Here is a 250759-nt window from a genome sequence, read left to right as displayed (position 1 = left end):
TTAGCAAGTAAGGATATTGTCTTCTGTTGTATACATAAAAATGTGAGCACGTTTTAGCCAGTGTCCACAGAAAACTCTAATATAGTACATGTACTTATGCATATAACCGAGAGTATTTTTCCGAGATTTCAAAAGTGAACAAATAAATCTATGCCTGCAAAAAAAAGAGGTGCTTCTACAATACTATTTTTGAATTACCTCTTGCACTTGATTACACACACTCTAAATGAGACAAGAACACAAACAAAATATTGTGGCACTTTTGCACTTGCGTGTCATGGTTGCATAGTGCCCATCCACAAAACACAACTCATCAAATATTTCTTGTATGAAATCAATCAGTGATTTGAGCTATATAATGGACTTCTAGCATGCTTAGTCATCAAGCAATGCCAAATTATGCACTGAAGTATTCATGCTATTTAATAATCAGACTGCCAAGAATAGGCACTGAGAGGATACATTCAAGAAAGCCAAATGGAAGCATAAATGAAGGAGAGAAGTTAAGAATGAGAAGAAAAGTAAGGTGAATGGTTTCTACTCTGTACACAGTTTGCACAGTCTTGCTAACCTTTTATGGCATTCTAGACTACAACATTTATACTTTCTTCTTGTGTGCTGATGTTTGGCATAACACCAACTGGAGTAGTGCTATGCCAAACAAAGTAAGCATCCTTGGGGCTGCATAATTTGTGTTCAGTGAATTTCACATCCTCTAAAGCTGGTACACCAGTACACACAGCTTTTGTTTTTAACACTCGATGACTTGCAGTGATCATTTCAAATACGTAATTTGATACATATTTACCACTTATTGCTCATATGGCTAAGATGCCTCAATGGATTTTCGGTCATTTAACCATTCTCAAAACCAGCATGCACTGTGTGCTGTGTCATGGTACGTAAGGAGTGTATCCAATGTACCTTGGTTCACCATGGGATATGGAAAATACACTGATTTTTTTTAATAAATCACCAGTGAGTGATAACCTAGGCACACAATGGGATATAAAAACTACTCAAACTTCTAAACAAGCCTTCAACCCATGTTAGTACATTTGTTGTATTCCTCCTATACAGGGGTCTGCTAACCACGGGGCACCATCGTGAGGGGTTTCGTGGTGAGAACCACGTGTTCATGGTGAGAACAGTATTAGTAAGCCAGGAAAGACTGCATTGAAACTAAAGCCTGTCTTACTTTTGTAAGACAGGCAACCTCCTTGTGATGTAGTGAGCCTTGTCTGCTCAAGACTAGTTGGTAGTTTATCTATAAACAAAAATTGGTTTGCGTAATAGAGGAATTAAAACCAACAAATTTTAATAAAATTTTAAAGCAAAAACAAGACAAACATGCCAAAATACTTCAAACTTACTTTTCAGCAAAAGTGCTTTTAAAAACTGGCGTGTGCTTACTCTCATATGCCTCGTTACCTTGAGTTCTGCTGGCCAATAACTCTTAATATCTGGCTTGTTCTGTTTATTGTCGTACTTTCTGTGTGATTATGAAGAAGCAGCAGGCCCGTAGCCAGGGGGAGGCACTAGGGGCCCGGGCCCCCCGCGAAATTTTGGTGAAGTAGGTGTTTTTACCAAAATAAGTAATGAAAATAGGTGTTTTTCTCAAATAGTCAAGGTTTTCAGCGAGTGGGCCCCCTCCCCCGAAGAAAAATTCCTGGCTACGGGCCTGAGCAGCAGTATGCAATTTTGTGAAAGGTCGCGTCTTGGCTTCCATAAAACACGTACTAGACATCAACCAACACCCACGAGTGATACAAATCACTTGGGCACCAGCATATTTCTTCCTACCTGGCAATGATTCTACCCACACTGCCACTCAAGGACTTCCCGACCAAGCACCAAGTGGCTCATGGTAGGTTCAGAGAGGGATCACATGGTCAGTTACAAGGAAATAACTCAGCACTACAGGTCAGCCAGGGCAATGTACCCACGACTATGCAAATCATTTAACAAGCGACAAGAAGTAGCTTGGAGGTGACTCCAGACAAATACCTACCCCAACCCTGTAGCCTATCATTAATACTACTCGAACCAATATATACCCCAATACCTGTAACCACTGTAAGAATGAAAAGCATATCTGTTCCACATTATGTGGTTGTGCCAACTGGAAGATTGCAGGAATAGCAAAATAAAATTTTACTGAGCAGTAGAAGGCTGTGTTGCACTGCTCCAACCCTGACCTGCAAGCCAAAGTCATCACAAGAGCTGAAGAAGCTGCCCGGGCCCATGGGCCTGTGGCTGCCTAACCACAAGGCCATCAACCTTAATACCCTATTTTACAATAAAATCTTTACTTGCTCACTGTGATTGCCTTGTTACCTTTTATGTATTTTGATATCTCCTCCCCCAACCCCCAACCAATGTAATGCCCCCACTGAGTCCATAGGGTGAACGAATACCAGCACGCCAGTATGAGTGGAAAATTAGTAGGGGAAGTTTGCTCTTCATTCCATCAACTGATACCCAACCCATTTCCTTCAAGAACATGCAAATCGTCTTTACAGGATACCTGACCCGACTAAACAAACTTTGCATTGTTGTCCCCTTAATTGGTGTTCTCTCAGCAGCATTACCAGCATGCGCATTCAATCATAACTATGTTTGGTGCAGAACATGCCGCATACCCAAAGCCACTTTTAGAACAGTAGTTTCTGTCAATGATTTCAAGGTTGCTGGTGAATGTCAAACAACATAAAATGAAAGTTATTCATCATTTGTTTGGATAAATAATAAAAGATTGGCAAAAATATGGAACCTGGCTGAAGGCCTCTTTTTTTGCCAAGGAAACTCTTGTCCATACACTTGCCTCAGAATCTTAAAAATATTAGAGAAATGGCATCTGCACTTTGCAAACGAATTCTGCCTCCTTACGGCTTGGGCTATCAGCAGCCCTTGTCTGTTTTAACAATTTCATGGAGAGGAGGGAAAATGAAAGGCAGGTTCAGCAGAGCTTGGTCTATCAATTAAATGAATTTCCACATTTTGGTACTTGCCTCACACAGGGCAATTTTTTCTTTACGACTGCCTTGTAGGTGAATTCCTGAATTAAAAAAAGAATATTTCCTAGTTCATAACAATGATCAGTGCCTTGGTATTCATGCTTGTTTCCCTCCTAATCCACAAGTGCTCACTGCTAAAAGAAAATCTCAATAGGAAGGAATGGGAGAGTGGGCTTGCAGAATGCAACAGACGACACACTTGCCCTAGAAACTTTTAAAAATTAAAGAGAAATGGCATTAGCACTTTGCAAATGAATTCTGCCTCCTTACGACCGGCACTGAATAAATGACAAAGTAAAAGATCCTTAGAAACACTTCTTCTTTACTTTCACTGCAGTTCCAATGGAGTTCCACAGCATAATCAGGTGTGTAATGCCTTGCAATATCTGAGGAAAAGGCCTGGAGCATAACTTCCCCACATGGGTACTTCCTGATGTCAATGGCCTCTGAGGTCCTTCAACATAGACCGGAAGGGTTTGTGTTGCGACTACACAATAAACCTAATCAGCATCTTTAGGCATTTTAATGAGCTGGCACAAGGTGCTTGTGGAACGATGACTGACAGCAACAGTTCTGAAACTCTGAAAGCAATTGTCCCAAAAAATTATCTAAAAAGTTCGTATTGTATCTTATTACCTTGTAGTGTTTCTTTTTTTTTAAGTTAGAGTAATAATGTTAATTTTTATTTATTTATTTATTTACAGATTACCTACATTGCCATATAGGCATTATGTAGGGGAGGAACAAAAACATAACTAGTGCAAAGGAATGCGTTGCAGAGATGTGTACACTCATATACAAACATCACTGCAACATTATCAGAAGAAACATAAGTATACGGATCACCAAATACATTTTCAAGACACGTAGTACATGCATTTGTTAATGCAAAGACAATTTCACAACATAGAAAAAAATAAATTATCTGTTATATTTACTAAGTCGTCTGTTATACTGTTCCATGTTCATGTTTTGTACTTCTTTTGGTCATTTGTTTACTCTCCATGGATTAGGCTTAGTTTTGTCAGTGGGTTATGGCAACAGTTATTGTGAAAGAAAGTGCAAGTGCTACACACTTGGCCATGCGAAAAAAGAAAAAAATTTCCTTGTACCACTTTTTCAAAATGCTTTGTATAGTGAATTTTATAGTAAGATCAATTTGGCTTGCAATTGTAAACTAGCTTATGAAAATTCAGTGCAAATTTCATGCTCACGCAGAACTTGCCCAGCATCTTCTGTCTTGCTTTACTGCTCCCACAAGAATGGCAATGCTGGGAACTATTTGTAGCCATATCAATTGCGAGTGACCTGCATATTTTGTAAAATTTGGTCTAGTTTGGTAATAGTGATAATTAATATTAATAATATGGTAATATTATTTTGGCCTAATTGTCTGTTGGATTCATTTGGTTGTGTCTAAAAAAGAAACGAGTCCTTCGAAAAAATTCCCCTTGTCTCGTGCATATTTTATATGTATACTAGCTGCCACACCTGTTGTGGTCCTGGTTGAAACTGACAGTACCTACATAAAAACAAACTGACTACACATAAAACATACACCCCTTTAAGTGAATTACAATGTGCAGACTGCACCTTGCTGCACTGGTGAAACAAATAGTGGAAGTGCAGGAAAATCGTATGGAGCTCAAGTTTGGCATGCCAGACAAGAATGTAGGAGTATGGTTTTTGAATGCCAAGATTCCAATAGCGTTCGATGCAAGTCTGTTTACTCCACAGACTATTCTCCTTATGATCAATGAAGTTATGTAGCAGCACCCACTTCAAGAGATTATAGGAGCCAATGGACTTCACATTTAAGATAATTCAAAACGCTGTTGCAACATTGTAATGTTTGTCAGCAAAGGAGCTGAAATATGAGTGTGACACTAGCCAAATGAATGCTACATGACAGGTATCGGCACATGCATTAATATCGATCTATAAACTTATCAAGTGCTTAAGTCAGACGAATGATGTTCCTGGAACACCTAAGTGTATTGAACAAATACCGTATTGCTTGTGTAACTTTTTTTTGAAGACTCCCTAAAGGGTAGCCTGCAAGGTGCATTTCTGCATGCATCGACTGGGCAAAGTTACTTATGTAAGCCTGTGCATACTACCATTGCCTTCTTGGCCTAATTTTTGCCAAGTAAATATGTAGACAGTCGTCCCAATGAACTCAACAAAACTCACTGACCAATAAGCGTTCTTATCGAAGCACAGGTTGTTTGAACCTGCTAGCTGTTACAACATGATAGTGGGCTATTCTGAATATATCTACAGTTGGGGAGCGATTGACGACTGCCAAGCACTGCTTCCTAAATAATAACTGGTGTCACTGTACAAAAAACAAATAATATTGACCAATAAGGTATTCATTTTCACCAACACCACTTTCCGTGCTCAACATCCCCAGCTGCAGCAGCACTGCGCATCTAACCTGCATCTTTAATTGATGCTAGGGTTAAACATCTTTGATTGATGCTAGGGATGCTAGGGCTGAAGCCCATCGAGGCTAATGCAGATGATGACAGGTTGTAAATAGCACACCCTTTGTCCTACGCTACATTAACATGTTGGTTTTAGTTCTTTTTTATTGTGGAACTGAAGTACACATTAACCCTTTGTAGGTTTGCCTATATTTTTGACACGATCATATAAAAACCGGCTGTGGTATATTCATATAAGCTACAAAGAAATAGTATAACAAATTTCATCAAAATCAAGCCAGTAGTTTTCTACTGAGTTAGTGGGACATATATGTCCCACTGACTCATGAGAATGTTTTCAAAAAGTGGGCAAACACTGTCCCAGTGTTTCATGAAGGCACCATCTCGAGATTGCATCAACGGGTATTTGGGATGAAACGGCCGAAGCAAGTGGCACAGAGCATCGCTTCTCAAGGTGTGATGAGGAAAGCTGTGGGGATCTCATTCCAGCAGTAGAACACCACCTGCACCTGCGCCTCTTGTGAACAGTCATAGCGCTGTGGTCTGTTCCTGTAAAGCTTACTTCACCGCATGCACCAACCATTTTTTTCTCCATTTGCCTGTCCTTGCTTTGGCTGTCGAAATTGTCGAGTACCGCTGTTGTCCCTGAATATGCGCTTACTTTTCAAGAGGAATGTGATATCAAGAAAAATATTTCCACACACCAATATCTGCAATTACGCTGAGGAATGAGCGTGGCAATATCGCAGGGGATTGTTTTAATGCATTTATCGGCCAAGTATTTCCTCAAATTTACAAAAACACATGATGACTGGAAGCTAAAATCACCTCTTGGAAAAACCAGAAAAAGAAGAATTTATCTGGTATTTTGATTGGTAGGTTCTTTCTATCTGAAGAAGAAAAAAATTCAGAAGCTATCATGAGAAATTGATCGAAATTCAACGTCACTGTAAGACTACTTCCGCCCTTCGAAAGTGTGGCAAAAGATTTTTTTCCTCAATAATGCGAAGACTTAGGTACGATATGAGTGACTTATCATTGCGTTAATTGCAACAGGTGATGTGGGAGAAAATTTTTTTCCTGGAGACGGAGAAGTGGGACGTATGTGTCTCGCTGTAGCACAAAGGGCCAATCTTGTACATACCTACCATTAGGTATATTACTGCACACATTGAAATAGATGTTATCTACCTCTTTTATCTAGCCATCTTGCAGAATGTACATGTTGCTTTTCTGATGCAATTTAAAATTCTTTTTAGCACTATAACGACCACACAGTAAGAGCTCTACTTGGTATTCTTCAGAGGCCTAAGCACTATAATTTAAATTACAAAGAACTCGCCAACTATGTGTCACTTTTTTGTAGTGTGCAAGTGTTATGATGCAGTTCAATTACGGACATGAGTCTAGAAATGGTGGAAGCTTTACAACATTAGAATTTTTCACCTGTTTAGACAAGCAGGTTGATATTAAAAGGGCACTGAGATTGCTTTCTGAAATTCAAAGCATGCATTTCGGTCAAGAAAGGACTTGATTCTGGTGATCGGAATTAGAAAATGGCGTCCTCTTCTGCGCGCGAGCGGTGTGCGCGTGCCGGAACAGCTCCATTCAGGAAAGAAAATGCCCTTGTTTGGCTAAGTTTCGTGAAATGAAGAACTTCAGCTCTCCTTCGAGTGTGGCAGTGACTACACATAGCAGCATAGTTTCCCTAAGTCATCGGATACGGATGACGACCGCGTCTCGACGTATCGGCAGTGGACACCCTTAGATGTTAGCAAACCCCCACCGGCGCATCCAAGGTTTGTTTTCACGGACTTGCTTCCCCTACGCTTTATTTTTTAAATTTCAAAAATACATTTTCTACATTGAAGACTGGAGAGGTTTGGGCACTTTTTTTTTGTGGTGCACTGCAGTGAAGCCAATCCTCTGCACATTTTCAAAAAAAAAGTTGCGTGTGTCTTGCAAATAAAGCGACTTTGAATAACTTTTTTAGTTTCAAGACACATAGAATCAAATAGGCAAATAAAAAAAGCGGTAGTTTTGTATCGTTTTCGGCCAAAAAACTCGGTAGGGTAAGGTTTACAGAGGTTATGAACCGCCCCTCGGGCTTGGTGAAAAAACACATCCTGCAAAATGCAGACACTGCTATGAATGGCTCAGGTAAATTTTCAGTCATGCGCAGCAAGGAGAGCTCAGAAGTGGATTGTGAAGTTTTCACACCCTCTTTTCATATAGAGGCCTATGCTCACTCTCTTCAAAGCTGCTGGCGCCTGCTGTCTGACATCGAACAGATAGCATGTTATTGGCCAATAGCCAACATAAATCAAGAGTGACGTCTGGATCACATGTGCTTCTTGCCACGGGGTGCCGCTGCTGGCTGGTGCTGTGCTCCATAATCTACTAATATTGCACACTAGCCACACTCATCACAGGAGAGAGCGATTGCGTATCCTCATGCATGCTCGAGGTCATGACATATGCTGACGTAACTTATTTCCCCTGTGCCATGCCTCTCTGTGTAGCTTCCAGCGCGCTTGTCGGGATGAGAGATGAGAAAAAATGCTTAAAGCATGCGACAAATACCTGTAATTCTGCTCATTCTTGACGGATTTGAGAAATTTTCATGGCAAGTGGAGGCAGCCTCATGAAAACAACCAGTAAGCCATACAAGAGACCCTCAATGCCTACGGTGGAGGGGCCCGGAAAACCGCAACTGCCACTATGAATCGACATGACCATTATACTATCTGGCAACGGAACTGTCAAGGCTACAGTAGAAAAAGATCCAACTTAACTCAATGCCTAATTAATAAGGAACATCCTGATGTCATAATGTTACAGGAGACACACTGCAAGACCAAATTATCTGGGTACAGATCATTCTGTAGTGCCGACAGGGAGACACGAGTTGTCACCACTCTAGTCAAACGTCACCGCATGGTCGTTCAGTATGACACAGGCATTGCGGATGTACATAATTTATTAATCAAGTTAATACTTCCTCAGAAAAATAATCAAAGCTTATTTATCCTTAATGTTTACAGTAACCCTAGAAATGGACATCCCAGTTTACGATCACTTCTCTGCAAGATGCTCTCTATCACAGACGGCAGAGCCTTAGTTATTAGGGGGGATTTCAACACTCAATATATGGCATGGGGATACAAATTTGAAAACCCCAAAGGCAGACACCTATGGCTAGATGCACAACAACAGGGCCTTACTCTCATCACAGACCTGTAGGCTCCTAAGAGGCGAGGGTCTAGTGTTAGTGTGGACACTACGCCAGATCTCACCTTTACCAAGGACATTAAAGGGACACTAAAGGCAAATAACAATTTATGTCAGAGTGAAAGCTCAATGTATGACAACGTATAAAATGGCAATATTATCAACAGCAGTGCCCTACTTACCGAAAAGTTAAGCTAAATGTATCACACGACGTGCACCACAAGTGGGACATTTTGGAAATGATCCCGATTACGTGAGAGCATCCGACTACAATTAATCAATAGTAATCAAACTAGCTGCAGTAAAAAAAGAACCTTCCGTACATCAAGAGACGTAATAAAATGCTGCTTGTTCGTTTCTGTTTGATTCATAGAAAAAAGAACCTCTTTGGCGCTGCCATGGGTAACGGCGCGCGCTGTTCAAAGGTTCTGTTTTCGCCTAACTGCGCTTCGCCTGGCGCTTGGCTTCGCTCACGCGGTCGCGTCTCAGTGGTAGTTTCGGTATCGGGTACCGCCGTGCGTGTTTTGCACCCTTGTGAAAGTCGCTCTGACAGAAAGTGCGACAAAATGCCGCGTGCATGTGATGTTGCCAGATGCCCAAATGGTGTACGCCGCCGTGCAATAAAGGCGGGCAACGTTGGCCACGGCAACAGTGACGTCAGAAAGACCGCTTTCAGGCGGGCGATTTGAAGTGCGCTAACGCGATGTGAACCACTAAAACGTGATTTTATTTCAAAATAAGCAGTTCCTTGGCACGAAAGTAGCACTATGAGGTTTCTGGACCGCTATTTCAACAATCAATGTCGACTTATTATTTGCCTTTAGTGTCCCTTTAAGTACGCGAAATGGCTCAACGCGCTACAGGATCTAGGCAGCGGCCCCCCTATCAGATCAAGGAGGTCCCCCCCCCCCAAAAAAAATGTCTGGCTATGCCCCTGCTGGCAAGGACCGAACCTGCAATCTTCGAATAACGCATCCAATCAAGCTATGGCGGTGGTCATCCTCTCATCCTTGTTTATCGGGTATATCTGTACATTTAAATCTGGAAGTGTTAGTCAGCGCTGCTCGTAGCCATAACGACAAGTGTAAAACATTTTTTTTTAAAGTAGAGTGTCATGTGAGGCTATGACAAGCTGCCGATATGCAAAGACGTGGGGAACGAATGCAGTGATTGTGCGAGCAGACAGAGCAAGAAAGTTGCAAGGAGACGATCAGTGCCATCTGTTGCATAAATAATTAAATAAGAAAAGCAAACACCATATTCTTGTGCGAGCGTTTACAAGAACAAACCACCACCGCACCTAGTGCCATTTGTACGTAAAAGCACTACTGACTGTTCGGTCTAGTGTTCTGTGCATGGGTGCAGCATGCAGCCTCGTCAAAAAAAAACTAGGGTCATGTCTAAGGCGGCCAGATGTTTTAACGCAATAGCATTACAGTGTATGCCCAAAGAAAAAGCCGTCTGTGCCAGAACTGGAAAGAAATCACAGCATTTTTTAATCATTTATCTTTGGAAATACTTCAATAAATAATTCACAGATTATGTTTAGTGCCATGATAGCTTCGTTAATTCAAGCTGATGACAACACTTAACCCTATGGGTACCTGCCAGGGAATGGAAATTTATTCATTAGATCAGGAAATTCATAAAATCGGGTTTCATTAGTTTTACATGTAATATAGGCTAGTGTGTTAACTTGCTAACTACTATTTTCATGTGTACAAGCATGCAGTTCCAACAATTTGCAATACCAATTGAATGTGGGCATCTGGCAGCAGCAACAAGTGAAATGTAGTGAGTGCTTTGAGCACGAATACAACAACAACAAAGGGGACTGTTGGCTTTTCTCGTTTTAATGCACTATGAACACAAACACGCACATAACTGCCATGCTGTCAAGACAAAGTGTAGTTCGTGCACAGCTTCAAATACACAGCCCATTACTTTTCCATCAGCATTTTCACCAATGGAAAGTAGTGCTACCAGTAGTTCAAGCTGGGTGCTTCAACAATTTAGATATATCTATAGGCTATACACAAAAATTATTCAGATCTTAGCAGCCAAGGCGCCAGTCACTTGAAGAAGAGTAACAAAACATATCACTGTCGCTTATTGCTGCCAGACAAGTAATGAGGCATTGCATCCTGGCATTTTACCATTCCTGCAGTCTTACATATGAAAGCTGCTTTGTTCCACACTTGCTTATCTGAAATAAGCAAATAAAGCTTACATTAAGTTGTAAACATTCTAGTTCTTAAAAATACGACAATTTATATCACCTGCAATATGCAAAATTTACACCATAGAAGAATACTCTCTGCTAAAGTGCTCCAAGCCCTGTTTTGAGGCAAACACAGAATGTCAAATAACATAATCTGCTCATAGTTTGCTATGTTGTAAAATTGTGTCACTATAATCGTGGTAACTCCTTACATTTTTCATGCTCAACAAGCATGCATGTAGAAACCTTTGTCATTCAAATTAATATGTTATCTTCTGAAGTGCCACGACACAACCACCTTGCCCAAGGGGTAGCGTTCACATCGTGACACTTTTCTAGATGAACGCTCATGAACAGTGGGGTAAGTAGGGACAATCACTAAATACATGAAGTTGAAACTGTCACTTGATGTAATGCAAAATGGCCTTTTTGCTGCAGCTCATTCAGGTGTATAAATGCAGACATCCAGTGACTTGCAGCTTTTTCTCACAGTTTGGAAGCACAAAACCAATGCCAGTTTTATAATGTATGCAGTCAAACTTAATAGCATACAGCATTGAAGCGGCCACAAATCAATCAGCTCCAAACACAACCAACTCACTAAGGAAGGCAATAAGCTAGCCCCTGCCACCTAGCAGAGCACTAGTGCCCCACCTGGCCTGCAAGCTACCAGATAGCATCGGTGTACCTTATAATACGCTACTGTGCTAGGCCTGCATTATATCTATGTCAACTGTACATAGCTCTTAAGCCGACTTGTGGGGCAATTAAGAAATATTTCCTATTGCTTCAGTAACTAGTATCACTTATTGTGGTTCCACTATTCTTTGGTGTAAAATTGCACACAAGTGCAAGGGGGTATCAAACCATTCCTGAACTGTAGTAACTCTGCCAGCCACCTATAACTATTCAATGGGCCCATTTTTCAAAGAATGAATATCTGCCTCATTTATATCATATGACTAAATTTAGGCTACATAGTCCCTAGTGAGTTATTTCTGAATATGTGAAAACTATAGCATTGCATCACTGTGATGAAGATCTATCAAGCAAAGCCCACTTCACTTGATGTGCTTGGCACTTTGAAAGGACACACTAGCAAGGCAATATAGCTGATCTTATGGCAATAGTGCAACTTATGTTGTAGACCTTACTCTTTTTTGTCAGGTAACATTATTTGAGCTACTTAAAGTAAGTTGCAAAAGTAAGACACTTTCACAACTCTCTACATACAACTACAAACATGACAAAGCTGTAGCTACAAAATGTTGCACCTGCTGCGAATAAGCCCCCTTTACTCAGTGGTCTTATCACTTTCTCTTACAAACAAGGCAGTCACATGTTTATAACAAAACTGCTGACAGACGAGACTGCTACCTGCCACTGTAGATGGTGGCATATCAAAGTTCTTCTTGAGCTTTGCACTATATAAATGATCTTGCCAGTGAAAATCTTAGAATGTACGCTCCAAGCTCCCGGTACCATAAAGAAAAAGAAAGGAGCTGTGGAGCACCGGTTGGCCTTGCTTCTTTTTTTTTTCTTCTTCTTTCTTTCTTAGGCCACCAAAGTAGGTGCACCAAGAAAGTCCAATCCAGCAGTACGAATGTGAGCTTCAGTAGTCCATAGTCTTGATGAACTCAATAGCAGCACAAAACTGGGTCCACCAGTATGCAGCCTCGCCTTGGCAGCACCGAGTGGCACGCTGAAAGGTTTCCACAAACTGGACGGTAGAGAGCAGGTGGGGTGGATTTGCACGAATGAGCACGAAGACAAGCACAGGCACAAGGTCATCGGCTGCTGCTGGGGCACCCGCGGCAGCTGACAGCAGACTTGCAAGCGAGGCACAGCAAGCAGCCACACAGGCTACTTTGTCTTGTGGGCTTTTGTGGGCTGCCAGGGCCCCTAGCTGAGCCTGAGCACTTGGCCAGGGGCTCTCAGCATGATAGGCCTGTGGGATGCGTAGATCTCGGTGATCCACAGTAACAACACGTGACAGCTTCTGTATGTGCTGGTGCAACACCCTGGAGATACAAAAGCAGTTCATATTAGGCACTAGAGAATGGTGGCATAATGTTTTCAGGCGTTCAGAGTTATTTGGATAATTTTAACGCGATAATGTTACTTGGCTAGGTTGGCGAAAACACGTGCTGCTGGGCATCCACAAAATCCATGTCCGGAGAGCACTTGACCTCTCAGACTGGAATTGATCAACACCGGAGCCAACAAGGCCACAGTAACTTGCAGCCCCAGATAAGGAGAGGGGTATCCCCATCGCAGAAGGGGAAGTCCTGACTCAAAGGGTGTGTACCATTGTACGCCACATCAGTTGGCCTTCAACTTCTATGGAGGCAGTGTCACAGCAGCATGCATAGCTGCAGTGAGTGCGATTTTGAAGTTGTAGGCCTAGCGCTGACATTGGCAAAAGACTGGTCAACGAATCACTCCCTTGACGAGGAGGAATCAGGGGGCGAGCGTGAATTGAAACGTGGATGCTGTACACCCAAGTTACCAAATACAAGAAGGGCTGGGAAAGGCACCGCGAACCTGCTTGGCAAATGAACATTGTGCATTAGATAAGCATACATGATTGAGCAAAATAATGACGTGCTCGATGGACTCATACACGCAGTAGCTGTAATACTTCAGTACATGCAGACAGATGTTCACGGAGAAATAACCAAAGCGTGGTTCGAATTCCCACCGGGATCTGGGTACATCGCACACAGCAATAGCAAACGATTGAGACTCAACGAATTGAAGATTCTATAACACGATTAGGCCTCTTGCATTGCCTTATTCTTTATAACACAACTCGGAAACACCACTTTGCAGCACCCCTCCCGAACAACAACCGGGTAAGCCAGAAGAAATGCTTTCATGTTCTCATCTCATAAGAATGCGCTTAGTTTCCTCTGCAACTTTTTTTTTATAGAAATTAGATAATAAACAAAGTTGAATTATGTAGAATTTTAAATTTTCACAGTAGAGTATAAGCTTGGAAGCATTTTAGAGTGTGCATAGAGATACCAAAGTTACAAATTTTGCAATCACTTATGCCCTAGAACAAATATTTCACTCATACTTGCATATCTGAACTGAGATTACTAATTTCACTTTAAGATATCTCGTTTGGTCTTAACTGCAAACGATGATTTACTTTATTTATAGCTAGGTTTATGTTACATTAAACACCCAAAACGCAATATATACAGAACTCTGAAACCTTCCTTCCTTGGGTCACTTTCTATTCTTCGTGCTTCCTTACCATAAACAATGTATGAAGAAAGCAAGTGTATTCTGAAAGTTTCCTTTAGCTACCCCCATGAAAAGGAACCCTTTGCTTAGGTAAGGAACAGATTATCCACATCTGGTTTTAGGGTTATTGAATGCAAGTCCGATGCAAATATCTTTATTCAGCAAAACAATGTTTGTTACATTTTTGTGTGAAGTAGTTATGATAGAAACGCCTGTACTTTTTTATGAATTTACATTCAATGTTAACACTTCTCAGGACGTGTTGCTGTAGAGGGCAACATGGTGCCGCCCATCGAGAGGGGTGCTGGCCACTTCGAATATACCACATCGCTGTCCTGCACCGTTTCCCCTTTTTTTCTTAACCTATAGTTACCATTTGGTTTATATTTATCATAATGTCTTGGTAGCAATGCATTCGGACAGTTGGAAGGTGCAGATAACTGCCTCATCAGTGCAGCACCTGCAGCAATGGTGATGTTGCAGACAGCTTTTCAAATATAACTGAAATTACCCTCAAGTTGTGGCACCCACAACACACAATCTTTCAAATGGTGGAAAGGCAGCAGGCAATGCATGTCATTTGATACACAGTGCAGAGATAAAATCATTAAGGTACACAGCATTCATGAAACCCTTATAGTGGTAATTTCCAATGGCAAAAGGTTATGATGCACTTTGTTTTCCAGATGAGAGGGTTGGTATTTTTTTGACAGGAGCCGAAATCACCTCGTTCACATGTGCAAGGTAGCATACAAACTTAAATAAATATAAAATAAAGTATCTGAGACTTTTTTTTCATTGATATAAATTAACACCAGAACAATTCAGCCTGACGTCTGTCAACCCTTGGAAATGAACATGCTTATGTTCACAGCATTAAGGGCTACCGAATAAGCTTTGCTGAGAGAAAAGAAAGGAAAAGAATTAAAGGAATGACAAGCACCATGGTTACTTACTGATCTCTGAGAACATCTCCATCTCCATTTGGGTACAAGGCATGAACATATATTTGACTCATGATAGCTCTTTCTATTGTGTGCTGAGCAAGGTTGATCTGGATATCACTGGCCACTGTAAACATAATGCAACATAATTATATGATCAGCCGAGCTTAGTAATACACTAAAGACAACAACAGAGAAAAAGATAAGACAAACAAAGCATATGCAACTACAATTATAGAAAGACAGTCATGCTTGTTTGCATTATTGCTTTATACCAGGATGGAAATTCTTTGCAAAAGTTGAAAGCACTAGTGCTCTGCAGCAAAGTAACTGTTGTACAGGACTATTACACAAAAATACTAGGCCTATCTACTTAACAGGCACCCACTACAGTAAACCGGCTGTCACTTTAGAAGCTACACAATTACGGTAGGCACTGGTATCCATAGGCTGATACAGACTCCTAATGGTGAAGTAGCTATTTTGTCAGTGTCATTACTGCTAAAGTCAAGGCCAGTGACTTTGCCTTGTACTTTATTCCACATTCAAATGTGTAGGTGTTGGCAGTTAGCATAACACCCACTAATGCCAACAACCACATGTCTGAAAACAGTTGCAAGCAGGTAAAATTTTATAATGTAGCAATATTTAAAGAAGAAAGAGAGAGGGAGAGAAATAAAAAGAGAAAAGTATATTGAATATGCAACAGGAAACGAGGGATCCACAGTAATGAATGCAAAGCTTCAGCACTAAGCCACAAAACACGAATGGAGAGTGGGTTTATAGGGGTTCGTACGTATAGGTTCTGGTATCATTGGCTGCTGTCCCGTCATTATGGTGAGAGTGATCCCCCTCACTGTATTCACTTCCTAATATAATTAAATGTTTTAACATAAAATTGCGTTTTTCTCAGAGTCACTTTCTTAATATTTTTAGAAACTTGACGTACCTTTTCTTGAAAACTATCCAATCGATTATGCTGAAATTATCTTAGGTTATACTGGGATCCCTTGTAAATAGTCTCAAACTAAAACTTTGAAGAACAGCTTAAGTCATAACTCCGAAGAAATCAAATTAACTGGAAAGCCTCTCTATGATACGTGACAAGTGAGGGCAATATTTTTTTTTCAAGTGAGATGAATGGAGGAATCCGCTTTTTGAGGTACAAATTAAAGCCACTATCATGTGGAATTAGTGTGGAAAGTTTTACCGCCATACTATTTTTTGTTTTTCAGAAAAGCTACATTTAATTTTACACCCCAGCCTAAAACTTGGTTCTCTAATACAAAAAAAAAAATGTAAAAAAAAATAAAAATGGGTGCACTGAAAAAATTGCACTAAGTGAAGGCCAAAAGCATTTATATTCAACAAGCAAGCTTTCACGATAAACTATGAAACCGTTGTAGATATAAAGCTCAAACCAAGATGACCCATTTACCCTACCATACCCCTTAACTTGATCACTGCTCCACCATTTTGCAAGTAACTATGCTCAGCTACCCTTCAAACCCATGCATAACTATTTTATGTAAAAAACCATGCTTACGTATCGCACAAAGAAGTCTCATGACAAGCAGTTTATGCTGACAGGCACAATGATAAGTTATGTATGTACTTTTAACCCTTTGAAGGTCGAATTTTTTCATGAAATGCAGTCCAAAAATGCGTATTTTTTTATTACTGAAATAAATTCTTTAGACAATTCTATTTCAGAAAAAAATTATCTAAAATTTTTTTTCCGTGACTGTAAAGTGATGAAAAAATCATTTTTGTTGTTACATACACATGGTTTATTCGTAGTAACCCATCAAGCAAAATCCTAAAAAAAAAAAAACACTTATACGATTAAAATTATGCATTGTATTAAAAATGGCTCACAGACATACAAAAATAAGCGCACCAGAGTACTTTTCTGGTAAAAAATGTTCGTGCTCCCTTAAACAGGAAATGCAACCACAGTGGCGTCGTTTGTGTAATTTAGCACCGCACGAAAACAGATGTAATCGCGCCCCAGGGAGCGATAAACGAGTGAGTCACAAGCAGTCAGCCTTTGAGACCAGACAGCCATCAGCTTTGCAGGCGCGAGAAGCAATAACCACCCGAAGGACAAAACCGAAACCAGCCGCACCACGTGCACGCGTTCCGATGCGCAAGTGAAAACCGCCATGCCGTTTCGGAAAGCAAAAAAAGAAACAAAAACAATGGAGAGCCATCGGCGCAAGAAAAAAATTCCACGTATTCCCGAAGCGTGGCAGCACATTCCAAGCAAGAGAAATGATCGAAAAAGGCGCGGTTTTTAAACCAGCTGCACCGTGGATGTGCCACTTTGTGAAGCAAAAAAACAGAGAGACATCGGCATGAAAAAAATTCCACGTATTCCCGAAGCGTGGCAGCACATGCCAAGCAAGAGAAATGATCAAAAAAGGCGCGTGTTTTGAACATACAGGCTATGCCATAGATGTACGATAAAGACCCTTTGGTGCTTGGTAGGTGATGCCGTACATGTACGGCGAAAACCCTCAGAAGGTTAAAATGCCCTTTGTGAAGTTAAATTTTTTTGAAAGTCAACTACAATGGTCACAATAAAAATGAAAGAAAGAAAGAAGCATGAGCAGTAAGGCAGCAAGATACTTACTCTGCCACGTTGGGTCTACTTCCATTTGTTGAAATAGATATTGCAAAAACTGCTCAACCAATTGGGCCTACAAGGAGAAAAAGGAAAAAGTTTATTCACACTTTAAAAAATATCCAGCCACCCCCCCCCCCCCCCCCACAGGTTTTTAGTGAGCTTTATCAAACCAACAAGACATTAATAAATTAAGCATTCAGTCATAGAATTCAATGCTTGCAGTTGCGACAAATACATGTTCCAAGTGCTCATTCTCAACCCCTCTGGTTTTGACATTGATAATATTAAAGAAGAAGAATGAGCGAATGTAACTACACCTACAATCCACAATACTAATACAGCCACTTGCTGATTCTTTAGGCATGGAAGGAAGGGATTGCTCAAATGGCTGACAAAGACAAAGGAAAATAATTCAAATTCAAGATTTTTGTTTAACTATGTTGTATTCAGGCAAGCTTGGTTTGCCTTTTTTCACTGACTAGTGGACTGAACAGGCCGAATCAAACCTTGTTCCTTCTGCATGTAGTGGCACCCTAGATTTTGCACTGCCCATAGCAAAAAAAATTTAATAGCATGCTCTATGGTGCCTAAAATTTTGATCAACACAATGCACTTTCTAATGGCAGTCCCACAACAATGCCTGAATAATCCAGCATGTTGTAATTTTCAATTTCAATTTCAGAGAAACCAGTCAGTTAATGCGACAGTCTTAAAGACTTGTTTGCTCCTAATCTAATGTAGAAAAAAAAATCTCACGAAATAAGCCCACCATGGTAAACACCAGTTTCTGACATGCTCCACGATTGCTTTCCAATAGCTGTTGAGCTGGCGTTTCGTATTCTTGATGTCTAGTAGTCAATGATAGTAAAAGGCATTATTTTTGTATTGGTGTGATGGCAAAGCCTTAAAAAATTTGCTAGTTTGCATTGCAACCTTTAAAATACCTTGATCACTGCAAGTGCAGCAATACTGCCACCATATTAAAACATTCACTGAATCCATGAGCCTCACAGGTAAGGCGAAGGGTAACTTTCGAGCTCAGAATTTTGGAAAAAAAAAAGAACTTCTAATAGTACTCAAATAAATACTGAGACAGCACACTTAATATTCGAGCACAAGAGAATTAGTCTATTTGTGACATCATTCAAGTAATGAGACTCAATGAATAAATTTAAATACTATAACAAGGTAGGCACGGCCGCATGTTAACATCATAAAACAGGCTCAAGCATGGCCTTGCGCATTCACAGGCTCCTCACATCAGAGTGCATGTTGTTTCGCAGCTGTGAAGCAGTCCCCATCTTAGCTCTCTGGTAAATCTACTTTCACTAACCATTTTTGGTTAATGCAAAATTCGTGAAAAAAATGTTTAAAATATATAAAGTTCTTGTTTCTTTGTTTCTCTTTCTTTTCTTTTTTGGCTTACACTGATATTGCTGAATCCTACGTCAACAGTGCGTTTCAGCAAATACTATCAGAAACCTCTGGACTAAAGATTCAAGTTGTGATGACCAAACCATTTAATGCTCTTTTATCACAATGAAAGAATGGTCACATGAAAGTTACAGCTTGGTTGATGAGTCCACTCAACTAAGCTTTTAGTCATAGAATTCTACGAAATAATTACATGAAACTCCTCCCGTGGGTTTCATGACACAAATGACAATGAACAATATTTATAAGATCCACAACATGAATGAAAATTCAAATATTGAGTGAATAAAAGGAGCACAAGCTGGAACACTGACGAAGGAAGAGGATGGAACAAGCATTGCCACATATGAGTTACAGTGCTTGTCCTGTCCTCTTTCTTAGTCAGTGTTACAGTTCGCGCTGTTTTTCTTTATTGAATATGCAATAACAAGCCCAGCTACAAGTGCTACTATGGAATCCAAATATAATCTTGATATACAGTAAAACCCTGGTGGTACGATCATGGCTGGTACAAATTTCGGTGCTATGTGAATTCGTAATATTAGTACAGAGAAGATAGACTGTTCCGAACGTGTTTCCAGGCCGCTGTGGATCATATGAATACGCAAGCAACAGCAGCAGAAGTGCCCGAGCCAGTGGAACGAACAGGAGCTACCAGTGCAGCACGAATTGCGCGGGATCCATAGTCACCAAGCAACCAGCTACATCACGGAGTTGTGCAATCTCTCACTGTTCCTCTCGTCAAGCGGGCCGAACCATTCTCAGCGCGCATGAAGGAAGGAAGTGCGAGGGAGACAGCCAGCCTGCTTGCTCTGAGGCTTGCGCATCCCCTGTGCCGTGTTGAATAGAGTTCAGCAGTTAACACTAGCGGTTTCACTATTGCTTCACGCTACTAAATGGTTTGCTCGTTTGGAGTTAATGGGCCTGAAAGAGGTTATAGCTGTGTGAGTGAACACCGTAGCTTGAATTCAAGATAGCAGTGAGCCGGGAATTACTACTTGCACTGAGAACGGTTTTATCACTGCCGATGTGACTGCATGGCTTGAGATTTGCGTACCGTGGAGGACATTGCCAGGGAATTTTTCACATCACAGCTTGATGCTTTGGCCAGCGAGAAAGGAGATGATGTGCACTGCGGCAACGACGGCCAAAACACAACTCCAGTGATGTGATTGACTGAAGCTGTTTTGGAGCAGGTTTTTGGAGAAGCAAAAAGTGCATTTAGCCAAAACTGCATTTTGGAGCAGGGAAAACAGCTTTTGGAGCAGCTAAAAGCTCACTGCCAAGTGGAAAAATTGACTGTGTGAAGCAAGACAGTCAAATAAGGAACTCTTTTGAAATAAAAAGTTCTGTCCAATAATTGGTGTTTGCATAACACCAGTGGATCACCGAACAGCACCGAACAGCCTAGTAAGCGTAAACATTGGCGTTGCTGTCTTATAATGGCTTAGAGTGGCCAAACAAACAACGCAGGTAGGATTCCTGGGAAATAGAGATGTGGCCTTATCTGCTCAAGAGAAAGGAATTTCGTTGAGAGTAATTCCCAGAACGAAGAGTGTCTCTGCACAAACGATGTGGTCACCTGAGAGAATAGCTGAAGACTGCGAGAAGTCCAAATACGTCTGACATGGAGTTTTCAGTACACCTGCTGAATCCCAGTGCTGCTTCGTGGCCTCAATGTGCCTCTTGCTTGTAGCATGTCGCTTTATCGCTGCAAAACCATGTCGCTTGCAGTTAATGGTCTGACTGCAGACAACGCAAAATCCACTGCCATTGCTGCCTTGGCGACATCAAGATGATATAGTGTCACCAGTTTCGTCCATCTTGTTGAGGATGTCGACATTGAACTTGGTGGAACGACCCGAGGCTCTGAGACGGCGAGACACGAACAATGCAAAAAGCGATTCCCCTCAAAAAAATGTGTAGCGATACGCTTTTTGCAAATCTTGCGAAGGACAGAATAAGTTTTGTTGCTAGCCGTTCCACGGCAAACCTAGTTTTCCACAAGTTTTGCTCCCCGACAGGAGTCGCGTTCCATGAAAATCCTCAAACAACACGAAGCTGCCAATTAACTGCGCCAATTCACGGCTCGTGCAAAGCTTGTCTGCCATCTTGCAAGCTTCTTGGTTTGTGAGAGTGAATGGTGCTTGCCCACCTTGGTCTGCAATAACCACGGTAACTGCTGTTATGTCTGCCGTGTATAACTACCCCTAACCATGGTTAGCCGTAACTGTAGTCAGCTTAACCACGGTTAAGACTGTCCGTGTGACAGGGGTATAACACTGGTTTGAGCAGCGGAACTTAAAAAAGGAGCAAAAAGAAAAGGACGTTGCTGTACTAACAACTGAAATTTTATTTCTATGCTGCTGCGGCGGTGCGGTCACACCAGCTCGCGGCGAGCCGCTCCTTCCAAGGTGCATTTTTGGGGGTTCATACCAAATTACAACGGTCTGGAGAGGATTATGTCAGCCCCCAAAAGCCTGAGCAAGCCAAACCAGACCTTAATGAGCCTCCCCATCAATCAGCATCCGGTCAGGTCCACCAGAAAGCGCCGGGCGGTGTGCCGCGAAAATCCTGCCACGCGACAGCTTTGGCACGTCGTGTTTTGCCGGCGGCGGCACGCTGCACACGTTTTTCCAATAGTGTGCTTATAGTTTGGCGCAGTTTTGGCGCAGAACAGCGGAGATGTAGCAGGATGTAGCAGGATGTAGCAGGTTTCATGTCTTGGAGCAGTTTGGCGCAACTGGCATAGCTATTGCATCACTGCAACTCGTGCTTGACATGCTGAGGCATGTGAAAACTTTATGAGGTCACGCGTGCACATTTTTTACACCCATAAGGCAATCGTTGAGGATTAGGGCAAGAAAAAAAACGCAGACAGATATTAGGAATTTTCCTGTAGCAAATAAATAAATTTCTTCTTGGTTTTGGGTACTTTTTGATCATACGAAGTTGCGTGAAGCCGCTGAAATGATTGAATTATCAAGCGGCAACAAGTAGAATCTTGTTAATATGTACCCACTTTAAACATATTAACGGTTACCATGTACAGTAGAACCTCGTTGATACGTTTCAGAAAAAAACGCGGAATATAAACGTACGATCCGAATCGAGTAAAAATTGAGGCTGACAAGCCCATATTGAGGTGCAAGTGCAAAAAAACATTTATTTCTAAAAAAACATGGCGGGACTCTTCGATTTTCGAACTCCTGGCATCTCGCTGGCAGCCAGAGGTCAGCCAGCTAGTTCCGGTCCTGACCGGAAATAACATCGTGGTCACGTGTGTTGAAATCCCGAGACAACCCAAATGTTGCAAAATCGAACTCTGGGACAACCAGTGTAAACGTAAAGAAACGCTACCGCCGTGTCAGCAGACGAAACTTTGCGCCGCATGAGCGTCGGTTCTTTCTGCATTGCTGCTTGGAATTATAGGGCTAGGTTTGCCGAAGAGCGGAAGTGATATTCTCGAGCATACACATTTGAGATACGATCACGTACGTTCGCAAGATCACGCGTGACTCGCCCCGTCCGTGAAGTAAACTGCTGCCCCGCTAAAGGCTTAAGGGGAGACCCTGCTTCTGAAACATGTTTCTTGTTTTTGAGCATATCATTATGAAACTTTCACAGCCTATGTATTTTTATGTGCTGTTTTCAAATATGCAATTATTGTTCTAATACAATATGTAGCGCTCTGTCCTCTTGTGTCGCTCTGCTCGGCCGTTTCTTCTTCCCCGTAATGCGCTATACCAGTTCTAGTTTTGAAACTATTAAATAGTTTTTGTATTGTTAGGAGCAGGCTTTATTTCTAAACTGTGAGAGTGATCAAGCAAATCAGCATATCACAATAACCTGGAATGAATACTGTATGCAATAAAAAAAGAATGGATGTTCTAGGCCCATTTGAACAAAAGTTATGGTATGTTGAACATTCCCAGCTTGATCCCAGTTTGACCGAGCTCAACATCGCTCACTTGCCAAGCGTTCAACGTACTATAACTTTTGTTCAAATGGGCCTAGAACATCCATTCTTGTTTTATTGCATACAGTATTCATTCCAGCTTATTGTGATATGCTGATTTGCTTTATAGCTCTCACAATTTATAAATAAAGCTTGCTTCCACCAATATACATGAAATATTTTATATCTTGAAAACAGCATAGTGTACTAGAAAAATAATTGCATATTTGAAATCAGGACATAGAAATACATAAGCTGCGAAAGCTTCATAAAAATGTACTCAAAAACAAAGAAATACGTCTCCGAAGCAGGGTCCCCCCTTAACAAGCTCAACTCTTCGCAGTGCACGTAATAATCGCGGTACAACATGATATGCGAAATCTCGCGAAAGTGATAAGCGTGCCCGAAAGCGACAGCTGTTCAAGGCTATCGCATACTACGTCACACGCTTGCGCTGATCAGTTTGCGTTCTGTCTTAATTGAGACATGCGCTGGTATGTTAGCCACCACTCGTAATCGCACCATCTCGCACGGCAGAACGAGCTTTAAAAGATAACGCCCGGTGTAATGGCAACCAAAGGTGAGGTCCCCAAGCGCCCGCATTGCAATTTGTCGAGTCCTCACAAAGATGGCGGCGAGCGCGCATCGTCTCGTTTTGGCGTATGATAACCAGAAACCTCCCAGATATCTTCCAGAACAAGTTTTTTCTGGCAGCTTCTGACGACCCGCTGGTAGGCAGAATTACCCAGCCAGAGAAAAACGAACGCCGACTGGAATTGCGCCGGGCAGCCACCATAGCCGGGCGGAGCAACCTGAAAGCGAACGCGCTCCGGGAGAAAAGTGTCGGGGAAATTATCGGCCATATTCACTGGGCACAATGGCGGTGTTGCTATGGTTACGTGTTGCGGTGTGTTGTGCAGCGGCGGCGATGCGGTGGCAGCGGCATGCGTGTTTCCATAGGTCTTGTACCGTACCGTGGCAGACTGGAGACGTGACAACCTCCATTCTTTGGGCCGCATTGTTAGTTCCCCTGGCTGTTGTTGTAGCCTTGGGGTCTGAACAAAAGTGTGTGGAACGAGTGTGCATCTATGTACCGGCTACGGATAAAGGATTTGCAATGCTCAGCAAAATCGTGCCAAGTGCTACAGAAAATACTTTTTTTTAAGCAGTTTGAACATTTTGACGGCCAGCGTCGCCGCCTGCCTTCGGGTCGGTGTGTGGGTGACAGAGAGTGGCGATCGAGCAATTCGAAGAAGACACGGAGGGGACGATCGAGCAATTCGGAAGAGAGCAAAGCAGAGAAAGTGCGGAGGGGACAATTGAACAAAGCAGAAAAAGCGCGGAGGGGGAAAAGGCACTGCGGAGAAGCCGCCGTCGCCGCGCGGCGGCTGTCTGCCACTTCGCGCTTAACAAGTACACGAGAGGGCCCTTTTTGCACACCTGAATGAGAGTTTCTGAGTACAAAACGTATCATACGACCGCAGTTTTCCGTGGTGCTGAACATTGCTGCCGAATAATCGTATTTTCCGGGAACGTATTAACCGGGACGTATTACACACAGCTGTATTGCGTTATTTTTAATTTTCGCGATTTCAAGCGTAGGAGCCGGGAAATCGTACTAAGCGGAAACGTATCAACGAGGTTCTACTGTAGTTGTAGATGGATACTTGACCGAGTCTTGTGAAGCCTAATGTATTTGCTGATCACTTAAGCCGTCGCGGCTCGTCCCGAGCCTACTGGTTAGTGCGTCCTGTGATAACTTTTTGTCGCAGAAAGGTTAGCTGTGCTTCTTGACTCTCTGTGTGGCCAAAGCCACAATGTGCAGCAAAAGGTGTTCCATGTTTTCGGTAAACACAGAGAGCAGTCGAACAATGATTCGACTCGGCGCGATTGCGGTGATGCTTTTACAGATGTGCATTGAAAAAGAACAAAGGCAAGATGGCGGTCACTGACGAATGCGTCAAATCACGACAAGTATCTTCAGCTATCTGCTTGGCAGTGCATTGGTATAGCACTGTTGTAAGCACACTGCACGCTTTTAAGATGCGACAACCTAAGCACTTCGCCGACAATGTGCTGCTGTTTGCTACACGCATCCTTGTGCGAGACTACTTTCAAGTGCGCGTCACTTTGTGGAAATTTAAGCAGCATGCTGTTACAGAGTTGGCTCAACAAAGTACTCACCGCATTCGTGCACAATCAGATGTGGCGCGGGCACCGAGAAACCTTGCTGCACTAACACTGCTAAGCGAACTGCATGCTTTTAATCGCTGCGTATGGAGGATGTATGACGCTCACGCCACGTATTCACACGAATCGGGGATCATCGGAAATGGCTGAAATCTGAACTTCGTCTAATCGGTTAATCGCCTATATCTTAATAGGCGACAACCCAAACATGCTGCTTGTTGCCGCCTCTTGTGCAAGACTGCCTTTGTGTTGCAAGTATGCAGAGTGCGTGTCGTTTACAGGAAGCTCACCATCACTGCATTGACCAGATAGTAAGCTACTCGCCACACCGATGCACGGTCAGGAACAGAGCGAATATGAACACTCCCATGTGTGGCAAACGTGTGCACACTGTACGTACAACAATTGTGTGAGCTGAGTTGGCAATGCGCAGCATGCAATTAGCCTGGAACAACCGGCTTCATGAGTTAGCAAGTACAGTCGAACCCACCTATAACGATCCCACATATAACGATCTATCGGTTATAACGACCATATTTGGGTGCCCTTACGATTTTCCTATGCTAACCATTGAAGCTGCGTCCAGATATAGCGAACATTTTTCAAAGCCTCCTACTTTTACAACGAACACTTGAGACGCTGTCGCGGTAAAAATATGGCGCATACGAAGCGAAAAAAAGTGAAAGCATGCCTTCTAAAGCGTGACAGGGGGCGCGCTCGCGCGTGCCCCGCTCCCGTTTACTTGCGACTAAGATACCCAGATCGGCGAGCACCGCACGCAGATTTCGGACGCTGCGAGCGAGGTCGCTCACTTTCCAGGCGTTTCTTCAGTGGTAGAATGGCAGTGAGGAAAAAAAAAAATAGTAGGCAGCATGAAGCCTTGCGGTCAGCTTTCGCACGGTGACCGTTCCTGACGCCGTTCTCTGTAGCTATAGTATACGACCGCCTGCGATGAACCAAACAATGCCTTGGAACACAAGAAGGCATAAATGCAAGAAGTGATAACCGCGATAACTTTCCATCGCGAAAAGGTTCACTGCGTCCCTAAACTCGTCGACGCCACAATGTGCCGCAAAAAGTCGTCCGTCTTTTCGGTAACGGCAGAGACCGGTCAATCGGTGATTACGACTTCCGCGCGATTGCGGCAATGCCTTCGCAGATAAGCATCAGAAAAGAGCGAAGGCGAGGTGGCGGCCGTCGATAAACGTGCCGTTATGCCTTATAGCCGACAACCTTATCTCAGTCATCTGTAGATATCTGCTCGGCTGCGCGTGTGGCGTACACTGCGGATTGACGGCGGTACGAGCGCGCCATGCTTAGCCATGCTGCCGTTCACAAGTTTGCCGCCGCCGCGTCATGCGAGACTGCTTTAAAGTGCGCGTCGCTTTGTAGAAACGAAAGTAGCTCGCTGTTGTTGAGCGGCGCGGGCACCGAGAAACGTCGATGCACTCACAGCGAGCGTATACTGCGTGTTTGACTAGGTGACAACTGAAGTGCGCCGCGCATCGTCATGCAGGGCCGCGAGAGCATCGCGGAGACGCAGTGCGCGTTGCTTGGAAAATGCTTGTTTTCGCTGCGTTGACCGAAGAGGCTAGTCGCCGTATCCGTGCACGATCCGGAGTGAAGCAAGCACGAAGAACGTACAAATGCGCGCATACGGCATACAGCAAGCGGCCCGGCAGTGACTCCGCGACCCGAGTAGGGGACGCGCTCCACGCAACTAGCCAGGGACGATCGGCTCTACGACGCGGTACCACGCTTCGGTGAAACGGTGTCAGCTCATTGCAAAGGCGGCTAATTCACCCGTGAGCACGCAGCGGGCGTCGCTTCACGACGCGAAAAGGCTTAGCTTGTCACCGAAAGGGTTGTTAGCACTTTAATAAAAGTGCACAAAGGAAAAAAAAAAGCGGATTTGCCGCAAAGCCCACGTTTTTAAGGGCGTGTCCATATACAACGAACTACTGATATAACGACCACTTTTCGCGACACTTTCGAGTTCATTATAAACGGGTTCGACTGTACTGCGTTTCAATGACACGGTGCCAGCTTTCGCTCACTAGCAGACTACGGCACAGACGTGTGCACACATATCGGGGAAAGCCGATGCGTGTGTCCATCCGCTCTGTCAGTTGTGGGTTCCGGACCCTGTAAGTTTCGAAATGCAGATTGCCATTGTGCACTATTGGATGTTCTTGTGTGAGAGCCGGAATTTTTTCAGTGATTTGATAAAAAGAAAGGAAAGGAATGGGTACTTTACACAGAATTTGCTCTGACATTGCATTTATTTCTTTGTTGGTAGCGGTGGCACATGTAAGGAGTTGCAAATTTGTACTTGGAGGTTAATGCATACTACTGCTTAGCATATAGTGATGCCGCATTCCTATCAGGTACGCATTAACGAAGTTACACTATTAGAGAAATTGAATAGTAGATATTCCATTCGCAAATCGAACTATTCACAGAGCTAATATTCAATTTCTATTAATATATCTTAGTATTCGCAAAACCCTAGAGAAGAAGCTTGTGAACTTAAAACAGTGCCGTCCCCAGTGCTTCACATGTCTCTGTCATTTGTATTACATATTTTTGTTTAAGTAAGAAAAGTATGCACTGCTTTCTGTTCAGCCTAGTGCACCAGACTGTGACACAATTACATAGGTGTCCAAAGGAAAAGCAGAAAAGAAGTTCTCCTGGCATGGTGTTTTTATAGCAATTCTTGTCTGGCAATGAAAGTTATGTGCCTTAATCAAAGGTCACAAAAAAATGTGGAGCTCACTCAGACTCACTCAAATATATTTTGTGCTTAGGGCTCACTCCGACTCAGATTCGCCAAAATTTTCCTCAACTGGACTCACCCGGACTCAGACTCACCAAAATGTCTCACTCGGACTCACTCAGACTCGCGGGACTCGTGAGTGAGTTTGCTGACCTATGGCCTTAATATTAATACTAAAGTTGAATTACAAGAGACTGCAGTGAAGGGTACGGCATCACTTTTAACAGGCGAGGTTTCTTAACAATAAACGGAATTTGAGACCGCAGGTGTTTTTACAATCTGCTTCCAGTGGAATTCAAATTTCAGCAAATGAACTCATGACCTACCACAGCTTCAAACAAAATTGATGTTCTGTGATATGCACCAACATATAAGGATTCCTTGTGGTTCGTTGTCTGGTAAGAGCTGGTTGGTGAAAGGCTGTTCTCCTCACCTTTTCATCAGCTGCAGTAAGTCCTTGGAAAGAGCGTGAAAAGGCCTGGAGGCGTGGTTCACGAGGATCAAGAAAGTGCCGAACACACAGTGTGGCAAGGTGTGTTTGGCAGACATCACGATCACGCTGAGTGCGGCGCAGCCGTGTTTCCAGCTGTGCTTGCAGTGCCAGCAACCCTTGGCGGCAGCGCACCAGGTACGCTATGTAGGGAGCTCGGCGTCGGTGCTCATCTTCAAGAGCCCTGTGAGGCAGAAATAGGAAGCAGAAGGACCGAGAGAAGCACTTATGATTAGGCCAGCACATGCATCATTTCTCATTTCACTTAACATGCAAGCAATTGCATGACAGTTAACATGTTTTGCTGTGTATAAGGATGGCTTTTTTTCCAGAATTTTCAATGGTGCTTCTTATACATCCAAAAATCATGCATGTTTGCACAACCAATATGTCCATATTTAATACAAGAGTATGATAAAGCACATGTGGCGGAATTCCAAAAGAAGTCTAATCTTGTTTTAACGGTGGAGTGACTGTGACTACAGATGGCTGTTTCTTGTTTTTTGAACAGCGTGACGGCTGTGAAGCTCGTAACTGTAGTACAGATCACAATCGTCACGCCTACTATTTTGCTGTTAAATTTCAGCCTTTTCCTTAAACAAAATACTAATTGCACACAACTGAGCCAATCAATAAGAAAAAGGCACCACAATGTTTTGTAGTTATATATTAGCACCTACTACCTACCTGCTAAAAGAATAAACAAAATAAATAAATTTAAAAAACATGGTTTTGTTCCCATTCTATGTATAGATCACATCAGTAAGGAGAGGAGTTCTATGGCACTCTGAGAAAGCAGTTAGCGTTCCTCAATGCCTGAAAGCTTGAGAGCCCTTGTATTTTGTTATATATTACTTATCTTTCTTCCTAAGTGGAGTTAGGGCAGCTTTTCGGGAGATTTATGGATGTGCTGGTACAATTGGGAAGATTGGTTAGAATTCGGGAGCCTCTTGGAGAAACAGAAAGAGTCGGCAGATACGGACTTGCACACCAGAAAATACAGTAGCTTATATTATCCCAAAGCCACACTGTGGAAACATGGGATGCCTTAGTAAAGAGGGCTGGGCATCCAAAATAATTTGGTCTATCCAAGGTTTTTTTTTTTTTTAATGCGTGCCAGCCTCTTGGCACCCAGGGATTTTACCTACTGCCCCCTGAAATCAGGAGGCTGTGGCAGAAAAGTGAGCACCCATCCTTACCCTCATCAGTGAAGCATTGTAGCACATAAGCCAAGTCTGGAGCCAGAGGCCTGCTCACCTGAGCACACGCAGACACTGCAACTCGTCCAAAAGGCGTAAGCAACGAAGGGCCTCATGCACATGTGAGGCTAGTGTCTTGTTGTGCAGTAGTGTGGCTTGGGCCAGCAAGCCCTGAAGCAGTGCTGCAGGCTCCTGTGGGCCTCCCTGTGGAAGATCAGCTAATGCCAGCACCAAGCGCAGCTTCTTCTGAGCATCTTCAAGCAGGGCCTCTTCACTTCCTCCCTGTGATAACGGTAGTGGCTGTGGCTGCAAGGGCTCCAAAGGTGTGCTGGGGGAAGCCCCGTTGCTGCTTGCGGCTCCTACAGTGCCACCAACGGCCCCTGCTGGGCCTGCACCTCGATACTTTTCCAGAATGTCAGCTGCCTCTGCAATGAAAAAAAGGCTTTTTTTTTATCAATAAACAATTACTGGCATAATACTCCACACTGTCAAAAGAGAAGGACATATTTCCCCATCTTTTTCTCTGGTTAGACGTGAAATGTAGGGATGGCGAATAGTAAATTTGAGGTTCAAAGCGAATAGTGGTTTTGTCGAATAATTTCGAATAGAATAGTACGAATAGTATGTATCACACATTATAAAGAAAAATGAGCCTTTTTTCATGACCCAACTAAATTGCACAATATATTTAAGAATTAGAACTATTATGCATGTGCGAGGGTCACTTTTTTTGGTTTGAAGTGAAGTGGAAGAAAATTCGAACAGTGACAGAGTTTGAATAGTAATAGGGCCTAAGTTATAAGCAGTAGAGTATGTTAAGTTTTAAAATTTGCCACACATAGCGCATATAGCCCTCTTAACACGCTTTTAAACTTGAAAAAAGAATTAAAAAGAATATATATATATATATATATATATATATATGAATCAAGGTGCAGGTAATATGTACATTTTTAAGTATGGCTTTGCAGCAGTGCGGATTGCCCCTAAAAAGGTGGTTTTATGGCATAGCATTCCCATGATGCAGTGAAACCGCCTTTTCAAGCGGTTACATGCAATGAACTACTATACGTCTATTCGTTCATTTCGAATACTTCGAAATTTCGAATAATTTAAATTCGCATCGAAGCAAATTCAAATGCTGTGCTATTCGCTCGAATATTCCAAGTGTTCGAATATTCGCCCATCCCTAGTGAAATGCATTAGCGTTTTTTGTCAACACGGCAAACTAGCCAAGTATGTCAGCCATTAAGAAGAGGTGCCTGAACAGAGTCTAGGACAACTGGTCTTGACCAATAACTAGTGACTAGTAACAGGTTACTGCTAACCACTAACTTATTCAGGCAACTTCTAACTGTAACTTGTTACTTTTTCATATGATTAATTTGTGAATATAACAATGCTAGGCATTTTTTACACAGTAGCATTACTCGGTTGCACTGACTGAGCCATATATTAGTTGTGTCTAACAGATACCATTTTATAAATACAAAGAAAAACGAAAAAATAAATGGAATAAACAGAGGTGGCACAATGCTAATAAATATACTTCTTATCACAGAATGCTGATGCACTAATCTCCTTGCTACGGCACGCACAGCACAGCAAACTCGAGGTGTCACCATGGTCACCATAGCTAGGTGGGCTAGTTGGTATCTCATGGTTAAGTAAAAACTTTGAGCACAAATAAACGACGCAGGACCAAGAAAGAGAAACACACACCACAAGCGCTCACTCACAACTGAATTTTATTAGACGAAAGAATGCACATATAAACATACATCGCATCGCGCATGCCACAAGTTGCGAGTGAGCGCTTGTGGTGTGTGTTTCTCTTTCTTGGTCCTGCGTCGTTTATTTGTGCTCAAAGTTTTTACTTAATCATAAACAACACATCCTGAACATAGCTGTTCGTCCGATGCAACACAGCCATTCCACCCAGTGCGCTGGTTGAATGTCTGCACAGCAAGGACACAATGTCTTCACCTTTAAGAGAGGGAAGCTCTCTCATGGACACCTCCTAGTTTTGACCAAAAGGTGTGTTTGTTGAGCACAAATATGACCATATGGACAGAAGAGAACAGATAAGCTTTCCCAAAAAAAGAAAAACGAAGATGCAAAGTAGCATCATGACATAATTTGATACATAATGGCCTGTGGGCACAACCTACACGGGCAAAAGCTTGAATTGAAAAGTGCTGATTAGGACATTTCAATACTAACAACAAAACAGATCCACCACATATTCCAAAGTCCTGTGGAGCACCTTCAATAAGGCTGAGTTCCAATATACTACTGAACAGCACATAACTACTATAAAGGACTCACCTGGACCCAAATCAGGGACAGCAGCAGATCGTGGTGTATCTGGACCATTCTGCGTTACTTCATTAGACTTTCGTTGCTTTGGCTTGAAGCTAAATCTGAGCTGCGATAGCTGCAAAGAAAAGAAGAAATATCAGATTAACTGGCACATGTCAGACATCCTTGGCACAAAGCAACTTGTAAATGATTAAGTTTCACATCCCGAATTGTACAGTGGTTATGAGAAATATCATAGCGGAGGGTTTCGGATCGATTTTGACCACTTGCATTTCTTCAGTTGCCCACAAGTCACCATGCAGTGGCATTCCTGCATTCCAACCACAATAAAATGCAGCTAACGTGGCTGAAAGTTATTGCTCTTATAGATAAAACATGTACAGAGAAAACGCACAATTTTTAGATAGTATCATTCAAAAATAAAATGTTGCCTTGCCGTGACCACATTTAATTACCATTTGTGCTTGCATTCTATACAATGCTGAGCCATAGCATCAATGGCATATAAGAGACTGATGTCAACTAATATTTTAAAAAAATATATACATATATATTTTTCCAGCTGTTTTTTAACGCCACCCATATTTCAGCTTCACTTTGAGAAACAGTTATTTGACTACATCAAAACCCAATTCTTCTTCTTTTTTTTTTGCAATGACTGTAAAATAATTAACATACAAAGTCCTTTAGAATTAATACATTTTTGTGAACCCACTTGACATCATCTAAAAGAAACAACTTCACATGCAAGAATTCGAGGTACAACCATATTTTATAAAGTAGGGCACGATGATATATGCTGTTTATTGGCGCAAGGGCCATTTGATGGCCAAAGAGCACCAGGAAAAAGTAGGGCACACATCATATTTTATCAGACCAATGTCATAAATGATTACAAAGGCACGTCTGAGAAAAGCCAACTTTTTTTTTTCTGAGCCTGTGACCAACAGCATACTTCAGAAATGCTCCCCAAGAGCACAATGCTTGGAACGAAGTGGAACAGAACACATAGAAAATTGACATCCCATCATTAGGCTGACAACCCATGCACTGCACCCCTTGCAATAATAAGATTGGCCCACTATCATTATTTCATGGCTCCAAGCTGCCTGCCCTATTGTTGTTCAGGAAGCACTGAGCTTGTGTGAATATAAATTTTTTTGGTTTGTAGTGAAGTTGTAGTGAATAGTGATTGGTATCATAATATCGATGCGAGAAGTTTGAGTAGTTGTAGGGTTTGCACAAAACGTAGACACAAGAGCCAGATGTTGATGTATATATAAATAAGTTGGCTGTTTAATACCAAAAAAAATAGAGAGAGAGACCGTCAGGAACCGCAAGGTTTCAGAGGAGTGCCTGACAAGAGTACCGGCATCAGGGGCTTATGATACCGAACTTCATCGCTGGCTGAGAACGCTGTCATTCAGATATTTTTATGCAGAATGAAAGTTAACCGTTTCTTACTGCTCAAGCACCACAGAAAACTGTACAGGCTCTTGCTCCCTCCTTCAGTTTATACATGTGGTGGTTGAGCCTTACATTCAATGGAGCGTTTCACATACTGTCTTGCATCAGTGCCATTGGCGTAAATTCGGAAAAATCACAAGGGGGGACACACATCTTGCCATGACGGCCATTTTGTTTTCAGATGCGAAGTATCTTAAGGCGGAGCTCAATCCGGTGGTGGTGGTGTGCGGCGTGACCACCCTTACTGCGCATGTGCATACCCTCTCCACACACACCCTCTCCCCTTCCCCTCTCGACTTCCCCTCTCCCCTCCCCCTTTCCACTCTTCCTCTGAAACGCGGGCTAGACATGCCGAAATTCTCTCCTGCGCCACGCCGCGATGAGCTCGAGCGCATGCGCGTCCCCTCCCCTTCTCCCTCCTCTCCTACGCTGCCCCCCTCTCGCCCGCCTGTAGACCGCGTTCCCCGCTCGCCCTGTGAGAATTAACGGCCAGGCTAGATGGAAGATACGACGCGCGTAGCGTCCCTCTTCGCGTTCCACGATGCGAGGTCGGTAGCACGCCCAACGAACGCCAACGGAACGCAATCGTGCAAGTGCTCCGGCTTCGCATCGCCTCATGGTCCCCTTTAGCGGGAGATCGTGTAATTTTTTTTATAAATATAGGTTTCATTTTAATTTATATGAGAATAAAATTATGCTTTGAAATAAAATTTTAAAAACTTGCATGGGGTCCCAGCTCACGTAATTACGTTGTTTTATTGAGTCTTCTCTGAACCGGTCGAGCCGCAGTTGCGATTTCAGTAGTCTCACACACCCGAGGGGTACTGAACACAGGTACACACAACAATGTAAACAGCCATTTTAAAAAGCTGAATGCGCTATGTTTAACGGTCAAGAAATTCAAGTATATGATGTTTGAAAGACAAATCTTAAGGGGGGACACATTCAAGGGGTGTCCCCTTCAGCCTGAACACAAGGGGGGTTAGGACTCCCCTGACCCCCCCCCCCCCCCGCGATTTACGCCAATGATCAGTGCGATGCAGTCATCTTAGGTTTACAGTGTAGACAAAAAAAAAGAGACATACAAGCACTTAATTCTGTCTTTTGTCTGTTCTGTAAACCTAAGACCCCTGCATCACCAACTAGCCCAACGCACCACCCTGCTGTGCTGTGAAGTACAACCTTGGCTCCGTGACGTGTGTGGCTTACACTGTTTTGTACTAAGCATTCTTTCAACATGCGAGCTCAACCGTTCCACTCTGTAAGCACACAAAGTTCATAGGCCAGCTCACCACTGTTGTGGATCTCAATTTGTGAATATGATCTCATGTACCATCACCAATGAGCGGAAACATCATGTGACGGTATCCCATACACCGCTGCACCTGCCTTAGCTGTTTCAGGCCTAACCAGTGCTTTGCCACGTGTCTGCTACCAAAGTATCGGTTTAGTGTCACCTTGATGAAAATCTATTCACAGTGGCTATACAGCTCTCAGAAAGCCAAAAAAAAAAACACCTTCCCAGTAAACGTGAGAGCATGAGATAAAACATAGCTGAATGGTGCGACCTTCGTGGCAACAATGACCACCATTTCTACCAATATTATGCATAAATAAGTAAAAAAAATCAAGCCAGACACAGTGTCTCAAGCTTGAATGCAGCCTCTTCTGGTCAGTTTTAATTGGGGGAATCCAAGTCTTACATGGTAAAATGCAGCACATTTTAACATTTACCATAGTTTGTGTGTATAAACAACAAGAAAAAGTTCTAAACTTTAAATTGTGGTTCAATTAATGGAGGCATGGCTTCATGGCAGTGTTCCCATTGCTGTCATATAAAACCATACCTGTAGGTGGGTTATGCAGGGAAAATGCATACATTCGTTCACTTCTAATACAGTCGAACCCGCTTATAACGATTCCAGATATAACGATCTATCGGTTATAACGACTATATTTCGGTGAACTTATAATTTTCCTATGCTACCTATTGAAACTGCGTCCACATATAGCGAACATTTTCAAAGCCTCCTACTTCGACACGGTCGCAGTAAAAATGTGGCACATACGAAGCGAAAAGAAAGTTAAAACAGGCCTTCGAAGCATAAGAGAGGCGCGCACTTGCACCTGCCCCGCTGCAGTTTACTCACAATGAAGATATCGTCGACTGCGGCGAGCACCGCACGCAGATTTTCGACGCTGCGAGCAAGGTCACTCACTTTCCAGGCATTTCTTCAGTGGCAGAACGGCAGTGAGGAAAAAAAAGGAAATGAGAGACAGCATGAAGACTTGCGGTCAGCTTTCGCACGGCAACCTTTTCTGATGCCGTTATCTGCATCTATGACTGCCTACAATAAATGTCTTGGAGAGCAAGAATCCATAAATGCAAGAAGCGATAACTTTTCGTCGTACAAAAGTTCACTGCAACCATCGACTCGCCGACGCCCCAATGTGCCGCGAAAGGTCTTCCGTCTTTTCAGTAACGGCAGAAACCGGTCGATCCATGATTACAACTTCCGTGCGATTGCGGCGATGCCTTCATGGATAAGCACCAGAAAACAGCGAAGGCGAGGTGGCGGCTGGCGATGAATGTGCCATTATGACTGATCACCGGCAAGTTATCACAGTCATCTGCAGCTCTATGCTCAGCTGCGCGTGTGGCGTAAACCGAGCGGAGTGACGGCGGTACAAGCACGCCATGCTGCCGTTCGCAAGTTTGCTGCCACCGCATCGTGCGAGACCGCTTGCGCGTTGCTTGCAAAATGCTTGTATTCGTCATGCTGAACGAACAGGCTACTCGCCGCACCCATGCACGAAGAATGCACAAACACGCGCATACAGTAGACAGCAAACGGCCCGGCAGTGAAGGCGTGAGCTGAGTAGACAATGTGCTGCACGCAATTAGCTAGGGATGATCATTTCCACATGCAGTAACGCGCTTCCGTGAAACGGCATCAGTTCATTGCAAAGATGGTTTAATTCGCTCGTGAGCACGAAGCGAGTGTTGCTTAACACGCAAAAAGGCCTAACTTGTCATCGGAAGGGTTGTTAGTACTTTTTAACAAAAATGCGCAGAAAAAAAAAACGGCTTGGTCGCTAAGTGCACCTTTTTAAAGGGCGAGTCCATATACAACAAACTTCTGATATAACGACCACTTTTTGCGGCACTTTCGAGTTTGTTATAAATGGGTTCGACTGTACTTCAAATACTAAAACATGAGTAGAAGCAAATATTGAATGTCATAATATTCAATAAAATATTTAAAACTATCGAACATTTGCACAAGCCTTTTAGTCCTTTTCTGTCGATAGGAAAAGGTGAAACAAAGGTGCTGTGAAGATATACTGACTTGCATTGCTGTATTAAGAAATTCATGGTTTTCTCTCCTACAGTGCACCAAAAATCTGCTATGAGTACTTAGATTCCATCAAACGCACCATTACAGAGTCATACTCCACCATTTAAATGGCGATGAAAGAGAGAAGCAACTAGCAATCAAATGTGGCCCTGTCACATCTTGGTAGTTTTGACTTTTTGTCATTCAAGGGCAGCTGGCTTTTGAATCAAGCTTTGGGCCTGCTGTGTATGCAGGAAATAGTATTTGGCTGAGCTGTTTATGACAGCAATGCTTAGTGAACGGGCTGGTTAATTCACATCCCTAAAAAATGTTGCAGGGCCCTTAAACATGGCCATCACTTTGTGGTAGGTGAATGCATGGATGGCCAGGCCTATAAAGCTGCAGTCTGCTCCATAAAGCACAACTTTACTGCTTTGCATGACATAGCTCCTTGCCCCTCTTAACTCCAACTCGGGTGTTTCATTGATTTGCATGCATGCATACCCAGAAGGACAAACAAAAAAAAGGCTGATCAATGAACTCCTGTGTTTTCGCTGAATACTAGGCACTAGTGCATACATGTAGCCCTCTTGCTGCTTGCTATCTAAAAAGAATAGAATAAACTATCAGCTCACAAAGCTCATTGAATATAACCAGTTTGGTGCATATGCTGTGGAGTGCCAATTTTATTTCCATTAGCTATTGGCGTGGCACATTAGAGGTGGCAGCACATCATCACACAACTTTTAGGTAACTTTGTTCGAATAATTACCTTTGCCTTGAAGAAATTCTTAGTCCTCTTGTCACCTGCACCACGTTCGTCCTCCTGCAAAATAAATCAGTTAATGCTTTCTTCCCTGTAGACGAGCTGGGCTCGTCCACAGCTGAAACAAGCATTCCTGCAATGCCGCAATTAAGCTATCCCAATTCTTTCCGTGAAATTTTCTGTGGGATAAACAGCAGCAAAAATAAAATAATATGCTCAAAGCTTCAATTTTGGTGGAGAATGGTTATGATGCTAGCAACACAGATTTCAAAACAGCATCCTCCTCTGTGCAGGTGAATTCCAGTGGTGACTTCGATCCAAATAGAAGAAAACGTTTGTTTTTAAAGTTCTCTGGACTGTGACACTAACAAAAAGTGGAGCTCTCCTTCGAGTCTGGAGCAGCAGTTCTCTGTGGAACCACCGGAGAGGGATGAGTACACCGCATTGACGTGTTGGTAGTGGATATGAATGTACGCAAGTCACTACCTCCCCACTGGCACCTGCAAGATTTGTTTTCATGGCCACCATGCATGGAATAAAAATACCCATGACAGGCACTGAAAGAGAAATAAAGAAGCAAATAGAGGAAAGAAGAAATGAAAAGGAAAGAACGAAAGGATGGAAGAAAGAAGGAAAGAAAGAGAAAGAACAAAAGAAAGAGAAATCTAACAATTTTTTATATAATATTGTCGGCCAGCTCATTTCGCAAACTCAAGAAATGCAAACCACGTCAACCAGCACAGAGAATACGAACGTCAAAAAAAAAAGGCACGAATTAAGCAAACCACGCCAAGGCAGCAGCTCTTGTCTTAGTGCAGCTTTTATTCTCACTGTAGTAGCTTACAAGCACACTAAGCTACAGAAAAAAAAGGGGGACACGAAACACTGCGACTGGGGAATGGGATAGTTCTCTGAAAAAGAAGTTCATGGGCCATATAGCAGTTTTCAAGTGAAGCTTGTATCGACTGACCTATGAAGCTGATGATGGTGGTATTCCAAAAGCCCACCGTTGTGCAAAACCAAGTGATGCGCTCACCAAAAACCCTCGTCACTCACAGCTGGTGCACACAAAAGAAATAATAAAAACAGGACGATGCAACGAGGGTCAGACTTTTCAATGCTTTTCCTACAAACAAAATGGCCACAAAGTACATTAGCAATAAATCTACCTAACATTTTGGAAGCGAGTTGCCATTTTTTTGTGTTTTTTGCCTTGATGAACTACAGCTCACAGCTCACTCATCAATCCTCCAAGCTTGAATGAAATGAAGTCGAACAGGTTACTGAAGTTCCATCTGTAACTACCTGTAAGCTTAGACAGGTCGTGCGAAACATGTGCCACAGTTAAGTGGCCAGAGAAGATCCGACAGTCAATTTGATCAAGGATCAGCAGAATTTCATATTGATGAATATTGTGACAATTTCTACACAATGTTTTAGGATTTCGACTGTACTAGCGAGTTCAAATATGCAATTCTCATATTGACCCACAAGAAGGCAGACGTAAGAGAATGGAAAAATTAAAGACCTAGAACATTACTTTCAGTATTATACAAAATCTGCGTGAGGGCATTATTTCGAAAAGGGTTTGAGAAAAACTTTAATCAAGCGAGAGAGCAAGCTGGCTCAAGGAAGACGTACTGTACGACGGATCACACTCATGTGATAAAAAAAAGTAAAGCGACCCTAATGCAAGACTTTATCTGAGAGTGGCACTCGCACTGACTGTTGTAAACTTGTGGTAAGCTATAAATCTCTGAAAAGAATTTTTCACACGTAGGACTGCACTCACGTACATTCTCAATTGTGTGGTGCAGCGAAACCGATTTCCTGTCTCAATTCTTCAATGAGTATTTTTTCTATTATGCATACAAATAAAAGGGCCTTTAGGAAATTTTTGGTTATTTGAAGATGCATATAACTGATTAGTAGGCAAATAAAAAATCTGATTACATAAATTTCAGTAGGAAAAGGGTTAAACAAGACTGTGTTACAGCGAAGTTGCAAGTGCAGAAGTATTTTTTACCTAGTCATGCTTCATGTAAAGCACTCATCTTGAAGAATACAAACGAGAGGATGCCAAAATTAAAAGCTTTTATAGTTTTATATAACAGGGCATCACAATGATGAGATTACCTCCAAATATATTGCACATTTTCAAGAAAGTTTTGGGTCAAAATACTCAGTGGCTTGATATAGGACTGCTCAAGAAAGGATGAAATGAAAATTGTTTACTCGGCAAGCTTTTTTACTTTTCAGAAAAAATCTTGAACATAAAAATAAAAATGAGTGCTATGCTTAGTTTTATGCTACGTACCCTTAAAATGTTTAGTCACAGACTACATGCAGTGGCGTAGCAAAAAAATATGCACTTCAGCTCCGTATCCTTGGCTGTGCTGCCACAGAAAATGAGTTTAAGATATACAGGGAACCCCCAATCTAACGGCTACTCACACATATAAACCTTTTTAAACAAGACTCACAATCTTGCGCCTGAAAAAAAAAATTGAAAACATTTCTAAAGGAGCAACATTGAAACATAAGTTGTGGGGATAGGTAGAAAACTGCATTTGCAGAGGTACTCACTGTGGCAGCCTTCACAGCTTCTTCCTCACTCTGGAGCAAGAGAAGAGCTTCTTCCTCGGGCAGCTCCTTAACGGCCAGGCTAAGTCGGCCCAGGCTCTGCATGCCTTCAGAAGGGGGAGTTGGAGACGCTCCACCTCCTTTGGAGGCAGTGGTCCGAGGAGTGGAATCTCCTGCAGCTACACCGCCCGATGGTGAGGGTGTAGCCTGTGTGCCGGTAGGTGTTACATCCTCTTCAGCTCCATCAACACTGCCCAGGGCAGCTGCTGCCGTGTCCTGTGCCTGAAGTTTTTCTGGATGTCGCAGCTCTACTTGTACGGCCAGCGGGTCAAAGAAGCTCAGTTCACAGGGTGCGAGGCCAGTGCTTGTTGAAGGGTTGCTTTGTGGCGGGGAGAAGCTGCCATCCAAAATTGGCGATGCTTGCTCTGCTGTGTAAGTTATGAGAACACATGAGGGGATGTCAGGTGCACTCCTACAGCTACGCATTAGCAAATTAAATAGAATGCTCAAGGAACTGAAGCAGTTGTAAAAGAAGTAACAGAAAGTACAGAAAGTGAGACATCAAAGATTCAACAAGACAAGCAAGGCTGTAGTGACAAATTGTACACTTCAATAAGAGCAGCACATTTTTTTTTTTCTCTGCAATCTTGATAAGGTTCGGGACCTCACATAGAACTCTCCATTTTCATCCACTTTTTCTCGAGCCGTGCACAATCCTTGTAACCCTTCGTACAAAAAAAGTAACTGTTATTGGTTGCAAAATCTGCTCATTCATTCTTGCACGCACTCCACACACCTGGCAACATATTTCTGTATTATTACCACTGACATATTTTATTGTACCTTCCTTTGCAATCTTTCTTTATGCTTCTCAGCAAACCTCGCTAGTCAGTGGCATAATTTTCATTGCATATACGGGGTGTTTATTATTATTTTTTTTACTATACAGATTTTTAAATAAAAATGCTACAACAGTCACGCCCCTGTCGTCTTCGCAAACGAACTCTACACCAAGGCAGAAAAGCTTTGCTGCACCTAAAGTTACATGTAAATGAGTAATTAACAAAATCTCATTAACTTTTTAATTACTAATATGAGGGCAGTTGTTTACATGGAAAAGTTGTAGGACGTGACAATTTATGGCATACCCATTTTTTAAAAATCCCAAGAAACACACGTAATTTGAGATATTAATAATCAAAATTGAAGGCCCCGATCCAGGCGCACGGGTGGAAGTGGGCTTCAGCCTTTTGGAGCAGCTCAGGGAGCAGGAATAATGGTGTTTTGGAGCAGCTTTGGAGCGGTAAAATGGGAGTTTTGGAGCAGCTTAGGAGCATCATGGCACAACTTCAAAGCGCTAAAAAACAGGGACAAACGAAAAAGAGTGGACACAACGAGCGCTAACTTGAAACTGAAATTTATTACAAGAAAGATTGGAAAAAGGTAAACCCTATTAGATGGCGCACATGCGTGCACACTTGCGCAGAGTGCTCAGAAAAGCCCAAGAAAAACACCACAAAATCACTTTGGTATGACGCCAGATATCTGCAGTAGATTAAATTCGCATTCCAACAGACTCAGTGAAGGCTGGCTGACACACCCGTCGCCTTTCTCTTTAATCAGATAGGCTTCGACTATCTCCCTTGTTAGTTTATTATCGTGTCTGAAAATTACTGAAGTGTCAGATAAACCAGGTTCACATCCGCAATCACGGCAATGCATCGCCAGGTGCGAATAGGCCGTTCCTTTGAGGGAGCTGTGGTGCTCTCTAAGCCTAACATTCAGGCATCGGCCCGACTGTCTAACATAGCACCGTCCACACGCGAAAGGAATGTGGTACACAGCCCCCTGTTTACAGGGCACAAACTGCAAGCCATGTTTCACCTTGCATCGATTACTTTTGGCACGCTCCTTAGTGCCAAGGCGTTTCTGCAAAGCAGGACATATAGCACTTAGCTTGTTCTTTGCAGAAAAAACGACATCAACGTCGTGCCGGGCGGCCACTTTCTTCAAGCGGTGCGAAAATCCGTGAAAATACGGAATAATCACAGAGGGCCGTTGATTGAGCGGCTCATTCGCCTGCTTACTTTTGCCTTCCAACTTGGCTAACCTGAGAGCCTTCTGGGCAGCGGAGGCAATCACTGAATTAGGATACCCTGCGCTTCGCAACTTGTGAACCTGGTTCTGAACGCTCTGTTGCATGAGGTGCTCGCAGGATCTGCTAGCGGTGGATCGTACACAAGACAGAGCGATGCCATTTTTGACGAGTTTAGAATGCGAGGAATTAAAATTCAGCAGACTTTTTATGGACCGGGGAGGATACATCCAGCATATGTGGGAGTCATGGAAAGAAATTTGCAAGTCAAGGTACTGAATCAAGTTATCCTTTGGCATCTCAAATGTAAAGTTCAGTCCCAGTCCTTGCTCCTTAAATAGCTTCAGGACATTCACAACACTGCCGTTGAAATTGTCGCTATTTACAAACACCAGGTAATCGTCTACGTAGCGAACAATCTTAGTGGCAAGGCCACATAGTTGCTTTTGTAAGGCCCGGTCGACGCTACCCAAGAAAATACTGCTCAAAATAGGAGCCACTCGCGACCCAATGCACACTCCCGAACGCTGTGCATAAACCTTGCCTTCCCAGCAAATGAAGGTCGAACGAAGGTAACAGTTCAGCAGCTCCAAAAAGCCTTCAACCGAAACACCACAGCGTGTTGTGAAGGCAACCTCGTCATTTAGGTCACAAATACACTCCTTAACGCATCGTAGCAACACGTCTTGAGGCATCGCGTAATACAAATCCTCAACGTCTATGCTGAAGGCCTTGCATCCAACTGGATTTTCATTTCTTAGGAAGTTAACAACACTGTCTGAGCTGGGTATAACGAAAGGGTCATGTACATCCAGCCCTTGAAGGTGCGACTGGAGATAACCTGACAATAGGTGCAGCCATGTGTTCCTTTCTGAAACAATTGTACGGAAAGGAATACCATCCTTGTGTGTTTTTGCATTAAAAAACACACTCAAAAGAAGACCCTTACTACTTTTCACTTGGCCTGCTAGCTGGTCTAGGTTATGCTTCCTCAGCAACTTGACCGCATCGGCTCTCACTTGCTCAGCCGCCCTACACGACGAAAATTCTTATCAATCGCAGACCCGCCTTTCTCAGAAAACATGCCTTCGCTCATGATTACAAAAAAGCCCTCCTTATCGGACACAACAGCCGTGAGCCCCGACGAAGAAAGAAAGTCCACAACCCGTCCAATTTGCCTATAGCCGAAGCGGCTAATCGTACCTTTGGACAAGGCTTCCACGCATTCGGCCACACACACAGGCTTTGCTTCCTCCTGGACACGGCTAGCTATCCTCCTGGACAACGTCAGCAGCTCGGTGGCTGGAGGAGACGCTGCCACACTGAACTTCGGACCTTTACGTAGCATTGACTCAAGGTCAATGCTACGTAAAGGTCAAAGAACAAGCTAAGTGCTATATGTCCTGCTTTGCAGAAACGCCTTGGCACTAAGGAGCGTGCCAAAAGTAATCGATGCAAGGTGAAACATGGCTTGCAGTTTGTGCCCTGTAAACAGGGGGCTGTGTACCACATTCCTTTCGCGTGTGGACGGTGCTATGTTGGACAGTCGGGCCGATGCCTGAATGTTAGGCTTAGAGAGCACCACAGCTCCCTCAAAGGAACGGCCTATTCGCACCTGGCGATGCATTGCCATGATTGCGGATGTGAACCTGGTTTATCTGACACTTCAGTAATTTTCAGACACGATAATAAACTAACAAGGGAGATAGTCGAAGCCTATCTGATTAAAGAGAAAGGCGACAGGTGTGTCAGCCAGCCTTCACTGAGTCTGTTGGAATGCGAATTTAATCTACTGCAGAAATCTGGCGTCATACCAAAGTGATTTTGTGGTGTTTTTCTTGGGCTTTTCTGAGCAGTCTGCGCAAGTGTGCACGCATGTGCGCCATCTAATAGGGTTTACCTTTTTCCAATCTTTCTTGTAATAAATTTCAGTTTCAAGTTAGCGCTCGTCGTGTCCACTCTTTTTCGTTTGTCACTGTTTTTTAGCGCTTTGAAGTTGTGCCATGATGTCTTACAAACTCGCCCAAGCTTCCGTGCTTCTAAGCTTAGGAGCAGTTTTGCAGCATCAAAAAGTGTGTTTCGGAGCAATGCAAGTTAGTTTTGGAGCAGACTTCTCGGGTCAGACATGATCGTCAACTGAAATTTTTTTATTTCTAGTTAGCACGAAAAATTCCAGTGGTTTTTACTAGATTCAATGCTGATGAGCCGACCAGACATACAACAAATTCATAATATACATGTACATATGATTCCATCACTAAAACATCACAGCTGACACAGCAATAACTTTGAGATAAAAGCGATGCTTTGGACCACTACAGTTGACTAGACCTCAGACAAATTAAGAATGTTCATCTCAATAAAACAACGTAGCTCAGATGAACAACTGAAGACTAGAGATAAGATAAAAGTTAGTTCATTCTAAACCTATTGACACTCTATAAAATGAATTTAAAAAAAGTCAGTTTCACCGCAAGGGCGAAGCAATCAATGCGATAGCAAAAACTGTAGTGTTATACGAAGTGAGGCTGGCAGCTAACCGTTTTGTATCCGATCTCGCGTAACCACAATACACTGGTGTAAGAGAATACGGTCACTCCAGGGAAAGATGCGCTCCCCATAGTCACTTTGCGTTGAGAGCGCAGCAGGTAGAAGGGTATACGAGCCACCCACTGTGATGGCTGTAGAGATAGCACGCGCCAGCAATCGCGACAGCGCCTTAGATTCAAAGTTGCTGCTCGAGCGACACCCCTTCCCCCCCTCGCGTCTTTTCATAGTCGTTAAAGACGGGCGGGGTGTTTCCCGCCTGCTTCGACGGCAGGCCTCCCGAGCGGGGTGATGTTATCGCGTGCGCCCTCCGTGCGACGAAAATGGGCCGGCTCGTGCTCGGCCGCGTTCGTCGCCCCCGGTCGCGCGCTTTTACTCGTGGTAGAACAGGGGCGTAGCGGGAGGGGGGGGGGGGTTCAAACCCCTCCCCGAAATTTTTCAGTTTTGCTTGCGTATATATACATGCGCACATACAAACGCACACACGAACATACATAAGGTAATAAAGGATGGTTGAACCCCCCCCCCAAAAAGATTTCTGGCTACGCCCCTGTGGTAGAACATACGATGCGCAGGGGAGATCTTATCAATTTGGACTTCATCCATCTCATCATTTAGCGCATTGCACTTCCAATGGTCAATTTTCGCGGAAATTGCCGTTTGTGCGCAGCTTGGCGCAAAATGGCGCAGCACTTCGACCCCTGCAGGCAATATCAAAACTAAGCGCTCCGGGCACGCACGAAATGCGGCAGCTGTGTTACATCAGACTGGAAGTTCACATGATGAACTTTGAAAAAAAAAAAAAACCTGCGTCGCAGCAGAATCTGGTGAGTAAAAATAGCAAGGCATCTGAAATACACAGGTGGACCACTTATTCTTTGCATTTGGTATGTAGTGCTTATCCGTTTCTTTGTTAAACTCTAAAGAAGTGCAAAAAACTATTTCACTTGTCTGCGAGGAGTAGCACTGCAATGGTTGTGCCATAGTTTTAAGCTGTACTGTGAAAGAAAAGGCGGAAATTGTGGTGTTCTAGCGTACAGCACGAAAGAAACAGATAAGCAGATAAGCACTACACACTAAATGGAAAAAAAAGTGGTCCAACTGGGTATTTGGGTCTTTCCTGACCAGATTCTGCTGTGACGTAACACAGATGCCACATTTCCGGTGCACCTGGCGCACTCAGTTTTGATATTGCCTGGATCGGGGCCTTCAATTTCGATTATTCATTACTAATGAAATTACAACACTACGGTTTCCGCGGCAAAATTTTTGACTTGTTTTCTAGTTACATGAGCGGACGTCAACAAATGGTCATTATGCGTGATCTCACCTCCACCCTGTTAAATATACACACAGGGGTACCGCAAGGCTCCGTTCTGGGACCCTTACTCTTTTCACTTTACGTAAACGATCTACCAAGCATATTGACATCGGCGGAGATGCTAATGTACGCTGATGATACAGCCGTTATTGTTACTGCCGACAATATGAGGGATCTAGAGCATAAAAGTAATTCAGAACTAAAAAATATTTGTCAGTGGTTTTCAGCGAACAAACTGACACTTAATGCTAAAAAAACTAAATACACTATTTTCCACTCCCGTTATCGGGATATAAGCAATGAGTCTATTTACATTACAATAAACAACTGCGTGCTTGAGCAAACGAAAGATTTCAAATATCTGGGTGTAATTTTTGATAGCCATTTAAACTGGCAAAGCCATATTAACTCTTTATGCGCTAAACTAGGATCTGGATGCAGTACGTTATTAACCGCTAGAAATTATTTTAAAACTAGTATCCTCCGAATTCTCTATTTCGCTTTTTTTCATTGTCACCTATCATATTGCATAGATTCATGGGGATGGACTTTTAAAACATATCTAGAACCCTTACGTATACTACAAAAGCGAGCACTTCGAATAATAAACAATGCTAGATATGATGAACACACCGCGCCATTGTTTTATAACATGGAAATCATACCATTTGATAATTTACGACAGCAAAAAGTTGCGCTTACCGTCCATAATGTCATTTCTTATAATCTGCCCTTTCATATATCAGTATTTTAATCCTCTTCCCGCCTTACCAGACGTGCCACACTACATAATTTCAATCTTCCGCCTACTAATAATGTTTATGGAAAACGATTGCTACAATTTTCTGGGGTTAAGATCTGGAATGATATACCGTGTGAAATAAAAGAAAGCAAAAGATTTTCCTGTGCGCTTAAAAAATACTTTCTGCAGAAAAATGAACAGGAACACTAACACACACTTTGTTGTAATCTGTGCTGCGTTATATATTGGTTATATGTAAACCAAAAACATACTTGACATGCTTTACGTACTTCTCTGTATTTATATTTGTTGTATTGCACATACAATCCCTTACACGCATGCAACATGTTGCACGATACTGCAATCTACCTATCACAAATATGTTCCCGTTTTATATTTTGCTCCATTTTTTCTTTTTTTTTTCTTATGATTGAAGTGTACCTATAAAATATCTGCTTTGTAAACACAATCTGTTCCTTTAAATACATATTTATTTAGACCCCCTACTAGCCAGTGGCTATGGGTCTAATCAGTGTTGTGTACTTTCATGTAATAACTTGAAATAAAAAGCGATTGATTGATTGATTGATTGATTGATTGATTGATTGATTGATTGATTGATTGATTGATTGATTGATTGATTGATTGATTGATATATCAAATTAAGTGTGTTTTTCGGGATGTCTAAAAAAATGGGTTTGCCATAAATTGCCACATCCTACAACTTTTACATATAAACAACTGGCCTCAAATTATTAATTAAAGAGGTAATTGATCAGTTTTCGTTAATTACTTATTTCAGTGTAACTTTAGGTATGGCAATGTTTTTCCACCTCGGCAGAGAGTTCGTTTGCGAAGACAGGGGCCTGACTGCGATAGCATGTTTATAAAAAATCTGTAGTATCCAAAAAAAAAAGAAAACATCCTGAACATTTTACACTTCACAGCAGCTGTTTAAGGATCCTTTATAGCCACATGTCGTAATTCATCACTTCAATGTCAACTCATTAAACGCATATAAATGACCCAGGACGAAGAAGGGAAACACACACCACAAGAGCTTGTGGTGTGTGTTTCCCTTCTTCATCCTGCATCATTTATTTGCACTCAAAGTTTTATATCATAATGCGATACCAACTAGCCCACCCATCTATCTTGGATTATCACTTTCTGGGACAGTTTCACTTTACAGATTTCAGCACTGGACACATGCGCACAAGGATTTGTGTGAAGCAAGAAGCTCTCACTGCTTCTCGTAGACATAGCCTCGCCAAAACTCACGAAAGCGATAATACATCACCAAATGTCAACTCCTCAGAATACCACCCCTGGCGCCTGTCTACTCCTCACAAGTCACTGTTGCTGTCACAGTCACTCAGGCTTAGTTCAGCAGGACATTTGTGTGCATCTCATCGTCATCGTCAGCCTATTTTATGCCCACTGCAGAATGAAGGCCACTCCCAACATCTCCAAATTTGCTCTCTCTTGCATGAGCCCATTCCATACTATGCCTGCAAATCTCTTCATTTCTTCACCCGACTTGACTCTCTTCCGTTTCTGGCAGCATTTGCTATCCCTTTTCTCCCCAATATGTTAGTACTGGCAATATGCAATGACTGTACACTTTTTCTCTTACAGACAGTGGTAAATAGCCTGTCATGATTTCGGAATGCCTGCCATATGCCCTCTAGCTCATTTTTATTTCCTGGTGAATTTCCTTTTCATGAGCAGTCTCCCCAGTTAGTAATTGACCTGGATATGTATACTGTTGCTCACATTCTAGGCGCTATTTGCCAATCGTGAACTCTTGTTCCTTCAGCAGGCTATTAAGCATCATTTTTGTCTTAAAGGGGCCCTGCAACACTTTTTGAGAATGGTTAGAAAACGCTGCCGATCAATAGTTTAGGCTCCCGAGAACACGCGAGCCAAACATTATAGCGCGGCACATGGCCTAGAATTTACAATCAATTCTCAAAGTCAGCTAGAAATCGCTCCCTTCTCTTTACAAATGATGCCATATACCCAAATTTCTGTGCCATATACCCACGTCCACAGTGGTTGACTGATTTGAGCATACTGAGCTGTGCAGTTACCATGGCCACTGTGGGATGCCACCATGTGCCTGCACGCGTGCGGTCACACTGAAAGCCGCGCGTTCGAAGAAAAACAAGAAAAGGAAGTGCTCAAGGTCATGACACGTGCTGACGAAGGGACTCCATCTTCTTGCCCCCTTGTCATCCCCCTCCCTGCGTAGCTTTCAGCGCGCTTACTGGTACAAAAGGAGAGAGAAAGCGCTTGAAGCGTGTGACAAATGCCTGTAGCTCTGCTCGTACTTGACGGATTCTAAAAACTAAAAACGGCATTTAATTCGTGAAGCGCCATGCCCTAATAGTGAGACTATTTTGTTATAACTCAGAGAAGTGTTGCAGGGCCCCTTTAAGAATATTCATTTTTAGCCCTATTGTAATACTTTCTTGGTTTAGGTCTTTGATCACTTTTTGCAATTTGTCACCATCATTGCTGAAGAGCACAGTTTCATCTGCAAACCGTAAGTCACTTAGATATTCTGCATTAATCCTATTTCTTCCTGATCCAGTCATTTGAATACTACTTCTAAGCATGCAGTGAGAAACACTGGATAGGTTGTATATCATATACTGAACACTTTAAGTAAATTTTCTAGCTTCCATAGTACAGAAGAAGGGTAGCTGTGGAATCTGTAGATGTTGGCTATGGTGTTCACACCGGTATGTTTCAAGAACCCCTTGGTGACACAGTGCTTCCGAGACTGCTCGCACGTCTATTGAGCCCAATGCCTTTTTCACAGTCTATGAAAGGCATATAAAAAGGTTTGTTGCAACAAAAGAAGAAAAAAAAACAGCTTGTGTGCTTTCAAGTGGGTGGCATGCAGCATTTTTTAACACTGTTGTGACGCAAAACATGTACTAATGAGAACTAACTAACAGACAATAATGCCAAGGAAAGTACTACAAATAACATCCCCTATACTTTCCTTGGCATTATTGTCTGTTAGGTAGTTCTCATTAATATTGTGTTTAACAAAGCAAAATGGGCCCTTAAAAGTCATCTTCTTTCCTTCATTCATAGCGAGGGTCTCGTTCTGGCAGACTTGATGCCTTCAGGTAGTATGCGAGGGATTATTGGTCAGGTGCCAGCTCGTAAAAAGATCACGTGCTACGTGACTCCAAAAAGGCAGAAAATGAGTGTTCCACACTCGCTGCCATGGCTGCGATCGGCGCTGACTAACACTCCCAGGTTTAAAATGCACACATATACCCCATAAAGTGGACGGGAGGATGACCGCCACCGTAGCTCAGTGGTAGAGCATCGGACGCGTTATTCGAAGATCGCAGGTTCGGTCCCTGCCAGCTGCAAGTTATCTTTTCGTCCACTTTACTTTCTTCACATTTATGTCCTAATTACTACAAATAACATCCCCTATACTTTCCTTGGCATTATTGTCTGTTAGTTCTCATTAATATTGTGTTTAACAAAGAAAAACGAGCCCTTAAAAGTCATCATCTTTCCTGCAACACATGTACAGTCACACCGCTGTATACACAAGGGGTTTGCTATACTTGACTGATCACATGGCTGTGATCAAATGTGGAGTACCCGTTCCTGAATGCAGCGCAAGTCCTATACAACATAAGTGCTGCCGAGCAGATAGTTGAGGTAGATTGTATTGTGATAGGATTGTCAGTGGCAAGATGTAATCACACATTTGTCGGTGGCTGCCATTATGTCTCAGTACTTTTACGATGCTTATCCTTTTAGGCATGGTGCCGAAGTTGTAATCATTGGTCAGCCAGCCTTTGCAAATGAAAATGTGAAGGACCTTTTGCGGCTGATACAAGTACAGATGGCCAAGGGGTAGTCAGTGACTACCCAAAAACGAGGGCAATCGGGACTGCGAATAACAAAGAAACATGCCGCTCTGTGAACTAATCTTTTATTTTTCACATGGCCACCTGCCACTGTCTCCAGGCATGATACAGCTAAATACAAACTAACAGTGCTGTATGGAGGTGCTGCACTTCAGCTATTAGCATTGTAACACTCCCCTCTTAGGATAAAGGCTATGGGGAGTACTTCCTCACTGGCTTCCTAGTCCTTGTAACGTCACAACTCCAGTGTGCTAGGTGCAGAGTGAAAAACAATTTCTTGAAGTTGAACAACTGGTATAGAAAAGTTCTATTTTCAGCGTGCTCATGAAGAAATGCCTTTTAACAATATGTATATAATAAAGTAGACTCTCGTTAAGCGGAACCTGAAGGGACCAGGAACATATGTTCCATTTAACGGGAGTTCCACTTACTGAGAGATGAACAGGGTTGCATTATTCAGGTATGAAATCAATCATAGTAGGAGCAGCTGTTCCATTTAAGCAGCGATTCCGTTTAAGAGATTTCAATTTACTGAGAGTCTACTGTAGTTCAAGTACGGCAAAAAGAAATGGGCAGTGGTGCTGTCCTTGAATAACAGATGAAAACAGTGTACACTACAGCAGCAGTGACTTGTACCCAGCGTGAAAGCAGGCAGTGAAAGAGAAAGCAAAGGGAGGAGAGACAAGGAAAGTCAACCAGGCAAACTCTTGGTTGGCTACCCTTTGCTGTGGCAAGAAGACAAAAGAAAAAATACTGCAAGCATACAAGACGGTGAACAGCATGGTGAAAGTAGCTCAAGCCAGCAGGCTGAAGATTCCATGACTACAGTGCAGTCGCCATAGAAACCATGCTAATTCATGTGCCACATGCTGTGCCATATACCTTGTGGTGCAGAGGCCTGTGGAGATTCCAGGATCGAGTCCACGGGCGGTGCTGATGCCCGAGGTGATACAGATGCCTGCGCCGTCACTACAGGGCCATCACCACAGGATCCTGCAGACACCCCATGTTGCTGTGGGATCAGAGGCTGTTTGGGAGACTGCGGTGGCGGTCTAAGGTTACTGCGCCGATGGTGTCGGTGATGATGGTGATGATGGCTGTGACGCAGTGCATGGCGGTCGGCGACAGGTGGTGGTGCAATTTCTTCATCTCCACCAGCAGATATTTCGGACCTGACAAACATGGACAAAGAAAGTGAAAGCAAATTACCAAAAATAAGCAGGTAACTATCAACTGGCACAGTTACGTAAAAAAAAAATGGTCACAGTTTCTCCACAAAGGCAAACCAATGAATGCAATAGTAACAAATTGGAATGTTTTATGAAGTAAGGCTAGCAGCGAACTCCTTTAGCATCCAATTTGGCGTAACTAAACAAAATGCCAGTGTAAGGAAACATGGCCACTGCAGCAAACAAAGCGACCTTCGTGCTGTCTGTCACTTCATAGCAAACCGAGCAGTGAGACCAGCCCGTACAAAGGTATAAGCCATCAGCTGATGCCTGTAAAGATAAGCGTGTGTGACTGCACCCAGCTGAGCAAAGTGTGGAGCCATGTCGTCGCACCTCCGCCCAATGGGCCTTTCACGCAATGAAAGATGGCTGGCGCACTTCCTCTCTGCTAGATAAGCGTTCATTGCTTGCACTCGCACGCTTTTGCTAGCAAATAGAACATATGACGCATGGGGTGATGTCATTGATTTGGGCTTTATATGAAACATCCCAGCGGCAGCGACGGCAAAAATGTGCCGAGTGTGTCCATATAACTGCTATCGCAAAAAAAAAAATGTGTGCAGAAAACATCAAAATGATTCTTAAATTCAGCAATTATGCTAATTTAAATGCAGGTTTCATTTGAGGACAGAGATGTAAGACAACCTACCTTGCAGTGACACAAGTGAGCAACAACTGCTTGCCAATGTTCTGTAGGCATATGAAGGCATATTAATGTAAGCACACAAAATAGCAAGGTCTTCTGCTCAACATATTTTGCCATATCACCCACTCTCTTTTCAACCAGACACAAGAGCAATAAAATATAACCCAGCGTAATGTAAAGGCGGTGGGTTCAGTACCCATAGGCAGCCACTTTACCTCATTTTTCTTTTACCTCATAATTACTACGCTTGAATTAAAAGATACAAATAATGCCCCCTGTGCTTTTCTTGACCTTGTCTCTTCATATGGTTAGGACTAACGAAATAGTGGCCCCTCGATCAAATCCCCTTCTTTAATTCAAGCCAAAACTTTAATATATACTGTGCCATGGCACTGTTTCAGGAAGCATCGACCACAGAACACAGGTCACAGCAGTACTGAAAAAAAAAATGAGGGAAGAAAGGCCAGTCTGGTGACCATTAACCGAAACAAAAAAGAAAATGGCCACGTTTATAACTTCGAATTTTTGTGCCTAATATAGTTTTATACAGCAGGATCCAATTTTCGCATACTCACAGACAACTTTCCATAGCAATGAAGGAAAAGCTAAAGATGCAAGTAGCATGAACAAGGACGTTCATGCAAAGAACAACAATCTTCTGCACTACAACAATGCTGCACCATCAGGCATAAAACAAAGTGACAGCAAAGCCTTTCTTTATTACACTGCAATACATACAATGTGTACTGCAGTGAAGAATTTTTTAGCTCAAGGTTTAGCTGCAATACAAAACATTGCAGAAGCCATATGCAGCGGCAAGTGTACTCACTAATATAATGACCACCTACTAGACCATGTATAGTAACCCTGCAGATGCTACCCAGAGGCTTCATTGCAATTCACTCTCTATTGCTGTGAAGCACATTCGAGTTAGACGCAGGTTGCAATTCGATCCTGGCCCCGGCAGAATGAATGCAACCACGTTCAGTTTTCCCTCCCCATTAACTTACAGAATTTATGCTGTGCATGTGAGGAATAATAGATTCATGCAGCAGTGGCACTTGAAAGACTCGTATACTGTGTAATCTGTAACACATGGTGGGCATACTAAGAGCTTTTGACTTGTGCTCATCAGTGGGGTTTTAACAAGTGAGTGAAAATAAATTGAGAAGTTTTGCAAGCTGAGAACCACTTGTCTGCCCGGCTGAAACTTTTTTGCGAACTGTTGACGATATTGACTGTTTAAACACCCTTTTGTAAATGGACACATCAGCACAGTCACGTGTTATCTGTAACCCATGACGCTTCAATGTCCACATGACTAAGTTTCTATGCACATTGGTTTGTCACTGCACTATTACAGTTTCCAAATCAAAACAAGAAACATGCCCAGCATCACCACTTTATGTAGTCCAGAGACAACATACAGACTTAGCATTACAATTGTTAAACCGAACAACACTGAACAATGCGATTCACGCAATTTTTTTTCTCAGAGAGCAAGGTAAGCTTTTGAATGTGCAACACATCGTTTGCATGAAGACACCATTTACGGTGCATGGTGCATAAAGTAGGGAGCCATATGGTTAGTATGTGCTTCATAACGATTGATAAGATTGTAATGGAACACAACTTCATAAGATTGTGGGTCTCTACAGTCTTATGCATGTTGGCATATGGTCATGAAAGGCAAGAGCTTAGCCTCGACCACATGGCAAAGAAACTGAGGAAGAAAAGCACGGCTTGGGAGGAAGATAACCTTTCATTGCCCATAGCTCCCTTGATATAAGGTGCATCACTTAAATTATGGTGCTAATGATTTACTCTAGTTGCAGCCTAACCGCTCACATAATTTTGAAAAACAATTTCAGGGACCATTTAAGGCCGCAGCGGCCTCCAAATAAAATGTTTTCCCAGCACTGCTTTGGTGTCTGAGGCACGTGCAAACAAACCTGGTATCATCAGAACGTGCCAGGCTGCCAGTGTCATCAGTGTCAACATCCTGAAGGCGCTCGTTGTCTGAGGCAGCCACATCAGTGCTCCAGGCATCACTACCTGTGTCACCACAAGTCTCATGGGTTGACTGAAAGTGTGTCTCCAGGAGCTGCATTTGTGCCACCAGGTTCACTTGGTCCAGCATCTCTGAATCACTCGCCAGCACATCTGTACTCCATGTGTCACTCACAATCGACTTTGTCTCATCCCCTGGGGAAAAAAAATTGTCATTGTTCAACCAGTGCATTCAACCAGCATCGATGGCCCAGTTGGAACAGATCAGCTTTGATGGCACTGACATGCTTAAACATCAAAATGGCTAGCTAATTATGACCACTGTTTACCATTTTCGCTAACCCCGCTAAAAGCAAATACCACTGCATAAACGTGAAAGGTATAAAAACAGATGCCACCAAAGAAAAATATACCTGAAATACGCCGCAATGTGTGTGTACGAACGTGTATACAACTTACAAGACACAATGCAGATAGCATGCATGAGTGAACGATACTGTTAACAGGAAACGTCATGAGATGGGGGGGGAAAAAATACCGATAGAAAAAAGAGAAGCTATAAAAAGAAGCCTCAAATGTTCGCTGCCTCTCGTAATCGAACCCTCTCAATAGGCAGGACAGGCTTTAAAGATAAAGTCAGGTCTAATTAAAACCGAAGGTGAAGTCCTCAAGTGCCTGCGCTGCAATCCGTTGAGTCCCCAAGAAGGCATTGAGCACTCATAGTCTCTTTTTGGCGTGTGATAACTACAAAACATCCAGAGAGCTGCCAGGACAATTTTTATCTGGCACCGTGCTGCGTATTTCCATGAATCACCAGTACCTTCCAATCAGGGAAAAACAAACATGCACAGGAAGTGCACCATGCAGCGGGTGAGGCAACCCAAAAAATTTAAACAAACGTGGTAGTCAGAAGTAGAAAACCGAAGAGGCCCACTGTTTAGTCATCATCATGACAACTGAGCTTAAAGGAGCACTGACACAAAATTTCGAAGGCGAGATAATGAGTGAAATAGACGTACGTGGAGCCGTACACAACGTCTACGAAATATCAAGGGCCAATATAGCCTAGAACATATTTAAAATCAATTTTAAAGTGCATGCCGCGCGACTGAGCGAGATGCGAGCGCTTCGCGACGCCGACATCAACGCAGAGTATGTGTAAACAAACCTACGTCACGAGTTTGTGTTGGCTGGTGGCTGGTTGTGCCCTTGAGCTTGTGCCGTGCTACCTGCCATTTCTTCCTCCGTGCCTGCGGCTTTGCGTGTGCTAGTTGTGTTCTCTTCCGCTGTTCGCTCGTCGTGCCCGTTGGCAGATGTTATGGCCCGCTCACGCTAGCGGCAAGCCTGCCGCAACGGCGCGGTGCCGCAGAACGTCGGCCGTCGCCGCACGCGCGAGAGCTGTCCAACTTGCATGGCAAGCTTCGCCGGCGAGGCATTCGCGCCTCCGAAAAACATGGCAGCACTGCCAAAAGTGGTTGTCGTCCACTTCGAATCTATCAAGTGGCCGCCGTGCGCTCTGTAACGTGTAAGTTCCGAACTGATGCTTCCATTTGCTTTAGATTCATGTCCTTAAGCTTCGACAGCAATGTATTCGTCCCGATTCGGCGCCGTTTTTGAGAGCCATAGTCAAATAATCGATGCTGTAAGCTTAGTGAGTCGAGATGGGCGCTTCCGAATGCTCGGAGGACATAGATTACGCGTTTGTTAGTTGTTTCTAATCCTCCATAGCTGGCGCCACTTGACCTGGTTCGGGGCCCACCGCATTCACGCTCGCGCGCCGCCTACGTCACAATGTTGCGTGTTCACGTGGCCAGCTGTGGCTACCCGTCCTCCGGAAGTAGCTGCCTAGCTGGGTGCTCTTTGAAACCGAAACTGCGACTGGGCGCTCTAAAAACGTCTCTAAATAAATAACCGTCGCGCACTCGCGCAAACGAGGTTTGCAGCCGTGATAAATGGGTCATAAGCTATCTATTGCAACAAAAAAAAACAAGGTGCAAAATTTTTGTGTCAGTGCTCCTTTAAATGTGGTAATTTTTCACATCTGGATACATTTGTGCCAGTTTGCGCTGATTTTCTTGTGCAAGAAGTCATGCTTGGTAATTATTCATTGGATATTGCACTGATGCAGCACTGTTAAAGGCGTGGAATGTGCTTGGTGCCAAAAGTCCTCTCCTCAAAAATCTTATCTGACTTAGCTCTTGAATGAGCTTGTATGAACGGAGCTTTTGGCAATCAAATGCCGCAAATTTCCAAACCCTAATGGCCTTCATGCTCCTTTTCGCCCTTCTTACTGTACTTGAAGTTCTGACGTAACTGAGCGTTTGTTGTGCATTGTTTCGCCCCGAGGGCGAAGGAATGAATGCTACAGCAACAAGTTGTAATGTCCCGTGAAGAACGGCAAGCAGCTCGAAACTTGCAACGCGCTGCTCAAGCAGGAAGGACGCACTGAATGAAGTTACACAGGATGGGCGCCAACTAACAACTGTCACAGCTCGACAGTTAAAGCGCGCTGGTCAAATACAAAGGAGGACACACGAAACGAACGCACAAGTATACACAGGATGAGCGCGAGCTGTCACAGTTCTAACTTATTTGTTTGTGAGCAGCGCGCTCCTTTCGCAAAAGCGGCCGCTGGAGTGAGCGAAGAGACCTTCGTGCTCTCTGTAACTTCAGCGCAAACTTGTGGTGACAGCGCAAGACGTACATGATAGTCGCGCGTGCAGGAGCGACCACGCCCTGTAGAGGCGCACGCTCATCTCAACCCGTGGGGCGACGCGCGCCGTTCGAGCCCTTCGCGCCATCTCGCTAGTGATAACGAACACACGCTGATGTACCGCGATCTCTGAGTACAGCCACCGGCAAATGGTGTATATAAATAGCACGCCGTTAGCATGTCGAAGAATGTGCCGTCTGTGGCGGAGTCGTTTCGCGCTGCGCGCTGGGGATCGAGGGGTCGCAAGTTCGACTCCCAGTGACGGAACTTTTTCTTCTAGTTTTTTCTTTGCCATATGTTAGTCTTTATATTTTAGAACGTCATATCCGTGACGGAAATGCGTCAGTGGAGCCGTGGTGGACCCCGGCATAAAACACTTTCGTGTTTTATGCCGGGGTCGAGTAAAACCGTAAAACCTCGTTAATTCAAAGTCACTGGGACTGTGAAAAATCTTCTAATTAAGTGGGTTTTCGAATTAACCAAACATACAAAAAGCAGGATGCAAGAAACTTTGAATTACTGTAAGTAATCAAAGGTGGTCGTTTGCTGTGCCTGCTAGTTTGTGGCTCCAAAGGTTATGTTTTCCCGCAATACCCAGTCCCAATTGTGCCGCTAAACCGGGGAAATGGCGGGCCTCGCTACTGCCAGCGCAAGAAAAGAAAAAAGAAAGGGAAAAAAAAACGGTCTTGTGGTCAACTGAAATGTGCGCCTGCGGAAAAGAAGACGTGCTTCACTGCAACACTGTGGTGACGCGGGCCGCGTGTCACCTGCTCCTCGCAGCGTCAGCACGTCATGATGCGACCATTCGCCCATTCTTTCTGGTAAAATAAAGAATTTAATAATGACCAGTGTGACGGAATTCGCGATGTGTTCTGGGTGGAAAAGATGATCATTGAAGTTTTCAAACTGAGTTTTCGGAGTAGGCGTTGCAGGCAAGTACTCCGCCAGCAGTGCAAGTGCACAAATTGCCAGAACAACCGCCAATTGGATGTCCACATACATCGCAAATTCCGTCAGGCTGTCCTTTATTAATTTCTATATTTTCCCAGAAAGAATGGGTAAATCATGACGCGCTGACATTGCGAGAAGCATGCATCATGCAGCCCGCGTGTTACCGCTGTGTTGCAGTGAAGCACGCCTTCTTTTCCGCAGGCGCACTTCAGCTGACCAAGAGACCGCTTTTTTTTTTCTTGCGCTGGCAGCAGCGAGGCTGGGATGCTTCACTTGTCACTCATTAGTATCGCTACACTGCATTGGCTCCTAAGGGCCATCGTTTCTGCGGATTTGCGGCTAAATCAGGATCGGGAATGGGCACATGGCACCCAAAGTTTTCTAATTAAGGTTCTGACCTCCGCTTCAAATTATCCACTCAAACTTACATTGCAAAATACAGGGCTGAAGAAATCCTTCGAATTATGCAGGATTTCGAAGTAACCGAGTTCGAATTAATGAGGTTTTACTGTATAAGTTCCCCACCTCCCTGGCCCCCTGGAAGAACTTGGTTGTCGTGGGCGCCCACCCAGTAAAAAAATCGTGGCGCTGCCCCTGCATACAAATGAGAATAATCTTAAGTAAAAATGACATACCTTGCACAGGAGCGGCTGGGCTGATTTCAAATTTGCCAAACTTGTCTTCTATGTCAGCTTGGTTTTGGTTTGTTGGAGGTCGCTCCATTGGCTCTTCTTCTTCTACCTGAGATGAAGGTGTGTCCCTGCCACTGACATTTGGAGTTCCATGTCCACTGTGATTAAAAAAGGGTGCGAAAAAGAAAACAAAATGCAATACCCTTTTTTGACCAAACAGCTGCGCACAAGGTGTTGCGTAAAGCAGTGTACAACTTTGTCATTTCTTTATAATCGTGATAACGCAGGCAAACAAGTCTGCCAGCAAGTTGCACAAGAGGGTAAAAGAGGTCACTGAGAAAGAAAAAGTGTATGCATAGGCAAGACACAACTGCATCAGCACAACCCAATAATGCGTCCACCCGTACAGTGATCATGCTGCATATCAACTCACAACACAATAAGCCAGTTTGACCTGCTTCCATTCCACATTGGTATTTAACTTCCCTCACTGGGAATCAAGTCCACTACCTCACGTTCAACAGCCAAGTGCTATAAAATAGAACTGCAACACCATGTGACGCAAATTATGCAACAATACAACATACCTCACATTTGCAGAAACCATGTCAGAATAGTTGTCGTTTTCGTTTTCCAATTCAAGAGATGATGCCACAGAGTGATTAGATGCCCCTTCCGAGACCGCTTCAAGATTGTCACTTGTACCTGAAAAGAAAAAGACACCAGCCCATTTCAACACATTTTGACATGAAACAAAGAGTAGCAGACTTATTTGAACACCGAACACACAGTCGCACCCAGTTTCACAAATATGATAATTTTGCGAAAGGCAGCTAGTTATTATATATTTACTTTGTTATATCTGAATTTACTTTCAGAAACACATAAAAAGCAATAATTAAATGGGCACACAATTTGAAAAAGCAGCTATTTTTTACATGAACTAAGAAATGGCTTCATGTTTTTGCACTGTAGTGCATGCAATAGACCTTCAAATGTTTTCTAGGCGTTGTTCGTGATCCTCAGGTATTCCTGAAGGAGTACACATATCATAGCAAAGCCCCTGCACTCCAAAAAAGCACAAGTTAGTTACCCTCAAGGTTAATGAACATATAGTCTCGTGTGTGTACAGTCATCTGAACATGCATAAAGATGTTGCAAGGTCAAAATGCAAGTACCGAGCATAAGGAATTTCCTTTAGTCTCATGAGTGCATTACACCTGCATGCTTGTGTTGCGCACATTACATACATGACAGGTTCTACAGCTTGTATTCTTGTGAGAAATTGCTGCTCAGTCTTAATCATCAAAAGAATGTCCCATTTACATTTGCTGGTACATACATTATTACATGTGAAAAATTTTAAAACTAGCTAGAAGAAGACAGGACTGGAGAGACGAGCCACCTTCTAATTTTAAACAAATAAGAAAAGCGATCTACATAGCAGAGCTATTATAACCAACTTTTTGCCTCGCCTTTTTTACACTAAGTTAACAGCTAAATCTTTATGCCAGCAGATAAATGTTTGGAAAGCTCAATTAAAGATGAAAACTGCCACAAATACATAGTTAACTTTAACGAAGGGAAAATCTAAGTGCTAATAATTTAGCAAATATATAGCATTATATATTTTTTTATTAGTGCCTTCAAGTGAAGTATAGTACATTCTAAAAATGTACACAACTTAATCAGAACATAAGTGGTGCAAGTTTTAACAACCTGTGTTAAATGATAGGCAGGTGCCTTAGGATAACAAGACTACAGCCCAGTCACCTATGGACTCTTGGTCCTGGGAAAGCGAAAACCTGGTCCGCTTCTCAATTGTTTCAACAGCAGCACCATCACAAGCATCAGCTACTGCTCGTTCCACATTCATCCGTACACGTGTCTGCCTTTTCTGCTGTTCCATGCTCAAGACCTGAAATTGGCAAGCACAAGTGTGAGTTTAACCGATCATCACCTGTAGCCACCCATACAGTGACCCTTATAATGCCCTCACAATGGCCACATCTGAAAAGCTTGCGTACGTCCAGGGACAGCTTGCTGCTCTCCCTCAGTAAAGTACAATAGGGTTCTCCAGATCATTCTCATTTTACAATGCCTCCTCTATTTTGTAGATGCCAGTCAGATCATGCAACAGACAACAATTTGCCAATAATGCAAATGTAATATATAAGTATTCTGCAAATCAGCAACTCATCCATCAACAGATATAAGTCCATAAAAATGCACAACATGTTTCCCCGGTATTCAATAATTTGTGGTGCTTAAGATCCCAAAACATTACAGTCCCTTATGAGGAGCGCCGCAATGGACTTCAGAATAATTTTGACCACAGAGGGTTCTTTAACATGCAGCTATGGCTAAATACACAAATTTTTACGTTTTTCCTCCAGCGAGATGCAGCCACAATGGCTTGAGTCAGAACATAATAAAATACCATGTGCAATAGCTTTCTTGTTTGAAGACCTAAATGTTAATTGTGGCATAACACCCAATGACCCAACAAAATAACAACCGAACGTTCATTTGCTGTGGCTGTGTCCAGCAATAAGGACCACACGAGAGAATTTGATCAGGCTAGCTGGTAATGATCCATCATTGTAGGTAGCGCAACACTTTATGAAGGATGGATACAGAAAGGACAAACCACAAGCACTTACTTCAACTAAACATTTATTACAAGATATGCATACACATATAGGTAAGAGGAAACAGAAAGAAAACAAACAAGCCCATGTGCCAAGCCAATTATAACTCGACCATTTGTATCAACCAACCAATCAACATAGTGAAGTTCTTTTTCAGTAAGTGAAATAGACGGCACGCTCACACATTCAATGTCATCACGTTTCATTTCAGATGCTTCAATAATCAAGCGAGTGGACAATTCTCTGTTGCGACAAACAATACTAGTGTTATCACAATATGGTGGACAACTACAATCACTACAGTGGACAGCCAGGTGACCGCCAGCACGTTTTTGCACCTCGTTATCATGTGCTCTGAGCTGCTCATTCACACATCTTTCAGTCTGCCCAATGTAGGCGTGATTACATGACAGCAGTATGCTATAAACTACAGCCTGTGCACAGGGTACGTGCTTATCTTGATGTGTTATGGTACAAGTGTTCTTTTCTTTTTGAACAGGGCACGTTTTCCTACACAGTTTAGATAGTTTTTCGGGAGCAGACATGACTACTCTGATGCCAGCTTGAATGAGCGGCTCAGAGAACATAACAAGGTGCAAAAACATGCTGATGGTCACCTGGCCGTCCACTGCAGTGATTGTTGTTCTCTACCATATTTTGGTAACACTAGTATTGTTAATCACAACAGAGAAACAACAATAGTGTGTCGAGTGAGTGGCTGTTTTCATTGTATGGAGGAATGGTGACACGCACAATGGTGTTGCTGCTTCTTGAACATTACTAAGCAGCTATCCATCCTTCGTGCGAACATTAAATAACTACATATGAGGTACTGTAAAGCTATAGTGTTCTATAATGCATTATTTTCCTGTACATTATTTGCTGTACAACTAAATTACTTTCTCATGTCTTGGTGCATACCTCATAATCATATCTTGGTTTAGGCACGCAAAACCCCAGATATTATTATGTCTTGTTGGTGAAATAAAATTTTGTTTAGCAAAAGTCAGTAGTTGTGCTATTTGTTTTAAATCAAATATATTAGAAAAATATTTGATTCGCACTGGGTTTTCATTATTCGAATTCGCTTCACAGTTGAAAATTTGGTATTCGCACAGCCCTACTCAAAGTCCATGGGAGCCTTGACGACAGATCGGCAGTGCTTTCAGACTACGCTCAAAAAATGTTTCAGGGTTTTTATAAAAATGGTCATGATCACTTGAGGCCGAATCAGCAAAGTGAAAGTGCAAAGGAAATGGGAGAAGCTGCTGTTACATGCGTATAGCACTGTTTCGCACTAAATATGTCAAATGTCTTTGCACATGTAGTTAAATACAGGTGCCTAAGACTGGTCCATGTTTATGCGAAATTAGAAGGTGATAGTAAAACTAGACATAATACAGTCAATACTTCAACATATCCCAGGTCACTGATAAATGTACAGGTCTTGCTGCTGTCAGAAAAACAGCACCCTCCCACTTCACCTTGGCCACTGCCTGCAATGTCTATTCTGAGTCAACTAAAGCTATCAGTTCTTCTATAAACCACAAAGAAAAGCTTTAATTTTCATAAGCCTCACCTTTTCTTCGCTGAGCATGCCAGGACACTCTAGTGTGAAGTCTGGCATCGGTATCACAAGGACCTCTTCAGGCAGGGAGTCAGAGGCCGCTGAATCATCTTCACCGTCTGCGCTTTTTTTAGGTGCTGAAGCTGATGAGAAAAGACAACTTCATTGTAAGAGCAGTCTCTTCATAAATTTGGGCAATCAGATTCCTGATGCAAAGACAACCAGTACTTAGAAGAACAGGTTTAGTGACGCTTCATGTACACTTTGTTTAAGTCATTCAGTTAGAGTTAAGTGAACCCAGATAGACAATGTGAAAAAGTATGTTAACCCTTCAATACAATAAAAAAATTCTGAAACCTTGCAAAAAAAAAAAACAGCCAGAACTTTTTTACGTGTGCATGTAGATGATTTTGATGATGATATAAAGGATTAACAAGCAAAAAAAAGTTATGCGAGAAAGGTGGAGTTCACTGGAAAAAGCTTTTTTTACAGTAAACTGAAGGACTTTAAAAAGGCTTCATTGATCACCACTTTTATCCAATGGCAGTTCAAGATAACTTGCACTCGAAGAAGATAAACTCTCACAATTACCATGGTTTCTTTACTTTGCAACCCAAAAATATTTACAGGAACACGAAGTTTAATATCAAAAAGAATTGTTTTATACTGTAATAAGGGCGGGCTTCACTGCAAAACAGGTAAGCTTGCCAGTGTCGCCGAAATCACTAGCAGTCAAAGAGGCTGAACTCTCAAGATTCACCACATTTTGTCTTTTTTTCAGCATGACTCATAGCACGCACTCACACAATGAAGGATAGCACAAGGTAATACATAGATTGCTAGCAATAAAACAAAATTTCTACTCTCAAATTTACTCAGCTCCTTGTGATATCCGATGTTATACTCAAATAAGCACAAAATACACATGCACCATCTGGACGAAGTGCAAAGCACCAACAAAAGTTCAAATGATCTTCAGGCCTGTGTGAAAGACAAGTAGTGGACGAGCTGGTCTCCTCACCATCTTTCTTATAATTATGCACTTGATGAGCTCAGTTCATCTTTCGTCCTTAAAGGGTTAATGCCGCAGAAGCAAAATTACCTAGAATAAACGTGTGTTTGCTCCAGTGGACACTCAGAAGCATTAGTTTTGATGAACTTGAAATAGCAGTTATTTGACTCTCTATTAAAGGGCCCCTCACCAGGTTTGACAATTTTGAGCTAACAAGCGCAATATATACACTGGGCATTCACAATCACGTCTGCCAAAATTTGCAACGCTACGCGCCGCCGAAATGGGTCAAATTTCAAGGTGAACGCTGCTTGCCCTTCCTCTCGCGGGCGCGCGCTTTAGAGAATGAGAGGATGACGTACATGAGAAAATGGCCCTACGTAGATGACAGTGCTGTGACGTCGCTCCTCTACATAGACGACTGTGCTCTGACGTCGCCAACAGTAGCACATGACACTGAGATAATTATTTGACACGACATGTGTAGTTTGTGTAATTTGTTGCTTGAATAGATTAATAAAACTTGAGAGAAATAATGAGACACACAAAGGGAATGTGTGCGTCTTTTTCATTTTTTTTCATGAATTGCAGCGAGATGCGGGGCTAATATGCCTCCCTTTCCCATGCGTTCGCGTCCCCGCGGTTAGCGCATCGAGCAGACGCCAGCCCTGGAAACGAAAGTAATGTTCTGGCGCGTTCAAGCACTCATTATGCTCATTTATTCTACCGCGACCAAGTAAACGTTAATGCTGCACTGGCTCATGATACCGCCCCTCTCGTGCCCGTACAAATGTCTCAACTTTCATGCCCGTCCCGCAGAGACAGGCAGTACACCACAGAGAACGCCGACAAAACGCCCACGGCCGCTACATAAAAAAAAAAGGTAGCGGCCCTGCAACGCCGCTCGCGTGCTCGGGCTGGCTCGGGCACGTCATGCGCACGTGACCATGCATGCGCATGACGTGTTCATGCGTATGTGTGAAGTGAAGAGGGCAGGGAAGGGATTTGGCTTGCGAAGGCTACACGGGGCGAGTGGCAAGGGTTTGAAACTCGCCTCCTCGTATCATGGTTTCGCACCGCTACAAATTATTGTTTTTCTCAGCTCATAATGAACCGATTTGAAAAATTCTTGCGGCATACTGCTCTTCATTCGGCCCACAACAACTTCCCGCGTTTAACTAAAATTTGCTATGTGGCCTGGTGAGGGGCCCTTTAAGAGGTTTGAAGCAATCTACGACCCAAAGGTATCCTTACCTGTGTTGCATATAATTATAGAAATTTCCCATTTTTCATAATAGTACAAAGAGGACTAGCTTGAGCTATATGATGTCCATGTACAAACTCCCTAACCGCCCGATTCTGTCCAGCAAAAAATTTTCAGCCCTGCCATACCAACTAAACCACTGCCAGGCATTCGTTTACATAATCAGCCCTATTAGTTTTTTGAAGTATTTATTAAAACTTTTCTCAAGCGTTCTTTGTACAGTTGGTGCCTAAAGTTGAGAGACCACTAGGTCTGAGAAAACTTTTAATTTATCAGCAATTTGTGAGTGTGTTCGGTCGAACTGCACAGTACAAGCTGTAGGCATGTTTTAGAACAGGTGGGAAGTCTAAATTCAAGGCTGCCTGGCAAAGCAGCGGGAATATTCAGCTTTTTCTTGTGTTTCGTGGTCCTCAAACTTTTGATGCTGACTGTACATCTAACCAGCTAACTTTGATCTCAGCCTCAACTTACAAGGAGTGAAACCAAAATAAACCAAACATTCATTTTCATGTCTCTTCCACGCTTCCATATACTACTTTCATACCCACCACTATGTGTTCTACCACTAGGTGTAGCTAGCTATAGCCTTCTGCTTGGCGGAAGCTATCCTAGAAGCGTGTCATTTTTCACATCACATTGTTCACAAGAGGTTGAATGCAAAATGCCTGTGAAAACATCAACTGCGATTATAAGAGCAGCACATCTGCATTAGATTTTGTTTTCTTTTGGCTTTTGAGGAAAGCTTTTATAGAAACTCGCACAATACTTCAAGAAGCCTTCAAGGAAGAAGCCTCGAGCTGTACTAAAATCTACTACTGGTATTGTCTATTCAAGAACAGCAGAATGAGCACTGAATTCGATGCATCACAGCGCAAGGAACGAGGACGACATTGAAAGACACATAGCGCTGAGTTCGTCTTTCAATGTCATCCTCGTTCCTGGTGCTGTGAAAACTTGAACTGTGCTGCACCAACTAGCCCAACACTCAACCTTAGTGAGCACTGAAGATGAAACTCATATAGGTTTCTAGTTGGACAGATGAAATGTTGATATGATTCATGGATCAATCAACCAAGATTGCCAAATGACCACCGACTATCTATCAGAGAACAGACGCACTAGTCGAAGTGCAGGCCAAAGAATTTTAACACAGGAATTGTACATGAGATGAATTGCAGCAAAATCTGTGCCCAGGCTGTCCACACAAGAAAAGAAGCAGACTTGGTTATCGGTGAACGAAGACTTGAAAAATGAAATCACAGCAGACCCAGATTTTTTTGTTGAAAGTGATAACAGGAGAAGAGTTGGGCTACAACTATAACCCAGAAACCAAAAACAGTGTTAAAGGAACACTAAACGCAAATATTAAGTCGACGTTGATTGCTGAAATAGTGGTCCAGAAACCTCGTAGTGCAACTTTTGTGCCAAGGAAGTGCTTATTTTGAAATAAAATCACGTTTTAGTGGTCCGCATCACGTTAGCGCACTTCAAATCCATCGCCTCAAAGCAGTCTTTCTGACATCACTGTTGGCGTGCCCAACGTTGCCCGCCTTTATTGCATGGCGGCGTGCACTGGCGGCGTGCACCATTCAGGCATCTGGCAACATCACATGCATGCGGCAACTTTCTGTCAGAGTGACTTTCACGAGCGTGCAAAACACGCACGGCAGTACCTGATACCGAAACTACCACTGTGACGCGACCGCGTGAGCGAAGCCGGGCGTCGGGCGAAGCGCAGTTAGGCGAAAACGGAACCTTTGAACCACGTGCGCCATTCCCCATGGCAATGCCAAAGAGGCCCTTTTTTCCATGAATCAAACAGAAACGAACAAGCAGCATTTTATTACGTCTCTTGATGCACGGAAGGTTCTTTTTTTATTGCAGCTAGTTTGATTACTAGTGATTAATTGTAGTCATCAGGGTCATTTTCAAAATGTCCCACTTGTGGCGCACGTCGTGTGATACATTTAGCTTAATTGCTCGGTAAGTAGGGCACTGCTGTTGATAATATTGCCGTTTTAGACGTCATAAATTGAGCTTTCACTCTGACATAAATTGTTATTTGCCTTTAGTGTCCCTTCAAAGCAAATAGAAGACCCATAGACCATCACAACCCAAAAAAGCAAGACATGTTCAGTCAAACGACAAAACAGTGCTAATCGTCGTCTTTAACGTCTGAGGCAGAGTCCACCGAGAGTCTCTCCCAGCTGGACAGACAGTTAACCAAGCATTCTCTACTTAGATATTTTAAGATGCCTGCGAAAGTACACCCGAAGGAATTGACCAGATCTGTGCCAGAGTGAGTGAGATTGGTGGGCGGTGCCTTCATCATGACTACGCCTCCACACGCAATGCACTGTGTGTGTGGTGGCATCTAGCATTGCAGCAATGGACAGTCATTCCCCACCAATCGATTCCTCTATCTTGGCATACTGCAAAATTTTCTATTTCCCAGAACAAAAAAACTGTTTCCCAGGTGGCCCTTGACAGCATCACAAATGAAAAGTCACAAGGATGCACCAAGCAGTGGAAAAAAAATGAACTGACAAGTGCACTGCAGCTCAAGGAGGCTACTTCGAAGGCTTAAAGGACTATTTTTAGTGCAAGGACCACCATACAGAAGAAAAGAACGTGCCACAAGTACTTAAAGGCATAATTTTGAACAAAAAAAGGCCCACCACATAGAAGAAAACAACAATATGTCACAGGTGCTACAATGCCTGTGTGATGTGTTCTTGTTTTTTTCTGTGTGGTCCTTCTTTTTTCCACTAACTTGTGTCTTTTAGTAGACACCAACTTGTCCAACAACATTTCTCACCTTGAAGACAAGAGATTTGTTTTTCCCTTAATTAAAAGTGAATAAATAGCATACTATGGGGAAGTTCAGTAACTTTTGTGTCCCCCCTCGTTAGTGCCTAAAGGTGGGTTTCAAACACGGTTCCCATAGCGTAGCAGCTACGATGCTCTGCCTAATAGGCAAGAGATACATGCATTCACTTGCACCCCCACAGTGCAATGCAAAAGTTATGTTAAAAAAAAAACGTATTTCTACAAGAATGGATCTGTTCAGTCCCACAAGATCCAGCAAGTGCCACGTAGGGCATGACAGTGTTTTCTAGTTCTCTCTACACTGATATATTGCGATTTCTGTTTGAAATGACATCAGGTATAGCCTCAATTACGAGGGCGGTCCGATAAGTACTTAGCGTCAACGCGAGAGCGCGACTCTATCGCATGAGACATATAATGACGTTAAGTATGCTCTCTTAGAAGGACACATACGAAGGTCCAGTCGAATCGGACGCGCGGTTTTGTTTTGGCAGCTTGAGGAAGCAGGTGATGTTCGTGTGTCCGTTAAAAATGGAAAAAGAGCAATATCGGTTGGCGATTCCATTCTTGTTTTTGGAAGGGAAATCGCACAGCGAAATCAAAGAGCGACTGCATGCCGTCTACGGTGAGGCTTCTCCTTCGATGGCAACCGTAAAAAATTGGTTCAACGAGTTTAAACGCGGTCGCACGTCGGGTTTTGATGAGCCTCGCCCAGGGGACCCGCAAACGGCTATCACGGCCGATAACCTGGCAAAAATCCACGACCTCCTATTGGCAGACCGCCGACTGAAGGTGCGCGAGATAGCTGAGACAGTAGGCATCTCAATAGACCGCGTGGGTCACATACTGCATGAAATATTGGGTATGAGAAAGCTGTCGGCGCGATGGGTGCCGCGTTTGCTCACTCCGGACAGCAAGCGCATCCGTGAGACCACTTCAGAGCAGTGTTTGAAGCTGTTTAAGCGTAATCCGAAGGAGTTTCTGCGTCGTTTTGTGACCGTCGACGAAACATGGATCCACTGGTACACACCAGACACCAAAGAACAGTCGAAACAGTGGACTGCACCCGGAGAACCTGCTCCGAAGAATGCGAAGACTGTCGCATCGGCCGGAAAGGTGATGGCCGCCATTTTCTGGGATTCACAAGGTGTGATCTTCGTCGACTACCTTGAGAAGGCAAAACGGTGACAGGACCCTACTACGCTGAATTACTGGGCCGATTCGACGCCGAATTGCAAAAAAAAACGGCCACATTTGGTGTAGAAAAAGGTGCTCTTCCACCATGACAACGCGCCAGCTCACACCTGCGCCGTCGCCACGGCCAAGTTGGTCGAACTGGGCTACGAAGTGGTGCCCCATCCAGCGTATTCTCCAGATTTGGCCCCGAGTGATTTCTTCTTGTTTCCCAACTTGAAAAAATCACTCGCCGGACAAAATTTTGAGTCGAATGAAGAAGTTATCGCCGCCACAGAAGCCTACTTTGCAGCTCAGGAGAAAATGTATTTTTCTGACGGGATCAAGAAGTTGGAGGATCGCTGGGTGAAGGGTATAAAGTTGAAAGGGGACTATGTTGAGAAATAAATTGATACCATTCAAAAATTTTCGTTTTTCTTTTGAAAGCTAAGTACTTATCGGACCGCCCCCGTACAGCTTTTGTGTCATGCCAGCACAACCAGTTGTAGGCAAAAGAGCAGCGTCAACTTTCTCTCCTTCATTCTCCTTTATAGACTAGAATGAATGCCTTTAGTGCAGGGTCGCATGCACATGTGAGATGCTTTTTGTTTTCACTGAGCTGCTGTGCTGAGCAGTGCTTTCGACGTGGTGCAACATACTTAAGCACATCACATCACACGAGCATTTTATATTATGCCCCCCCTGCTATGAGGCCACTGTTACAGCAAGTGATAGTATGTAACGTTGTGCTCTGCAGAATGCTAATCCATTGAGCCATAATAGCAGGTTAGAGCATCTAGTATTCAAATAAAGGGGTACTGACACAAAAATTTTCAGTTGTTATTATGCGTCAAATGAAAGGCCAAGCCCTCGAGGGCATAGAAAATGTATTGGTAAGCATCAGTGCGCCCCGAGAAATGCTTTTAAACATGCTTTTAAACATGTTTCAGTTTCTAGTGTACCCTGATGTCACAACATGATATGAACTTCTGGTCACATGTTCGCGCAGGATATCGTGACGTTTCCACGTCCGCACCACTCCGTGGCTTCCTTGGCAACGCACAAGCGGCCATTTTGCATGTTTTGGCACCTGACGTCATCACAGCTAGCCATACTGGTGCGTGAAGTCACCAGAATTGATACTGTGGGCTGACGTCATGCTAGTGCCGGATGTCTGTAGGTGCATCACGCGAAAATTTACTTTAACGTCAAAATAAAACATCTTATCAGCATTTATTGAGCTTCACACTCGCTCAGAGCTGTCTCTGTATACTGGAAATTTGTATAGCAGATTAAACTCAGCTTTGAAAATTGGTGTCAGTACTCCTTTAAAAGGAAACTGAACAGAAACACTAAGTCAGCTTAGATTAATGAAGTACTTGTAGTAACTGTTTGATTACTTGAAGAGAAAGTAAAGGGAAAAGTTTCATTTCTACAATTTCCCTCTTAAATCCAAAACTCCAATAGTACATCAATGTGACATCACAGATTTCAAATATTTTTTTTTTTCTATTTAAATCATTGTGGCTCAGCGGAATTTCCTGATGCTTGATAAGTTCAGCCTTTGGAATTTTAGAATCCAGTGTAGTTGAGCTTTACCAAGAGAAATTTAAGCTAGGTCCAAGTAGACACCATCCAAATACATGTATCAAAGCACGCTAATGTGGTGGCATGGCCATCCCATTTTCGTTCTTGCATCTTTTCTGGCCTATCTAAGCCATTTCTAATGAAAAGAGTAACTTTTTTGGTTCATAGAAGAGTAATCTACTAATACAGCCCAAATAAGCTTCCTCTTTAGTGTCCCTTTCAGCTACATTCAAAAGCCTTGCTCCAACTTACATAAAAAAACCCTAAAATATGCCCCTTGAGGAGGCATTAGACATTACAGACTGTTAATAGGAACAACACTCAACCCAGGCCCGTAGCCAGAAATTTTTTTCGGAGGGGGGGCACTTGGTGAAGGCCTTGGCTATTTGAGCAAAGCACCTATTTTCATTATTTATTTTCGGTAAAACACCCCCCTCACCAAAATTTCGAGGGCGAAGGGGGGGGGGGGTGTCAGGACCCCTAGGGCACCCCCCCCCCTGGCTACGGGCCTGACTCAACCACACTTGAAATCAGCACGTAAAGCAGCAGGGCTTAACAAGGATTTTAGAAAACAGCCTGAGGAATGCAGCGAGTGAGGGCCAGATGTTTTCTTACCCTTTGTTGCTGTCTGCTTGGGTGCATCCGTAGGCAATGGTAGCTGCTCAAGTAGAGAGCTAAGTGTTTTCTGATGACTACTCTCACTCATGGGCCATGTTACGTTTCGTAAAAATGACACCTATAGAATAAAAAGTGAAAAAAAATTACTATTCCATGTGGATTTTGTATCATAGTCTTCCAATTCCTAAATAAAGTAAAAAAAAAGCATCTGATAAAAATAAATAATGAAACTATTTTTTCTAACTGCCTCATAGCCATGTATTGGTGACATTACATGAGAGTACTATTATGTAGTACACAGAAGTGTTGCGTTACAGTGTAATTTTAAAAACAGTCCCAAGAATATATAAAAATAGCCCATTCATTTCCGTGTCTCTCTGGCTATCAAAAGCTTTCCAACACAATTCAAGCGATCATTCAAAGAGCACCAATGAGAACAGCAGTAATTCTATACAAGAATGCAAACAGAAGCGAATAACAGTGAAGTGAGAGGGAAGAACTAGGTTCATGACAACAAGTGCCTGCTCAGCTGTGACAATCGAAATCCACACTTCATCAATACTCCTGCAAGTGGCAGTTAAAGAGATAACATACTCATGATATGCTACATCTGTATCAGTGCGACCCTGATTATCACTTCCTCAGAACCACCAAAAATAACGTATGTATTAGTAACTTGGGTATTTGCATAATCCAACTAACAAAAACTGCATCTATAATGCAGCCTTTCTTGATGCAGAATTGCGAGGAGCCCAAATTTAAACTCTAGGCTAATACTCTCAACTGGTCAGGAACCAAAAGTGGCAGAAAACTAATGCAAAATGAATGCTGTACTGCAGATGCCAATCAAGCTTTATGTGGGGCATTAAGCATACCTTGTATACTGCAATCAGCACTTCCCAGCATGCTATGTTGTTTTCTCAGTTTTAAATCAGTTTCTTAGAGACATGCTTTGAGCCAAGCATAAAGAGGTTTCTTTCAAAGAGATCATCTACAACATCACCTGCACATGAATGTTTGAATATTTTAGATGCTACATGGCACACCCGTGAACGTAGGCACAGGCATGGCATTGTTGTCATCCAAAATAGCCAGCATAGTTGGAATGAGCTAACGCCTCCTTTCACGTCTTCTCTCATACGACAGCCCACACAAAACTGGGAGCCCAACGGAGCATGAGAAGTCTTGTGTGGTCACACGCAGACTGTGTAGTGGTGCTGGTAAAAAGCATTTGTCACAACACAAATTTCATGTGCACTTCTCTATAATGTGTGTGCAAACGTATATCCCATAGGATACACATGCCTTCCAGTGCAACCTTCGTACATGCTTTTCATGTGCACTGATATTAGTTTCCTTTTCATGAGACTCTGCATTTGATGCATTGAAGTGCATCAACAGCACTCTAGGCCCTGTGCAAAGACAGCAAGCTTGCTGCTGGCCATATGCATCATGCAGCATCTCATGAAAGTATCTCCTAAATAGATCGCCAGAAAATACTGCTCCTGGACCTTACTGTTGTCACCATTCCCTCTGACCGTGTCGCATCAGGTGGTTGTTTTGCTCAGTCATTATGTTATCCTTCCTTACCAGAATGGTCTTCAACAAAATTTCTGGAATTCTAGGCAATGTGGTTCTCCATAGCTCCATGCTGTTCCTCTACTTCATTAATTTTCAGCTTCTGCATCAGCTCTGTCCATTTTTGTGGCATCGTGTGTCACAGTTGCACGGTACATCACAAGACATGGCACGCAAAGAGAACTCAGCTCCATGGTTGCTAAAGCATTCTTTGCTCCTGACTGATAAAGTTAAAACATGGAAGTGTTCACAGCGTTGGCAACAAAATTGTGGTCGCGGCATTGGCAACAGCCCAACATCAGAGGTGTAAGATGTATTCATCATCATCACATAATGGAAACACAGCACGTGTTGCTCTGGGCCTGCGTAGGACAGGTGAAGGTTCATTTCATGTTCGACTGTGACCTGCGTGCTTCATATCTGTCCTCAAAAAGCAATCTGGCATGCTCAAAATATTGACAACCGAAGTGCATCATGTCATTCTTGTGCACCTGAGACGTGTTCATGCATGGCACAAGCAAAGGGAAACCTTCAGCTGCAAGTCAAGCAGGAAAGGTTTCTATGGGCCTAAAATGAGAAGATATCCAGACCTTGAAGACAAGTTAGCCAAAGAACTTCTTAAACAACTCAGTGTAGACCACACGCCCATGATGATCAAGCTATGAAGATTAAGTTTCCCACTCTATGAAGGAAAATTGTGCCTGTCTTATTTATTTTAACCATCAATATATGGGGCATGCCACAGTTTTCTTTTATGAATCGGGTGCACATTACATTCTGATGCACTTTTATTTTCATTCTTTGAACCTGAGAAAACTGGGTGCATTTTAGACTCGGCATTCATTAAAATCGGAACAGTGTGGTATGTAGGCATTGAGCATCTTGTCTCCAGCATACTTTTATGCACACAATAAATTACAGATGACCTTCTCTAACACAGAAGAAACTACTGCACCATGTAGTACTTTTATTTCATGAATGTGTTCTCTATTTCAACGTATAGTATGCATTTGTTGCAGCCATGTTTAAGTGTGCATTATTGCTGTGTTCATTATTAAAATTCTTTTATCACTGTAATGACAAAATCTGATATGTATCAGGCAGTCTTTCTAAAATTTATAGAGTCATTTTGAGTCGTTACTTCCATAACTTTCTCTGCTATGTGGTGTGCCAAAGCAATACAGCCTAAACTTCACACTTTTGTTTCCATGGTTTCTAGAGAACAAGGTGGACGATTTGACATTCTAGTATTAGCCAGACATGCAGTGTTTTCATGCTTGCCTCTTTTAAATAAATAACATACGGCAAACTTGAAATGGCTGTTTGCACCCTGTCTATGTTGTCGTATATCTCAGGAGCCCAGTACTACCATAGAGCTATTGAAGAAAAAGGGGAATCAATAGAGGGGCCTGTTTTTGTTGGACACAACCATATGAAACCAACCAATAGTGAAGCCAAGAAAGGCGTAGCGGACAATATTAGTAGTTCTTCATTCAAGTGTAGCAATTACAGGATAAATAGAAAATGAAATTGGATAAAAAAAAAGAGACTTGCCGCCAGAGGAAGCCAAACCTACAACCTACAACTTGAGTACACTGCGGACTATCACGAACATGCTATTGCTACTTGGTAATTCAGGCTATTTCATTTTTGTAAGGCAGTTTTGAATGAACTTTGACACATACCATGAACGCACAGTTTTACTCATTAACAGATCACTAAGAGTAAGACTTTTATGTGCTCAGTGAAAAATATGCCCAGAATAAAAAACCAGGACAGCTCACCAGTGTGGCTAGTTGTGCCTCTGAAGCAAGGAATGCTGCACGTGCTAGTTCTTCCTGCTGAGGAGATGTTGTGGTCGGCAAAGAGGCAGCTGCCTGGGAACCCTGGCTTCCGACAACCCCATCCCCCAGAAGCAGAGAGTCCAACAAGGATGAGATGCAGTCCCTTGGGAAGCGGTCATAGAGGTCTGACAAGCGTGGATCCGGACGCTCCCAGCGCGCCAATGCCAGCACTTGGATAATTTGGGCTACCTGTAGACGTGTACACGGTAAGTTGCGAATAACCATTTCAAGCAAACTAAATCAGAGCACAATAAAACTACATCATTAAGTGTGGTTAATGGCCAAAAAACCAGCAGATATCATGCCTAATCAAATTTTTTCAAGGCACTAATACCAGGGGTCTTCCTAAAAATCCATCTACTTTGTCAATGGGTGGGAGAGATGAGGCTTTTTGTGGCACTGAAAATCACGCTTACTACAAGTGCAAATATTTTCAAATGCTTTCACTCTAAAGCATTAATAACTAGAGGTGTGTGAATATTCAAAATTTCAAACATGAATTTAATAGTTTTTTTTATTCAGTGAATATTCGGACTTTGCTGAATAATCAGCCATGTCCGAAAATGCAGTTAAAGAGGTGAATATTCGGACAAATACGAATATTCGAACAAGTAACGACTTACAAAAGCTACACAATTTTATAATATGTACCCATTAGGTTACATTGTACTTCACAGTTACTGCATACTACTGTTCACTGAATATTTATTCTGCATTCCTGGCAATTGGCGATGCTTTTCTGTAATCACAGAGAAATACACATGATGCATGCATGGCCTTCATGCTCCATTTCAGCCATCCAGCATGCCCAGGCAACAGGGGTATAGTTTCTTTTTCATAAAGCTTTATACAGCATATGTTGTACTTTCACATTCTATAAACAGATATACATTAAATAACCGTCAGGAATGTTACCTGAAAAATGTTTAAATGCTTGGAAAAAGAAAACGCAGTGTGCGAGCACCACATTAGGGAGGGGGTCTTTTTCATTTTCAGACATGTTGTTACAGCATGTAAAAACTGCTCACCTTGTGAACATGTCAAGCAGTTAATTTTTCTGCATGATAATTTGTAATAAGTGCATTACCAAAAGTATCTTCAATGTGCTGCAGCCTAATGACATGCAGTTTCACTAATTTGTTTTAAAAGAGTAATGAAAGCTATTGTTACTTCTTGTTTTCAATTTTTTAACAATGCACATGTGGCCTAGAATTGGAAAGGCTTAGGCAAAGTGATGAAATCAACACTGGTGTCACTCACGGTCACTTTTGATTGCTATTGGGCTGATCCAGATTGAATTTCGCAATTGTGATTAGCTCTTTTAAGCAAGCTGCATAAGGCAACCATTCACTGTTAAGAAATTTGATCCCGATCGGGCTTAATTGTGGTAAGCAATGCACCGTGTGTAGTGATGCTACCGAGCACTTCTGATTTGGAGCAATTTCTGGAGCGGCAAAATTTTCATTTTTGAGCACTTTGGAGCAGCAAAAATTTCCATTTTGAAGAACATTGGAGCAGGTAATTTTGAAATGGGAGTGCCCTGGAGCAGCTAATTTCACATTCTGGAGAGCATTGGAGAAGCAAGTTGCATTTACATTGAGACAGCTGAATACTTATTATGGGGCTCTTATGAAGAGCTAAATAAATATCTCAATTCGTTGCAAATCCTCGCGAAGAAATGCTCCCCAGAGCACTCATTATTTAACTCGATTATGTGAAAATAAGGGCGTCATGCAATCGGATGTTGTAACATAACCTCTTCAGCTATTTTTTTTCTACACAAGCAAATAAACACAATACTGGATCAATAAAATTGTATATTATGACATGACACTCTAAATACAACTATGTGATTATTAAAGTACAGAGCTCCTGCCACAAATCTATAGTCTTTATCTTAATAAAATGTTGCACTTTAAATCAGCAGAAGCGACAGACAAAAGCTGCGGCATACAAAAGTGCCTCAATGCATGGGCGTCGGCAGGACTTAAGTCTTGGAGGGGGGGCAACTCGTGTTGCATCGTGGCGGGGGCAGGGGGGCGCTGGTGGGGCTTGAGGTGCAGCTGCTGATGTGTCTTGGGGTGCAACAGCCAAAATAGGATTTGGAGCAATTTTCAGAACAGCAAACTGTTGCTTTTGGAGCACAAAAATCCAAATTTGGAACAGTATAACAAAGAAGGCTTACTTTTAGAAAAGAAAAAAATATGCACAAACCATTCAACATCAGCAAACTCGTGCACAGTGCACATGAACACTGCTATTTCAATAAAAGAAGTGTGTTGAACCACCCCACAGTGCGAACAATGACGAAGTCTACGTTAGCATTTGCAGGGCCTGTCAAATAATTCGACAGGCACCGGAAATGCTAATATGTACCTACGGACCTGGCAACCTCGAAATTTGGGAGATTCGTAAAGCAGGAGCAAGTGGGGGACAGCGAGCTGATGCCTACTCATTTTCTAAAGAAAAACAGCGCACAAAGAAACGAAGACAAGAAAGAAGGGTAAGCGCTGATTCACAACTGTTGTGAGTGCAGCGGTGCATCTTTCCTCTATTTCTTGTCTTCGACATTTTGTACGCTGTTTTTCTTTAAAAAATGCATGCGCTAATTATGCAAGCTTTAAAGACAGTCAGTTGGTTATGGGAGCTTCATCAAGCGTGATCTGCACTGCCACGACTCATTACGATGGCAGATAAATACGTAAGAATTGTGTCAGAAAAGATTCTTGTGGAAAACATTCTTTCTTTTCGTCCTTGCATCGAATTTCAAATTGCAGCGCACAAACCAGAAAAAATCACAGCGTTAGAATATGATGCCCAGTGATTGCCCAAGTAAGCAATATGCCCTAATAAACACAATGTTTGGGGCTTGGCTTGTGCCTGTAAAGATTTTTTGCTGTTATATGTATGGTGACAATGCCACTTAAGGGGAGACTTGAAAAGTGCAATTTTAATAGTTGGGTGAATGGAATGAAATTTAATACACTTATTCAGTTTTTCCTGCAGATTCCAAATCTCTGAGTAGATTTTTAATAGCTGCATTAGTACAAAAGATATGCTAGTTCTAGAACGTTTTCTAGCACAATTCTTACGGGGATTTTTGGCAACTTCTTTTCGTCAAACACAAAAGCAAAGTATGCGGCAAGATTGCCAGAAAGCTAGTCTAGCCGATGATGCTATTTATTTTCTTATAATGTTGTTTACCAAATGATAATTCTCGATAATCATAAAGTGTATGAAGCAAAAATTTTTCACTCATATTTGCATCCGCTTTTCTTGCATTTAAAGTTCAAAGAAAGCAATCAAATTAGCATCATCGGCTAGACGAGCTCTCTGGCAGTCTTGCCACATACAGTAGAACCCCGCTGTTACGTTCCTCACTGCTGCGTTTTCCCGGCTGTTACGTCGTTTTCCGCCGGTCCCGGCATAGCTCCCATAGGATACAATGTATTGGGAACCCCGCTGTTACGTCGTAACTGTCGGACCGTTCCCGTATGATACGTCGCGAAGTGCGCCCGGAGCCGACCGAGTGACTACCAAAGAGAGCGGCCATGGTGCATTTTCACGCAGCTTGGCCTCGTTTGACCGTAATATTAGCCGCATGAGAGGCGCAAACAACAGAATCTTTCAATTGATGCAAACAAAAGCATGGCCTTCGAGATTCAAATTGCAAAGATGGCGTCTATGACGTAACTGCTCGCGAAAGCAAGGCCTTCGAGATTGGCATTTACTATTGACAAAAGCATAGCCTCTGAGATTTGCATTGCACAAACATGGCGTGTATGACGTAATTGCTTGCGAAAGCAAGGCCTTCGAGATTGGCATTCACTTCTGCCATCGCGTTGGCGTAGACTCATCATCATCGTTATTTGTCGGAGAACGGGAGGAGTTCGAGCTGGTTGGAGCTCGCATGGTCGCGCGTGCGGTTCGCGGTCGGACTCGCCGCGCCGGTCGTGATTGCGTGTGCTTAGTTCTTTCATGCCTACAGCTGTTGGTGTTAAAAAAATCACATACGTTGATTACATTTCTGTGGATGAGGCCGTCCTTAGCTCCGCGTTTCTATCCATCGACTAGATCGCGGCTGAGCGCGCCAATTTTCGTGCTGCTCGTAAGAATTGAAATAAAATTCTGTGCCACTAAATATTTTGTCGTTTTTCCTGTTTTTCGGCTCTTACGTTTCCCGTCTCTTACGTTTATTTCCTACGGTCCCTTCAAAAACGTATCAGCGGGGTTCTGCTGTATTTTGTTTTTGTGTTTGACAAAGCCAAGTTGCCAAAAAGTACCATAAGAAATATGCTCTCAGAAATTGCATAACTTTTGTTCTAATACAGATAATAAAAATCTACTTGAAGATTTGGAATCTGCAGAAAAAACTGAATAAGTGTATTGAATTTCATTCAGTTAACCCAACTAATAACAATTTTTTTTTCAAGACCCACGTCTCCCCTTAACCTGTAAATATTTGGCAATGTATCTTTAGAGAATTTGTAGCTGCCCATGGCTACAGAGTGCAGCAATGTAAAAACAAAAGGCATGGCAGGCAGAGTTTGTACAGGATTTTTTAATGGGGAAAAATGCAAAGGCTTTTGCAAAGGCAAAAATTCAAAGTCCCCAAAAACTTCTTTTTCAAGGACTCATTCCTTTCTTTGACACCTTTGTAATAAAACAACTTTTTAAAGCACACTGCAAAATAATTTATTGAATACTAGGAAAAAGATTCGCTTTCAGACTAGACTAAGCCTAATTTAAGACTACATTAAGATATGTAGTAACAAGAGTTCGTGAAAGCTCCTAAAGCTTTGCAGTTATCCCTTGGTTGATGTTTAGAAGTTCTTGTGCCAATAACAACACAATAACAACACAGGGCCTCTTCTTATCACTACCACCCAACCAAAAGAAAGCCAGTTGTGCTTACCTGCATGAGGTTGAATCGTGCAATTGGTGTTATATGTGTGTCAACAAGGCCGTGCAGCTCAGGACTGACCACAGCAGGGCAGATGAAAAAGGCAAAGACAAGGTCGGCGCAAACCACTCCAGCCCGAGGGTCCTCACTAGCTCCATTATGTGTAAGCGTTGCATGCAGACGGCGCACCAGCCACGCCAACGGTGCTGGAAGCCACAGCCATGAGCTACGCAGGCCCTCCACAAAGCCCTGCACCACAACACACATAGAATATTTCATTAAAAAACAAAACTGAAAAAAATGTACACAATATTTGAACTTTTAAGATTCAGATGCCTTTGCTCAACCTCAGTCCTCATCATTCTGCGGGAGCTCCTTTTTGAGAACCATACTGTGGTCACAGCAAAATTGACCCAAATTGCCCATACAGTAAAATACCACTTAAACAAATGCCAATTAAACGAACTATTCAATTGTACAACCTTTTAAAAAATCCCCCACCGCAGCGCCATCGAACCGAATGCTAACGCACTTTAGTTTAACAGAATTCAGTGGAGCCCGTATTTCACTACTGCAAACATATTTTGTAACACTATCCCATGCCTCCAAGGTAATGTTGATAACTTCAACAAATGCAACCGCACTTTTTGTGGCATAGTTTTATCGTGGCCTTTGTGAGCAGCTCCGCCAACAGCGCGCCACCACAGCTAATTGCAGAAGCCGCAATTTTACGTTGACAACAGTGCTTCATTACCAAGTTACGTAAAGTGCATACATTGACCTTGAACTCGACTGGCTGCCTACATATTTTTGTAGCCAGCCCAAGTCATAGCTGCAGCAACAACATAGCTGCAGCCTTAGCCCTGCTAACGAGTGCCAAATCGAAGAGCACATCTCTGGACGAAAAACTGGATGTACTGCGTATCACTGATACGCCTGGAGAAACTCAAGTCCTTTGCTGCCCAGCATTGTGTTGTGCCGGAGAAGGTTCATGGGAGCTTGCACATATATATATAGTAACACAATTCGTAATCACTGCAGTCGTAAGTGAACAAGTGTAGCAAAAGATTGCTGCATTCTTCACAAGGTATTTAGTAAGCAGAAATTCAGATGCAAATGAGCAGCATAACAAATAAATGGTTTGAAATTTCATTTGAACACCCAATGTTTCTTTCAGCTTAGGATAACAAACTATAGAACATAACTGTTTCAGTTCAACGAACTTTCACTTCAACAAACTTTTTCCTGAAACTGCACAAAAAGTGGGCCTGGGCTAGAATTGGCATGAAACTATTTGCATGAAGGTTACCAATGATGGCAGCCAATCTCATGCACTCCACCAGATTACAAGACTAAAGAAAGTGTGAAGGAGAAGTCAGAAAAAAGTTGAATAATGGTTTATAGTTTCACGAAAATTGGTAGGAAAACAGCAAGTTTTAAGACCAGCACCTCCTTTTCACTCTGACTTCAAGAGTTCTTTTAAAAAATGAGGAAGGTTTAATGTCTAATTATAGATGAAGATGACACTTCACCCTAATGGAGAAAAAAAAAAAAAGAAAAAAAAACACAAGTGGAAAGAGAGAGAGAGAGAGGGAGAGGGGGGATGCTGTAAACGTAAAGATGTATTGTTCAAGGTGCCATCGAATTCATTGCTGGCACGTATGACAGCAACAAAATTAAGGATATGCCTTCCAGCTGCACATGTAACAGGTATATGACCTTTCATGTTTCTTATGGTGCCACGCTACAAGCCAAAAATAATCTTGACATGCCACAAATTCATGCGAGACTGTTCATAGATAATTTGCACTGCAATCTTGAACAATGCTTTTGAATTCCATGCAGGAATCACAGAACATAAAATAATGCATGTTGTTTAGCCTATGTTTGCAAACGGGAATGACAAATGCTACACTTAAGAGAAGGCAGGATTCACTCTAAATCTAAGATGTAAATGGCTCACAAATGGCATGTTTAGTTTCTAAAAACAATGCAAACACATTAAACATACTGCCTATTTCTTGTGACTTCCTCAAGAAGAACTGCTATACTACTACTGCACACTACACTGTACCCCTGCAAGTGTACTTCATTTAACTTGCTCTCAATCGCATCTTACATCATCAGAAATCATCTTACCAATAAAATGGTGCTGTCAAACAGGGTACTGAATGACAAGGACAATGCAACCCATGGTAGAAAAATTAAGGAAGTGCATGTCTCAAAATATCAATGGTTGGAGATACCAGGATTTTATTAGCACTTTATCACGACAGAGTTGCTATAAGCTTCACCACAACACAGCTGGGTAAGGCAGTGAAGCATACCAACAGTGGCTATTCATTATCTGAAAGAGGACCACCACAATACTTGAAGAATGAAAAAAAACCTCCTGGACCGATACTCACACTCCACAAGATAACGCTGACCAATAATAAATAAGAAGTAAAGCTTTGTGACTTCGGCACGGGCCTTGGATAGACAAATCAGGCAATTCCTATTTTTCACAATTTCAAGAGACTAACCGACATACATGGAGTTTTCAGATAAAAAAGGCATATTTTGTGTTTTGTATTATCGAAATATTGAACAATTTCATGGATACCTTTGAGTTTAATATAATCTGGTTTAACTGTAAAGATGCACCAACTTTTAACTCAGTCGGCATGAAAAAACATGATTGTGCACAGTTGTACAAGGGTTGTTCAATAAAGACAGACTGACTCTCTGAAACACTCATTTCTGAACATTACTCCATCAAAACTTTTGTCGCCTTCAAAGTATTCTCCACTGAGCGCAATGCACTTGTCCCAGCGTTTCTGCCATTCCTGAAAAACATGGGTGAAGACATTTTTCCCTGTCCTCTAGAAAACTCCGTCCCAAGCCTTGACTGCATTGTAGGCCGTATCGAAATGACATCGCTTCAGTTCCATTTTTGCCATGTGGTACAAAAAGAAATCGCAGGGGCCAGGTGAGGACTATGGGGTTGGTGAGGGATTGTTGAGATGTTTTTTTTCCGAGAGACAAATTAGACTACGGTGTTCGCAATGTGAGCCCTTGCATTATCGTGGTGAAGTTTCCAATTTCCTACAAGTTTATCTTCTCGCATGAGCGTCACCAAGACACTTCTCCAAAACACTTTGTCCCCTATACTTTCCTTGGCTTGATGTTGTGTCTAACAGAGAAAACGAGCCCCAAATTCCCCTTTTTTCATTCATTCATAGCAAGGGTCTTGTTCTAGCAGATCTGGTGCCTCCAGGTAGTATGTGAGGAATTATTGGTCTGCTACCAACTCGTAAAACGAGCACATGCTATGCGACGCCTGCAGGCAAAAGAAGTGTTGCACACTCGCCGTATGATTAACACTCCCAGGTTTAAATGCACAGATATACCCGATAAAGTGTGCAGGAGGACAACCGCCGCCTTAGCTCAATTGGTAGAGCATCAGACGCATTTTTCGAATATTGCAGGTTCGGTCCCTGCCAGCGGCAAATTGTCTTTTCATCCACTTTAATTTTCTCACATTTATATAACAATTACTACAAACAACGTCCCCGATACTTTCCTTGGCTTGATTTTTTGCTCGTCATTTCTGTAGTACTCTGCCTTTACCGCCTGTAGGAACTCAATGGGTGTAGAACATTCCCTCGTGGTTGGAAAACGTGATCACCATTGCCTTGTTTGTGCCAATCTTTCCACTTCAGTTTCATTGACTGAGGCTTGGAAGCTATGACATGCTAGCTCATGTGATGAGCGAGAGTGATGTGACATCTGGTGGAAATTAATAGCGTCACCACATTTGCGAATAATGCAAAGAGATGACTCGGCAAGTGGACAGTGAGGAGCACCAGACCCAGTCTGTTTTTATTGAACAACCTTCGTATATTCATCGCAAAATCTTGTACTCCTGCATTAAACAGAACTAGCTTCCACAAACGTAATTTTTACTGACTGCACATTCCATGGAGCCATGATTTAAGAGAGTAAGAAAGGAAAGGCAGGCAGCCTTCTGCTTTAAACTGGAACTGTTTTCACATCACATAGGTATTTGGTACTTTATAGACACATTTGCCATCAAATGATCTACGCCCTGTGCTTGTTTGTTTACGGTGTGCCAACCTGGTGGGCGAGAAGCCTTTTAAAGCACAGCGTCTGGCCTGGAACCCACCCAAAACATTTCTGGCTAAATACAATTCAATTTATAGCCTGTAAAGTCACTGCTCCTTCGTAAACAAAACACTTCCACGCCATTAGTGTGTACCTGAAGCAATAAGGGTTTTCAATCCATCACATTGTTTCAAGACATTATACAGCAGTGCTCAATCACAGAACCTAATGACCACGCATACACAAAACATGGTACATGTACGTCTTCTTGCATTCCACACCCATCAAAGTGAGGCATAAGCGACCAGTGCCTTGCGCTCAACAACAGAGTGCAATGGAAACTTAAATGCCACAACAGGTGGCTAACAAGGGCTCCAACAGCACACTTGTGATTAAGGACCGCTGATCAAAAACTTTATCTTTCAGAGACAGGTTAATGTAATGATTGCATTACATTTTCCTTTTTAGGCTTTGTCACTGGTCTGGGTGGTCACCAGAAGAGACTCATCATGTGGTTAAAAAAAATTCAAGTGAATATAATTACTACATTACCTATACCAGCCCCGGCTCACAACCATGAAGTCTTGCACCTCAGGAGTCAAAGGAGCCACACTAATCAAAATAGTAAAGTTCTGAAATGCAACACATTTTGTTTCTTATTTGCTGAGAATCTAGGTACTTTTTAAGCCTCACTTGAGCCATCCATTTATTTATTCAACTGAACAAATAAACAGTGCACAAAGTATCAACAATGTTAACAGGTGCTGTGTCTCGGCTCGAGCTAAACTGATCTGCCCCTCTGTTCTCACTCACCTGAGCAAGCCGTGCCAGCCGATCAATTGTCCAAGCTCGATAGGCCCCTAGACGGCGTGCATAGTCGGGAGAATCCTTGGCACCAAAATGACGAAGCCTTTCGTCAGGCGGGAACCGCACCACAGCTTTGCTTGGATCAATGTCCAAGTACAGGTCATCATCCACTAGCACCTGGTGGCAAAAGAAACTAGTTTTAGTGAAGCCCTTCCACTTTGGCTCCTGCATGAACGGATGTATTCCTGAAACTGAATGTATGCTTTGGGATTGGACATTGCTGGCCCATGTAAAAACAAACTGATAACAAGATACTGAGGTAATAATGAGTGCCAAGGTACTCAAAAACCACGACATCGCCTTACACAACAGAATTTTTAAGAATATTGGCATAAGCACAACAAAAACAGTAAGCAAACTACAAAAGTCTCCAATTCATGCTGCAAAATGTTTCCCATTCACATGAGGCTATGAGGTTAAAGCAACAAATTTGCTATGAGAGATGCTGTAGTGGGGGGCTGCAAAATAATTCCAACCAGCTATGGTTTCTTAGCATACACACAGAGCACAGTACGTGCATGTATTTGTATTTTGCTCTCATGAAAATGCAGTTGCAGTGATTAAACCTCATATTCAGTGGCAGGAAACTGTAGCCACTGAGCCAAAAGGTGCTCTAGTGACTTGGCATTAATTACATGATAAATGAAAGTGTTAAGTGCATTTTTCTGATTATTTCACATTTGGTCAGGCACTGTGCAGTACCAATAAACTGGAATTTCACTTCTTAAAAAACAAAGCCACGAATTTGTAGCAACGCCTTTTCCAGCAGTATTTTACAATGTCAGGGTTGACGCTCCACCCACGTTACCAACAGAATCAGCAATACGTGAACAGTGGATTATTAGAGTGATATTGAATCCAACAGGAGGCATTAATACAAAACTGTGGCCCAAGTATTGTGTAGCAAATAAATTACAAATGGCCTCAGAGTGAAGGCATCAAAACTGCTGGCGGATTTTTTTTTAATCCTTGTAGTTATGTTACAAGTATATAAATTACACACAAGCTAAATGCAATTAGCCATTGGCATTAGCTATGTTAGTGTGTAGGAAATGAAAAGAACTTTTCAAGAAAACCTGACACTTCCTAACTACTCGTAAATTTGAAGCTTCAGTTGCCAACAGCTTAAAGTCCTCAATTATGAGAATAATAACAGACCCACACCTCTATGTGATAACTCAATAAAAATATTTATTGCCCAATGCAATCAGAGTGAAAAAAAAAATCAGGAAGCACAGCCCCTTGAACTTATGGAGTGACCTAGTGCCATTAATACAAGCCTACCATTTTACCTATACACCAACTTTCTTTACTGAAACAAGAGCACTAACTACCAAGCACAAGTGGCAAAACTATAAGCGATAGAGCTGTGCACGGGCCGTATTTCCGAGCCCGAGCCCGACCCGGACCCGCTGACTTTGTCGAAGGCCCGCCCGAGCCCGACGGCATAGGGCTGCGAGCCCGCCCGGCCCGGCCCGACGTACGAAAACACAAACCCGGGCGCGGCCCGGCCCGGCCCGGCTTTTTGAAGGTTCGCTGCGAAAACAAAACATCGTTTTCCGGTAATTTGGCATTTTATTGAGCATATCGAATATGATCAAACGACACACGACGAATAGTCTCTATTACACGGATTACAAATTGTCGTGCAAAAAATTCGGCAGATCCCACGTACCGTGGGAGTCGATGTTATGCGAAGCATGCGCGACATGGTGACTGTGGCGTAAGTTTTCACATTGAGCGAAACGTTAAGGAATGACGCTAGAGAAATGTGGAAGTGGTAACGCACACTCTTACGCTGATGAGTCGCATATGCATTATGTCACCAGTTATTTACAGCTGAGTAGTGATGCCAACAGCAACATGGCTGTTACCATCACCAGACGCGGTAAGCTGATGTGTGGTGCTTATATTCTTCAATACTGAATAGCGCGAATCCGAACAGCACAAAGACGAAACACAAATGCACAGGACAGCCGTTTTTCGCAACTAAGCGTCATTCAGAAAAGTTCCCCTAGATATACACACAACCAAGTGGCACACGCTGGTGCACTGCACGTACGTTGCAGTCACAGTTGCAGTTGCTATGCTTATACTTATATGTTATGACGGGAACGCACGCACGTTTCACGAACCCGTGTGTATGTGTAGAAGAGGCTCTTGACAGTTTTAAACAAGGTCATCATCACCGTGATCAGTGAGCACCAGCAGCTCGACCGGACTTGTTGATCGGATCCGTTCGTGATCGCGGCTACGAGAGGTCTAAGTGTAGTGAAGTGCGAGGTGTAGCACAGCTGGTGGAAATCCTGGATGCCTCTTACGATGAAATGATCTATGACTCCTCCTGTCCTGCACGTGGCAGCGAGGCCTTTTGATGCCCTGTCCACATTCAAGCCGTCTTTCACGCAGTATAAAGACCAGTCGTTGTTGGGTCTTGATAAATCAGTGTTGAAGTCACCGATAATGATGAGCAGCCTCTTCTCTCGGCAGATTTATTGTAGGAAGTATTGACCCCGGTTTTTGCGTAATCGACGTGGTCCACGTTGCGGACCCCGTGAACGAGTGCATGGTAGTTGAGTGTCTGCCAGGGGTGTTCTGTTTTCAGCTTCCTCACTTTCCTTGTGTCCGCCACTGTGGTGTAGCGGTTACGGTGCTCGGCTGCTGACACGAAGGTCGCGGGTTCGATCCCGGCCGAGGCGGTCGCATTTCGATGGATGCAAAATGCTAGATGCCCGTGTACTTGTGCGATATCGGTGCACGTTAAAGAATGCCAGATGGTCAAAACTAAAGCCCCTACAATTATTATTATTATCACTTTCCTTGCGTGTCAATGTGTGTGTTCGCGTTTACTGTGTTGGTTGAGATATTGTATCACCTGTGGCACATACCTGCACACCATAAACTCTGGTATACGAGTATGTGCCACACGTGACTGAGAGAAAGGGTTTCATGACGTACGCGACAGGTATTTTGCGCTATTCATGTCATGACCAGTGAACCGTGTTCACCATACACTGATCCCCTGCTATGCCAATTGTGGTGAATTAGAAGTTATGGAGACGACCAGCAGAGCGCCCAGACGTAGGCGGCTAGATAGATAGATAGATAGATAGATAGATACGTAGATAGAAACGCCCAAAGTGCCGGAGGTTCGCTAAGAAACGCTTCGCATTTAAAACAGCAACCAGTCCATCGATTCCGGCTTCAACGAAGTGCGGCGCTTTTGCATTATGTAGCCCGCCGAACTGAAGTTACGTTCGCTGCTTGCACTCGTCGCCGGAATTGCTAATATCTTTTTGCGAGCCTGGCAGCTTGGGAATTTTATTTGCATTGCATACCTGCGACAGCGCGGCACTTTTGCTATACAAGTAGACGGCCTCATGCCAGCAACAATGGAGTTCGCTCGCCATAGCCGTCACGTGTATGGCGTATGCCCATGCAAGCGTCAGCTTGCACGAAGGTGATCTACGTCAGGTCACTCGTCGCTGTCGCGTGCATTTTCACTCATATGGGGTTTGGCATTAAATCTAACACGAGCAGTCGCGTGGCGCCGTCACTAGCTCAGGTGGTGTTACTTCTCTGTTTGTCGGAGGGCAACAGAGGCAGTGCTTTACCTGCTCCCCTTTAGTTTAAAGTAGCGAATGGAAAGGAAAAGCGGTAAAGGGCGGTCGCGGAAAAGGCGCTGTATGCATGCTGGAAAACAATTCCCGCTCATTCTCTATATTTCGGGCTTGAGTCGGGCTTTGCGCCAGGCCCGAGCCCGGCCCGTTAAAACTCCTAGTAGCCCGAGCCCGGCCCGGGCCCGAGGAGAAAATACGTCGGCCCGCCCGAGCCCGGCCCGCGGGCCGGGTCAGGCTCGGGCTTTCGGGCTACCCGGAGCCCGTGCACACCTCTAATAAGCGATACCTTAATCCCAAAATGTCTACCCACACGGAGCAGTGTGTGTATGCCTGGCTATGTGCCAGCTTATGCACCTTCATGCCTGCAGGTATTTTAAAGATTTTAAAGACAAAGCTTACGTTGGCTCTGCCCCAAATAAACAATTTTTTGTTTACTGCTGTCTTGCCAAACAGAAAACTTTCATTACTGCATATGTGCCAGGGCTGGGCAGAGATACTCAGAAAAGTGCTCTGGAATACAGATATCAAAATACATGTGCTGGAAGCCTAAAATACAGATACCGAGATATATTTGTCTTTGACCTAATGGGATATTTCAGAGATACATTTGCAAAAAGATGAAAAAAGTATCCCAGAATACAGATGCAGGTATAAAAAAACCGAATACTTCGTTCCAGAGATTCTGATGCTCCGCAAGCACACTAATAAGTGCCGAATAATATTGTGATAATGTTGCACCGTATTGAAACTTGCAAGTTAAGCATACAACTCGAGTCACTAACAAACACCATTTAATTATGAGATGGTATACATTTAATTTACCATAGGTCGGCACTGTAAGAGAATACTCACTCACACTCACTCACCCCAATTTTTTCAGCCTTCGCACTCACTCACGTTCATACTCGCGCCTACTAACACTCATAGGCACTCACTCACGTTCATACTCACGCCCACTCACACTCATAGGCTCTCACTCACGTTCATACTCACGCCCACTCACTCATAGGCACTCACTCATGTTCATACTCACGCCTACTCACACTCATAGGCACTCACTCACGTTCATACTCACGCCTACTCACACTCATAGGCACTCACTCACGTTCATACTCACACCTACTCACACTCATAAGCATACACTCACGTTCATACTCACACCTACTCACACTCATAAGCATTCACTCACGTTCATACTCACACCTAGTCAAACTCATAGACACTAAATCACGTTCATACTCACGGCTACTCACACTCATAAGCACTCACTCACGTTCATACACACACCTACTCACACTCATAGGCACTCACTCACATTCATACTCCAACTTACATGGACTCACTCACGTTCATACTCACCCCTACTCACACTCACAGGCACTCAATCACATTCATACTCACGCTTACTTACACTCACACTCACTCAAGTTCATATTCACACTTACAGGCACTCACTCACGTTAATACTTACGCGTACTCACAGTCATACGTACACACTCACGTTCATCTTAAGCCAAGTTAAAGCAATCAGTAGTCACTCATGTTCATACTCACACCTACTCACACTCATGAGCACTCACTCACGCCTACTCACCCTCATGAGTGCTCACTCACGTTCACGCCCACTCACACTAATGAGTACTCACTCGCTTTAATATGCCTACTCACACTCATGAACACTCACTCACGTTCATACTTATACCTACTCACACTCATGAGTGCTCACTCACGTTCATACTCATGACTACTCACTCTCATGAGCACTCACTCATATTCATACTTATACCTCTCAGTTACTCACACTAATGAGTACCCTCATGACTGCTCACTCACGTTCAAACTCATGACTACTCACACTCATGAGCACTCACTCACGTTCATACTCACGCCTACTCACGCTCATGAGCACTCACGTTCATACTCATTCCTGCTCACACTCATGAGTACTCACTCACGTCCACTCACACTCATGAGCACTCACTCATGTTCATACTCGCATCTACTCTCACTCATGAGTACTCACTCACGTTCACACTCACGCCTACTCACCCTCATGAGTGCTCACTCACGTTCACACTCACGCCTACTCACCCTCATGAGTGCTCACTCACGTTCACACTCACGTCCATTCACCCTCATGAGTGCTCATTCACGTTCACACTCACGTCCACTCACACTCATGAGCACTCACTCATGTTCATACTCACATCTACTCTCACTCATGAGTACTCACTCACGTTCACACTCACGCCTACTCACCCTCATGAGTGCTCACTCACGTTTACACTCACGCCTACCCACCCTCATGAGTGCTCATTCACGTACACACTCACGTCCACTCACACTCATGAGCACTCACTGACGTTCATACTCACATCTACTCACACTCATGAGTACTCACTCACGTTCACACTCACGCCTATTCACCCTCATGAGTGCTCACTCGCGTTCACACTCACCTCAACTCACCCTCATGAGTGCTCACTCACGTTCACACTCACGTCCATTCACACTCATGGGCACTCACTCACGTTCATACTCACGACTACTCACACTCATGAGCACTCACTCACGTTCATACTCACGACTACTCACACTCATGAGTACTCACTCGCGTTCACACTCACGCCTACTCACCCTCATGTGTGCTCACTCGCGTTCACACTCGCGTCCACTCACACTGATGAGTACTCACTCACGTTCATACTCACGACTACTCACACTCATGAGTGCTCACTCACGTTCACACTCACATCCACTCACACTCATGAGTACTCACTCATACACTCACAACGTTCAAATGAGTGTGAGTGAGTGTGAGTGAGTGTACTCATGAGTGAGTGTGCCGAGCTATGTAATTTACACACAAGATATGTTTTGCTAAGAAGGTTGTTGCGTTAACTGCACTTAAGCAACATGGGTTTCTGGAATAGGCTGTCTTCTAGACAGCGTCAGTTCGGCCTCAACACACGACTCGTGAACTCGCAAAATGGCTGGCCACCCGGAAAAAAATTAGGAATGCTACACCGGCTTGAGAGACGGCAACTTTCGTCGGCAGAGGCCGACAATACAGCCTCCGTGATCCTAACCTGAGCGGCGTGGGGCACTTTACCACACAGGCCATTCTGTGCGTATTGGAAACCCTTCACAGTCCTCCCTGTATCGCCGAGTGGCGGTGTGCCTTTGCTTGGCTTAGCACAAAAAAGTCTTATTTTTCCCTTGGAAACATGTCAGCCCATTTCCATTAAAAAAATTAACAAATTCCAGTGTCCTGCACAGTGTCGAGATATAATCAATACACCATAAATGTATTTCACTACTGAGATACAAATACGGTTTACAAATGTATCTTGATACAGAAATACAGATATTCAAAAGTATCTATGACACTATCGCGATACTCTTGTATCACTACACTGCCCAGCCCTGATATGTGCCAATGAGTATGAGCTCCTTCCACATTTTCACAATAATTTATACTGTACTACTTGCATTCTTGAGTCACAAGAATGATTACTAGCATTGTTTCTTCCCAAACTCACCAAAAATTTAGTTTCAATCAAACAAACATACAGGTGGTCAATAACACTGGAGCAACATGTGTGCTGGCTAGTGGCTGTTAAAGCAATATTGCATCATGTAACCAACACTCCTTCCCTCCATAATAGCTATGGGAAAAATAGAACTGCTTGAATGCGGTTTTTGGATCTTCCTTCATCTTCCTGCCCATGGAGGAACAAGAAAATGAAAGCTACTGAAGGTGCTTATAAGTAGTAGTGGTACTGCCACCACTGCCCCTTCCCAAGAAAGTGATGCTGCATCTATGGTTTACCTGTATCAGTGCTGTGCGCAAGGCTGAAGTCAGAAACAGCTGTGCACCAGGAAGGCCCTCAGTGAAGGCTTTGTAGAAGCGACTGAAGGCACAAGAGCCATGCTGCAGAAGGCGCCGCACATTGTCGCAACCTTCCAGCTGCAGCACCATCAACTCACGCAAGAGTTGCAGCATGAGTGTCTGGTCTTCTGAGAGGGTCCCGCAGCCGTACACACATGACACTAAGATATCTACAGCTGCCTGCAGTTGACTTGTAGGGCCACGCACAAGGCACACAGCCACCAGACAGGGATCCTGGCGCAAGCTGCGGAGCAGTGTTGCGTATGCGATGTCATGCGTGCCCAGATTGCGGTACGAATCCACAAAGCATGCAGCCTCGAGGGCATTCAGGCGCTGGCAGCACGAGGCAGGGCTGCCATCACGACCGAGGACGAGGGCATCCAATGCGTTGCGCTGCTGCCGCCAGATCCACGAGAGATGCTGCAGGTGTTCGACAGAGCGCTGCACACTCTCGTTCAACCGCTGAAGCTCTCGCTTTTCTGAGTCTACAAACAGATGTTCACGGCGAAGCCGTGAAGCCAACTGGAGGAGCTCTGCGCGCAGGCCAGCACTGCCTGCGCTGCCCCTCTTTAGCCCCATGGCCACACTTTAATCTGAAATTGACAAAATTTGGCAGATGAAGGAACTAAGAGACCCTTCAAACAAGCTATAAAATGCATTTAGTAACAGTGAACTGCTTCATTAACAACTTCATAAGGCAAGTTATGTCATACATGATAGACACAGTACAACTTCAAGATCAACAGAAACGGAAACAATGAGAGCCTTGCACATTTACTCATGATCTATGTCATGTTTAGCGATGAAATACGTCACAGCGGAACTAGTGAGATTTCTCGTTTACCTTAAAGAATGTATGGAGGCAGTTTGCTACATAATGTGTAATAAATTTCTGAACGAACAGGTTAGTTTCATTAGTTTTACCCCTGAAAGCAATGCATAAAAATACAAGGGGGCTTATTTGCTTTTTATCAGCCATCCATGATATTTTAAGGCATGAGGACACTATTGAAATAAAAATTTTCTTCATGAAAAAAAGCAAAAGAAACAACAACAACACATTGCCCGGTTCTGTTTTGCACAACCTCAAACACTCCTCTAGATGTCTCAAAAAAGAATCATGTTTCTACCTTGTGCCATTCTAAAGTTACAGGCTAATTCATAGGATAAACCATGTGGAACCCAAAGCTAGCAAATTTAGGTTTTTTTTTACTTTCTTGTTTTACATTAGTAACATGTCATCGTCATAAATTATTGCACAGATCATTATTACATTGTGAAAAACATGTCATTTTGTAATATTTTACTAATATTTCACTTAAAGCTCTGACAATGCTCCAATTTGGCAAAGCGCTCCAAAAGACGTGCATGTGAGACTGCCAACCCTCAAGTTTAGCCTATTAGATGCTGTCTACAACTTTAATGTGCAACTTTAAATGTTTCACAGCAAACTGGAAATGAACCTGGTTTATTCGCTCTTAAAACTTGAGATGTGAGGTACTATACTTGTCTCCAGAAAGCATGTAGACATTTCTCTGACGATGGATGAGCAAAGAAAGCCATGGATTAAAAAATATGAAAAAGCCGAAACACATCCAAAACACAGCAAGGACGAAACTCAGACAGCCCTGCAACAAGCCTGGAGCCTATTATTCCTATGGAACTTGCCTAACATGCACATTGCAAAGCATCAACTTTACTATTGTTTTTCTCAAAATGCAAATTTGCACATGTTTGTGCTGCAGCAACAACGATAAAGTTTCATTAATTCAACATTATCTCTTGAAACTTTGCAGGCTATTTCATTAAATATCAAAGCTTGCAATAAATTAAGATTATTGACCTTAATTTAAAAAATTTTATGTTATAGCCTATTGCATCAGAATATAGGCTTGCAAAAAGCCTTTGTGTGAATATTTAGTATTTAAAAGATAATTTCCCGAACACTTACTGCACATTTACTATTCTAGTTCACTGTACAGCTTATAAATAACCTTGCATGAATTCCAGTGTACTTTGAGACACATCAATGAGTTTCAGATGTTTAAATGCAGGCATGAGGGTGAGTTTTATTGCAATAGCAATTATATGGACAGCCTCGAAGGGTTTTTGCCGTCACCGTCGCCATTGCCGTCATGTCCCGTATAAAGTCCAAATTGATAAGATCCCCCCGCGCGTCGTGTTCTACCGCGGGTAAAAGCGCGCAAGCGGGGTCCACGAACACGGCCGAAGCAGAGATCAAACGAGCCGGCCCATTTCCGTAGCTCGGAGGGTGCATGCGATAACATCACCCCGCTCGGGAGGCCTGCTGTCGAAGCAGACAGGAAACGCCCCGCCCGTCTTTAACGAGCATGAAGACGCATGCACCCTCCATCGCTCGGAGGATGCATTCGCTCGGAGGGGGGGGGGGGGAGGAGGGGGTGTTGCGCGAGCAACAACTTTGAACTTTGAATCTAAGGGCGCGGTCCTGATCGCTGGCGCGCGATCTCGACAGCCATCACAGCGGGCGGCTCGTATACCCTTCTATACCCTTCTACGTGTGCGCTCTCAATGCGAAGTGACTATGCGGAGAGCATCTCTCCCTGGTGCGGCCGTATCCTCTTACACCAGCGTTTTGTAGTTACGCGAGATCGGATACAGAACAGTTAGCTGCCAGCCTTATTTTGTATAACACTACAATTTGTTGCTGTCGCATTCATTGCTTCGCCCTTGCGGTGAAACTGTGACTTTTTTTTTGTGCTTAATGAAAAAAAGCACTGAAATAAGCAATCAGAAAATAATGCCTTCAAAACTTTAACTGCACACACAACATTAAAACAGCCTTCCTAACATGGGACAACCACACCGTAATTTCATCCCCTAAATTAAAATTTTTATCAAACACACTCCAGTATCATCATGCCTTAATAATTAAGCATTCTGTTGGCTCTGTGATGCTAGCATAAAATTTCTCAATTACGTACTGTACAGCATGCAATGGACCTTTTTCATGAGGGTAGTCTGCGCATGTGTGGACGTGGTGACAAGATGCACGCCATGAGTTCTGGAGTCGCAGCGCGGCGACAAGATTGCTAATTATCCCAAAAAATACCAGGCCCCCCAAGATTGTCTACCAGCGCGTGGCAGGCAACTTCAGAGGCCACAGACCCCCAGTTTTGATTTCGGCAATCTTCACTAGAGGCGCTGTTCAGGCCTGGAAAAGGTCCATTGTCGGCAGTTTGGTAGAGGTGAGCAGAGATTTGTTCTGTCACAAGTCAGTTCGGTGGCAAAATGTAAGACTTTTATAGATTGTAGTGTTTCTTAGCATAATTACTGTAATGAAAATGTGAAAAAGAATTTTAATGACAGCCTTTTTTAACATAAACACAGAGTGTGGCCTGCCATGTTCCAAGAGCTAAAGACAATGGCAGCAACCAAGAACTCTTGAGAGAGGGCACACTTTCTGTTTGTGTTAGCCACCAAAGACTATGTAAAGCAAAAATCCCCACAAAAGAAAGTGCTCTAAGGTATCTGGTTTAGATACCGAAGGTATCACTTACTCCATCAAGGATAAAATCATCAAAATGTCAAGAACCTGATGTCAACTGGAGCTGCTAGAGATACGCTCCATTTATTAAAGTTTTAAATTTTTTAAAGATTGTGTCTATGTTACCAAATTACCCCCCACTTTTTTATATTGGTTATGTTTCTAGCTTATGAGAAGGTGCAATGCAAAGCTGTTCCCGTGGGCATTTACACATTTTCTACAGCAATTACTGCAAATGAGGGCTAATAATGAAGATAGTGCAGGACAAAAAAAAAGGAATCCGACTCTCCTCCTATTCTCCTTGCATGAAAGGTGACGCAACAGAGCATCACGCACGTGACTCCACCACAGTCCGACCTTCAACTTCCCCAGTAAGACATTATTGTTCTTTATCAACTTAAACCTTAAAATAGAGGCTGAAATGCCTGCCAAGTTATTTTAAATGGAATGACAACTGGCCAGAACGTGTCACACAACACTGTTGGAAGTGGAAAGAGTGTGAATTATCGGGACAGAATCGAACATTCTTCTTGTGATTTGAATAGGATTTGTATTTTTAAACTGCGCTGAAAATTACAAAAAGAATTTCTAACAGGAAAGAAAGAGGAAAACTGGGAAAAGTGGACATCTAAATCTTGAATGAAACTTCAAGACAAAGAATGGTCAAGGAGTGAACACGAGGGTTTCACTTCACTTTTAAGGGGTACTATCCATATGCAACGCAAACTAATTGTAAATATGGTGCGCCACTCATTGAAGTTCAGCGTAGTGTATAGTGGTTATTTTGCTACTAAAGTAAATGATGAGAACCCTGGATTAATTAATTAGCAAGACATCAAAGCAGAGGCGTAGCCAAGGGGGGGGGGGGGTTGGAGGGGTTCAAACCCCCCCGAAATTTTTCAATTTTGCTTGTGTATATATACACGCACACATACAAACGCACGCACGAACATACATAAAGTATGGTTGACCCCCCCCCCCCCCCCCCCCCCCCGAAAAAAATTTCTGGCTACGCCCCTGATTCAAAGCACACAACTACACCCTGCAATGTGTAAGCTTTTGTGTCCGTTATATTGCAAATAAAAATGTTTATGCAAGCATGCCAAGTAATGATAAAAAGTATCTGCTGCCTTGCACATATGTCCAAAAGCACGAGACTGCTCTAGAAGTTGCGTCGAATTTCGGCAGATAATTCAAAACTACCTTTGCAAATTTCCATGCGGCCATTTTTAACCTTCAGGTGCAGTGACAGCGTAATTAAAAAAAAATATTTGCATGTATATTTGCATATATAGTTGCATAAGCAAGCGTACCTCACTGAAAATGTTCCAAGATTCCAACTGTCAACAGGAACCTGCCACCACACGACGGAGAAATTATACAAGCGTATATCCGTAAACCTGAGCACATAGAAGCCTTTCACTCGCCGCGGCGGCCCGAAAATTAGCGATCCGACTATTAGAGCACCCAAATCACGAGACTAACATATGGACGCGAGCACAAACGTCTTACATCACGGTAACGGGGAGGTTTCATTCAGCATAACGAAATCGATCGTGCTTGCGACGTGCCTCTCACACACCTACAACGGCACTGGTTACCGGCGTTAGCATCGAACGGCTTGACGACACGAATTCCTTTCCCGACGCGAAATACAACCACCAAAACAGAAATAACGCAAAGGATAAGAGAGAGAGAGAAAAAACGTCAACATACGCTGTATTAAGTTTCCCTTAAAAAAAAATCTTTACGCTTAAATGTCTAGCAGTATGAGCGGAGTATCCAAGATAATTAAGGTGTCAGTGGCTGATCACGTGAAATGTGACAAGAACATGACAACCAGGAATGCAGGCCAACAGGGAAATGATACGAATTCAATCCGGGCGTAACACATTCGAAATAGAATGGTGGCTTTATGGAAGGGCAGAACGAGAAGTCAGCCCCTCTTCGCCCTCCCGCCACCAGTAACATTTATCGAAGGGAACACCACATCACCAAATGCAAGGCGTCAGATATTAATATACGTTCATTTAGTCAAAATCGCGCAATCCTGCGGTGGTGCGACAGCTAAGCAGCGGCCCGACTCCGTGTCTCGAACCGTTCGATGAATCACACGTAGCACTCTCAACAAGTCGCCCAGCTGCACTCACAAACAGATAAGGCCGCCAGTGAGGGCTGTAACCTTACCTTTCAGTCACTTACTGCTCAAATGCAGCGTTGATTCAGTGTACACATTCCGCACACGGTCCCAGCTTCGATTCATAAATTCCGACACCCACCGTCCACCATTATTGTTGTTGTTGCAATTGGTTCGCGTTTGCGCCGCTACGGCTATGCCGCTGCCACCTTCGCTGCATGACGTCAGTACTGGCGCCTTTTACAAAATCACAAAGCGGTGTTTCCTGGTAGGGCACTGCACGGGGCCGGGCTGGCCCGAAATCCCGGGCCCAGCCTGGCATGCAGGCTGGATAAGAAGTCGTTGACTCGGGTTTGGAAGCTTCAGGCTCGGATTGGGGTCAGGACTGAGTTGCATTTCTATTTGCAACTCCCCACACTGTAGCGTGAAAAAGAGGCGAACTCGATCCGCTCGATCTTCTACGAAGCCAGCAATTTTGGGGGGGAAGGGGGGGGGGGGGGGCAGCTACCCCTCCTACTCGTCTAAAGGGGGCGCCAGTTCTGCCCCATTCCTTTACTCAGTCGGACCGTCGGACCAATGGCGGGCCTTTGTGAGAAGCACGTCATCACTTTATTTTGATTTTTCTTTTCTTTGGGGGAGGGGGGAGGGCTCGAGCCATAGGCGTGCGCAGGGTTCCCCATTAGGGAGAGCGAAGTCTCACCGCAGCCCCCCCCCCCTTCTCCCCCAGTTTGCCGATTTCGAAAAAAGAAACAAGCTTCGCAGTGGATGCAAAAACGAAAATGAAGCGATGACGTGCTTCCCACAACGGCCTGCCTTTGGTCCCTAACTTTCCGGGGGAAACAGCTCTTGGAATGCAACACCAGTGGTCCTCGGCCACCATTATTGTCAGAAACCTGCATGGTCATAACCGTGCCCTTTAAATAATGACGGACAGGCACGACTGAGTAAAGGTACGGAGAAGATTTGGCGCCCCTCTTCAGTTGATTGTTGATTAGGGGGGACGACTTCCTCCACTGCCCCCCTCGTGCGCACGCCTATGGCTCGAGCAATGAGAAAGGGGGGATGGGGGCGCTGCGGTAAAATCTGGCCCCCCTAATGGAGAACCCTGCGCACACCTGTGGTGCCAAGACATCATAAAGTATGAACAAAATGACGTCGAGTTAGATACACGTACGCGTTGAAATGCTCCACATGCAAAATGCGTTGAAATGCAAAGCATGCAGTGTGCGCCGGTGTTTCCCACAGCAAAATCTCTTTACTGCTGTACTCGCCAACGGTTCACTAACGCACCATCACTTTGCAGATATGTTTCAAGAAGTGGTGTTTCAAATAGATTACTTTACCGTAGTGATTGCACGTTAATTTGTGTCTCTGGCTTTAGATAAGAAACTTGAGCGCCTTGGTAAATTTCGACGGGGATTTTGACACCGCTGCTAAGCCAAACATAATGTTTTAGGCAGTAACGATGTACCTTTAACTCATTTTAACTCAGTTTAGTTCACATAAATACTCCAAGTATACTCTCCCGAGTCCCGAAGGGTGCTAAGAGTGTAACTTGTAAGCCCTCGACAAGGGCCTATAGCCATGTGCCATCCCGTGCACTCCAAAGATAGTTTGCTCCCTTAGGGGAGTCTTTTTTACCCCACAGCAACAGTCATCTGGCTTCTTAAAAAGTTGAAAACTCGGTGCTTAGAATGCTAAGTCCCGTCGATAGAGCACAAGCCATTCGTGGGCTGAAAGCACCAGAAGCACCGGGCGCTCGGCGATAAAACACACAAGGAAAAACGCCATCATCACCGTCAGCCTAGTTATGCAGCTGCGCATGGACGAAGACCTTTCTCAATGAACTACAGCAGTGGCGTAGCCAGGGTGGTGAACTAGTTGCCCCCCCCCCCCCCCCCGCCGAAATATTTATATTCTGTGTGTATATATATACACGCACAAATGCAAACGCACGCACGAAAATAGAGGAGACGAACCTTCCCTTCTACATAAATTTCTGGATGCGCTCCTGAACTCCAACCCGCCCATATACTCGAGCTGCGTACATGTGCCAGCCGGTACATCCCCCCACCTAACCTCCTGCCATCCTTAGCCGCACTTCCCACTTCTTGGCATCCATTCCGTCGCTCACTGCACCATGCATCGGTGAGAGAGAGTAAAACGCCTTTATCAGCTAGATGTTTTAATGGAGAAGGAGCGCGTGGGAGGAACCCCTTCTCTGGGCGACGGAGTCTCTGGGGTTCCTAGGATGACTCCCGCTGTATCATGGCACGGAGGACCTCGGGAGGTCCGTCGCGGAGAGCATCGTCCCACAGCTCCTCGTTACGTAAAGGGTGAAGGAGGGAAAATGTTTACAGTGCATTCAATCCCGACGTGGAAGGTCGTGGGCGAGCTTCCGCAGCCGGGGCAATGGCCTACATTACAGTGCGGGTAGAATTTACTTAAAGATATGTACAAGATTAGGGAAACTGTTGGTCTGTAGCTGGCGCAACGCTACCGCCTCCTCTCGCGAGAAAGATGGTGGTGGCGCGCTGTGAATGCGACGGACGTGCGTGTAAATGTCGAAGAATGTAAGTGAGAAGAGGATCCCCCACCCCGAACTGGTCGCCTCGCCATACCGGGTCGTCCGGAGGGAAACAGCGTGTGCGCGTTCATTGCCAGGCAGAGAGGCATGACTAGCCCAGAGTAAGTGGATGCGAAAAGTAGTGGTTAATTCAGTGTGCAGAATCTGGTTAAGAATTTGGTGTGCCGCTCTTGGTATGTATGTCCTCAAAGAAAGGCCCGACATGCCTGTTGAGAGTCTGTTGTATATACACCTCCCCTCGAACACGGAAGGCGTATCGGTATCGAATCGCCAGACCAATACCAAGAATTTCACCGTGAGCGGCATTCGTCCCACGCATTGCAGCAGAGTCCTGCAGGGAGTCGATCGGTGCCATCCAAAACACTACCGAGGTGTAACCCTCGTGAGTCAGGGGCGTAGCCACGTTAGGGCACACCCGGGCCCGTGCCCCCCCCCCCCCCGAAATTTTTTTTTTGCCATAGCATACAGAGCAGAAAATGACACTCGACCACATCTCCCTGCTCGTCCCCACTACAGATCAAGGAGGTGCCCCCCCCCGAAAAAAATTTCTGCCTACGCCCCTGTCGTGAGTGCGTGCTCTGCTCTGTCTCGTCCGTAGCCAGGAATTTTTTTCAGAGGGGGGGGGGGGAGCATTTGCTGAAAACCTTGACTATTTGAGAAAAACACGTACCTATTTTCATTATTTATTTTTGGTGAAAACACCTACTTCACCAAAATTTCGGAGAGGGGGGAGGGTGATGATGATGATGAAATGAACTTTATTTGGTCCTGAAGAACCCCGATCAGACAACCCCCGAAGGGGGGTTGAACATTGCTCACCCCCCCTCCCCTCCCGCAGCTGTGGGAGGGGGGAGGGCAATGTTCCTCGCTTTGCGTTATCGCCACGCGCCCGGTACTTCCAGGTCAGGAACGGTGTGCGCGCTGCCAATCGCTCGTGTCAAAACCGCGAGCTCTCAGTCCAGCTGTCGGCAGTCCAGGAGGCCTGTGAACGGGCGGAGGGCCACGTACGGTCTTCCAGTACCGGCGTGGGCGCGGCCAGCAACTGCGGCGGACCCCCCTTCGGGGGTTGTCTGATGGGGGTTCTTCAGGACCAAATAAAGTTCATTCCATCATCATCATCACCCCCCTCTGCGAAATTTAGGGGGGGGGGGGCAACATGTTCCTCGCGTGCCTATTTCCTTGCGTATGCCTTGCGTTATCGCCGTGCGCCCGGTACTTCCAGGTCAGGAACGGTGTGCGCGCTGCCAATCGCTCGTGACGTGAAGGAACGGAAAAGGCGCACAAGTTCTGAAGTTCGTCAACAAATAGTTCGCTAGGATTCTTTCCGACATAGGACATGCTTGGCACACCGTGCTATGATAGCGAGCTTGGGTTCGCTGCCAATACGTTGCCGTATTGTTGGTCACCATGACCGTATCTTGCAGAAATACTGCAGCGTCACTAGTTAAAGGGGCCCTGCAACACCTTTCTTAATTATATTGGAATAGTCTCATTATTGACGTATGACTCTTCACGAGTCATATGCCGCAAAAATTTTTCGAATCCGTCAAGTCTAAGTGGTGTTACCAAATTATAGAGATCACGTTCCACAGCTTTCTCTCTCAACTCAACGCAGCGAGCGCGCGGAAAGCTGCGCGCGGCGTGAGGGGAGGGAGGGAGGGCGGAGGTGCGAGGAGGCGACGTCAGCGCCGGCGGCATTTTTTTCATTTTTTTCTCTCTGGCGTCTCGGCGCAACCACGTGGTCTGTGCCGCCACTTCCGGTCGGCTTGCGTCGTTCTCGTCGAGCGGAGTCGATCGCGCTGTGTATCGTGCGTGCTTGAAAACTGCGCGTCGGTTTGGTAATGTTGGGTGTGCACCTCGAACGCCGTAGTGTTTTGATCACTCTGCCAACCATGGAAGCAAACGTGCGCGCTCGTTTGGAACGAATGACAGCTGAGATCGGTTTCGGCCCATACTCCGATACACCGCCTCGTAAGACGGCACTGGCAGACGACCCCGAAGCGCCGCCATTACCGGACGCCAGCATTGTTATCGGAGACACGCTGCGCCCGTGCCTCGGTCGGTCGTGAGAACGTGCCGACGATGCAGTTCTCAGCTGACGAGGCAACACTCGAACGGCTGCCACTCTCAACGGCAACCGGCGATGGTCAAAAGCACAGAAATATTCACGTTTTCAGCACTGCGCATGGCGAAGAAAACGGAACCACGCAACTACGAGCAGACGAGCTGTCGGTGAGACCGGAAGTGCTAATATTAATGTTTGTTCGGTGTTTTTAACGCGATAACAATATAAACGTACATATTATCTACTTATTGAACTCAAAAATTAACAACGAAAGTAATAATGAGGGTGTTATCGTGATTATAACATCAGCCAATGGTGGAACTGCCGACAATCGCGTCATATTTTGCGACTAATACATCATTTGTCGAGAGAAGAGGGAGCGATTTTCAGCTGACTTTGAGAATTTATTGTAAATTCCAGGCCGTGCGCATCGCTATAATGTTTGGCTCGCGTGTTCTCGAGAGCCTCGACTACCGATCGGCAGCGCTTTTTGAGCATGCTCGAAAAGTGTTGCAGGGCCCCTTTAAATATGGTTCCACGACGGCTCCTGAAGCTGCACCAGGCGCAACCGGCGCGCGATAACAGAAGCAATCATTCTAAAAAGACAGTTCGTGCAAACACGGACACAAGAAAGAAGTTAGGACACCACAAACGTCTTGTCTTTTTAGAATGAATACTTACCAACTAGCTCAGCTCTCTGTTATTTTAAACAGAAGCACGGTCTTTGAGATTGGTTTTCAAGACAACGAAGCAAACGAAGGAGCTGTCCACGGAGTTAGAGCAGAGAACGCAGAGAACATCTAGTGGTTAGAGTGTACTAGACACAGTTGTTTGTTGGTTGTTTCTTGCACGTGACGTCATGGAGTCATGGACGTCGCTTCTCAAAGCATGTCTCAAAGGAACTAGGAGACTAGGACTCCACGATGGCGGCTTTGATGACAAATAAGTTGCGTCTATGTGAAAACGACTCGGCAGCAACGTCTCCGTGCGTGAATAATGAAAGAACCTGCATCGGAAACGTCGTGATGCGAGTTATCTTTTTTTTTTTCCTGTGACCTTTTCACGCTGTTTTCAGCCAGTGTAGCGGGTAAACCATTTAAACGTTGGATGTTCTCTGGTTGAGTGAGTGAGCTTCACAATCCAATCCAGTAGCTAGCCATATCCATGACCGCATGTTTCGTGTTTGCTTCGTGATCATCGTGCTTTTGACGTTAATGCCCGATCTGCGATTCGTCGTTTAGCTGTTGTTTTTGTTTGTTGTCACGAGAAATGAAAAGACAGAGCTCCGGCAATAGGACCCATGCAAACGAGGATGAGGTACGGTGCGAGTGAAGATGCGTTTTACGAATTTTTGGATCTCTTGACGTCTGCTACCGGAAGACCTTACACGTGTCGCTAAATGTTAGAGGCTTTGTGTGTAGTACAGTGCGCCCAAGTTCGGTTTGTTCTAAACAGTGCGATTATTTTCCTTTCCAGCCCTGCAACTGGAAAAAATGGCGTGCTGAAAGTAAGTACAACGCTCATGCTTCGCTGTCCGTTCTTGCCTTCGTGACGCTGTCATACGGAGAAACCCGATAACCGGAACAGCCCGCAAGCAACAACACGGTTAGATAGTATGCACCTTCCGTGTACACTAGCATTTGTCGATAGCAGAGTAATCGGCAAAACTGTCGTTTGTGAAGTGTTGATCACAAAGTGCCTGCAAGAATGCAGGCGAATGCAGGCGCTTTGTGACACAGCGCCTGCATTCTTGCGTTTGTATTTCAGGGGAATTGTTTCCTGAACAAGTTAATTTGGTGAGCTAGTTGCATTGCACCGACTAGTTTGGCCAGTACAGTGTCAAAGGGAATGGCGTTCTTTTGTTCTTTCTGTCAGCCCTGTGTATCATGCTGGCCGAACTTCGTATTCGCATGATCGCTCGCTTCGCATGGAGTATTTCAATGAAGATGCGTTGAGCCGAAATGATTTTCTTAGAACCAATCATTACATTCGCACGAGAGCCACGTGACTTACCTTTACTTTCATATTTTACCTAAGGAAAACAGCAGCTTCTCAAATGGAGGGAAGAAAGGCTCATCAAAAAGCTCGAGAAGGAAAAGAAAGCGAAGGAATCCGAAGAACAGCAGGCCTCGTCCATGGATTCCGAATCGAAAGGCCGGAAGTACACCCTCAGCATAGCAGTCCCAGGTTCCATAATGGACAATGCTCAGAATGCGGAATTGCGAACTTACTTAGCCGGTCAGGTAAGGTTGTGAACAAGTGGCACACAGGAAGTATATACTGTGATGCTACCCTCGCTGGCACTTGTATATCTGCCACTTGCGTACTGGTGCCATTATTTCAACTATTTTCCTTTTTTGTACGCTGACTTAATTATAGTGGGAGACTTGGAACTAACTTCAACCACCTGAAGAAAAGACGATGACTTTTTAAGGGCTCGTTTCTTAGTTAGACACAATATTAATGAGAACTAACAGACAATAATGCCAAAGAAAGTATAGGGGATGTTATTAGTTGTAATTAGGATAAAGTGTAAAGAAAGTAGAGTGGACGAAAAGAGCATCGGACACGTTATTCGAAGGTCGCAGGTTCAGTCCCTGCCGGCGGCAAGTTTCTTTCCTAATTACAATCCTAATTACATCCTAATTACAACTAATAACATCCCCTATACTTTCTTTGGCATTATTGTCTGTTCTCATTAATATTGTGTTCAACCACCTGAGTTCTTTAACATGCAACCAATGTATGGCACATGGGTCTTTTTTTGTTTAGCACCCATCGAAATAATTGAACCGAGTTCATGTGACCTGAATATAAACTGAGGGTTACATAAGAAACGACCAAGAAATATTTACCTCGAAATATTCTAGGAAGATTTTCCCAAAGTATAAACATCGACAATTGTCCCTCTCCACCCTTACCATGCGAAAGGATGGGAACAATTGTGGTGTATCTCCAAAAATTGTCCTTGTGAACATTGAAGTTGGTCAAATCTGCATCGAAGGCTAGCCGTATGTTTTCTTTACACACCAGCTAGACTGCTACAAGTCTCAAACTGAGACTTGAGGTCTGCCTGAGGGCTTTCTTTTCCATATTCTCAACATTCTCCTGCGAGTGAGGTGAAGTAGCTTCAAATAATAACTTCTAAGATTATACACTTTTAGAAGACACTGTAGTGTGTGTATATATATATTTTTTTGCATGTTCTGTTATAAAGTGATCGAAAAGCAAATACCGGCTGAAGTAGTTTTTTTGTGCCACAAGCAAAGCTTGAAAAATGAACACTTCTACTTAGAAGAAAGCCTACAATAAAAACCTCAATTTGGAATGCCAACATACAGTACAACAGAACTATCATTTAGCAGGAAATCCATTACACGTGTAATCAAACACTCCGAAAATACAAATTTTGCGTGTTATCTTGATTTGTGTGCTTGACCTGTTGCTCAGGCTTTAGCATCAAAGGAACAGGATCAAAAATACATATTTGCTGTAGCCAGATATATGATACCTTTTCTACTAGCTCATGGAACTGTCACTACACGTGGCACCATGTTTAGACAGTACCAAAAAATGATACGCGTTGATGACAAAGTTACGTTGACTGTCCCAGGCCTGCCTCTCCCGTACACTGTAAACATAAAAATTAAAAGTTAACATGACTTTTTGTTAAAGTGGAGCTGAAACACTCTTTGAACATGGTACGAAGACTTCTGAAATGCAGACAATCCTGCTGGGACTGTGCAAGCCAAAAATTACCACGGCATGAAGTAAGGAAACTGCAGTTCTGCAAGCCTGTTTGCTTGCTCTTTTTTGTGGCTTTTGAGGCCCCCTAAATCTTTTTCCACATTATGCAACAGCAGTGATGACATCACATGAAGGACAATGGCACGTAGATGCTAACTGTTGTGCACATGGGCGCACATTGATTCAGTTTTTTCAGGAAACGAGGACGCAGTAGTTGTAAATGTCTCGCCTGCTTTTCTTTTTTTTTTTTTTGCCTTTAAGTTAAGTGGCTCTGCCAGATGCCATCCTCTAAGAACTAGCATAAGCATGAGTGCTGCTTGGGCGAGGTTAAATGGACAACGCACATGTACCAGCAAATATACTTTCCAGCCAAACAACCTCCACCACAGACGAGCAGAACAAACTATATTTTCCATTCATCACTTCTCCCTGCATTTTCTTTCTTTCGTTCTTTCTCTTGGTACACTACAGAGTTACTCAATGACAGGCTCTTTGGTCATCATGTGTAGGGTGGGGGGTAACTATGAGATGTGAAATTCCCGCAGTAATTTTTCAAAAGCCTTAGTGGTAGGCATGTGCAAATATTTGAGCACTTCGAATATTCCAACGAATATTACAGTATTTGAAGATTTGACACAAATTTAAATTACTCGAAGTCTCGAAGTATTCGAAATGAACAAATAGACATATATAAACCGCATTTACCCCCAGTAAAGGTGGTTTCACTGCAGTGGAGAGGTGCTATACCAAGAATACAACTGTCCAGGGGAAATCCACTCTGCCGTGAAGCCCCACTTCAAGGCATAGGCGTGCGCAGGGTTCCTCATCCTGGGGAAGTGGGGGGCAAAGGCTCATTGCAGTGCCCCCCCCCCCCCCCCCCCCCACTAAGTCAATGTATGGGGCAGAGTTTGCACACGCCCTTCTTAGGTGACTGCCCCCCCCCCCCCTCTGCGTATGCACGCCTATGCTTCAAGGTTAAATGAACATATTACCCTCACATCGATTCATCATTTTTTAAGTTCAAAAGCTTGTTATACCGGCTTATATGCTCTAAGTATAGTGAATTTTAAAACGTAACATGTTTTACAGTTATCTCTTGCATTCTACGGAAAGTCAAATCCTGCTACTGTTCAAAGTTGCTTCCACTTCCCTTTGAACTAAAAAAAATGACATTTGCACATGCCTTGCTTCAACTTTAAAAAATATTGTGCAGGTTAGTTGGGTCATGACATATATGCTCATTCTTCTTTATAATATATGACACATATACTATTTGAATTCGATTCAAAATTATTTGACCAAATTATTATTCGCTTCGAGCCCAAAATTGACTATTCGCACATGCCTACTTAGTGGTGCTCTTTTGCCTGGGCTGGAAAGTGGAGTGGTGAATGCACTTAGAGTGGGGAAAACAGCCTACGAAAAATTTTTTGGTTGGAAAATATTCTTGCAGGAAAGGCTACTTACAGATTTTTGCACATTGTCCATTGCATACTGGTATGGTTGCACTTTTGATTGCATGGACAGAGCAAGGCACACAGAGCAAACTGCTAGGATGCTCCCATTTGTTGTTTGGTGTGTCTCACTTTGTTGCCATCTTAATAAGCACAGCCTTACCTGTAGCATGAGCATATAACAGCCTACGAAAAATTTTTTGGTTGGAAAATAATCTTGCAGGAAAGGCTACTTACAGATTTTTGCACATTGTCCATTGCATACTGGTAGGGTTGCACTTTTGATTGCATGGACAGAGCAAGGCACACAGAGCAAACTGCCAGGATGCACCCGTTTGTTGTTTGGTGTGTCTCACTTTGTCACCATCTTCATAAGCACAGCCTTACCTTTAGCATGAGCGTATAACAGCCTACGAAAAATTTTTTGGTTGGAAAATATTCTTGCAGGAAAGGCTACTTACAGATTTTTGCACATGGTCCATTGCATACTGGTAGGGTTGCACTTTTAATTGCATGGACAGAGCAAGGCACACAAAGCAAACTGCTAGGATGCACCCGTTTGTTGTTTGGTGTGTCTCACTTTGTCGCCATCTTCATAAGCACAGCCTTACCTGTAGCATGAGCATATAACAGCCTACGAAAAATTTTTTGATTGGAAAATATTCTTGCAGGAAAGGCTACTTACAAATTTTTGCACATTGTCCATTGCATACTGGTATGGTTGCACTTTTGATTGCATGGACAGAGCAAGGCACACAGAGCAAACTGCTAGGATGCACCCGTTTGTTGTTTGGTGTGTCTCACTTTGTCGCCATCTTCATAAGCACAGCCTTACCTGTAGCATGAGCATATAACAGCCTACGAAAAATTTTTTGATTGGAAAATATTCTTGCAGGAAAGGCTACTTACAGATTTTTGCACATTGTCCATTGCATACTGGTATGGTTGCACTTTTGATTGCATGGACAGAGCAAACTGCTAGGATGCACCCGTTTGTTGTTTGGTGTGTCTCACTTTGTCGCCATCTTTATAAGCACAGCCTTACCTGTAGCATGAGCATATAACAGCCTACGAAAAATTTTTTGGTTGGAAAACATTCTTGCAGGAAAGGCTACTTACAGATTTTTGCACATTGTCCATTGCATACTGGTATGGTTGCACTTTTGATTGCATGGACAGAGCAAGGCACACAGAGCAAACTGCTAGGATGCACCCGTTTGTTGTTTGGTGTGTCTCACTTTGTCGCCATCTTCATAAGCACAGCCTTACCTGTAGCATGAGCATATAACAGCCTACGAAAAATTTTTTGGTTGGAAAATATTCTTGCAGGAAAGGCTACTTATAGATTTTTGCACATTGTCCATTGCATACTGGTAGGGTTGCACATTTGATTGCATGGACAGAGCAAGGCACACAGAGCAAACTGCTAGGATGCGCCCGTTTGTTGTTTGGTGTGTCTCATTTTGTCGCCATCTTCATAAGCACAGCCTTACCTGTAGCATGAGCATATAACAGCCTATGAAAAATTTTTTGGTTGGAAAATATTCTTGCAGGAAAGGCTACATACAGATTTTTGCACATTGTCCATTGCATACTGGTAAGGTTGCACTTTTGATTGCATGGACAGAGCAAGGCACACAGAGCAAACTGCTAGGATGCACCCGTTTGTTGTTTGGTGTGTCTCACTTTGTCGCCCCCCCGCAGGGCCGTCTGCGCAAGCAGGCGTTTGGTGTTTAGCGACACCATGGACCCGAGCTAACGGGGGGGGTTTCGACCTCCTCCCACGCCTAGCCGTGCGTGGCTTTGCCGTGTCCGGGGAAAAGGGGATCCTGGGGGTTGAGCCGACGCCGGGTGATTGGACCTTTAAGGCCCCCCGGCAGAGGCAACACACCCCTTTGGCCCCGGCTTCACGTAGACGGCACCCCTGGGCTGACCCACCCAAGAAAACCGGCAGTCGCCTTTTCCTGTCTCTATTTCTCCCCTCATCTTCGTCTTTCTCTCTCACTTTTAAACTTTCCTGTCTACTTCTCCCTTCTTGTTACTTCCGATTTTTCCTGGCGGCAAGGGTTAACCTTGTGTAGTTACTCAACCTTGGGTAGTTATATTTGGTTATAGCGGCACTGTACGGCTGGCGTCTGCAGCCTTATACGTCTAAGGACCTCAGCGTCCCCTAGTTGGACTCCATGGTGGGTGGCCGCCAGTGCTGCCGAAACAAAAGAAAACTATCATGGGAACGCCTTCATTCCCCCGCCTACTTGATCGTCTCCCTCACAAGAGGGTACGCACCGAAGAATTATCATGTTTCAACCAACTGAGACCATCCTTTCCGAAATTCCATGTAATTCATAGTGAAACACCAGACAAACAAGCCAGATCTATTTCCCCATTTGTTGTGGCAAAGTCACTGACCGAAGTCTTTGGGCCAGGCTACAAGGTAACTAAGATGGCTAGCGGTGACCTGCTTGAGCTACCTGAAAAACACCACTACGAAAAACTTGGCAGTCTAGCAACATTTGGCAACATTCCAGTATCTGTTACACCCCATCGATCGATGAATACGACACGCGGTGTTGTCTCGGAAGCAGACCTCCTTGAACTGTCCGAACAAGAACTCCTAGAAGAGTGGAAAGAGCAAAATGTTACTGATGTGAAACGAATAATCATCAGACGTGATAACAAAGAATTGCCGACCAAGCACCTAATACAGTAGAACCCCGCTGTTACGTTCCTCACTGCTGCGTTTTCCCGGCTGTTACGTCGTTTTCCGCCGGTCCCGGCATAGCTCCCATAGGATACAATGTATTGGGAACCCCGCTGTTACGTCGTAACTGTCGGACCGTTCCCGTATGATACGTCGCGAAGTGCGCTCGGATCGGACCGAGTGACTACCGAAGAGAGCGGCCATGGTGCATTTTCACGCAGCTTGGCCTGGTTTGACCGTAATATTAGCCGCATGAGAGGCGCAAGCAACAGGATCTTTCAATTGATACAAACAAAAGCATGGCCTTCGAGAGTCACGTTCCAAAGATGACGTCTATGACGTAATTGCTCGCAAAAGCAAGGCCTTCGAGATTGGCATTTACTATTGACAAAAGCATAGCCTTTGAGATTTGCATTGCACAAACATGGCGTCTGTGACGTAATTGCTTGCGAAAGCAAGGCCTTCGAGATTGGCATTCACTGCCATCGCGTTGGCGTAGACTCATCATCATCGTTATTTGTCGGAGGACGGGAGGAGTTCGAGCTGGTTGGAGCTCGCATGGTCGTGCGCGCGGTTCGCGGTCGGACTCGCCGCGCTGGTTGTGATTGCGTGTGCTTAGTTCTTTCATGCCTACAGCTGCTGGTGTTAAAAAAAATCACATACGTTGATTACATTTTGTGGATGAGGCCGTCCCCAGCTCCGCGTTTCTATCCATCGACTAGATCGCGGCTGAGCGCGCCAATTTTCGTGCTGCTCTTAAGCATTGAAATAAAAATCGGTACCACTAAATATTTTGTCGTTTTTCCTGTTTTTCGGCTCTTACGTTTCCCGTCTCTTACGTTTATTTCCTACGGTCCCTTCAAAAACGTATCAGCGGGGTTCTACTGTATTAACTTTTGCATCTAGCGTGCTACCTGCAACGATTGAAACAGGTTATATCAAACTTGCTGTCTGCCCGTACATCCCCAATCCTAGACGGTGCTACAAATGCCAGCGATTTGGCCACGGCTCGCAGAGCTGCCGTGGTCAAGAAACTTGCGCAAGATGTGGAGGCCAAGGCCACCCCTCTGATAACTGTTCAAACACACCTCACTGCGTCAATTGTGACGGCGATCACGCAGCCTACTCGCGATCCTGTCCCAATTGGAAAAGAGAAAAGGATATAATCACCCTCAAGGTCAAAGAAAACATCTCATTCAAAGAAGCTCGTAAAAGGTGTACACCCTTTCACAATACACCCTACGCTGATGCGGCGCACCGGGGGGCAATGTCGCACCGGCCCCCGCCACTCCCTCGGCCTGCGCAGAGCGAGCCGTCGGTAGTGGCGCCCGCCCCCTTGGCAGCAGTAGCCCAGTCTACTCCGCCAACTCGCGAACAGGGACCGGCGACCTCAGGGTTGTCGGGTCTCAAGGCCTCGTCTTACCAGGCGAGGCCCAAAACCCGAACTGCCAGCTCGCACGCGCAGGCATCCAGTGCCTCGCAAGAGGCAATGGACACAACGTTGGCACCCCTGGTGCCAAAAGATCGGCGTAGCTCCCTGGAGCGCACTAAGAAAACTAAAAAGCCGATAAGGGGGCCCGACGACGGCCCTCCTACTTGAGTTGCAACTTTCCACTTAAACCTCAGCCACTTCCTTTTCGTACACACAGCACTACCTTACTTCCAATATGGAAACACAAATAATACAATGGAACGTCAGAGGACTCCTTAAAAATCTCGACGACGTCCAAGAACTATTACACAAACATACACCAAAAGTGCTGTGTGTGCAAGAAACACACCTAAAATCAAAACACACCAACTTTCTACGCAGCCACATTATTTTCAGAAAGGACCGGGATGACGCCATGGCGTCATCCGGTGGTGTAGCTGTTATAGTTAATCAAGGAGTAGCGTGCACACATTTACCACTACAAACGTCCCTGGAGGCAGTGGCTGTACGAGCGGTTCTTTTGAACAAACTCGTGACCATTTGCTTTCTCTACATACCTCCACACTACCACCTAGATAAACACGAATTCCAGTCCCTAATAGATGAACTTCCAGAACCTTATCTGATTCTTGGGGACTTCAACGCACATAGCAGTCTATGGGGTGACTCTCGCTGCGATGCGCGAGGTCGTCTAATTGAACAATTCCTTTTCTCTTCGGGTGCTTGTCTGTTGAATCAGAAAGAGGCAACATACTATAGCCTCGCTAATGGTACCTACTCGTCTATAGATCTGAGCATTATATCTCCATCGCTTCTACCCTTACTTCAATGGAAGGTCATTAATAACCCTTATGGAAGCGACCATTTTCCTATAGTTCTGAGCACACAAATATTAAATGAATGTCCCCTACAGGTTCCCAAATGGCACATTGACAAAGCTGATTGGGAACAGTTTCGTAAGACGGCTCTCTTAAGTTGGACAGACATGTGTGATTTAAGCATAGGTGCAGCTGTAGACTACTTCACAGCTTTTTTGATTAATGCTGCCACCAAATGTATCCCACAAACAAGTGGACTGTCTAGCAAACGACGGGTCCCATGGTGGAACAATGAATGCCGGAAGGTGCGCAAAAAACAAAACAAGGCATGGAGGTTGCTTCGGGACTCTCCGACAGCCGAGAACCTTGACAGTTTTAAAAACATAAAATCTCAAGGCAGGAGAACGCGCCGACAGGCAAGAAGAGAAAGTTAGGAGAAGTTTTTAACGGGGATCAATTCGTATACACAGGAGGCAAAAGTCTGGAATATGGTTAGTAGGGTAGCAGGGCGGCAAGTACATTCACTTCCTCTAGTAAGCACACAAGGCGACACCTTGGAAGACCAGGCAAACTTCCTCGGCGCACGCTTCGAACAAGTGTCTAGTTCCACGCATTACTCTGAAGTCTTCCAACGGTACAAAACAAGAATAGTACAAAACACGAGGCATACAACCAACCCTTCAGCTTAGCTGAGCTCCAGGTATCGCTTAACAGCTGCAGTAATTCCGCCCCAGGTTCTGACCGTGTGGTATACGACATGTTGAAAAATCTACCTACCGAAACTCAAAGAAACTTACATTCCTTGTTCAACGCTATCTGGTTTTCCGGCGAAATCCCCTCGTCTTGGAAAGAGGCCATTGTCATTCCTGTTCTTAAACAGGACAAGGATCCATCCTCCGTTACGAGTTACAGGCCCATCGCACTAACAAGCTGCCTGTGCAAACTTTTTGAAAAGATGATAAACCGCCGTCTTATACATTTCCTGGAAACGAACAATCTACTTGACCCGTACCAGTGCGGATTTCGCGAGGGTAGATCCACGACGGACCACCTGTTACATATTGAGGCACAAATCCGTGACGCTTTTGTACACAAGCAGTTCTTCCTTTCTGTGTTCCTTGATATAGAAAAGGCTTACGACACCACATGGCGCTTTGGAATATTAAGAGACCTGTCCCACCTTGGTGTACGTGGTAGAATGCTAGATATAATAGAGAGCTACTTGTCGGATTGTACGTTCAGTGTCCGAGTAGGAAATGTTCTATCAGTACCATTCCTTCAAGAAACTGGAGTACCACAGGGAGGTGTACTTAGCTGTACACTCTTTATTATCAAAATGAATTCCTTGCGTCTTTGCATTCCACGAAATATGTTTTACTGCACATATGTCGACGATGTCCAGGTCGGTTTTAAATCGTGCAACCTTTCCATGTGTGAGCGGCAGGTCCAGCTAGGGCTGAACAAGATCTCCAAATGGGCAGATGAGAATGGTTTTAGTCTTAATCCTAAAAAAAGCACCTGTGTCCTGTTCTCTCGAAAGAGAGGCCTTCATCCTGACCCAGACATTGAGCTGTATGGCCAACATCTCTCCGTGAAGACGGAGCACAAATTCTTAGGCCTTATCCTGGATAATAAGCTGATGTTCGTATCACACATTAAACAGTTAAAAAACAAATGCATAAAAGCAATGAATGTTCTAAAAGTGTTGTCACGCACTGCGTGGGGTAGTGACAAGAAGTGTCTGATGAATTTGCATAAAAGCCTCATACGCACTCGCCTGGACTACGGGGCAATAATCTATCAGTCTGCGACACCAAGCGCCCTAAAGGTGCTTGACCCTGTCCACCATCTAGGCATTCGACTATCTACGGGCGCCTTTCGCACCAGCCCCCCCGTGGAAAGCCTTTACGTCGAATCGAATGAGTGGTCGCTACACCTCCAGAGATCTTACCTATCATTTGTATATTTCCTCAAAGTGAACGCAAACAATGAACACCCCTCACACACTACAATCAACGAGTTGTCTGCTTCTGAACTTTTTCACAACCGTCCTTCTATGAGACAGCTGTACTCACTTCGTGTGAGGGGCCTAGCTGAAGAAATGGGTGTGCCACTTCTCGAACACTGTCTAATGGCTCCCGCTGCCCATCTCCCGCCGTGGCAGTGGCAGCTCATAGATTGCGATGTTTCTTTCGTCGAAGTTACCAAGCACGCGCCACTTGCGCATATCCGTACACACTTCCTCGAATTACAATACAAGTACCCACACCCTGAATTCTTTACAGATGCCTCAAAGTCTAACACTTCTGTGTCGTACGCAGCCGTTGGTCCATCCTTTTCCGATTCCGGTATTCTGCACCCTGATTAAAGTATCTTCACGGCAGAAGCTTACGCGATACTTGCGGCAGTTAAACACATAAAACAACTGAAACTACAAAAGGCAGTGATATATACACGGATTCTTTAAGTGTAGTGAAAGCTTTAAAAACTATGACAAAGCACACAAATCCTGTCCTTGTTTCGCTATACTCTATTTTATGCACGATCTACTCCCTCAAACAACATGTCGTAGTGTGCTGGGTGCCTGGGCACCGCGAGATACAAGGCAACATGTTGGCGGATCAGCTAGCAGCATCCGCCCATGAAAACCGTCCCAATACAGCCGTAGCTATCCCTCCGCTAGACTTAAAACCATTCCTCAAAAGAAAGCTCAGGGCCTTTTGGCAGAGCACATGGGATAGGCACACACAAAATAAACTGCATGTTATCAAGCCGCAACTAGGTAATTGGACACCAGTATAAAAGTCACGCCACACAGAAGTTACACTCTGCAGACTTAGGATTGGCCACACATACAGTACAGATTCATACCTTTTGTCCGGAGGCGATCCACCTTTGTGCGACTACTGTGGCGATCCTTTAATCGTACTTCACACCTTACTACAATGCACGGAACTAGACGCTCTCAGGAGAAAGCATTTTTCATCTGCATACCTGCAGTTCCCACTTCATCCTGCTATGTTCATTGGCAGAGAACCCCTTTTTAAATATCAGTCCCTCTTTGAATTTTTAAAAAGTGTACATAATTTCAACGTAATTTTTCCAGGCGCTCCGTAGCGCGGCTTCGTGATTGAGGCTGCTGCTGCGGTTTCTATCAAAGGAAGCACCTGCCTCCCGGCCTTTGGGCTCAAAGGCCTTGAGGAGGCGTTCGTGCTGTTTTCCTGCTACTCACTTGTAAATACCACACTCGCTCGTCATTCAACCCACACCCATAGATCACATCACTTGTCACTGCCATAATTTTATACTTTATACACCCCTTTTACGCTTATTTATAGCGCGTGATTTTAGGCCTCTATACAGCTATAATACACCCTGTCGTCGAAATCATTGGTCATCGCCAACACCACACAAAAGACATGGCGCTCTTTGGCCACCCATGGCCCTTGCGCCACAAAACACCACTAATCATCATCATCTCACTTTGTCGCCATCTTCATAAGCACAGCCTTACCTGTAGCATGAGCATATAACAGCCTACGAAAAATCTTTTGGTTGGAAAATAATCTTGCAGGAAAGGCTACTTACAGATTTTTGCACATTGTCCATTGCATACTGGTAGGGTTGCACTTTTGATTGCATGGACAGAGCAAGGCACACAGAGCAAACTGCTAGGATGCACCCGTTTGTTGTTTGGTGTGTCTCACTTTGTCGCCATCTTAATAAGCACAGCCTTACCTGTAGTATGAGCATATAACAGCCTACGAAAAATTTTTTGGTTGGAAAATATTCTTGCAGGAAAGGCTACTTACAGATTTTTGCACATTGTCCATTGCATACTGGTAGGGTTGCGCTTTTGATTGCATGGACAGAGCAAGGCACACAGAGCAAACTGCTAGGATGCACCCGTTTGTTGTTTGGTGTGTCTCACTTTGTCGCCATCTTCATAAGCACAGCCTTACCTGTAGCATGAGCATATAACAGCCTACGAAAAATTTTTTGGTTGGAAAATATTCTTGCAGGAAAGGCTACTTACAGATTTTTGCACATGGTCCATTGCATACTGGTAGGGTTGCGCTTTTAATTGCATGGACAGAGCAAGGCACACAGAGCAAACTGCTAGGATGCACCCGTTTGTTGTTTGGTGTGTCTCACTTTGTCGCCATCTTCATAAGCACAGCCTTACCTGTAGCATGAGCATATAACAGCCTACGAAAAATTTTTTGGTTGGAAAATATTCTTGCAGGAAAGGCTACTTACAGATTTTTGCACATGGTCCATTGCATACTGGTAGGGTTGCACTTTTGATTGCATGGACAGAGCAAGGCACACAGAGCAAACTGCTAGAATGCTCCCATTTGTTGTTTGGTGTGTCTCACTTTGTCGCCATCTTCATAAGCACAGCCTTACCTGTAGCATGAGCATATTTGTCAGTTAGATGGGGAGGAGGCAGAGGTATGCCTCCCCGCCCTCCAAACATGTCCCTTCGGACCGCAAACTTTTGGGAGCCTCAATTTATGTTGTGGACACATGACATACTGCTGCAATGAACCTTGCATAAATTACCCATGCACTGTCACTGTTTCCCTTGCTGAGGGGAACCAGTGAGTTGAGGAGAGTTGCAAGAATTTAAACATTTGCTCATTATATTTCTGTTCGTATTACGTATCTTTCAAACATTTCTGTGGGACTATATTCTTTGAAAGCATTGCACTTGCGTCTGTGTGTTGCTCAGGTTGCAAGAAATTGTTTTCCAGGTTCCCTTTAATTGGGCATTTTCTGACTGAACTTCATGTTCACATGTCCCTCAATGAGCTTGAAGCATTTGTGCGAGCTGTATCTGCATAGTCTGTATTAAAATGAACTTGGTAAGTTAAAGCGCCGCTGACGCAAAAATTTTGGGCTGCTGTTTTTTTTACTGCAATATGTTCGTTATAACACGGCAGATCGCTTGGTGCACTGTGTGACAGGTAATTATTTACAGACCAGGAACTGTTTTGGTTTGGGAGAGCTTGAAAAATGACAAGCCGTCAGGTGCAACTAACGCCACCTAGCGTGTGCACTGTGGTAAACAAACTCGACCATGTGAACACACAGAACTGTGACGCACTTACACGCTGCCTGTATTGTCTGCTTGTGTTTCTTCACTTGCTACACGTGCTGCACAATGTCGTCATCACCGTTATTGTTGTGGCGACTTTCTTGAGGCTTCCACACTTTCAACACTTTCGCCATGGGCACGCACTTGTGAGCAGCCGCTGAATAGTAGTCTGCTGGCACAAGTGCAGCAAAAGGGCAATGTCGACTATGACATCATCATTACTAGCTACGTGAACTTGGAGCTCGTCTACAGTGGTGACGTCGCAGAAGTTGGGGGTCCCCTTTAGGTCGTCTTAACCGATGTTGATGTCATGAGGTGCGGTGCACAGCACTCCATTGTGTATGCGAACTTCAGTTTTCATATAAATTACCTTATAAGCTATATTTGCTGTTGAGGTTTGGTAGATTATATGTGCGTATTCATGGAAATTGATCCCACTGGCTATCTCAGCAGTGAAATTTTCTGTCAATGCCCCTTTGAACTTTGAAGGCATAGTATTATTGAGGCATTAGTTTGAATGACATTGTTACAGGGAATTGGTTTTCGTCTTTGTGATGATTGGGTCCTGGTCAAGACTTCAAAGAAGTAAATGTCCTTGAGTTATTCCCATTCAAGAATTACTGTGGCAGCAGCTGATGGTTTTTCTTCTTCATTATATAGTATAGTTGACTGCTGATTTTGCATTTATTCATTTAAGCTGCATTTAAGCTGCATTATTCATTGTGCTGCTGGGATAGTAGAAGGAGTGTCACAGTTGATGTACTAGCTATACTTGTTATTATTTTTAATGTTGCCACTTATTTCATTAAATTGCAATTAGTTCATCTGTCATACTTCAATTAAGAATATACTGAAACTACTAGCATATGCAAGCTTATGATATTCATGCCTTCCAAGCATTACACTGTTTTAAGGCTCATGATGTGGTCGATTGTGTTTAATTATCACACAATACACATTTTCGATGAAAGCGAAAATGTTTGAGGCCCGTGTACTTGGATTTAGGTGCACGTTAAAGAACCCCAGGTGGTCGAAATTTCCGGAGCCCTTCACTACGGCGTCTCTCATAATCATATCTTGGTTTTGGGACGTTAAACCCCAGATAAAGAAAAAAAAATCATACATTTTCTTCAGGAGCTCTTTTTTTCCCCTTCCAGATTGCAAGGGCTGCAGTCGTTTTTTGCGTGGATGAAATCGTTGTCTATGATGATGATGGCTCAACTACACGGTATGTTTGCACTAGTTTGGATGCCACCTAAGATACATGTACTTGAAATGATCTTTAATGATAGTATTTAGGAGGCATAACAACTGTAATAGAAGAGACTCGTCTAGTCTCCTTGTATTGGTGGACAAAGCAATGTAAGCAATTGTGGCCAGAATCTAGGGTTCAGCATTGTTTGACTTTGTACTGTGAGGAGATAGCTTTATGAAGGCAGATAAAGCTTGCTTGCTTGCTCCTCTGCACACTGAAGGAGTTTTAGTTTATTTTAAATTGAGCCACCTGAAATCTCTTTCAGCATTACACATCCATTTCATGCTCTGAGTGTTGTAACTATGCTTTGCTTGTCGGCATTACTCGGTGTACTATCATTTACTCACGCTTGCTTCGTTTCATCACTGCACTATCAAGAAAACGATTCATATTATAACTAGTGCGGGATGAATTTTCTGGTGGTTTTGCAGCATGTGGTTGGAGTGGTTATGTAGAGAAAGCCCCAGTGGTACTGGTTTTTTGCAGTGGTGCAAATGGGACTGCTGTGGATGGAGAATTTGGTGGCCTTGCCAAATCTGGTCAAGGCGTGGTGCAGTTGGCACGTGTCCTACAGTACCTCGAGTGCCCGCAGTACCTACGCAAGCATCTCTTTCCCTTGCATCGTGACCTGCAGTTTGCAGGGTTGCTGAATCCACTGGACTGCCCACACCACCTGCGCGCCACTGAGGAGAGTCCGTATCGTGAAGGAATTGTGGCACGGCTGCCTGTTAAGGAAGGCAGTGGGTCTTACGTCAACTGTGGGCTCAACAAAGAGGTGGCGTCATCCTTCCTTGTTATTGTGGTCATTTTTGGGCTTGTGCGAATATTCGAGCAGTTCGAATATTCAAACGAATATTACAGTAATCGAATTCGCTTCGAAACGATTTTATTTTATTATAAATATCGAAGTATGAATGAAATCAATGAATAGACATATGTAAACCGCATGTGACCCCCCTGTAAATGCGGTTTCACTGCAGCGCAGGGGTGCTATATCGTGAATACACCTTTCCTGGGGAAATCTGCACTGCTGCGAAGCCCCACTTCAAGGTTAAATGAACAAATTACCCTCACATCGATTCATCATTTTTTAAGTTTAAAAGCTCGTTGTACCGGCTTCTATGCTCTAAGTATAGTAAATTTTAAGACGTAACATATTTTACAGGTTATCACTTGCATTCTACCGAAAGCCAAATCCTGCTACTATTCAAAGTTGCTTCCACTTCCCTTTGAACCAAAAAGAATGACATTTGCACATTGTTTCAATTTTTAAAAAGCATTGTGCAGGTTAGTTGGTTCATGACAAATGCACTCATTTTTCTTTATAAGATGTGATATATAAGATTCGAATTTGATTCGAAATTATTCGACCAAATCACTATTCACTTCGAATTCTCTTCGAACCTAATATATTTACTATTCACACAAGCCTAGTCATTTTCTTAGTTTCAGTGCTCTGTTCTGACAGCAGATTCATTGGTACACCCTGTTGCAAGAGGTAAAAAAAATCACACAGTTCCTTATGCATTTGCGTTAGACGACTGGAAGGTGAAAGCTGTAGTGGACGCTGAGTGCTTTGTATAGTTGCTAATGGATGGCGCTGTGGGCATGGGAGCGGCCCCTGTCATCAGATACATAGGACGGGGACGGATTGAATAAAGGGGGCATTCTTGTTGTGGCTACGAGCCGTGCTCGTGTCTTTACTGGGCGTCTCCGAACATGGTGTCAGAAGTGGGCGACTAATGCGCAGTTATGGACTCGACAGACCCGACAACCGGTGCAGACGCTCCCAAGCTCAACGTTGTGCGCGTCGGTTTGCCAAGACTTCAGCCTCCGTCGCCGTTCAACTTCACAAGCCCGGGGGAATGGACAACATGGATAACAAGGTACGAAGATTACGCCTTTGCTGCAGGGCTCAACACAGCTACTGACGAGGTGCAAGTGCGAACACTCTTATACTGCATGGGTTCTCAAGCACGTAGCGTCTTGTCGTCGCTAGGATTGTCTGCTCCAGAAAATCTCCCGTTTGCGGAAGTCAAGGCTAAGCTCACCTCGCATTTTGTTCACCCTGTCAATGAGATTTACGAGAGCCGTCGATTTCACCGCAGAGTACAACAACAAGGGGAGCCGGTGGACGAATTTTTTACGGCACTTCGGAATCTTGTCAAACGTTGTGGGTACAACAACGCCGAGGTCGAAGACCGACTTGTGCGAGACAAGTTTGTCGTTGGTTTGCGGAACGAGACGCTGTCGGATCAATTGTGCCGATGTACTAAACTTTCGGCAGAGGAAGCGTTGTGCCAAGCGCGTATTCATGAAGCAGCCGAAAAAGAGCGTCAATCCCGCGCAGGTCTCGGCGAGAGCGGGGCTTTCGACAGCTTAAACGTGGACGCGGCGCAACGCGCGAAGAACGCGTCACCGCGTCGCAGCAAGTCTGTGCAGTCAACTCGGTCTACTTGCGATTACTGCGGCCGTGGTCAACACTCTCGAAAAGAATGCCCAGCTCGCAAGGCCACTTGCAATTTCTGCAAGAAGCAAGGTCACTTTATTGCTGTTTGCCCGGGCCAAGCATCGGAAGGAGCTGTTAGGTTCAGTTGAACTTCACGCGCTCAGTACGCGTCGGGCACGATATGCCGACATTCATGTGAATGGTCACCTCGCTCACTTCCAGATAGACTCGGGAGCAGAAGTAACGGTGGTATCGCCTTCTTTCCCGGGATTACCGGCCGTTTTGGATAAAGTGAACGCCGAAGTGTCTGGTCCTGGAAATCAAAGATTGTGCGTTCTGGGAACTTTCACTGCTACTTTGCAGTGGCATAACAAGGTCTCTGTGCAAAGACTGTATGTCATCAAGAACCAGACGACACACCTTCTGGGATTACCGGCAATTGAAGACTTGGGCATCGTTCAGTTTTTGGACTCTGTGGAAGGTATTCCGTCACCCCAAGCTAGAATTTTTCGTGGCCTCGGGGAAGTGCAAGAAGAATACTATATTCGCGTTGCTCAAGACGCTCGCCCCTTTTCATTGAGTGTTCCTCGACGAATACCTCTACCGCTACTCGAGCAGGTGAAGAAGTAATTGGATGAGATGGAAACCCAAGGAGTCATTCGCAAGGTTGACACGCCTACCGCATGGTGTTCAGGCCTCGTCGTTGTGCCGAAGCCATCGGGCGGGTACAGGCTGTGTGTCGACTTGACGAAGCTTAACAAGGTTATCCAGCGGGAACGCTACATTCTGCCAACAGTGGAAGACATCTTAGGCCAGCTTGGTGGGGCACGAATTTTTTCTAAGCTCGATGCAAGATCCAGCTTCCACCAGATCAAGCTCACTCGTGACAGCGAAGAACTGACAACATTCATCACACCTTTTGGCCGCTATTGCTACAAGCGTCTTCCCTTTGGCATTGCGACAGCGCCCGAGTATTTCCAACGCTTCATGTCAAGATTGCTCGAAGGCATCACTGGAGTCGTCAACATGATAGACGACATACTCGTCTTCGGTAGGAACCGTCAAGAGCACGACGAGCGTCTAGCTGACGTCTTGGCGCGTTTGACTCAAGCGGGCGTCACTCTTAACGAAAAGAAGTGTCAATTCAGAGTATCTTCTGTCAAGTTCTTAGGAGTAGTCGTCAGCCCGCAGGGAATTAGTCCAGACCCGGACAAAGTGAAGGCTATCATGGATCTTCCACCACCAATCGATGTCAGTGGTGTTCGCCGATTACTTGGAATGGTAAACCATGTGGCTAGATTCATTCCAAACCTGTCTGAGATCTCTGCACCTATTCGTGCTCTCCTCAACAAGAACAACGCATGGAGTTGGGGTTACAACCAAGAGCAAGCGTTCAAGAACATCAAGTCTTTGCTCAGCTCGGACATATGTATGGCTATGTACAATCCCCATTACCCAACTGTAGTATCGGCTGACGCAAGCTCTCATGGCCTCGGAGCCGTCTTACTCCAGGATCAACCTTCGGGAATTCGACGTGCTGTCGCCTATGCTTCCAGATCTCTCACTGCTACAGAGGGACGCTACAGTCAAACGGAAAAAAAATCTCTGGCTGTCACATGGGCTGTCACCCGGTTCGACCAATACCTACGCGGACTATGCTTTGAGGTCGAATCCGATCATCTTCCGCTTTTAGCCCTCCTTTCAAGTAAAGATCTGGACGTCTTGCCACCTCGAATTCAACGTATGCGGATCAAACTGATGCACTATCAGTTCTCTGTCAAGTATGTTCCTGGAAAACTGCTAGCTACAGCCGACACACTATCACGAGCGCCTTGCGACTTGCCAACTTCCAAAGCGGTCAGCAGCTTGGAAATCTATATAGGGGAAGTTCTTAAGGATCTACCTCCACAACTGGCAGGTCAGCTTGAGGAGATCCGTCGTCTTCAAGCTCAAGATAGTGAATGCTCTTCGATTATCACTTATTGTGAGAGAGGCTGGCCGTCCAAGAAGAGAGTTCCGACCCATTTAGCACCATACTGGAAGGAGCGAGAAAGACTGAGTGTGTACGATGGGTTAATAATAATAATAATATCTCGGGTTTAACGTCCCAAAACCACGATATGATTATGAGAGACGCCGTAGTGGAGGGCTCCGGAAATTTCGACCACCTGGGGTTCTTTAACGTGCACCTAAATCTAAGTACACGGGCCTCAAACATTTTCGCCTCCATCGAAAATGCAGCCGCCGCGGCCGGGATTCGATCCCGCGACCTTCGGGAGACCACCGTGGGTTACTCTTACTGGATCGCCGCATTGTCATCCCGTCGCCTCAACGCAAGGACATCCTCTCACTGCTGCACGAAGGTCATCAAGGTGTCCGCCGCTGTCAAGAGCGCGCCCGAGAGTGCGTTTGGTGGCCCCATTGCAATCAGCATATCGAAGACCTTGTGACTCAATGTGCTAAGTGTGCTGAGACTCGAGCCGTGCGTTCTGAGCCACTGATACCAACGCCAACACCGGAAAGACCATGGCAACGCCTGGGAATCGACTTGTTCCACTTGGAAGGACGTGACTACGTCCTGATTGTCGACTACTACTCCAGATTTCCCGAAGTAGTCACATTGGGAACTTCGTCAGCAAAAGCGGTCATTGCTGCCATCAAGAGTAGTTTTGCTCGCTTTGGGATACCAGACGCTGTGCGGACAGACAACGGACCTCAGTTCGCGTCCCAGGAGTTCGCCAACTTTGCACGAGCGTATGGATTCTGCCATGAGACCAGCAGCCCTCGATACCCTCAGAGTAATGGGGAGGCAGAGCGCATGGTGCGCACTGTGAAGGATATGCTAAAGAAAAGCTCGGATCCGTACCTCGCCCTGCTCGCATACCGAGACACACCTGGAGTTTCGGGCGTCTCTCCAGCTCAGTTACTTATGGGGAGGAGACTGCAAACTCGTCTTCCGGTTCTGCCGGAACGACTTCTTCCGGCCTTACCTAATCACGAGGAATTTCAAGCACAGAATACTGCTGCGAAGTTGCAACAGGCGCAGGACTACAATCGCCGTCACGGTGCCACTCCTCTGATTCCTCTCAATATAGGGGAGGAAGTGTGGATAAAAGATATAGGTTGCAGCGGTCGTGTTCTCAGCCCAGCTCAGCGACCAAGGTCGTATGTGGTTGAGACTCCCAGTGGTGTTGTCCAGAGGAACCGTTGCCATCTGGTGCCGTTCGTGGCTGACCAAGATGCCCAAGGACAAACAACTATGGCTTCATCACCAACACATGGAACCTTGGCTTCAAGTCCACCGAGAGCACCAGCCTTGAGGTCATCGCCGGAAGCATCCTCACCAAGTGCTTCATGCGCATCCCCTGTGCCTGTGCCGCCTGGAGAGATGCCTCCCTCGCCTGATGTGCAAACTTTACCTGTGCAAGCAAGTGTGCCGCAGTGTGGTGAACCTAAGCGTACGCGTTGTGGCCGTACCGTGAAACCGCCGCGCAGGTTGAACCTGTAACTGTCCCGGGAGGGAAGATGTAGTGGACGCTGAGTGCTTTGTATAGTTGCTAATGGATGGCGCTGTGGGCATGGGAGCGGCCCCTGTCATCAGATACATAGGACTGGGACGGATTGAATAAAGGGGGCATTCTTGTTGTGGCTACGAGCCGTGCTCGTGTCTTTACTGGGCGTCTCCGAACAAAAGCCATCTTCTTCTTTTTCTTCTCTGTTGATTCTACTGATCGCCCCTCGAAAGCTTTTTCCAACCTGTGTGGTTTTGCACTGCCTCCGGGATTGGAGGCATTGGAAGCATTCTGTACCTTGCGTTGTTTTGCAGTGCCTCCGGGATCAGCCCACCTTTGACCCAGAAACAATGTCATATGATGATGTCATCATGTGACATCCTAGTGATGATGACATCACAAATTTTGACATCATGATAACGTTGTAAGGTGGCACCATCAGACGATGCTGATTTTTTATGTCACTCGTGTTGATGCTGGATGGTCACTTTTCGTGTTTAATTAAGCGTGTAAAATATTTTCTTTAAAAAAAAAGCTTGGCAACAGCCAGCTTGCCTCTTTTTCTTCTTCTTTTTCTTTCTTTTTTTTCTTTTTGCAACAGGCTGTAGATCATATCTTTTTAGTTCATCTGAACACCCTGCTGAAAACAAAGTGGGATGTGCTGCTATAATCCCTATGGTACATGCAAGTGCAATACAGCTGAACTCATAGCAAACCTGTCATGTGTTAAATTGGAAAAGTGAGCGTGCACACTTCATCCACTATAAACATGGTTTAGAGTGCTGCAATATGATATCACATGAGTGCAGTTGCATTTAATTTTTTTTGTTTTCATACTTTACAGGCTTTCATTAAATGCCAGAAAAAAGCGCCTCAGAGGAGGTACACTGTTAAAAAAAAAAAAAACTGGATTGGTTGTTTTTGAACCCCTATTCTATGCAAAGAAATGCAGTTAGTTTTAAAATGAATAATAATTTTTTTCCTGATTCAACATAGTTAAATAAGTAAGCAGCATATAAAGTACTCTGACCCTCATATTGAGAAATATGATTTAACTTGAAGGCATGACTTGACTTGGTCAAGTGTGACTTGAGATTACGTCTGATGTGAACATGCCCAAGATATGCCTTGGGTGCATTCCCATCAGTCATTCAAAGTCAAATCGCGGCTTCAAGATGGGGAATGTGTGCTGCATGGTGGCAAACATGTCATTGGTTTCACATGGCTGCGGTTTACTGTTTTTAAAACCTTGGTTAAAATTGCATGAAACACTCATTATATAATAAGTATCCCTTGTTTTTATAATTCTTTTACCTTGCTCCATAGCTATTGAAGAGCAGCTGGCTAAACCGCAGTGGTTTGGGTAGTCCTCCCGGCCTTTCCATTCAGTGGAATGTCTTGAAAGACAGTTGTGCCATTTTTTTTTTTTTGGTTAGGAGCCTGCTGTGGCGTTGTGCTGCTAAGCATGTGGTCACGTGTTCAATTTCCGGCCATGGTGGGCGTGTTTCGATTGGAGTGAAGTGCAAAATGCCTGTGTATGTGGATTTAGGTGCACATTAAAGAAACCCAAGTGGTCAAAATTAATATGGAGTCCCCTAAAATAGTGTGCCTCATAATAATATTGCAGTTTTGGTGCGTGAAACTCCAGATTTTTTTTTCTTTGGTAATGATTTCGTTTTAAATAGTACCATTATAGGTGGATTTGGCTGGGTACTTGTGTGGAGTTTTACAAAGTGCACGTTGCATCTCTCCTCTAGTTTTACCTATGATCTAATGAAGGATAATGCATAAGCACTACGAAGCATTTTGATGTTTGAACTTTCATTCATTGTCAGCATAGCACATCCACACTACTTTCTTATTCTGCTGCAGGTGAAGATAGACCGCTGTCTGCAACCAGGAGTGCGAGTTACTGTAAAAATGAAAGAAGGAGTCCCTGGCAAGAAGCTGCGAGGTACTGCTGTGTCACCGTCGTGTCCTCGAACAGAAGCAGGCCTCTACTGGGGTTATGAAGTCAGGGTAGCTCGTAGTCTTGGTGCAGTCCTGGCCGAGTGCCCTTTTCCAGGTGGCTACGACATTACCCTGGGCACTTCAGAACGAGGGACACCTGTTGATGAGCTCGAGTTACCTCATCGGTAAATACTCATTCTAAATATTACTATATATCTGTGTTCTAAGAGGAAATTTGTACATACAGAATTTCTGGTTATAATTTGTCCCTGAAAATGCATTTCTAGCACAGTACATATTAGTTGGTTTTACGTTATGCTCACAACGCTTAAGCTGCATTTAACTACTAGCTGTTCAGAAGAATACATCTCGAGGTTATGGTGCTGGTGAAAATGTTTCAATTTAACAGAAACAAGCATAGTTCTGTTCTCTAAACAACAATTTATATTTCTGTACTGGCACAGGAACTTGTGTAAAGATTACACTCTAGTTGGCACACTGTGGTGAAGCATTGTACTAAAATAGGCTTATGTGCTGTGTTAGGGACAGCAAGCGCGTTGGAAGAGGGGAGGTGTCGTGGTAATCTGTGGTGGGTACGGAGGCTGGACGATCCAAGGTAGCAGTGGATTACAGTTTTTGAAAAGGCTGCTGCTGCTGCTTATGGGCTTTGATAGGAGAGTGCTGGTCAACCACTGTAGCCAGTGATTTATAGGCAGTAGTAGGCAAAGCTGCACGTGTAGTGCTAAGTATAAAGCGAGGTCAACTTTTCAGTTAAATGAGCTTTCATAATCTGCAGCTGAAATGAGGAGGGGCACCGGCTGCTTTGCCATTATAAGAGCAGCATCTCTAGGAACAGAGCTAGCGTGCACTGGCAAGTGTACTGGTGGTCTTGGAGATTACAATATCAATTGTTGAGTGACAGTGTGTTAGTGGTATTGGCTCGGTATAACACAAGTGACCAACTCAAGTATATAGTGTTTGAAAGAGCATGTGTGTAGTACACCGAGCACTGCCTCTCATAAATGTAGGACAAAATTAAACATTAACCCCTCCTGTGCCACGTTGTTATAATGAGTTCTGACCAAAAACCGCCAATATCTTTTTTTATTGTGGACCCCTCTTGCAAAAATGTTTTAACTCCTCCGTGCAAATGAACTCATTCCTGCTTTTGTTGCCCAATGGAGTATATGCTGCCATCCATCAAATGCTGGCGAAGCACCAAGATCAAGCGAGCTTAATCACAGCAGTGCAAAAGTCGAAGTACTGCAACAAGCTGAGGTCGTTCTTGGCTGTCTTTACCAGATGCGCCCATGGATGTGCCCAGTTTATCCATGGGACAGAGGGGGTTAAGCAGATGAGTCAGTCAAGACTGGAAAGCAAATGTGATTTTTTTTTAATGTATGGATAAGTAAGCATAAGCATTAATGATAAATACATATTATTACTGAGAATGTTCCCTAGCTTAGGAAATATTGCCAGTACATTTTGGGGCCACTTGCTGCATAGGTGGCGACATCATTGTGAAAAAGAGATAAAGCAATTTTTCTCTTTTTGACACAAAATTTGAAATTCCATGCTGTATGCAATGCACTATTATTTAGCTCGCATGTTCACAGGAGCCTTGACTACAGATGTTTTCTGATTATGTTCACAAAGTGCTGTAGGGGCCCTTTGAAACTTTGTCCGCTGTATTCTAACATGTGTGTAGGTTTGGGTGGTGCTGCAGATGAGTGTGCGTCTCCTTCTCTAGTCAGCTTGGCCAGGCTGTCTAGGGCAGATGCACATTCACCTGTTACACAATGTGCAGTTCTAAAACTGCACACTGTGTCATGATGGAAGCGGTGGTGCTCGGGCTGTGTATTAATTTTGAACACCTGGGCCGGCATCTTGTACTCATTCTAAAGACAAACAAACATTCTTGTCACACGCGATAGTGTGACGCTCCTGGTTTCGTAACAAATAGGTGACATAAGTGCGAGCTTCAACCTGTTCACGAAAATGCTTATTCATTTTTAGAACGGGTACGAGATCCCAACTCTGGTGTTGAACATGCGCCTAAATCCAAGTACTACAGCTGTATTCTTGTATTTCACTTCTCTTGGAATGTGCCCATTGCATTTGGAGGAGACCAAGCATGAAAGCTTGCACAGTGCATGCGCCATCTGTTTTCAATGACTGAACCAACTGGCAAAAATGTTCAGTATGCACCACAGGTGCACATAGTGGTGTATCTTCGTTCTGTGTCTGATGTGCACACTCCACGCTTGCTTTTTTTGTCAGGGCAGAGCATGCCTATTGCGCATGCTCTGCCCACTCAGTTGTGTTGGCATGTCTTTTCCTTCTTTTACCCTTTTTTTTTCTGTCGTGTGGCATGTTTCTGCCACATCGATTGCCATCATGGCATCATGGAGTATGCTGCATTGGCAGCATCTGAGGAAAGTGTCCTGAAGAAGTACCTACACGACATAAAGTAAGGACGGACACCCATGGACAACAAGTACTGGTTTTCGTGGGGAACAGTAGGAGAGAAACCAAAAGTTATACGGAAGTATTCTGCACTTCTTGGCTTGCAACTGGAAGTGCAGTTTCTGTAACAGCTAGTGGTTGATTGATACTTTGTTTTTTACTTTGCATGTGAAACTCGTATGCCAAAATCACACTGTAAATGTAAAATATACATGCACATGAGCAGAAATATAGCAACGGGATTGACCAAGGGCCACGAAAGGAAAGAGTTTCTAAGGTTGGTGAACAGTGTTGTGTTTGTCACTTTTTTGCTGTTGCTTACTTTTCATAATTTTTCCCACAACTCCAATCCTGTTGCTTATCAGGCATTGAGTTGTATGAGCAAAAGCTAATTCCATATTTTGCAAGGTTGTGTATCTTGTCATTTTAATCAGGAACATTGTTTGATAAAATATCGCCGGTGATTTCAACACTGATGTTTCAAAGATGGAGAACAAATGGTTATTGTTTACGAAAGGAACATAAACATGAAATTTTTTAGTGAATAGAAACACAAGTGTATGACAGAAAATGTACACGATGCCTGCTTTGAAACCATTGTCAATTACTTAAGAAATTCAGATACTACACGAGGTCATCTTAAGGGGAGTTGCTACTCGAAAACAATTTTTTTTAATTTCTTGACTTAGAACTTTGAAATTTTGGGTAATAGTAGAGTTTGTGATGCTGATTTCAAAACTGTAATTAGTTTTCTGATAACTGTAATAGTTCCAGAGTTACTACAACTATGACAACAAAATATTGGGTTTTTTGTGCACACTTTTTAGCTTATTAAAAATTTTGACACAGAATCCCAAGATAGCTCATTTTGCTGCACATGAGCAGTACAGTACTAAAAAGTACCTCGAATGTCTGCTTAACTTGCTACCTTTTTTATAAAAAATCGAGGGTACCAAATGTATATTTTACATCTCCCCTATCAGCATATAAAGTTATGAAACCAAAAATATGTAATGTATAGTGCAACTTCATATAGATATCTGTATTTTAGAATGGCTGAAGAAGCCCTGTGCAAAATTTCGTTATGATAGAACTATTTTAAGTGCATGAAAGTTTGTGCACAACATGTCAGAATTGCCTCAAAATGGAAATTGAGAAAAATGCATTTAAAAGTTATAAACGTGTGTATTCTTCAATATACAGTGCAATTAGCATGAAACCTTGTGAGAGCATAGAACAATCCACGCTCTACTAAAAACATCGGGCTCCATATGTTAATCCTTCCCAGCCCTTAAGTTAGCCATAAAGGTGCACTCTCTTCACCATGTGGCAGTGATGAGCCCATGGCTCGGCTGCTTTGCGTGCAGACAGACACTCTTTTGATTCGCCTCTGGTCATGTGAGTGGCCCAGGGTGACAAGTGCTTCAGGTGGCAGTATATCAAGCTCTTCAAGGATGTGCTCAAAGTTTGAATATCCCTTATTGAAGAACGAGGTAGTCAGCTTCCACAGCTGTACAGGATAACAGCGTTGTCTTTGGACACAGAAGCCAGTGTTGAGCAAGTCCACAACACCTTGCATCGTTCCTTGTAGACAGGGAACCAAGAGCTTTTCATCTGTGAAGTGCTTATATAATGGATGTGCAGGCAACACCTGTTCGTTGGTCAGGATTAGAGTGTAATCTGGTACGCACTCCCAAAGAGCTCTGGCTCGCCTGTGCTTACACCAGGAAGTCACTCCTTCTGAACAGAATTCGAGACTTCCTGCCATGTTGCTAAAATTAAAGTAGGATGCTCGCATGGCAAGATACATTTCCTGGACATTTAATGTGGGTGGTTATTGCAATTTCGTAAATATTTTGCAGCTCTTGTGTTGCATCATCTTTCAACTTATCTCCACATGGAGGTGGTAATGGCAGTTTACAGAGTGCCGTGCCATGGTGCTTGGCCACATGATTCATGCTTTCCTCTTTACCACATCAACTTACCATGCACTGTGGCCTCAGCACCTGCTGTGGCTGAGGCCAGAGTGACATTGCCTGACTGAAATAGATTTTTCACCAATTTCTAATCTGAATTCACCCTTGATACTCGGGGAAATAAAAGTTTAATGACCAAACATAATTTTACAAGTAAAATGTCAAAAGTGACAATTTTCTCAAAAAAGGCCATTTTTCGAGTAGCATGTCCCCTTAAGTGTGCATATATTATAGAGGGTGAGAATGGTGACAGAGTATTTCACTGCTATATCTATAACATCCATTATGTGAATTCAATTTCTTTCATTGCTATCCGTTAATTATTCTCTTTAACAAATGGCTACACTTGAACTCTGTGACTTTCAGAAATTCATCAGCCACTGCTTAGTTCAACCAACTATACTTTGGTTCATAGGTCAAAGCCTCAAATTCTTTGACCAGTTTTTTATTGCGATAGCAATTATATGGACAGTCTCGGCTGGTTTTTGCCGCCGCCAGCACTGTATATGTCTAAGTATGTATGTATATATATATATATATATATATATATATATATATATATATATATATATATATATATATATATATATATAATAAAAGTCCCAAAGAAAAATAATTCAGAAAAATGCTTACGATGCGCGAAATCAAACCGGCGACCTTTCGCTCCGGAGCGCGTGGCGCTAACCACTACGCCACAAAGCGCAGATCCTTCAGGTAACTAACGGCGAGCGTTATAAACCCACCCTTTACCACTGGCAGGACTCGGAGACGGCAGGCGCTTATAAGCGTTTCTTCATTACCAGCGAGATGGCGCGAGGAGCGCAACAGGCGCATTTAAAAGTCGTCGGCCAGCTCGCTCGCTTCTTCTAGTAATTTGCGCAGGGAGAACCTTGCCCTTCCGCTGTCTGCTCACGCGGTAGTTGCTGCCGAGGGGCAGATGTTTTTGCAGCGTAGCAGCACGTCCATCACGGGCCGCTTTTCTTGCTATCGCATTCATTGCTTCGCCCTTGCGGCGAAACTGTGACTTTTTTTTTTTTTTTGGAAAGCTGCATGTGATAGCTTGCAGTTTTAGTGCAAATCGGCATAGAAGTTCGGATATTGGTTTACTAACCGTTGTTTTTTTTTTGTTCTGCTAATTATCTAGTACCCATGTTCCTATAATAGATTCATGTAACAGCAGGTATTTTTTTTTACTCTGTTGCAGGTTCGAACATGCACTTGTTGTGTTCGGAGGTCTCAAAGGTCTGGAGGCAGCCCTTGAAGCAGATGAAGCTCTGGATGTTGATGATCCTGAGTACTTATTCAACCACTACCTAAACACCTGTCCTAGCCAAGGATCAAGAACAATTAGGACAGAGGTATGCAAGCAGTTTGATACCCCTGTCGCACGGCAACCACCGAATTCCGTTAAACATCAGAAATGTAAAACTCCATTAGGGAGTTCGATGGAGATGGAGTTGTGACCATCTCACATGGCAGTTTTACGAGTCAAAACCAATGGTAAAAAATATGCTGCATTGAATATAGTGTGTTCTCTTATTATGTTTTATGCAGTCCTGCGTAAGTGGTCACTACGAGACTGATCATTTTCGCGTCATTTGTTGCATTGCGTTACGAGCAGGTGTTGTGTGCATGAGCCAGAAAATTTCGAGCAATCATAAACAGCTAACGACCGATGCAGAAGGAAACAATGCGAGGTGGGTTAACGATATAATCGCCCACATTTTTTTAAAGAAGATTCACGCTTACACTTTGAGCACTTGAAGGAACCCGAAGGCCCTCGAAGCAACGTCGCAAATGCAAATATACGTTGAGTATAAAGAATGTAATACACCTCTAATACTACAAATTTTTACCTTTTAAGGGAACATTCTGGTTGACAAGTTAGCAACAATGGTAATATAGCGATATAATAATCAATCAATCATATATTTAACGTGCCCAGGAACAACCGTAAGGTCTTTGTGCAGGCGCACGCAAAATAAAACAATAAAAATAAACAATACAATACAGAAATAATGATAATAATAATAATAATAATAATAATAATTCAGGGATGCAACAGCTGCGCCAATTGCGCCAATTTGATACAATTCCTTATTTTTGCGCCAAGCTGAGCTAAAACCGTGATTCACGCTTACACTTTGAGCACTTGAAGGAACCCGACGGCCCTCGAAGCAACGTCGCAAATGCAAATATACGTTGAGTATAAAGAATGTAATACACCTCTAATACAGTAAAACCTCGTTAATTCGAAGGCCTCGGGACCGAGAAAAATATCCCAATTAAGCGGGATTCCCAATTATCCGAAACAACGCGAAATCAAAGAAATCAGCCAGAAAACGTGATGTACGGAAGTCACACCTTTATTGTGGCAAGTCAGCCTACTTGGAGAAAAATTCCTCCATGCGTGACTGACGCGTTCGGTAGTTCCCAGCACTGAAAGTCATATTTTCCAGCCTGTCAATGAGGCGCAGCATCTCAGCCTCGCCGCCGTTGCACTTGACGAAGCTGCGCACAACACTCAAGGCATCGATGACATCCGCCAAAGGGGGTGCTCGGGAGGGCTCGTCATCGCTGTCAACATTAGAGGCCGAATCGGTCGATCTCGCAGCTATCTCGCTGTCGATGTCGGCGTAACACGTCTGCACTGTGCACTCGACATTTGCGTACTCGGAGAATCCGATTGGAGTGCACTCCTCGTCCGCGTGCAAAGCCTCATATCAAGCGCAGAGAGTCTCCCCTTCTTCATCAAACGGGCAAGTGACAGCGGTGACAGCAAACTCAGCGGAGGTTGCCTCTTCTTTCACAAAACCGGCGTGCTCAAAACACCGTCGAATAACGGTGGCCTCCACCTGCCTCCATGCGTGAACAATGAGGCAAATACCACCGAGGAGGTCAATGTTATACTCCTTTCCGTTGTCATAGCAAAGGAGCATTCGCTTCAACAGATTGTAGCGATATATTTTCCTGGTATGATGTATGACGCCCTGGTCCATCGGCTGCGATAGCGACGTCGTGTTCGGGGGTAGAAAGACCAGCCTGATTGCCTGCAGGTTCTGAATGTCGCCGTGAGCTGGGCAATTATCGACGACGAACAAAACGCTGCGCCCTGCGGCCGCAAACTTGCGGTCAAGGTGCCGCACGTATTCTTCAAAGAGTGCAGCCGTCATCCAAGCTTTCTTGTTGTTTTTATAGATCAGGTCATCCTTGGATGGCAGTCGTGCATTTTTGAAACAACGAGGCTTTTCTGTCTTCCCAATAACAAGCAGTGGCAGCTTGTGCTCACCGCACATGCTTGCACCAAACAAAACAGTGATTCTATCTTTGTTCTGTTTCCGCCCCTTAATGTCTGCCTCCTTCAAAGCGAACGTCTTCGTAGGCAACATTTTGTAGAACAGAGCAGCTTCATCAAGGTTGTAAACATCTGCTGCTTCGTACTTGGCGAGTAGTGGAGCCAAGGTGTGCTGCTTCCAGCCGTCGACAACAGACTGATCCGCGCTGCCACTCTTGCCACAAACAGTCACGAATGTGAGGTTGTTGCGCTCCTTAAATCGGCAAAACCATCCATTGCTGCATTTAAACTCAGAATGTCCAAGTTGCAGCGCCAGCTGGTTGGCCTTCTCACGCAATATGGTCCCATTCACAGGAAGGTGTGCTGCGTTGGCTTTCTGCAGCCAGTCGATCAGAGCTGCTTCAACGTCGGCGTACGTAGGCGGGCGTACTCGTGTACGCTTTGACGAGTGCGTCTTGCTGTAAGCATCGAGAATTTTCTCCTTATTCTTGATGATGTTGCACAGCGTTGACAGAGGCACGTGGTGCTTTTCGGCGAGAGCCGTTTTCGACGCCGTCGACTTGCTGGCCTCTTCAATTAAGCACACCTTTTCGTGCAGGGACAAGCTCTTGTACTTCGGCATATTCCTTCCAAGCACACCTCAGTCAACTAATTCACAGGGAAGACACTCAAGCGGAGACAGGAGACAAATGGAGCAGTCGCACCGAATCGCACAATGCTCGCCAGCCGACATCCAAATGGCACAAAGACCCCACAAAACATTCACTTCGCTAGAGTGGCTAACATCGCTGTTGAGATGATGATGATCATGATCGCAACCGCACGCATCGCCGCCTGGCAATTGCTAAAACATGGCGTCTACGACGTATTTCCGGTAAAAAAAACATGGCCTTCGAGATCCGTACATCAAAAAAAAAAAAAAATGCATGTTTTAGTTACAGCCTCCGAGATTCGCAACACCCTTTGCATATCTTGGAAGTCGCGGCCAAGTGTGCCAATTAACCGGGAAGTCGCAGACTGGCCGCACCAATTATCCGGTTAAATTTACATGTAAAAATTTGGGACCGCGCAAATAATACAAATTATCCGGGATTCCCAATTAACCGAGTACAAATTACCGAGGTTTTACTGTACTACAAATTTTTACGTTTTAAGGGAACCTTCTGGTTGACAAGTTAGCAACGATGGTAATATAGTAACATAATAATCAATCAATCAATCATATATTTACCGTGCCCAGGAACAACCGTAAGGTCTTTGTGCAGGCGCACGCAAAATAAAACAATAAAAATAAACAATACAATACAGAAATAATAATAATAATAATAATAATAATAATAATAATAATAATAATAATAATAATAATAATAATAATAATAATTCAGGGATGCAACAGCTGCGCCAATTGCGCCAATTTGATACAATTCCTTATTTTTGCGCCAAGCTGAGCTAAAACCGTGAAATTTGTTAAAATTGCGCCACGCTGCGCCAAAATGCCCGACCAGCTTAAAATTTTCTCATTTCCGCAAATTTGAGCGAGAAATGGAGGCCGTGTTGGTCATCTGCAGTGTGGGCATCGTCATCCAATACAGACGCGCAGACCCTAACCCTAAACACCCCCCCCCCTTCCGGGAAAGAAAAGACAAAAGTCAGTTTCACTGGAAGGACAAAGCAATGAATGCGACAGCAAAAAATTGTAATACTATACGAAGTGAGGCTGGCAGCAAACTCTTTTTTATCCGATCTCGCGTAACTCTACAAAACGTTGGTGTAAGAGAATACGGCGTTTCCAGGGAAAGATGCTCTTTCTGCACAGTGTCTTCGCATTGCGAGCGCAGCACGTAGCAGGATATACGAGCCGCCCGCTGGTGGCTGCCGAGATAGCGCGCGCGCCAGCGATTGCGACCGCGCCCTTAGAATCAAAGTTCAAAAGTTGCTGCTCGAGCGACAGCCCCCCCCCCCCACCCCCCTCTCGCGTCTTTTCATGCTCATTCAATACGGGTTTCCTCTATGCTTCAATGGCAGGCTTCCCGAGCGGAGTGGTGTTATCACATACGCCCTCCGAGCGACGGAGATGGGCTGCCTGGTTTGATATCTGCTTCAGCTGCATTCGTCGCACGCACTCGCGTGCTTTTACCCACGGTAGAACATACTATGCACAAGGATATGTTATCAATTTGGACTTTATACAGGAGATGACGGCATAAAACTCGTCGAGAGTGTCCATATAGTTGCTATCGCAATAGAAAAGGACAGTAGTTCTCAAATTTCCTGATGCTTGTTTTATTGCGTGCAGAACACTTTTTAAGCCACTTTTGTCGCAGTATACTGGTGTCCTGCAGAAAAGCATACTGAGATTTAGAAGGGGCTATTAGGTACTAGCTGTCAGGGACACAGCACATTTTGTTCCTTAATTACTCATTCGTGCACGCGCCATGTAATTACGAGTATGTACTAGTATGATCGCTGACGTCTAAAAAATTATTGGCAATCATTTGGAGCTGCTGTGTATGGCGTTTCTGCGGCCTTGAGAAACAATAGACAAAAGCATATGCCAGTTTTCTTTTTTCGCTGCCCCCACTTGCTCCTGCTTTACGAATCTCCCGAATTTCCAGGTTGCCAGGTTCGCAGGTCCACATTAGCATTTCCAGTGCCTGTCGATTTATTTGACAGGTCGTGCAAATGCAAATGTGGACTTGGTCATTGTTCGCACTGTCGGGTGGCTCAACACACTGCTTTCATTGAAATAGCAGTGCTCACGTGCACTGTGCACGATTAGCTGATGTTGAATGGTTTTTACGTATTTTTGTTTTCTTTTCTAAAAGTAAGCCTTCTTTGTTATACTGCTCCAAATTTGGGATTTCGGGCTAAAAAATTCTGTTTTTTTTTTCCGCAACCTGCTCCAAATTTGGATTTTTGTGCTCCAAAAGCAACATTTTGCTGCTCCAAAAATTGCTCCAAATCCTATTTCGGCTGTTGCACCCCTGATAATTTACTAGAAACACTACTTCGACTAAGAGCAAACAAGGCAAAATATAATATACACAAACCTGGATATGTGCAATAAAATGCAGTATTAATTAATGAAAAGAAAAGGTGCACCCACTGCTGCCTACATTATAAATGAAATTATTAGTGAGCAGCTTTTAGAAATTAACGAAATTTCTTTGAATGATGGGAAGGCCGCCATGGGCATAATTGTATTCATGTATAAAGTTGCGCGATTAATGTATAAAAAGTGTTGCTTGTAATACTATTACACGCATAACACGCATAGCATATGTATGGTTGTCCCAGTGTATGCTATGCAAAACTGACTGTACTTCTTCTGTAATGTTATTAGTAGAGACTGGATTTTAGGCAAATGCCTATTCTGTTCCTTGCGCTCCTATCGCGCCATTTTGATATATGACCATCAATTAGAGGTTAAGAAGAGCTTTTATAGTGTTTTTATAGTGCCTATAAATGCCTATTTTTGGCGTTTGTGCCTAAATGTTTACAAATGCCTATAAATGCCTATTTTCAATATTGCCACTTAAATGAACACTATTTAGCCTCAAGTTTCGCTCCCTTGTGTAGTTTAAGACCATTATTCAGGTTACCGCGCTAGATCGACTGTTCGGAACTACGGGGTTCAACCTAGTCCTCTAGTTTAACCAACTCCCGGAAACAACCGCTAGCAGCAGTGGAGTGGGGCATGCCAGCGAGCATACGCCGCCGCGCTGACATGGCGCGAGTGGTCGGCGAATGCGAAACCACGGAGAGCAGTCAGCGGAAAGGAGAGTGAAGAGAGAAAAAAAAAAAAAAAGTGATGTGCACGCGACTTTTGCTTTGTTTGTAATTTACTGTTAAAGGTGTTCACTGCAGTAGCGTTGCCAGAAATTTTTTTCGGAGGGCGTTCAACTTATGCTCGTACTATGTGCGTTTGTATGTGTGCGTGTATATATACACATGCAAAACTGAAATGTTTCGGGAAGGGGGGAGGGGCCCGACTGAACTTCACCCTTCCCTCCCCTGCCTGGCTATGCCAGTGGTTCACTGCCAGGGGCACTCGACTCGGCCAATAGGAGGAATCCCTCCCTTCTGGTCTTTTAGCGATCTGGCTATCTGCTCCTGCTCTGCCCTTCTCAGTCATGCCGAAAAGACACCCAGGAGTGTGTTGATTTGACAGTGGACCTTGAATCACCATGCCGAACGCGGGAGAGACCGTGTTCTGCTAACCGTGTGAGACAAAGCACAATTTCACAGCTATGTTCAATTGTTCGCGCCTTTGAGCCATCTTAATAACATTTTTGTTCTCCTGTGATATAGAGAAGTCATGCACGTCTTTTTTTGAAATTATTTGCATTTATGTGAAAATTTATTGTGCCTATATTTACGATATTGGAGGCCTAAGACATTGTTTTGCCTGCCTATTTTTGGCGCCTAAAACGAGCTTTTTTACTGCCTAAAATTCCGGCTTCTAGTTATTAGACATAGCTAAGCAAATTCTCATTGTATATCAAAAATCACATCAAACCGAATGCAAATGAAGCAGTTCTCTCTCTCCACACACACACACACACACACACACACGCACGCACACGCACACACACACACACAGATATATATATATAAAGAAGAAAACGACAAATTCGAGCCGCTGCACCTCCACCTGTCGGTGCGCATTCATAAAGGAATCATTGCACCCACACCAGTTGCCCCTTTGGATTCTTGGTATGCTTCACTGCACATTTTGGCAGTGTGGCAAAACTGAATTTTGGAAACCGCAACGGCCGCAAACGAATTGACTCGCGAAAGCGCTGGTTTGAGCCCACGAGATGATCTACGCGGTATTGGTGGTGGCTTCGACTAATGCACTTTAGGACCTGCAGTTGGAACAATAAGTTCGAAAACAATCGGAATTCGAAGAGCTTCAGCGTCTAAAATTTCAGATTTTCCTATGCATTGACTCTCTGGGGCTTGTGGCGGTGCCGCAAAAGTGTCCGAATTTTCAAGGATGTCCGAAAAATCGGCAGTTGACTGTATTCTGCGTCGTCCTTATTACCAATGTGTGTTGGCATAGCCCATCCAATATTATAGTTTTCTCCCAACAGTCTGCCATCCCCCTATTTTACTTTTTTTTTCGTAGAACCCGTTTATAACAATGATCGGTTGCAAGAATGAAATTTTCATGGCACTTGAATATTGTGGTATGTGGGTTCGACTGTATTAATCTTTTTTTTAATATCGGCACACATTAAACGCTCATTAATTGATCTTGAAGTATCAGGTAGAGATTTTTTCCTGCTGTGGTGTCAAAGTTATGTATTTTTCACCCATCTCAGAAAGCTTTTGCACTAGACTCTGGATATCTCGAAACCGTGAGAGCGAATACAAATGGGAAAAGTCACTCCCTGAAAGTTCATATAAGGTGCAGTTGTTATGTCATCAAAAAGCGAAAACAATTCTACATTACCTTTCTCCCTGCCACGGGCGGGTTGACTTGGCACCTGGAGAAGCATCGTACAGCAAACGATTGGATGAAAAGAGTACAAGCGGCAATGCCAAGCCAGATGCTTCTGCGCTGCGCTGCCTGCTTTCCCTTTTCTTTCTGTCTATCACTGCTCGTGCCTGCTTGATGTGCTACTCACGGACACTTGTGGCCTTGCACAGCATTGATGAGCTGGGATCCAAGTCTTTTTTTTTTTTTATTTTTTCCCTTCTCATTTACACTCCAAGCCAAACAGGACTATTTGGGGTGTCTGTTTGCCGCACAACAATAAACGCCGCCTGGGCTTGCTTGCCTTGCCTTTCTCGAAAATTGTGTGCATCCTACTTTCCTATTAAGAGTACTATGTCATGCTGATAGCCGTACGAGTTCGTGACCAGGGAGTACAAGGTGCATAGCGATAATGCAAGGAAAGGGCAAGGGATAGATGGTTATTGTAGTGTGGCAGAAAGACGCTTTTTTTTTTCCTTAGGGTTTAGGACGCTTTACCAAGAGTGCCTGTACTTTTGAGCAGGTGTGATGAGTACACAAACTGTGCTTGGATAAGGTGAACACACAGCATTTTAATGAGATCAATGATGAAAGGCAAGAAACTGCCTCACTAATTAAAGCGAGTGTACAGGATGAATGGTACCATTGTTCAGGGCTGCCATCTTTGGGAAATACGGCATGGCAGCCACACAATCTGAACGCCGTTCGCATGCACATCAGTCTTCTCGTGCAGCTTCAGGTGACCTTTCAAAAGACTAGCTTTAAATCTTCCTGGCTTGTTCGAATGTGTGTCGCATGTGACTTCTGTGCTGACCGCCCAGTTGCAGATGGACGAACTTACCATGGCCTTCTCAGTTAGAGAGCCTATGATAGAGCACAAATGCTGAACCCAATAGTGAAAAAGGTGCTCTTTATTGTCAGCACTAAATGCAGTTAGTCAACCCGTGCTATGATCATTATCGTACAGAAAAATGCTGAATTACATGATGCGCTAAACTCGTTGTTTCCTGTTGATCAGTTTGGTCTTGACAAGCTGATGATAACCCACAAAAGCCATCTCTCATATACATGGAAAACCCATTTCTGTTATCTGGAAGAAAATGAGAAAGCAAAGCTTTCTAAGCAATAGAACAGAGACCCCCAATAGACTGAAAACCTTGTTAGTATTCATAGCAATATAACGTTGCTATTTTTTTATGTTCAGGTGGGAAAAAAAAAGCCCTTAAATCTGTTCAGCTAACATTTTCCAGGTGTACGTATAGAAGCCTTAGTGTAGCCAGGAATTTTTTTTGAGGGGGCATGCCCTTTACTCTAAAGTGGGGGCTGGGTAGACAAGTGTCCTTTTATACTTGGCATCATATGGCTTTACAGCTGTGCTGCCCGCTGATAGTGAATGAAAGCGGAATTATTTGAGGGGCTCGTTTCTTTGTTGGACATAACCTGATGAATCAAACAGACATTTTTAACAATAATGTAGTAATTATATATCAACGGAAATAATTAAAGTGGATGAAAAAACTCCCTTGCTGTCGGTGTGGCCCGAACCCATAATCTTCGAATTATATGTCCAGTGCTCTACCAATTGAGCTACAACAACAGACATTCCCCCATCCACTTTGTTGGGTATAGGTTGTGGGTACAGGCCTCACAGATTGCAAAAGCGTTTTATCGTCCACTTCAATTTATTTCCATTTATGCAATATTTACTGCACTACAGTTAAAAGTAACGAATAGTGTACACTGTGCTCTCCTTGGTCTGTTGGATTCATTAGGTTGTGTAAAGAAACGAGCTCCTCGAACCTTTCAGAGCAAGGGTTTATGGGTCAGCTGCCAGCTCGTAAAAAGATCACACGCTACACGAAGCCCTCTGGCAAAAAGTGTTCCACACTTGCCGCCTTGGTGACGAGTTGCACTGGCGAACACTCCAACATTACACGCACAGGAATACCCAACAAAGTGGACAGGGGAACACTTACCATTGTAGCTTATATGGTAGAGCATTGGACGCGTAATTCGAAGGGTGTGGGTTCGGACCCCACTGACCTTATGCTTTCCTTGGCTTGAAATGTCTGTTGTATTCATTAGGTTGCCCCTGATACTGAGTTATCAGGGCTGGCACACTAATTTGGTGTTCATAAGAATAGACCATGGTATAAATACTATGTCTCTAAATACCTGTATTACTGGTAGCAAATATTCTTGCTACTTAATGTGAGTAGTGTTCTGAGCATGGGTAGACCTGCATCTTTTGCAGATATTGAATTTGAAATCTACTATTAGTACGCGGTATTCACACATTCCTAATAAAAACAGTTAGCACGAGATACATTTATTAAGAGTAAGCTATGTTTAGACTGTTTAGATATGCAACTGCGCATGGTTTGCAACTTGTTGCTGTGTGGTATAGTCGAACCCACTTATAGCAATAATACAGTGCCATTAAGATTCCACTGTTATAAGTGGGTTGCACAGAAAAAAACAGATGCATGAGGTTCTGGGGTGCTGAGAAGGCTGGAAACCTGGCTCTATTTGAATGTGTGGCACGTGTGGTACTCAAATAGTAGGTGCAGCAGCTGGCAATGTTCCTTTCTTTCTTTGTCAGCATTTCAAGCATTCTTCTTTCTTGCCACGGAGAGGCCGGGAGCCAGATTTAATTGTTACAACCGATAATGTGGCATGGGAACATTGTAGAAGGTGGTTTGTTCCACCATAGAAGACATGAAAGTTCTGAGTGCAGCGGCTGCTTACTGTTATACTATCTGATGTATATTGTCAAAACATTATAAGTGGGTTCGACTATATACAATTAATAATGTTTAAATTATCTTGCAGGAGGCCATCCTTATCTCGCTCTCGGCCTTACGACCCAAGATTGTGGCTGCACAGAGTGGTGATAGTGCTGTGGATTCCTCCTGAGGCAACACTTCTTTGGTGTGTGTGATCCACGCGCATACATCATCTCCTGTTGACGCGACGAAACTTGTTTTTGTCAATCTTGTCAAAAAACAGCAGCCCCGCTGCCCTCTCAATGGTGTCTAATGGAACCTGAAAAAAATATAGAGCATTTCCTTATGCAGTGAAGGACTATGAACAACACGCAGCTAATTGAAATCAGTCCTGCACAGCCACCAACCAATAGTTCGGACATCACTGATTGCAGTCCTGTACAGTCATCGGCCAATAGTCCGGATATCACTGATTATTCAAACAGTCCACCTCAATGACTAATCCATAAAGACGACCAAAAAATTTTGGACAAATTACAGTGTGCTGTGCAATATTTTAGTTTAGATATGTTACCGGCGTAAAGTGGTGTACTGTGTCCAGTTTTCTACACGCTAAGCCTCGCTATGTCACCGGCGTTTATTCAAAACCAAAACTACCGGACAATGGTAATTGATCTAGTAGCCACTGACCATGCCCAGCTACTAAGTCGTAGAAGTTGAATTTTCACGATTTATTGTACAATCTTGGGCAGCATATTCCATTATTAGTTTCACATGGCACCAACTCTACTCTTGATGTCCGTGGCAGACTATTACTGTTATGAAGTCAGGGAAGAAGATACACTGCACACACTCATTACTTTATTTGTAGCGATGGCATGATAGTGGTTGAGATATGGGCCACAATTATGTTGCGATGCTGCTCGCTTGGTGCCACTTTTTACATCCACTGTTCACGGCCAAATGATCTTGTTTGTAGCGCGGGTAGAGCATTGCTCTCACCAATGACTAAGAATAAGAAAGCATTAAGAGGAATAACGTAAGAAAACCCATCGCTACAATATTGCAGCCACACACTGTTTAGGCCATAGGTACTAAGTGTGTGTGCATGTGTGGGCTGCAGCAAGATGTTTGACGATCACTTTCAATGATACCTTTCATTTTGTAAAATTTCGCACGAATGGCACAGGCTGCGTCAATGGGCAGGAGCGTCTCCGGGAATGTGATAAGGCAACATGCTTGTGACTGTGCCAAGAGTGAGTCTTGCGCTATTTACACTAAATTGATATCATCCACAAAACTGACTATCTGAAAATACGGAACATCTAATAGGTGTGCCAAAAATTCAGCACACCTTTATTAGGGGGGATGGGAGAGAAGGGAAGCATTTATAGAGTAATGTTACTAATTATTTGGTGACTCCAGTACATTAGACTTCTGAGCGTCAATTTTATTGGTTGGGAACTGTCGATGTATTTCAGTGGTGATACAGCAGCAGCCACCTTGTGAATAGTTTAGATTTCACGACCAGGTGTGAAGGCAGGGGACCACTGCTGCCTGGTGCACATGTCATTTTGTTGTGGCACACAGTGTCAATAAAAATAAAACTGGACAATGACCTGGTTATTTCCTTTTTACTGATATGCATCTGCAATGCTAGTTGTTTAGTGTATATATCATTTGTCAGAATAGCACAAGAATTTGTCTATGACAATCGTCTAGACATGCGCATGGCAGACCACTTTGTTCTTCTGTGTCATTTTTTTCAAACCTCGTTTTTAAGGTCATCTTTCCAACTGTCCCAAAGTACCTGCCATGAGGAGTCGACGCAGCACAGAAATTCTGGTGGCTTTTTTTCCAGAAAGCTAACAGCTGAAAACCGGTCATCAAGGGTGGAAGCTCTAGGCAGAATGAGAGAGAAGACGACGGCCTATTTATAGTGTTTATATATTGGTTATGATGCCATGGTGACTGTCTGCGCTGAGTTTTTAATACACACGCAAGCGCATTTGGGTTTAAAGCAGAGCTACACTGCCTGTGTGCATGGTAGTAGCCGAGCACACTCGGAATGCGTGGCCAGACCCATCTTGTTCTCCAAGATGTGCAGGCCATAAACACGAGCTCGCACGTGTGATTTCACCTAGCATTCCCAAGCTATGCTGAGGAAAATAGGACAGTATGTGGTCAAATAGTACAACATCAGGTAGCACACCTGTGAAATTTGCTATGTACAGTACGGTCCACTGTTAAAGGGAACACTCGAATGAGCACCTTTCATTTTGCTGGCCCTCTAACAGCAAGTGGACAGGGAAACATTGTTCATGCACTGCACGAGTCTGTCAAAAAGAGGCAGAACTGTCAAACACCAGTAGTTTTATGCAAATCTAAGCCAATATGTTTTTGCAAGAGAGCGAAATCCAAACATGCCCTGCACACATACATACTTTAGGCACATACTTTAGGCACCAAGTGCCAAATATATAAAAATGCCATGCAGCAGCTGCTTTACTTACAATTAAGTGTCGCTGTCGCACACTGCTTCATTTGAGTGTCATATACTATCATGCCGAAATAAAATGCGAGCAGTGAACTTGCATGGGTTATGGTATATTATGCAGTTAAATGAAGCCTGCTATGAGGCAGCTGTTCTTAAGTTTTCGGCGATTGTTTTGCTTATTGGTGTTACTTGAGAATGCTGCAAACATTTGATCTTGTACAACTCTCATCACTAGATGCCTAGATAAAGCGATCGATTACTCTGCACTGAACAGCAACCGCTCTCATCCACTGTAAAAAATTGGAGGACTGCAGTGCCGCACCCGCATGCTTACAAAATAATGTTCAGCGATTGACTGGTTTATACCAAAAGCAACTGACGCATGCACATCCTACATTAGCTTCTGTTGCATTTGGTGGCAGGTGGATGTACTAGAGTCAGCTTATTTCTCAGCCGGTGTTGGCTGTGTTGTGCAGAGATTTATAACAAGGTATTCTTGGTTTAACTTTTGAACTTCATTATATCAAGGTTTTGCTGAATGTATTGCACTCAACCAGGTGAAATAGTAAAGGGTGGTGCATGTGGATGAGAGACAACAATCTGAAAATTTTTTTTTTTCCACCTCTTTAGGCAAGTGCCTCATGCAAGGGGCTTTGTGCAGGTATTCTTTACCTTCACAGAAGAGGCTGACTTATCTTGGGAAATTGCTCTAGTAAGCTCTACACTCTTTTTCTGGCTGAATGTGGCTACAGGATGACTGTTGGTGATTGACACTACACAGCTGAAACATCTGAAATAGCTGAAATCCCTATGGCAAAATTTTGCATTTTGTTTTTTCTGTTGCAATAAGTAGCTAACGACCCACTTATCACGGCTGTAAACCTCGTTTGCATGAGCGTGCGGTGGTTAATTATTTGGAGACTGTTCTATAGTGTCTAGTCGCAGAGACAGGCGGGAACTGGCGGGGTTTTTGTGTAAATGAAACTGGCTCCATGAGTACACAAAATGGTGAACACCGCTAACAATTTTTTTCAACGAAGGCTCACTGGTGCCACCATAATTACCTCTGGGCAGTTGTAAATATGTTTGACCCCCCCCTCCCCCCCCCCCCACACACACACACCAAAAAATAATGCACTGATGAGGCAAGGACATCAGCCTTTATACTCCCATGCAAGTCCATAAAGGAGGTGCTCCCTTTCTCCGTTGAAACGGTCTGCTAGGAGAAAGCGCTTGCAAGGAGCATGGCAGCCAGTACACACTCATGGTGTAGGTGGTTGACAGTTGTTTACATTGGAACCAAGTTGGTGTTAATGTCATGAGGCGGTGCATTTTGCATACAGTTGTGCAACATGCACTTTAAAATTGATTTTAAATGTGTCTAAGCTACATTATCCGTTGATATTTTGTAGACTATGCGTGTGTGCACACAGTTCTATCCCATGTGCTATCTCACCTTCAACATTTTGTGTCAGTACTCCTTTAATTGCAGTGAAAGGTGACTGCATAATAGCTCTTTCAAGTTCTTCTACTGCTATTCGGTTGACTATAGTCGGATACAACTTTATAAGACAGGAGAGGCCCCACCCAGACAACCCAAGCGCGGCAGCCATTCGCCTCCGCGACTAAAGAAACAGTCCCGCTCATGCACGCGCCGATGTTCTCCGAAGGCGGAGCCACCGGCCGTCCCGCTCATGACGTCAGTCCCTAGTGCGCACCCATGGGTGCAGGCTTGTGTTCATCCGCGTTTGAGGAGGAAATGCCGCTGCCTTCTAAAGTTGTATCCGACTGTAGTCGTTTGCTCATTGCACCAGAAAAATGTTCGAACAAAAATTTTTCGGAATGTGGTGCACTGTAGCCAAATGTGATGAGCATTTTATTTGTATTTCTACTGACTCGGTATACTTTAAAGAGCACTTAGCTGGCTAATTAAATTCAATTATGCACATTTCTAAATATTGTTTGAGGTGTGAGTTGTATTGACAAAATTCTGGAGTAAGATGAGAAATGTTTAATGTTTCTTTATCACCAACTTTTTGTTTTCTTTTTAAACAATGAGCATATCGACTTTGTCCTATGAAAACATACAATAAGTGCACTGATATCCTGGCACACAGCTTTGTTTTTTATTTTATTAATCTTTATACGTTGAGGGCTTTTCCCAGAGCACAGAAGGAAAGGGTCAAGTTAAACACAACATTACGAAAAGAGTTGGGAGTTTCTGAATACACTCTATGACTCTTGCAACAATTGAACCTGATTAGCTAAGCCAGTTTGGGAAGTAGAAGTAGTTCCAAACTAATTTTGGAAAAAAAGAAAAAAGGAAAGGAAGTACCTAAATCGAGTTACCACATTCATTTTATAAGCAAGATTGATGACTGCTGTATCATGAGCTTATAGTCAAATTTATACATAAAATTAACTTTATGGGCCAGTTTGGAATGCATAAAGAAACGACAGTGAAAATATAGTGTGGACATGTGAGAAAAGCAAAATGTCACTTGACATGTACTGTGCCATGCAGTGTTGTTGTTTAACCTGTTTGCATTTTTGCAATGTTTTCAGCATTCAAATGGCATGAACTACTGGCTTTGCTCCTCACGTGGTGTGATAAGCTTACAGCAACAGTTAGTACAGCAACTGCCACAGGCACCACATCACATCTAGGCGCTTGTCGTGCCATGCTAAAAATTGTGTTCAATATTTGCAGATCTGATAACACTGCTCCTTTGACAGGCAATATTGATTCGTTCGGCAGTCCATGGGATTCTTAAAACTCCACACCCTAACAAATAATTTTCTTTGTTAACTAGCCTTTGCAGTACGTCATGCAAGCAATGTCGCCCCCATATTCTAGAACGTCCCTTCTGCTCAGCTTGGTCGATTGAAGGGTGAACTTCGAGTCGAAGCTTGTTTGAGAATACGGAGCTAAGTCTCCTCAAATAGTCCGCTTCATGAGCTGGAGTTTACCTATGTGCTACAACTGAATTTATGTTTCCGAATAAAAAGAAGTGTTATAGTACCTCTGAGGATCTACAAATTTCTGATGCTGCTGAGCGTAGATAAGGACTGGTTAGGATGACATATTTATGAGATAAATATTACAGAAAATCCTTCAGAGACAATAGATGAATATAGGGGGGATGGTGACAAGGTAATGCATGGGTAACTGAAAAAATAGAAAGGTTATTTGTTAGCAATTTTAAAAATTTAATTTGGTAAAAAGGGGGGGGGGGGGAGTACAAATACAGTAGTTATGGTTCCTTAAAGGTTGCTTTAACATATCACGGATGAAGTTTACAAACATGTCTGCCTATATAAAGGATTCATTGTAGTTCGTCAGAAATGTTAATGTATTTTGGGATACTTTTAGTGCATATGAAATGCATGCATAAAGCAAAGCTGCTATTTTCTACCGATGCCTTTTCCGATGCTAATGCCTTTTTGCACTTCCAGCACTTGGCCAGTGGTCAGAGCAATGATCCGTTCATGTTAGGATCAGCGGATTGTGAGCAGTAAATGATAAGACTAGCATACAATCGAGCATAATGCATTGCTACAATATACCATTTCCCAGATATTTGTAGCAAGCGTTATGTAAGAGGCACACGTATGAATACAACTCGTAGAGATGTAAAAATAAATAGCCTCGAGCTTACCAGAAACGACCGAAGTTGCGTGTCATCAGGTATGACAGCATTGGGCATGACATATGATTCCAAGTCGAATTCTGCATTCTCCGTTTCTCCCACAACCACTTTGAAGAAATGCGTTGGCACAGCTACATGGTTGGCACCGATCACTTGGTACTTGACATATTTTTTTCCATCACTCTCCATTCTGGAGGAAAAGAAAGGGGGGGGGGTACAAATACAGTAGTTATGGTTCCTTAAAGGTTGCTTTAACATATCACAGATGAAGTTTACAAATATGTTTGCCTACATTAAAAACTTTGAAGAAATATGTGCTTCAACTGACAGAATACATGCTGTATGTTTAAAATGACTACAATGACACACTTGGGAGCATAGGAGGAATCTACATATACACGAAAGTTTAAAAAGCAATCTCATAGAACTGAGCTTGCAAAACTCCACAAAAGTGCAGGTTCCTAAGTCTCAATGTAAAATGAAATGGTACTGGTAAATGCAGCACATCTACCTAGTTTTGCCAATGTAAAATGTTTTCTGCACTTTTCATGTACCTTTGCATATGATACTTCTGTGCCCCATTGCAAGCAGTTCTAAGGCTGAATTTGCAATATGATGAATGCAGCTGGAGTCCGGAAAGTTCTTAGAATATAAAGACAGTTAACAAAGTATGAAGCACTGCCCAGCTTGGCAAGATTGAAAAAAAAAAAGAAGTGGTGCCCAAGAAAGATGGAAAAAAAAAAGATGCTCTTATATTTCTCAACACACTAATGAACTCAACATTTTGGCCACATGAGGAGTTTGGGACATTTTCTCAACAAGCTCACTTTCATTAAGAAGAGTGTTCATCATTATAAATAATTATCGCCCCAACACAGATACTGATGACTTATGTGCAATGTGAAACTTGTAGTCTCAGATGGGAGCAAACTGTTGAAGAAAAAAGCATATTACATCAGAGCATCATTGGACAGTATACAGCAGGCAGGCACTGAGTACAAGTTTGTGATGAAATTGAAGCATCAAGCATGGAAACAGATCCCCTTGACGCAGCCATTTGTCACAGTGCACCGAGCTGAAAGCACAAGACAAGCATGGCAACATGCGATGACTAGATGCTGTATGCACTAGCTGAAGGATGAACATGAAGGATGGATATGAAGCACGGATGTGAAATGAGGTATGTTAATGGCATTGAAATAAATTATGCAATCAGTGAAAATGTCACATAAAAGCGGAGAAAAGAATATGCAGCACTACCGTGGTAAATACAGAGGGCCGGTACAAACATAGACATTCTTGTAGTGCTTTGTTAGGCCTCGGACATGCTTCTCTAGCCTGTTCCAAGAGTCTCTGTTGAATCCTTTGCCAACCTATGAAAGAAAAGATGGGTTAAAAGTTAGTTTTAAGCTCTCGTTATGCAATGGCTGCAGGAACACCCATTGGGTTCACATAGCACATGAACAAGCTGGATATGATGCAGCTTTTGCTATTCACTGTCAAACTACAATAAGGTTTCACTGCATGTGTAAAATGCTGCTTATTAGTCATATGCCCTCTACATAAGAATGAAAGCTGCCTAGAGCAGCAAGTGTTTTCTCAGCTGGGGACCTGAAATGGAGTTTTTTGGGTGTTGGGCATCAAGTGTAAAAAAAGAAGGAAAAAAAAAAACTATACATGCTTACCCATCTGGCTTGGGCAACATGTATGTACATTATTAGCATCAACAAGCTCTTCATTAAAAAAAAAAAGCATATAGTGCACCCATACTTTCTGAAATATAAAACTTTCATGGAAAGCAATTTGTTTATTACGGAACACATATTTTATCATCAGAAAACAAAAAACAAAAACAAAACTCTGGGTTTGAAATGTAATTAAAATTTACAAAGGACAAACCTATATGCCATAGAACAAAACAATGTTGCAAAACAAGCTAGAACAGTGTGGCTTGTTTAGAGGAAGCATACTGAACTCTGCACTTCATACACTCACTGGTATCCCTCCCAAAATTAATTCCAAGTCTATACGACTTGCAAACGCAATGACTGCAATCTGTAAATTCTAATAGGTGTAATAAAGTAATTAGATAATACTTCAAAAATGAAATTAATTAGTTGAATATGCACCTGGATCTCTTGCATAGCTGAAGCGAATTGACCTCTATTACTTCTGTTGAGGTTGAAACAATAAATATCTTGATGTTCCTATGAGAGTATGTAGATTTCATTGAAGAATATGTATTGCATTATTCATTAATACCATTCCACAGGCATTTTATTTTGCTTTGTATAATCTTTTTTTTTGTTTTTACACTGACTGTGTTCCTGTGTTTTACAGCTTCTGCCAGCATTCGAACAGGGGTGAGGGACCCATCAAGCTGTCAGGAAACTGCTTTTCCTCTTGCTTTTTACGACACTATAATGCAAAAAACTAAATAATGAGAGCGATGTCCAATTGAGTTCTCCAGCTTAAAGACCACAATGATTAAAAAAGTGATAAAAAAAGTGATTAAAAAAAAGTTTGACAGTTCTGCAAAAACACCCAGTACATGCAGTGTTTAAAAAGGCTTTAGAAAGACACATACTTATGCATAATATTGTAGTGGCCAATAAGTTACGATGTTTCACTTAATTTGATGGAACGCGGTAGAGAACAGCACTGAATGGCACAGATGGTGCAATGTTGTCTCTGTGAACAGCCCGTTCTACCTTGGCAGTGCACAGCTTTGTACCCTTCCTTGAACACCAACACATAGCATGTCTATAGCAGTTTTATGTGCAATGTACCAGTTAATTGTGTAACTTTTAAAGTAGCTGTAATAGCACATGAATCTATCTAAAAGAATACTACCATGGTTCTTTCATTTCAGGCTTGTATACCGGACCAAGCATAGAAAATTACAAACTAGTAGTACCGAGGAATTTGGATAGTAATTAAAGGTACAGCACGCACTAAAACGGCGAGTTATCTGACTATGAGGCACACATGGTGAGGAGCCCTTTCGAAATGCAGCCAGGGTCGAACCCGCGACGTCCCAGCTGGTGTGGGCGTGTAAAGGCTAACTCATAACACCATAAATTTTTAAACAAAAAAGTCAAGCAATGTAAAGGAAACTGTTTCTCTTAACAGAAGCGTTCGAGCATATGCGCAAACTCGCATTACCTTCAGTGGTAATGTTAAACTAAGCTTGCTGGTTTCCAACGGGTTCGATTATGCGCTCGGTCTTTTTTTTTTTTTTTTTTACCATCGGATGTTTTAAATCCTGCTTATCTTTAACAAGACGTCGACAAGTCGAACCAACCTGGGGTGCCATATTACTGAGCAGAAAAGTTTGATCCACGTCGGTTTGACACCGCCGGTGGTTACCCGCGGCCGCCAAATGGCCACGGTCAAAGCCGCTCTTGTAATAGTCAGAGTTCAGGGACCGAAAGTACGGGTGTATCTGGGGGTCTTCGTGAAATTCGCACTTGGACCTGTCCACCTTGTCGTTCCTCAACAGTTTCTCCTTCGTTAGGTGCTCGAAGACCCAATGTGCAGTTCTGTTCCTGCGGTCGTAGGAGAGGACGTAGTCGTCTAAAAATCGTAGGGTGTCGGTTCCAGGAAAGCCGAAACGCATGATCTGCGTTTGACGGCTGGCACCTTCAACGGGCTCCACAGGCACGATCGCAGGAGAGCTCGGTAAAAGCGTGGCGGCGTGCACCTGACCTTTCGTCGAGAAGTGGTCGTACGCACGGCAACCACCCCAGCCCGCAACGGCTGCGGCGAGCAGTTGAACTCCTCGGCGACTTAGCGAAGTCATTGCGTGCGGAATGAAGACCAGGATAACTCTTATTCAGTGAGGGGAGAACACCAGTACGAGCCGCACTACACACACATAGAAACGCAGACGACAAAACGATGCAGCGTCAGTTGGCGGCATTGGCGCAGAGAATAGGCACTGACTACGGTGACGGGGCCCGTCAGCGCAGTACCGTCGTAAAAGTGACGGGGCCCGTCACCGTAGTGTAAATTGTAATAGTGACGGGGCCCGTGATAATAGCAACGTACTTATAGTGACGGGCCCCGTCGTCTTAAAGCGGTGACTACGGTGACGGGGCCCGTCAGCGCAGTACCGTCGTAAAAGTGACGGGGCCCCTTTACCGTAGATTTTTGGTCGTTTTAGACGCCCACGTCGTGTGGTTCGTGGCGTAGTTGGTTGGCGCGCTCTCCATAGTATTAATATAGTATTATGGCTGCAGGTCGTCAGTTCGATTCCTCCCGGTTTTTTTTTTTTTTGTCAGGTTATACGTCAACGTTACTGCTCTGACGGAGTCGTAACTTTTTCGTTCATGTCTGCGGCGGTTAGAGAGCCCTAGCGTTCCTATGCGACGTCGGTTCTAATCGCGCTGAATAAGAAAATTTTTCCGTTCTTTTTTTCTTTTTTCACTATTGTTTCACAATACCGTCCTGAGCTTCCGGCTAGTCAACAATAGTTACTCATTCGTGGTAGCACGGCTCAGCGTGGGAGAGAGGAGCCCGTTAATCAGCATGTCGCTGCGCCGCTGACGCTGCATGTCAGCATGCCGCCAATGTCGCTGCGTCGCTGCTCCCCCCCCCCCCCCCCCGAAATGTTTTCGTACTGACGTGCACCGCCGACCACAACAGCCACCTGCGCCTGAAGTCTTCCTGGATTTTTTCTAGGATTGCTTTCCATGGTCGAAAGAGATCTCGGAGGGAACATTGCTGATTTGACTGGCTGTCCTCGCTGCGCCCATGGCGTCCCTGTAACTGGCTGCGCAGCGCATGACCGTCAGCGGCGCAGCGACATGCTGATTAACGGGCTCCGCTCTCCCACGCTGAGCCGTGCTACCACGAATGAGTAACTATTGTTGACTAGCCGGAAGCTCGGGACGGTATTGTGAAACAATACTGAAAAAAAAAGGAAACATTTTCTTATTCAGCGCGATTAGAACCGAGGTCGCATAGGAACAACTAGGCTTGTGCGAATAGTAAATTTTAGGTCTCCAGGATTTGACTTTCGGTTGAATGCAAGTGATAACCTGTAAAATATGTTAATTAAAATTTACTGTAATTAGAGCATATTTAAAGAATGATGAATCGATGTGAATGTAATACAGTAAAACCTCATTAATTCGAACTTTTATTTCGAAATCCCGCATAATTAGAAGGATTTCTATGGCCCTGTGTTTTGCAATGTAAATCTGAGTGAATAATTTGAAGCGGCGGTGAGTACCAGCCCGGTTAATTCAAAAACTTTGGGTGCCATGTGCCAATTCCCGATCCCGATTTAGCCGCGACTCGGCAGAAACGATGGCCCTTAGGAGCCACAAGGCAGTGCAATGTAGCGATACTAATGAGTGACAAGTGAAGCATCCCAGCCTCGCTGCTGCCAGCGCAAGAAAAAAACAAAACAAAAGGCGGTCTCGTGGTCAACTGAAATGTGCACCTGCGGAAAAGACGTGCTTCACTGCAGCACAGCGGTGACACGCGGGCAGCATGACGAATGCTTCTCTCAACGTCAGTGTGTCATGATTTACCCATTATTTCAGGTAAAATAGAGAAATTAATAAAGGGCGGTCTGACGGAATTCGCGATGTGTGTGAACCTCCGATTGGCGGTTGTTCCGGCAATTTGCGCGCTTGCACTGCTGGCGGAGTACTTGCCCGCAACGCCTATTTCGAAAACTCAGTTCGAAAGCTTCAATGATGCTCTTTTTCCACCCAGAACACATCGCGAATTCCGTCACACTGGTCATTATTACATTCTTTAATTTACCAGAGAGGATGGGCGAATGGCCGCATCATGACGCACTGACGCTGCGAGGAGCAGGTGACATGCTGCCCGTGTGTCACCACTGTGTTGCAGCGAAGCACGTCTTCTCTTCCGCAGGCGCGCATTTCAGTTGACCACGAGACCGTCTTTTTCCCCTCTTTTTTTTTCTTGCACTGGCCTCAGCGAGGCCCGCCGTTTCCCCGGTTTAGCGGCAAAATTCGGACCAAGTATTGCTGGAAAAAACCCTTGTAGCCGCAAACTAGGAGGCACAGCAAACGACAACCTCTGATTACTTCAAGTAATACAAAGTTCCTTGCATATCGCCTTTTGTATGTTTGGTTAATTCGAAAACCCGCTTAATTAAATTTGTCACAGTTCCAGTGACTCTAAATTAACAAGGTTTTACTACATGCTCATTTAACCTTGAAGTGAGGCTTCGCGGCCGCGCGGATTTCTCCTGGAAAGGTGTGTTTACGGTATAGCACCGCTCTACTGCAGTGAAACCACCTTTACAGGGGGTTACATGCGGTTTATATAGTATGTATATTCGTTCATTTCGAATACTTCGAAATTTCCTAGAATTTAAATTCGTTTCGAAGCGAATTCGAATACTGTAATATTCGTTGGAATATTCGAAGTGCTCGAATATTAGCACAAGCCTAGGAACAACGCATCATCCGAACGCTAGGGCTGTCTAACCGCCGCAGACATGAACCAAAAAGTTACGACTCCGTCAGAGCAGTAACGTTGATGTTGACGCATAACCTGAAAAAAAAAAAAAAAATGGGAGGAATCGAACTGACGACCTGCAGCCCTAACACTCCACGGAGAGCGCGCCAACCAACTACACCATGAACGCTTTTTTTTTTCTTCATTGCCTCACACAAGTAACTACTACGCCACGAACGCCAAACGACCAACAATCAACGGTAAAGGGGCCCCGTCACTTTTACGATGGTACTGCGCTGGCGGGCCCCGTCACCGTAGTCACCGCTTTACGATGACGGGGCCCGTTACTATAAGTAAGTCGCTATTATGACGGGCCCCGTCACTATTACAGTTTACACTACGGTGACGGGCCCCGTCACTTTTACGACGGCACTACGCTGACGGGCCCCGTCACCGTAGTCAGTGCCCAGAGAATATCTTTGATTGGCGGGTTTGGCGTGCTCAGTGTTGCCAATCAGCACCCGTTAGCAGTTGCACCCGGTTGCACTATGAATGTGCTTTCGGTTTGCTAATTGCGCGGCTTATGGTCGGTGTTAGAATGGCACAGCCTGAATGCAGTATGTAGATAATTCTAACAAATTTAAAATGATGTTACAATTGTAATTGTGATGCCTACAGGACAAGACTGGATAAGGGTGGAAGCTTTCCTGTGTAGAAAATTCTAACAAATTTAAAATGATGTTGGTCGATTCCACGAAAGATCAAAAAACGGTGTATACTTGATGTTTCCGATTTTCCTGATAATTTTTTATGTTGTGCACATGTGACTGCACAGCACGAAATCGCAGTTCGTTTTCAAATAAAATTTTTTTTCGGCACAGGAAAATTCTGCAAGCGTCGCCGGTTGACGAAGACCATTTTACGAAGAGTGCGTTTTCGTAAATTCGCAACCATGCTGGCAGCTACTGAAGCTATATATTACAAATATCTTTCTTTTTAGCGGAAGTAGAAGTAAAGAGGAAATAGCTCTTATCATTTCATGGAATTCTGAGCAAATTATGTATTTTGAAAAATTCGCGAAAAACGCTGCGTTTTTGAAAATCAGTCAAATTTGGGACGCTATGGCTACTTCTGTGAACACCTTAGCTTGTTCATATTTGCAGTATGAATAGGCCTTTATGTAAATAATGAACCTCTGCATTTGTATTTGTCTAATAATTTTCAAAGTAGTACATTTTGATGCTCGAAACACCAAAAAGACAAAAGTGCTCCTCGATTCAAAAATATGTAATAAAAAAACCCCAATCTCAATTTTGTTCAAAGTCCCCCAAAATGTTCTCGAAGGACGGCAGAATGATAGTACGAAAAAACATGTTGCATCATTTTTATTAGAACAAAAGCAGGAAATGTCAAACATTGTGTTTCCAGAGCGTGGTGGCTACTGCGTAAAGGACATCTCTAGTAACAAGAAAATACAGTAACACGTCTTTTTTCTTCTCTGAGCTTCGCTAAACAACAGTAATGATCTATTGTCGGAAAGTGGGAACTGTTTTGTAAAGAAAAAAGTCCCAGTTTCGCCGCAAGGGTGAAGCAATGAATGCGATAGCAAGAAACTAATGCTATACGAAGTGAGGCTCATACTCTCAGTTTGAACAGCGCTCCTGTTGCAAAGGCGGCCGAAGCAGCGAAGCAAACTAGCGTGCTTCAAGTGTCGAGCTGTGACACTTGATAGTTCGCGCTCATCGTCTGTTTGTTCGTTTAGCGGCGTCCCTTCAGCTCGAGTGACTTTCGTACGCTCCGTAACATGAGCGCGGACACCACGGTGAAAGCTTGAAACAACCCTCTTCCCCTCACCGCCAGAAAACCGCGCGAGCAGACAGCGGAAGGGCAAGGTTCTCCCTGCGCAATGAGAAGAAGCGAGCGAGCTTGCGCCCGTCGTGCTCCTAGCGCCATCTCGCTGGTAATGAAGAAACGCTTATAAGCGCCGGCCGTCTCCGAGTCCGTCCGCTCGCCGTTAGCTACGTGGAGGATCTACGTTTCGTGGCGTAGCGGTTAGCGCCGCTCGCTGCGGAGCAAGAGGTCCCTGGTTCGATTCCGCGCTTCGGAAGCATTTTTCTGCATTATTTTTCTTTGTGGATTTTTTATATATATACATACTTATACATATACGGTGCATGACGGCGACGGCGACGGCAAAATTCAGCCGAGACTGTCCACATAATTGCTATCGCAATAACATGTACTACTTTGAAAATTATTAGAGAAATACAAATGCAGAGGTTCATTATTTACATAAAGGCCTATTCATACTGCAAATATGAACAAGCTAAGATGTTCACAGAAGTAGCCATAGCGTCCCAAGTTTGACTGACTTTCAAAAACGCAGCGTTTTTAGTGAATTTTTCAAAATACATAATTTGCTCAGAATTCCATGAAATGATAAGAGCTATTTCCTGTTTACTTCTAGTTCCGCTAAAAAGAAAGATATTTGTAATATATAGCTTCAGTAGCTGCCAGCATGGTTGCGAATTTACGAAAACGCACTCTTCGTAAAATGGTCTTCGTCAACTGGCGACGCTTGCAGAATTTTCCTGTGTCGAAAAAAATTTTTATTTGAAAACGAACTGCGATTTCGTGCTGTGCAGTCACATGTGCACAACATAAAAAATTATCAGGAAAATCGGAAACATCAAGTATACACCGTTTTTTGATATTTCGTGGAATCGACCTGTTACAATCGTAATTATATGATGACTAGAGGACCAGACTGACCAGACTGCATAAGGGTGGAAGCTTTCCTGTGTAGATAATTCTAACAAATTTAAAATGATGTTACAATTGTAATTATGATGACTACAGGACCAGACTGACCAGACTGCATAAGGGTGGAAGCTTTCCTGTGTAGATAATTCTAACAAATTTAAAATGATGTTACAATTGTAATTATGATGACTACAGGACCAGACTGACCAGACTGGATAAGGGTGGAAGCTTTCCTGGCGGTGTTTTGGATGGTGCGCGAATTACTGGATGGATGTATGGATACAAAACTTTATTGAAAGTCTTGAGATGCGTGACTCAGCGTCTTTTTTTCCCCCTTTTGATGCGAACACTGAATGGCTCATTCAGCGAAAAAGCTGGCGTCGGTAGTAGCGAAAGGGCACCTGAAATTCCATAAAATCTTCGCGTTCGTTGCCACTGCGCATACGTTATATGCGAACCTCTTGAGTACGCACGTCAGTGATGTTCCATGCAGGGAACATTCCCTTTTTCGGGGAATTTTCAGCCATCATTTTGGACGAAAGGGAAAAGGGAATCTTTGCGATACTGCGGGGAATTTCAGAAAGGGTGAATTCCCCTATTATGATAAAAACATAGCGGTCACCAAGGAAATTTTATAACCTCCTTGGCGGTCACAGTGCGCTTTCGGCTTCTGCAGTTGCTTAATATGTAACTATGGAGTAGTTGGTGAGCCGTGATATTCACGTGGCAGCGCACAAAAAACACAATCACGCATTCATATAAAAATGACGCAAACACAAGCGGTGTGTTTGCGTCATTTTATGTGCGCGTACTTGCGTCTTTTGTGCGCTCTTTCATCAATTTCTGCATTTGTTTCTCGCGCATGCAGCACGCAAAGACACAGCCCTTAAAATTTGTTTCCGATAATTGTATGGAGAGATTTCTTGTTCACTCCGGGTGTTAGACTGAAAACACACGTATGTACAGTGTATACTTACAGCACATGATCGAGTTACGAATTAAGGCCATGCTTTTGTGTTGTGAATAGTCGTAAAGATGTCACACACATGCATTACATATGTATGCGTGCGCCCGCGTGTGTGTGCGTGTTCGTGCGCATTACGACCATTGTGCAGGGAAATATGCTGGGATTTTTTTCGAAGTATGTAGGGGAAAATGCCCGAAATAGGGAATTTTCATGTCTCGAAATGGGAATTCTTCGGCGTAGTACGGGACATCACTGACGCACGTTGTATTTATAAAACAGCATGCGTACCCAAGTAACGCAAACCCTACGAACCCAATTATCAAAATCTCTATCGACTGCGACGCCACATCACGTGCGCACCTTGACTGCCGCGCCGGTGCGCCAGATGCTGCGTCAGGGCATCGGCGCGCCAGGCCAGGTCACCACGCCTTGAAAAGCGCAAGCTAGTTTTCGCTTGCGTCCTAAATTCGCCTCGATAATCGCTATAAAGATAATTAATGTATAAAGCATAAATCCACCAGGACAGAGAACCAATGTTTATTAGTACCAAAGCTATACTTAAGCACCAGTCCGAGCCTGCTGGGAGGCTCATATTGCCACGCCCACTTCTTGTTTTAGTTTGAATTATTCGGGTTTGACCAGCAAGGACGTTTATCAACGATCGACGCTGTCCGCAAAGCAGTGTTCGAGAAGCTTCTCGAACACTGCTTTGCGAAACTAAAACAAGAAGTGGGCGTGGCAATATTATGCCTCCTATAGTCCGGTACGTTCTTATTGGCATGCTGCACCAGACGCGGCCACCACAGTTTTTTAAAGAACATTGGGGGTAGCAATTGTTTCGAATCTACGAGCTCACGCTCAGAAGCTGAGTGTGTCACCCATTGGGCTAAACCAGCGCTTTCTTTCTTTATTGCCAGTGATAATTCATACAAAATGTCCACGCTTGGCTGAACTAGTGCCTCTTAGATGGCAGGCCTGTTGTTCACTCTGCTTTATGATATCACGTTACTTAGACCGAAATTTATACGTCACCGCTTTCGTCATGCGGGGTTGGCAATGGAAATTTCGGTCCAAGAAGCATATGTTGTGCAGGGGCGGCGCCAGCGGGGGGTATGGGGGGGGGCTCAAAATTTTCTCCTGCCCCCCCCCTTTGCCCCCCCCCCCTCCCAAAGCAATTAGCATAGTGAAAACAAAACGCATATGTTCCCAGCCTCCCTGCCCCCCTGAAGGAACTGTCTTCTCGTGGGTGACCCCCCAGTAAAAAAATCCTGGCGCCGCCCCTGATGATGTGACAGAGCATGCGAGTGCACAGGTCTACTATTTAGGCGTCGATGGCTTAGCTGCTGCGCGCGCATGTGCCGCTGCTCCTCAGTCTCTCGTCTCGCAGGGCGTCGGTGGTATACGGCGTTGCCAGCGAAGACTGCTGCTGGTTACTGGCTTTGCCACCACGCAGCGCTGTGTCTAAAAACTTCAGAATGGATTTCGAATCGACAGGCGGTTAGACGATAATCTGTTTGTTCTTACCCAGTGTATAGAAATATCTAAAATAGAAAACAGGCCCTTATACGTAGCTTATCTAGATATCACCGGGGCGTATGACAACGTTAATCAGGAAATTTTGTGGGATATATTGAAGGAAGTGGGCATAGGTGACGACTGTGTACAGCTTTTGAGGGAAATATACCGAGGAAATACAGTTTGTATAGAATGGGAAGGAATAAGTAGCAAGGACAGCGTTGAAATTAGCAAGGGGCTGAGACAGGGATGCCCTTTGTCCCCGCTGTTATTCATGCTGTACATGGCGAGGATGGAAAAAGCGCTAGAAGGTAGCAACATTGGATTTAATTTGTCACACAAACAGGTCGGAGCGATGGTTGAGCAGAAGCTTCCAGGTCTATTTTACGCTGATGATATTGTCTTATTTGCGGACAGTCAAGATGATATACAGCGACTGGCAGATATATGCGGAAGGGAGTGTGAGGCTCTAGGACTAGGATTTAGTGCAACAAAATGTGGATTGATGGTATTCAATGATCACGGAGACCATACGGTATTAATACAGGGCCAAAAAATACCGAGGGTAAGCGAGTACAAGTACCTCGGAGTATGGGTAAATGAGGGGGATAGATATATGGAGGTACAAGAGAAAGCATCGGTAGCAAAGGGAAAGAGGAATGCTGCAATTATGAAGCACAGAGCTTTATGGGGATACAATAGGTACGAGGTGCTTCGAGGGCTGTGGAAGGGTGTGATGGTTCCGGGGCTTACATTTGGGAACTCAGTGGTGTGCATGAAGTCAGAGGTGCAATCAGGAATGGATGTAAATCAAAGGACGGTGGGCCGCCTCGCGTTGGGCGCTCACGGGAAGACGACAAATGAGGCGGTAAAGGGTGATATGGGATGGACAGGCTTTGAAGTGAGGGAAGCGCAGAGCAAAATGAGATTCGAAGAGAGGCTGAGGAAAATGAAGGAGAGTAGATAGGCAGAGAAGGTTTTCAGGTATTTGTATAGAAAAAGCGTTGACACGCAGTGGAGAAAAAGAACTAGGAGGCTCACCAGTAAATATACGGCTGGCAGTGCGGGCGATATGGCAACAAGGAGCATTAAGCGGAAGGTCAGAGAGGCGGAGAGGACTTATTGGATGACAGCGATGGAAAAGAAGCCGGCTCTGAGTAACTACCGAATAGGAAAAAACGAAATAAGGAGGGAAAGGTTTTATGATAATTCAAGGGGAAGCGCTTTACTGTTTGAAGCAAGGTCGGGCTGCCTTAGAACGCGTAGTTATAAAGCGAGATTTAGTAACGAAGAAGAACAATGTACATGCTGCGGGGGAACTAAGGAAACGATGGAACATGTACTGATTGAATGTGGCGATATTCACCCAGGTATACGTGTGGGCACGAGTCTACATGAAGCCTTGGGTTTTAGGGACAACAATGGAAAGCTGAACACGTCCGCGATAGAAATAAGTAAGAGACGGTTAGAGTATTGGTGGCAGAAAAGTAGAGATAAAGAACAAAAATAAATAATGGGGGAAAAATAAGGTCATTCTGCCTTAAGAGGCAGAGAGATGGACCGTGAACTTATATTTTTTGGTATAATAACATAGATTTAATCAATGTAGATAAGGTATTAGGCCAACATGAAACAAGGAAGTTTTTTTTTTTTTTTCTTCTTCTTCTTCGAGCCTGGTGGCAGACATGTCACCGCCCCGTTTTAAAGGGGACGCTCATAGCATCCATCCATCCATGGCAAATGCAGGTGCAGTGGCCACAGGGCCCACCTTCCGAGAAGTAGTTTTGAGGGAGGGAGGGAACAAAGCCGCAGCCGTGACTCACGCTAGTCACCCAGACAGCAGCCAGATGCAGCATACAGAAGGAATGTCTGAGCGGGTCATTATTGCCGGTGACTCAAATTTAGCCCGATGCGCAGAGGCAATCAAAGAAAGGGTGAAAGGAGATAAGAGAGTCTCGATAGGGACATTCCCAGGACATACGTTGGGGACAGTCATGAGGCAAGCGAGTGAAAAACTCGCAGCTAAAGCTCACAGATGTAACCTCGTGGTAATTGCGGCAGGGCTAAATGACGTGTTGAATGAAGAATCGTCAGGACTAGCGACGACCTTGGTGAAAGGGGTCGATAACATGCGCACCGTGTCCCCCCAGGTGCAAATTGTAGTATGCACAATACCGGAAGTACCAGTGCGCAATATCAACTTGCAAAGAGCGGTTGTCGACGCAAACAAAGAGGTATGGCGAATTAGTCGAGAGAAGGATTTCGAGGTAGTGGATATAAACAGGGAGGTGCACAGGTGGGGCGGTTTCCAAAGAGACAGAACTCACTTCGATAAGAGGCTTGGTCATGAGGTGGGCTGGCGGCTGGCAGGACGTGCAGTAGCTTTTTTGGGGGGCACGCGGGCCCTTCAGAGTCCGGGGTAGCTAGTAACAGGGAAAACAACCAGGACTCTTTGACAGGTAGTATTGGGAAAAACCAGAAAAAAGGTAAAAGAAAAAGGGATAAGGCGCGTGTTGCAATTAGTTACATAAACATGCAGGGTGGCAGAAAAAATGCAAAATGGTTAGAGATTGAGGAGCAGTTAAACAAAGAACAGATAGGCGTTTATGCGGTTACAGAAACACACCTTAGAGACTTGGAAGAGCCACCACATATTGAAAATTATGTTTGGGAAGGGTGCAACAGGATCATATCAGAAAGGAAAGGTGGGGGTGTAGGAATGCTAATTCACCGCGGCGCCAAATGGGTTAGAGTGAAACAGACGTGTTCAGAGCACCTCTGGGTTTTGGGCACAGTAGGTGGAAAAAAAAAAACGTGGCTGGGGGTTGCCTACTTGTGGACGGGAAATAACTGCAGAGAAAAGAATCAGGAGATAGTGGATTGCACGAGTGAGGATATTAAGGAATTTGGTAATGGGGCCGAAATCATCCTTCTAGGGGACATGAATGCCCACATACACGACCTTGACAGATATTCAGACACCAATGGGAAGTTATTACTAGATCTCTGCGAGCATCATAGTCTGGAGATAGTTAACACGGGGCTTAAATGTGACGGCCAGATCACGTGGGAAGTCGGAAACAAACAGTCAAGTATTGATTATTGTCTCATATCTGAGGGAATTTATCACAAACTGAGAGAAATGAGAATAGACGAGGAAGGGATTAAAAGCTTGGGTAGTGATCATAAACGAATAACATTACAAATGGGATATAAAACTGGAAATAAAAGCATGGAATCAAAGTCTGGCATATCGTATTTAAATGACAAACAAATAATAAATATAGCCACACGAGTCGAGGAAGAAGTAGGCGAAATACCGGGCAAGGACTGGGAGTATAGTGAGCTGTTACACCTAATGACGAAAGAGATAGGGAGAGAGAAGAAAACTATTTGCTGGAAAGGAAAGAGGAAGCCAAAAAGTTGGTGGAGCAAGGAAATCCGGGAGGCGATCGAGAAGCGGCGTGAAGCATCACGGGAGCATAGAATGGCAAAAAAGGAGAAGCGACCGCAGGACGAAGTCAACGAAATATGCGAAATATATTTAGAGAAAAAATCGATTGTACAGAAATTGGTCGAGGCAAAAATTAAAGGCGAAAGTGAACGGGGTGACAGAGATTCACGAAAAAAAGGAGGCCGCACCTAGGATATTTTGGAGCCACATAAAGGCGCTAGGTAGGAAGTCTGTCACAACGCAACAACATATTCTCGATGAAGGAGGAAATCAATTGGAAGGGTACGAAGCGCTAGGTTACATTCGAAAGGTAACAGCCGATTCGTTTAAAAAGAGCGTCCAGGGGATTTCCCCGGTGAGTAAAAGTGTGGCGGAGAGAGCAACCGAGGAAGAGCTAGTGCTGGAGAATTTCAATTGGAAAAAGACTGAAGGAAAAATTCCAAAGCGCACTGCCGCGGGTTTAGATGGGATTCCCGTTAGCCTCATTAACGAACTAGGAAATAGCACTAAAGAAGCACTGCTGAAAGCTGTAGAAAAATGCTTAAAGGACAGGAAAATACCGGATAGTTGGCGAAAAGGTAGAATGAACTTAATCTATAAAGGCAAGGGAGAAAAGGATAACATTCGCTCGTATAGACCACTAACCATTACATCGGTGCTATACAGGTTGGCGATGCAAGCAGTAAAAATGAAAATATAAAAGTGGGCAGAACACAACGATATTTTGGGACAACTCCAGAATGGATTTCGAGTCGACAGGCGGTTAGACGATAACCTGTTTGTTCTCACTCAGTGTATAGAAATATCTAAAATAGAAAATAGGCCCTTGTACATGGCTTTTCTAGACATCACTGGGGTGTACGGCAACGTTAATCAGGAAATTTTGTGGGGTATATTGAAAGAAATGGGCATATAGGCGACGACTGTATACAGCTTTTGAGGGAGATATACCGAGAAAATACAGTTTGCATAGAATGGGAAGGAATGAGTAGCAAAGAGAACGTTGAGATTAGCAAGGGGCTGAGACAGGGATGTCCTTTGTCCCCGCTGTTATTCATGCTGTACATGGTGAATATGGAAAAAGCGCTAGAAGGTAGCAACTTTGGTTTTAATCTGTCACACAAACAGGGCAGCGTGATGATTGAGCAAAAGCTTCCAGGATTATTTTATGCTGACGATATTGTCTTATTTGCTGACAGTCGAGAGGATATACAGCAGCTGGCGGATATATGCGGAAGGGAAGGGGAAGCTCTAGGACTAGGATTTAGTGTAACAAAATGTGGATTGATAGTATTCAATGACCCTTGTGATCAGGCGGTGTCAATACAGGGCCAAGAAATACCGAGGGTGAGGGAATACAAATACCTCGGAGTATGGATAAATGAGGGTGACAGGTACATCGAGGTACAGGAAAAAGCCTCAGCAGCAAAAGGAAAGAGGAATGCTGCAATAATGAAGCACAGAGCATTGTGGGCATACAATAGGTACGAGGTGCTTCGAGGTCTGTGGAAAGGTGTAATGGTTCCGGGGCTTACTTTTGGGAACTCAGTGGTGTGCATGAGGGCAGAGGTGCAATCGGGAATGGATATAAATCAAAGGACTGTGGGACGCCTCGCGTTGGGTGCTCACGGGAAGACGACAAATGAGGCTGTAAAGGGCGATATGGGATGGGCAGGTTTTGAGGCGAGGGAGGCTCAGAGCAAAATAAGGTTCGAAGAAAGGCTAAGGAATATGAAGGAGAGTAGATGGGCAGAGAAGGTGTTCCGTTACTTGTATAGGAAGGGCGTGGACACACAGTGGAGAAAAAGAGCTAGGAGGCTCACTAGTAAATATACGGCTGGTAGTGAAAGCAGTATGTCAACAAAGAGCGTTAAGCGAAAAGTCAGAGAGGCGGAGAGGATTTACTGGATGGCAGCTATGGAGAAAAAACCGGCTTTGAGTAACTACCGAAAGGGCAAAAATGAAATAAGGAGGGAGGCATTTTACGACAATTCAGTGGGAAGCGCTTTACTGTTTGAAGCGAGATCGGGTTGCCTTAGAACGGGTAGTTATAAAGCGAGATTCAGTAAAGAAGAAGAACAATGCACGTGCTGCGGGGAAGATCAGGAAACGGCGGAGCATGTTCTGATTGAATATGGAGACATCCACCCAGGTGTACGTTTGGGCACGAGCCTACATGACGCCTTGGGTTTTAGAGACAATGAAAAGCTGAACACACCCGCGATTGAAATAAGTAAGAGACGGTTAGAGTATTGGTGGCAGAAAACTAGAGAGAAAGGACAAAAATAAATAATGGAAAAAAAATAAGGACATTCTGCCGTAAAGGGCACAGAACGGAGCTGAAAACCTAAGGTTTTTTTTTCTTCTGGAGTAAAATAGTTTTAACTGAAGTAAAGACACTAGGCCAACGCTAAAAAAAAAAAAAGAGTAAAGGTTTTTTTTTTTTCGAGCCTGGTGGCACACTTGTCACCGCCCCGTTATAAAGGGGACGCTCATAGCATCCATCCATCCATCCATGTGTCCAAAGATTCTCAAAAATAAAGGAAATGCGAAATTTGCTCGCTGTCTTCATAATTGCTTTTGCTGCGGCGGTGGGCGTCTTAATATGTCTAGAGACGTTGATTACGGCTGTAAATATAGAAATTAAAATAACTTTTTTAATTAGAGGAGACAGGCAGTTGGGTGAGGATTGAAGTCCTCATTGCGAAGAGCCCATTGCCGCTTTGAGATTTTCAAAAAGCGGCAGAAATAGAATCGCTAAAGAGCGCAACAAATTGACGTTGGCGCAACTTCCATACCCTCTAGCACCGAGAATGAAGACACTGTTTCCGAGAACGATTGCAGGGGCGTTATCTTTCTACATTTGTTAACCTAAGTGCGCCGTGCCTCTTCATGGCAGCGCAGCCAGCACACCCACGATGCGAAGTAGGTCGATGGCTAGCCGACACGGTTATACTGTGGTTACGGTGCTCGGCTACTGACCCGAAAGTCGCGGTTTCGATCCTGGCCGCGGTGGTCGCATTTCGATGGCGGCGCGAAATGCTAGACCCGTGTACAAATTTAGGTGCACGTTAAGGAACCGCGGGTGGTCAAAATTTCCGGAGCCCTCCAGCCTCATAATCATATCGCAGTTTTGGCACATAAAACCCGACACATTATTGTTAGATCGATGGCTCATATAACGACGATTGCTCATTCTGAGCGCCTCGGAAGAGTATATGAGGCGTTTATTTAACACTTACACTGCAGGGCTGGAAGAAGTAGTGCCTTATCAACCCCTTAGCAGTGTCGAAGGCCGGATGTGCACGTCCCGATGTGGGGTCTCGTAAGACGGATGCCAGTGTCATGCACCCTAAGGGAAAAAATTGAGTTTGTTACTCTGTTCGGTGAGTCCTGACTAGCCACGTATATGACTCTCTACCACGTTGACTCTTTTTTGGGTCCCACGACTCTCCGACGAGAGTATATAATGTTCTCCATAGAGAGTTCACGAGTCTCTTTCAAGAAAGTCATATACGTGGCAAGTCAGTACTAGCAAAAAAGGGACAAATGATTTTTTTTTAGAGTGTAGTTACTGTGATGGTAGCACTGATTCGCGTTATAGCGACTTCATTCACATTCAACTACCGGAAATCAAGTTCACCGTTGTAACACGGACTTAATGCCTACGGCAAAAACAGGACGTACCCAACAGATCTCACCTTCTCCCGAAGTCTCAAGAACATGAAAGCGTTTAAATATGTATCGTACTACACCGTTGCATGCTTGCCATCATGGATCCAACGAATGGCAATGTAACGGAAGTTAACGTGTCTTTAATGTCACCTATCATCCACCTTGTGTGTGATGTCACTGCAGCAAGTAGACACGTACGTGTATCTGTACAATTCGTAGTATTCGTGGTGCTACGAAACAGAAAAAAGGAAGATGACCTTATTTTTAGGTCTGGCGGTTTCATGCCGCCAATCTCCCACAGGGTGGGTGCCCTCTCAAGCGACATACTATGTACTTCATTCTGCCGAGCACCATGTATAGGAAGCGCGCTTGTACCTCTTTTATAATTTACCCGGCGGCAGCAATTCTCTGTCTCCCACAGCATCGGCGGATGCTCGACTGTTTCACCAAGGCTGTGGTGGTTAAGGTGCGTCCAGAGACCTTTACAGAACATATGGGGCCACATTTCGAGATGAGTACACATAAACAACCGCGCGCCAGGGCCAGCTCGGTGTACTCCTCTGCCCCATTAGGAAAAACCGGTGGGTTTCCGGTCGGCACTTGGAATCGAACCCTGTACCCACCGCATTGGAAGCGGACGCTCAAACGTGTCGCGACTGCTGCGAATTATTAATTAACAACTATTAATGAACAATTAATAATTATAGTGAACATCTCAGAGGTATTAACCCGGCTTAATAGTGATATTGTCAGGATGGTGCAAAATTAATAGACTGTTAATCCCAGTAAAAAATAAATTTCTTTTGTTCTCATCTAAAGTAAGTCATCGCAGTGTATTCCGCTCATTTCCATTGATAACCAGTCATTATCAGCAACTGGAGAATGCACATACCTAGGTGCAAATATCGACTGTCACCTAAAATTTCAAAACCATATAACTTATTTAAAAAAGAAGTTATCACGTGGTATACGTATTCTTATTAGGGCACGTCCGTCCTTTCACGACCTGTTGCATGTACACTCTAACATTATTTACTGCTTAACCTTCTGGGGTAGCACATACACTACTCGCCTAAAACCGCTGCAAATTATCCAGAACCAGGCAACTCGGATAATCACGTCAAGTCTACCCACCTACAATGCTAACCAGTTGCTACAGGATAATGACATTCTCAACGTTGCCTTGTCAAATACAATCTTGCTACTTATATTTTCAAACGAATAAATAAAGAAATCTCATTGTCATTAATTTCTCCGTCATCTCCACTGAACACTAACCCAACTTCTCTCGCGCTGCATTACAACTTCATTTTACCCAAAGCACGCGCTAATTAGGGCAAACAGACCGTTCACCTTGCAGCCATATCATTATGGAATACATTACCATTTGTAATGAAAATCCTGAAAGCCCGTAGATTTCGTCATGAAATAATGAATAATAATAATATCTGGGGTTTAACGTCCCAAAACCACGATATGATTATGAGAGACGCCGTAGTGGAGGGCTCCGGAAATTTCGACCACCTGGGGTTCTTTAACGTGCACCTAAATCTAAGTACACGGGCCTCAAACATTTTCGCCTCCACCGAAAATGCAGCTGCCGCGGCCGGGATTCGATCCCGCGACCATCGGGTCAGCAGTCGAGCGCCATAACCACTAGACCACCGTGGCGGGGCGTCATGAAATAATGAAGAAATTTTGTTATGTGACTGTTCTGTATAAAAATTTTTTCTCCTCTACATGTCATTTCCTCTTCAAGCTGTTGCTTGTTTCTCTTTTTTTCTTCTTTTTCTTTTTAATCTTATTTGTATCTAGTTTCAATTACCGCTGATACAACTATGTTCGTCGATACTCGATAGCATCATTTGCTTATATATCCCATTACATATAATTTTGTATTTGTACTGACTTTGCTACTGTAGTTGCCAATCAAACGTTTATGCTTATAATGTACAGGAGGTCCCAATTCAGTTTATACTACGGAACCTCCTCCTGTATACTCTTTTCTTGTTGAGTTTATTGTGAAAGAATAAAAATTTGATTTATTGATTGATCGAAATGCTATGTGCAATAACTGTGACAATCATCATTTTATATTTTTGCCGCATTTTTTTCCCACTATACCGTTAGCACTTGCTGCTTCATTCTGGTCTTTCTATTGCAGTTTCTATTGCAGACGAAGTGCAGATCGTCCCAAGTATCTTATTCCTCTTTTTTAGTTAAGGGTCGGTGTAGTGGCAGTAGAAGTGGAAGTGAGGAGCAGTGGCGGAAACAATTCTTTTCGGGGGGGGGGGGGGTACTTTATGTATGTTCGTGCGTGCATTTGTGTGTGTGCGTGTATACATAGACATGCAAAATTGAAAAGTTTCGGGGGGTTTGAACCCGTCCCTTCCTGGCTACGCCAGTGCACGGAACTGTTTTGATTTTTGTGCGAGCAGCAGGGAGGATAAGCCGCGTACAAGTTAGTGAATAAGAATAGGACCCAGGCGCTGAAACAGACTGCCCAGGAGACTCAGCTGTGAAGCGCTCATTTTTCGCCCAGTTGCCGCTTCCTTTCCACAATTTGCTCCGAAGTTTGCAAACGACAGCGGATCGCGACGCGCGAGGCTGCGTATGGATTTTCAAACTATTCAGTTTGCGTGTGTGTAATACACGCACACAAACAAACGCATGCACGAACATATATAAAGTATGGTTGTCGCTCCGCCCCCCCCCCCCCCTCCCCTGCAAGAGATTTCTGTCTACGCTACTGCAGTGAACACCTCAAAAAGTACATTACAAACAAAACAAAAGCTGCGTGCAGATCACATTTTTCTTTCTTTTTTTGCTCTTCACTCTTTCCGCTGACGGCTCTCCGCGGTTTCGCATTCGCCAACCGCTCGGGCCATGTCAGCGCGGCGGCGAATGCTGGCCGGCGTGTCCCGCTTCACTGCTGCTAGCGGTTGTTGGTTGGTTGAACTAGAAGACTACGTTGAACCCCATAATTCCCAACAGTCAATCTTACGCGGTAACATGAATAACAGTCTCAAACAGCACCAGGGAGCGAAACTTGAGGCTAAATAGCGTTCATATAAGCGCCAATTTTGAAAATAGGCATTTATAGGCATTTCTAAGCATTTAGGCACGAACGCCAAAAATAGGCATTTATAGGCACTATAAGAACACTATAAAAGCCCTTCTTAACCTCTAATTCATGCTCATATATCAAAATGGCGCGATAGGAGCGCAAGGAACAAAATAGGCATTTGCCTAAAATCCGGTCTCTAATTATGAGAGACGCCGTAGTGGAGGGCTCCGGAAATTTCGACCAGGCGCGCGTGTTGCCTTACAGACGCGTAGTGGGTATACTTCGCCAATTCACAAAGGGAAGAATTATGGCGTAGTGGGCACTTCGCAACTGTACTTAGAAAAACGCTTTAGTCAATATATACTGCATATGCATTCGTCTGGTTTTTGAATTTCGGTGCATATTATACGCAGGGGCTCCTGCTTATAAGCGTCATCTTCTTGTAATCTTCGAGAGGCATGCCTTGAGACTATGTTTGGGTCTTCCTAAATTTGTAGCAATTAAGGTCTTGTATCTGGACGCTAGGCTCCCCTCACTTGCTGCCCGTTTAGGGGTACTGACACAAAATTTCGCGGCCGAGATAGCCTGCTGGATTGATTAAAGTCCCTAGATTTTTCTCTGTTCTTTCTTAAGTACCGACAACCATTGAAGCGCAGTCGACGAATCTCATTGGCTAGCGCTCGTTTTCGGTAGCCATGTTCTTCCTAACGCTTTTCCAGCACCCGCTGAAACGCGATCCCCCATTCACTAATGACAGGAGGTTGACGGGAGGAGAAAGGCGCGTCGCGTTAGCATATTGTCCGCTGAAAGATGCGTGGCTAATGTACTTAGACGCACATGGCTTTGTAAATTTTCCAAGTTAGGAAGAAAATGGCGCCAGACGCCAGCTGCGCGTGAGAGAGGGCCGGGAAAGGAGGCAGTTGTCGGTACTTAAGTAAAAAGGAAAAATATAGGAACTTTAGGATTGATTACCGTGTACGTGCGTGTACCATATGCAAAATATCGACAGCGAATAAAGCTTGGAAGGTATTTTATATGAATTTTGAAGTTCGCGAGCGCGATCCAGCATTATAGGCCGCACCTGGTGCATTGACACCGTCGGAGGTGTCCCGAGGTGACCCCCCTACTTCCCCTACGTAACCGTTGCAGCCGGTACAAGTTATGATGACGTCGTAGCCGCCATTTGTGTCTTGACGCGCTTCCCGATGAATCGCTCCTCGCCAGCGGGTCAAACCTGAAGTGATTCGCCACGTCGAAAATTCCTTCCATCCCCGCCGCAAGAAAATCGTCGCCATCAGACGACGATGAGCCCGGCGACGACAGACCGCGCGGAAATGCGTCACTGTTCTGTGTGCTCACGTGACCGAGCGTTTCACTCGCTAGGTGGTGATAGTTGCACCCGGCGGCTTGTCGTTTTTGGAGCTCTGTCAAACCGAAACTGAGGCTGTGTCGGTAATGAGGAGCTTGTAATTAATTATCTGTCGCGCGCTGCAGCAGACGATGCGCCGTGTTATGACTAACAGGCCCCCAGCGACACATTGTAGCAAGAAAACGCGGGGCGAAAACTTTTGTGTCAGGACTCCTTTAAATTGTTAGCGGTTCAATCATTCAGGCCCGTAACTAGGGGGGGGTTGAGGGGGTTCTGACCCCCCCCGAAAGTTTTTTGATGCTTTAACTTTTCGGGTGATACTAAAATATTTACACGCCTTCACAGCGACCACCAGCTGCCAAAGTTACACTGCAACTTTCCTGGCATTGCTTCCCTCTTCTTCCTTTCTTCAAACCTACCCTTTTACCAGAACACCTCAGCGCTCCCTCCCCCGCACGCGCACCTGCCCTATTTGTACAGCTTTGCACTTCGCCCTCGCGTTCCTTCGAGTCTTTTTTTTTTTTTTCGTCTTTCACCCCGTAGCAGCTCCTTTATTGATTCCAGATGCTTTCCTTGTGCATTGCCGCTGGAGAAGTTATCCGTCTGTGTGGACCGCACGTGTCGGCTTTGGGTTCCTACGAAAAGCGCGTCTCCTTCTGTGAAGGTAAACAGTTCGACAGCAACGGCAACACCAACACGACGTGCGCAAATGTGCCAGGGAACGAAACCCCTAAGCGGAAAAACTCAGCGGCGCATTCCGAGGACGCAGGCTGCAGGGTAAACTTTTCTCAAACTGTAGTCCTCGCCACCGAAACGAATCATCGAAGATGACATCTACTGAAAGACTGGCATATCCGAGCAACTTCGAACAACTTTAACCACACGCAAGGACATCTACCTCTTCTGTGCACAGAAGGTATATGCGCCTCCCTACAAAGCGCACAAAGCGAGGATACAGCCGGCACACAATCCGGCACCAGCGGTCAACTTTCACAGGAGAGAAAAACGCCGCCAAGCTGGGCTGCGCGCGGGAGTACAGAGGCTGACGTCACAACCTACAAAGTGCATTTTTGGGGGGTCACGGCTATTTAATTAGCGCAGCCCAGAGAGAATTATGCAGGCGCCCAGGGAGCCGTCTGTGAAAAGGTGACTTTTTCACAGGAACGGAGCAACACCTCCTTTCTGGACTGTACCAGGGGAGTGCAAATGTTTCGGCAGTGCATTCTTGGGGGTTCACGTATATTAAGGGGAGTATGCAGTGCCCGTGGAGTCTTCTGTGAAAAGGTCTTTAAGTAGCGTTAACCCAGTTTGCTGCAGCTGGAGTACAATAATGGGCCTGCATGCACACCAGCTGTAGCGGCGTTCAGAAAACACATGCGCCACGCGGGAGCCGGCGCGTTCATCACACTTCTACATTCTAGCCACTGCAAAGTGGATAAGAGAGGAAGAAAACATCGCCCGCCGTTCACGCCAGGCAGTCGAAGCAGTCGCAGACGTCTTTTTGGAGCCACTGGCCACTTCTGTGTGCGTGCACAGGATTGCGGCAGCAAAATGAAAAGACACTCTGCAACAACGAAGCAAAGGAGTCTTGCGTCTTACTTCAAGAAAGTTCGAACCGATGAAGCGGACGGAGAAGAACCGCCTCCTTCGAAGGATAAAACTTCGCCCTCCTCAGCACTGGTGGAAAGCCAAGCGCGTCCGAACTTCTGTAGCGACTCAGGAGAATGCACCGGTTTATATGAATCACCTGAGAACGAACACAAGCAGGACACCCATGCGCCGCCGGGAAATGATGGTGGCCGCAGTGCAACTCCAAGTGACCTTTGTTCTACGTTCAACGCTGGGCAAAGTGACGCCTTTACCACTGGGCAATGCCCAAGGAAGGTGAGTGGCATGGCACCTACACATTCTGGTTCGCCTCCCCTCACACGTCTCTGATCTCTTTACTGTCTCTGCTTACGTACGGAACGACCTAACCTGCTGCCATTCCCGTCGCCGACTTTGCGCTGGCGACGCTAGAGTGGCAGCTTGTAACACATACATACCGTTTTTGTACCGCGGTTACATTGTGTTACTTCATCAGGAGCCGTTGGTCGCGGTGTCCCCAGCTTTGGTGGTGCTATTGTCCAAACTTATTTCTTGCTTTAACCAGAATTTGAGGTTGACATACCAATTTCTTTATTTGGGTACAAATAATTGAAAAGTACCATCGAATTATTACAAGTAAGCGATGTACTTGATTTATTCACAAAAATAAGCCAGTATAAATCTTAAAAAATGGCAGCCGTTCTACACGCGAACCCCCCCCGAAAAAAATTCCTGGGTACGGCCCTGCAATCATTTCTAAGGCTGCATGAGCCTCCAACAGTTTTTTTTTATTTCCCGGCCTGACTTGTTTTTTGGGCTATACTGGCCGAGATTTCAAACGTCACAAATTCTGTTTATACAGAGCCTTCTTCACAAATTAAACGTTCAAATTAGTGACGTGACTTCATCAGTAATAGATACAGTTTGACGATATTAAAAAAAAAAAAAACGCAAAACTAATGTCGCCTTTTAAGCTCTATTTTAAGTGATTACCTGGTACAGCCGCCCATTTCTTTAACCTGAACGCGCTAGCGTCGACCGCCGAGTCGATAAGCGCCGTATGGCGGAGCACAGCGGTGAAATGAGCGAGAATACGCGCGTGCGCGTGATGAACAGTCCTGCGCAGCTGGCTTCGGCTAGGCTGTTCCGGGAACCTGACACTACCCCCGCTCCTTTTGAGCCCCGTTATCGTCGTTATTTTTAGATGCGAAGCAGCTTTTGCTCGGGGCTGTGTCCGTCCTTCCATTGGCGACCGTCCACTCATCTCCCACTAAAGGGAACCATGTGTGCTGGCACGCGCTAGCGCGTAGCTGTGGCCTCTCCCCCTTACACTCTCTCAGCAATCACGTGATGGCGTCGGGGAACGAGATTCTGCAGACGCGCGATGAACGCGCGTGGCGTGCTCCAACAAGAGTTCGGGACGAGTAACAGCAACAGCAACTACAGTGAATTGATGATGTGCTCCACTTTCAAGCACGCGTTAACATCGGGCAAGGTGCCCGTGATGAACGGAACTTTAAATCAATCCATGGGCTGCTTCGCATCCCCACATGGTTCCCTTTAGTGGGAGATGGTGCAATTTTTTCGTTTCTGAACGCTGCCATCAAGTTATAAAGAAAATGTGTAGTGGTTGCGCGTGGGAGGGATGGGATCTGATATAGACTCGCTGATTATACGTGCGTATCAGCGTTTTTTCTTTTTTTTTTTTTTCGTTTTCCTGTGGTTCACGCAGCACTTTCCACAAACAGGACGACAAAAAAAAAAAAAAAAAAAAAACAGGCTGGGTTGGGTCCGTTTCGCATAACAGCCTGGCAGATGAAAGCTGCACCGGGCTGTTCACTGCGCGCATGCGCGTATATTGTCGTTCATTTCGCCACGGCGCTCATCGAATCGGCGGTCTACGCTCGCGCGTTCAGGCTTAAAAAATAGGCGGCTGTACATATGCCAATAAGGACTGTCCTTGTGACTGATGCTTCGCAAAATGAAGAAAAATGTGGAATTGGGATTTTCTCTTTTAATCTAGATTGATCGTTTTCTCTTCGCCTTCCAGATTTTGTGCCTGTCTTTGTAGCAGAATTTTTAGCAGTCATTCTAGCTCTCCGCAAATTAACATCAATAAGTCCCGCAGTAATTTTGACGGATTCGCAATCGTATGTTCCTCCCTCCCTGCGAATGAGGACACGCATGTTTTGAGTATACAATCCAATAATTAGTTCTAGCGCGTATAAATCTGATTAAATTGGTTGGAGTTCCAGGACGTAAGGGCGTATTTCTGATGGCGGATGCGCTATCAGACATCTTTCAATGGCTCGGTTATTCATGTACTACCGGCATCTAAATTCATTATAGGTGCTAGATTAATGAGGAAAATGATGTTAGATGAATTTTCTGCACCGTCAATAACGACTACATTAGAATTTCAGCATTTGAATCATCATTGGAATAGCAAAATATGTCAAACTCGAGCAATTGAAGTGGCAATCACGGGACTGCGTTGTCAAACTTCATTACTAAATTTTTATTTACACGGAGCTGGCCTGGAATCTTCCCCTAATTGTTGTTTTTGCGGAGTCCATGAGACAACAGAGCGTTATCTCATTTCTTGTAAACGATACTCTACCTTGCGCAAAATTACTTTAGGTGCCGTCTTCCGACTCTTTAGATTAGATTTAAATGCGCCAAATGTACTTTATTTGGAGGCTTTGTCCCTTGGATACAGCGATGGGAAGGTTGCCGATGCCTTACTGGAGTTCGTTAAAGGTTCAAATAGATTTAGGCTATAGAATTAATCTTTATTCGTGATTTCCTGCTTTTCCAAACTGCTTTACTTGTTGGTTCAAGTTCTCCGCTTCATTACTTACATCCGTATTTTCCTAATTATCTATTCTGAATATTTTCAAATTTTCTTTAATATTTATTTCTTTTATCTTTTTAATAGACAAAATCTAGCTTATAATTCAAGAATTTTTTTTTTGTCTTCCCGGTTCTTCGCCGATCCCCCGGCGGGGCTGTGTCCCACTTAAGGCTCTACTATGCTCACTTGCAGTAGGCATAGGATAATTTGAAACGGTCAATGTAACACGCACAGACGATCCTTTCCTTGCAGCGTGGTTGAGGTGTCTACCGAGAAGCGAAGCCAGGATAGCGATTGAGAAGGCGATAAGAACACGGTCCGATTACGCTATCGCGTTCTACTCTTGAAGTCGAAGCTCAAGTGTCCTCCAAGTTTTTGTGCGCATGTATGTAATAATTTTCAGCCTATTTAATGTCCACTGCAGGACGAAGACCTGTGCCCTTAATCTCCAATTTACCCTTTATTGTGCTAGCTGTTTCCATTTTATGCCCGCGAACTGCCCAATTTCTTCTCTCCATCTAGCCTTCTGCCGTCGTTGGCTACGTTTCCCATCTATTGTTATACATTCCGTCCCTCTTAACTGACCGATCGGTTATCTGTCCTTCACACTTGCTCGCTCGCTTGCTTGTTCCTTGCATTTGGCTCACACCCACAGACGGGGATTGGCCAAAAAGCCGGCCGTTAATGTAAATTCTCAGTTGTCTGGTGTTTCTGAGAATATCAAAGCGCTTCTAAACTCCTATCGCTCCAATCAATAAGCCTGCTGAACATCAGATCGTTGCCCCCACCAATTATGGAGCAGGCCGTCTAATTCTCAGAAGTCTGATCAAGACTACATCTCTGATTCAGATTCAAGGGGTAATCGGGTCCCGAATTTCGGGGGGTTTCAACCCCCCCCCCCGCCCCCGAAATTTTTCACTTTTGCTTGCGATATATACACGCACACATACAAACGCACGCACGAACGTACATAAAGTAGGGATTACCCCCCCCCCCCCCCCGAAAAAAATTTCTGGCTACGCCCCTGATCGGGACATAGATATGGATGCTCGTATTCTCAAACGCACCAGACCGCCTACTAACAAGCTCCATAATTCTCCTAATCCAAAAATAAAGAAGCGTGTGAAGGAATTCGTGACCAGGACTGACCTGTTCGAAGAAAGTATTTTAGGTCAGGCAGTTTCCGCTGCTCGTCTATCATCATCATATGGCGTCTTAGGGTGCTTCAATTGAACTGCCGTTCAATCCTCTCTGCAGCTACAGATTTAATATACCTCATTTCTCAGCAATCTCCCGACGTTGCACTTTTACAAGAAACTTGGTTGTCAGCTCACGATAACTTTTATTTAAAAAACTATCAATGTCTTAGATTGGACAGAAACTCACGTGGTGGAGTATTAATTGTTTTCATCTCTTCAAAATTTTGCCATAGAGCGAAGGTAGTTTATAAAGCGATATCGTCTGATTATGAAGTTTTGGTAGGGGAATTAAACTTTCCAGGCTGCGCGCCATAGTTAATAACTATTTTCCGGCTGGGATACAAGATGAAAGCGCTCTTGATGTCACTCAGAGCTTCTGCACACGGATAACGAATCAGTCACTATAACAGCTGTCGAATTATTTGCTGGAAGTTTTCGAAGGGCTAAAGTAAATGCCGTTAACTCCGCTTCAAATATAGGGGCATAATCTGGAAGGTGTAAAGAATATGACCAGGATAATGCTTGAGAGAAGATACCCACACCTGATCTCTTATCATTCATGGATGCATCTGTTGCAATTACATTATTAATTCCTAATTGTAAGAGGTGATCTTCTAATACGCCAATTAAATACTTGGAGGGCAAGAGTTTGGCATTTGTTGGAAACATGTCGTCGAATTCTATTTTTACAGTGGACATGGGTTTATCTGATGGAATGATTTCGGATATATTAACACAAGGGGTCTAGTAGTGTTTGAACAAACAAAACCTGAGGTTTATGGAGACGGGACCAGTGCTCATTGAAAGAAGCACTCGATTCAGCAAAAAATACGAATTGCAACCGTCTTAAAGTGGACTCATATAATTTTAAATATATTTTAACTGTCAAAATACGGAATCTGCAAGCAAATTGAATAGGTATCCGAGCTTCTAGATACAAAACGCTTTTAGCTGTAAATTTTGAAACACCAAGACAACTCCGAAGAGCTTCTCGCTCTAAGAGAATCAAAGGATTAATCGTGTATGCTGACCCACCAAAGAATAGCAGGCAACCAAATTCAAGAATCGGGCGAACGTATATACGGTAAATCATGATCACAGTATTTCTGCGTAGCCCGGAACGGAGACGGCCAAATTTACTTATCATTCCAACAACGCGTCACGCCAGCTCAGTTTTTCATCATATATTACTCCCAGATATATAACACAGTCAACTAGGGGAATTCTTTCTTGTCGGTACTGTAGAAAATATTAACTGGCACATTTAAAGGAAAAACAATTATAGCACTTTTGGTAACGTTTAGTTTCGTTCGAATATCTTCAAACCAGGAGTCTATAATGTTGCTAAATGTGACTGTAACGTTGAATGGAGTAAATGTATGTCATAATCAGACGCGAAAAACGCAATGTCATCTGCGTATACACACACTTGTACCTTATCACACAGTGGAATCGAACTTAACAAACTATTAAATAAAACAGACGAGAGAACAAAGGCCTGGGGAACACCTTTCGTTTGGCTATACTTAGACGTATAGAAACGCCTCGTTGGGAGCAATAAAACTTTCTATCTTTTAAAAATTCATATATCCAATTTTAATGAGAACTAACAGACAATAATGCCAAAGAAAGTATAGGGGGTGTTATTTGTAGCAATTAGGATATAAATGTGAAGAAAGTAAAGTGGACGAAAAGATAACTTGCCGCCGGCAGGGTCGGTCCCTGCCGGCGGCAAGTTATCTTTTCGTCCACTTTACTTTCTTCACATTGATAGTTTGTGCGTGCGTATATATACACATAGGCATGGGCAGGACATGTATCGTGTAGGCAAGATAACCGCTGGTCATTAAGAGTAACTGACTGTATTCAAAGAAAAGGCAAACGCGCGAGGGGGAGACAGAAAGTTAGGTGGGCAGATGAGATTAAGAAGTTTGCGGGTGTAACGTGGCCGCAGTGAGCAAAGGACCGGGTTGATTGGCAGAGCATGGGAGAGGCCTTTGCCCAGCAGCGGGCGCAGTCAAGCTGATGATGACGATGATGTATACACATACAAAAACATGGCTGATCCCTCTGTCATAGGAATCGGTATAACATGAAAGTGAAGCGTGTTTTCACAGAAGTAGTTGGTTGTTTACTCTGCATTGATCTTTGAGAGCCCCCCCTCCCGTACTATCGTGATTTTGCCGCACGCGCGGCCAAAATATTCGTTCATTTTTAGAACGAGTACAAGATTGTGTCCGAGAGAGATGATGCTTGCTCTTTGGGGACAAAATAAGCACCATGTAGCCTATACATACATAGGTCGGCAAACTCACTAATGAGTTGACTCACTCAGACTCACTCAGACTCAGATCGGGCCGTGAGTCTGAGTGAGTCCGGGTGAGTAATATCTTGGTGAGTTTAAGTCCGAGTGAGTTCGGTAGAGACAAATTTTAGTGAGTCTGAGTCCGAGTGATTTCGGTTGAGGAAAATTTGGGTGAGCCTGAGTGTGAGTGAGTCCTAAGCACAAAATATATTTCTCGAGTGAGTCTGAGTGAGCTCCAAATTTTTTTTTGCCGACCTATGGTAATAACTACTCAACTTCAGCATTACTATCAGCAGTTGTACGGCTCACGATGATACTCACTTCTGCTCACAGATACTTCAACGCACTAGCGTTCATACGCCAGCTCAATATTTACTCATCAGAAGCGTACCTTGACTCCCCCCTCCCCCTCTTCCCGCAAAGTTTTCCAAAGGAAGTGCTTGATAAAATATCTCGCGTGAACCATATGTTTCAATAAAAATACCCATTCTGGATTGGAATCACTGATTACTCGTATCTGAAGGTACGAGATCAAAATGTGTATCGAAGAGCACTGATTATGCGAGATATTGGCGTTTAAGTGCGTTGACATCCTGGTCGCAAAGGATAATTATACGCTAACTGCCTCATGAGTCCACTCACTCAGACTCACTCAGAGTCAGATCGAGCAGTGAGTCTGAGTCTGAGTGAGTCCGAGAGAGTAATAATTAGGTGAGTATAAGTCCGAGTGAGTCCGGTTGAGAAGAAGTTTAGTGAGTCTGAGTCCGAGTGAGTCTGGTTGAGGAAAATTTTGGTGAGTCTGAGTCCCAGTGAGCACTAAGGGCACATTATATACCATGAGTGAGTTTGAGTGAGCTCCACATTTTTTGCCGACCTATGTATACATATACGGTATATTGAGCAGACCTTTCTCGGAGTGAGGTTAAACGTCACTGAATCACATAAAATTTCTTGTTTACGCCGATGACTCGAGCGAATAAAGCTAGAATAGGCCTCTACATTATCAAAACTATTTATTTATTTATTTATTTATTTATTTATTTATTTATTTATACCGTCATGGTCCGAGGGCAGTGGTAGGATAGAGAAAAACTATTTAAATTTCTGGTTATACGAAAAATTAAGAACTAATTACGATGTCTTACATGAAGTTCGGTTGCGCAATGTTAGCTGATGATTCACGGAAATGAACAATATATAGAAGCGGTTGATCCGTAAAGGTGGTTTCAGTCCTTCAATATCCGAGGGATAAATGAATAGGATCAAGTTTTAGTGCGACACGGGGCGTTACCGACTTCATTACTATGGCCGAGGCGTGCAGAAATAAAAGTAGGTGGGGAAAGTAAATAAAATACACCAAGCATATATCTCATCAATGCAATTAAATAATTTCGAAACAGTGCTGTACGGGTTACTCACTGTTCGCGCTACAACGACATCAGCGTCACATGACCCATCACAATGTTACGGTTTCCCTTACTGTTTCTCATAACAATGGAGAATTTGGCGTCCCCCTGAACCAGGAGACCGGCGGACGAACGGAAGAACGCAAGGAAAGTACACAAAAAAAGGAAAAAAAAAGGTCGAAGAAGGTTTCATGCATGTTCCCATCGCTTGGGGCCCTCTAGAGCAAAACTCTCTACTAACGTTTTTGTCGTGATAAAAGACGTTAGGCGTGAAAACACGGACACAAGAGAGAAGTCATGACAACACAGTGCTGCCCTGACTTCTCTGTCCGTGTTTGCACGCCCACCGCCTTTTATCATGGATCCCTATCAACTAGCTCAGCTCTCTGTCATTCTAACGTTTTGTCTACGCATCGCTAGCCGCTTTTTCATACAACTTCCCTTTCAGTACTACAGAACTACACTTCATCAAGCGCCGTACATACATATCGCGCATTTGAGTGGACAAGCCATCAGCATCAATTGTTCACGTGCAAGGAGTTCGACATCTTTAGCATGGCTCTTTCTTTCGAGCTGCAATTAACAGCGTGCAACTACGTTGTTTATTCATATATACGTATATAATCACTTTATTTACAATGCTGCCAGTATCGTATGAGACCATGGTAGGTGTACCCTGGATGCGAATGGTTCCTTCTTCCTGATATCGTTGACATCGCAAGCCCACGTTCCTTTTTTTAAGAAGGATCACAAATCATATTAAAAAAGTTGTCTATAAACTTAGTCACTTTTTCACTACGCTGAAAATAATTAACAAGAAGAATAACCAAAATAAGCCGAGTAATTAAATGTCAAAGAATATTTTTTTCCAACAGCTTGAGCGTCAAGACGCAGTCTGTGTCAAGAAAAATACCATTTAATCAAACACTATTTCCTGGTCGCTTAAGATGATGTTTCGCACTTTATGAATACGGCGAGTAAGTCCGGCTCTTCATCACTCGTGTAATTTTTGCCCTGCGATGCGGGATTAAAAGCACACGAGTAAACAATGGTGACCGAGTAAACAATATCAAGCTCTTATTACTCAGCTTAACGCCTTAAACACAATCAGAAGCGCATAACAGTAATCAGAGCTGCGAATTGATTTGGGCCCGTATGCGCAAAGGTATGCGCAAAAGACAAACTGCATGTGCCTTGAGAGCGGAATATACACAAAACAAATCTGTCATTGTAGATCAAAACTTGGAAGTTTGCGCGAGGTTCACTCCAGCCTTATGCTACATTGCTACAGAATATAATAAAGCCCTAATTAGGGCTGGTGAAATATGCGGCCCAAAGGGATAGGAGGGGGGGGGTGCGAGCCCTCCACCCCCGGCACCCCAGTAACTGACGCCTCTGGCTACATCGTTCTACGGGAATTTTTTTTCTTTTCCTTTTTCTTTTTTTTTTTGTGATGATAATTTTTGTGGCCGGAGAAAGGTTTTCCGTTCAAGAATTCTGTGCATAACAAGCTTAAGTCTTCGAACTATGGCGACGTGAAACAAAGGGAAGCACACCTTTCCATGTGTTCACATCAAAATATAAAAATACTTGCAAACGGCTGTAATTAGAACTAACAGACAAGAAAGCCAAAAAAAGTATAGGGGATGTTATTTCTAGTAATTATGATGTAAATGTGAAGAAAGTAAAGTGGACGAAAAGATAACTTGCCGCCGGCAGAGACCGAACCTTCGACCTTCGAATAACGCGCCCGAGGCTCTACCACTGAGCTACGGCGGCGGTCATCCTCCCGTCCACATTATGGGGCATATTTAAACCTAGGAGTGTTAGTCAGCGCCGCTAGTAGCCATGATGGCGAGTGCGGAACACTCTTTTCTGCCTGTGTAGCTCCTATAGTCACCGACAATCAGTTTGGAGATGCGTGCATGGAAGTCGCGTATGCCCTGTCGGACATTAGGAAGACTCTGATTAACTCGAACACAGTCATAATTATCACTCACAATCAGCACTGTTCGCAAAAAGGAAAAGAAAACGTGTTTTTACACCTCACTTACTCATAACTTCAGAACATGGGCGCATATCATCATGGAGTTTCCTACAATTACCTAGAGGGAAGGAACTCTGGCGCTGCGATCGTTCAGCCGCTATGGGAATGATGGGTAGTACACGGATTTGCCTAATCTTCGTGCTTACGACTTCGAACACGCTTGTGGCTTTGTTTATTGCTGTGTTTTGGCGTTCGTTTTGGATAAAAGAATGGACCGTTGTGAACTTCGTGACCAGGTTTGAATTGGTGAGCTTAAAAAGGTTAAAGTGGTGAAGTGGAACTGCTGGCTTTTGCTGAACTTCGTCTTGCGACAAAGCGGATGCAGGCGACGCGGAGCCAAACGGAGCCGAAAGAACGACAAATCCGTGTACTACCCACCATTCCCATGCTGGCTGAAGCGCGATGCGTTGAAGCTCCCATAGACACATGCGCCAGAGTTCCGTCCAGTAAATATTGTAGGAAGCTCTGTGCATATCATGACTCTTGATGGCATCGCCACCGCGAGCGTGACGGCGTCAAACCTGGCTAAATGGACAACCTTGAAAACAGACGAGTGACGTCCATAAATACTCCGCCGCTTGCACATGCATAAATGAAATAATTTCACTTTATTACCGCTTTGTAAACGTAACCGTTTACGAGCGCGTTTCAGGCGATTACAGCATCTCGAAAAATGCCGTTGATTCAAAGTAGCAAGCTGGTGGCAGTCGCCCGCTGCTTGTGCGCACGCTTCTGCAATCTCCAATTTGCCATCAACTCAGTGCACGCTTATGTCGGGAGCTTTATCAACAGACGTTCGTGTCGCAAAAAGGAGGCCATCTTTCCTTTCATAATCGCATTAATAGAGATCTTACTTGCTAATATGTGAGAAAAGAACGCTGAACGTCGATCCTTCTTTTTCATCAATGAAAGCGTTCGAAGAAAAAAAAAAAACAAATCCGCAGTTTTGCCAGAATGGCGAAGCAAGTAATGCGATAACAACACACTGGAGTGCTATAGAAGTAAAACTAGCACCTTGAGGGGCGATGTGCTTCCGCTTTGTGCTCCGAACTGCGGGGCCCTGTCGACAAGCCTCCGGCGTTCAGCTGCAGCATGTCTCACGCGCAGCTACACACTGTTCCCGCTTGCATGCGACAGCGCTTTTCAAACTAAACTTATTATGAGTTAGAGAGTTCGCTAGCAGCGTTGTCGTACGCGCGAAAAACACGGCCCCGGCGCGATTCTTCGAGCTTACAGAAATGCGGCCCTCGAAGTTGTGCCGGTCATATGCGTATTTATATGCGTCGTTTTCCAATAATTGGCGTTCTCTCGATGGTGGGCTTGTCGGAAATCAGCCGTCCCTGATATGGCAATCTGATATTTTATCGAGGTCACTTGGCATTCCACGTTGCCACATTTCATATGAACGCTTGACGTGATGTTCTGGCGGCGGAAGATTAGGTACGATGCCAACTGCGTAGGTGCAGTTGGTATTGTGCTTACGCAAAGAAAGAAAGAACGAAAGAAAGAAAGATAGAAAGAAAGAAAGAAGAAATAAATAAATAAAGAAAGTAAAGAAGAAAGCAAGAAAGAAAGAAAGGAAGAAGTAGGTGAGGCAGGCACACGCCAAGCTTCGCTTGCCCCCATTTTCGCGATAGGGAAAGGGCTCCTGAGCTCTATTGGCCGCGAGATCGACCTACAGGTGGCAGCACCGTCGCAGCGTTAGTGTGGAGAGGCGGTCGGAGGCGCGGATACAAATACACACAGCGGCGCTTCGTTGTGAGAGGTTTCAGCCGATTGTCGGCGAGTAAAATGCGTTGATTGCAGCTTACTGGTAATATATACGCTCTTTATTGTTGAATCGATGCACGAAGATCATCCAACGTTACTATTACTAGTGAGAGAAGCGCAATCTGCCGATGAAAGGGATGCTCGACCTGGATGACAGTCTGCGCTTACGCACTACATGACGTTTTTTGTTGTTTTCTCTATACGTGTTTAGCTTGCGTTTTGTGTACTACGCACTGCAGTCGCACGGCTGAACTACTCAAGTGTTTACTTCTTGTTCATTTGTATACCAGCCCATATTCCTGTGCAATGAGTTCAATAGCACTGTTCACGCGAATACGCATATATACACAGGTAAGAGTTTAGCACAGAGCTTTCATCGATTGATTACGTACGCGACAATGATGCAACAAAGGTCCGTTTATTTTATGGAACAAGTGTCTTTTCTTTCAAACTAATAATGTCCGCTGCCTTCCATTAATTTATAACAACTCCACACAAACGCTCAAGATAATGTAAAAAGAAAGGATGAGGTTTTGCGTGAAATTATACAACATAAATGTAAGGCACGCCGTCGGGATTAATTTTGAACATCTGGGTCCTTCAAAGCGCACCTAAATCTAAGCACACGGGTGGTTCTGCATAAATTTCGCCCCAAGTTAAAATTGCGCGCGGCAACTCCGTTTTATCGCTGCCGTGTCATTCCATTGTCCGTTGTATCTTTTCTTTTTTAGGGACAGTTTGTGTACTGAAGCCTCACACTCCACTTGATCGAAATATTTCGCTGTAGCGGGACCACGACCGTACAATAAAAGGGCATCTTAAACAACTAAAGCTCATCATGAACTGGTGTGCCGCGGTTATACACCTAACACCAACGCGAAAGTGCATGAGCCTCGTTTTTGTTTACCACCGAGTCGCTGAAACGCTGCATTCACACACTATTTAATGTTCCTCATGTTTGGGACTATGCCAAGCGCACGCACTTTAGAGTGTGCTTGAACCAACACTGAAATGATTCTGGCGAACGAAGGGTACGACACCAATACACAGCCCTCTCGAAAGTCGCACTCACTGATCTTATTACAATGCGCACGCAGCCGAGCAAGTTCATTTGCTTCTGTACACCATGTTAGGTATACGTACGAGCAGTTAAACTCGCGCTAACATAACAAAACAAACCGCCCTTTGAGAACGTGCAGGATGTACGCGCACATGCAAACACGACGTGCTTAGCAGACGACGCAGGGAGCAATCCACACTAGGCGCGCTTCAGTCAGTAGCCGCCAGGCGGCGACTCCGCTCGATCTCGGGGCCAATATGGCCGGCGTTGCGACGACATGCGATGCGCGTGGAACGAAGCACGTGATCAACGCGCTGATGCGCTGGAGAATTATCGGCGTGAACTCATCGGCGAGAACTTTGCGACATCTCGCGGGCAATAGAGAGTTTGAGAGTTGGGGCCCCAAGGAGCTTGTGGACCCAAGAAATTTGCGAGCCGCCAGCACTCATGCGCAGAACCCAAGCCACTCTTGGGTTCTTGCGCTCGCGTTGACGCAAGGGCCACAAATCGAAAACTAGCGTGTGTCCCCAAGGCGTCTTGGGCCGCGAGCGAGACGAAGCAGATGCTGCGCGGGTCACGACGCAGTATGGCCCGCGTCTGCAATATATTTATTTCGCCACGTGTGGTGCCCCGAGCGTTTGACCCAACGCAGCCTGCGTTTGACCCAATTCTCAAACTCTGCTGATCCTCCGAACGCAACAGCAGCCTACCCAACGCAGCTTGGGGACCCAGTGCCTTGGGTTCTCAATTCTCAAACTCTCTAATGTGTAAACAGTTTTCTGTGGCGATGACGCAGCTCAGAGACACTGGCATGACCTTGAAGGTCAGAGTGACGTAACCAGGCGTTTTCTGGCTTTGTACCTGGAGTAGCAAGCTATCGCTCTAAAAGCAATTTCGCTTCACCGCATCGTTCGATAAAGCGGCCTGCGTTGAATATATAAATAAATATATTGAATATGTTGAATATAAGAATATATTCACATTGTGGGCTTTACAAGTGCATAATTGATAAAAATACCGCAGGAACAAATAAAGTAGGTACGTTCTGACAAAATTGTGACAATGAAAGTTGGCAAAAATAGTGTTTTGAATCATATTGTGGCTTCATTTTCGCAGTGTGTCTGTCCAAGCAAAAATATAGTCTGTACATCATTGTGTATATAGCATGCTTTGTTGGTAGCCCGAAGTGCTAGAGGCCCGTCTGCTTAGATTTAGGTGCATGTTAAATAACCCCTGGTGGTCTAAATTTTCGGAGCCCTCCACTACGGCGTCTCTCATAATCATGTTGTGGTTTTGGGACGTGAAACCCCAACAGTCATTATTATTATTATTATTATTCTATTATTATTATTATTATTATTATTATTATTATTATTATTATTATTATTATTATTATTATTATTATTATTATTATTATTATTATTATTAGTGACAGCGCACGCTTTTTTAGTACTAGTACTAAAAAAAAACATTTTTGCATTCTAGTTCCTGGACCGCGAAAGGTATGCTTCCAACCTCTCCAGCATCGGAAAGGGGCGCCATCGTTAATTTTTAACAGCGAAGCTGTTCTTAGTCGAGACTTTCATGTCCGGGGTTGTGGTAGCGGTGATCACGTGCCCTCACAGTGTGGCGAGTGAGGCTCGGTAGGAAGGGGAGGGCTGAGTGCGCTGCGAGAGGCGAGGGCGAGGGCGGAGGACGTCGAGGGGTGAACCTTCGAGAAACGCGCCAAGATGGGGTGAAGGTGAGGCGCAGTGCAGTATAAAATGGCGTGTCAGTATCAGTGTTCAGGAGTTTGCGCTTTCAAGATGGCGAACATTTCTCATTCTCCCGGTGAAGAAACCGCCCGACGTGCTGACGCGAGAACGGGCATGTCGTCGCCGAGCCAAGAGAGCCCAAGAGAGCCCGTTCGCGCAAGAGATGCTGAAGCTAAGCGCCAACGAACGGAAGACTTGAAAAACATAGAAGCACGACATAGCCTGATGAAGGACGGGCATAAGCTTCGCTGTTTCGACACTGCCCGCGAAGTGGAGCTGGGTGGATTTTTATTTATTGAGGAGGAGGTGAAGGAGAAGAATGTTGGCTGCAGACCGATTTATCCTTCTTTGCAGAAATTTAACGAAATTATTTAACTCCTTCTTAATTTGAAGACCAACTCAAGCACACATTTTTTTTTCCACCACTCATATTATATGCTATAGATACAACGCCGATGCGTCTGCACGCAGCATACAGCGGTATTGTATAAGTCTGTGACGAACAGTTGTATGATTGTACTTATTAATAGCAGAGAAGATGCGCCTGCTGGAATCCTGCACCGACGAGCTGTTCAATGAAGAGAAACTTAGCGCAACCTTCTGGCGCGCCCCCACCGAAATGCGGCCGCCGCGGCCGGGATTCAATCCGCGACCCTCGGGCCAGTATAGTTGAGCCCTATGTGCTGTCGCTTATTGATTGCTTTGTTGTGTTAGTACTTACTACATCGTACATGAAGATACGATACTCAATTTGCGCTTCCAGATCCCTCCCTCAGTTTCCTTCACTTCATATCTACATCACACTCACTCGCTCGCTGAAATTGAGTAACAAGCGACTTGCTGTGAATGTCTACATTGTACATATACTCACCTCAGATGTCAGAATTTTCTCATTTAACAAATTGGTCTGAAAGAAACCCACCAAAGAATCTGTTAGAAAATTGGAAACGGGGCTGTGCAATGCGTATAACTTGAAGTTCATGTTGAAACGGAGCCCATACGTTGTGCATAATTACTTTCCAGGAGGAAGGAAATAAGTGACAAACTTGACGTGGCACATTGTCTTTATTGCACTGTGCATACTGAGCGCCAGGCACTCGCATAAATACAGCATGTAAAAGTACAGGGAGATTGCACTTACGACACACCGTATTTACTCGAATCTAGGCCGGCCCCGATTCTAAGCCGACCCCCGAAAGTCGCAAGGCCAAAAAAAAAAAAAAAAAACCAAGAAAACTTAATCATTGTACTCGAATCCAAGCCGACCCCCCCCCCCCCCCCACACACACACACTTTCGCACATCGTTTTTTCGAAAAAAAAAACAACATCGGCTTAGATTCGAGAGGAAATACGGTATGTAAAATCACGCTTAGCTTCCTATTAAAAGCTTCAACATGCGCATGTAAGAGCATCGAAGTGCTCCCATATAAGCTTCAGAATGATACACAGAACCTCTGTTCTGCCTCCTCTCCGTTGCATGGGTGTCGTATGCTATCAACGCAATGATAAACGCGATGGCAAAGTAGCATGACGTTCCGGGATAAGATAAGATTTCTCGGCACAATAATCCACACCAGGTGGACGTGATACCGCTGCAAAATTCAGACATATACCAGCAGTGCGAGCACGCTTATCCTGTATTCTAGCAACTCTATAGCACCTCAGCCTGCAGTACTCGCGACCCAGACATTCAAACGCTGTGTTCGGGTCAAATCTTCATTCGCACCCACATTCGCTGCCATTCCACAAGTGCGTTGACTTCGTCACTTCGCAACGTAACCTTAGTGCGCGTGTCGGTATATTGCGGGGTATACTTGTGCCCGCGACCATTTTATGGATGTCAAATCCATCGGAGGTTCACGAGGCAGCGCTGTCAAGTTTTTGTTTTGTGTTTTGTTTTGTCGTCACTTTTTTGTTTTTATTTTTTTGGTGGGCAACTTTAAACCACCCACTCGTTGCGCAATTCACATGTTGTGACGCCTGGCGCGATTCTACGCTTCTGTCACGCAATATTACATGCGTTAAGGAGACTCCTCCCACCACGACTTTCTTACAGCGTTTTTTTTTTTTTTTTTTGCAAAGCAGTTTCAAGCGCTGGCGTGGCTCCGTGGTGGAACACCTGCTTGCCACGCAGAAGGCCTGGGTTAAATTCTCACTCGAACCAAAGATTTTTATTACATATTTATTGGCATCTATCTCGAATTTTCGCTCAGGGACAAGGCCGATTTTTCGCTCACAGCCAACGACGCCGGCACCGACACAGGAATTTTTGCGAAACTAAAAATAGCACATTTATTCAAGTAAAACAAAGAGGCTGTACTCTGAAAATCATTCTGTGCACATCTGTTACAAGTGTCTGAATGCACGAACAGGCTCCGTATGTGGAGTCAAGTACAGAAGTCAAGACAGCTTTTAATAACTTAACTTCCACAGTCAAGCACTATTCGTTTTTTAAGCTATTCAGGTAGGCGTGAAGCAATACCTGCAATAATATTTGACCACCATCTTATTTTGAAAGTTGTAGCATGTTGAATATTGTTATAACGTGACTAATGAGCTTCTAAACATAGCTTTGGAATCACCGAGAAATAAATAGCGAAAAAAAGGTAGAAACGACGAAGAACTAAAAAAAAAGAAAAAAAGAAAACGACATTTTGATAACATGCATGCGGAACAACATAACAGCAACACCGCGTAAATAAAAATAAAACATTGCACAAGTGTGAACATTGTGTTGTATAGAGAAAAAAAGATTTATATTTATAACTTGTAACTACTGCGCTGGTCCTTGTGAACTTTTCGTCTGTGTCTTTGTGTTGCGTGCGCAATATTATCATTTTGTAAAAAGGGTTTTTGGGGCAACGATTGCGAACGAATTTTGGAGAAGTCATTTTTTTTTTAAATATGTGCAGACAAGAAAATGAAGCACTTCGGTCAGGGAAAAATTATTTTATAAGACTGTAAATGGGCTCCTAGGCAGCTTTTAAGGCAGCGAAAAGAAACAGTGTAAATTAAGTTTAGCATTGTGCGCACTGAAAGACCAGAAATAGGATTAAGAAAAAAAAAAAGACGAATCACAATCAGGCGCAGGATTGCAGTAGATTACAACAACGCGAAAAGAAATGAACAAACACGTGAAAGTGCTAGAAGGAAATTACGTGCGGTTGAATAAACAGCCCCTTTCATCAAGTAAACCAATAAGCAATGCGAGTGTTACGATACGAACCACTTGCGAGTGTTACGATATGGAAATGAAATTCTGTAACTACAAGAATCTTATGAAACATAAGTGTTCCAATGAGAGAATGTGCGCGGCCATGATTGCACCTCTCACGCTAGCTGTTAAAAATATTGGGGCTTTACGTGACAAAACCACGGTATGCTTATGAGGCTCGCCGTAGTGGGGTGCTCTGGAATAATTTTGATCACCTGGGGTTTTTTAATGTGCACCTAAATTTACATACACGGATGTCCTTGCACCTCGGAACAATCAAAATGCGGCTCTCGCGCTGTTATTTTTAACATTTTGTCAAGGTGTCTTTCTCCGAACTGTTACTAAGCACAAAATTTTGGCTAAATTTACATTACTTCTTTCTACTTGGCTTCAGCCGCCGCGGTGGTACAGCGGTTATGGTGCTTGGCTGCTGACCCAAGAGTCTCGGGTTCGATCCCGGCCGCGGCGGTCGCACTTTACATGGAGGCGAAATGCTAGAGCAGGGCTCTCAAAAACGCGACCCGCGGGACACATGCGACCCGCGGACCTCTCAATAGCGGCCCGCGCGCGCTTGACTGTCTTCGTTCCATGTTTCCTCTTTTAATTTCTTAATATCTACCTTCATGAGCGTTCAACTTCGCTAAATATTACTCGCATGATCTTCTCGCCTATTGCGACTAATAACGATTTGTTCGGGTAAGCTACACAGACGTGACTCATGCATTTTTTTCGTGAGGCACTCCATACGGTCACCATGTGTTTGAATTAAGCATAAGCGTGGAACAAAATGACTATATTTTAGAATCGGCATCCAGATTTTAGTCATTCTGGAGACCGGTATGGATATGTTTCCCGGATGCTGACGTCAAGTCACCTTAAGAAAAAACCCATATGCGAGAAATGGGAAAGGCATTCGTTCAAATGGCAACGTTGGCTGACTTCCCACACCGGCCCTTGTGCGACTAAATTTTGCTACGGCGACCCGCTAGCTCAGGTGAGTTTGAGCCCCCTGTGCTAGAGGCCCGTGTACTTAGGTATAGGTGCACGCTAAAGTACCCCAGGCAGCAGAAATTTCCGGAGCCCTCTACATTACATATCGTGGTTTTGTCACGTAAAACCCCAGCAATTATTATTACTGCTTGACTTCAGTTTATTTGATCGTGGGCCCGAAAGTAATTTAATTACAAACTTAATTTGCAATTTTAAATTCACTGAAACTACTCTGGAGTTTGCCTTGCAAGTAGCATCCGGATCTCTTTAAAGGGACACTAAAGAGAAAAACGATTTTTCTCGTATTAGTAAATTACTTTTTCACGACAGCAGAAACATCACGCTTGCTGCGAGAAGACGCTTGGTAAACGAAAACACGCGCAAAAAACAAAAATGCGGGTGGCGCACCACCTTGAAGTGTCCGCACCATTCGCCATGAGGTCATAGATTTTGACGGCGTGTACTGAGGCCTACGTAGTTCCTAAGTGGTAAAAATGAAGCACATTGTCTTCTGAGGGAGCCGGAGACTTAGCTTAACATACCAAGTTTCAGGAAAATTCGTAGGGCCAATGTGGTCAAAATAAGAAGAAGAAAAAAAACGCTTTCACGTCCATGACGGCACCATCGAAATCTCCGCGGAGATTTCGGTGGGAACCTTAAAAGTGAAACATTTGACACTGATTTTATCGTCTATTAATAAGCATGCGGTGATCAAATTAACGACACTAGAGTTTTCAAAGTATAACTTATCAGTCTAAACTAATTTGTGGTCCCACTTTAGTGTCCCTTTAAGTAATCCAGCTGATCTGACTCAATTGAGACATCTACCACATGGTGCCTTTAATAAGTATGTTGTCATTAAAATCGATGAGCCGGTATACTAGAACTTACACTTTCGCTTCCGGAATGGCCGCTACTACGTATGAATAAGTTTGCCACTTACATTGTTGCACAATAGACTCGCGATCTCTGAAGAGTTCGTGCCAGAATTTTTCATGTATGTTTGGAGTCTTTTGGCGTTCTACAAAAAAAAAAAAGAAAAAACGCGGAGAAGATGGATATGTGCTGTCAGAAATATATAGAATACATGAAATAATTCGGCGTCACCATCGTGAATTAGAAGTACTTTTCGTTGATTTTAATGTTACTTCAACCTTTTGTGCAGGACGACATTACATGCGCTAGTGAATGCCCAAACAAGTTACAAAAAATATTGCTTTCGAATTGTTCTTAATGTTTGTTCGCAATATCACTTCTAGTACGCTCAAGTTTTATTTGTCATTTCCAATAGCGACCTTCCAAAGGCAGATACATGGCACCATACACTTGACTGGCACCATACACTCGCAGCAGGATATCATTAATGTTGTTTTCTATCTCGAACCGCATCTTGCAATGAAACATTTATCATCCCCACTGGCGGATCCAGAGGGGGAGAGGGGGTGCGGATGTCCTGACACCCCCCCACCTTCACTTAAATTTTTTGAATGCGTGAGCTGAGATGGGTGCTGACACCCCATACCCAGCTTTAGGTATCAGACTTCCCATAAGCTGACCCCTCTTTTGGAAAAGTCCTGTATCCGCCCCTGAGTCCAACCCCAACTGACGACCAGTTTTCGTCACATGTAGGCCCCGCGTCAGTGGGCGCAGTCGTAGATGCCACGTATGAACACGTCGAACTATGCAGAAACTGAAAAAAAAAAAAAAGAAACATGGCTGATCTCTCAATCATAGGAATCGGTATAACACGAAAGTGAATCGTGTTTTCACAAAAGTAGTGCTTATTGTGTAGTGATATATGAGAGCTTGTACAATGTCTATTCGTGTTTGGCAGCTATAGCAACGTTTGGCGTGGATGCACCCATGTTGACGTCTAGTGACATTTCTCCATCGCGACGACTAACGCCCATGATCACGATTAAACCGTTGTGGTAGCTGAAGTTGTGAACATATATTTGGACACAGCGAATCGTGAATGCCGCGTAAAGATGACATCAACAAGCTCATAATCAACACTGGTACCTGATATGCACTTCTTCAAAACGTCGTCAATTAAGGAGAGAAACGGCATGGCGTACACTACCACCAGCTACCACACTGCGCTTCAGCAACACGGGAGGCAGAGGTTCGTAGCTTGAGCCGAAAACGCGTTCGTCCCGCTGGCCTCTGTCTCGCTTCACTAAGACACGACATTCGCCCGTCAAATCGTGTCCTTTCTGCAACGCGTATTGCAGCAGTTTTGTTAGTCGGTGCTCTCGCAATCGAAGCAGTCGGTGGCGGAGAAATCCCGTTGGTGCATGTGGAAGCTGCCCTACTCCAATGAGCCGGCGCACGCTAACAGGAAGCGAAAGGCAAAGAACGTAACTGCGTCTAGCGTGCCTCGGCGACGGCAGCGCGACCAGGGGTGCTATGCAGGATGGCCCGAGCTTCTAGGGAACACGAGTTTGCTCCGAGCTTGCACTACGGCGGTCATGATAGGAAGACAGTGCGGAGCGCGATAGCAGCGTTGATAAAAACGGCTACAAGAACGAGCATGGCGTCACAAACGCATGTGCGGCATTTGCGGCGGTTTCCAAAGGAACACCGCGTGCGAACGCGTCAGCTCTGCCACGCAGTCAACATTTTGACAGTGCAGCGATGTCCAGGAATTCGGGACATCGACAACTAGCGCCATCTGTTGCGTTGGCTGCTGAGTGGCAGCGTCACTGAATGGGAAACGACCTTTAAACATTTATTATAGTGCAACGCCTCAATATACGCTTAAATCACTTCGTCCATGTAATCTGGGAGTCATCATCTCACATTGCGAGAAGTTTTGCCTTATTCCCATAAACTTCCTGGGTTCGAGAACCACTTTTATGTGCAATGTGAAACTCCATAGGAGAGAACTTAAAAATTTATATAAAAACAATGCGCCCTCACCTGCTTAAATCACTGAAGTGATTGAATCTCTATGATTCAATCTTCGCACCTGTGAAGTTTGGCTGATGTTGGCGAAGTTTCTGAGGTTCGACGGGAACTTTTGTAGAACGGTGCATTGCAGCAAAACCATCTTATAGGGGTGGATGCGCTTCATAGTGTTTTCGGTGGCCCCAAAACACGTGAAAATGTCAGCGTTTTTATACAAGTTTGTTTTTCTTGAAGCTGCTCAAGATATGGATTGTATGAATACTGTGGAGTTCTTCAGTTGATAATTAGCAATGAGAAAACGTAGGTTAATTAGAGCAGATGATCAAAAACAAGAATAGTTCCTCGTAATTCAAAGCAAGCAAGAATTAACAAGAGACATTGATATGCATGCGAATCTTCCTCTATTTAGTATATGTAATGAAAGGTACTAATGAATTTAACAATTTATTTAAAACTTATTGGTGAAAGCGGTCAGTACAGAAGGACATGTATCATATATATATTTATAGGTAGTATTGCACCGTACACCATTGATACTAGATGGCTGTCGCATGTAACTAGCATTAGCTACTGTTATAGCTAATTACTAATAAAAGGTATAAAAGATATGGTAATCGTACTCTGCAATTTTTAATACTTACACTTAGTGTTAATTAGGAAAGGGGTAAATAAGAATAAATTAATCGGAGGATCACGTTGTATTGCATCCCATGGAGTGACGAAGACAATGAAAGATATAAGAATCTTAAGTTGCTAGTGAGTGATTAGAGTACTTTAGCCTAATTATATGTAAGAATCTCAAGTTGCTAATTAGTGATTAGGGGTCTTTTAGCTTAATTATTATGAATAATTAACAAAATTGGCAATGACGTACCCGCAAGTATTCACATTGACTGAGGGTTACTCATCAACATTATGCACATTTGCACCCTGACGATATGTCATCACTTGTAACGATGAAATCACAAATTTTAGGCTCATAATAGAAGGCTTTCGGTATAGAAGCATACGTGCATGAAATGTATAGGGTATTCAATGTATGAAATTAAGATCAGAGATAGATAATAACACGGAATTACCTTTAGTGGTAGTGATCAATGGTTAGTAGTCAGGGATGATATTGGGGGAAAATCTATGGAACCGAATGATTAAAGGTGACAAATGAAATTTTATGCAAGAGAAACATATTTTATAGTTTATTAGTGATCGTTGTAGGCAGTTATCAAGTGTGGTTAGATGGTCAATCAATTAATGGGACGATATCATTGCAATGCATCAATTGAGAGTATACAGGGAGAGGCTGAATACATTTAGAGTGTCTTGCTAATTGGCAATTACGGGCTCTGCAGCACAATTACAATATTTATTTTTACAGCAGAGCTGTTATGTCCACCCATTGTTCGACTCGCGATGTAGACAATGATCATCATGTCGGCGTGTTGAGCATAACTGTGCCTAGATAAGCCAAGTGAATCATAGTCAATCCTAATTAAGCCTAGCTGAGCAGGGCAAAGCCTAATTTGCCAGGCATAATTAACTCAAAGGCTAATTAGCTATTATTAAGCCGAGTTGAGATTCTTGTTGCATAGTCGTGCTGCGCTCAGCAAGATGTGCCGAGCAAATGCTAATTAAGACTAAGTAATACTGAGTTAATTCGCGTTAATTATGCTAAACAATTCATTAGCCTTAGATTGACTTCGAATGCAAGCTAGTCGAGGCCGAGCCTCGAATGTGCGAGTTAGGCTAATTAAGCTAATTAAGTTATAATTAAGGCTAGTCTGACTTGGGATGCAAGCTGATCAGGGCCAAGTCTCCAATGTGCCACTAAGACCTATTAAGCTATTGCATGTCGGTGGGCTGGTTGGTTTGGTAGCATTGTAACGAAAAAACAGCACATGAATATAGGGAAAGGGAAGTGGTACACACACGAGCGTTTTATGTGTGCCCCTTCCGTCCCTGTCTTCTCGCGCTGCTTTTCCGTTACAGTGCTATTAAGCTAATTATTCTAATTATCCTGCCGAAGCAGATTCATTTGGTGTTGTGATTTACTTGTGGTGGGTACTTGTGATTAATTTGGCGTTGTGATTTACTGGTGTTGTGACCTACTTGGTGTTGTAATTACCAAACGATACTCAATGGAACCCTATCAACACCTAGTCTATATACTCGTGATTTACAATGTGATCCCGTGAACGCTTCGTGCATCGGCGTGTGAATGCATGTGTAGACACTTGTCTGGTAAAGCCAGAATCAGCCAAGTGTCGACCAGCTCCCCTCTAGCCCAGCTTTGCGCGACTCAGTGCAAGCAGCGCGAATTTCTAAAATTAGGTTAACACAGAATTCACATTAAGAATGACTTATTATATGTTGATCTACATTCGCACCTTGGCATGAAGTGCATTACTAATGAATGGCGACGATGAATTCAACATTTTAAATGTAGGGGTGAAAGCTGTCAGTGTAGGACATAACTAAGAGAGCTAGTATATCAATCTATGCAGTTATAGTACGATGGCGGGAAATAATAGAAGGTCGTTAATTATTAGCAGCGATAAATATAATTAATTTGTAATCAATTATAATTATTCGTTTAATATAGATGCCATTTATCACTGACATGTGCCACAAGAAACATTTACGAGAGATCACGATTTAAAGGAGTACTGCGTTCAAAGCAGCGCAAAAACTGGACGAAGGCCAAGGAAAAAAATTCGGCAGATCTCACGCGTTGTGGGAATGGGTTTCGGGCGAAGCAGTCATCAAGTACCTTTATGCTGTATTTTATGCCTTTGAGCCAAGCGTTACGAGGTGGATCGACGTGCTTTTGTAAGTGTAGTAGCTGTGTGCACATCGTGGGCTTACCAGGCACGTCGACAATACTGGCGTTTAAAGGGTAACTTATGGTGCGACGTAACGTCAGCCCTCACGTTAGAGCACATACGTCAGTATTATACAAACTAAGTTCACTTTATGGTGCAATCATGTGAATATCATACGTAACTTTCGTTAATGTAGGGGTCGAGCAATGCTTCAACTTAAATGTAGCTTGCTGAATCATAGGAATACAAATGTAATGCTTATTAGACTGCTATAAAAGCGGAGCCATCACTGCAACCACAGACGTTAATCTGATATGACCTCTGTATCGCAGGAGTACACATGTAGTGTTTATTTCTTTCTTGTAAAATTAGATAGCCAGCACCACAACCACTACTGACGTTGCACCAACATTACGCCTGCATAGGCTGTTTTTCTAAACCAGTTTATAGACCTGGCGCGGCTCTGTTGTAGAATAGCTGATTGCCGCGCAGAATGCTTGGGTTCGATTCCTGCTGGGATCCTAATTCTTATTCTTTCCAATCGTCGGGTCAACGCTGCCGATGTCGGTTTCTCTTAACGCTCTCGCATTTAAATTACCAATGTCTGTTCTCGCCGTTCCTGGGTAGATATAAATTCTGTATCCCCTGTGGCGCATACCCGTACACCGCGGCCCGTGGTACACGGGTATGTGCCCCGCGTTCTGGAGGATAGTGTTTGACGACGTGCGCGACAGGATTTTCACATTATTCATGCCATCACCCGACAGTCATATTTGTCAAATCCTGTTACCCTCCCATGCCAATTTCGGTCTACACCAAGTTAGGGAGGCGATCAAGACAGCACCGAGACGTAGGCGGCTAGATAGATAGATAGATAGATAGATAGATAGATAGATAGATAGATAGATAGATAGAAATGCTCAAAGTGTGAAATGCTTCGCATTTAAAACAACGCAAGCGCTGGTACATTGATGAGTTATGCAAAACACTGGGTGCGAAAGAGCCTGATGCAAGAGAAACAAATTGCAGAAGGCTGTGTTGAAGGACCAGTTGCTGCATGTTACTGCGTTGTAAACTGCGTGAAAACGACCCGAATGCTAAGAAAACATAAGAACAGCGCTTGTGTTTGTTACCCTTCGTCCCGTTTTCGCGCTGTTTTCAACGCAGTAACAGGTGTAGCAACTGGCCCTTCAAAATACCCTTTTACAATTTAAAGGAGTAATTAATTGAATTGATAGTTACAGGCAAATAATAATTAAGTGCAGAGATATAGTAAAAATTAAATGAGGGATATGATTGCAAAGCATCAGATGATAGGCTAAAGAGAGAAAGTGAATGCCCCCCCCCCCCCATTGTTGGATTCTTGCTAAGAAACCTTTTTCAAGTAATCCCAGAACGCCCCGCGGGAGTGTGAAGCACTATAGGAAAAATGTGTACATCGATCGAGCGAGCCGTTCGGTAGCCCGCGGCTCGTTGGCGCCGTGGGAGCACGAAACGAAAAGAACACGTTGAATATTCTTACATCATAAAACAATTCACATATCCGAACGCATCTGCATGTATCTCTACGCATGAAATGTGAAAGGAATAACGCGGTCATTGTAGGTATTGCCGAGCGTATGTATGTATATCGGACGTAGCATTTAAACGGCACGTGTGTTACCGCGTGCCGATGCCGTCAAGACGTTCTGTCGTCATCAATATGAGCCGAACACCGAATTAATGTTTAGTGTACGAATACTTGTAATGCACTAATGTAAATGGGACGTACTGAATCGCCATAGACACGTTTCCGTTTGAGCATTTGGTGTAGTGAACAATTTTGCGCTTGCTCGCTGCGTTTAGCCGCTATGGCCTATTTAAAAGGTAATTTCAGCATTGCAGGTCATCTTGTTCACGACTATACATATCTGCGGCATACATTCACCTGCTAGCCATCACGCGAAAGCACAACCAGCGTTTCTAAAATGCAGCAACTGCAGTAAGTATCAACGAAGTGTCGTAAAATCTTATCATTTGATGCATATATGGTGCGAGCGACGCGCACCTGGTCTATCGATACTTTATTTCAGTATACTTTATACTTGAATGTATACTTTATTTTAGTAAACGCCAACTATACTCTCTCGAGTACTCTTTGAATATCACAACCTCACCTTCAGCTTGTCGACAGTGTCGACGGACGTTGATTCCAAATGGATTCGCGAATTGCATAGACCGCTCCTGAACTACATCTAGGAAGACGAATTGTATTGTTTTATTTAATTTGTGCTGTAGGGGCAGGGGGCACGGCCCGGCTCGCACGTGACTAACTTCGTCCCATGTTTCTATTAGTCATCTCAGAACGGACGAAGCCTCAAAGCGGTGAAGAGTAAAACTGTGTACTGGCAAAAACCAGATGTATGCACTTAGGGACAAGAAAGACAAAGGCACTAACACTATGGGTAGGATAGCTTAAACGGTTGAGGAGTTTTACGGAGATCTGTACAGTAGCCGCGGAAACCAGGAAGATAATGTAAGAAGTAGTAGTAGCCCAGAGGAATCGGACATCCCAGCGGTAACGACAGGGGAAATAAAGAAAGCCTTGGAGGGAAAAAGAGGCGAAGCCCCTGGTGAGGATCACGTAACATCAGATCTGTTGAAAGAGTGGACAGACTGTGTTATAAAAACTGGCCACCCTGGATACGAAATGTCTCTTAACGGTGAGGGTATCAGAATCTTGGAAAAATACTAAGATCATCTTAATCCATAAAAAAGGGGACGTCAAGGACTTGAGAAAATTGCAGACCGATCAGCTTACTGTCCGTTGTCTACAAGCTGCTTACAAAGATAGTAGGTAATACAATTAGGACAACATTAGTTTTCAGTCAACCAAAGGACCAAGCAGGATTCCGTACAAGCTACTCGACAATAGACCATACTGACACTGTCAATGAGGCGATAGAGAAATGCGCGGAATATAACCAAACCCTATATATAGCCTTCATAGACTACGAGAAGGCATTTGATTCGGTCGAGCATAAGCAGTTACGCAGGCACTACGGAATCAGGGCGTCGATGAACCATATTCAAAAATACAGGAATAAATCTTAGGTTTAGGTGCACCTTAAAGAACCTCAGGTGGTCAATAATTCCGGAGCCCTCCGCGACGGTGTCCCTCATAATCATATCGCGGTTTCGGGACGCTAAACCCCAACAATTATTATTATTATTATTATTATTATTATTATTATTATTATTATTATTATTATTATTATTATTATTATTATGATCTTTATGCTTTATTATTATTTTTACGATCCTTATGCTTCAGTGCACTTATCAGTGCACTGAAGCATAAAGATCGCGCACACAGGAAATCTAAATGTTCTCCATCGAGCGAATGGAAGGAAGAGTTCAGCTTTTTTCGAACTCTCGCTAAACGCCTATATAAACGGGATCATAGTTCGTATATTGAATTCTTAGAAAAAAGCGCTTCTGACAGGCCAGCTGAGTTTTGGAAGTATGTACGTAAACGGTCCAGCAAAAGCGGAGAGTCTTTCAGACTAGTAGACTCAAATGGGGTAGAAGTGCATGCCGTCGCTGACTGTTTTGCCGGACATTTCTCATCCGTTTATAAGGCCTCAGACTCTAGCACTGATATCAGACAGCCTAAGGCAGTTCGCTCACCCAGTGCTTTGTCGCTGGATGAAAATCTTATCTGCGAATGCATTAAGTGCTTAAAACCATCCTTATCATGTGGCCCAGATGGCATCCCCTCCGCCATACTAAAAGCTTATAGTAGTATATTTGTCCCAGTACTGACTACGATATTTAATAACTGCCTGGACACTTCCACATTTCCTAGCATGTGGAAAACTGCTCGTGTTTTCCCAGTATTTAAGTCGGGCTCTAAAACAGATGTTTCTAATTATCGCCCGATTTCTCTACTATGTGCCACATCAAAGATCTTCGAGCTGGCTCTTCACAAAATATTGTCTTTTAGTGTTAAAAGCTCATTGATTCCTAATCAACATGGTTTTCTCGCTGGCCGCTCAACTACCACAAATCTTGCTAGTTTCATGACGCAGATCTCCACACCTATTTCTCAGAGAGGACAGGTTGACGTACTCTACTGTGACCTGAGCAAGGCTTTTGACGTAGTCAGCCACACACTGATTATGGTTAAACTTGCGCAATTTGATGTTGACTTGTCGGTTGTGAATCTCCTGCAGAGCTATCTGCTCAATAGATATTGTTATGTAGCGGTAAATGGCCAAACGTCTTCTTTGTATAAAATGACTAGTGGGGTCCCTCAAGGGTCAGTTTTAGGCCCACTCCTATTTTTAATTTACGTTAATGATGTTTCTTTTGCCATTCGTAATTCTTCTTTCCTCTTGTATGCCGATGACATCAAGATTTTTAAGGAAATTCATTCAGTTAACGACTGTCGCTTGCTGCAGTCAGATTTGCGCTCTTTTTCCGAATGGTGCAACGCTAATAACCTTTCTCTGAATGCCTCGAAGACAAAATTCATGTCTATCACTCGCAAAACATCTAGCGTGTCATTTCAATACTCTGTCAATTCTGTGTCCTTATGCAAGGTTTATGAGATCAGTGATCTTGGTGTTGTTGTTGATAGCACGTTAAACTTTTCTGCTCACGCTAAGCGTGTTGCTTTGCGGGGTCTTCGCACCCTAGGCTGTGTTTGCAGATTGTCTAGAGAATTCCGTTCTCCTATGCCCTTCCGAAAATTGTACACCGCGCTATGTCTTCCTCAACTGGAGTATGCGTCCGTGATATGGAATGGCATTGCTCAATCCAGCGGTAACACCATTGAACGAGTCCAGAAAAAATTCCTTAGCATATATAACCATCGCTTTGCTAAAAAATCTCGTTCAAATACTGCTGAATTATTATCATTGCCATCACTTCACTGCCGACGAAATCGTTCTGATCTCTTGTTTCTTTACAAGCTAGTCCACGGTATCATATCCTGCCCTGTACTTCTCAATTGTGTTAATTTTCGAATTCCGCGTAAGTTAACCAGAGAGAACAGACCGTTTCATGTACCCGCCTGCTTCTTCCAACACTCTACCGTTCACAGAATACAAAGTCTCTATAATGTTAATTTTCTTGATCTTGACATTTTTCATAGTCCACAATCATTGTTTTTATCCGAGCTTTGTACTGTTTTGACATAGTATGGCACAATGTACAAAGTCTTCCCTTCTCCGCCTTTCCGCATAGTTGTATATATGCAATCTAATTTTTCATTCCCCTTCAATATTTCTCGTGTTGTCTTATTTTACTCCTCCCCTTTTGTGTTCATTTCTCTTTGTCTACGTGTATTTGCTCTTTTTATTTCTGAAGACTGTCTGTATTGTATAGTTTATTTTTATTGTTTTTTTTTTTGCGTGCGCCTGCACAAAGACCTTACGGTTGTTCCTGGGCACGTTAAATAAATGATTGATTGATTGATTATTATTATTATTATTATTATTATTATTATTATTATTATTATTATTATTATTATTATTATTATTATTATTATTATTATTATTATTATTATTATTATTATTATTTTTATTGTTATTATTATTATTAACACATGGTACTGGCAGAGAGTTGGTTTATGTAAATTGAATTACCAAAAATGAAAGCTGTAAGCCTTTATATTCAACCTGGTTGAATGTTTTCTCCGTAGTGCATTGGTTTAAACCGCACTCGTCTTAGGCGTCAAGTCGTGTTTTGGATTTCTCATCTTGCAATATGACCGAAAAAAAATACAAAGACCAGGAGAAGCCATTTCTTGACTTGTACCCCGCGAAAATACACACTGTGGTGTAGCTTTTAGCATGCGACCACAGCGCCAGAAGACGGCCTAGCGAGCAAAGCAAGCAAAACTAGAGGAATATCATAACCTTCTCCCTTTAAATATGTTTTTTCTTATCCTGCGACAAGAGCATCTGTAATTCCGAAGTATCCACGTGCGCATTCACGTGGCTACTTGCGGATTATTAAAATAAGCAGATGATAGAACATGCATAACAATAATTTAGGCAAAACTCGGTATGTGACACTATCGCGTTAATGATGAAGCGTGTGTGCGGGGTTGTTTTTCACGTATTATTTCTGTTGTCCCCTAGCAGCCTATGTAAATAATAATAATTTAAAGGATTTTACGTGCCATAACCCCATTGTCATTATGAGACAAGCCGCAGTGGGGAATTCTGTAATAGGTTTAAACACCTGGGGTTCTTGAACGTGCACCTACATCAAAGCAAGCGGGTGTCCTACATCAAAGCAATACGGCCGCCATGGCAGGCAATCAAACCCGCTACATCGCGCTTAACAGCGCCACACTTTATCTGCCAATCGCTCCCACGGCGGATACACATTATGTCGGTGGCGCTGTAATAAAATTTATTTAGCTGACGCTAAAAGAGAGAGAGAAAGAGTAGAGGAAGGCAGGGAGGTTAACCAGAAGTTTGTATCCGGTATGCTACCCTGCACTGGGGTTGGGGAATAGGAGGTTGAAAGCGAGAGAGAGAAAATAAATAATAAGAAAAAAAAACAATCACAACCACACACACACAAGAGCGTTCCGCTCAGAGGCGCTCTGACAGGCCAGTGGATCGCAGGAAGGCTAGTAGTGCTTGTAAAGCCTTCTTCTGCGACTGACGCTAAGGAGACCACAGTAGCCTATGCTCTGGAGGGACAATAATTAATTAAACTACTTTAACGTCCTTAGTCAATTGCATTGGTCGTCCCACCCTCACCCTGAAGCATTTTCAACCTCGCCCGTTGTTGCACAGCCTCCGGGTATCGGCCCACTCGAGTTTTGGTACCAATGGTGTGTTCGCGCCGCAAGCCGGATTTTTAAAATCACGAGCCATACAACGCTCTCGCCTTAATGAACAATAGCTACTTAGCACCATCTGACGGTGCGAAGTGTTTATTGACATTATTGTATGATTGAGACGATGATAATGAGGAACTCGAGGAAACCGAAGAATTTCATCATCTAAGATTTCTGACCAATTCGCGCTCAGTAGATTAGCAGGTGAACATCGTGTCTACCAAGTATGAAAATAATAAAAGGTAGTACGTGCATCTCAGAGGGGGCCACACTTCCTGCGAGATGTGAGTCGCGCACTACAGCACACTGCTTTTAGCGTCATTGATTACAGAACGTGACTTCAGTTAACCTCCCATTGCGAGACGCTCAATGCGGTCACTCTAAAGGCGCCGCGAAGATAACAGAAAGAAAGTGGGGCTCGCCATGTAAGCAAAACAGGGCACATCGCTTACGATGTGTAAGAGAAGGCAGGAAAAGAACTCCGCTTGCAGAGTTCTTTCCCTGCATCGCCTTGGCGAAGGTATAAGGCCAGCGTTAATAATAACATCTGGGTTTAACGTCCCAAAACCCCGATATGATTATGAGAGACGCCGTAGTGAAGGGCTCCGGAAATTTCGCCCATCTGGTGTTCTTTAACGTGCACTGATATTGCACAATACACGGGCCTCTAGCATTTCGCCTCCATCGAAATGCGACGGCCGCGGCCGGGATCGAACCCGGGACCTTCGGGTCAGCGGCCGAGCACCATAATCACTGCTCCACCACGGCGGACAAGGCCTGTGTTGACAACAATGTTCACCTTCTGGCGGCACGGTAACAGGGCAGTTCAATGCCCCCCTACTCTTGCAATAGTGAACAGCGAACTTATTGACAAAAAAAAAAACATTCGTGAAAGTTTGCTCAGCTTGCTCCAAACATCGCCTGGTGAGGTGCTACGTTGTCTTACGGTAAACAAACACACGACACAGAGAATAAAAATAAAACGGCTTTTCGAGACCTTTCCACGTCCCTTGGCAAATAAATGAAATATTTCAGCTCGTAATCAATATATTAAACGGTTCCTGACGAGGAGCCTTTTAGCGAACTTTACCATGTAAAAATAGAAACGCGCTATTCTGTCCCGAATAAAGCTGGCCGCAAGAGCCGGGTTTCAAGCCGCGACCTCCTACATTTCTTCAGAGTAGCATAGGCAGTCAAACAAGAAGGCGGGTTTCTCGATACTTTATATGAATCTAATCTGTTTCATTACTCTTTCACCAACACTTAGCAGAGAGGGAAACGCGGCCTGTGTAGCATGTCATGCGTTAGTCAATGCGCTTTCCGACGTATAGGTATGTTATTTAGAAACAAGAAGCGCGCAGTTAAAACTAAAGCGGCTTTGTTAAAACCATTCTTTTTAAGATCATCGAACAATATTCTGCATGCAAAGGTATTCATTCTTCCTTTACATCTGCTGCTTATTGAGCTTTCAAGAAAAATGTCTGTGGTAGCGAACACGGCCAGGCGCCTTCACATAATAGCGTAAATTATTGATTTTATAAATTGAGGTCAACAAAAATTAGGGACGTCAAGACACCACACATTCGGAAACCCGCAATCGTCATCACCCCCTCCCAAGCTTGCATTATTTTCTGGAAGTTAGTTTATTCAAATTACAAAAACAGCAGCGCTAAAGGACGCGTTCTTGCTTTCTTTTAACAAACCCGTCGGAGCCAACTACACTATCATCGGACGAAATATATTGAGGAGGCAGGGGATGAGAAGAAGGGCAGCACGCTCTTTCGAGAGTTCGTAGTTATCATGTACAGCCAAGCGACTTGTATGTGTGCACCCTTTCAGTGCAACAGAACTGCTGACTCACAGTCGAACAGCCCAACAGGCCGCTCATCGCATGCGTTGCGGTTATCACTCGGCGACTGAGGTTCGCGTTCGCCGGTCGTAGCGGTTATCGTCGTCGTGCTTTTTTTATGTATTGTGGTTTTCTCTATCCGCGCGATTACGGCAAGCGTCATCGCGCGAATTTTGAACGTTGAAGGTCCGTACGCCACGTGGTGTGAAAAACGGTGAACTAGAAGCGATGTCCCGAATTCCTGGGTATGGTCAGCGTGGTTGTCGCGCTATCTTTTTGCCAACTGATCATCGCGCCTCCGACGGGCGTGTTCGTGGGCGTTTGTCCTTATTTCAGACAGTTCTTTCGTTCCACCTGCAGCATGGAAATTTACACTCTCGAAGGCAACAAGGGCGCCCACCCAGCAGTCTGGTGAAGCTCCTTTCGCTTCTCTGGAATATTACAGATAAATAAATGGACAGTTTACTGTTATACTTACATTACATGTCTGAAGACTTTTTTGTAGTAACGAATCGGTAGAAACAACGTCTACACAAACAAGTAAATAGTAACGTTTCTCTCCGCAAATCCCACCAGGGGCGCTGATATAACCTTCAGTTCTTCGTGCGTGTGTGCATACAGTCTGTGCGATTAAGCTCATAGATGAATCGTGCCGCTCGCTGGCACGATTCATCTATGAGCTACGACTCATCTATGAACTCGGGCACAAACTCGTTGATTCTGAAAAGGCCCCAGTTCAACTCGTGACTGTCATAGTGCCGGTGTGCCTGTCAAGTGTTTCATGCGGTGGACGCTACTCAGCAGCTTCTTTGCATATAAAATAATTTGGTCAGCTTGCGTTACTTGTGCAAGACTGGGGCCATCGGAGGAGCTTGTGATCACCTAGCTTCTTTCAGCTTTTTACGTGGCTCGTCTACTCAGTCTGCTCGGTCTGCTTCGGAGTAATGACCGTGTCAGTTTTGTCTCAATATTGGTGCTATTGATTAGGTAGGTCTTAACTAACATGATATTCAATAGTCCTGCCTGAATTGTTAATGTTTTAATTACCACGACATTAATTACCCAGAATAAATTGCGAGGTCCTGAATTTAGTACAGAGATAATTAGCTAATCTTAGCACGATCCTAATTAAGCGATATCGGTGAGTAAGGTCTTTATTGTCTTGTTTTAATTACACGCTCCTAATTAGCCTCATGCTAATTAGGACGATCTTAATTAGCTTGTTCTTAGCTTTACACGACTTCATTAGCATGGTCTTAGCGGGACGTGGCTATCTTAGCTCTGCCTTAGCATGATTTGGCTTAATCAGCTTCGTCATAGCATGTCCTGGCTTAGCTAGGTATACCGCCCAGCCAATTAGCTAATCAGCCGGGCGCACGTGCTCGGGGAGCGAGAAGACGATGAAGAAGAGGACGAAGAGGACGCGCGCCGGCCGAGCAACGCGCTAGAATGTACAGGACGACCATGGTGATTATACACACGTGGCCTCGGCGATTAGCTCCAGCCGCAGTGTTGTAAGGCGCTCGGCCGGAACTAATCTCAGAGGCCACGGTGCTGATTATTCTAAAGGATACTTAGGGCAGACATTAAACGCTTGAAAATGAACTCAAACGGCCCGCGCACACATAAAATACATAGTTAGTAGAACATTCTGCCACTTTTCTTGCATGGGTGCACTTCTGCACAACGACAGACAAATGAAAGAAGGTGCCTAGTTTGAAGACACCGCCCCACCTTCTCGACCGCCCTTGACGTGACGCCGCGTTCCATCGTAACCAATGGAACGGAGCGTGCTCTGAGGGATGGATTTCACCTTCCCGTACTATTAGCTCGTTCAAAAGGGGGTGTCGCCAGAGCTCGGAAAGATCCCGAGTTTCGTCAAACTCGGGCCATCCTGCATAGCACCTCAGTGTCCCTCGCTGGTATCGAGACGCTTTAACGATGACCTCCGATATCGCACGCAATCCCGGCGTAAGCGCTAGTAAGTGTCGATCGTGACGCATTACGTCTTTTCACCTCTTACAGACGGCGGCACCGCCCCGCACAGCCAACAGAGAGCACCGTGAGAGAGAGAGAGAGAGAGAATGTGTGAAAGGTATAATGCACGTTTGTGAACTGTCCAGCTACTGCCAATGTAGCTTAGTCGGTTGAGCGTCAGGCGCTTACCGTCGCGGCCGCAAGGTCGTGGGTTCGATTCCCAGCGGGAGGATCTTCTTATTGGTTTTTTTCTTTCTCACCCGTTGGCGTCCATTTTATCAACGTCATATCCGTAACGGAAGTGCTTGGTGGACCTCGGCATAAAACACTTTCGTGTTACAGGGGTACTGAACAAAAATTTGAAAAAGCTATGAAAACACTTACATTCGACTCGGACGACACAACTGTTCCTATAAACAGCGTTTATATCACGTAATTTCGAGCAGTTGGCCGTATTTTCAGTGGATTGTAGAGCGCGGCGGCTGCACGCCAGTGCGCTTGTCGACGGCCGTGACGTCGAATGCTCCAGCAAGAGGGGGGCAACCGGCACGCTCTCTCCTGCCGTGCCACTTCCCTTTCTCCACCGCTCCTCTCAAGAATCGAGGGTGGCTTGGGGTGGCTGGTGTGACGCTGAGCCTTGTCCCATTGTCCCCACATGGGAGACAATACAGCGCTTCTTCCTCAAAAACCCATACAACTACCGAGCGTGTCGCGAGCGCGCAAAGATTCAAGGTGCGAGTGACAGTGGTTTCACGAGCGGTGATTGCGACTCCGAGTTCGACAGGCCTCCAAAACGGATGCGCCAAATACAACCATGTGCGTGTGACCCTTCTGCTTTGTCAAGCGACAGCGAGGACGACAAGCCAGACGAGCCGCCATCACCCAACCTGGGTCGGCAGCCGGGACCAGCAATTTATACAGTGACTCACAGTCACTATCCTCGAAGTGTTCCGAGCACAAAAAGTCACGCTTTGAAGGCACCCATGTTGGCTGCGATCGGCACACAGCGCGAATCCATATCCTTCGAAGCTTCGGCTCTGTCGGAAAGGTATGAAAGGGCTTGTCTCTCTCGACGCTGCTTTTCGCACACGCTAGCGCAGAACAGCGTTGAGGCATTCTGCGTTGTGCCAATTAAGTGCTTCACCGTTCACTTTACGTAACAGCACACAACACAAACGGCAAATTCGTAGACGTACGTGGGCGCAAGCTCCGCTTTAGAAAACAGATATACGGCCGAGAGCGCAACAATGGCGTCGTTGGCTGCAGGTAGAGAACACGCACGGAGAACACCTTCCCGACCTTCCTACGTGTGAACACGTTTTGAGAAAGACGCGCGGCAGCGGGTGGCGATGTCGATTGATAAGCGATTTTGCATGGTGATTCTGCAGCGAGCACGGTTGTCGAATCAGTATCCGGCGGGTTTCGTGTCGCTTCCTCTCTAGTTCGCGGCGCGGCCGCTAGACGCGCCAATCTGCGAAAAATGCATTAAATTCGTTATTTTCTGCTAGTCTCTGACTGAAATGAAGGTTGTTTCAACAAATTTCAGCACCCAGTCTTTCGATTGGGCCATTTATCTTGGCGGCGAAAATTTTGTTCAGTATCCCTTTAAAAAAATGTTTGACGGCGCCTACAAAGTTAGCGTGATTAGCCTATTGAGCAGGAAGGTCTGCAAGACCACAAGTGTACGGCATCCCGACTACAGTAATATACTGCCATTCATATTATCGATTACGTGCCTTTCACATTTCCAGATGACTTGAATTCTTTGAGAACTCTTCCGGACTATCAATATGATGAACCTCGCACCTGGGCCGATACGAAATACCGGCATCAACACCATAGAAGAAATTGACTAGCCGTTGAGAGGGGAGACTTTGTTAGAAGAAGGCGAAGCTACACTGTAAACCACTTTACACCCTTAAGGGGGTTTTACCATGTCTATAACTAACACTCTTACACCCTAGGAAAAAGGTGTTTTCACGAATCAAAACACCCAAAACTTGGGGGTTCCCAATCCTCCAAACACCCTTATTTCTGAAAAACAGAATAATAAAAGCTACCATGTCAAGGAAAATCCAATTGCATCAGCATCAAAGGATGCAATGCCGCACATACACACCTAACTGTACACACAAAGGTATATCACATAAGCAACAAATGGGCAGAGAGCTCGAGCTACACAAATATACACCGACCATGTGGTATATATAGTCATAGTACTTGAGCCGCCGTTCGGTGCCGGTGGGATATTCCTGGGTACACCTTTAGCGCTTGTCCTGCGCTTGTCCTTTAGCGCTTGTGCTGGTCTCTTTCTTGTCCCCTGTTCTTTATTGCGCTATGGTTTCTGAAGAGGGATATTCCGGTTTTGCGTAAATAAACAATAAACATTCCCGGAATATGGCTACATTTTATGGTGGGCTTGTAGATACCGCCAAAACAGATAGATCTGTTATTGTAAACCCGCCTAATATTGAACGCTTTTAAGTGCGGAGCACTTTAGGAGGCCGGGCTGTCGTATGCTGTCGTCGCTTGGCGTAACGCAGGCAAAACCACGTATAGCATAGCCATCTGTAGAAAATAGAGCGCGCGCTCGCGCTAAGGAGAAGTCTTCTTCCTCTTGTTCTTCGAGCGCCTTGATGATGATATTAAGTGCGGAGCACCTTAGGGGCCCGGGCTGTCGTGTGCTGTCGTCGCTTGGCGTAACGCAGGCAAAGCCACGTATAGAAATAGAAAAAGAAGAGGAAGCAAGCGAGAAATAGAAAGAGAGAGAAAAAAAAAAGAAAAAAGTAGGAAGAAAAATAGAAATAAGTAGAAATAGAGAGAAAAAAAAACCAGAAAAAACTGGAAAAGAGTAAAATAAAGAAACAGAGGAAGAAAGAAAGCGAAAAACGAAGAGAAACAAAGAAGGCTGCCTCTGTTTTGGGACATTGTCATAGAGAAATTTTTGATGCTGTAAGTAATTTCATTCTAGCCACTAAACGTATTCCAACATAATGTCTACTTTAAGAAATACTGGAAAAATACTCGTGACATGATTATAAAATTTTGATTAAAGGTAAGACATAAAGTCGTATCTGGGGTGCTATGCAGGATGGCCCGAGTTTGGCGAAACTCGGTATCTTTCTGAGCTCTGGCGACACCCCCTTTTGAACGAGCTAATAGTACGATAAGCTGAAATCCATCCCTCAGCGCGCGCTCCGTTCCATTGGTTACGATGGAACGCGGCGTCACGTCAAGGGCGGTGGAGAAGGTTGGGTGGTGTCGTCAAACTAGAGGCACCTTCTTTCATTTGTTTGTCGTTCCACTGAGTGCAGACGTGCACCCATGCAGGAAAAGTGGCAGAAAGCTCTACTAACTATATTTGTTATGTGTGCGCGGGCCGTTTGAATTCATTTTCAAGCGTTTAATGCCTGCACAAGTATCCTTTAGAATAATCAGCACCGTGGCCTCCGAGATTAGTTCCGACCGAGCCCCTTACAACACCGCGGCTAGAGCTAATCGCCGAGGCCACGTGTATAATCACCATGGTCGGCCTGTACATTCTAGCGCGTTGCTCGGCCGGCGCGCGTCCTCTTCGTCCTCTTCTTCATCGTCTTCTCGCTCCCTGAGCACGTGCGCCCGGCTGATTAGCTAATTGGCTGGGCGGTATATCTAGCTGAGTCAGGACGTGCTATGACGAAGCTGATTAGGCCAAATCTTGCTAAGGTCGAGCTAAGTTACGTCTTACTAAGACCATGCTAATGAAGTCGTGTAAAGCTAAGAACAAGGTAATTGAGATCATGATAAATAACGTGACGCTAATTAGGATCGTGTAATTAAAACCAAGATAATAAAGACCGTACTCGCCGAGATCGTGTTAATTAGGATCGTTCTAATTACGAATATGCTAATTATCTCTGTACCATTCAGGACCTTGCAAATTAAACCAGTGTAATTAATGCCGTGGTAATTAAGACATTATTAGTTGTTGTTAATTAACACGACGCTAATTATGAACGTGATAATTAGGATCGTGCTCATTAGGATTACGCTAATTACCTCTGCACTATTCAGGACCTTGGGAATTAAAACTGAGTAAATAATGGCGCGGTATTTAAAACATTATCAATTAATGCTAATTAACACGACGATAATTAGATTAGAAGCGTGTAATTAAAAGAAAGATAATCAAGACCTTACTCACCGAGGACGTGTTAATTGGAATCGTGCTAATTATTCTTCTTCTAATTACATCTGTACTTCATTAATGTCGTGGTAATTAAAATATTAACAATTAAGAAAGGACTATTCAGTATCATGTTAGTTAAGACCTCCCTAAGCAATAGCACCAATACTGAGACCAAACTGACACGGTCATTACACCGAAGCAGATCAAGCAGACTGAGTATAGACGAGCCACGTAAAAAGGTGGAAGAAGCTAGGTGATCACAAGCTCCACAGATGACCCAAGCCCTGCACAAGCACTGCAAGCTGAACAAATTATTTTATATGCAAAGAAGCTGCTGAGTAGCGTCCACCGCATGAAACACTTGACAGGCACACCGGCACTATGGCAGTCACGAGTTGAACTGGGGCCTTTTCAGAATCAACGAGTTTGTGCCCGAGTTCGCGCGTCAATCAATTTGATTGACAGACGCCCGCGGCGAAGAGCGGGTCCGCCCACCGCGTTCCCTCTTGCCGAGGAGCAGTGCTTACGCAACAACGCCAGCGAGCGGCACGATTCATCTATGCGCTTCATCGCACAGACTATGCACACAGGCACGAAGAACTAAAGGTTATATCATCATGCGGCTACGGTGCCTCGCATTTAATTTCACCGCTCTCACGACGTACCACTCACAGCTACGAAGCAAGTGCCCCTGGTGGGATTTGCGGCGAGAAATGTTACTATTACTTGTTTGCGGAGGCACTGTTTCTACCGATTGACTAATACAAAAAAATGTTCATACGTGTAATGTAAGTATATAGCAGCAACCTGTCCATTTATTTATCTGTAATATTCCAGAGAAGCGAAACGAGCTGCACCAGAGTGCTGCGTGGTCGCCCTAGTTGCCCTCGAGAGTGGAAATTTCCATGCACTAGGTGGAACGAAAGAACTGTCTGAAATAAGGACAAACGCCCACGAACACGCCCGTGGGAGGCGCGATCATCAGTTGGTAAAAAGATAGCGCGAAAATCACGCTGACGTTGCTGCACTGTCAAAATGTTGACTGAGTGGCGGCGCTGACGCGTTCGCACGCGGTATTCCTTTGAGAACCGCCGCAAATGCCGCGCATGCGTTTGTGACGCCATTCTCGTTCTTTTAGCCGTTTTTATCAACGCTTCGATCGCGCGCTCCGCACTGTCTTCCTATCATGACCGTCGTAGGGCGGGCTCGGAGCAAACTCGTGTGCCCGAGAAGCTCGGGCCATCCTGCATAGCACCCCTGGTCGGGTCAGGTAAACTCAGCTGTCTGGTCGGCTCAAAATTTCAAAGTTCCGTTATTATAATAGCACTTATTTTATTGCGATAGCAATTATATGGACAGTCTCGGCTGGATTTTGCCGTCGCCGTCGCCGTCGCCGCCGTCATGCACCGTATGTGTATAAGTATGTATATATATATAAAGGCCCCAAAGAAAAATAACTCAGAAAAATGCTTCCGAAGCGCGGAATCGAACCAGGGACTTCTTGCTCCGCAGCGAGCGGCGCTATCCACTACGCCACGAAACGCAGATCCTCCACGTAGCTAAAGGCGAGCGTTATATACACACCATTTAGCGCTGGACGGACTCAGAGACAGAAGGCGATAATAAGCGTTTCTTCATTACCAGCGAGGTGGCGCTAGGAGCCCGACGGGCGCATTTAAAAGTCGTCGGCGAGCTCGCTCGCTTCTTCTTATATTTGCGCATGGGAGAACCTTGCCCTTCCGCTGTCTGCTCGCGCGGTTTTCTCGTGGCGCGGGGTAGAGGAATGTTTCACGCTTTCACCGTGATGTCCGCGCTCATGTTACGGCGCGTACGAATGTCACTCGAGCTCAGGGACGCCGCTAAACGAACAAACAGAAGATGAGCGCGAACTATCAAGTGTCACAGCTTGACACTTGAAGCGCGCTAGTTTCCTTCGCTGCTTCGGCCGCCTTTGCAACAGAAGCGCTGTTCAAACTGAGAGTATCCATTGGCGAGCCTCACTTCGTATAGCATTAGTTCCTTGCTATCGCATTCATTGCTTCGCCCTTGCGGCGAAACTGTGACTTTTTTCTTTTTTGTAATTAATGTAATTATCATCCATAGGACATAATACCCTTTGTAATTAGATTGCTCTTTATCTTCGTAATTTTTTTTCTACTTTAGTGATAGGGAGGTAAACATTAATGTAATCATCATCCATAGGCTACAATAATTCTTCTTGGCCAATCCCCCAGAGTGGGTATGTGCCAAAAATGGTAGGCTACAAACAAACAAAGGCTGCCCAGCTCCGTACTTCCTTCAGGCTTGGCACCACTAGTGCGAAACTGTCTTAATGTTTTTAAATTAGCAGTTCCAATTATCAGCTGGCACTTCTGTCGTAGGGGTCACAGGTGCTTTGTTAACCCTGTGACAATCCTTACCTGCTGAAGGATGTTTTAGTAAAGCATTAACCCTTACGCAAACGATAAGGCTATTTGGGCAAGCAAAACACCCTTGCACCCCCATTTTTACAAATTCTCGTGAGGCAAAAGGGTGTTTTGGTTGCTTGAAATCGCTTTGGGGTGCAACGTGGTTTACAATGCATAGGCCAGAGCGTACTAACTCTGGGCGTGTTGCTACTCTGCGAAGAAAAAGGGGCAGATTTGGATGAATAATACGACGACTCCCTGCAAATTTACACTGATGGATCTGTGACTCCGTGCGCTTCGACTGCAGCCTTTGTGATCCCTCAACTAGGTATCTCCAGGCAGCGTACAAGTTTGACCACAAGTCGTCTTCAACAGCTGCAGAACTTGTTGCTTTGTACCCGGCCAAACATAGCGTAAATGGACTATACTCTTTTATGCAAAATCCGCATTGTAAGCCACTGATTTTTTGCTCAAGAAAAGGCGAATATTATGCATTAGCTTTAGGAATCATTCAACCATTCGACCTTATGCAGGTGAATGGTCGCTCGATTACATTCCAATGGGTATCTGGACAGTGTGGCTTGACAGGCAATGAGCTAACTGGTGGTGAAGCAAGAGCCGATGTGCATACCCCCCCCCCCCCCCCGCGTCGACGATAACTGTTATACTTGCCGTTGATGCATCAACGCAAAGCTTACTCGAACTCTCTAAAGCAGCGGTCTCACACATACGGCCCGCGGACTTTTCGCCAACGGGCCAGCCCACACACGACTGTCTTCGTCCCACACACACACACACACACACACACACACACACACACACACACACACACACACACACACATATATATATATATATATATATATATATATATATATATATATATATATATATATATATATATATAATTTTTTTCGACGGTTTGTTCATAAGCTACACAAACGTGACTGACCTAACACATTTTTTTCATGAGGCACCCCATGCGGCAATATGTGTGAAAACGTAGCCGTGTAACAAAAAAAAATCTATATTTCAGAATCGGTGTCCAGATTTCAGTCATTCTGGAGAGAAATAGTACTGACACGATTTTGAGGCATCCCAAAAGGGACATTTTTCGTTTCCATGGTGTGCACTATCAACACTCTCCACACACCGGAGCCAAACAACACGCATAAAATATTTTACTTTGATTTTAAAGTTTTTGTCGCCCAGCATCTACAAGCCAGCCCCACCGCAATGGTCGTTATCACGACAAGTCAAGACAGTCCACTGGGTTTGCAAAATATGCGTCCTGTATGCAGCCTAAATAGTAGAAATCGCTGTCAGACTCTCTGGATGACAATTCACTCGTCGTTGCTTACGCGAACTGCGTGCGACTGACAGCAAACTGACGACTGTTGCTAGTATGTCGCGAATTGCAGTTTTCCCGTGACGTCATACTCTTGTTGACGCGTCACTGCGAAGCCGCACCGTCGATACCGAAACCGAAATTGCTGTTTTAAGGTAGCGGTATTAAAAATATATTCAATGCATTCCCAAGCACTACGACACTCTTTTTAGGGTTCTCAACACCCGTGTTTTTATTTAGAGCAACAACCTCGAAAATATTTAAAATTCGTGTTAAATATATAGGAAATGTCTTTCAAATGACAACGTTAGCTGATAATTTATTCAAAGTCCCCACCCCCGCTTCCGCTCCAACCTTCTTCACCATACCGGATCATCGGGCCGCAGGATGGTGAAGAAGGTTGGATTCGGCCCGCTAACTGAGGTCAGTTTGAGACCTCTTCTCTAAAGCATGTACAAATTCTTGGCAATATTAAATTGTGGTCATTAAATGACCATAGAAAACGCATTAACTGCAGGTTTCATTCACAAGTGGATATGAACATAGACGACAAGTATCTCAATGTTCATGCGATCATCTGCCCATAGTGTAATCTGCCTGACCAGGCTCTAGCCTGACATTCACCGCTCTGGCGGATCGAGGTGCGTATAAAAATCGCTTGCATAGCCGATGCCCTGCCTTTCCGTTTAACTAGGGCACGTGACGCATTCTGTGTGCGGCCGACATATTCAGCGCCAAGAATGTTTAAAGTTAGGACATGTGAGTACTTTTTGCAAGAAAGAACTAACATGGCTACACTCTGTATGCAGCAATGACCAGTCAAGAAGGTCCTAATTGCTATAGCTGTTACGGATTATATGAAACAACGTTCAAGAACTGCCCAAAATTAAGGCAGAGACGGTTACCCTGAAGTCAGCGACAAGTCAACCCACAAGGAATCTGCTATGGAGGTATATATCTTCGCAAACGATATTCAACTTTTAATGCATTCGGAAGGTAGTAGTAGTAATAAACGTTTTTCGCATGAAGGGGTTTGAAGGGTCAGTGGGTGGTGCCCTCTCCGTCCAGGGCTCCAGTGGCCTTTGCGGCTCGATGGACTTGGTCAAGAAGGGCCAGTTGGCTCTCCTTTTCCATTCTAGCTAGCCAGGCCTGTTTCTGCCTGTTCTCGGTATTTGCCCCAGTTTGGGGGAATGATATTCGGGGGCCGCGAACTGCATTCCCACGTAACGTGGGCAAGATGTGGGCCACTTTCCACACCACGGGTAGATGTCCGCGTATTGTGTGGACACTGTGGGGCTTATATGATGTCTGCTAAGACTTGTGCATATCTTTGAACTATTTCTGGTGGTCACGTCGTTGGTTTTATAAGATGTCACGCGACTTCGTCGCACGTTTGTTGGACAAAAATTACTTAGCTCAAGGAAAAACACAGCACACAAGAAGCGCTTGTCCCTTGTGTATCTTTCTTGTGTGCTGTTTTTTCTTGCGCTAAGTAATTTTTGTCAGTATGCACCAACTAGGCCCCCTGGAAAGTCCTATTATTGGTGATAGGGTTCGTTGGTACTCGGATGTTAAATGCGCGAGCTAGCCGATTTGCCCTATCGTTTCCCTCCGGTCGCGTGTGCGCAGGGCACCACGCGATTGCATGATCTTCTTATAAGTAATGTGAAATGTTCAATGCCGCCTTGGGAATGTCACCAATAAAATATTGGCAGCAGGCTGTTTGGGAGTCTGTACGTACCACTACTGACTGTCCCCTTCCATCTTTACCATTAATGGCTATAGGGCAATTGCCACAGCTTCTGCCGTACACGGTGATGTTACTTTGGTAGAGGCTGTTATGGTCGATCGCTGGCTTACAGCGGATAGGCAGTGTTATTTTGTCGTCCGTGTAGATTGTTCCAGGACGTGAGCCAAGGCACTTTTGTCGAGTCCTATAGCACTTGCCGGCCTCGGTTATATTCAGAGCTCATATAATGTTTTGTACTGGACAGGCTATTATTCTATTCCATATCTCCCTGGGCATTGGGGTGGGTTCCTCTTTCAGATACTGGGATCGTAGGGGATACCCTAAGAGCACAAGCAAAGTGTCCCCTGTTTTGGTAATACTACAGCCTTTCCCTTTGAGACATTATTAAATTCTGCAAGTTTAACACAATCCCGGTATCAGCACGAAAAAGAATATGCCACAAACTGCAATTTTGCAAATCACCCTAGAATACATCGCCAAGAAAAACTCGGGTTCGGCTCTCATGCGTACCAACGGGTCTTGCTCTGAACATCGTTTGTCATGTGGTTTATACACATAATCAACTCAGAGTTGATTAGTGTTTCTCTTACCGTCTTGCGCGGTTAACATCAAACATATCAGCGGAACTGTATGCGATAAAGGAAGCCATTCGTCATGTTCCGGACACAAATTTTGCTGATGCTAGCCCTTGTTTCGCCTTCTGCGCCCATCCATATCTGCCGTACCGTGGGCAGTTGCGTTGATGGTGTCCAAGATCGCCAAGAGTTCGTCGACCGCACGTGTGATCTGCCTGATTTTACGTCCTTCCTGTATGTGCCCTAGACGGACAGCTCATCGCTTCTTGGACGACGGCACCGCCTGAATTACCGCATTTTCCCGGTCCCTTCAATAACAGCTTGCTCACGAACAACTCCTTCAGTGGGCATGTGGGCAGCACTCTTTGCCGAATGCCTCATGCGCGACTTTTTAGATGTGAAGCATCTTATGGCGGAGTTCAATCCGCTGGTGGTGGTGGTGGTGTGCGGCGTGACCACCCTTACTGCGCATGCGCAAACCTTCTCCACTTCCCCTCTCCACTCCCTCTCTCCCCTTTCCCTCTCCACATCACATCTCCCCTTCCCTTTCCCCCTCTCATTTCCCTTTCCCAACCCCTCTCCACTTCCCCTCCCCACTCCTCATCTCCCCTCCCTTTCCCCTCTCCTATCCCCTCCCCCTCTCCACATCACCTCTCCCCTTCCCCTTTTTCTTTCCCCTCCCCCTCTCCATTCCCCCTCTCTACTTCCCCTCTCCCCTTTCCCCCTCACCACTCCACCTCTGAAACGCGGGCTCTACATGCCGAAACACTGCTTCGCATCGCCTCATGGTCCCCTTTAGCGGGAGATGGTGTGATTTTTCTTCCCTCCGCAGGTGCGTAACAATTTGCCTCTGTAAGCTAAATGGAGTGACAATCGCTCCCGTTTGCTGCTTCCATGCCCATTTGTCTTGTAGGCTACTGTCTGCGATTATCTTGACGTAGCACTAATGTTGTTGCAATGCAGTGATGTCGAGGAAAAGCCGGGGCCTCCAAAGGTGCAGAAGTCGGCTCAGGATGCCCTTCCACGAGTGTTCCCGAATCCCAATCTGATCAGATGAGACTGTCTAACTAATGCTTTAAGACCAGCGCCTCCTCTATTTTTCAGTGCCTGGGCGAACGCTCTCCTCGGGCCGTCGAGCGCGCGCTCCGCGTCCGCTCGCCGCTGCCGCGTGGTGGCACTGTTCAAGTAGACTACGGGAAGCTGGCGCTGAACGGCCGCGCGTATCACGAAGCTCACGAATTCGTGTTTTCATCCGAGTTTAATTGTATTTTTGCTTCTTGCAGGCTTTCACAGGTACAGGGGGATGGGAATAAACGCGAACATAGCGGCGTGCTGTTTTCATCACGCTCTAACGGTGGTGGCAATAAAAAGACGCTAGAAGGTCTTTTATTGTGCATGGATGACGCCGTCTCTTCATCAGTCATCCAGGCTATAACCACTTGAAAATAAATGCGCAACAGAAAAGAATGCAGATGCCGCATGTTCGCGTATCTTTCCATCCCCGCTGTACGTATTCCGCAGGTAGTCAGGCCGTGCTGCCGGTTCGATACTTGCAATCGTGTTTTATGGTATTCTATAGTATTCGCGTTTTATTTTCTATTTCAGGCTATTGCGACCGCCCCAGTGCCTTAGTATGTCATACTGTTGTATTCTACTCTGCAAATGGAACTGAAAGAAATCACGATTGTCTTTTTTTTATTTCTTTTTATTGATAAAAGAAAGAAAATCTCACAGGGTCTCTTATGCATTCACCTAAGATGACTGAAAGGCGAAAGCCAAAATCTTCTTTTTCTTCTAGTCAATGTATTGAACATTTCCTGCCAACCTCCGAGATATTTCTGCGCCTAACGTGGTTTTCTTACAGCCTCAAGGATCGGAGGAGTGCAAGCTTTCTGCACATCAGCGGAGGCATGCACTGCCTCTGTGATCGGCCCATTTTGACCAAGCGAAGATGTAATATGACGACTTCACGTTATGTGACGTCACGACGATGTCACAAAATTTTATGATCTGTGACGTCATATGACGACGTCATCACGTAATTATTTTTGCATCACTCGTTCTGACGCCACCGACGGTCAATTTTCGCGTTTGATGAGGCATCTAAGGCTTTCGCCTTAATACACTCTTCGTATGTCGTTCCACGAAATTCCAGCTGCCGCTGGTAGTCGGTAGAGGTGGCTTGCAGTAATTAGGCTGGATAATTGGTCTCCTAACACATCTTCAAAATACACTATAATATGCAGCCGTCGTTTACGACGCGAAGATTTCATACAATGTAAGAAGCGGCGGCTTACGAAGGATGCAGTAGCGTCATTCTTTGCAGACTACCCTTCACGTTTGCAGCCCAAGGTAACAACTGAATCAAGCATGGCAAGTATCGCTAAACGTGACCGTGTTGCGTCCGAACAGTCAACGAATGCATGTAGTGCCAGTAGCAACGCTGCCTCGCGGTTGCCGCCATGTGCATGCAGCGCTGACATTAGATCCCGAAGCTTAAGAATCGGAGCCCATGGACACTACATGCGCTACCGGCGAAACAACCGACAATCATTATGTACAGTCGCAATCTTTTTGAGAGTGAACACGAGATCGCGTGGCTTTACGAGCTCCCAGCGCAGCTAAGCGGCAGCAGCGAGAAGCATTGCTCATGCGCAGTGCGTCCGGCTTGCGAAAATTGTGCCGTCGCGCGCATTGCGTCAGGCAAGGAAGCGCGTGTCGTCTGCTGCACTCGTACTGCAGAAAGAAAGCCGGCCGTGTGCTTCAAAGTGGTGACAATGTTGTACTTGCAATTACGTTCCACACGATTCACGAATAAACTTGAAAATATGATCTCGTTTGCTGGCGTTCTCAAGAACATCGTTGATTTGTAGCTGGGCGCTTTCCCTGACGCACATTTTGTGTTCCAACATGACCTGGCACCGGTACACACTGCAAGAGGTGTGAAAGAGCACATATAAAATCATAGGATCACTGTGCTCTTCTGGCCGGCATGAACATTCGTGAAAATATGTTCGAATATACATAAAAGCAGCCATGGTGCGACCCCTGTTAACATGGCGAGTGCGGACGACCTCCATGTAGCCGTTCGCGAAGAGTGGGGGAATCTTCGAGCGCATCATAACCTTGCGCTAGCGCTGTACTCGTCACCACCACCCACTATATAGCGCTTTTACTTATACTACTTCCTAATTGTATTATTTCTTGTGAAACGTGCGCCAAATAATAGTTTGGATGTTTGTGTTTCTTTGCCTGTTCGTTGTACGACTACAAGAAGACGAGAAAAGAAAAAAAAAAACGAAAAGGTGGAACGCCAGGCATAAGAAGCACATTGGGTTGAACTGAAAGCATCAAAATTTTAGTTTTCTTAATACGATCACCACCGAGGCCGGAAAACAGCAAGCAGACGACACACGAGCGCTTCGGTGACGTGATGCGCGCGATGGGAAGCTACCCTCCTTGCGCATGCGCGCCGATACTGTACGTGTCGCCTGACGGCGCTGGTTGTGCAGAAAGCCACGCGCTCCTATGTTCACCCCCAAAAAGATTGCGACTGTACATTGTCACTGGAAGCAGCTTAGTGACATTTCATGCTATTTAGCGCATGAACTCATGGCTTGCGTATAGTGTGCTACACCAGTAGACGGTAGCACGCATCGGGGAACTTTAAGCGCCCAAGCTTTCAGTATTAGCTCTTGGCAAATGCTGCTTTCGAAAATCGACTTTCAGACAGTCAATAACCGACTCTCAGTCAAGTGAACGTAACGGTGACAAAACAATTTTCCGCGCATCACTGGCATGCGCGCTCTGGAATGGGGCTAGCAGACGACGCGCGAGCGTCTCGATCAAAATAGCCGCGAAAGACACATGCCTTTGAAATGGGATGGTTGCCCAGAACGACAAGTGCTTCATGATTCTAGTTTACAATTTTTTTATTATACTTTAAACAACGCGAATACAGCCGAAAACTGAACCATATAGCAGCTTCGAATGCAGCCACGGCATTCGTTTCCGCGAGCGACGACGCGACGGCTGGTCTACTACGGTGGCGGCGCCCGGCGGCTAAAAAAGCGCACTAACGCCGACGGTCGCTACCCATTGCGCTCCGCTCCTTCGCCCAGGCACAGAAAAATAGAGGAGGCGCTGTTTAAGACAAAAAAATTCAATAGTGGAGCTTGCTAAAGGCCAGGCCGAATGGAAATCAGGTATGAAGCATGTGAAAACTAGCCAAAACGCAATACAAGGCAGGTTAACTGATATTTTTCGCCGTCTCGAATCGCTTGGAAGTAAATATGAAGCACTAGACACTGTTTGCAATGATTTCGCCAAAATTCAAGAGAGCACTGAGCGGTTTGAAAAGCAGCAGGACACTATAGTCTCGCGCTTATACGACGTGGAGGACAACAGACCAAGGCGAAATAACTTGATTTTTTTTAATGTCATACCCAATTCTCGTGAGTCATGGCTGCAAACTGAACAGAAAACTCTGGACGCCCTGTCGTCTGCGATGGGAAATGCCTTACTGCCTAAGTTTGTTCAGCGAACACATTGAATCGGGAATTTTCAAACAAAAAGTGTTGTCCTGTTATAATCAACATATTAAACTTTAAAAAATTAAGGTCAGCATACTTCCGTCGCGCAGCATGCTGAAAGGTATAGCAACGTTTCAGTATTTGAGGACTTCTCGCCTGCGACATCCTGATTCCTCCTCACTTAAACTCCTTCTTATTAAGCTTTTCATTGATATGCAATGTTTCATGTATGATCCAACAAGTGAAAGCGTTAGGTCGGTTAAAAGTTCTGTTCGAACCTGACAATCCGCGTCATCACCCTGCATCATAAGAATGCGCGAGGGTCAGTGGCGTATCTTTAACAACACAGGCCTCAGTGCTTGTTGCTAACGCTACAAGTGTGCTTAACAAGCGCGAGGCATTTAATTCACTCGTCGACAGCTGCGATGCTTGTGTTATTGCACTAACTGAAACATGGCTAAATTATCATGTGCAAGATTATGAAACCTTTGACTTGTGTAGTTTTCGTATATTCCGTTGCGATCGCACTGCTCGCCAAGGCGGAGACGCACTAATCGATACTTCAATGTCCCTGCAGAGTCATCACTTCCTAATTCACAGTAACCTGGAAGTTGCGCGTGCTCGCGTTTATGTCTGCCACCGTAAAATTACGCTCGTTGTTTGCTACCGCACTCCCTCCTACCCAACCACTTTCACTTCTGAGCTTGACGGTGTGCTTAACACACTTACTTTGGGACATCCTTCCTGCCCCTTTATATTATTGGGGGACTTCAACTTCCCCACCATATGCTGGCTTACTGATCATCCGCGCTGTTCTCCATTTTCTTCGCAATGTAACGACTTGCCTGATTTCTTCTCTTTATTTTCTCCAACACAATTAGTATTGGAGCCAACAAGGATCTCACACAGCGCTGCTAACCTCCTTGATTTAATTTTATGCTCTCATCCTGACATAGTTACTAATGTTTCATGCATACCGGGATTCAGTAATAACCTGGGTCTTTCGTTCGACATACCATCTCCTGTGTTAAAACCAGTTGTTGAAAAAAAAAAAAGATAATTTATCGCTTTGACATGGCACATTTTTACGATATTAATATTGAGCTAGCTAACTTTCTTGATCCCTCTTTAAGCCACTTTGATGATCGCGCAGTTCATTAGAACTGGATTGTTTTCAAAAATAAAATACATGAGCTCACAGATAAGTTACTTTCCATCGAGTGCAATGTCATGGAATATTGAGAAGCCCTGGCTCAACAACCAATTAAAAAGGCTTTCGAACTGAAGAAAAAAGCGACTATATCGAATAGCTTAAAATAGTGCTTTGGCTTCGAAATGGGATGCTTAGGCAAACAATACCCACATAGAGGCTGTAAAATTTGCCAGAAAGGCGCATTCCGCGTATACACATTGCCGATAATGTTTGCGAATGAGCCTAAGAAGTTTTGGCGTGTTATTAACCCCTCCAAAGATAAATCGGCCTCGTTGAAGGATTCCGGTGGTTTACCAGTACCCGATGATTAGGACTCCGTGTTTTTGGTTTTATCCGAAAAAATCCGATAAACATTCGCCGGTAAAATTTTTGACAATTCGGATTTATCCGATAAACTCTGATTTCAAAAGCCAATATGACCTGGTCCGGTCTTTATCGAAAGGGCAAATTCTAAGTGCTCATTGATATATCTTCTGTAATATAATATCTGGGGTTTTACGTCCCAAAACCACAATGATTATAAGGGACGCCGTATAGTGGGGGGCTCCGGAAATTTTCACTATCTGGTGTTCTTTAACGTGCACCTAAATCCAAGTACACGGGCCTCCACTATTTCGCGATACATCTTCTGGTTTGACCGATTCAACGTTTACCGCGCGTAGCTGTATTAGGCGACGTAGCTGTATTGTGCTCCGACTCAGCTTCCTACATGCAGACGCTTCACAAGGACTTGCAAATCTCCAAACCCGAATGCAAGGCGCTTCACTTCAAAGATCCGTGCCACCTACTAAACAACGCTCTGAAGGATGGAATCAGGACGAGCTCGTTTAACGTAGTTCAAGATTTTGTTCTGCACTTTCCTGCCCTATTGAAGTCGTCGCGGGAGCTGCGCCGTAAGTTTGGTCTTATATGTGCTTGGCCATGGGCATGTCCATCAAGTCGCAGAAGACCGTATGTCCGACGAGATGGTTCTCTTTTTACGAAGCTCTAGTAGATATTTTCGACTACTGGCGCGCCATTTTGTCTTTCTTGAGAAGCGACGAAGCCAAGGAAACGAAGTGTGAGAAGCTCAAGAGTCTTATTTCATTGCCTAAAGCTGTGGACGACTTGCTCGTTAAGATGAGGTTTCTGAAGATGAATTCGTGCGCCGTGCTCTAAATCATTAAGGAACTTGAGGCAGAGAGTAACCCGGTACACCAAGTTTATCCCATACTGGGGGTTCGTTTGCACGCACTCGTCAGTCAATGTCGTGATCCAACCGAGGTCTCCGCATCAGATGTCACAAGTCTGTTAGACCACCTTGACGAGAATGACCGCTTAACGACTGCCGCAGGCTTTCACGGATACTACGCTGCTGTCGCCGAAAAGCGGAGATAGACATCTGAGAGGAACCTATGCGATCAACTACAGTACACCAAAGAATCGTTTTGGTACTGTGTTCTAATTGTGAATGCAAATGTGAAGCATGAGCTGCCCTGCGCGTTCGAAACCAATGCGCTTATTTTTCAATTATAGTGCTTCTTGAAACTGAAGACATGAGCCTGCTCCTGAGTGATTTTGCGAGCTATCAGTGCAATGAAATATGTAAAATTATTGAACCCCTGTCGGTTTGGAGACTTCACAATGTCCAGTGGCCATTGCTTTCTCTCTGCGCGCTGCGTCTTCTGGCGCTTTCTGTTTCTAGCGCTAACGTTGAAATTGCATTTTCAAAGCTGACAGTCTTCATTCGAAAGGAGCGCGCTTCGATCACTCACAGCAACCTCACAGTGTATGCTTGCGTGTTTTACAATAAGCTTTAAGCTAAAGTTGTTGTACGCAGAAATACAGGTGTCTTGTGTTCAAGTATTACGCTTGTGCGTATATATTTCTGTGCATTCAAACCTTCTAGAAAAAATAAAATGTGTTTCGTGTGTTTTGATGTTTCAGTATTCAGATATGAATCGATCTAAGATTTCGGGGTTTTGAGAATAATTCAAAACTACGAAAATAGGAGAATTGGGGATTTACGAGAAATAAACTCCGATAAACGCCGAATTTCCGCCAAAAATATAAGCTCCGATAAACATCCGCCGATTTTTCAAGAAAAATAAACACCGAAAACACGGAGCCCTACCGATGATGTATGTCCCCAGGTACTTAATTCTGTATTCTGTAGCACCTTTGTCGTATTTTGTGATCCTGCATGTGTTTCCAACTCGCCCCGCCATGGTGGTCTAGTGGTTATGGAGCTCGACTGTTGACCCGCAGGTCGTGTGTTCGAATCCAGGCCGCGGCGGCCCCATTTTCGATGGAGGCGAAAATGTTTGAGGCCCGTGTACTTAGATTTAGGTGCACGTTAAAGAACCCCAGGTGGTCGAAATTTCCGGAGCCCTCCACTACGGCGTCCCTCATCGTTATATCGTGATATTGGGACGTTAAACCCCAGATATTATAATTGTGTGTTTCCACCTCTTGAGTGTTACAATTACCCAGCTATACATTTTATTATCATTGAAGCACTTGTGGTCGAAAATGTAATTAAAGGTGTCAACTTTGTCATCTAGTCCTGCTGCCGATTTGATTAACGAAATATTTCTGAAATCTACTGTTGTTTATTCATCTGTTCTAATTTCAAGAATTCAATCTTTAGACACCCATCAGCTCCCTGCAGGCCGGAAGGTCGGGAAGGTGGTCCCACTTTACAGGTCCGGCATCGAAAGTTCGCCCCTCAACCACCGCCCCATTTCTCTCACCAGCATTTCTTGCAAAGTTCTTGAGCACATTTTGTACTCACATTTAGCAAAGCACTTAGAAAATAATTCATTTTTCACAAACGCACAACATGGTTTCCGAAAAAAACTTGTCCTACAATACTCAACTTTTCCTTTACTGACAGCCTTCATCTTATTCTTGACAAAAGTTCTTTCGCAGATTGTGTTTTCTTTGACTTTGCAAAGGCCTTCGATAAAGTACGTCATAAATTGCTTCTTAGGAATTAGTAACTTAGTAAAATTAGTCGTGATCCTAACCTGTTTGCATGATGGCTTGGAAATTTTCTCTTTAATTGGTCACAGTACGTTGCGTCAAATAACCACACGTCCCCATTTAACCTCTATGTGTGCCCTAAGGATCAGTTCTGGGCCCTCTTATTTTCCTAATTTACATTAATGACTTACCCAATAATGTTTCTTCTAGCATTTGCCTTTTCGCCGATGACTGTGTTATCGGCCGCGAAATCTCAGACAATTCTGATAACATGTTCGTACAAGACGATATTAACGATATCTCTAACTTGTGTGACAAATGCATGGATAATGCAACTTAACATAACTAAATGTATATGTATGCATGTAACTCCCAGTGATATTCCTCCGCCGAACTTATTACCTTAATGATAGTCCCCTAGAAGCCGTAACCTCGAAAAATACCTTGGCGTTCACATAACCTCGATACTTTTCTGGTCGTTGCACATCGATAAGGTAATTAATAATACCAACAGCATGCTAGCTTATATGAGCCGAAATTTCTCTTCTGCTCCTACATTATTAAAGTTAATCGTATATAAAACGCTTATTAGGAGTAAAATGGAGTACGCATCATCCATCTGGAACCCGCACGCCAAAACCCTTATTCAATCGCTTGAATTATAATCCAAAACGTAATCAATCAATCAAACGTTTATTTAACGTGCCCAGGAACAACCGTAAGGTCTTTGTACTGACGCACGAAAAAAAACAAACAAACAAAGGCCAACATTCATAATAAAATATCAGGGATAAAAAACGTTATAAAATTGCACATATACAGCTATGCGCAGGAAAAAAAAAGTCAACAGTGTACGAGGCTATGTAAGTACAGTGCAAAGCTCGGAGCAGAACAACGACTGGGAGCTGTCAAAAACATCGAGCTCCAAAAAGTAAGCATTGTAAAGACGTTGTATCCTGCCAATGGTCGAAAGAGAAAAAAAAAAATGTCAACAGTGTACGAGGCTATCTAAATACAGTGAAAAGCTCGGAGCAGAACATTGAGCTCCAAAAAGTAAGCATTGTAAATAATAATAATAATAATAATAATAATAATAATAATAATAATAATAATAATAATAATAATAATAATAATAATAATAATAATAATAATAATAATCAATCAATCAATCAATCAATCAATGATTTATTTAACGTGCCCAGGAACAACCGTAAGGTCTTTGTGCTGGCGCACGCAAAAAAAAACAATAAAAATAAACAATACAATACAGACAGTTTTCAGAAATAAAAAGAGCAAAAACACGTAGACAAAGAGAAATGAACACAAAAGGGGAGGAGTAAAATAAGACAACACGAGAAATATTGACGGGGCATAAAAAATTAGATTGCATATATACAACTATGTGGAAAGACTGAGAAGGGAAGACTTTGTACATTGTGCCACACTATGTCAAAACAGTGCAAAGCTCGGATAAAAACAATGATTGTGGGCTATGAAAAACGTCAAGATCAAGAAAATTAACATTATAGAGACTTTGTATTCTGTGAACGGTAGAGTGTTGGAAGAAGCAGGCGGGTACATGAAACGGTCTGTTCTCTCTGGTTAACGTACGCGGAATTCGAAAATTTACACAATTGAGAAGTACAGGGCAGGATATGATACCGTGGACTAGCTTGTAAAGAAATAAGAGATCAGAGCGATTTCGTCGGCAGTGAAGTGATGGCAGTGATAATAATTCAGCAGTACTTGAACGAGATCCATAGTCATTTTTAGCAAAGCGATGGTTATATATGCTGAGGAATTTTTTCTGGACTCGTTCAATGGTGTTACCGCTGGATTGAGCAATGCCATTCCATATCACGGACGCATACTCAAGTTGCGGAAGACATATTGCCGTGTACAATTTGTGTAGGGCCATGGGAGACCTGAATTCTCGAGATATTCTACAAACACATCCGAGAGAACGAAGGCCCCGCATAGCAGCACGCTTAACGTGAGAAGAAAAGTTTAACGCGCTGTCAACAACAACACCAAGATCACTGATTTCATAAACCTTGCATAACGGCACAGAGTTGACAGAGTATTGAAATGACACGCTAGATGTTTTGCGAGTGATAGACATGAATTTTGTCTTCGAGGTATTCATAGAAAGGTTATTACCGTCGCACCATTCGGAAAAAGAGCGCAAGTCTGACTGCAGCAAGCGACAGTCGTTAACTGAATGAATTTCCTTAAAAATCTTGATGTCATCGGCATACAAGAGGAAAGAAGAATTACGAATGGCAAAAGAAACATCATTAACGTAAATTAAAAATAGGAGTGGGCCTAATACCGACCCTTGAGGGACCCCACTAGTCACTTTATACAAAGAAGACGTTTGGCCATTTACGGCAACATAACAATATCTATTGAGCAGATAGCTCTGCAGGAGATTCACAACTGACAAGTCAACATCAAAGTGCGCAAGTTTAACCATAATCAGCGTGTGGCTGACTACGTCAAAAGCCTTGCTCAGGTCACAGTAAATTACGTCAACCTGTCCTCTCTGAGAAATAGGCGTGGAGATCTGCGTCATGAAACTAGCAAGATTTGTGGTAGTTGAGCGGCCAGCGAGAAAACCATGTTGATTAGGAATCAATGAGTTTTTCACACTAAAAGACAATATGTCGTGAAGAGCCAGCTCGAAGATCTTTGATGTGGCACATAGTAGAGAAATCGGGCGATAATTAGAAGCATCTGTTTTAGAGCCCGACTTAAATACTGGAAAAACACGAGCAGTTTTCCACATGCTTGGAAATGTGGAAGTGTCCAGGCAGTTATTAAATATCGTAGTTTGTACTGGGACAAATATACTACCATAAGCTTTTAGTATGGCGGAGGGGATGCCATCTGGCCCACATGATAAGGATGGTTTTAAGCGCCTAATGCATTCGCAGATAAGATTTTCATCCAGCGACAAAGCACTGGATGAGCTAACCCGCCTTGGGCTGTTGTCTGATATCAGTGCTAGAGTCTGAGGCCTTATAAACGGATGAGAAATGCGTGGCAAAACAGTCAGCGACGGCATGCACTTCTACCCCATTTGAGTCCAGTAGTCTGAAGGACTCTCCGCTTTTGCTGGACCGTTTACGTACATACTTCCAAAACTCAGCCGGCCTGTCAGAGGCGCTTTTTTCTAAGAATTCAATATACGAACTATGATCCCGTTTATACAGGCGTTTAGAGAGAGTTCGAAGGAAGCTGAACTCTTCCTTCCACTCGCTGGATGGAGAACATTTAGATTTCCTGTGTGCGTGATCTTTATGCTTCAGTGCACTGATAGTTCAGATGAGAACCAGTGGGGATATTTACGTTGTTTAGGTGTATATTGGGGAATAAAATTACGCATGCTGCTCAGTACAAGCTCCGCAAACCGATCAACCTGCTCATCAACATTTGGTTTGTCAGTAACCTGTGACCACTCAACGGTAGACAAGTGATGATAGAGGCCCGTGTAATCACCTCGCTTGAAGGCAAATCTCGGAGATTTGTTTACGTAACTGCTGAAGCTCGTTGTTTCGGCTGATGCGGATAATCTTACGTTAAGTGGTGGGTGGAATTTGTCCGGACGTACAAGAGAGATGTCGGAGCGGGAAACTTCAAGGGGTTGATCGTTTGACACACACAGGTCTAAGACGTTGCCACTGGAATTGACGACTGAGTTATGTTGCAGTAGGGAATTAAACGCCAGAAGGTCCAAGAGCAGGCTGCACTTTTTCTCTATGAAATGATTGTAATGAGAAAAAGTAAGCGTGCTCCAGTCAATTCCAGGTGCATTGAAATCCCCAAGAACAATAATTCTGTGCCCACTATGAGAAGATACCACAAGTTCAATGGAAGACATGACATCATGAAACGAGGCAGGGGACATGCTGGGCGGTAAATAGAAACATCCAATCAACAATTTTTCACTGCGCTCAAGGTTGGTTTCTAGCCAAATGGATTCTTCGATAGTTTCTAGGTCTTTCCGTCTAACGGATTTCAGTGAATTGTCAATGGCAATCAGCACGCCACCGCCTTTCTGCTTGGTTTCACTGAAATCTCGGTCACTGCGGAAGGTGGTGTAGGTCGGGGGAAAAAAGTCAGATGAGGGAATTTCAGCGCCTAGCCAGGTTTCAGAAATAGCAATAATAGGAAAAGAAGACGAAAGAACATTAGGGAAAAACTCTCGTGTCTTGGTACGTAGACCACGAGCATTTTGGTAGAATATGTCTACGTTACACGGCACTTTCGATTCCAGTCACTTGCTCAGAGGGATGAAGCATGTCATCGCGCAGCTCCCCACGAAATGGCTTGAAGAGGCATCCGAGGGGCCACATCGAAGGGTCATTCAGGCGTTGTAGTGTTTCCTTGTCGACTTCGATGTAGAACGAAGAATAGGACTGAAATTTGGTTTGAAGTCGCCGGCAGGAGATGGGAGACAGATCGAATGAAGCAATATGTTTTTTGATGTCAGCAACAGTGGTGTCCGGGCTCAGCTTCGTAACAAAAATGGCCTTTGGCCGTTGTGGCCGTTGTGGCCGTTGAGCTACAGATATATTCGATGTTGTCATAGCTCCAAAAGAGGCGCGTTTCTTCTTTCTTTCCCCCTCAGTCTCCGCTGCATAAGAGGCTGTCGCAGGCATCACACTGCCACGCTCGGACGTGTCTACGTCAGCTGGCGGTGAATTCGAAGATGAAAGAGTTTTGGAGAGAGGTGGTTCAGAGCAGGCAGCTTGCTCGGAAGTCACTGATCGCTCAACGATCACATGCGCTGGGGTGATCACAGGTGCCTTCACTGCCACTCCGGCCGTGCGGCGCGTCAGCTCCTCACGCAGGAAGCGGACCTCTGCATGAAGGGAGGCGACCACGCGGGCTTGTTGTTCAACACCGCGGGAGTGATCCTTACGGAGGCGCTCGTTGTCTTCGCGTAGTTGGGATACCTCGTCGCTGAGGAACGAGATTCCCTCCAAAGCGTCGAGGAGAAGGCGGCGCAGCCCGGCGAGATCGCCATCCGGAGGGGTGCACGTGGAGAGGGAACCGGTTTGAGAGCTGCAATGCTCATCGATGCACGCCGCCGAGTTATCTTCGCTAGGCTTACCAGCAGCACGGCTCAGATCACATAAATTGCAGCAAAACGAGCGCGATCCAGACTTCAGGAGTTGCAGCTCTTCATCAGGCCAGGTTACACACTTCGCATGAACACGTTTAAGAGGATTTGACGAATAATAATAATAATAATAATAATAATAATAATAATAATAATAATAATAATAATAATAATAATAATAATAATAATAATAATAATAATAATATCTGGGGTTTAACGTCCCAAACCACGATATATGATTATGAGAGACGCCGTAGTGGAGGGCTCCGGACATTTCGACCACCTGGGGTTCTTTAAAGTGCACCTAAATCTAAGTACACGGGCCTCAAACATTTTCGACTCCATCGAAAATGTAGATAATCCAAAACAATGCCGTGCTTTTCATTGATTGCAATTTTAGCAGCACATCAAGCGCAACTTCCATGGAAAACGCTTTACTACTTCTTACTCTCGTCACGATGTAAGTGTTATTGTTTATTTCATAACTTATATTTACGCAATTACTACTTGCATGATAACCTTATATCATCTCCTGCCTACATTTCTGCACGCATCGATCATAGCCATATTTTGTAATAACTCAATGCCACACCAGAGCCTGTCACGAATAACTTATTGCAGGACCTCTCAGGAATGGAACCACCTTCAGGCGCAGTTGTTGCTATCAAGGACAACTCATAGTTTAGTTCGGTCATATCAGAAATTATCGCTCCCGGATTCAATAAACGAGTAAATTTTGCTGTATTAACTAGCCACTTTTGCTGCTTTGTCAATTGCTTACGTATTTTAAATGCGAAGCATTTCTTAGCGAACCTCTGGCACTTTGAGCGTTTCTATCTATCTATCTACTTATCTATCTATCTATCTATCTATCTAGCCGCCTACGTCTGGGTGCTCTCATGATCGCCTCCTTAACTTGGTGTAGACCAAAATTTGCATGGGAGGGTAAGAGGATTTGACGAATATGATTGCCGGGTCATCACATGAATAACGTTCAAATTCTGTCGCGTACGTCGTCAAACCCTTTCCACTAGACACGTGTGGCACATACCCGTTTACCATGGGCCGCGGTGTACGGGTATGCGCCACAGGTGATTGACAGTTTATATCTACCCAGGAACGGCGGGAACAGACACTGGTAACTTAAATGCTAGGAAAACCAACATCGGCAACGTTGACTCAACGAATGGGAAGAATGAAAATTAGGATGCCAGCAGGAATCGAACCCAAGCATTGTGCGTGGCAATCAGGTATTCTACCACAGAGCCACGCCAGGTCTATAAACTGGTTTGGAAAAACAGCCTACGCAGGCGTAATATCGGTGCAACGTTAATTGTGATTGTGGTGCTGGCTATCTAATTTTACAAGAAAGCAATAAACATTAGATGATACTCCTACGATATGTACTCCTACGATACAGGTGTCATATCAGATTAACGTCTGTAGTTCCAGTGTTGGCTCCGCTTTTGTAGCAGTCTAATAAACATTACGTTTGTATTCCTATGATTCAGCAAGCTATGTTGAAGCATTGCTCGACCCCGGAGGAATACATTAACGAAAGTTACATATGATATCCACATCACCGCACCGTAAAGTGTACTTCGTCCACTAGAACGGCGCAGTGTCCTTTTCATTCCTTACGAGGCTGGGCGATGGCCTCATGCTGACCGAGGATGATGCCAGATTGATTGACAGCCGCTTTGTAGACTAGGCTACGTAGGCCACACACGCCCAGGTAGTCTACGAATACGACAAACACCATCCACTGATGTTAGTCTACGTAGCACTATCCAGGCCTACCAGCCTCGACGGTCTATACCTCGCCAACGCGATGGGTGGTTTCAGGTTCCGACATGTCGCCGGCTCTGTCGACAGACAATTTGTCGACGAAATGACCGAGGCATCCACGAATTCCAACAGCTCTAATATACCACATACTTCACTACACATGGACCCCTCGTCCCCAGGGTCACGACCGGATCCCATAACAAGTCATGACCAGCTGCTTGTGCTCACTGATCACGGTGATGATGCCCTTGTTCAAGAACTGTCAAGAACTTCTTGTACACGGGATCGTGAAACGTGCGTGCGTTCTCGGGACACGTATAAGCACTACATATCAGCTTACCGCTTCTAGTGTTGGTAATACCCACGTTGCATACCCAACCGTAAACAACTGGTTATGGAACACATATGCGGCTCTTCAACATATATATGTGTGCGTATAAAATTTATACAAATCTTTGCGTCATTTTGTAACGTGTCGCTTAGTAAAAAAAGTTACGCCACAGTCCCCTACCGACCGCATGCTTCGCGTACCATCGACTCCCACGGTACGTGGGATCTGCCGAATTTTTTTTACCTACTCCTCTCTGTAATACTTCGGTCTTGTGGGTACAATAAAATGAAATGTGCTTCTCTATGTTAAATCATCATGACGCGCAGTGATTACAAAAGTAAGTGCAAGTGTACCATTCGTTTAGAGATCCGTCACGTGCATACATGCATTTATCATAGGAATCTGCACCTGGCGCTTATGAAGGCTTTCTGATTGCGTTAGAGGTCACTCTTAATTTCGCTTCTACCTTATTGTGTTTTGCATTCTCCGAATATCAGGAAGCAGCTTATGACAGTACAAAGGAAAATTCCAGCTGCGCCACAAGATTATTAACGAGCATTAGTATCGCTCTACATAATTCTTACCGGATCTGCTTCTTTGAGGACGCACATCAGCGTATTGTTTCTTTCTTCAGCGGTTGTGTTATCATTTGAAAAAAAAAAGAGAAATGTTCAAGATGAAAAGACTTCAGAGATGCCGTCGACCCGAAGTAGTGATGCAGAACTATCGATAGCACTATCGATACTATCGATAGCTGAGTGACTATCGAACTATTGATGGTAGAAAAAGCTATCGATAGCGCTATCGATAGTATAAAATCACCTGCGCGAACTCATTGCAGTATAAGCTTCGTTTCTCGAGTGCGTGGTAAATGGTGGAGTAGGAGGAGCAGGCTGAAGTGCAAGAAAGTTGACATGCTCGTGTTCTTTCACCAGAATGCTTCGCTGACACATGATAATTAAGTTGAACTGTTCTTCTGTAGCGGAAAGGAAGCCGTTACATATGGCGGAACTGCGTGGCTTCAAATTTATATTACATTCTCTGATTTCAAAGTAAAAATATCAAATAGTAATTGCTAGGGTTGCACGTCCCAACATAAAAACAATAAGAACTAAGTTTGTTAGCTGTAAGACGTAACTGATTGCTTTTGAATATGAATTTTTTGGATAGACTTTATCCACCATTTTCGTTGCAGAAATGATCTATTTCTTTCGCCAAAATATTCCTCATAAACGAACTGAGTATTGCTGATAGTAGGCTATCGTGAATGTTTTGGCAATATCATCGACCAACAACGGCATAATTATTCGCAGCACTATCAATATTTGATTTATGGGTTTTGGCACTGAAAAACACAGTCAGCGTACCGCACCCGCTCTTGTCTATGCTCTTAGCTAGCTGTGGCAGGTTATTTTCGTCGCACATTCTCAAAAGCGCCTGTGGTTTGTGGTTCTGTGTGTCCGTTGTGTCTTTTTCGCGCTACATGATGTCTATTAGCAAGCACCAACTAGCCCCAAAACAAGACCTTCAGCCGATAGTTCTGCATTACCCCTGAAGTAATTTACTACGGCTGCAGCAATCCCCCACAGCGATGTAAATCATGTCATTTTTGAATGGCTGCTTTCTTCATTTAAAGGGGCCCTGCAAAATTTTTCAGCATGGTCAGAAAACGCTGCCGATCGGTAGTCGAGGCTCCTGAGAACACGCGAGCCAAACATTATAAAGCAGCACGCGGCCTGAAATTTACAATTAATTCTCAAAGTCAGCTAGAAATCGTTCCCTAGCTCTTCTTTCTACAAATGATGCCACATACCCAAATGACTGTGCCATGTTGGGTGCGAGGCCCACCACTGGAGACGCGGTCGCTGCAATCTCTGTGACGTGCAGGGTTGGATCACGTGATCTCACCTCGCTCTGCGTTGAATGGACGGTTGAATGCGTTATTTTTAACCGCGATTTCGCGGCGTTTTCCCTTTTGAACAGCGTTGTTTTGCTCTCACTTTATGTGTGCGAACCCCTAGAGGCTACGCAATGCGGAAAAGTGCGGTAAAAATTAACGGCGGCATGGTACTTTTCTGCTCCGTGCCACAGTGCTCTACGTACGCGAAGAAGGCCAAGCGTGAGCTTTCACTTTTACCCCTACCCTGCTTTGCAAGAGCATGATGCCGCTGTCACCTATCTTTCTTTTATTGCGATAGCAATTATATGGACAGTCTCGACGGGTTTTTGCCGTCGCCGTTGCCGTCATATCCTTCCGGTATGAAATCCAAAACACTCCCAGCACACAGGTTAGTGAGAACGCGGTGCAACACTCAAAAATCGCCCGCAAGCACTATCAACGTCTCAAGGCTCTTACTCCCTACTTTGGACACACTTTGCACCAAAAAGGTCCTGTCGCGGACGCCAGAATAATTGTCACTAATCCCGTTAATGGGGATGGCAATCGCCGGGCAGATTCTAAGGGCGGACATATCGGCCCCCCGAAACGCACCACGAAAGCGCGGACAGTTTAGAGTTGGTCCTTTTAGTGCGCCAGGGAACGCCGGTTGTGGTCCAAAGACCGAGTTAGAGCCAAGAGTTGATAACACAAACAAAATATATTCTCGGTTAAGGCAGTACAAGCATCACACAAACATGCACACTAGGCTGGTACCAGTTACAACTTCACAATATAACTCAGATGGTGTTAACACAACGGGAACTAAACAAACAGATCACGCGCTACAAATGCAATCTCATGCAAAACAACCTATTCAAGAGCAGTGAAAGTCCTGAATATTCAACAGCGTATCCAGTCCACAATTCTTGCACGATACTTGAATGCTTCCCTTCCAGGAAACACTCACACAAACTCCAGCGCTGATCGTCGTCGTTCTCTCCGTCGACGTTCCCAAATTCTCTTCCAGGAAACACTTACGTAACTTGCCACTGCTCACGCGGCGTCGTCATCCGATTCTTCCAGATCGACGATCGACTGACCGCACAACAACATAAACACGTCTTCTTTGGCTGACGGAACCACACTCAGCATAACTTCACCATCTCCGGACCGACTGACTCACTGCCTGGTCGTCGGTGCACGCCTTTATCTCTTCTCCCCCGGGTTCCAGAAGCGTCGGGAGTGTTCTTCGGCGTACAGCACAGCCAAAGCTAGGGAAAGGGCGAGAATTCTCTCGTAGATTCCGCTCGCGGTGGCGTCACTCGGCGTCGCGTCATGTTTCCCCGCGAGATGGTTCCAGGCTTTGCCGGGCGTTTGATCCGAGACTGTCAGTTGGGGTGAGGAGGCGCGCTCGTGACGTCTTTTGACACTTGTTTTTTCGTTGTTCGCGCTTCTTGGGCGAGTGGCTGGCGCCGTGCTATCACGCTGCCGTTTGAAAGCGGCCGCGCGCGCGCTTTATTGATGCGCTTGTTTGTGACGCTCGGGGAAACGAAAGTGATCGCTATGGTCTGGCGCCTCACTACTCGTGATGGGAAAATCAACAGCGGCGTTCGCCCTGTCAACGAGGAAGTCGGTCCTACATTTCCCTTGGTTGGACAAGACGACGTAGGAAGAGGTGAGTGGCAGCCACGCAAAGGAGCCCAAACTAATTTCGTTTGTTGTTTAAAAGAGGCTCACATCATCTTGTGCTGCAAGTTTGTCTCGAATGGACGTGTTACAAAAGCTACTATTTGCAAGTTGTGTTTTACACGATAACGGCAAAAAACTTGGTTCCTTACCATGCCTGTTTCCATTAGTTGTTTTGTTGTGAGCCTTCATTATGTCTGTGCAAATCACTCATTGTGTAGGCTTTGCAAACTCTCACCACAATTCCCTTTTCTCATAATAATGTCACGTTCTGCTTTTCAGATACCATTTTAACACGAAAGTGTTTTATGCCGGGGTCCACCAAGACTTCAGTGACGTATTTCCGTCACGGAAATGACGTCGAAAAAATGTACACGATCAGATGGCAAAGAAAAAAAGTTCCCTCAACGAGCATCGAACCCACGACCGCTCGGTCCGCGACAAGAGATGCCGGGCACGCTATCCACTGCGCCACGGTCACAGACTCCAGGGGCTTTACAAACGCGCCTTTTATATCTACCACTCTCCCCGTCGGCGGAGTGGTGTTGATCTCTGGGAGTGGGTAAAGTAAAGTAATTCGTCATTACTGTGGCCTTCGCGATTAGCACCTCCAACGCGTTACACGTCCGTCCCATTCGGCCCGTTTTCAATAGTTCAATCATGGCCTCCGAGATTAGCCGGCGGCGCGCAGCAACGGCGCGCCGCCGGCTAATCTCGGAGGTTCAATTTTGTCAATGCCTTAACACACTGCGAGGGGGCGACATTAGCGCAAGCGTCGTAAAAGCGTCTGCCTTGCTCATTGCATCACGCTAATCCAAACCAAAAATAGCTCTGCGACGCGCGCCTGCCTCACCTGGCTGTAACACCGCGTTCCCCGCTCGCGCGCTCACCCCAAGAAAAATCGCAGCCGGGCTACCGGGGCGGCACGACGCGCTTTGCGTTTCCCTCTAGTCCGGCCGTGGTGTTCAATCACATTGTAACATGCCGCGGGATGGCGACCAAGTTCTGCGTCCAATATGCGACGACGCTCCTCTGGCTATCACACCTCGTTCTCTGATTACGCTTTCACCGTTAACTACTACAGCTACCACAAGGGTTTGTTTAATCACTTAGCATGGACGCTAGTCGTCAGGATGGAGACGTACCACCAATCATCAAAGTGGGTACATCCACGTTAAACGGTGCTATGCTGCCAGACATCAATATACATTTTGCAAACTCTCTTATATCAATGTACAGTAAAGATTCAGTTACTTCTGTAAGGGCGCGCTTTACTTTCGTGTTATTCCGATTCCTATGACGGAGGGATCAACCATGTTTTTTTCATGGCTGCTCACGCTGAACAGGAGCGACGACATAGCAAGTCACAAGTCTGATGTTTCCAGCCGTCACCACTTTTTGATTTATTCATAATCATAAGGAATAAATATGGAAACATGATGCCGATTTCTGCAGTTTATTTTGCACCATATGACACTATACACATCACAGTTACACATTTTGGTTGGCTATACTAATACAAGCATGTAAATGAGAAATACCTCAACTGCTTAATTGGAAATCCCAGACTATCTTTTCGCGCTTTCTATATTACTCTGCTGGAAAAGGTGCGTTGTTCTGACAAGTTTCATTAAAATAATGCTAAAATTGAACTATTCCTTGTTTGCAGTCGCTGGGAACAACGGCAAGTATTATTGGACTTGCTTAAAAATGAATACTTCACTATTTCCAACAGTAGTCGCGCAACAGTAGAGCACGGGTCAATTGAGTAACTTAAAATAGTTGTGCAGTCGCTTGACGCTTCGGTGTGTGTCATTTGACCCACGTATGGGAGTGTTACCAGCAAGAGTCGTCCGACTCCCTCAGAAGTGGTAACGTGATCCTTCGGATAAGACTTAAAGGTGAACATTTGACAGCGTTCTGTCTGGTTGGGAAGAAAATATCATTGAAAAAGTTACACCAACCAACGAATTATAAAAGTAAAAAACTTCTTTTACTTTAAAAAACCCGACGTTTCGGGTCCAACTCGGACCCTTCCTCAGGGGTGACTGTGGGGCGCCAGAGAGCAGCAGAGTTTAAAAAAGGAAGGAAAGAGCCTTCCTCTCTTTAGGTCGGGGGGTCACGCTTGGTTTGATTGACGTGCCGTAGTCCATTGAAATACACACTCGGCAGCGCACCTGCAGACCGGTTCACGTTGCCGGGTGTTGCCTGAATGTGCCAGGATTCCACAAAAAGTCGTTTGAGGTAATTTGCCTCGAAGTCGACGACGCGGGAGTTGTCAAAGGCGATGCGGTGGTCGTTCACCTCGCTATGCTCAGCTAGTGCACTCCTTTGTCTGTCGAACTTGCGGACGTCGTTTCTGTGTTGTCGCAGCCTCTCTGGGAAGTTCTTCGTTTGCCCCACGTATGAAGCGCCACAATCCGCACAAGGAATAGAATAAATCACTCCTTGCGCTTTTTCCTTGGGCGATCTGTCTTTTGGGCGCGGGAAGAAGCGGCCGAGTGTGGAAGTTGGCTTGTGCGCAACTTTTATGCCCTGCTCCGACAGAACCCGTGTGAGCGCTTCGCTGGTGCCCTTAAAGGGCCAGTAAACAACCCCGATGTCCAAAAATTGTATGAAAAGAAATATGCGCACTTTTGCTATGTGAACATGCTGCCGCAAGAATTTTGCGAGTACGTGCTATAATAAGGAAGTTACAGGGGTTAGAACATCCGTTTCAGCTGGTTTCAAATTTTCGCGCGGCCTCACCACCCTTCTCCGCCACATGGAGGAGAAGGCGTAGCCCGTCGTCGTGACTCCGCCCACTTCGGCAACGTGACACGACGTCAACAATTGACGTCATGGGCGAGCTCGATCAGTCGCAATGCACTTCCGCTTGCTGCGGCTCCTGGTTGTTTATTGTTTATATTGTCGCACGTGCTCCGTAACTTGACGGCAGTTTTCGGCTCTTCACTATTTTTAAACCTTTGTGACAGTTCACAATGTAGCAGGAATGCGTGCTTGCTTTCCGAGACGTCGAAGGGGCGCGAGAGAAAAGCCTGGAGAACCCCGCTTGCCGCGCGAGCAAGCGCGACCCGTCCGAGCTACCGGAGATTCCCCTCTCCCCTGCGTGCAGGTGCTATGCAGTGCGAGGAATATACGCGCGACAAGTTGACAACTGCGTGGCCGAAACCGCATCACCGCAGGGCCAAAAAACAAGGCGCAGTTTCGTAGCGGTGGGTGGGAACAGGAACTGACGTTAACTTGACAATTGTTTGTCGAGACCTGGTTTAGACCAATCGACGAGCTCAGTGCTACGTCAACTCGGCGATCGCCGAGTTGACGTCACTGCGCGTACGAGGAGGATTGGTCAGGCATAGGAAAGAGGCGCGGGAATTGTTTTTCAAAATGAAGGGTCTGCGCGGCGCGCAGCGCTGTAATATTCGGAAAACGTGATCGCCGCTGTCTACTGTACAGATTAGCGAGCTTGTTTGGCGGGTGTAAAAAAAAAGTCGCAGCCTGTTTACGGGCCCTTTAACGTAGGGAATGCAGACGCGGACAGGCCTGGGAAGCGACGAGTCAGTGTCCTCTTGAAGGGGTCTGCGGGGGCGGGCGTGGCGGCGTGCAACCCTCTCAATGAAAGCTTTGGAGTAGCCGTTCTTTAGAAGGTCGCATCTGATCTTCCGTTCTTCATCCGTCCGCTTATCATCCGACGAACAAACCCTCCGTGCACGTGTGAGTAGTGACGATACCACCGCTGATTTATGGTGGAAAGAGTGGTTGGAGCCGGCGTCGAGGTAGCGACCGGTGTGGGTTGGCTTTCGGTACACCGAGAATTGCAGCAAACCACCCATCTTTTTCACGAGGACATCGAGGAATGGCAAGCAGTTGTTTTTTTTCCGTTCCACGGTGAACTGGATGGCCGGCTCAATAGAGTTCAGATGGGCTGTGAAGGCGTCTACGGCAGAAGTTTTTAGGATACAGAAACAGTCGTCGACATACCGCAAAAATATTTTTGGGGTGATGCCGGCCGTCTGCAGTGCTCTTCCCTCCACTGCCTCCATCACGAGGTTTGCTGCCGTTACAGACACAGATGCCCCCATTGCAGTACCAGTTAACTGTTTGTAGTATTCTCCGTTGACGGAGAAGTACGTGCTGCTGAGACAAAAGTTCAAAAGGCGGCTCAGCTCGTCGACGCTCAGGCCTGTTCTTGCCTCGAGGTTTTCGTCACACTCCGCACTTCACGTGCTGTGGTCACTGCTAATTGGACAGGTATGCTTGTGAAGAGGGAGACCACGTCGAATGACACGAGGCATTCATCTTCACAAATCGGTATCGGGGAAAGAAGCTCAACAAAATGGCTGCTGTTTTTTCACGTGCGTCGGCGTGTTTACCGCGAGAGGGGCCAGAATCCTGTGTAAGAAGCTCAACAGGGCTCGAAGGGGCGAAGATGTGAAATCCACAATCGGCCTCAAGGGAACACCGGGTTTGTGGGTCTTGGGAAGCCCGTAGAATCCGGGAGCACTACCGTTTCTGCACATCAAACGAAGGTGCAGAGCTCTGGCATCCGGGTGTTTCACGAATACGTCTCCTAGTCCTTCTGCTGTTCCTAAGAGGGTCAGGGTACTCTCCTAGAGCGCGCCGACTCTGATCCACCAAGAGAGTCACCGTGCCTCTTTAAAGAGAGTAGTATTAGTGGCAAGTCAGAACTGTCCGAAACGAGTCACAAATACTCGTTTTTTTTTCTTAGAGTGTAGGATTTTTATAAAAAGTCTGCATTGTCTATTAAAAAAAACACACCCTGTAAATGTATCTAAAATGTTCACCCGGATTCGCTTATCTACAAAAAAAAGCACGGAATTGGCGCAACACGGCAACCAATACATATTCCCGATTTTTAAATGCAGAAATTACCATTCAAGCAAATAGCTGTTGTCTGAGGATAAAATTCTAGAAGTGTCAAAAAAGTTCTCAGAGTTCATCGCAATGGAATTTGTCGCAACTTTCACGGCCTATAGGTGGCGCGACTGTACATCCAACATGGCGGTCGTTGAGATTATCGGCCCGCTGCAGACGATTTAGGAACGTACATGTTTGGCGAAGAGTTCAGTTCTTTGCGCTTCAGTTGCACTCCGATTCATGTTTTTGTGAAAGCAGGGTTGCGGTGACATATTATAATAAGTAAAGGAATGTCGGGTACGTGATTGGAACCTCATAGGAAGATAAATATGTACACAATTGTAAATAAAGCAGACACAATAGTCGCGTTGCTTGCGGCGCTTAATCGCGCGTTGCAACCCCCGCTGTGTTGTTAGCACAATATGGTAGTAGGAGACTCAGTAAAGATCTCTCAGTAATATCAGAGACATTCTCGGAGACATGCTTTATCTCATTTTCGCTTGCATTGCATTCTGCCGCGTAGCCATCTCAGCTCCCTTCAAAGCACGAAGTAATGTAAGTAAACGAAAAAAAATATGTGTTGCCTTTCGAGACCGAAGCACAAGAACCACTGAGGCATGCGCGATTATCGGAAATACGATTTTATTGCGCTTTCTTGGTAAAAAGAGAAAAAAACAACAACAACAACGGAATGCCACAATAGGTCGACAAGCAGCGAATGAAGCCAGCGGCAAACGCAATTTTCACGTTTAAAATGTGACGTTCCTGTTATCATCCTACGCTTTCGGTGTTTATGAGAAGTGCAATAAGTAACATCGTACGGGACAGGGACGAAAAAACAGCGCCATCAGCAAGTAATACCGAACAAAAAGTGCTGTAGATGTGAAGGTCACGGAGGCACTTCACAGCCACTTAAAGGGCCCGTAAACAGGCTGCGACTTTTTTTTTACACCCGCCAAACAAGCTCGCTAATCTGTACAGTAGACAGCGGCGATCACGTTTTCCGAATATTACAGCGCTGCGCGCCGCGCAGACCCTTCATTTTGAAAAACAATTCCCGCGCCTCTTTCCTATGCCTGACCAATCCTCCTCGTACGCGCAGTGACGTCAACTCGGCGATCGCCGAGTTGACGTAGCACTGAGCTCGTCGATTGGTCTAAACCAGGTCTCGACAAACAATTGTCAAGTTAACGTCAGTTCCTGTTCCCACCCACCGCTACGAAACTGCGCCTTGTTTTTTGGCCCTGCGGTGATGCGGTTTCGGCCACGCAGTTGTCAACTTGTCGCGCGTATATTCCTCGCACTGCATAGCACCTGCACGCAGGGGAGAGGGGAATCTCCGGTAGCTCGGACGGGTCGCGCTTGCTCGCGCGGCAAGCGGGGTTCTCCAGGTTTTTCTCTCGCGCCCCTTCGACGTCTCGGAAAGCAAGCACGCATTCCTGCTACATTGTGAACTGTCACAAAGGTTTAAAAATAGTGAAGAGCCGAAAACTGCCGTCAAGTTACGGAGCACGTGCGACAATATAAACAATAAACAACCAGGAGCCGCAGCAAGCGGAAGTGCATTGCGACTGATCGAGCTCGCCCATGACGTCAATTGTTGACGTCGTGTCACGTTGCCGAAGTGGGCGGAGTCACGACGACGGGCTACGCCTTCTCCTCCATGTGGCGGAGAAGGGTGGTGAGGCCGCGCGAAAATTTGAAACCAGCTGAAACGGATGTTCTAACCCCTGTAACTTCCTTATTATAGCACGTACTCGCAAAATTCTTGCGGCAGCATGTTCACATAGCAAAAGTGCGCATATTTCTTTTCATACAATTTTTGGACATCGGGGTTGTTTACTGGCCCTTTAATTCAGACGTGGAATGGTGCGATGGACGCTTTGAAACCAGACTTTTCATTATATTCTAGAGGCGGAACGCATTCCTAATCAGTTCTGTGTCTGCACAGCGACTGTGTCGAGCGGAGGAACGAAGCGCGAGAAAGGTGATATGAGGTAGTAGACTCGAACACAAAATGGGATTCTGCATACATTCATGAGCCTTGGTTATTTGCTTGCGAAGTTTAACCCGCTTAACCACTCACGGCTTTTCGAGGCGCTAATCTGAAGGGGGGGCTTTTGCTTTGCCTCCCGCTGTACGCTGTGAGCACCTAGGCCCGCAGTAAAATCAGTTGCCTTTTTCTTTTATTTTCCGTTCACATTGAGGAACCGAAAGTGTCAAGTATCGAGACCGTGCACACCATCGCAAAACGACCCCAAACGAGACAAAACAAGTGGCAACATTCGCTGACTCAAGCGGGTCCAACATTTCAATAATCTCAACAGAGCTTCCGGCGGCCACCGCTCGGCGGAGCCACGGTACGTGGAAGTTGCGAATACCCGCCGCGATGGTGCTCGACTGCTGACCCGAAGGTCGCGAGATCGAATCCCGGTCGCGGCAGTTCCATTTCGATGAAGGCAAAATTGTGGAGACCCGTGTACTTAGATTTAAGTGCACGTTAACCCTTTCAGACGCCACCTATGAAGAACTGTCTGTAAATGCGTCAAATCGATACAACGTTATTTCAAGGCAAACGGTATTCTACTGCAACAAAAATAATGTCATAATGCGTTAATGTATGCATGTTATAGTAATTAATTCTAATTCAATTATAACTAAATATCTATTTATTGAGATGTCATTCATGCTCCGTTTTTGCATTAATAGAATGGAATCTTACGCCAGAAATATAGTGCAAATTGATTTTTGGGTATGTCCATTTGGAGCAAAGAAAAATTATACTTTTGACGTGGCTCCCGGGTAGGGGCACGTCGAACGACTCGTCGAACTGCGTAGTGCCTTCAGCAAACTGATCATATACAACAGTACACTGCAAAATGGAGTTAAATGAAGACAAATTTATTATGCAGGAGGTTCATTTCATCTAAAGCTCAATGTCTCTAGCTCTCTCTTAGCCCTTAGTCGTTATAAATTGTAAAAACAAGTGGTGTACACAATTGTGTACATATCGTTTCAAAGGGTTAAAGGACCACAGATGGTTGATATTTCCGGAGCCCTTCACTACGGCGCCGCTCATAATCATATCGTGGTTTTGGGAGGTAAAACCCGGACAGTAAAAAAATTACATCACGATGTGAAGCTGAGGGCTTGAAGAGCGCCGGAAACCACGTGAATGAGAAACGTCCGCTGCTGGCGTGTCACGTCTCTTTGCCCACACATGCTTAAAATAATCTTTCTTATTTTGACGTGCTCTTTACGGCTTGTTTCTCTCTCTTTTTTTTTTTGCTTTATTTAACGTCAGCAGTTCAGAACTTTGACCATCGTTACCTTCGTAGGTGTAACTTGGAACATCTCGCTTCGCTAAATCTTTTCTACGCATTGATCATGGACTACCTCACAGCTCTGAGCAAGGAGCAAGGATAGAAAGCCGCGGAGCAAGTAGAATGTGAGCCACGGTGCAAGGAACGTATTTCTCAGAGGCTCACATTATCTTTATTGTGACATTCAGATAGCCATGCGTTCGTTGTCTTAACGGTCCCATTCTCAGGGCTGGCTTCGCTCGGCACATCAGCATTAACGACGCATTTCTTTTGTTTGACGGAGAATCTGCGCCGTATCGGGGATTCGAAGCGCACTGTCGCACATGTATAAAACCGGCGATGGAAGAAATCGTCTTCAGACGCTACCGAACGTAACTACTATTGCCGTGAATTAGCTAGAGATAAACACAAACAGTCACAAATGGCGCTATCACAATTTAGTCAAAGGGGACCGGCACGTGCAAAAAAAAAGAAAGAAAAAAAAAACGGCCAGGCCTGCGCGGAAAGCGCAGCACAGTCACAGCGAAAGCTAGAAGAGCGGCATTTCTGGAGCCCGTTATAAACTCTCTTGTGGCTACTAATACAAGTAAACTAGCAACGTACCCACTACGCCACAAATCATAATTTTTGTGAAGTTGGGAAGCACCCACCACGACATTATTCTTCATTCTGCGGAGAAACGAGCTACCACATGTAAGGCATTACGTGCAGTTTGTTGATGCGACGCTTGATGACGATGAAGAATAATGGCTGAGCCATTTGTAATGGGTTGGAAGCTTTAAACGACCCACAATTCACATCGTGTGACGCCCGGTCGTTATTTTACTCTCCCACCACGCTATATAAGGTCAACGTGAGAAAGAGAGAGACAGGGAAAGAACTTTATTGAGACCCTGAGGAAATGCATCATGGGAGCCTTATGGGCTTCCTTGGCAACATATATAGAAGTGCCTTTGCGAGGAACCCACTACGCTATAAATGATCATAACTTTTTGAAGTAGCGAAGCAGCCACTATTTCATTTTTCGTCATTCTGCAGAGAATCGTGGTACACGCTAAATACCTTTAAGGCATTCCGTGCACTTTGTGGATGCTGCGGCTGATGACGATGAAGAATTATGGGAGATCCCTTTGTAATGGGTTGGAAGCATTCAACAACCCACTCGTTGCGCAATTCGCATTGTGTGACGCCTGGTTACAAAATTCGCGTTGTGTGACGCTTGGTTGTTATTTTACTCTTCTACCACGCTACATTGTATACATGTGTTAATGTGGTTCCTCCGCGACACGAAGCCTGCGTACGCTCTTTTTGCAACGCAGTTTCAAGCGCCGGCATGGCTCCGAGGTAGAACACTGGGCTCCCACGCGGAGGGCGCAGGTTCGAACCTCGTTCCATCCTGGAAATTTTTTCTTATTTCGTTTTTTTTTCTTATTTCGAGCGATAGTGGTTACGGACACCGGCGGCGGCGGCGGAACTCTACGGCGCCAAAAACGGCCCTTGTTGTGATCTCATAATAGCTTTCGCTGTAAAAGCGCTTATTTCACATGCGCCCGGAGGCGCCTGCCCTCGGAGTGAAAACCGATCCGCGCACCGGAAGGGCGCTCTGGGCTCTCGTTGTCTACACTACGCGGCGCGTGCATGTGACAGTATACGCGAGGCGCCATGCCACATCATAGTTGTACGACAGACCATGCCGTATACCTTGATAGCGTCTCTCCGTTGAATAAATAATGCGTATATTAAGCGCAAAACGTTATTCTTTTTAATCTTCATGTATTGACAGGTCACTGCCGTAATGTTGCCTTAAGCTAAGAAAGATGACTCTAGAAAAAACGTGGTTGATCCCTCCGTCATAGGAATCGGAATAACACGAAAGTAAAGCGCGCCCTTACAGAAAAACCTTCACTGTACATTCATATAAGAGAGTTTGCAAAATGTATATTGATGTCTCGCAGGTATAGCACCGTTTAACGTGGATGTACCCACTTTGATGATTGGTGGTACGTCTCCCTCCCGACGACTAACGTCCATGCTAAATGACTAAACAAACCCTTGTGGTAGCTGTAGTATTTAACGGTGAAAAGCGTAATCAGAGAACGAGGTGTGATAGCCAGAGGAGCGTCGCATATTGGACGCAGAACTTGGTCGCCATCCCGCGGCATGTTACAATGTGATTGAACACCACGGCCGGACTAGAGGGAAACGCAAAGCGCGTCGTGCCGCCCCGGTAGCCCGGCCGCGATTTTTCTCGGGGTGAGCGCGTGAGCGGGGAACGCGGTGTTACAGCCAAGTGAGGCAGGCGCGCGTTGCAGAGCTATTTTTGGTTTGGATTAGCGTGATGCAATGAGCGAGGCAGACGCTTTTACGACGCTTGCGCTAATGTCGCCCCCTCGCGTTGTGTTAAAACATTGGCAAAATTGAACTTCTATTGAAAACGGGCCGAATGGGACGGACGTGTAACGCGTTGGAAGTGCTAATCGCGAAGGCCACAGTAATGACGAATTACTTTACTTTACCACTCCCAGAGAGCAACACCACTCCGCCGACGGGGAGAGTGGTAGATATAAAAGACGCCTTTGTAAAGCCTATGGAGTCTGTGACCGTGGCGCAGTGGATAGCGTGCCCGGCATCTGTTGTCGCAGACCGAGCGGTCGTGGGTTCGATGCCCGTTGACGCAACTTTCTTTCTTTGCCATCTGATCGTGCACATTTTTTCGACGTCATTTCCGTGACGGAAATACGTCGCTGAAGTCTTGGTGGACCCCGGCGTAAAACACTTTCGTGTTAACAAAAAAAAAAAAAAAAGGCGATACTGACTAGATATGCTATAACAAAGCGCTAGCAAAATGAAGTTGAGGAGGTTGATCTTACTGCAGAACTTGACCTCCTGGTCTGCACCGTCTTCACTGATCCCCTCTTCACTGGATTTATCTGCATGGGACACTAGGAAAATGGCGAACGCTATCACCAGAGGTGCGAATGCTACGGTAGACTTCATTTCTGTCGCCCTCTGGGAGTGACGCCGATTTTGTAATCCGAGCCGTCGAGATGCGTTCAGCTTTTATGTCTCCGAAATGTGAGGTCAGAATATCATCCGTCCGGGCGTGTGCAATTGACGTATCGCTTGAAACAAGTCGCATGAATTGCCAGACAAATGCCTTTCGACCTTTTGCCACTGCTCACGGTCACATATGCAAAGCAACTAGATCCCTACGCATATTCTCTACATGCTCTTAAATCATGAGTGCATACGCAGCGCCTATGTCGCAATGTTGTGCTGGAGCTGCTTTAAGGTATTTTTTTAATAAGATGATAAAAGGAGATGTTGGCGTGCAAATAGGGCCGGGTCGTACCCATTGAAGTGTAAACTGCATGAGGGGAGACTATTGCTAGTTGATAATCTTTAAAATAGTTAAAAATTAATGTTAGTCCAGTTCTTTGATATGCGTGGAAGGAACGGATTATGACTGCGAAACGGCGAAGGAATAAAATTTTAATAAATAGGTATTATGTAGCGAAACAGATTTAACGAACAAGCTTTATCGCATGT

General features: G+C 44.3%; 3 protein-coding genes and 1 long non-coding RNA gene across 6 annotated transcripts; 1 reads left to right on the top strand and 3 right to left on the bottom strand.

Annotated features, from left to right (window-relative positions):
* Positions 1-10530: 10530 nt before the first annotated feature.
* LOC119396050 (GTPase-activating protein and VPS9 domain-containing protein 1) lies at positions 10531-103593 on the bottom strand. Of its 2 annotated transcripts, none has more exons than XM_049415847.1 (20): positions 103573-103593; positions 92517-93169; positions 85011-85181; positions 80103-80339; positions 75128-75376; positions 71763-71883; positions 63295-63425; positions 60838-60982; positions 59652-59769; positions 59068-59222; positions 54711-54963; positions 51766-52055; positions 40274-40695; positions 37694-37747; positions 32123-32231; positions 29853-30219; positions 28539-28779; positions 17754-17820; positions 15131-15245; positions 10531-12940 (listed from the first exon to the last, which is right to left on the bottom strand). In XM_049415847.1, exons 2-20 carry the CDS (start codon positions 93153-93155, stop codon positions 12532-12534), a joined length of 4293 nt encoding a protein of 1430 aa, XP_049271804.1. In that variant the 5' UTR covers positions 93156-93169; positions 103573-103593; the 3' UTR covers positions 10531-12531. The 2 variants fall into 2 exon arrangements, with proteins under 2 accessions (XP_049271804.1, XP_037519031.1); XM_037663103.2 differs by lacking the exon at positions 103573-103593 and adding an exon at positions 98290-98436 and having other exon boundaries at positions 40274-40698.
* Positions 103594-104038: 445 nt separating this feature from the next.
* On the top strand, positions 104039-144873 carry LOC119396026 (putative methyltransferase C9orf114 homolog). 2 transcript variants are annotated; one of them, XR_005184375.2, is made up of 9 exons: positions 104039-104208; positions 104368-104398; positions 104929-105134; positions 119302-119372; positions 119886-120174; positions 127233-127495; positions 132957-133110; positions 143362-144738; positions 144799-144873. XR_005184375.2 is itself a non-coding variant. In XM_037663067.2 (8 exons), exons 1-8 carry the CDS (start codon positions 104161-104163, stop codon positions 143443-143445), a joined length of 1146 nt encoding a protein of 381 aa, XP_037518995.1. In that variant the 5' UTR covers positions 104080-104160; the 3' UTR covers positions 143446-144873. The 2 variants fall into 2 exon arrangements, 1 of the variants encoding a protein (XP_037518995.1); XM_037663067.2 differs by having other exon boundaries at positions 104080-104208; positions 143362-144873.
* LOC119396036 (endonuclease G, mitochondrial) lies at positions 141423-153334 on the bottom strand. The gene is made up of 4 exons (XM_037663082.2): positions 152707-153334; positions 150663-150775; positions 149412-149592; positions 141423-143574 (listed from the first exon to the last, which is right to left on the bottom strand). Exons 1-4 carry the CDS (start codon positions 153202-153204, stop codon positions 143485-143487), a joined length of 882 nt encoding a protein of 293 aa, XP_037519010.1. The 5' UTR covers positions 153205-153334; the 3' UTR covers positions 141423-143484.
* A 29615-nt stretch (positions 153335-182949) lies between these two features.
* On the bottom strand, positions 182950-236088 carry LOC119378943 (uncharacterized). Its single transcript, XR_007416171.1, has 4 exons — positions 236029-236088; positions 193787-193864; positions 189510-189545; positions 182950-183021 (listed from the first exon to the last, which is right to left on the bottom strand). It is a non-coding gene; the product is annotated as an uncharacterized LOC119378943 (long non-coding RNA).
* Positions 236089-250759: the final 14671 nt, after the last annotated feature.

The sequence above is a fragment of the Rhipicephalus sanguineus genome, chromosome 1, assembly GCF_013339695.2.
Source record: "Rhipicephalus sanguineus isolate Rsan-2018 chromosome 1, BIME_Rsan_1.4, whole genome shotgun sequence".
NCBI lineage: Eukaryota > Metazoa > Arthropoda > Arachnida > Ixodida > Ixodidae > Rhipicephalus > Rhipicephalus sanguineus.
The sequence above is the reverse complement of the archived record's forward strand: the minus strand, read 5'-3'. Positions and strand labels throughout refer to the sequence as shown.

Bases quoted from the DNA above. Each gene is read 5' to 3' on its own strand.
- LOC119396050 (XM_037663103.2), bottom strand. From the start codon at position 93,155: ATGGGGCTAAAGAGGGGCAGCGCAGGCAGTGCTGGCCTGCGCGCAGAG. The intron at 80,340-85,010 runs GTGAGTGAGAAC...GTTGTGGTGCAG, and splicing joins GGCTGGCACGGCTTGCTCAG to GGCTTTGTGGAGGGCCTGCG. The intron at 17,821-28,538 runs GTGAGGAGAACA...TTCTCCTTGTAG, and splicing joins TTACTGCAGCTGATGAAAAG to GCCCAATTGGTTGAGCAGTT.
- LOC119396026 (XM_037663067.2), top strand. From the start codon at position 104,161: ATGAAAAGACAGAGCTCCGGCAATAGGACCCATGCAAACGAGGATGAG. The intron at 105,135-119,301 runs GTAAGGTTGTGA...TTCCCCTTCCAG, and splicing joins GAACTTACTTAGCCGGTCAG to ATTGCAAGGGCTGCAGTCGT. The intron at 133,111-143,361 runs GTATGCAAGCAG...ATTATCTTGCAG, and splicing joins CAAGAACAATTAGGACAGAG to GAGGCCATCCTTATCTCGCT.
- LOC119396036 (XM_037663082.2), bottom strand. From the start codon at position 153,204: ATGACTTCGCTAAGTCGCCGAGGAGTTCAACTGCTCGCCGCAGCCGTT. The intron at 150,776-152,706 runs GTTGGTTCGACT...TTTCTTTCATAG, and splicing joins TCAGTAATATGGCACCCCAG to GTTGGCAAAGGATTCAACAG. The intron at 149,593-150,662 runs GTAGTGCTGCAT...CTTTTCCTCCAG, and splicing joins GGCCCTCTGTATTTACCACG to AATGGAGAGTGATGGAAAAA.